At 37.1% G+C, this 288,358-nt stretch overlaps 1 pseudogene across 1 annotated transcript; it reads right to left on the minus strand.

The window, feature by feature from the left end:
- Positions 1-30,138: 30,138 nt before the first annotated feature.
- LOC308278926 (inositol polyphosphate 5-phosphatase K-like) lies at positions 30,139-227,441 on the minus strand (annotated as a pseudogene). The gene is made up of 2 exons: positions 227,385-227,441; positions 30,139-31,000 (listed from the first exon to the last, which is right to left on the minus strand). The product of its transcript is annotated as an inositol polyphosphate 5-phosphatase K-like (transcript).
- Positions 227,442-288,358: the final 60,917 nt, after the last annotated feature.

Here is a 288,358-nt window from a genome sequence, read left to right on the forward strand (position 1 = left end):
ATAGCATCTAGGTTACTGTAAACTCCCTGATATCCTTTATTAATGTCTTTATAAACTGTCACAAGAACTTTTTTGTGCTTATAGGATTTTGTGCATACTTCCTGTTTCCTTGTCAAACTGCTTATGTAGCTGGGAGTCAAATGTCAGATACCTGTGAGATGTGACTTATGCAAATCCCTGGGAGTGCAGTACAGGGATTTTTCCTTTAGGGCCCACAATTTTATTCACAGTTATTGTGTGTGCTGATCAGGAGCTGTTGCAAGGTGTGGTGAACTCCCTGTTGCTGCTGGCAATATGGTGCCACTGCCATGCCCTTGGCCATGAGGCTGGCATATTTCTTTTCTGGTTTTGAGCTCTGTTCTGAGTCCCTGGAAAGCGTTATGAGCTTGGCCACTGTGAGTTTTAGGCATTCTTTGTGCTGAAAGAACTGCTGAATTACACCTGAATGATCCGCAGCTGCTCACTTCAGCTCCTTGTTTACCTTTCCTCTCTGGAGCCTGGTGCTGTGAGGGAAGATGGTGCTGGTGTGGCTCTGCTACCGCATTGTGAGCTTGATTTCTTTTCTGGTCTCTGGTGTTCTTCTAGTCTTTTTTCTTTGTCCCTTGTGTTTAAATTTTTTATTTCTCTGTTGCTAGTGTTTTCTGGCTATGAAAAACACTGATTTTGTGGCAATAGAGATCGAGTTTTAGCAGGACTCGTAAATGCTGCTTTTCTCGGTCACCATCTTCCCAGAAGTCTCATATGTAGCCTTTTCATGGTAGGTTTTTTACTTAGAAATATGTAGTTAAAATTCCTCTATATCTTTTTAAGAATTGATAGCTTATTTGTTTTTTGTGAATTAATATTCCATTGTATGAATGTACTGTGGTTTGAGTATCCATTCACTTATCAAAGGACATTTTGATTTATTAAACTTTATAAATAAACCTGCTATACACATTTTTGTGCAGGTGTGTGTGTGTGTGTGTGTGTGTGTGTGTATGTGTGTAGGCATTAGCTTTCAACTCATTTGATTAAGTACCAAGAAGTATGACTGCTGCTTCATATGGCAAAACTATGTTTGGATTTGTTTTAAAAAAAACTGCCAAATGCTTCTCCAAAGTGGCTTTATAATTTTACACTCTCACTAGCAATGAATTAGAGTTCTTATTGCTCTATATCTTTGCCAACATTTGATATTGCCTATATTAATTTTTAGATATAGACTGTCCCCTGGAAAAACTCATGTATCGGAAATGCAAAAACATTCTCTTCTCTCCTCCCCTTTCTCTCTCTGCTTCAGGCCTCCATGACGTGAGAGCAGTGTCCCTCCATTCAGACTTCTGCTACCATTTATGCTTTGCAGTTGTGGTACTATGGACTAAAACCTCTGAAACTGTGAGTCCCAAATAAATCTTTCTTTCTGTAAGTTATGCTGTCAGGTATTTGGATCACAGTGGTGTGAAAGCAGACTAAAACAGAACATGGTGTCTTTTAAATTTTGTTCATTCTAAGAGCTATGCAGTAAAATCTCATTTTATTGGTTTATCATTTGCTAATGCAAATGGCATTAGGTATCTTTTCATATTATTTTTTGCCATCATGTATCTTCTTTGATAAGGTTTATAATCAGATCTTCTGCCCATTTAAAAAAAAACTTATTTATTTATTTATGGTACTGGGGATTAAACCCAGGGGAATTCTACCTTCCAGCTCTACCCCCAGGCCAACTAAGTTGCAGAGGACCTCACTAAGTAGCTGAGGCTAGTCTCAAACTTGCAGTGCTCCAGCCTCAGCCTCCCAAGAACTGGGATTAGAAGCATGCACCACTATGCCCAGCTATCTTCTGCTCTTATTTATTTATTTATTTATTTATTATTTATTTATTTATTTTGAGGGTCTGGGGATGGAATCCAGGGGCATTTAACCTCCCCCATCTACAACACCTGCCTTATTTGTTTTATTCTTTATTTTGAAACAGGGTCTAAGTTGCGGAGGGCCTCACTATGTAGCTGAGGCTGTCCACAAACCATGATCCTCCAATGTCAGCCTCCCAAATGCTGGGATTATAAACATGCGCCACCACACCCGGCCTGCTCATTTTTAAACTAGGTTTTTTTCTACTTGATGAGTTTTAATAGTTCTTCATATATTTTCAACACTACCCCTTTAAACATTTACTCCATGACAGTGGCTTGTATTTTCTTCCACTTTTTATGGTATCTTTCACAGAGCAAAATTTGAACTCACCAAATCCTTTTTCTTTCATATGTCACACTTTTGGCATTGTAAAGTCATTGTCAGACTCAATGTTCAACGAAATTTCCTTCTATGTCATCTTTTAGAAGTTTTATAGTTTTGTGTTTTACATTTAGAGATATGATTCATTTTGAGTAACTTTTTGTGGAATATATAAGGTTTGTATCTAGATTCTGTTTTTTTCATTTGTATGTAGATATCTGATTAAAATAGCATCATTTGTTGGAAAGATGCCGGAGCCTGCCAGCAAAAGTACAGGTTCTGAAGAGAGGAGTGAGGATGAAAAGAATTTTATTCAATGAATTTTATTCATAGAATACTTAATTCTCTCATGGAAGGATTGCCAGTACACTCCCGGGTTGATATCTCTACTGACCAATCCCGGTTTTATCGCTTTCGTCCTATTTATACCGCTCCCAGTCAACCAACCTTCATGACGTCACCACCTATGCACGTAATGGTCAAACCAATCAACCCTGTGCCGTCACCACCTGTGCGCTTAATGGTCAAACCAATCAATTCCACCTGAGCTTCTCTCAGATGTTGAACTTTCCATGACCCCAAACCTTATTGGCTAAAGGCAAAGGACAGTCAGAAGTATTCTTAAAGGGGAAAACCATAATGGCTTCCCACAGTTCCCCCTTTCTTATTATATTCAAAAGAAGACTGTGCCTGTCTTAGGTTGTTTCCTTCAGGTATCAAGGATTACCTGTCTGTGGACAATACAGAGTTATAAGCTGTATATCCTGTCTTAGGTTTCCTTGTCCTAAGGAAATCTTACCTGTCATTGACTACCAACCTCTTAAATGGGGGTACTTTTTGGATGTAGATCATATACTTCTGCTGAAGAAAAATGTTCTCACTTTGTCCGAGGTCACACTTTGTCCCAAGCCTCTAATAAACAAGGTATTGGCAATATCATGAAAAATAGGTATTTCAGTAAGACATTTTTTCCAATTAACACTAGAATTTCCACATGTTAAATCAGTTTAACAGGGTAAACAAGTTATTGGTGGACTATACATTTTTTATCTTCTTTCCCTGTGTAACCAGGGTCCCACAAGACCACACCTTTAATAGCACAATTACTCTCAGTCTTTGTACTTGTCTGCAATACCATGGACATCAACTGCAGACATCCCATCTTTTTGACATTTTTAGGAAAACATAAGAGTGTGCCAGTTCTTTGTCCAAAATAACCAAAAGTACCAATTCTTTGTCCAAAATAATTAAAAGTTTCTGTAATGGGGGTAAAGTTCAAAGCAAGAAGTCCCAGCAATCGTGAGTTGTCACTGAAGACAGTGATCTCCTGTTGTTCTCAAACAGCTGGATGAAGTATGGGATGATCTGGAACGTAAGCCCATGTTTCATTCATCATTGAAGCTAGGAGCATCATCAGCACTGATCTGAGATTCTTCCATTTTTGCTTGATCCATATGTCACACCAGCCACTCAGGTATCCACCGTGCATTATCTTTTTTTTTTAATAAATTATTTTTATTGAACATAAATGGTATACAATTAAACTATATTTGGTGCCCTCTCCCCACCCCCATTTTCCCTTCCCCCCTCCCACCAAAGGTTGTCCAGGTTAACCATGTCATAGTCATAATTTTACACACCAAAAATATTTGATTATTTTAATTTTTTAAAAATTTTTTATTGAACATAAATGGTATACATTTAAACTATACTTGATGCCCTCTCCCCCCTCCCGACCCTGTTTTCCCTTCCCCCCTCCCAGCAATAAAACAATGATTGTCCCGGGTAACCATGCCATATTCATAATTTTACATATATTCAGATGTGGACCCTCATTAATCAAGTTCAGCCTTCCTCCTCCTCTATCTTTCTATTCAAGCTTTGCTGTTATTTCCCCTCCATTATCTGGAGTACCACTGGTATCCTCTGGATTCTCTAGTTTGAACATATTAGCAGAAACATTTGTACCTTCTCCTTCTGTGCTTGGCTAGTCTCGCTTAACATAATGCTCTACAGGATTTTCCATCTTCTTGCAAAAGGTATGATTTAGTTCTTCTTTATGGCTGAATAGAATTCCATTGTGTGTATTTCCCAGAGTTTTGCAATCCATTCATCTGTTGATGGGGACCTGGATTGGATCCATATTTTGGCTACTACAAATTGTGCTGCTATGAACATAGGTATGCATATGTTGCTATAGTTCTCTGAATTCAGCCCCTTTGGAAAGATACCCAGGAGTGGTAGAGCTGGATCTTATGGTGGATCTATTCCTAGCTTTCTTAGGAATCTCCACACAGATCTCCATAGTGGCTGAACTAGTTTGCATTCCCACCAACAGTGTAAAAGAGTTCCTTTTTCCCCACATCCTCGTCAGCATTTGTTGTTATTTGATTTCTTTATGCTTGCTAGTCTGACTGGGGTTAGATGGAATCTCAGTGTAGTTTTGATTTGCATCTCCCTGATGGCTAATGATGTAGAACATCTTTTCATGTATCTATTGGCCCTCTGTATCTCTTCTTTTGTGAAGTGTCTATTTAGTTCATTTGCCCATTTCTTGATTGGGTTGTTTGCTTTGCTAGTGTAGAGTCTTTGGAGCTCTTTGTATATTCTGGATATTAGTCCTCTATCAGAGTGGTGGCTGGTAAAGATCTTTTCCCATTCTGTAAGCTTCGTCTTTAAGTTGTTGATGGTTTCCTTTGATGAGAAGAAACTTTTAAGTTTGATGTTATCCCACATGTTAATTCTTGCTTTAATTTCCTGAGCTTTGGAGGTTTTGTTGAGAAAGTTCCTGCCTGTGCCAATATTTTGTAGTGTTGAACCTATGCCTTCCTCTACTAAGTTCACAGTCTCAGGTCTAATCTACTAAGTTCACAGTCTCAGGTCTAATTTCTAAGTCTTTGATCCATCTTGAGTTGATTTCTGTGCTTGGTGAGATATAGGAGTTTAGATTCATCTTTTTACAAATGGATAGCCAGTTCTCCCAGCACCATTTGTTGAAAAGGCTTTCTTTTCTCCAGCGTATGAATTTGGACCCTTTGTCAAAGATTAATTGACTAAAGATATGTGGATTTGTTTCTGTATCTTCTATTCTAATCCACTGGTCAGTATATCTGTTATTGTGCCAGTATCATGCTTTTTTTTTTTATTATTATTGCTCTATAGTATAATTTGAAGTCTGGGATTGTGATGCCTCCTGCATGTTTCTTATTGCTGAGAATTGCTTTGGCGATTTGGGGTCTTTTTCATTTTCCATATGAAGTTCATGATTGATTTTTCTAGGTCTCTGAAGAATGTTTCTGGTATTTTAATGGGAATTGCATTGAATCTATAGATCAGTTTTGGTAGAATGGCCATTTTGATGATATTTATTCTGCCTATCCATGAGCATGGGAGATCTTTCCATCTTCCAAGGTCTTCTTCAATTTCTTTCTTTAATGTTTTATAGTTTTTGTTGTAGAAGTCTTTTACATCTTGGGTTAGGTTTATTCCTAGGTATTTTATTTGTTTTGAGGTTATAGTGAATGGAATTGTGTTTTTTGTTTCTTTCATTGTGGATTCATTGTTGGCATAAAGAAAAGCCACTGATTTCTTTAGGTTCATTTTGTATCCTGCGACTTTGCTCAATTTGTCAATCAGGTCCAGAAGTCTTTTGGTTGAGTTCTTTGGGTCTTCCAGATAAAGGATCATGTCATCTGCGAATAAGGATAATTTTAATTCCTCTCTTCCTATGTGAATTCCTTTGATTTCCTTCTCTTGTCCTATTGCTGCAGCAAGAGTCTCAAGGACTATATTGAAAAGGAGTGGTGATAGTGGGCATCCGTGTCTTGTTCCTGACTTTTGTGGAAATTCTTGCAGTTTTTCCCCATTCAATATAATGTTGGCTTTGGGTTTACAGTATATTGCCTTAATGAAGTTGAAGTATGTTCCTTCTATCCCAATTTTCTGAGTGTTTTTAACCTAAATGGGTGTTGGATTTTGTCGAATGCTTTTTCAGCATCTATTGCTATGATGATGTGGTTTTTGTTCTTGGTTCTATTTATGAGGTGGATAACATGTATTGATTTACGTATGTTGCACTAGCCTTGTTTTTCTGGGATGCACCCAAATTGGTCATGATGTATTATTCTCTTGATAAAGTTTTGAATGCGTATAGCTAGTATTTTGTTTAGAATTTTTGCATCTATGTTCATTAAGGATATTGGTCTGTAGTTTTTCTTTCTTGAGGTATCTTTCTTTGGTTTGGGGATTAATGTGATACTGGCTTCATAAAAGGAATTTGGGAGAGTTCCATCTCTTTCAATTTCCCGTAACAAGTTATGAAGTATTGGTATTAGTTGTTCACTGAAGGTTTTGTAAAATTCAGCTGGAAACCTATCTGGGCCTGGGCTTTTATTTGGTGGAAGAATTTTTATTGCTGTTTCTATTTCTTTGGTTGCTATTGGTTGGTTTAGGCTTGCTATAATCTCTTAGCTGAGTGTAGGAAGGTTAACTGTGCATAGAAATCTATCAAATTCTTCCATGTTTTCAAGTCTATTTGAGTATAAATTTTTAAAGTAGTTTCTGATAAACTTTTGAATTTCTTCACTATCTGTGGTGATATCTCCTTTTTCATTTCTAATTTTGATAATTTGAGTTGATTCTCTTTTTCTTTTGGTTAGGTTGGCCAGGGATTTATCAATTCTATTAATCTTTTCAAAGAAACAACTTTTTGTTTTATTGATTCGTTGAATTTTTTTGTTCTTTATTTCTTTTATTTCTGCTCTAATTTTAATGATTTCTTGCCTTCTGCTGGCTTTGGGAATAGACTATTGCGGACTTTCTAGGTCCATGAGTTGTGTCATTAGGTTCTTTATTTGGTGGTTCTCTGTCCTTCTTATGTGGGCACTCAATGCAATAAACTTTCCTCTTAATACTGCCTTCATAGTGCCCCATAGATTTTGGTAGGTTGTGTCTCTGTTTTCATTTATTTTCATAAATTTCTTTATTTTTTCCCTAATTTATGCTCTTACCCATTCATCATTCAATAGTATATCATTCATTCCATGTATTTGAATACTTTCTTTCAAGTTTTCTGTTGTTGATTTCTACTTTTATTCCATTGTGGTCTGAAAAGATGCAAGGAATTATATTACATGTTTTGAATTTGCTGGAATTTTCTTTGTGTTTCAGGATGTGGTCTATTTTGGAGAAGGTTCCATGCGCTGCTATGAAGAATGTGTATTCTGTACTTCCTGGTTGAAATATTCTGAAAATGTCTATTTGGTCCATTTGGTTTATGGTTTCCTTTAGTTCTAAAGCATCTTTACTCATCTTTTGCCTTGAAGATAGATTCAGTGGTGTGAGAGGCATATTAAAGTCTCCCAGAATTATTGTATTTGGGTCTATTTGGGATCTGATGTCCAGAAATATTTGTTTTACAAATGTGGTTGCACCCACATTTGGGGCATAAATATTTACTATCATTATATCTTCTTGGTGTATTCTTACTTTTAATAAAAGGAAGTGCCCTGATTTGTCTCTTTTGATGTGTTTTTAAAGTTTGTTTTGTTGGATATCAGGGTTGCTACCCCTGCTCTTTTTTGGTCACCAATGGCATGGTATATCTTTTTCCATCCTTTCACTTTCAGTCTGTGAATATCTTTGGCTGTGAGGTGAGTTTCTTGCAGACAGCATATATTTGGATTATGTTTCCTAATCCACATTGCCAGTCTATGTCTTTTGATTGGTGAGTTAAATCCTTTGACGTTAAGAGATATTATTGAAGTATGATTTTTGTTTTCTGCCATTTTGTGTTCTATCTACTCTTGGGTGGTTTGGTCTTTCTTCTTTACTTAAATGGTCCACTTATTAACTTCCTTTCTTCTCTGGTTCTGATTTCTGCTTCTTTTTTCTTCCTTATGGTTTATTTCTTTAAGAATTTTCTCTAGTGTTGGCTTTGAATTCATGAATTTTTTGAGATTCTGCTTATCCTGAAAGACTTTGGTTTCTCTATTGATCTTGAATAGTAGTTTTGCTGGATAAATAAGGTTTGGTTGGAAGTTATTTTCTTTCAGGGTCTGAATCATGTCATACCAGTCTCTCCTAGCATTCCTGACCTGAGTTGTATAGTCTGGGGTGATTCTTATTGTTTTGCCTCTATATGTCACCCGACCTTTTGTTCTCACTGCTTTTAAGATTCCTTCCTTGGCTTTAATGTTGGTCATTTTGGTTATTATGTGGCATGGAGTGGTACTTCTTTGGTCCTGGCTCAGTGGAGTTCTTTATGCCTCCTGGACATGAAGATACAAGTCTCTTTCCATGTTTGGAAAATTCTCTGAGCTTATATCTTTGAAGATATTACAGATGCCCTTGGTCTGTACCTCTATCCCTTCTTCAATGCCTATTATCCATAAGTTAGGATGCTTCATATTATCCCATATTTTTTGGATGTTTAGGTTTTGTTGCTGTAAATATTTCTGTATATCGCTGACTGTGTTTTCGGTTTGGATGTACTGTCTTCTAACATTGATATTTTGTTTTCCATTTCATCTAATCTTCCAGAATTTCTTTCTATTGCTGTCTTCATTTCACTTATTGACTCTTTCATTTCATTCCAGACCTCTTTTTGATTCTTTCTTAGTGTTTCAATTTCCTCTTTCATTTCTTGTAGACTTGCTTTAAAGCCTTTCATCATATTGTCAATCAAGATTCTGAACTCCCCTTCTTGCATTTCTTGTAGGTCAGTATTCATGATTTCTGTTGTCTCTTCATTATTCCTGGTTCTCATATTTATAGTGTTCTCTGTCCTGTTTTTCTGATTTCTACCCATCATTTGTGAGTATTATGCTTAGTCCAATCTTAGTATTAGGGGTTTAGAGGTATCGGCAAATCAGCAGAGCTTTTCCAATGTTCAGGGTGGGTGATGGGGGAGGAGCTGGCTTCCTTTTTCCAGGCATCCGTGGGAGTCCCTGTGCTGCTTTGATCCCATCTTTGCTGTGCACACAGGGTTCTGACGTGGGTGCTGCTCGCTGCGTAAGATGAGGCTCTATGACCGTTTTCAGTCTCGGATTATCTTGCCACGGCGTTATCAGTCAGGGCTCAGGAGTACAGTTTGGGCATGCAGACAGCCCGCACAGCCCGCCAAAAGGGGCAGGCGCCTCGATTGTATCTGCAGCCAGTCTGGTGCACGATTTTTGTTCTTCTTCGAGTTCAGGGGTTCCGCCAAGGTACCTGGATCTGTTTTGGTTCCTGGGATGTATTTATTTTGTTGATTAGGATGCTGCTTTCTAATTAGTTGAAATTTATTTGTTTCAGCTACTGAGAAGTGCTATGTCCCTCAGTCCCCATTTTGAATCCTCCTCTGAGATCTCATCGTGCATTATCTTCATCCTATGAGAAAACACAAACATGCCCTCGGCCCCATATTAGTATGGGGTCAGGACCTTTCCAAATTCCTGTGCAAGGATCTTTCTATTTTACTAGAGCAAAATTGTTTTTGGAGGATGGATGCCAATATCTATCTGCTGCTGTGCAACCAGTTTTGTCAGCATTTAAGAAATTAAGAATAAAAAGAACATGATTTAAAGAATTCTGTGGTGAACAGGGATATTACTCCTTTTTTATTTTCAAAAGTGTTGTTTTCAAAGAATTGTGGGCATGTTCTACAATGCCCTGTCCTTGAGGATTATAGGGTATACCTGTAATATGTTGAATACTATATGTATTGCAAAATCGTTTAAAAGCCATACTAGGTTTTTTTTTTTCTTTTTTTTCAAAATGGCGACTGAGGGACACAGCACTCCTCAGTAGCTGAAGCAAATAAAGTTCAAAAACTTAGAAAGCTGTGTCTTAATCAACAAAATAAATACATACCAGGAACCAAAACAAATCCTGGTACCTCGGGGGAACTCTGAACTTGAAGAAGAAGAAGAACATAGATCGGACACCGGACCAGCTGCAGATACAATCGGACCGGAACGCTGATCGGCGGCGGTGGGCTGCTTTCTCGGGACCGCGGAGCTGCCTGCCCGATAGTCCCGATAGTCCCGCAGCAAGATAATCCGGGACTGAAAACAGCGAGCAGCACCCACGTCAGAATTCTGTGTGCTCACCAGCGACTGGATCACAACAGCATAGAGACTCCCACGAATCCTGAACCAAGGAAGACAGGTACCTGCGGGCGCCCAGGGAAGTGCAGACCCTAGCGTGCGCTGCACCCCAACCCCCCAGCACGCCCAAGCCTCAGACCCGAGCACTCCCCTCTGCGTACCTTGTCTGCGCCCCGATCCCCTGCTAGCAGTCAGTGCCTGCCCCACTCTCTCCACTAAAGTGGAGCCTGCCTATGTGTCTAGCCCCCTCCCCCCCCCCGCCACCTTGCCAGAGACTGCCTTCCAGGCTGCGAAAGCCCTGGGTAAACCGGAAATCTCCTTGGGGCACCCCCAGTTTCTACATCCCGCGGGAGGCAGAGACCATTACTGGGCACCACGCACTGGATCCTTGAGCACCTATCCTGCACTCCTGGCCCACCGCTGGGTGTTCCCACCCTCCTGGTAGCCAGATGCTTAGTTCTAAGCGAGAACTCAGCTCAATACACCTTGGAAGAGCATACCAGCAGCAACAGACAGCTGCATCCACTCACTCCTGGGTCCAGTAAAAGCAGCACACCCAGCCTGCACTCTTGGAATAGGCAGAGCTCTGGCAGCAAGCGTGGGCACCCAGGAACCAGCACCCATTTGCCCAGGGTACATCTTGGGACCACACCGGCTAACCCAGCTGGAATTTCCAGAGACACAGGAAAATCCATCGGGCCACAATATCTGCACAGGACCTCAGGGGGAGGTTCTAATTATACCTTGTTCATGCTCCACCCATGTTGTAGGGAAGCACAGGCTGGAGTCTAGGGTGGTGAGTGCAGAGGTACTGACGACAGGTTAGAATTTCGCAGAACCTGTGAATTGTACAGAATCAAATAACAGTGAAATCAGACATCCGGACACATAAACCTAAAGCAGCTAAAGGAGAGAAGGTGTCCAAACACCCAGAGTGACCTAAGAAGATAAAAAATAGAGTACAAAGAAAACTAAGAGACATTGGATGGTATTCTGAAAGTTACCAAAGCAATCAGATACGCACATATTATATAGACCTGACCCCATATGCGTAAATAAGGAGGACTGTTTATTTTACTTTTAATGTAGATGTTTTGTTTTATTTTGCTTTTACAGTGCTTTTGTTTTGGTATGGTTATTGCTGTTTTATTTTTTTTTCTTTTAACCAACACTTCTCTTACTTTCACATGTTTTTTTATATATATATATATTGGATAGTTTGCCTTATTTTTTTATTTCACACAGCTGCTAGTTCCTTTTATTTTATTCTTGTTCTTTTTTCTCTTTCTTCCTCTTTCCTTCCTTTATTTTCATTCTCCTCCTTTGATTGGTTTTCCTCCCCTTTTCCTGGATTACATAATAGTCTTGGTATCTTGAGTGGATTTTTTTTTCTATTCTTTTTTTATGTCTGTCTGCTCCTTCCATCACCCCTATTTACAAACCTTTCCACACTAACCCTACATACTTTTCTCCCCCAAAACTTTTCCACATAATATACCTCCTGGTCTAATACTCTAAGTATTTCCTACATCCATAATTACTCCACGAACGACAAGAATCCTAGTAGTTAACTCTCTCTCATTCCTAGCAAGATTTCACCTTACCATACTTAAAGTCTTTCTCAACCTAAACATATCCTCTTCCTAATCCGACTCCTTTACTAATCACCCCAGCTCCTCCCACATCACCCACCCTCAACACTGGAAAGACTCTGCTGACTAGCCGATACCCCAACTCCTAATATTAAGATTTGACTAAGCATAATACTCACGAACGATGGGTAGAAACCAGAAAAACAGGACAGAGAACGCTACAAATATGAGAACCAGGAATTATGAAGAGAGCAGAAATCACAAATACTGACCTACTAGAAATGCAAGAAGGGGAGTTCAGAATCTTGTTGTTCAATATGATGAAAGGATTTAAAACAAGTATAGAGGAGGTTAAAGGTGAATTAGAAACACTAAAAAAGAATCAGAAAGAGGTCTGGAATGAAATGAAAGAGTCAATAAGTGAAATGAAGACAGCAATTGAAAGAAACTCTGGAAGATTAGATGAAATGGAAAACAGAATATCAATATTAGAAGACAGTACATCCCAAACCGAAAACACAGTCAGCAATATGCAGAAATCTTTACAGCAACAAAACCTAAACATCAAGCAATTATGGGATAATATGAAGCGCCCTAATTTACGGATAATAGGCATTGAGGAAGGGATAGAGGTACAGACCAAGGGCATCTGTAATATCTTCAAGGAAATAATCTCAGAGAATTTTCCAAATATGGAAAGAGTCTTCGATCTTCAAGTCCAGGAGGCATACAGAACTCCACTGAGACAGGATCAAAGAAATACCACTCCACGCCACATAATAACCAAAATGACCAATATAGAGGCTAAGGAAGGAATCTTAAAAGCAGCGAGAACAAAAGGACGGGTGACATATAGAGGCAAAACAATAAGAATCACCCCAGACTATACAACCCAGGTTAAGAATGCTAGGAGAGACTGGTACGACATGATTCAGACCCTGGAAGAAAATAACTTCCAGCCCAAACTAATCTATCCAGCAAAACTACTATTCAAGATCAATGGTCAATCCAAAGTCTTTCATGATAAACAGAATCTCAAAAAATTCATGAATTCAAAGCCAACACTAGAGAAAATTCTTAAAGAAATAAACCATAAGGAAGAAAAAAGAAGCAGACTTCAGAATCAGAGAAGAGAGGAAGTTAATAAGTGGGCCACTTAAGTAAAGAAGAAAGACCAAACCACCCAAGAGTAGACAGAACACAAAATGGCAGAAAACAAAAATCATATTTCAATAATATCTCTTAATGTCAAAGGACTTAACTCACCAATCAAAAGACATAGACTGGCAATGTGGATTAGGAAACATAATCCAAATATATGCTGTCTGCAAGAAACTCAACTCACAGCCAAAGACATTCACAGGCTGAATGTGAAAGGATGGAAAAAGATATACCATGCCACCAGTGACCAAAAAAGAGCAAGGGTAGCAACCCTAATATCCAACAAAACAGACTTTAAACTAAAACACATCAAAAGAGACAAATCAGGGCACCTCCTTTTACTAAAAGGAAAATATACCAAGAAGATATAATGATAGTAAATATTTATGCCCCAAATGTGGGTGCAACCACATTTGTAAAACAAACCCTTCTGGACATAAGATCCCAAGTAGACCCAAATACAATAATTCTGGGAGACTTTAATACGCCTCTCACACCACTGGATTGATCTTCAAGGCAAAAGATGAGTAAAGACGTTTTAGAACTAAAGGAAACCATAAACCAAATGGACCTAATAGACATTTTCAGAGTATTTCAACCAGGAACTACAGAATATACTTTCTTCTCAGCAGCCCATGGAACCTTCTCCAAAATTGATCACATACTGGGACACAAAGAAAATACCAGCAAATTCAAAAAATGTAATATAATTCCTTGCATCTTTTCAGACCACAACGGAATAAAAGTAGAAATCAACAACAGGAAACTCGAAAGAAAGGATTCAAATTCATGGAGAATGAATGATACACTATTGAATGACGAATGGGTAAGAGCAGAAATTAGGGAAGAAATAAAGAAATTTATGGAAACAAACGAAAACAGAGACACAACCTACCAAAACCTATGGGACACCATGAAGGCAGTACTAAGAGGAAAGTTTATTGCATTGAGTGCCCACATAAAAAGGACGGAGAACCACCAAGTAAAGAACCTAATGACACAACTCAAGGATCTAGAAATTCTGCAACAGTCTTTTCCCAAAGCCAGCAGAAGGCAAGAAATCATCAAAATTAGAGCAGAAATAAATGAAATAGAGAACAAAAAAACAATTCAGAGAATCAATAAAACAAAAAGTTGGTTCTTTGAAAAGATTAATAGAATTGATAAACCCCTGGCCAACCTAACCAAAAGAAAAAGAGAATCAACTCAAATTATCAAAATTAGAAATGAAAAAGGAGATATCACCACAGATAGTGAAGAAATTCAAAAGTTTATCAGAAACTACTTTAAAAATTTATACTCCAATAGACTTGAAAACCTGGAAGAAATTGATAGATTTCTAAGCACAGTTAACCTTCCTACACTTAGCCAAGAGGACATAGCAAGCCTAAACCAACCAATAACAACCAAAGAAATAGAAATGGCAATAAAAATTCTTCCACCAAAGAAAAGCCCAGGCCCAGATGGGTTCCCAGCTGAATTCTACAAAACCTTCAATGAACAACTAATACCAATACTGCATAACATGTTCCGGGAAACTGAAAGAGATGGAACTCTTCCAAATTCCTTCTATGAGGCCAGTATCACATTAATCCCCAAACCAAATAAAGATACCTCAAGAAAGGAAAACTACAGACCAATATCCTTAATGAACATAGATGCAAAAATTCTAAACAAAATACTAGCTATACACATTCAAAACTTTATCAAGAGAATAATACATCATGACCAAGTCGGTTTCATCCCAGAAAAACAAGGCTGGTTCAACATATGCAAATCAATACATGTTATTCACCACATAAATAGAACCAAGAACAAAAACCACATCATCATAGCAATAGATGCTGAAAAAGTATTCGACAAAATCCAACACCCATTTATGTTAAAAAAAAACTGCAAAAAATTGGGATAGAAGGAAAGTACTTCAACATCATTAAGGCAATATACTGCAAACCCAAAGCCAATATTATATTGAATGGGGAAAAACTGCAAGAATTTCCGCTACAGTCAGGAACAAGACAAGGATGTCCACTATCACCACTCCTTTTCAATATAGTCCTTGAGACTCTTGCTGCAGCAATCAGACAAGAGAAGGAAATCAAAGGAATTCACATAGGAAGAGAGGAATTAAAATTATCCTTATTCGCAGATGACATGATCCTTTATCTGGAAGACCCAAAGAACTCAACCAAAAGACTTCTGGACCTGATTGACAAATTCAGCAAAGTCGCAGGTTACAAAATCAACCTAAAGAAATCAGTGGCTTTTCTTTATGCCAACAACGAATCCACAATGAAAGAAATAAAAACAGCAATTCCATTCACTATAACCTCAAAACCAATAAAATACCTAGGAATAAACCTAACCAAAGATGTAAAAGACCTCTACAACAAAAACTATAAAACATTAAAGAAAGAAATTGAAGAAGACCTTGGAAGATGGAAAGATCTCCCGTGCTCATGGATAGGCAGAATAAATATCATCAAACTGGCCATTCTGCCGAAACTGATCTATAGGTTCAATGCAATTCCCATTAAAATACCAGTGACATTCTTCAGAGACCTAGAAAAATCAATCATGAATTTCATATGGAGATAGAAAAGACCTAGAATAGCCAAAGCAATTCTCAATAACAAGAAACACGAAGGAGGCATTACAATCCCAGACTTCAAACTATACTATAGAGCAATAGTAGTAAAAACATCATGGTACTGGCACAAAAACAGATATACTGACCAGTGGATTAGAATAGAAGATACAGAAACAAACCCACACATCTTTAGTCAATTAATCTTTGACAAAGGGGCCAAACACATACGCTGGAGAAAAGACAGCCTTTTCAACAAGTGGTGCTGGGAGAACTGGCTAACCATTTGTAAAAAGATGAATCTAAACCCCTATATCTCACCAAACACAGTAATCAACTCAAGATGGATCAAAGACTTAGAAATTAGACCTGAGACTGTGAAGTTAATAGAGGAGAGCATAGGTTCAACACTACAACATATTGGCACAGGCAGTAACTTTCTCAACAAAACCTCCAAAGCTCAGGAAATTAAAGCAAGAATAAACAAGTGGGATAACATCAAACTAAAAAGTTTCTCCTCATCAAAGGAAACTATCAATAACCTAAAGAGGAAGCCTACAGAATGGGAAAGGATCTTTACCAGCCACCATTCTGATAGGGGGCTAATATCCAGAGTATACAAAGAGCTCAAAAGACTCTACACTAGCAAAACAAACAACCCAATCAAGAAATGGGCAAATGAACTAAATAGACACTTCACAAAAGAAGAGATACAAAGGGCTAATAGATACATGAAAAGATGTTCTTCATCACTGGCCATCAGGGAGATGCAAATCAAAACTACACTGAGATTCCATCTAACCCCAGTCAGACTAGCAAGCATAAAGAAATCAAATAACAACAAATGCTGGCGAGGATGTGGGGAAAGATGAACTCTTTTACACTGTTGGTGGGAATGCAAACTAGTTCAACCACTATGGAGATCTGTGTGGAGATTCCTAAGAAAGGTGGGAATAGATCCACCATATGATCCAGCTATACCACTCCTGGGTATCTTTCCAAAGGGGTTGAATTCAGAGAACTACAGCAACATATGCATACCTATGTTCATAGCAGCACAATTTGTAATAGCCAAAATATGGAACCAACCCAGATCACCATCAACAGATGAATGGATAGCAATACTGTGGGAAATACACACAATGGAATTCTATTCAGCCATAAAGAAGAACAAAATTATATCATTTGAAAGAAGATGGAAAGCCCTGGAGAACATTATGTTAAGTGAGATCAGCCAAGCACAGAAGAAGAAGATACATATGTTTCCTCTAATATGCCCAAACTAGGAAACACAAAGAATACCAGTGGGACTCCAGATATTGAAGGGGAAATACTAGCTAAGTTTGGATGGTAAGATAGGAGAGGAGGAAGGCCGGTCTTGATTAATAAGGGTCTACACTTGAACATGTGTAAAATTATGAATAAGACATGGTTAACCTGGACAACCATTGGCGGGAGGGGGGAAGGGAAAATGGGGGCGGGGGGGAGGGCACCAAATATAGTGTAAATGTATACTATTTATGTTCAATAAAAATTGTTATATATAAAAAAAGAAATATAAGGACACACACGCAAAAAAAAAAAGCCATACTAGTATATCCTGAACCATTATCAGTTTTAATGCAGGTAGGAAGTCCTGAGAAAGAAAAACATTTCAAACAATGGGAAATCATATGCTTAGCAGCTCCCCAGTTTGGGCTGTAGCCATAATAAAACCTGAAAAAGTATCAATAGACATATGAACATACTTTTGCTTACCACAGGCAGAAATGTATGTAGCATCCATTTGCCATAAATTATTGGGAACCAATCCCCATGGATTTACACCTAAATGAGGAACAGGTAAATACTCTGGACATATAGGACCTTGTTTAACATTTTGTCATGCTGCTTTTGGAGTAATTTGAAACTGTTTATGCAGACCAGCACTGTTTTGATGATTTAAAGAATGTGATCTTTGAGCTTGTTCTAACTGAGAGGGGCAGACAAATTTTTTAGCATTGTCAGCAATTTGATTACCTTCTGCCGAAGCACCAGGTAAAGCAGAATGTGCTCTTATGTGCCCAATAAAATAAGGATGCTGGTGTGATAAGATCTGAGTTTGAATTTGAAAAAATAAATTACCTATCAATTTATTATGTGTATCAATATATGGTACAGTTTCTAATGTTTGAAGGGCATTAGGTATATACAAACTATCAGTATGTAAATTAAAAGGTGTATCAGATAGATGTTGAAAAACAGCCGCTACTGCATGCAATTCTACAACTTGAGCAGATGTAAAAGATGTTTGAATTATAGTACTATGTTTATTAATTACATAAGTTGCCTTACCATTTGATGAGCCATCTGTAAATACCAAGACCACTTGAGATATGGGAATAACATGAATTATCTTAGGAAATATAAGAGCATGTTTATTAACAAACTGTAATAATATATCATTAGGTAAATGATTATCAATTTTTCCAATAAAGGATGCAGAAGTAATAGCTCATGAATCAGCATTTTGAAAAAGCCATTGTACTTGCTGTTTAGTAAAAGGAACACTAATAAATGAAGGCTCCTTACCAAAATATTTTATAGATTCTGATCTTACAGAACACAGCAAGCAGGCAACTAATTCCCAGTATGCCATTAAAACTCTGCTTGGAGTAGTGGGTAAATGTATCCACATTAATGGTCCATCCTGCCACAAAACAGCAGTGGGTGTATGTGCCCATGTCAATATATAAGCTGCCCATTTTTGGCATAGTCAAGGTACTGTTTTCTTTGACATTCAATACCCAATTCAATTTCTTTAAGAGCAGCACATCCTTCCTCTGTTAAGAACCGAGAGGAAGTTGGGTCTGAGTCACCTTTTAAAATATCAAATAAAGGTTTTAATTCTCCAGTAGTAATATTTAAAGATGGTCTTAGCCAATTAATATCTGCTAAAAGTTTTTGAAACTCATTTAAGGTTTTTAAATTATCTTTACGTAATTGAATTTTTTTGTGGCTTAATAGTCTTGGGATAAAGAATGTTTCTCAAGTAAGTATACGGTGGTTCTCTTTGTACTTTTGCTAGAGCTATAATCACACCATTAGTTTGTAATGCAGTTTGTAAGCTAGCATAAGCTGACAACAAAATTCTTTCATCTGTATGTGCTAATAAAATATCATCCATATAATGTATCATATATACAGATGTATAGGATCTTCTGCCAGTAGCTATAGCCTTCGCAACAAATTTTTGACACAGATTTGGACTATTGGCTATTCCCTGAGGTAGCACTTTCAGTATTAGCATTTTCAAAGGCTAATTGCTTTACGAGCAATAGCCCTGCTTCACTATCGCTTATCAATTGACTAGCAGTTTGTAATACCTGGCTACAAAATCCTGATATGGCTCGTCTGGTCCTTGTCTTATTTTTGAAAGATCTTCAGTTTGTTTTCCTGAAGAAGGTAACTTGTTCCATGCTCGACGTGCAGCAGTATTGGTCTGAGCATAAGAAGCTAGACTAAATTACAATTGCTGATCCTTTTCCCTAAACTGCCCTGCTCCTGCTAACATATGAAAATTTATGGGTATTCCCTGAGCTACGTTCAAATCTGCTGTTGATTGGCATTGTTCTGCTAGTTCAGACTTCCATAATAAAAAATCACCTCCTGATAAACAGGCTTGGGCTGTTTCCAATCAGAAGGACACAAAGTGTCCATAGAGAGAGATTCTAACATTGCTTGAGTAAAGGTGCCGTTGGCCCATATTGAGCACAAGCCATTTTTAATTCTTTTAATTGTTTGAAAGGAAAGGGTCTATGTCTTCTAATAACACCTCCTTGACCATCAGGGTCTTCAATAACTGGGAAAACCCTAAATCCTCTAGTATCTTCTCCAGTTTCTGCAGCCCGATTTATAGCCGCTTGAAGCGGTGATATTAAAGGTTGGTGTTTTTCAATGCTTTGTTTAGCAAATGCTACAGTGGGAGTATTTCGAAGGTTTGTATTGCTGATAATAGGAGAATATTGTTGAGGTCCTTCTTTTTCACTATTTGAAGGAGCTATTTGATCTAATCGTTTAGTTAAAATCTCTATGGCTACTTGTAATTGTTTTATATAAAAATTGGGCTCCGGGGTTTCTGGAATATCTGGATAAGCCCCTAACTCATTTCTATGGAACCGAGCAGCGGTTTTCCTCAAGCAGCTCCTCTTCTTCAGTATCCTCATCTTCCTTAGAAAGTGAAGGCCTTTCTGTTCTATCTTAGTTTTCCTAACACTAAGCATATCTCTTAACATCTGTACAAAAAACAAAAAACTAATTTTTAGACCCATTGTATATTACAACTTCCACGTTACTCACTGCCACCATGATCCTTTGAGCACGCTCCTTTTTTTATTCAGCGGTGTCCTTCACTGGGTCCTCAGTTTCAGAATCTTCCCATATGGGCCACCACCTGCCGGAGCCTGCCGGCAAAAGTACGGGTTCTGAAGAGAGGAGTGAGTATGAAAAGAATTTTATTCAATGAATTTTATTCATGGAATACTTAATTCTCTCATGGAAGAATCACCAGTACACTCCCGGGTTGATATCTCTACTGACCGATCCCGGTTTTATCACTATCGTCCTATTTATACCGCTCCCGGTCAACCAACCCTCGTGATGTCACCACCTATGCGCGTAACAGTCAAACCAATCAACCCTGTGCCATCACCACCTGTGCGCTTAACGGTCAAACCAATCAATTCCACCTGAGCTTCTCTCAGACATTGAACTTTCCATAACCCCAAACCTTATTGGCTAAAGGCAAAGGACAGTCAAAATTATTCTTAAAGGGGAAAACCTTAATGGCTCCCCACAGAAAGACTATATATAGTTCATTGAATTTTTTTTCTCTTTTGTCAATGATCAGTTGATTGTATTTGTACTGGTCTAATTTGACCACTCCAATTTTCTTCCATCAATCTATTTGTCTGTTCTTTCATCAATACCAAATTGTCTTGATTGCTATTGCTTTATAATAAATCTTGAAGTCAGGCAGTGTCTATTCCCAACATTGTTCTTCTTTAAAATGTTGTGTTGACTAATCTGGGACTTTAGCCTTTATATATAAATTTTACAATGTGGCTTGTCAATATTCACTAAATAACTCGATGGGATTTCTATTTGGAATGCATTGAATCTCAATGCAAATTTGGAAAGAACGCATATCTTAACAATATTGAATCTCTATTTGTGGACAAGAAATATCTCTTCATTTGTTTAGATTTTTTATTTCTTCCATCAAGGTTTTATATTTTTCCTCATATAGATCTTGAATATATTTTATATTTATGCCTAACTATCAGAGGTTTGGTGCTGATGTAAGTGGTATAGTGTTTTTAACTTTAAATTCTAATTGTTCACCGCTCATCTATATATCTTTTTCTAACCACTGTTTATGCTGCATTCCAGAAAGCTTGATACATTGCATTTTTCATTTAGTCAAAGTATTTTTAATATCCCTTGAAAAATTCTCCTATGAAATATCTATATTTTAAAAATATGTTGTTGCCAGGCATGGTGGTGCTCGCTTGTAATCCCCACACTTGGGAGGCAGAGACAGGAGGATTGCACAGGTTTGAAGCCAGCCATATTGGCTTAAGAGACCTTGTTTTCAAATAAAAATATAAAAATAGGTCTGGGAGTGTCTCAAAATATAGGAGTAATTTTGTCTAATTCTCCTTACAGTTCTATCAGCTTTTTTCTCATGTGTTTTGGTACTCTTTTTGTTGTTGTTGTTGTTGCTTTTTTTGTTTTGTTTGTTTTTTGTTTTGGTGGTATTGGGTATGGAACCTATAGGCTTTCTACCTCCAGGCGATACTCCCAGACCTATTTTATATTTTATTTGGAAACAAGGTCTCACTAAGTTGCTGAGAGCCTCACTAAATAGCTGAGGCTGGTTTTGAACCTGTGCAATCCTCCTGTCTCAGCCTACCATGCACAGGGATTACAAGAGTGCACCACCACGCCCGGCTATTTTGGCACTCTTAAAAGGAATATAGACATTAGGGATTTTTGTCTTCTTGGAGACTTGACACCTTTATCATTATGTAATGAACCTTTTGATCCTTGATGATGTTCCTCCTTCTAAAATCTGCTTTATCTGAAATTAATAGTTATTGACTGTTGCTAGCATTGCATATCCTTTTCTTTGTGTGTGTGTGTGTGTGTGTGTGTGTGTGTGTGTGGTGCTGGCAATTGAACTCAGTAGAATTCTACCTTGGAGCTATATGGCCAGCTCCAATTTTTTATTGTTTATTTTGAAATAGGATCTCACTAAGTTGCAGTGGGCCTCACTAAGTAGCTGAGGCTGGCCAGGAACCCTAATCCTCCTGTCTCAGCCTCCCAAGTACTGGAATTACAAGTATACACTACCACACCTGGCCATATTTTTTCCATACCTTTACTTTTAATCTAACTAAATATTCAGATTTTTTATCTTTAATATTTTATTATAGGGAATATAGTGTGTATCTTCAACAATAGGCATAACACCTATTTTCATAGAGAAAATACACAGAGGGATTGAACAGTCATCAGAAGACACTGTTAATTATGTTGCTTGGAGGTTAATAAGGGTTGCCATATTAGAAATTAGATAATAGCACAAATAAAACTATAAATTTTTTTAAAGAATTAAATATAGCTGGGTATGGTGGTGCAGGCTTGTAATACCTGCGCTTGGGAGGCGGAGACAGGAGGATCACACAGGTTTGAAGCCAGCCATGCTGGCTTAAGAGACCCTGTTTTCAAATAAAAATATAAAAATAGGTCTGGAAGTGTAACCCAGAGGTAGAAGGGTTTCAGGAACCCCAGTACCACCAAAAAAAAAAATTAAATATATAAATATATAATAAAGTAAGTTATCTAAAATAATTTTAGTAAACATGTCACAAGTATAAAAAGAATTCATATAGTAATTGTAAAGAAACTTTAATATACTCTTCCACTTATATATTTTTTTAAGTTTATTTTTTATTTAAAATTTTTTTTTGGTGGTAATGGGAATGGAACCCAGGGGCCTTCTACCTCCAGGCTATAATCCCAGACCTATTTTATTTGGAGACAGGGTCTCTTAAACCAGCTGAGGCTGGCTTCGAACCTGCATGATCCTCCTGTCTCAGCCTCCCAAGCACGGGGATTACAAGCGTGTGCCACCACGCCCGGCTCCCATTTATATCTTTTTATATTCATCCACTATCAAGTTTGGAATCCTGTATCTTAGATGCAGTCTAGTCTTATACCCTATTGAATATATATTTGAACAAGTGGTTAACCAGCTTCTACTACATATGGGAAATGTATTATTTTCCAAAGAAATCTATTTTATTTTAAAATATATGTTGGTGTACTGTAATTGTACATGACCCTGAGAGGCATAAGGATACATTCATATATGCACATAACATTTTTGGTCTGTTTCCTTCCCCAAACCTCCTCTTTCCTTCCCTGATCTGCTTCCATTACTCTACTGTTCTGCTACTTTTTATGAGGTCCCTTTTCTTTCCTTTTTCTCTCTCTGGCTTCCACATATAAGAGAAAACATGTGGCCCTTGATTTAAACTTGACTTCTTGCAGATAACACATAGGTCTTTCTGTTCAATCTATTCTGATAGTCTCCAACTTTTATTAATCTACTTAAATCAGCTCACTTTTAGTGATTTTAAATAAAGTTAGATTAATATCTACCATGTTTGTAACTGTTCTTTATTCATTTTTATTTGTTTTATTATTATTATTATTATTATTATTATTATTATTATTATTATTATTATTGGTACTGGAGTTCCTGGAAGCCCTTCTACCTCCAGGCTACACTCCCAGACCTATTTTATACTTTTTTATATTTGGAAACAGGGTCTCTTAAGCCAGCGCAGCTGGCTTCAAACCTGCTTGATCCTCCTGACTCCGCCTCCCAAGTGCGAGGATTACAAGCATGCGCCACCACGCCTGGCTATTTGTTCTTTATTTCTGTTTTACCTTCCTTTTTCTACTCTTCTGGTGTTATCAAGTATTTTAACCAATTTCCTTTTTCTCCTTATAGCATATCAATTATACTTCAATAAAAATAAAAGTGCCTGGAGAATTTATAATGTATGTGTTTACATCCAGTTTGTGTATGTGTGTGTCTGTCTGTGTGTCTGTGTCTGTGTCTGTGTGTGAGAGAGAGAGAGACTGAGTCGGAATTGAACCCAGGGGCTTTCTACCTCTGAGCTACACCTACAGACCCTATTCTTTTTCTATTTGGAAATAGGATCAGAGTCTCAGTAGGTTGATGATAGTCTTACTACTTTCTGAGACTGTTCTTGAACCTGAAATCCTCCTGTTTCAGTCTCCCAAGTACGAGGATTACAGGCATATTCTCCATGCCCAGCTTTTAAGTCCAATTTAATTGAACAATGTTATTTAAGTAATACTGTAGTGTTTCACTGGTAGTACAAGTACCTTATTTCAGAGTATTCCCAATTCCTCCCTCCTGTTCTTCATAATTTTCTATTTATTCATCTCACTTCCCATATATTATAACCATTGATTTTATTATTGGTTTGAGATACATATTTATAATATATCAACTTTGTTAAGAAAAATAAGAGTTATTTTTATGTTTCCTTATTGAAACTCTTCCTTTATTTAGGTAGATTCAAATTTTTACCCATATCCTTATCTTTTTCTCTGAAAAAAGTTATTTTAAATTTTCCATCAAGGTAGGTCTACTGGTTACAAATTCTTTTATTCTTTGTCACAGAAAATACTTTTTCCCTTTAAATACATTGTAAGTATTTCAGTACTCTATTTTCTTGCTTATGTGATTTCTGATGAGATATCTAAAGTAATTTTTTATATTTGTTTCTCTACAGGTAAAATTTACCCTCTTGTTTCTTCTTTCAAGTTTTTTTTTCTGTCTTCATTATACAGTTTGAATATGAAATGGCTAGGTATAGATGTGTTTATTTATTTATTTGGTATTTGTTTTCTGAGCTTCCCAGATCTATGTTTGTGGTTTGTCATTCATTAAGAAAAATCTTCAGTCTATATTACTTCAAATATTCTTCCTCTTTTCTCTCCTTCTGGTATTCTTATTATACATATTATATATTTTGTTAATGTTCCACAGTTTTGGATATCTAATTCTTTTTTCCATTACTTTTTTTGGTACTAGGTATAGAACTCAGGAACATTTTTCCTCTGAGCTCTGCTCCCAGACCAATTTTTTTCTTTATTTTTGAAACAGGGTCTCACTAAATCAGAGGGCCTCACTAAGGCTGGCCATGAAGCTGCAATCCTCCTGGCTCAGCCTCCTAAGTACTGGAATTACAAGTGTGCACCACACCCAGCTTTTTCTATTACTTTTAATTTTTACATTTCTATATGGGAAGTTTCCATTAACATGTTTTCAAGCTTACTAATCCATTCCTCTAATTCTTTCCTTAGGCACGTCCAGCCTACTGATGAGCCCATCAGAAGCATTCATCATTTCTGTTATAGTGTGTTTTCATTTTTATCATTTCTTTTTTATTCTTTTGTGACGATTCCCTCTCTCTACTAACATTATCCATTTGTTCTTGCATGCTGTCTATTTTTCCTTTAGAAACCTTAACATATCAATCATAGTTTTTTTTTTTTTTTTTTTTTTTTTTTTATTTTTTGTTGGTACTGGGGTTGCTGGAAGCCCTTCTATCTCTGGGCTACACTCCCAGACCTATTTTATACTTTTTATTTGGAAACAGGGTCTCTTAAGCCAGCGAGGCTGGCTTTGAACCTGCGGGATCCTCCTGTCTCAGCCTCCCAAGCGCGGGGATTACAAGTGTGTGCCACCATGCCTGGCTCAATCATAGTTATTTTAAATTCCTATCTATTAATGTCAAAATCAGTTTCATTAAGTTTGGTTCCTATGTTTGCTTTTTTTTCAGATTGTTTTTTCTGATTTTTAGCAGGCAAAATTTTTTTAAAAATCAGACAGGATATATTGGAAAATAGGAACTGAGGTGATTAGGCTTTCAATTTGAGGTTTTATGCTAATCGGGCTAGGAATCGGGCTGTGTTTAATGTTTGTTGCTGCTGGTAGGTGCCAGATGCTTTAGTTTCCTTTAACATCCTTATTTTTGTCTCCTTAGGTTTTCTTCTTACATAGTTGCTTTCCCCCTCCTAGGAAACAGAACTGGATTTTTTTCTGATCTTTTCTCTGAGAAGCTGATAGGGTTCCCTGAGGAAAAATTCATGAAAATGAAGCCTTACCCCTCAAGATTCTCCCCTCCAGGAATTTTCAACTCTCAAGGCAGTCTATACTCAGCCTTAAGCAACTCAAAAGAACCACCACGTACAATTTCATACCACTGATCAGCTTCAGCAAATACTCCTTCAGGTAATCTGATCTCTGTTCTGATTCTCTGTGTTCGCTTGTCTCTCCAAATTTGGAGCTGGGTAGTTTGCCCTGTGAATTCAAATCTCTGTGTCTCCTGTGAACTCAAGTCCCTGTGTCTAAGAAAGGTCATTGTTTTTTTGTTTGTTCAATGTTTTATTTCTTGTGACAGTGAGAACTTCCTTGTGAGGTGTCGAGAACTTCCAAGTTCTCTACATGTCAGAGCTTGATACTAGATGTTTTAGATGGAATGTCTTTTGTAGCTTGGGGATGTGTGTCTGAACTCCTTTTCACAGCTAAAACATCATCAATAAGCCTATCTGAGTAAATGTATTAATATTCAAAGCCATCTGGGTATATATTCATATGATGATAATGGTATTTTCTTTTTATTCATTGAGAACAAATAAGCATGCACTGAGTTGACTAGCTCAGCTTTCATTTTCAGCCTCATTTTCTCTTACATGCACAACTAGAAACCACACATATACATGTTTCCAGCCAACTCTACAGAAAGAATGGCCAAATTACACTTTTAGGACATGAACTATAAACATAAGTTGATTGGGAAGTTTCTGGAAATGTTTTTGCTGTTTTGATAAATGGATCAAATTGGCTGATAGTACCTCTTTGTTTGTAATGCCAGTTTTGATCATGCTAGCGAAACATTGAGGAAATGGCTAAGAAAATCATCATGGCATCATTGAAGGTTTTCAACACCCACTTATCAGCCTACTTCTTGAGTGAAAAGAAAACAAAACTAAAAACTGCTATTCATGCCAGGCGTTGTGGTGCATGCTTGTAATCCCAGCATTTGGAAGGTAGAGACTGGAGGATCGTGGTTTGTGGACAGCCTCATCTACTTAGTGAGGCCCTCTGCAACTTAATGAGACCATGTCTCAAAATAAAGAATACAAAGAAAGGGCAGGGGGTGTAGCTCAAAGGTTGAATGCCCCTGGGTTCCATCCCCAGACCTGCAAACAAAAAACAAAACAAAACAAAACTTCTATTCAATTAAGCCATTTTAAGGCAGCTTTCCTGTAACCTGCAGCCTATATGCATTTCCAAGTGAAAGGACACCTAACCTATATGTAATATGATATACAAAACCATAAAATCAGACTAATAAACACTAGGAAAAACAGTAAGTTTGGCTACAATGGAAGAATCATATTGAGACCCAATTACTCAAATTAAAGATGAATCAGAAGGGTGTTGAAATACCAAGGACTAGAGCTTTGCTTGTTTCAATTTATTATTATTATTATTATTATTATTATTATTATTATTATTATTATTATTTTGTGGTACAGGGGTTCCTGGAAGCCTTTCTACCTCTGGGCTACACTTCCAGACCTATTTTATATTTTTTATTTGGAAACAGGGTCTCTTAAGCCAGCTGAGGCTGGCTTCGAACCTGTGCAGTCCTCCTGTCTCAGCCTCCCAAGCGTGGGGGTTACAAGCGTGTGCCACCACACCCGGCACTTGTTTCCATTTGTTATAAACATATTTAACATGAAGTGGGGAGGGAATGTTGACTCTGTAAGCTCAAACTGACAGTAACTTGAACCCTATGGATGTCAGTTTCTTCATTTAATGAGGTTAACAATGTGTACCTCACTGGGGGTGCTGTATCAAATGAGATATCTATGTAAAGAGCTTAACCAATGAGTGCACACAACGGGTGGTCTACCAGTGATTTTACAATTGGATGGGGGACATAACCTTGTGCATGGGATGCTTTCATTAGCCACAAACCCACCTAGAGTTTACCTCAATCTGAGGAGCAGCACTTGTGACTGCTTTGTTCTTCTCACATCAAAAACTGTTGGAAGTAGGGCTCTTAATACCATAACAAAGAAATGTTTCTAAGTAGTAATTGGCCTTGGTTTGAGTATTTATTTACTTGAGCTCACCGAGCTACCAATGTGAAGTGAATTTTTACCCAGAGGGAACCAAGTGGGATCTTTCAGAATTGTGAATCTGCTTTAATAAGAATCATGTTTAAGCATTGCCTCCTTGGTTTTATTTACTTTTAACTATACTTTTTTGGATTACTAGGAAAATATATGTTAGGAAATATTAGCAAATCACAATATAAAAATTTACTAGACACTCATACCTGTAAAATTTAAAGGGCAGAATAAAATGCAGAGACTAATTTTTTAAGGTTTTCTGAGATGTCACTTAAATATCTTTCCCTTTATATATTTGTTTTTTTAAATTTTTATTGGTGTATTATAGTCATACATTTTATTGGAGTACAAGATGATGGAGGCATACATGAACACATCACCCAATTAGCCCTTACCCATTTACTGCCCCTTTCCCTCCCCTCTCTCCTTCTCATGTTTGGCTTAGTGATTGACTTTGATATGTTTGTTAATGTATATTATGTATATTAAAGAATCTCCCTCTTCCCTCCTCCCACTCTCTCAGTTAGGTTGCCTTATTTGAAAGGTTTTTACTTTGATCTAGGTGTACTAAGTTTCTTATAATTTATGAAAAATATTGTCTGGGAATAAATGAAATAAGTGTATTATTACAATTTATTATAAAAGAAAAAGAATCATGCTTAGAGGTTCTCCAGAAATCAATTTAACTAATATTTTTGTGTGTTCTTTGTAAAATATTAGACATTTAATTCCAATCTTCTGGCATTTTTTCTCATCCTTGTTGCTTTCTCAGAGACATTTTTTTTTTCTTTTTTGATGTACTGGGGATGGAATACAGAGGCATTGTGCCTCTGTGGTATACCCAGCCCTATTTTTTAGTCTTTTTATTTTTGAAACTGAATTGTGAAGGGCATCACTAAGTAGCTGAGTTGCAGAAGACCTCACTAAGTAGCTGAGGCTGTCCACAAACCTCGATCCTCCAGGTCTCAGCCTCCCGAATGCTGGGATTACAAGCATGCGCCACCACGCCCGGCTCCTTCCTTCCTTCCTTCCTTCCTTCCTTCCTTCCTTTCTTTCTTTCTTTCTTTCTTTCTTTCTTTCTTTCTTTCTTTCTTTCTTTTGTTCTTTCTTTCTTTCTTTTGCAGTACTAGGGATGGAACCCAGGGGCATTCTACCTTCAAGATACACCCTAAACCCTATTTTTTATTATTTTCTATTTCAAAACAGGGTCTCAGTGAGTTGCAAAGGACCTCACTAAGTAGCTGAGGCTGTCCGTGAACCACTATCCTACTGTCTCAGGCTCCCAAATGCTGGGATTATAAACATGCGCCACCACACCCAGCTAGAATTTCTTGATCTAGCTTTCCCTCTGTCTGCCCATACTTTTAGGTCCCAGGGGGTTCCAGATAGGAGCATTTTCTTGCCAATGGGCAAGACAAGCTTGATCTGTCATGACTCTCAAGTCTGTGGCTATAGCTCCTCTGTCACCTTTGACCTTTCATAAAATGGCATGTTGGGAGCATGGGCCAAACTCACAAACAGAAGCTAATCTGGACTTGTAATTCTCTCTGCACAGGCTCTGAGTCAGATTCTGTGGGGCAGGGGTAGGTTGTGCTGGCAGAAGGACCTCAGGCACTCATTTGCCACAACTACATCAGGGCTTGGGTAGAGGGGACCCTCAATTCTGTCTACTTAGTCATCTTACTTCTACTGAAGGCAGGGATTCCAGACCCTCTGCTCATCCTTCATGGACACAAGCTGATGTGCATTGGCTACTTGTGCCAATGAGTCTATGAAGTCTTTACAAAAGTGAGCATCTCCTCCTCTCAAGCAGCCTGAGGCTCAGGACAGCATGACAAGAATGCAGGCCTGTGTCAGATGGGGCATGTGCCTGGCAAGATTGCTTAGGCAGGCCTGGGAGTATGTGTATAGAAAATCAAGAAGTGGGATGTAGGCTGGAGGATCCTTTGTCTCCGAGTCTTCACTGTTGACAAACTAGGTGGTTTCACTCACACCCCCACAACAAAAATTTTTATTTAAGTGCCAATTCCAGAGCTTTGGCTTGGAGAGAGCAAGTCTGGCTGGAGTTCACCCTAGAGTAGGGATGTGGAGGACTTTTGGCTAGCTGCCTCCTCAGGGGCTGGCCTGGGCCTTAGCTCCCCTGGCTGCCAGCTCTAGCCTCTTCCCTGTATTCATTCCTTCCTATCACATCTCAGAACTATATCTTGTCTTCACCCAGTGCATTGTCCTTCAAAAAGAAGAAAAGTGGTGTCTTGAAGGCTTTGCTTACTCCCACCACAAAACACTTATTGTTGCTATAATAACAAAGAAGAAACTGACCCTTAATCTCAGGGATACTGCTGATATCAATGCATATCGGGTTTAGGCCGTTACTGAAGGAGACTTGGTTGTCCTTGACCTAGACATAGGACATGTAGCCATTAATGTGGCACATCCCCACCTTGTACAGTCCAATACAGTCCCAGGAGCTGCTGAGGAAGCCCAGGCTGGAGGAGTAACTGATTACCAGGTTTTTCTCCATGGTCCATAGGCCCTCTGGCATTATGGTGATGAGTGGAACAGATAGTAATGGTTTCAGCTCTACATCAAAGGTGTTGGTGACAGGCTTATGGTCACTGATGCTATATATCATGTGGCTGTCATAGCTCCTCAGAGACATGGACAAGAGGGGGACAGTTAGGTTGAGGGCAAAGGAGTTGTCATGGAGCTTCCACTTCACCCTCCACAGGATGCAATCAGTCCATGCAGGCTTGTGTTTTTTCTCACTGGTGTCATAGTTGTTAGAGTTTGTTTTAAATGTGTAGGTGGGCAGAAAGAGCAGGGTGTCCTCCTGGAACTCCTGAAGCATCAAGTTCTGTTTCTTGGCAATGTTGAGCTAATCCTTCTCCCAGGTCTTTGTAACACTGATTTGTTATGATTTCCTGAACAAAGTGTAACCCAAAGTCTTGGATTCGAAAGTTCATGTCTCTGAACCAGAGAATAAGGTCATGGTCCAGGAGGATGAGAGAGAGGATCACAAGATTGAGGCAGTCTCCACAGTTTAGTGAGACAATTTGCAACTTAGTAAGACCATTTTTCAAGATACAAAATAAAAGAGGGGTGAGGCTGTGACTCAGAGGTAGAACCAAAACCAAAACAATGTGGTTTTTGACTCTCACTGTTTACTGCATGTACTGGGCTAGTACATAGTACACATATGGCTCTGTTTATTGAAATTATTACAGTTCATTAACTATTACTTAAACCTGATTTATATGGCTTAAAATAGTAAAAGGTTTATTTTATATTACACAAAATCTGAATATAGGTAGTAACGGACTTTTGTGGCTACTCCTTCTTCTTCCTACTCATGCTGTTTGATGTCCCCATGCTTTCAAGTTGTTTGCCTCTTCTCCAGGCCTTGAGTTTATATTTTATGCAGGAAAAAAAGGGAGAGAAAAGAGTGCAAAAGGCAAATACAAGAAACTGCTTTTTTTGTAAATCAGAAAAAAACACTAGATCTCTCAAAAGCCACATCCAGTGGGCTTGTATTAGCACCTCATTGGCCAAGATGATAGGACCTTTCCATACATTGATGTAAGGAGGCCTAAGGATCGTAGACAAACACGTTGCTGCCTGAAAGATAAGAGTATTTCATTTTGAAGAAGATGAGAATGATGTTGGGTGTGTAGTTAGCTGTTAGTACTGTGCTCTGTATGCCAATAACTCAAAATGGCAAACTAGTTAAGAAAACAGAGGGTATAGGTCAAGTATAGAAAGGTTTTTCTCTTGATCTCCATGTAAAGTTTTCTTGCTTTGAGGCAGAAAAGGAAAATTCAACTTTCATAGTACAATCTGTGACTATTAGATTATGAAGCATCATTCTATAGATTTCTTGCTCCTCCTTTTATTGACAAACATGTCTTTCAGAATTTATAGGAACAGATATTTTCTACAACTTGTAATATTTAGACAGAGCAGGCTTCAGAACCTTTCTGTCTAAATTTTAAACATTTAAAAATCTAAGGGTCAAGGAAAGATCAAGAAATTATATCAGGCTATAGGAGACTATAAAGATATGATGGCAAAGTGCAATGTGGTATCATAGATTGGCTCCTGTAAGAGATAAAGGAAGGTAACTGGAAACTAGTGAAGTCTGAATAGTCTGTAGTTTTCTTAAAAGTAGCATACAGATGTAGGTTTCTTAGTTTTAAAAAATATAAAGTGCTAAAATGTTACATTACATAAAATGTTAATATTGGGGGACCTAAGTAATGGTAATATGGGAACTCAACATTATCCTTGTACTTTTTATCAACTGAAAATTATTCAAAAATAAGATGTGGTGGGCCATGGTAGCACATGCTTGTAATCCCAGCATTTGGGAGGCTGAAACAGGTGAATCACGGTCCGAGGACAGCCTCAGCTACTACTTAGTGAGGCCCTTTGCAACTCAGTGAAACCCTGTTTCAAAATAAAGAATTAAAAATAGGGCTAGGGGTATAGCTCAGAGGTCAAATGCCCCTGCGTTTCATTCCCAATACCACACACACACACACACACACACACACACAAAAAAAAAAAAAAAAAAGATGCTTATTAAAAACTTAAGGAAAAGTTGGAGAGAATTATACCATGACAAGTGAATTAATTACATTTATAGTGATTCATCTGGGGTTGTAACTCAGTGGTAGAGTACTTGCTTAGTATATCTGAGGTTCTAGATTCAATTCAAAGTACTGCTAAAATCAATCAATCAATAATATCAACTATAATTCGGATGAATGGGGTCCAAATATATAAGGAGGGAATGGGGAGGAAATTGGGAAAGAGCTAAATAATGAGTGATGTGTGCATGTATGCCTCTACCATTTTGTACCCCATTTAAGATATTTGACTACAATGAACCAGTAAAAAATAATAAAGAAACTTAAAAAATAAAACTTTATATTACTAGAAAAAAAGAACAAATATATTCACAAATGGAGGATATTTTCACAGCTGAAATATAAGCATGTTAAGGAGATAGATGGGAGAAAGGACCACCATAAGTCTATTTTTATGAGGATTGAGAAGCCTATTATCAATTAAATTATATTTGGAATAGAGAGATCAAACAAATGAGGTTCAAGTGTATAGGCAAACATGGGACAGGAGGACTGATGCAAGTATAGTGTGACATCAGTCATTGAGATTGCATTATGGATAAACCTTTGGCCTCATGCTGTAGTTCTACATAAGAGAATCAATATAAGAGTTCATAAAGCTGATGGCTATAAAGTACTAATCACTCTGGGCCCAAGATCTGCAAGCAATGGAGATAATACCCACTGTTTCTCCAGTGGTGGGAGTTTGCATCTTCAATTTGTTCATGGCATACCTTCAGCAATGGTTCTGAGCATTCATACAGGTATTAGTGGTTACTAGTAGCCTCAGCCATATAATCACAGGGCAGAAACATGAGCAGTGGTGCTTCTGGTTAGAAGTAGTAACATAGTTTTAGAAAGAGGAGATGTCAGTATATAAAGAGAGAAATAGAAAACATCATAAAAGCAGAGAAGACAGGTTATTTGGAAATACATGAAACACAGTCAGGGAAGTCATTATTATTATTATTATTATTATTATTATTATTATTACTACTACTACTACTAGGGATGGGACCCAGGGCATTCTACCTTAAAGCTACACCCCAGCCCTATTTTTTACTCTTTATTTTGAAACAAGGTCTCAGTGAGTTACAAATGGCCTCACTAAGTACCTGAGGCTCTCTGCAAACTGCCATCTTTTTGTCTTGCCTTCCAAATGCTAGGATTACAAGTGTGCACCACCAAGCCTGACTTTAGAATTATTTTTAAGAAACTGAAGAGCCTAGTGCTTCCTTGGAATTGTACAAAAATATGGTCAGAGAAACACTAATATGTCACGCTGTTGTGACTATCATTTTACTTCTAGGTTGGTATGCCCTGAGAATCACAACTGACACAAGAATGCATATTATAAAGACTTGGTGTAGAACTGATGGTGATTTGCTTTGTTCTTTCAGTACTGAAACCTGATTTATGAATGGTGATCAGAGTACAATATAGTAAAAAGGGAAAATGAAAGTCAATTTGGTTTGAAAGATTTTTTTTTGGGGGGGGTGTTCTGGAAGCCCTTCTACGTCCAGGCTACATGCCCAGACCTATTTTTATATTTTTATTTGGAAACAGGGTCTCTTACGCCAGCGAGGCTGGCTCCAAACCAGCGCGATCCTCCTGTCTCCACCTCCCAAGCGTGGGGATTACAAGCATGCGCCACCATGCCCGGCTGAAAGATCTTTGATAATGCTACTTTCTCTAAGTAAATGGTGATCTGGTCTTGTAAATAAAAAATAGCAAAGTACATTTTGACCAGATTATTATTATTCATGGGAATGGAGCAACTAGTTATTCAGATAAAATAATTCTTCAAAAATTGGGTTTGTATCTGGTGTTAATATGATCACTGGCAGTTAAGTATTCTAATAGGGAGACTCCATGAACACTAAAACATGGCACAAATCTTGTAGCATTTTAAAATCAGAAAATTTTTTAACCATAATGATTTCTCAAAATTCTTGTAACAAACCTAGATGAAACCAGGCAGGGTTTTAAAGTTGAAAACCAATGTATAGCTTGAAAGAAGAGAAGGCTTTAATATTAGGACATTACAAATTTTTAGAAATAGAGACTATGGAAAAAGATCCCAATTCCATTTTTTCTACTTCTCTTGAGAAAATAGATGCTGGGTCTTATTTCTACTGTTGGATACACATGTAGTTTGGGGCTCTATAAGAGAAAACTTATATAGAATTTTCCCTTACATACCCCATAGAAATACCTGGAAATCATCAGAAGCCTTGAGTTAAGTGAGATAATTACGTGTGAATATCACTAGAAAAGCTCAGTAGTCAGAACAAAAGGGAAAATATTCATTACTGCTCAGAAAAGACTCAATATTTTCATATTCTTAACCTTCAGAGAATCTTCTTCACCTGCCTCCACCTGTAGAATTGCCTTAACTTAGGACTTTATAAAATCCAGAATTGAATCCCAAAGGATGAACAATTGTAACAAAATAAACATCAGACTGGGGCCCTATAGCCAGGGTGATAAAGATCCATTATCTATTTCTAGGTAAACAGACTTGCTAGAAAACAGATGACATCTTGAAAGAAAATAAGAGCATTCAAGGAAATATACAAGCAACACAAAGGATAATTCTGAAATGATATAATTTGACTTCCCAACTAAACTAAATAGTAGATACACTGAAGGACAAACTGTTGCTATTAAGATGCAATTTTGTGGCATGAAACATAAAACATAAAATATAGATATAGGAATTCTGAGAGAAAAGGAAAAATATCTGCAAGACAGATACAGGAAATTATTTTTTTGTGTGGTACTGGAGATTGAATGCAGGAGCATTCTACCTTCAAGCTACACTCCCAACCCTTTTTATTTTTTGTTTTGAAACAGTGTTTCACTAGGTTGTTGAATCTTGCTAAATTGCCAAGGCTGGCTTTGAACCTGTAATCCTTCTCTCTCAGCATTCCAAGTACTGGTATTATAGGTGTGCACCACCACACCTGGCTCAGATATGGGAAATTTGATATTCAAATTGTTAGCAATTCCAGGAAGAGAAAAAGGAACAATTAACAGTAACACAATGATAAAAAAACCTCCTTCAGAGGAAAAAGGACATGAGTTTATATATTAAAGAAGCTCATGAAGCTCCCAACAGGGTTGGGGATAAGAGTAACTGAGGGTAGGTGGGCTTTCCAGAATACTAGAAAACTGGGGCACAAGGTACTGTTCAGGGCACTGACTCTACTCCCCCCCAATGCTAGTTTTAAAAGCAGGAGAGCATTATATCTGTAAACATTTCTTTAAAGGAAAGTACCCATATTATTCATATTGTCCATTTGGTGATCTGAGTCTGAGAATAGAAGAGCAGTGATGCATGTAGGTAGCAACAATTCAGATACTTTCTCTGAACTGGGAGGACCCTGCCTACCACCAGAATGTATATTCTGAAAGGAACTTAGAAGCAAGGGAAAAGCCATGCCAAGTGCTGCTGTATTTGCTCCCGTGCTATGATAACCATTAGTACTATTTAGCAAATATTTCTAGTTCTCCACATTTCTAGAATCATGTTACTAATTTCTCATTTTGTTTTTTTAAAGTCTTTATAATATTTTATTACTTCTAATTTTTAACAGCTGAAGAAAGTTGGAACCTTGAAGGGAAGGGCAGTAGACTATTCAGAAAGAGGACCAAATAGATGTAACAATAAATGCCTCAGAGCCTAAAACCACAGATGGCAACAAAGGAAATTAGGAAATCTTGAATACCACCTCAAGACCCCAACAAATGAGCAGCTGGTAACTTTTCAGGCAGAGATTTGATAGCACCTAGGGCTTCAAAAAGTGAGAAGTGGTAGCCTGGAGTGGTGGCACACACTTGTAATTCCAGCATTCGGGAGGCTGAGACAGGAGGATCACGGTTCACAGACAACCTGAGCTACTTAGGGAGGCCCTTTTCAACACAATGAGACTCTGTTTTAAAAACAAAGAATAAGAAATAGGATTTGGGTGTACCTCAGAGGTAGAATGCTGCTGGGTTCCACCCCCAGTACCACAATAAATAAATAAATAAATAAATAAATAAATAAATAAATAAATAAATGTGGGAAGTGATGACAGCAGAGGTGAAAAAACTTTGAATTTTAAGGAGCTGACTCTTCTTGTAGAAATGGTATGAAACAAATTACAAAATCAGGAGATTTAAATAGAAATGGCTGAAGTTTTAGCTGTAAGAAAGTATAATAGTGATACTAATGAAGTTAAAAGACCTTTGTTTTTATTGACTTTTCCTGAAAAATTGGATAAGGAGAAAATTGGCTCCAAGTTAATGATTTTTGTTGAGAGCAACTGTTATACTATGTACTAAAACTTTCCTCTTTAAGCTAGGTATAGTGGTACATGCCACTATAATCCTAGAACTTTGAAGGCTAAAACAGGAGGATCACAGGTTAGAGGTCAGCCTCTGAAATTTAGTGAGACCCTGTTTCAAAAGAAAAAAATAAAAAGAACTGGAAGTGAGGCTAAGAAGTGGGATTTCTCTGGTTATAATCTCCACTTCAAATCCAAAACAAAAACCAAACTTTCCCCATTAAAGGCAGTTTGAATCTTTGATTTCTTTGAGTTATATAAGTGAATTAGTTTGTTTTTAAATAACAGAGAACAGTTTTGCCAACACCATTTGTTGAACAGGCTATCTTTTTTTAGTGTATGTTTTTGGCCCCCTTGTCCAAAATTTATTGGCTATAAGTTTTTGGATTTATTTCTGAGTCCATTACTCCACTGGTGTGTGTATTTTTTTGTCATACCATGCTGCTTTTATTACTATTGCTTTGTAGTATAGTTTAAAGTCAGGTATTGTGATTCCTCCTGCATGTTTTGTTTCTGAGAACTACTTTGGCTATTCTGGTTTTTTATGTTCCAAATGAATTTAAGGACTGATTCTTCTATGTCTGTGAGGAATGATCTTGGTAATTTAATGGGTATAGCATTGAATCTGTAGGTCACTTTTGGAAGTATGGCCATTTTGATGTTACTGATTCTACCTTCCATGAACATGGAAGATCTTTTCATTTTAACGTCTTTGAATTCTTTTTTCAATGGTTTTAATTTTCTTTTGTAGAGGTCTTTTACCTCCTTAGTTAAATTTATTCCTAAGTATTTTATTTTCTTTTTTTTGTGGGAAATCCTGAATAGAAGTGTCTTCTGCATTTATTTTTCAGTGACTTTATGGTTGGTCTACAGAAAACCTTGATTTTTAAAGATTGATTTTGTATCCAGACACTTTGCTGAATTTGTTGATTAGTTCATAATCTTCTGGTTGAGTTTCTTGTGTTTTCTAAATGTATCGTGTCATCTGCAAATAGTGAAAGTTTGAGTTCTTGTTTTCCTATTTGTACTCCTTTGATTTTCTTCTCTTGCCTTATTGTTCTAGCTGGAGCCTCAAGTACTATATTGAAAAGAAGTGATGATAAACCATATGCAGATAAATGAAAATAAATCCCACTTTCTCACCCTTCACAAGAGTCAATTCAAAATGGCTCCTTAAAGAGGGCATAGGTCCAACACTTCAACACATAGACACAGATAGAGACTTTCTAAACAAGACCCCAAAGCACAAGAAACTAAAAGGTGAATCAATATGTTGGATTGCATTAAATTGAAGAGCTTTTGTACAGCAAAGGAAACTATCAAGAACCTTAATAGAGAGCCCACAGAATGGAAGAAAATTTTTGCCAACTATTCATCTGATAGAGGACTAATATCTAGAATATACAGAGAACTCAAGAAACTCAGCACTAAGAAAACAACCCAATCAAAATGGGCAAGTGAACTAAATAGATACTTCACAAAGGAAGAAATTCACATGGCTAATAAATGCATGAAAAAATGCTCAACATCATTGACAATCAGAGAGATGCAAATCAAAACTACCCTGAGATTTTACCTAACTCCAGTAAGATTGGCAATCATTCAAAACATGAACAACAACAAATGCTGGCGAGGATGTGGAGAATAGTACATTGTTGGTGAGTTTGCAAATTAGTGCAACCACTTTGGAAAACTGTATGAAGGTTACTCAGAACAATGGAAACAAACTTACTATTTGATCCAGCAATACCACTTCTGGGTATCTACCCAAAAGAAAGGAAACCAAACTACCAAACCAATGCATGAGTATCTATGTTCATATTTATACAATTCGCCATTGCCAAACTATGGAACCATCCAAGATGTCCATTAACATATGAATATATTACAAAACTATGGGATATGTACACAATGGAATTTTACTCAGCCATAAAGAAAAACACAATTACTTTATTTAGAGGGAAATTGATGGAACTGGAGGACATTATGCTAAGTGAGATTAGTCAGTCACAAAAATAAGAAATCAGATTTTCTCCCTAATATGGGGAAGCTAGGGAGAAATGGGTCATAGGAGGAATTCTAGACAAAGAAGGATATTATATAGATGAGCAAATAAGGTGACCTAATGGAGAGAATGGGAGGGGGGATAGGGAAATTCTCTGATGCATTTGTACTTTAACATATCAATGTCAATCACCAAACCAAACATGAGAAGGAAGGAGGGGAGGAAATGGGATGGGAACTGGGTAAGGGGTAATTGAGTGATGTGTGCATATATGTCTCCATCATCTTGCATCCTGTTAAGATGTATGAATACAATGCACCAATTAAAAATAAATAATAGGAACAACAATTTTGATATAATTTTCTACTTAACCTCCAAAAATGCAAATGAGATACAAAATTTCCATTGTTTAATGGTACAAAATAATTTTTGTTTGAAAATTTGCTTAATAAACAAATAAGTGTATACAGGTGTTTTGAGAAGGTAGATCAAACTATGTTTGGGCTTCTAATGGGCATGAGCAAATGATATCTGAGCTTCAGCATTTCCAGAATTATCTATGCTTCCCAAATGTGATGATCAGAAATGGTTTTGAGACAACTTACCTAAAAGATTAAAAGATTAAAATACTACTTTGTTTCATAATTTTAAAAACTTAAATACTTTGCTTATTTTAAGTCAGGCATGATTATTTTTTTTTCAGTATTGGGGATTGAACCTAGAGACATTCTATCCCTGACCTATAGACCTAAGCCTATTTTGTTTTTATTTGGAAACACCGTTTCACTAAGTTACTTAGAGCCTCACTAAGTTGCTGAGACTGTCCTCAAACCTGCAGTTCTTTTGTATCAGCCTCACAAGTACTGGGATTACAGGCATGTGTGTCACCACAATGGACTCAGGCATTTTATGTAATGGAGAAGATGACCTTGCTTGAGTGGGATGCAGCTGAAATTGGGGTGATGGTGTTGTCATTAGGCCCAGACAGTTGTTACTGAATAGTTCCTCTTCAAGGCCACAGCCTTATGGAAATAACAGTTTCTTTTCTTTTCTTTTTTATACTCTTAGAATATTTTAAGATCTTGGCTTTCACCTATAGTGTTTGAGCTGGCAAGTGGAGAATTTGGACTGTCCCTTTAATAAATTTAGGAAAATACAGATTGTAAAAAATGGAATGGATGCTAAATCAAGAGTACTGAGCAGGAGGGAAGGCTGTTGTTTTTACAGTGCACCATACCTCTCACATTGGGCACATGGAAGTAGAATAAATCTGGCAAAGCATCCAAGAACCCCTGCCCTCCTCCCCCTGTCAGATCACAATGGGCTCCTCCTGTTAGAACCAGCTACAAGCAAAGATGCTATAATCAGATAGGATAAAGAAACCAGATAAAACTGGTGTAAGAGAAGGTGTGCTGCCCAGCTCTAGGGAGAGGAGAAGTGTATAATTGATGCAGGCTCAGGAAAGACTTAAAATTACTAAACAAACAAAAAACCAAACCAAACAAAATAATTCAGAAATGACCTGTGGGAAACAGGCTTTTTAAAAGCCCTGTCCCAAGTCAGACTGCAGTTGAAAACAAGTGCTGATTGGACATGTAAGATAAGAACTGCTAGTATTACCAGCCCCAGGAACTAGGCTTATCTGAAACTGTGAAATTCCTGAAGAATATCCATGTATGAGTAGGAATTTCATCTTCTGCTTGGCTTCTTATCATTCTGTCAAAACTGTAGTCTATATTTGAAGATTTTATGGGCTATAATCACCAGATTACTGAGAAGGTCTGAACTTTATGCTTTATCACTGTTTTGCTCATGATGAAAAGGATGTTTTCTTTACTGGGGTTCTTGTGTACAAAGTATAAAGAATGACATCCACAAGCAACAGAAAGGTCAGTGGGAAGTTTATTGTCAAGAGAACAGGGAAGGGGAATAGAGGCAGAACACTCTTTTAGGCATTGGAGATCCTGGTGTCTGGCAGCTTCCTTCTGGACACTACTTGGGAGTAACCAAAGCCACAAGCTATGAATTGCAAACTGCTTTCTCCCAGAGTCCACACGATCCAAAGAGAGTTTCAGGCCACCCTTAGGGACATTGGCTGGCCTTGATATGCAAGTTTTCGTCTGGTCATTACACAGGAATTGCCCAGTTGCGTGCCATCAATTACAGACCACTTTCTCTCAAATCCAACAGGTGTGAGAAAAAAGCTTTCCAAAAGGGAGGGTCCGAAATGGATGACTATTTAGAGTGGCTTGTCTAGGGGTTTATATGTTTCTTTGGGTTCCTTTTTCCATTTGGGGGGAAAAGAAAGCTTTCCCAGAGGTAGCTTCCTGATACTTAGTGTTCTTTCTGTGTTTCCTTTTTCCAGCTGGGGTCCCAGGCACAATTTCCTGGAATCTCCTGAGATAGGTTATCAGCAGAAACAACTGGAGTTTTATAAACCTTTGGTCATTTTCAGGAGGCTTTTGATCTAGTTAGCACTCCACATTGAGGTGGTCTGGTTCTTTCAGAAGTTTGGAAGTTAGTATCTGTTGACTCTCAGGAAACTAAGTATTTCCACCATGGCCCTCTGGCCACATTTGACTATTTCTTGTGAGGCAACTACACAGTACAAAACTGGGTTATTTAGTTGTTTGTTTTTACTTTTTAAGGTGTAATTTACATTAAGTATTTTTTCTATTTTTGGTATATAGTTTTTTGAGTTCTGAGAAATGGTCACAGTTGTATAACCAAAACCCCTTTCAAAACTTTTACAACAGCTCCTGGGAACCATTGATTTGTTTTCTTTCTCCACACTTTTGCCTTTTCCAGAACACACACATACAAGTGTACATGTGTGCATATGCACACACAATACAACAATCTATTTGTTATTTGAAGGATATTGGATTGTTTCGTGTTTGTAGAGATTATGAATAAACCTAGTTTAAACATATATGAAGAATATGTATGTAAATATAATTTTTGTTAGTCTTGTGTAAATTCCTAGGAGTGGGTTTGTTAGGTCATATAATAAGTATTTAATGTTATAAGGAATTGATGGCTGACTTGGCTGATTTTCAAAAATGGTTGAACTGTTGTATTTCCACAAGCAATGTATGATGCTTAATATGTTTGCCAGCATTGGGTATGTTTTTTTTCTAAAAAGTGCCATGTTAATAAGTGTGTGGTGATATCACATATGGGTTTTAATTTATATTTCCTTGATTAGTAGTCATGTTGAGTTTGTGTTTTATTATCCATTTGTATATTTTTATACTTTTATTGGTGCATTGTAATTATATATCCTAGTAAGGTTCAAAGTCTTACAGACGAACAAGCACAAAGGTCTTGAAGTGTTTCCTTTAAGGTTCACCCCACTTCCCACTCCTCCCCATACATAGTAGTGATAATGGAAGTGATACTTCATACATAGGCACAACATACTTTGAATGAATTCTTTCATTGCTTCTTTCTTTTTCTCTTCCCATTTCCCTCCCCTTATTCCCTTCCATTATTCTTCTGGTCACTCTCTCAGTTATCTAAAGTCTCTTTTGTTTCCTATTTTCTCTCTACTTTCCACATATGAGAGAAAATATCTGATCCTTGACTTTCTGAGACTGGTTGATCTCACTTAGCATAATATTCATTAGTTTCAATGATTTTCCTGCAAAAGACATAATTTTGTTTTTGTTATGAATGAATAAAATTCAATTAGGTGTGTATATGTAGGTACATATATCACATTTTCATTTTCTATTCATGTTTTGACAAACACCTTGGCTAGTCCCATAATTTGGGTATTGTAAATTGTGTTGCTATGAACTTGAATATGCATGTATCATTATAGTATTCTGAATTTAATTCTTTTGGAAAGATACTGAGGAGTGATATAACTGGGTCATATGGTGTTTCCATTCCTATTCTTGAGCAACCTCAGTACTGATTTCCATAGTGGTTGTACTAATTTATAATCCCACTAACAGTTTGAGTTTTTATTTCTTTTTTTTTTTAATTTTATTTTATTGGTGCACTGTATTCATACATCATAGTGGGATACAAACTTTTGTAGACATACATGCACACATCGCCCAGTCAGCCCCCACCCGATCCCCACCCCATTCCCTCCCCATCCCTCCCTCCCATGCTTGGTTTAGTGGTTGACATCTAGTATTATAGCAATTTATCCAAAATTAAAAATGATAATCTCACATAACAGTTTCATTTGTCTGATACCAAGCTTTTGATGACTTAAAGATAACATTTCAATATTTCTTTTTACTTTCTTTCTTACCAGAGAATATTTTTTTCTTTTTTTTAGGTGAAACTATCATATATTTATTTTTCAGAAAAAAATCTATCCTGATATGGAATATGGACTCTAGATACCCAAAACACTCTCGAAGCAAAAACAAAGCTAGAAGATGTATATTTTCTGATTTCAAACCATATAAAGCTACAATAATTGAAACAGTGTAGTACTGTTCTAAAGGCAGATATATAGACCATTGGAGTTAAATACAAGCCTAGAGCTAAATTCTTCCCTATATTGTCAAGTTATTTTTGACAAGGTTTCCACGAACATTTGGTGGTGGAAATAATAATCTTTTAACTAAATATTGTTGAAAAATAATAATTACATGGAAAAGAATAAAATTGGACCCTTACCTAATCCCACATACAAGTATTAACTCAAAATAGATAAAAGACCTAAATATAAATCTTAAGACTATAAACTTTTAGGAGAAAATCTGGGTCATAAAACCTCACAATATTGAAATTGGCAGTGATTTCTTGGATATGATTTCAATGGCACAGGCAACAGAAGAATATACAAACTCCCTAAAAAATAAAAGAAAATATTGTATATTCAAAGACAATGTAAACAGAGTTAAAAGTTACTAATAGAATTGGATAAAATATTTCCAAATGCTATATCTGAAGGTATATTAATATTCCAACTAGAAATCCTAAAAATTAACAACAATAAAGGCAAACAATACAATTTAGAGATAGGTAAAAGACTAACATAAATAATGAATCTCCACAGATAACCAATCTTAGTTGTCTGTTGGATGGAAACTCTTGTTTCTCTGGTTCTGGTGAGTGTTACCTATTTCTTCTTTGTAGTTAATCTCTTTGAGTATTTTCTCTAGCGCTGGTTTTGAAGACATAAATTCCTTCAGTTTCTGTTTGTCATGGAAGCTTCTTATTTCTCCATCTAATTTGATAGAAAGTTTTGCTGGATAGGAAATTTTGGGCTGGAAGTTGTTTTCTTTCAGAGTTTGGAATATGTTACTCCAAGCCCTTCTGGCTCTCATGACTTGGTTTGGGAAGTCTGGAGTGATTCTAATTGGTTTTCCTCTGAATGTCACTTGGCCCTTTGTTTTTGTTGCCTTTAAGATTCTCTGCTTGGCTTCCACATTGGTCATTTTGACAATTATATGGCGTGGGGATCCTCTTCTCGGATCCTGTCTAAAGGGAGTTCTATAAGTTTCCTGGATCTGTGTATCAACCTCTTGCTCTATATTTGGAAAATTTTCTGCTATTACTTCCTTGAAGAGATTGTTGATCCCTTTGGTATCACTTTCTTTTCCCTCCTCTATTCCAATTATTCTTAGGTTAGCTCTCTTAAGATGGGCCCATATTTCTTCAAAGTCAGATTCCTGCTGTTGGATATCTTTTTCTAGATTAGAAACTATGCATTCATTTTTGGATTGCTCATCTTCTAAGAGCGAGATTCTGTTCTCCATGTGGTCTAATCGGTTGTTTGTGCTTTGAATTGAGGCCTTTACTTCATTAATTGCATCCTTTATCTCTTTTTGGCTCTCTCTGAGTTCTTTTCGAAGCACCTCTATTATTTCTACAGTTATTTTCCTGATTTGATCTTCTAGAAATCTCTGATTTTCTGTTTTATCGGGTTCTGATGTTGTGGGGTTGTGCACATTCATTACTTCAGTGTTATTCCTCTTTCCCATGATTTCGGAGGTTTGTGCCTTCTCTGGGTTCTTCCCTTGGGTCACTATGGCTTCACTTAAGGTGCTCTGGATCTCGAGTCTGTATTATCTCAGACCCTACTACTCCTTTACTGGGTTGTATCACAGAGTCTCCGACCCAGGGAGTCGATAGAGGCTGCTTTAAACTATGGGGGGTGCCAGGTTGCACGCTCTCCTATGGTGTGATATCTCTGCCACCACCACTCCCTCACTGGGTCAAGTCCCAGGAGGCACAATACTGGGATTTCTCCTCTGTGGCCCGCAATTTGACTGACTGTTCTTGAGTACGTAGATGTAGCTGTACTGTACTCGGTGAATTCACTGCTGCTGCCGCCGCCGGTGGCAATATGGCGCCTCTGCCACGCCCTCGGCCATGAGGCTGGCGTATTTTTTCTTCTCTGGTTTTGATTTCCACTCTGAATCCCTGCAGTGTGTGCTGAGCTCAGCCACTGGGAGCTTTAAATGCTGTCTGCGCCGAAAGATCCCGCCTGGCTGTTCCGCATCGGCTCACCTCGGCTTGCTGTAGCCGTCCGCTGAGTTCGCCGCTGCCGCCGGCAGTATGGCGCTGCTGCCTCGTCCTCGGGCGCGTGTGTCTCCTCTGTGGCCCTGAGCTCTGTTCTCAGTCCGCTTTCTCTCTGAAGCCTGGTGGTTTTTTGTTTTTCTGGTGATGGTGTTTTCTGGCTATGAAAGGCGCTCTTTTTGTGGTAATGGAGATTGGTTGTTAGCAGGACTCTTAAGCCCCGCTTTTCTCGGTCGCCATCTTCCCGGAAGTCGCCCTTGAGTTTTTATTTCTTTACATCCTTTCCTGCATTTATTATTGTTTGTATTCTTGATATTACCATTTTCCTGATTGCCAATGATGTTTAACAATTTTTCATATATTTATTTGTCATTTGCATTTCTTCTTTTGAGAAGTGCCTATTCATTTCAATTATGTGTGTCTTTTGGTAAACTGTCCCCAAGTCTTTTGCCCATTTAAAAATGTGTTGTTTCTCTTATTATTCAGGATATATATTATTTACTAGAAATGTATTTTGCAGATATTTTCTTTCTGCCTGGTGCCTGTTGTTCCACTTTGAAATATGTCTTCCAGAATCTTCTGATCCATAGTCAGACGTGTTATCCATTATGCCACTGGCCCATGCTTAAATATGTCTTTCAAGAGCAGTAGATTTTAATTTTTGTGAGGTCCAATTTATCTTTTATAGATTGTACTTGCTGTATACTACCAAAAAGTCCTTGTTAGCCAGGTATGGTGGCACATGTCTATAATCCCAGGCTGAGACAGGAAGATTGCAGGTTCTAGGCCAGCCTAAACAACTTAGCAAGACGCTGTTTCAAAATATTCCTTTATTAGGAATCTCCATACAGATCGCCATAGTGGCTGAACTAGTTTGCATTCCCACCAACAGTGTAAAAGAGTTCCTCTTTCCCCACATTCTCGCCAGCATTTGTTGTTATTTGATTTCTTTATGCTTGCCACTCTGACTGGGGTTAGATAGAGTCTCAGTGTAGTTTTTATTTGCATTTCCCTGATGGCCAGTGATGTAGAGCATCTTTTCATGTATCTATTGGCCCTTTGTATCTCTTCTTTTGTGAAGTGTCTGTTTAGTTCATTTGCCCATTTCTTGATTGGGTTGTTTGCTTTGCTAGTGTAGAGTCTTTTGAGCTCTTTGTATATTCTGCATATTAGGCCCCTATCAGAATGGTGGCTGGTAAAGATCTTTTCCCATTCTGTAGGCTTCCTCTTTAGGTTGTTGATCGTTTCCTTTGATGAGAAGAAACTTTTTAGTTTGATGTTATCCCACTTGTTTATTCTAGCTTTAATTTTCTGAGCTTTGGATGTTTTGTTGAGAAAGTTACTGCCTGTGCCAGTATGTTGTAGTGTTGAACCTATGCTCTCTTCTACTAACTTCACAGTCCCAGGTCTAATTTCTAAGTCTTTGATCCATCTTGAGTTGATTCCTGTGCTTGGTGAGATATGGGGGTTTAGACTCATCTTTTTACAAATGGTTAGCCAGTTCTCCCAGCACCATTTGTTGAAAAGGCTGTCTTTTCTCCAGCGTATGAGTTTGGACCCTTTGTCAAAGATTAATTGACTAAAGATGTGTGGATTTGTTTCTGTATCTTCTGTTCTAATCCATTGGTCAGTATGTCTGTTTTGTGCCAATACCATGCTGTTTTTAACTACTATTGCTCTATAGTATAGTTTGAAGTCTGGAATTGTAATGCCTCCTGCATGTTTCTTATTGCTGAGAATTGCTTTGGCTATTCTGGGTCTTTTCTTTCTCCATATAAAGTTCATGATTGATTTTTCTAGGTCTCTGAAGAATGTTTCTGGTATTTTAATGGGAATTGCATTGAATCTATAGATCAGTTTTGGTAGAATGGCCATTTTGATGATATTTATTCTGCCTATCCATGAGCATGGGAGATCTTTCCATCTTCCAAAGTCTTCTTCAATTTCTTTCTTTAATGTTTTATAGTTTTTGTTGTAGAGGTCTTTTACATCTTGTGTTAGGTTTATTCCTAGGTATTTTTTTGGTTTTGAGGTTGTAGTGAATGGAATTTTCTTTGTTTCTTTCATTGTGGATTCATTGTTGGCATAAAGAAAAGCCACTGATTTCTTTAGGTTGATTTTGTATCCTGCGACTTTGCTGAATTTGTCAATGAGCTCCAGCAGTCTCTTGGTTGAGTTATTTGGGTCTTCCATATAAAGGATCATGTCATCTGCAAATAAGGATAATTTTAATTCCTCTCTTCCTATGTGAATTCCTTTGATTTCCTTCTTTTGCATTTTTGCTGCAGCAAGAGTCTCAAGAACTATATTGAAAAGGAATGGTGATAGTGGGCATCCTTGTCTTTTTTGACTTTTGTGGAAATTCTTGCAGGTTTTCCCCATTCCATATAATGTTGGCTTTGGGTTTACAGTATATTGCCTTAATGATTTTGAAGTACTTTCCTTCTATCCCAACTTTCTGCAGTGTTTTTAACCTAAATGGATGTTGGATTTTTTCAAATGCTTTTTCAGTATCTATTGCTATGATGATGTGGTTTTTGTTCTTGGTTCTATTTATGTGGTGAATAATATGTATTGATTTGCGTATGTTGAACCGGCCTTGTTTTTCTGGGATGAAACCGACTTGGTCATGATGTATTATTCTCTTGATATAGTTTTGAATGCGTATAGCTAGTATTTTGTTTAGAATTTTTGCATCTATGTTCATTAAGGATATTGGTTTTTAGTTTTTCTTTCTTGAGGTATCTTTCTTTGGTTTGGGATTAATGTGATACTGGCCTCATAGAAGGAATTTGGGAGAATTCCATCTCTTTCAATTTTCCGGAACAAGTTATGAAGTATTGGTATTAGTTGTTCATTGAAGGTTTTGTATACTTCAGCTGGAAACTCATTCTGGGCCTGGGCTTTTCTTTGGTGGAAGATTTATTGCCGTTTCTATTTTTTTGGTTGCTATTGATTGGTTTAAGCTTGCTATATCCTCTTGGCTGAGTGTAGGAAGGTTAACTGTGCATAAAAATCTATCGATTTCTTCCATGTTTTCAAGTCTATTGGAGTATAAATTTTTAAAGTAGTTTTTGATAAACTTTTGAATTTTTTCAATATCTGTGGTGATATCTCTTTTCTCATTTCTAATTCTCTTTTTCTTTTGGTTAGGTTGTCCAGGGGTTTATCAATTCTATTTATCTTTTTAAAGAACTAAATTTTTGTTTATTGATTCTTTGAAATTTTTGTTCTCCATTTCATTTATTTCTGCTCTAATTTTAATGATTTCTTACCTTCTGCTGGCTTTGGGAATAAACTGTTGCAGACTCTCTAGGTCCTTGAGTTGTGTCATTAGGTTCTTTACTTGGTGGTTATCTGTGCTTCTTATGTGGGCACTCAATGCAATAAACTTTCCTCTTAATACTGCCTTCATAGTGTCCCATAGATTTTGGTAGGTTGTGACTCTGTTTTCATTTGTTTCCATAAATTTCTTTATTTCTTCCCTAATTTATGCCCTTACCCATTCATCATTCAGTATTGTATCATTCATTCTCCATGTATTTGAATACTTTCTTTCGAGTTCCATGGGCTGCTAGGAAGAATGTGTATTCTGTACTTCCTGGTTGAAATATTCTGAAAATGTCTATTAGGTCCATTTGGTTTATAGTTTCCTTTAGTTCTAAAGCATCTTTACTCATTTTTTGCCTTGAAGATAGATCCAGTGTTGTGAGAGGCATATTAAAGTCTCCCAGAATTATTGTATTTGGGTCTATTTGGGATCTGGTGTCCAGAAGGATTTGTTTTACATAAATATTTACTATCATTATATCTTCTTGGTGTATTCTTACTTTTAATAAAAGGAAGTGCCCTGATTTGTCTCTTTTGATGTGTTTTAGTTTAAAGTCTGTTTTGTTGGATATCAGGGTTGCTACCCCTGCTCTTTTTTGGTCACCAATGGCATGGTATATCTTTTTCCATCCTTTCACTTTCAGTCTGTGAATATCTTTGGCTGTGAGGTGAGTTTCTTGCAGACAGCATATATTTGGATTATGTTTCCTAATCCACATTGCCAGTCTATGTCTTTTGATTGGTGAGTTAAGTCCTTTGATGTTAAGAGATATTATTGAAATATGATTTTTATTTTCTGCCATTTTGTGTTCTGTCTACTCTTGGGTGGTTTGGTCTTTCTTCTTTACTTAAATGGTCCACTTATTAACTTACTCTCTTCTCTGGTTCTGATTTCTGCTTCTTTTTTCTTCCTTATGGTTTATTTCTTTAAGAATTTTCTCTAGTGTTTGCTTTGAATTCATGAATTTTTTGAGATTCGGCTTATCCTGAAAGACTTTGGTTTCTCCATTGATCTTGAATAGTAGTTTTGCTGGATAGATTAATTTGGGTTGGAAGTTATTTTCTTCCAGGGTCTGAATCACGTCGTACCAGTCTCTCCTAGCCTTCATGACCTGGGTTGTATAGTTTGGGGTGATTCTTATTGTTTTGCCTCTATATGTCACCCTTCCTTTTGCTCTGACTGCTTTTAAGATTCCTTCCTTGGCTTTAATGTTGGTCATTTTGGTTATTATGTGGCGTGGAGTGGTCTTTCTTTGGTCCTGTCTCAGTGCAGTTCTGTATGCCTCCTGGACATGAAGGTCCAAGTCTCTTTCCAGATTTGGAAATTCTCTGAGATTATTTCTTAGAAGAGATTATGGATGTCCTTGGTCTGTACCTCTATCCCTTCTTCAATGCCTATTTTCCTTAAGTTAGGACGCTTCATATTATCCCATATTTGCTGGATGTTTAGGTTTTGTTGCTGTAAACATTTCTGTATATCGATATCTCTCACTGTGTTTTCAGTTTTGGATGTACTGTCTTCTAACTTTGATATTCTGTTTTCCATTTCATCTATTCTTCCAGAATTTATTTCTATTGCTGTTCCCCTTTCACTTATTGACTCTTTTATTTCATTACAGACCTCTTTCTGATTCTTTTTTAATGTTTCTGACTCATCTTTCACCTCCTGTTGACTTGTTTTAAATCCTTTCATCATATTGTAAATCATGATTCTGAACTCCCCTTCTTGCATTTCTTGTAGGTCAATATTCGTGATTTCTGTTGTCTCTTCATTATTCCTGTTTCTTATATTTATATCGTATTCTGTCCTCTTTTTCTGGTTTCTACCCATCGTTTGTATTATGCTTAGTCCAATCTTAGTATTAGGAGTTTAGAGGTATTGGCAAGTCTGCAGAGCTTTTCCAATGTTGAGGGTGGGTGAAGGGGAAGGAGCTGGGATGATGGGTAAAGGAGTCGGATTAGGTAGAGGATATGTTTAGGTTGAGAAAGACTTTAAGTGTGATAAGGTAATATCTTGCTGCGAATGAGAGAGAGTTAACTAGTAGGACTCTTGTAGTTAGTAGAGTAAGTATGGAGATATGAAATACTTTGAGTATTAAACAAGGAGGTATATTATGGGGAAAAGTTTTGGGGGAAAAGAGTAAATAGGTTAGTGTGGGGAAGTTTGTAAGAGGGGGGTGATGGAAGGAGCAGACAAACATAAAAAAAAATATCCACACAAGATATATATACAAGTTAAAGTAAAAAAGGATGGGGAAAAAATAAAACCTCAACAACCATAACAAAATAAAAGCAATATAAAAGCAAAACAAAACAAAACATCAACAGTAAAAGTAAGAAAACAAACAAAACAGTCCTACTAATTTAAGAATATGGGGTCAGGTTCATATAATATTTGAATATCTGATTGCTTTGGTAGCTTTCAGAATATAATCCAATGTCTCTTAAATTTCTTTGTAGTCTATTTTCATCTTCTTAAGTCATTCTGGGTGTTTGGACACCTTTCTTTCCTTTAACTGCTTTGGGTTTATGTGTCAGGATGTCTGATGTCACTGTTATTAGATTCTATACAATTCCCAGGTTCTGCGTAATTCCAACCTGTAGTCAGTACCTCTGCACTCACCACCCTAGACTCAGGCCTATGCTTCCCTATAGCAGGGGTGGAAGATGTCCAAAGTAGACTTGGAACCTCCCCCTGAGGTCCTGTGTAGATATTGTGTCTCAAAAAATTTCCTGTGTCTCTGGAAATTCTAACTGGGCTAGCCGGTGTGGTCCTAAGATGAACCTTGGGCAAAGGGTTGTTGTTTTCTGGATGCACACACTTACTGCCAGAGCACTGCCAGTTCCGAGAGTACAGGCTGGGTGCACTGCTTACTGGACCCAGGTGTGAGTGGGTGCAGATGCCTAGTGCCTGCTGCTATGCTTCCTCTGGGTGCACTGGGCTGTGCTCTAGACTAGAACTGAGTCTCAGGCTGCTAGGCAGGTGGGAACTCCCAGCAGTGGGCCAGGGGTGCTGGATAGGTGCACATGGGTCCGGGGGCACAGGCGCTGCACAGTGTCCTGCAATGATCTCTGCCTCCCGTGGGGCATAGAAGCTGTGGGCCTGAGGTGATCTCACAGGTGCACAGAGCTTTCTCCACCTGGAAAGCAAGCCCACGGCAAGGTAGGTGCCTGGGCTCCACTAGGGAGAGGGGACTGTGTGCACAAGGTGAGCTCCGAGTTTAGGGGTGGGGGTGGCGCAGGCACTGGCTACTAGCAGGGGTCCTGGGGCACATACAGGGTGCACGAGGACAGTGCTGGGATCTGAGGCATGGGACAGATGCCCAGGGCCAGTGCTGGCCTGGGGCGCACACTAGGATCTGCACTTTCCCTGGACACACTCAGGTACCTGGCTTCCTTGGTTTAGTCATCCGTTGGGAGTCCTTGTGCTGCTGTGGTTCTGTTTCTGGTGAGCGCACAGGATTCTGACCTAGGCGCTGCTTGCTGTTTAAGATGATTCTCTATGATCATTTTCATTCTCAGGATATTTTGCCACGGTGGTATCAGTCAGGGCTCGGGAGTGCAGTTTGGGCATGCAGGCAGCCCGTTCAGCCCTCTGGCGGGTGGCCTGGGTGTATCTGCAGCAGGTCTGTTGCCTGATCTTTGTTCTTCTTTTTGGAGTTCAGGGTTTATGCCGAGGTACCTGGATCTCTTTTGGTTCCTGAGATGTATTTATTTTGTTGATTAAGACACTGCTTTCTAAGTAGTTGAACTTTGTTTTAGCTACTGAGAAGTGCTGTGTCCCTCAGTCGCCATTTTGAATCCCTCGACATTCTGATATTTAAAAGAATGCTGCTTTATTTCAATTAGGATCCATGTTCCACAAAATATTTATATGCATCATATTCTTGTATAGATTAAATAGTTGTGTAGGAACATGTTGGAAAAACCAACAATCACAAGGCTGTGATTCCATGATTTCCTCACAGTCGAATAATTCCATACCTAAGTCATTTATAATAGAGTGAATATCCATATAACTTATTGGTATGTACCAAAATTTGATGTTCATAAAGAATAGTTGGAAATGTTTTGTGACAGTATAAACCAAAGCCTCTTGAGGGTAGGAAACAAGCTATTTTATTTCAGTAGAACTCTAGATATCATGAGTTGATGTTTTTAAAATTGTTTAAAAAAACTTGATGTAATATTTTTTACTTCATTATTAAATATACAATATTATCTTTCCTTAAAATGTACTTAAAATAATAAGTATTGCAACTAAAGGGATAGATAGGCAAAAATATTAAGCAAATGCAAATAAAATGAAAGATAAGTTTAGGGATAAAATCACTAAAGTAAAATAAAAATATGTAATTTTAAAAGATAAGGCTACAATAAAATATAAACAAAATTATAATAAAATATAGCAGCTAAATACATAGAGTAGAAATAGCCTCTACTTTATTAACAGAAACTATTGGGTTGATGGTTCTAGAAGAGTTATTTAAAGACTGACTCACAGAACACTATAGCGATACATTCATACTCATGTTTATAGCATCACAATCCATAATAGCCAATTTATGGAAACAACCTATATGTCATCTATAGATGAATGGATATAGAAAATGTTTTATTCTGCCATAAATATGAACAAAATTATATCATTTACAGAAAAATTGGTAGAACTGAAGAACATCATTCTAAGCATGATCCACCAAAGAAAATCAAAGTCCACATCTTTTGTCTCATATGTGGAAGATGGGGGGGGAATGAAAGAAAAGGGATTTTTACATGAGAGAAATAGAAAATAGTGGAAGGAGATTGGACAAGGAGAGGGAAAGAGGAGTTATGGGGAAGGAAACAGACAAAGTAATCTTATGGGCATATATATCAGCATGAATCTCACTATCATGTAAAATTATAATACACCAATAAAAATTAAAAAATAATTTAAAAATATGATTAATATCTAGAAAATCCATATTTTCTTCTTGATAAAATAATCCTAATATTTAGCTTTTATATTAAAATAGGAAATGTATATATAAATGTATATATAAAAAATAAAGAACACTGACTCAACTGGAAAAAATCTTTTGCCTCTTATTTTTTCTGCCGGGAATGTTATATGTGATGGCTAGAATTGCAACAGCCATCTTGTGACCATGAATCAATTTTGAAGAAAGAGTTCAAAATAACAAAGCAAAAAAAAAATTAAAAGGGATTTAGAATGTAGTGACATAATTGAGCTGCCATATTAGTCTTAGACTATATATTGCCCAATTTGCTCTTTGTGTAAGAGAGAAAATAAACCTCTATCTTGTTTGAGCTGTTGTGTTTCTTTATTCTTTTTTTGTGGTACTGGGGTTCCTGGAAGCCCTTTTACCCCTGGGCTACACTCACAGACCTATTTTTATATATTTTAATTTGGAAACAGGGTCTCTTAAGCCAGTGGGACTGGTGTCAAACCTGCGCTGTCCTCCTGTCTCTGCTTCCCAAGCGCAGGGATTACAAGCATGCGCCACCATGCTCAGCATGTTTCTTTTTTTAAATTGATGCATTGTAGTCATACAACTTAATAGGATACAAGATGGTAGAAGAATCCATGCATACATCTATTAATTGTCCCTTACCCATTCCACCCCATTCTCTCCCTCTTCCTCCTTCTCATGTTTGGCTTTGTGATTAGTTTGATATTTTTTTGAATATTTGTCATGCACATTAGGGAATTTTCCTCTTCCCCTCCCATCCCCCTCAGGTTGCCTTATTTGCTCATATATGGTACCTCATTCTTAGTCTAGAATTCCTCCTATGACCCATTTTCTCCCTAGTTTCTGCATTTTAAGGAACACATCCAATTTCTTACTTTTTGTGACTGACTAATCTCACTTAGCATGATGTTCTCCAGTTCCATCTATTTCCCTGCAAATGTTGTAATTTTGTTCTTCTTTATGGCTGAGTAAAATTCCGTTGTGTACAAATCCCATACTTTTGTAATCCATTCAGCTGTTGATGGACATCTTGACTGGTTCCGTACTTTGGCAATATTGAATTGTGTGGCTGTGAACATAGATACACATATATTAGTTTGGTAGTTTGTTTTCCATTCATTTACATACATACCCAGAAGTGGTATTGCTGGATCATATGACAGATCTGTTCCCATTTTTATAAGGATCCTCCATACTGTTTTCCAAAGTGGTTCCAGAGGGGTTGATAATTTACAGTCCCACCAACAATGTACTGGAATTCCCACTTCTCCACATCTTCCCCAGCATTTGTTGTTGTTTGTGTTTTGAATGATTGCCATTCTAATTGGGGTTAGGTGAAATCTCAGGGTAGTATTGATTTGCATCTCTCTGACTGCTGATAATGTTGAGTATTTTTTCATACATTTATTGGCCATTTGAATTCCTTCTTTTGTCAAGTGTCTATTTAGTTTACTTGCTCATTATTTGATTGGGTTATTTATTTTCTTAATGTAGAGTTTCTTGAGTTCTCTAGATATTAGTTCTCTATTGGAGGAGTAGTTGGCCAAAATTTTCTCCCATTCTGTGGGCTCTCTATTGAAGTTCTTTACAGTTTCCTTTGCTTTACAGAAGATCTTCAGTTTCATGTAATCTCACGTATTGATCAGCCATTTATTTATTTATTTATTTTGGTGGTCCTAGGTGTGGAACCCAGAGGCTTTCTACCACCGGGCTATATTTCCAGACCTATTTTATACTTTATTTGGAAACAGGGTCTCACTAAGTTGCTGAGAGCCTCACTAAGTACCTGAGGCTGACTTTGAGCCTGCATGATCATCCTGTCTCAGACTCCCAAGCGCGGGGATTACAAACATGTGCCACCACAGTCGGCTTTTGATCCTCCTTTTAATTTATTGTCCCTTTTAGGGACTTGTGTGTTGAAGTGTTGTATCTATGCCCTCTCCAAGGAACTGCAAGGTCTCTGGTCTGATTTCTAAGCCTTTGGTCCATCTTGAAATGATTCTTTTGCAGGGTAAGAAAGTGGGGGTTATTTCCATTTTCTGCATATGGTTAACAAGTTTTGCCAACAGCATTTGTTGAACAGGCTATCTTTTTTCCAGTGTATGTTTTTGGCCTCTTTGTCAAAAATCAATTGGCTGTGTGTGAATTTGTTTCTGATTCTTCTATTCTGCTCCATTAGTCTGTGTGTCTGCTTTTGTGCCAATACCATATAGTTTTTATTACTATTGCTTTGTAGTATAGTTTGACGTATTGTGATACCTCTTGCATGATTCTTGTTGCTCAGAGCTACTTTAGCTATTCTGTTTTTTTGTTTTTCCAAATGAATTTTAAAACTGATTTTTCTAGGTCTGTAAGGAATGACCTTGGTACTTTAATGGGTATTGCATTTGAATCTGTAGAGTACTTTGGGAAGAATGGCTATTTTGATGATGCTTATTCTGATGCCTATCAAATAACTCTTCATCTCCTAAGGTCTTCTTTGATTTCTTTTTTTATTGTTCTATAATTTTCTCTATACAGGTCTTTTAACTCTTTGGTTAGGTTTATTCCTAAGTGTTGTGTTTCTACTTTTACCTTTCTAGCAGCTAAACACAATTCCTGTCTGATTCAAATATGACTTGAATAATAAAATCAATAAACCGTTATGGGTGAATTGGCAAACATACCATTTTGTGAGGAGAAGGGAGAAAGTGATGAAACATTAAAAAATCAGCCATGAATTGGCCCAAAAGGAATGTTAAAACAGGATTTTAAAATTAATTCATTTACAAATTGTACTTGTTGATTTAATTGAAATAATAGAATTAAATAATATAAAAGTGACTTATCTACTTAGATAGTAAAAATACCCTTTGAAATATGCTTTGGAACAAAGAAAAAAGAAACAAAACTACTTAAAATGAGAATATTTCAGTTTAGATATAATCGGAGAGAAACTCACAGCTTTAAATGCCATGAGAATTTATGTATCCATCTAAAATATTAGAAAAAATGCAATGAAAGAAATCAGGGAAAAGCAATTAGGAAAACAAAAGCTTAAACAAAAAAAAAAACCGAAAAAGTAATGGTAAAGAGGATAAAAATATAAAAGCCTGTTCTTTCATAATATCTATAAGTGAACTAAATTCTTTGGAAGAATAATTAAGATAAAGTAGAGAATACAAAAAGTAACAATATTTGTAAGCAAAAAGGAGATAGAATTCTAATTCAAAGTAACATATGTTTGGCAAAATATCAGAAAACAGGAATCAATGATTTCTTTTTATTATATGATGACCCAAATTGACCAAAGTAGATGTTGGGAATTAGAAAAGACCAATTTTATATAAGAAATTGAAAAACTGATATAAAAAATACCATGGCAAAAGCCACTCATAAATGTTGAATAAACTATCAAAAACATCCTCTCAAAAGCCAGAACTCTGAAGCAAGTAAGGGCATTTCCCAGGGAACTAACCAGGTGGACCTGGAAAGCCCTAGGTTAAGCCAGATCTGGTACTGGTATGGCTATAAATCTGGGGTATAAAATCACGATCCTCCTGTCTCCACACACACATGCACCAACACACCTGGCTAGATATGTTTGAATATACAAGTTTAAGAATACACCTATTAAGTTCCTTGTAAAAATCTGTTGATATTTTAGTTGGAATTACAGTTAATTAGGGATTTCTCAACCATGAACTTGACATCCCCAACTATTTTTAAGATTTTATTTAATATCTAAAAATGCTAAGGTAACAACACTTAAGCAACACACTTAGCCTGCCAAATGCAGGGTGTGAATGTGCATTTCACATATGTAAGAAGCTGGCTTCATTCACATCCTCCCTTCTAGGTTGTTAGCATAGAATATATTTACATTCTGTCTAAGAGATAATATCAAAAGTTGATATAACTAGAAATAGAGCTTGAAGTACAGTATGTAAAGTTCCCTAGGTAACTAGAGAAGAACGAAAAATAACAAAGATCAAAACTCAGAAAGACTGAGGACAAGAGGGATCATCAGAATTATCTATCTTCTATCTTTCATATCAAGACTATGAGAGTACCATACTTCCAAAAGGGTCAAAAGAGAAACAAACAAACAAAACAAACAAACGAACAAATGAATGAATTGTTTTGAGCACTTAGTTCTGGGATAGGAAAGATGAAGCTTGAGAGTCTGTTGCCTTTTGACATAGCATTTTCTGTACCTTTTGGCTTGTTAGCATGTACATTCATTATTATTATCATTATTATTTTGTTGTACTGGGGTTCCTGGAAACCCATCTACCTCCGGGCTACACTCCCAGACATATTTTATACTTTTTATTTGGAAACAGGGTCTCTTAAGCCAGCGCGGATGGCTTCCAACCTGCGTGATCCTCCTGTCTTGGCCTCCCAAGCCTGGGGATTACAAGCGTGCACCACCATGCCCGGCTACATTCATTATTTCAGTAAAGTGATTTATGTGCTTATATTTTCATCCATTCGATTAGGCACTTAATCATCTTTTTCAATCTGGAAACTCACACCCCTCAGTTCTGGAATTTTTGTGTGTGTGCTTTGATATTTCTCTTAAGTTTTCCTCCTGTGGCAGACTGTATTCTCTAAAAATGACCGTGCCATGCCAATATATATCCCATCCCTCATACTCTTCCTACAGTGTGATAAGAACACTCCTCCATGGAGAGATGGAGGCTATATTCCCTTTCCTTCAACATAGTATCTTTGCAATAGTCTCGACAAATAGATTTTTTCTGAATTAATACTTTACCCTTATGGAGGCTAGGTAATACAAGAAAATAAGAATTCCGCCTGGACTCACTCTCTCTCTCTCTCTCTCTCTCTCTCTCTCTCTCTCTCTTTCCCTCTCTCTCCCTCTCTCCCTCTTATTCTTGGAATACAGCTGCCACATTGTGAGAAGGCCCAGGACATCTGGGTGTACCCTTTGATAAATGATAAACCCAACAAGAGTTTCAGTCCATAGCCATCATCAACCACTATACACGTGAGTGATATTTTAGATAATTTCAGTCTCCAAATTTGGAGACATTGTGTAGCACAGACAGAGCACCCACACTGTACACTCTGAGTTCCTTTCCACCGAAATCAGAAGAGGTAGTATGTGATTATTTTTATTTCAGGTACTAAGTTTAACATTTATGGTACTAAATGTTCCATAGCAATTGTTATACAGCAAATAGGTTACTTAATGTATGTCCACTGCTTTTTCTTTAGCCTATATACTTCATACTATCCTATGAAGGCTGTATTTCCTGGAATTGTCCTCTAATTTTCTTATCTTTTTCCCTTTTGTACAATAATAACCATTAACTCATTCTTGAATATTTTCACTTCATTCCAATACGTCATGTGCTCATAAGTAGTCACTTCCTGCTCTCTCCTCTTTCCACCCCATAGACATCACTAACCTATTTTCTGTCTTTGTAAATTTTCCTACTTTGAACATTTTATATAAATGTAATTATACAGTATGTGCTTTTTATGTCTGGTTCCTTTCACTTAGAATAATGTTTTCAAAGTTCATTCATGTTGTATCATGGATCAGTATTTTATAAATGATTTTCCTTCATGAATATTCTGACCTTTCTCTTAGTGTTTTTTGTTTGCATCTTGATTAATTTGGACTTTTACATGTGAGAAGTATCATACAGATACTTGATAAGCCTTGGATGTACAGAAACATTTAAGTTTGGGGAACCAAAAGTCAGTTGGAGGCCCTGAATGTATATGTGGGCCTTGTCAACTTTGAGTTTCACTGCATACAGGATAGAATGGCTGGGCCATTTTATGGGGGAGTTCTAGCATAGTACTGTACTAGTTTGCTAGAGTTGCCAGAACAAAGTTTCACAGAGTAGGTGACTAAAAAAACCCAGAAATTTATTGTCACAATTACGGAGGACAGAAGTCCAAGACAAGATGTCAGTGGGTTAGTTTATTCTGAATACCCTTTTCTTGGCCTAGGGATGCCCATTTTCTTATTGGATCTCCATGTTGTCTTCCCTTTGTGTATGTCTGAATTTAAATTTACTCTTTTTATTTTTTTTTCTTTTTATTTATTTATTTATGTTTTTATTGGTGCACTGTCTTCATACATCATAGTAGGATACATACTTTTGTAGACATACATGCACACTTTTCCCAGTCAGCCCCCACCCAATCCCCACCCCATTCTCTCCCTATCCCTCCCTCCCATGCTTGGCTTAGTAGTTGACATCTAGTATTATGGCAATTTATCTAAAATTAAAAATGATAATCTCACATAACACTTTCATTTGTCTGATACCAAGCTTTTGATGATTTAAAGATAACATTTCAATATTTCTTTTTGCTTTCTTTCTTACCAGAGAATATTTTTTTTTCTATTTTTTAGGTGAAACTATCATATATTTATATATTTATTTTTCAGAAAAAAATCTATCCTAATATGGAATATAGACTCTAGGTATCCAAAACGATCTTGAAAAAGAACAAAGCTAGAAGATATATATTTTCTGATTTCAAACCATATAAAGCTACAATAATTGAAACAGTGTAGTACTATTCTAAAGGCAGATATATAAACCATTGGAGTTAAATAAAAGCCTAGAGCTAAATTCTTCCCTATATTGTCGTTATTTTTGACAAGGTTTCCACGAACATTTGGTGGTGGAAATATTAATCTTTTAACTAAATATTGTTAAAAAATAATAATTACATGGAAAAGAATAAAATTGGACCTTTACCTAATCCCATATACAAATATTAACTCAAAATAGATAATAGACCTAAATGTAAATCTTAAGACTATAAACTTTTAGAAGAAAATCTGGGTCATAAAACCTCACAACATTGAAATTGGCAGTGATTTCTTGGTTATGATTTCAATGGCACATGCAACAGAGGAGTATACAAACTCCCTAAAAAATAAAAAAAAATTATTGTATATCCAAAGACAATGTAAACAGAGTTAACAGTTACTAATAGAATGGGATAAAATATTTCCAAATGCTATATCTGAAGGTATATTAATATTCCAACTAGAAGTCCTAGAAATTAACAACAATAAAGGCAATCAATACCATTTAGAGATAGGTAAAAGACGAACATAAATAATGAATCTCCACAGATAACCAATCTTAGTTGTCTGTTGGATGGAAAATCTTGTTTCTCTAGTTCTGGAGTGTGTTACCTATTTCTTCTTTGTAGTTAATCTCTTTGAGTATTTTCTCTAGTGCTGGTTTTGAAGACATAAATTCCTTCAGTTTCTGTTTGTCATGGAAGCTTCTTAATTCTCCATCTAATTTGATAGAAAGTTTTGCTGGGTAGGAAATTTTTGGCTGGAAGTTGTTTTCTTTCAGAGTTTGGAATATGTTACTCCAAGCCCTTCTGGCTCTCATGACTTGGTTTGGGAAGTCTGGAGTGATTCTAATTGGTTTGCCTCTGAACGTCACTTGGCCCTTTGCTTTTGTTGCCTTTAAGATTCTCTGCTTGGCTTCCACATTGGTCATTTTGACAATTATGTGGCGTGGGGTTCCTCTTCTCCGATCATGTCTAAAGGGAGTTCTATAAGTTTCCTGGACCTGTGTATCTACTTCTTGCTCTATGTTTGGAAAATTTTCTGCTATTACTTCCTTGAAGAGATTGTTGATCCCTTTGGTTTCACCTTCTTTTCCCTCCTCTATTCCAATTATTCTTAGGTTAGCTCTCTTAAAATGGGCCCATATTTCTTCAATATTAGATTCCTGCTGTCGGATATCTTTTTCTAGATTAGAAACTATGCGTTCATTTTTGGATTGCTCATCTTCTAAGAGCGAGATTCTGTTCTCCATGTGTTCTAATCGGTTGTTTGTGCTTTGAATTGAGGCCTTTACTTCATTAATTGCATCCTTTATCTCTTTTTGGCTCTCTCTGAGTTCTTTTCGAAGCACCTCTATTATTTCTACAGTTATTTTCTTATTTGATCTTCTAGAAATCTCTGATTTTCTGTTTTATCGGGTTCTGATGTTGTGGGGTTGTGGGCATTTATTGCTCCAGTATTATTCCTCTTTCCCATGATTTCGGATGTTTGTGCCTTCTCTGGGTTCTTCCCTTGGGTCACTATGACTTCACTTAAGGTGTTCTGGATCTCGAGTCTGTAGTATCTCAGACCCCACTACTCGTTTACTGGGTTGTATCACAGAGTCTCCAACCCAGAGAGTCGATAGAGGCTGCTTTAGACTGTGGGGGGTGCCAGGTTGCATGTTCTCCTATGGTGTGATATCTCTGCCACCGCCCCTCCCCCACTGGGTCAAGACCCAGGGAGTACAGTACTGGGATTTCTCCTCTGTGGCCTGCAATTTGACTCACTGTTCTTGAGTACACAGATGTAGCTGTACTGGATTCGGGTGAATTCTCTGCTGCTGCTGCTGGTGGCAATATGGCGCCGCTGCTACGCCCTCGGCTGTGGGGCTGGTGTTTTTCTTCTTGGTTTTGATTTCCACTCTGAATCCCTGCAGCGTGTGCTGAGCTCGGCCACTGGGAGCTTTAGATGCTCTCTGCGCGGAGAAATCCCGCCTGGCTGTTCCGCAGTGGCTCACCTCGGCTTGCTGTAGCCACCTGTGAATTCGCCGGTGCCGCCGGCAGTATGGCACTGCTGCCACGTCTGCCGCGTCCTCCGGCGTGAGGCCGGTTATCTCCTCTGTGGCTCTGTTCTCAGTCCGCTTTCTCTCTGGAGCCTGGTCATTTTTTGTTTCACTGGTGATGGTGTTTTCTGGCTATGAAAGGTGCTGATTTTGTGGTAATGGAGATTTGTTGTTAGCGGGGCTCTTAAGCCCCGCTTTTCTTGGTCGCCATCTTCCCGCTAAATTTACTCTTTTTAAAAAGATACCAGTCAGATTGAATTAGGACCTATCATAATGCCTTCACTTTTCTTGATTATCTTTAAAAAACTTATCTTCAAATAAAGTTTATTTCTGCAATACCAGGGGTATTACTTAAACATATGCATTAGGCCATACCAAGTGCCTTTAGGTATTTCCTCTTGGCCTGATCATATTCTTTCCAAATTCCTTCTTGGAAGGTATAAACGAGGCTGCCATAGCTCTGGGAACTGAGTGGCAGAATGAAGCTGAACAGGGAAAGGGAGCTTCAGCAGTAACTGCATCCATCTGCTCTCGGTACTATACACTCAGCCCCCAAATGTGTCTGATGAATCTCTGTCTAGAGATTCTCTGCTTTACTCTCTCCAGAAAATCAACCTCCAACTTGTGCTGGATTGGGAAAGGGATCTGGAGTTCTCTTCCTTTTGTAGATTCCCACAAGACCTTTGTTTTCTCCCTTCCAGATGTATCTATCTAGTTCCACTAATTGTTTTACATCTGGGTTGGGGGTTCTTCATTGTAAGTTGGGTTCTCAGATTTCTCTACTATCAGTTTAGGATTCAGCCTTCCTCATTATATTATCAATGAAATTTTAGCTTCCAAAATTGTGTTACCATTTTCTCCCCTTGAATTATTTTTTCCTGATAAGTTTGCACCTTAAAAAATCTCTTATTGTTGTTTTAGTGGAGTTTTAAGAGGAAGTAAAAGCCAATGTGGGTGTTTAATCCATCATCTTAATCAAAAGTCCCACACATTTATATTTTTAAGTAAGCTCATGCTATACAGACTGTTCTATAATCTGTTTTATCATCAAATTCTAGTGAATATTTATATTTTCCATGTCAATAAATAGAAATCTACACAAGTGGTTCTTAAACTTGGCTGCACAATGAAATCAGTAGGTGGTGGGGGTGGGAGTAGTTTTAAAAAGTACCTATGCCCAAGCTCTACCTCCAGAAGTCTTAACATATTTTAGGTATGGCTGGCACTAAAAATTATAAAATATTAGATTATTTAAAATATACACTAAACTATATGAGCTACTGATTTATCCCATTGTTTATCATAACGACATAATATTCTATAGAAAAGATGGACAGCAATGCATCTAAACCAACTATTTTCTGAACATGTTATTTCAATTTCAAATAGTTTCATATTAAAACAGTGATTTTATGAACATATTTGAAAAGAAAACATTGTATTTTGTTTGATTGGATATGTTTGTAGAAGTAGAACCACTGTGTTAAAATGTATAAATATAGATAAGACTTTTGGGACTAATTGACCATTATTTTCCTCTAAAGTGCTTTGGCCAATTAAGACTCCCCCTCTTGAGTAGCATATGATCAATACTCCTCTCCCCTTACTCAGAAGCATTGTGAATCATCATTAACAAAATTAATGAAATATTTTAAAAAGTAGTCAGTTTTATAATTTTAATAAAGTATTACCATACTATTTTTGTGATTTTATTTTTATTGTTGTAATCTATTATGTATCTACTATCTATTTCTCTATCTATCTATCTATCTATCTATCTATCTATCTAAATAATTAGCTACTTTACTATCTATTTCTCTATCTATCTATCTATCTATCTATCTATCTATCTAAATAATTAGCTACTTTAACCAATTTGAAATGCACAGTTCAGCAGTGTTAAATATATCCAATTTTGTGCAACAGTTACAACCTTACATTTCCAGAACTTTTTTTTTTTCTTCGCCATACTGGGGATGAAACCCAGGGGCATTCTACCTCCGAGTGACACCCCCAGCCCTATTTTTTATTCTTTATTTTGAAACAGGGTCTCACTAAGTTGCAAAAAGCCTTGCTAACTAGCTGAGGCTGGCTTCGAACATGCACAATCCTGTCTCAGCCTCCCAAATGCTGGTATTACAAGCATGTGCCACTATGCTCAGGCCATTCCAGATTTTTTTTTCCTCATATGAAATTCTGTATTCCTTAAATACTAACTCCCTAATCTTCCTTTCTCTCTGCTTAGACCCTGGCTACTTCCATTCTTCTTTCTGTCTTTATAAATTGTACTACTTCAGGGAATTATGTAAATTAAATCAAACAGTATTTATACCTTTTTAATGGCTTTTTTCATTTAGCACAATGTCTTCAAGGTTTCTATCTTATTTTTAATAGAATAACACAAACCACATATATTAATTTCATGTCAATAAATGGAAATTTGTTTATCTATGGTCATGATAGGTTCATGTGATCATGGAGACTGGTAAGTCTCATGGTCTGCCATCTACATTCTGGAGGCTGAGGAAAGACCATGGTATAACTCAGTGCAAATCCAAAGGCCTGAGAAGCAGGGGAGGTAGTAGTGCAAATTCCAGACTAAATTTGAAGGCCTGAGAACCTGAAGCATCTGTGTCACAGAGTAGGAGAAAATGGATGTCTCAACTCAAATAGAAGCAAATCTACCCTTGAACCCTTTTCTTTTCTATTAAGGACCTCAGTGACACTGGGTGGTAAGGACAATTTATTTGTGAGGACAATCCAGTTTTATTTAATTTAGTGATTCACATGCTAATATCTTCCAGAAACAACCTCACAGATATAAACAGAAATAATGTATTACTAGGTATTTGGGTATCTTTTTTTTTCTTTTTGGTGGTACTGGGGTTCCTGGAAGGCCTTCTACCTCCGGGCTACACTCCCAGACCTATTTTTTACTTTTTTATTTTTGGAAACAGGGTCTCTTAATCCAGCATGGCTGGCTTCGAACCTGCGCTATCCTCCTGTCTCTGCCTCCCAAGTGTGGGGATTACAAGTGTGTGCCATCATGCCCAGCTCTGGGTATCTTTTAACACAACCAAGTTGACACATAACATTTATTATCACAGAAGTGAAGCAATATTTGCACTTATTGTCCATTTGTATCTCACTTTTTGTAAGAATTGCTTAATCATAAAGAAACATCCATGAGAAAGATTTTTGGTTTATAGTATCTGAATATCTCATTAAGAGTTGCTTAAATCAAGCCGGGTGTGGTGGTACATGCTTGTAATTCCAGCATTTGGGAGGCTGAAACAGGAGGGTTGCGATTCGTGGACAGCCTCAGCTACTTAGTGAGGCCCTCTGCAACTCAGTGAGGCCCGGTTTCAAAATAAAGAATAAAAAATAGGGTAGGGGGTGTAGCTCGGAGGTCGAATGCCTCTGGGTTCCATCCCCAGACCCTCACACACACACACACACAAAGAACTGCTTAAATTAGCCAGACGTGGTGACACACACTTGTAATACCCATGCTTGGGAGGCGAAAACAGGAGGATCACGCAGGTTCGAAGCCAGCCGCGCTGGCTTAAGAGACCCTGTTTCCAAAAATAATAAAGTATAAAATAGGTCTGGGAGTATAGCCCAGAGGTAGATGGGCTTCCAGGAACCCCAGTACCTACCCCCTAAAAAATTGCTTAAATTAATAATAGTTTACTTTTTCTTCACACAAAAAGGTATCTTGAAGTAAACATTTGCTGGTCCTGGTTTAGCATATATTTGCAAAATTATTGCTTAGATATGGCCACCTCAATCATGAAATTATCTTAGGTGAAAGGCTTATTGATGAGTAGTGGTGACAGCTAGATAAAGTAGTCTCACAGGCTCCTCCTCAAAATCAATAAATATTTTCTGGCAAACCAGTCTTAAATGCTAATGGAGAAGAATATGAAACAAAGACGCTCAATTTCAATTTCAAAAATAACAGGTAAACATAAAATACAAATGGAAAGACAGTTCAGAGATCAACTTTGCAAGCAGTTATGTCATACCTGATATAGTATCCTGATATAACATCCAAAGATTTTTGTGGGAGAGAAGCATGTGAAAAGAAAACCTGAAACTGCCCTCAACAGTTGGTCAAAAGTAGTTTTACGATGGGTAAAAGAAAACCAGCTTTAGTGAAGCTGTTTTCTATATTCTACATTTTGTCTATAGTGGATTAGTTTATGGCTGGATATTCTCTATGTCACAATGAAATTAAGACCCTAGTCCTGTATAATAGTTAGAAAATTTAACTATTTAAGTTAAGAAAATTTAACTATTTAACTATTTAACTATTTAACTATTAAGATGTATAGTCATACATCTTAATGGAGTACAAAATGGTAGAGGCATACATACACACTTTACTTTATTAGTCCTTACCCAATTCTCACCCCATTCTCTCCCCCGCCTTCCTTATCATGTTTGGCTTAGTGATTGACATTTTTATGTTTGTGAAACTACATCATGTACATTAGGGAATTTCCTTCTTCCTCCCTCCCACCCCCCTCATTTCGGACATTTTAAATTTAGGAAAATATCTTCCCTTATATTCACATCTAATTCCATCTGTTTTTCATATAGTAAAATGACAAACTAAAATGGAGAATGAATTGTCCAAATTAATCTAAATACTACAGAATGGCCTATTGGGCATGAAAATTTACTATTGAAACAAAACACTCAAGAATTGTTCAGCAAGAAAAACCATTTTTATATTTGAAGAAAGGTGCACATGGTAAGCAAGTGCACCAAGGGGAAGTCTCTTGAGTTTTTATCCCTAATGTGATCCTGCCCCTTGCCCTAACTGGTGGGGACCTGGGTTTACAACTCTGTATGATTGGCTTTTTTCTAAGAGAGGTGGGAATCCTGAAACAAAGTTTGGCAGAGAACCAAAGTTTAAAGTCCAAAGCTCCAGTGTTCGGCTTATTTCTAGTTTAGGCAGAAATTTTGAAACAAAGTTTAATATTCTGGAATATTCCAGTAAACTCAAGGTTATTGGACCTAAAATGGCTGAGATTCTGGATGATTCCTGTCAAACAAGAGTTATATGAGCTAAAATGGCTGCTCTTAGACTACTTGTTTGACTGAAAATATTTTATAGTTCTTACATGACCTAAAGAATAATCTGTAAATCTCCACCTTCTAGCATGAAAAACTTTCATCATGGTGTTTACTAGTTATTCCATCTTTCAATTGTATTTTCTGTGTTGGATCTATTATTGGGCTCTTGACTTTATGAACGCTTCAATATAAATTAATAAGGTAAATTTAGAAGGGATCATTGAGTTCAATCACTTGTTTATTGAACTCTGGCCACTATTTATTTTGCATGATGCCAGTTCTTTAAGATTTCAAGTCACTTGAAAGATGCTTGTTTATCAAAGTGCAGGTAAATAATTCTATATAAACATGCATTTAACTAATTATTTCTCCTCAACTAGTCTTTATCTTTTTGTAGTACTGAGGATGAACCCTAGGGGCATTCTACCTTCAAGCTACATCTCGAGCTCTATTTTTTATTATTTATTTTTAACAGGGTCTCACTAAATTGTGGAGGGCCTCACTAAGTAGCTGAGGCTGGCCTGTTGTCTCAGCCTCCCAAGCACTGGGATTACAAATATGTAGCATCATGCCCTGCTTTCAACTAGTCTTTAATAAAGCTATTTCCTCAAGAGCTGTGTTAGGCTTCTTCCAGGTTTCAATCAGATATTTTCCTGTTTACTGGACTAGCTACTTTATCTACTAATTATTTGAATAAAGTACATAGATTGAGAATTTTGTTAATAACTTACAACTTTTGCATGCACAAAATACACATTTTCATCTTGCTTTTCTTAGCAGAACAGTCCTTTAAAAGACGGTTAATTTGACATTAATATTATGTACCTATATTATTACATTTGTTCCCCACATTGTTGACCCCTATTGGTGACTAATGTTACCAGTTTTGCATAATCTGTTTTATCTGCTTTTATCCTAATAGTTCTTTGATCACAGCTAGATCAAAACAACAACTGGCTTAAGGTGACTTTGTTTTTAAAAAAACACATTATTTCCATCTATGTACAAAGGGTGCTAAAGTGCTTTAATAATGAACGCATTATAGAGAAAATTGAGACTTACAATTTACAAGGGTATTAGTAACAAGTCTCCTTTTGTATAGTGTCTGCCAAACAGCACCAGATTTTTTTGAGTGCTGTGTTGGTAAATCAAGGCAACTTCCTTGGTAAATCTTTCAATGATCACCAAGAAATTTCCACTGTGGGAGTTTGGGCTTTGTTAGGTCAAAGGGAATATCTTCCAAAAGAGCAAATTTGCACAATATGTGCACATTTCCCAAACACATTGTCTGTAATGAACCTCCAACTTATAAAAACTCTTACATACATTGCATTTGCAATTGCTGAACTTGTCTTTTACTGACTGGGGATTTTGTAAAAGATAAAGCTTCTGTTTCTTGACACTAATTTAAACAGATTCCACACTCCTTATTGATGCAATCTGTTAACATTGGTTTTTAAAATGCAATGTTTGGCCTGGAATGATCTTACAATATTATTATCATGCCCCGAAAATAGGGAAGCCACCTTCTACTTTGCAGAATAACATTACAAAGGTTATCTCTTGGGAAGACTACAACAGTGTGGTAGATACCTTTTGAGATTGTAAAGAGGTCAAATACTTAACTAGAAGAGAGCTGATCATCCTTAAAGTCTCTTTTGCATTCACAACCATCTTTGTAAAGATGAAATTGAGCTATTACTATAGTATTGATTCATTCTTGGTAAACTTGAGAGAGAAAACAGTAAGCTTCATGGTGATGGATGGGCACTTTAAAGAAGAATGGACACTTCAAGCCTTGTTTGATAGCTTTCCTTCCCAATAGTTTCATTGTCTTCAGGCTCAGCTGGTGATAGTTCTGAGATCTAGGAAAAAGAAAAGGGGAGGGAGGAGGAAGGTTAAGAGATAGACCTGTTTCCAAGGTATACTAGGTTCATTCTTCAAAGCAATAATGAAAGTAGATAGTGGCTAAATGATGAAGTACACCATGTGATCACAATTATGTGAAAAATATGCATTGCAAAAGAAGGGAAAAAATAAACCAAAATGTTAACAGTTGTTATGGTGGGTGGAAATAGAGTTGAGTGGCTTTTTTTTAACTTTTTCTCATATTTTCTATGCTGATTATATATTATTTTATGGTGAATAAATATTATTAATTTAAAATGTAAGAAAAATTTCACATGCCAAAATATTTAACTCTTACCTTATTTTGAATATATTGTGAAATACAGTGACTAAATATTTTTTTCTTTTTTTGTGGTACCAGGTTTAGAACCCAGGGGAATTCTACCTCTGAGCTACACTTTCAGCCCTATTTTTATTCTTTATTTTGAAACAGGTTGTCACTAAGTTGCTGAGGGCCTCACTAAGTAGCTGAGGCTGTCTGCCAATAGTGATCCTCCTGTCTCAGCCTCTGAAGTACTGGGATTACAAGCGTGCACCACTACATACAGCTAGATTTTCCCTCTTGTTTGGAGTAAATAACAACACAAATTCTTTGTTTTTCTCAGCACCTTTAGAAGAGAACACAATTAAAACAAGGAAATAAAAGCACATCACTGACTTTAACTCCAAATCTATTGGTGCTTCATAAGCAATCAAATGTATTCAGAACTTATAACTTGAATGATTAGGATCTTTCAGATATGATGGTTGAGGTGAAGTCATACCTTCAGTTATAGCAGCTTTATTGAGATGCCACCCACCTACATATAATTCACCCATTTAAACTGTAGAATTGGTTGGTTTTAGTATATTCACATAGTTGTGAAACTATCAGGACAACCATGTTTAGAACATGTTCAGCATTCAAAAAAATCCCTATCTATTGTTCCCAGCCCCTGGTAATAAACACTGATCTACTTGTTCTGGGTTTTCTTATAAATGGAATAATACAATATGTGGTCTTCTGTAACTAGTACCTTTTACATCATATTTTTGAGGTTTATCTGTATTATAGTATGGATCAGTATTTTATTCTTTTGTGTGGCTAATTAGTATTATGCTCTATGGATATACTACATTCTGTTTATCCATTCCTCAGTTATAGGATACTTGAATTACTTCTACATTTCAGATATTATGAATAATATTACTAAAACATTCATGTAAAAAGTTATTTTCCTCTATTGAATATGTTATTGAACATGTATTTATTTATCACAGTTCTGCAGTCTGAGGAGTCTAATATCAAGGGGGCTGTCATCTGGAGAAAGCATTCTTGCTCTTTCCATGATGGAAAGGCAGACAAGAAAAAATACAACAAGAGGGCAACATACTTGTCCTTTTATATCAAACCTAGTCCCATGATAACATTAATCCATTCATTCTGCCATCATGGCCCAATCATATAAATCTCCATCTCTCAATACTGTTATATGGGAGATTAAATTTCCAACACATTTTTGGTGGACACCTTCAAACCACAGTATTCTTTCACTAGAGGAATCTCATCATGCACCATTGAATGGAGAGAAAAAATATTCTCTTATTATAATCCCAGTACTTGGGATTCTGAGACAGGTGGATTGTAGGTTCACAGTCAACCTCAGCCACTTAGTGAGACCTCCTGTAACATAGTGAGACCATGTTTAAAAATAAAGTATAAAAATAGGGCTGGAGGTGTAGCACAGAGGTAGAATGCCCCTGGGATCAATACCCAGTACTGCAAAAAAACAAAAAACAAAACAAAAGCAAAAACAAAAAACCCTTATTTCATATTCTCCCCAGCCAATGCTAAAACTAGCTAAGATTTTTTCTTAGCTGAGGCTTTTCACAAACCATGATCCTCCTTTCTCAGCCTCCCAAGTATTAGGAATACAAGTATGCATCACCATGCCTGGCTAGATTTTTTTCCTCTTTGATAAACTCTTTATTGGATTTTGCATTGATATGGAGTGTCTCTTACTGTATACTAGAATTTGTAAGATTCTGGGGGTGGTAAAGTGGCAGTTGTGAATTTGGGGATTGGGTCTTCTAAAAGTTCATGCCATTCTACCCCGGATTCTGCAATGGTTGCCAGAAAAGATGAACATTTACACAAATCTTGCTTTACAAAGTTTTGTAGAAAAAAATAATTCTAAAACATTTGCATAATCATTATGCATGGATTTGCATCAGAGCAATAATAGTCTGTTTTAGAGAACACATTTTGTGGCTGGTAGTCATTTATTTATTTATTTATTTATTTATTTATTTATTTATTTATTGTGGTACTGAGGGTGGAACCAGGGGCTTTTATACTTCTGGGCTATACTACCAGATGTATTTTATACTTTATTTGGGAAAAGGGTCTCACTAAATTGATGAGAGCCTCACTAAGTAGCTGAGGCTGGCTTCGAACCTCTGTGATCCTCCTTTCTTAGCCTCCCAAGTGCTGGGATTATAAGCGTGCACCACCACACCCAGCTGGCAGTCATTTTAAATATATTGCATCATTTATTTTTCACAAATCTAAAATTTAGATATTGCTGCTAACAAAAGTTAAGTATTACCCTAAATTCACATCTTCAGTCTTTTTCAAAATCCCTTACTGGTTTCTTGATATAGGAAGTGCTCTTTTTTTATAGATCTGGGCCAGTAGCTTAATTATGTAACCAGAATTGGTTAAAAGTAGGGCAAGAGTACCAATTCTTTTTTAAAATTATCCCCATTAATAGATATCACTAATTGTATGAATTAATGGGTTTCAATGTGTATGTACAATTTTTTGTATGGATAATGATTTTCAGTCCTTTCCAGTATATACCTAGGAACAGAATTTCTAGACCATTCTGCAAAGCAGCTGCATACTCTTACATTCCAACTAGTAGTGTATGAGTATTCCAATTTATCCACATCTTTATCAACACTTGCTATTATCTTTTGTGTTATGGCCAGCCCTCTCTCAGGGATACATAGAATGAATCAGTACCACAGCAAATATATATAGTAGAATAGAGTCTCACTACATTGCTAAGGGTTTTTCTAAGTTGCTGAGGCTGGCCTCATATCTGTGATGTTCCTGATTCAGCCTCCCAAGTGCAATATTACTTATGACTACATTTCACCTTAAGTGTAGGTTATCTCTTTGCCTGAAAGTTGGAAAAAATTCAAAATCCCTTATATAATTTCTGTACTTTATTCAACAGAGAACACTAAACTTGATTTAACCTTTCTTAATAACTATTTGGAACATCCTGGATTGTGTTATATTTGTAGCTTTGTCAGGTCATTTGGGGGTCACTTGTGGTGTTCAGTATTGTCTGCACAGATTTCTATGGCTCTGCTAGTGATATTTTCCTCTTTGATGTTCATTTTTCAGTGAACCTACTTCTCACATTCTTCCTCCTCCACCCCCTAAATGTTTCTGATTTGACTGAAATTTTAGGAAGAATGCAATATTACCAGGGGGAATCAGATAAGGAAACAAGTTAACTATTACATACATTTCAAAAAAATAGTTCCTAGTTCAAATGCCAGAAGTTAACTTCCTCACCTAATACCTATTGAAGCACATGACCTTTGTTACAGTTGTTTCATTACAGTCAAGGACATAATGTGTCCTGTTTGAGCTTCTGTTGGTTCAGGTTATAGGAAGTTATACTTTCAGGAAAATAGAATATTTTGCTTATTCCATAAATTGAGTAAGAACTTTGTTTTGTTGTCAGTATTCTTTCAGAGAAATGTGTGGACTTTAAAAATTTAGAAACACATAGGATAAACTTTTAGACAACATTTTATTTAAAAAAACAAACCTAAGTGATATTAGTCAGTCACAAAAAATAAGAAATCAGATGCTTTCCCTAATATGTGGAAGCTAAAGAGAAATGGGACATAGGAGGAACTCTAGATGAAAAAGGAAATCCTATAGAAGATCAAAGAAGACAACCTAAAGGAGGGAATGGGAGGGAGGAAGAAGGAAATTCTCTAAAACACACAATATACTTAAGCATATTGAAGTCAACCCATAAGCCAAGCAAGGGAAGGAGGGATGGGGAGGGAATGAGGTAGGAATTGGGTAGGGGGTTAAATCAGTGATGTGTACATGTATGTACACACAAGTTTTTTTTAACCCCTATATGATGTATGAATATAATGCACTAATAAAAATAAAAAAACAAACAAACAAACAAAAAAAAACCAAACCTAAACAGATTCTTAAACTGTCCATTTTAAGGAAGTTCTTTAAAAATCTAAGTCAAATCCTTGTATCCAATATTTAATCATCCAAAGGGGAGACATTTAGGCTATACCACAGGCAATTAACTTAGGATGGTGGGAGGAGGAAGAGGAAAACTCTCTAATGCACATGATCTACATTCACAAACATATCAAAGTCAATTAGTAAACCAAACATGAGAAGGAAGGAGGGGAGAGGGAATGAGGTAGAAGCTGGAGAAGGGCTAATTGGGTGATGTGTGCATGTGTGCTTTTACCATCTTGTACTCCATTAAGATGTATGACTATAGTGCACCAATAAAAATAGTGAAAAAATGTATAACCTTTTAAATACCTTGTTGAGGCACTTGGGTCAACCTATAGCATTCTTTGTTGAAAATAAACACATTTTCTATTAAACCATATTTCTATGTACATGCCTGAACCCTAGCAGAAATCATTTAAAAACATTATAGTTCCAAGACCCCCTGATTGGCATGAATGGGGTTAACTGCCCTAACAAGGCCTACTAACTATACTGGCCTGCTGTTGAAGGCATGTACTTTGGGGGATGGGCTGGCCTGCAGGTGCCTGGCTGTGTCAGATACTACAATGTATGGGTTATCTGTTCAAAATAGTTTTAACAGATTATAGAATTATGTTTTTAGTCATGAGAAACCAGATTGAAATTTTTCTGACAGTTTTAGTAGATGTGGAGCCTACTAAACAAGTCTGTGGAATGCAAAAGAACTCAGACTGTGATCTTGCTCAAACTGCAGAAGCAGGTATCACATCACTTGGGGCAAACTGTGACCTATAGGGTCAACTGCTGGCACCAGCTTGTCTGGAATGAGTTCAGCTGCAGGCTGGACACTGAAGTGGCCCCACAGCTGAAATCATGACCTAGCATAGGGCAAGCTGGGGTGGGGCCTTCTTAAGGGGGCAGTACCTACTGGGAAAAAAATCCTCACAGCAAAGATTATATGGGAACTCGCTTTGTCAAGAAGTCCATGTGCTTCCATATTGGACACAAATTCTTCTAGGTCTCAATTCTGACTATCCTCCTGATTTGGACTTCTTGTGTGCCCTGTCACATCATGAAATATTAAGATGATAGTCTAGGTCTCAATTGATTTTGTCCTCTTTTTTCTTCTCACCAATATATGCTATCCTTATTTTGGAGATCTCATTGCTACTTTTGAGGGGACATCTGAGAATACTAGATTTCCTCTGCATTTTTCCAACGTCGATGATCTGGATGCAAAACCACATGATTTATGTACCACTTCTCTACTGCTGCCATTACTACTGTTCTTCTGGCTACTACCATTTGCACATCTTTCTCTTTGCCTTGGAAATGTATGCCTTATGTTGTATTTTGGTTTAGTTTTCTGTGTCTCCATCTTTTGTTTACATAATCTCTCACTGTAACACCATCCTCTGCAAAAGTAAACTGTAGGTCTTCTGATCTTCCAAGCATTCCATCCTTGTTTGCCTAACCACAGGGTTGCAACTTCACTGGGCACACAGCTTTCTAGGGAACAAATATTTTTTTGTACTTCTGGTGATTGGACTCAGGGCCTCATATATGCTCAGAAAGCACAGTACTACTGAGCTATATTCCCATCCCTAGCACACTGCTTTCTTCTCTGAGAGCCCTGACTCCCAAGCCCCCCTGCCCAGGTGCCACTATACAGCTATACAGCCTCCTACACTGACCAAGCTATATACCCTCCTGGCCTGTCTTACTCTTAACTCCAGATAGTCCAGTCTGGCAAACTGCTGACTTCCATGAAGCTTTTTTTAAATCACAATTTGCCTATGTTTGTTGGACTCTGCTTTTCATATTCATTGTGGCTTTAACCAGGAAGGAATAGGTTCTGGGCAGGCTGCCATTAGACAGACTAGTCCCTCAGGAGCACCCTTTTTTTCTGTTTCTTGCTTACAAATGTTCCTGCTTTAAATCTTCTTTCTCTTCTGCACCACTGCCACAAGTCACATTCAGGTCATCTTTTGTGCCTACAAAATACAACAGAAACTAGGTAGTACATATAGATTACAAAGAGAAACATTCAAAAGAGATAGAAGATAAAAGTGACTACTATTTTGGGTAAAATAGAACAAATTAATGAATGAAAAGAAAGGATTTTCCAAGAGTTCCCGAGGACTCTTAACTAGAAGGAATTATCCCTAAGTGTATTCATGAAAAAAATATCAAGAAATTAATATGAAATGGTAGCTATAAAACACAGTTTATCTAATGAGATGAACAATTATTCAGTATGATACACTTTAGATTCCCTCTGCCCCATTACATGAACTTTCTATGAGGTATTTACTGGAAAGTTTCAAAAAGGTAGAGATTCTGCATTTTACATCTTCAAAGTAAGTTTTTAGTGCACAGAACTGTTAAAATTAATGAACACACAGTGGCAGCTTTAAATTGTTTAGCATTACATACAGAGGAGCCTTACTTTACGAAGTGTGTTTTCCTGAAAAGCTACAATTTTGAAAAATTCAGTCACATCTTCAGGGCACTGAGGGAGCAAGTTACTTAGAGGAATCCTACATGTAGTAAAGTTTTTTTGTAACATGAATAATCTCCACTTCATATATCTATTTTCTGAGTTTCATTTTTAAGGCATGATGCCCCCTGAATTTTTCTTTTACTTCAATAATTTTATAGTAGAACATTTAAAGAGTGGAGATGCAAGTTTTAATTATTTGTTGATTGATCTAGACACAAATGCACATGAAAATGCTTTAACATGTATAGCCTGAAGGAATTGCTACTTAATTAAATAAGTCAACAGCAAAGCTTGACACCTAACTTTCTCTTTGGTGTTTAGAGTAGTTAGTTAATTTTCTTTAGAGCTGCAAGCCACTTCTAACTGCTCCCCAAAATCTGTTCCTGACATGGAGATTGTGTTGCAGAAAAAAAATTTTTACCGAAAGATGTTTTTTTTTTTCAGTACTGGGGATGAAACCCAGGGGCATTCTCCCTTTGAGTGACACCCCCAGACCTATTTTTTATTCTTTATTTTGAAACAGGGTCTCACTCAGTTGCAAAGAGCCTCACTAAGTAGGTGAGGCTGTCCAGGAGTTGCAGTTCTCTGGTCTTGGCCTTCCAAATGCTCACAAATGTGTACCACCACTCTCAGTTCTACTGAGAGCTTTTAAATGGCCAGTGCTTTTTCCTGAGTGAAAAGAATTCAGAAAGGAATACAACATGGTGAGAGAAAGAGAGAGAGAGAGAGAGAGAGAGAGAGAGAGAGAGAGAGAGAGAGAGAGAGAAAAGAAGAAGAAGAAGAAGAAGAAGAAGAAGAAGAAGAAGAAGAAGAAGAAGAAAGAAGAAGAAGAAGAAGAAGAAGAAGAAAGAAGAAGAAGAAGAAGAAGGAAGAAGAAGAAGAAGAAGAAGAAGAAGAAGAAAGAAGAAGAAGAAGAAGAAGAAGAAGAAGAAGAAGAAGAAGAAGAAGAGATAGAAGAAGAGATAGAAGAAGAGATAGAAGAAAATAGAAAAAAGAACTTAAAGCTGAGAAGAGGGAAAGGAAAGGAAGGGACAGGAGATCAGTATTATTCTCTTCCTCACCATGCTAGATCAGTGGTCAAAATCTGTTTATTACTATCATAGCTCATGGAATTTTTTTTGCAGCTTCTGGAACTTTATATTGATGGAAGCTTTTTTAGCTTTTCTCTTATTTTTTTTTAGTACTACCTTTTAGGATTTGTTACAATCATAGTCATGCAAACAGGAACTCTAAGGACAGAAAAAGTCTTTAACAGACTTCAGAGCAGGGTGCCAGACATTTAAATAATCATAGAAAGTATGCTTTGTCTTATCATAAGGCCACCTTGAATTTAATCTTAAATATTAGCCAAAACTAAGGTCAGTTTGAACTTAATCTTTGGCCCAAACATTATCCCTGGGAAAAAAAATTTTTGCTGTCTGAATCTCTCACAAGCCACTGCCCATTAATTTTAGTTATAATGCCTACACATAAAATTCCTATATATATATATATATATATATATATATATATATATATATATATACATATATATATATATGTATATATATATATATATATCTTAGTCCAAATAATCTTAAAATATTTTTTGAAGAAGGAAATGCTAGACATACTTCATGGGGGATTTATGCCCTTGTGAGTCCTCTGACTGAGCTTCTCAAGGTCTGCATGAGATTCTGTAGCAATTTTTCTTCTTCTCCCCTCCTTTCTCCTCCTTTAGGTTGTCTTGTTTGCTCCTCTATAGGATTTCCTTTTTCATCTAGAGTTCCTCCTATAACCCATTTCTCCTTAGCTCTCATATATTAGGGAAATCATCTGATTTCTTATTTTTTGTGACTGACTAATCTCACTTAGCATAATGTCCTCAAGATCTATACATTTCCCTGAGAATGATGTAATTGAGTTTTTTTAATGGCTGAGTAAAATTCCATTGGGTACATATCCCACAGTTTTGTAATCCATTCATCTGTTGATGGACATCTTGGCTTGTTCCACAGTTTGGCTATGATGAATTGTGTAGCTATGAACATAGATACACATGCATTAGTTTGGTAGTTTAGTTTCCTATTATTTGGGTAGATACCCAGAAGTGGTATTGCTGGATCAAATGGTAGATTTGTTCCCATTTTTCTGAGGGTTCTCCATACTGTTTTCCAAAGTGGTTGCACTAATTTGCAATCCCACCAACAATGTTTTAGAGTTCCCATTTCTTCACATCCTTGCCAGCATCTGTTGTTGTTTGTGTTTTGAATAATTGCCATTCTAGTTGGAGTTAGGTGAAATCTCAAGGTAGTTTTGATTTGCATCTCTCTGATTGCCAGTGATGTTGAGCATTTTTTCATGCATTGATTGGCCATTTGAATTTCTTATTTTGTGAAGTGTCTATTTAGTTTGCTTGCCCATTTTGTTATTGGATGCTTTGTTTTTTAGTGTTGAGTTTCTTGAGTTCTCTGTATATTCTAGATATTAGTCCTCTATTGGAGGTGTAGGTGGCAAAAATCTTCTCCCATTCTCTTGGCTCTCCATTGAGGTTCTTGACAGTTTCCTTTGCTGAACAGAAGTGCCTATGTGTTACAGTGTTGGTCCTATGCTCACTTCAAGGAGCTTGAAGGTCTCTGGTTTAATTTCCAACTCTTTGATCCATCTTGAATTGACTCTTGTACAGGGTGAGAGAGTGGGATTAATTTTCAATTTTCTGCATATGGTTAACCCATTTTGCCAACACAATTTGTTGAAGAGGCTATCTTTTTTCCAGTGTATGTTTTTGGCCCCTTTGTCAAAAATCAATTTGCCGAAAGTGTGTGGACTTGTTTCTGGATCTTCTGTTCTGCTCCATTGGTCTATGTGTCGGTTTTTGTGCCAGTACCATGCTGTTTTTAATATAATGACTTTGTAGTATAGTTTAAAGTCAGGTATTGCGATTCCTCCTGCATGGTTTTTGTTGCTGAGAGAACTACTTTGGCTATTCTGGGCTTTTTGTTATTCCAGATGAACTTAAGTATTGATTTTTATATATCTGTGAGGAATGATCTTGGTAGTTTAATGGGCATTGTGTTAAATCTGTAGATCACTTTTGGAAGTATAGCCATTTTGATAATATTTATTTTGCCAATCCATGAACATGGAAGATCTTTCCATCTTCTAAGATTTTCTTCAATTTCTTTTTTCAATGTTTCATAATTTTCTTTGTAGAGATCTTTTACCTCCTTGGTTAAGTTTATTCCAAAGTATTTTATTTTTTGTGGGAGATCCTGAGTGGATGTATTTTCTGAATTTCTCTTTCAGTGGGTTTATGGTTGGTGTACAGGAAAGCTTCTGATTTTTTAAGATTGATTTTGTTTTTTTATGCTTGAATGTTTGTTTATTTATTTATTTTTTCTACTAAGTTTTTTTTATTGGTGCACTGTATTCATACATCATAGTGGGATACAAACTTTTGTAGACATACATGCACACATCGCCCAGTCAGCCCCCACCCGATCCCCACCCCATTCCCTCCCCATCCCTCCCTCCCATGCTTGGCTTAGTGGTTGACATCTAGTATTATAGCAATTTATCCAAAATTAAAAATGATAATCTCACATAACAGTTTCATTTGTCTGATACCAAGCTTTTGATGACTTAAAGATAACATTTCAATATTTCTTTTTACTTTCTTTCTTAACAGAGAATATTTTTTTTCTATTTTTTTAGGTGAAACTATCATATATTTATATATTTATTTTTCAGAAAAAAATATCTATCCTAATATGGAATATGGACTCTAGATACCCAAAACGATCTTGAAAAAGAACAAAGCTAGAAGATATATATTTTCTGATTTCAAACCATATAAAGCTACAAGAATTGAAACAGTGTAGTACTATTCTAAAGGCAGATATATAAACCATTGGAGTTAAATAAAAGCCTAGAACTAAATTCTTCCCTATATTGTCAAGTTATTTTTGACAAGGTTTCCACGAACATTTGGTGGTGGAAATAATAATCTTTTAACTAAATATTGTTGAAACATAATAATTACATGGAAAAGAATAAAGTTGGACCCTTACCTAATCCCACATACAAATATTAACTCAAAATAGATAAAAGACCTAAATATAAATCTTAAGACTATAAACTTTTAGGAGAAAATCTGGGTCATAAAACCTCACAACATTGAAATTGACGGTGATTTCTTGGATATGATTTCAATGGCACAGGCAACAGAAGAGTATACAAACTCCCTAAAAAAAATATTGTATATCCAAAGACAATGTAAACAGAGTTAACAGTTACTAATAGAATGGGATAAAATATTTCCAAATGCTATATCTGAAGGTATATTAATATTCCAACTAGAAATCCTAAAAATTAACAACAATAAAGGCAAACAATACCATTTAGAGATAGGTAAAAGACTAACATAAGTAATGAATCTCCACAGATAACCAATCTTAGTTGACTGTTGGATGGAAACTCTTGTTTCTCTGGTTCTGGTGTGTGTTACCTCCAGATACTTTGCTGAATTTGTTGATCAGTTCTATAAGCCTTTGGTTGAGTTTCTTGGGTTTCCTAAATATAGTATCATGTTGTCTGCAAATAGTGAAAGTTGAGTTCTTTCCCTATTTGTACTCCTTTGATTTCCTTTTCTTGCCTTATTGCTTTGGCTAGAGTCTCTAGTACTATTGAAGAGAAGTGGGGATAATGGTCATCCTTGTCTCCTTCCTGTATTTAGGAGGAATTCTTGAAGTGTTTACCCATTTAATATGATGTTTATGGTGGGCTTATTTTAGATTGTCTTAATAATGTTGAGATATGTTCCTTCTATTCCAGTTCTCTGCAGTGCTTTTATCATAAATCGATGTTGAATTTTATCAAATGCTTTTCAGCATCTATTTAAGTGAGAATGTGATTTTTGTCTGTGATTCTTTTTATATGGTGAATTACATGGATTGATGTTCATATGTTGAACCAGCCTTGCATCCCTGGGATGAACTCTACCTGGTCATGGTATATGATTTTCTTGATGTGGTTTTGAATGTGTGTTGCTAGTATTTTGTTTAATAGTTTTGCATCCAAGTTCTTCAGAGACATAGGCCTGCACTTTTCCTTCCTTGAATTGTCTTTATTCGGTTTGCGTATTAGAGTGATGTTGGGTTCATAGAATGTATTTGGGAGAGTCCAGGCTTTTTCTATTTTGCAAAATAGTTTGAGGAGTTTGGGGGTTAGCTCTTTTATAAACGTTTTATAGAATTCACTTGGGAAACCATCTGGTCCTGGGCTTTCTTTGATGGTAAGCTCTTTATTGCTGTTTCAATCTCTTTGATTGTTTTTGGATGGTTTACATGTTCAATATCTTCTTGACTCAGTTTAGGAGCATTGTATTTATCTCGGAAGTTGTAAATTTTCTCCAGAGTTTCCATTTTGTTGGAGTATAATTTTTCAAAGTAGTTTCTGATAATCCTCTAGATTTCTACATTGTCAGTAGTAATGTTTCCTTTTTCATTTCTTATCTTCATAATTTTGGTAATTCTCTGTTTTTTTTTTTTAGTTAGGTTGGCTAATGGTTTATTTTTTTGTTAATTTATATCAATAAACAATCTTTCATTTTTGTTGAATTTCTGTATTTTTTTATTCTCTACTTCATTAATTTATGCTCTAATATTAATAATTTCCTGTCTTCTACTGGCTTTGGGGCTCAATTCCTGCTTTTCAAGGGCTTTGAGGTGTGTTGTTAGGTTATTTGAAGATTTTCTGTTTTTCTTATGTGAGCACTCAGTGCTATAAATTTTCCTCTTAATACTGCCTTCAAAGTGTTCCAGAGGTTTTGATATGTTTTATCTTTGTTTTCAAGAAATACAAACCAGGAATGGTGGTGAACACTGCAATCCCAGGACTTGGGAGGATGAAGCAGAAGGATTACAGGTTCAAGGACATCCTCAGCAATGTAGTGTGAGACTCTCAGCAGTCTATCATGATATTGCTTCAAAAACATAAAAAATGGCTGGGGGTGTAGCTCAGAGGTAGAATGCCCGTGGATTCAATCTGAAGTATTACAGAAAAGAAGAAATACAAATGACCAATAAAAATATTAAAAATTTTCAATATCATTAGCAATCAGAGAAAGGAAATAAAAACTACATTGAGAATCCACCTAACCCCAATGAGAATGGCAATCATCAGGAATAAAAACAATAATAAATCCTGATGAAGATGTAAGTAAACAGGAACTCTTATACACTGTTGGTAGAACTTCAAATTAGTATCACTGTGGAGGTCAGTAAGAGGTTCCTCAAAAGACTAGGAGTAAAAACACTATATAACCCAGCTATGCTACTCTCTGGCATCTTTCTAAAAGAATTAAAGCAATACTGACTTTTTAAAGTAATAAGTATATTTTGGAATCTATTTGAATATTTTTATACCAACATGTTGAAAGTGTTGCAGAACATCTATGTTTTATTGCAACAATCAACAAGCAGCCAGCTAGGACACAACTAAAAGATCAGGTCAGCTCAAAGTTGACAGAAATGTTCCAGTACATGTGAAGACAGAGATTGAAAGTGATACTTGGTAGCCATAAGTCCCTTTATGGATGCTGCTGTGTTCCTGGCCCCCAATACCCTAGATACAACAATAAGGATGGTAATCCATGCCACTGCATATTAATGCCCTCTTTCTACACACCATTTGGGATGCTAGACTGTAAAAAATACTTTTTGTACTACAGTGAAAATTAGGCCTGACTATTGCCATTGGGATAGGTATAATATCCAACTTGTAGATTATCTCTGCAAGAAAGGTTCTCAGCTGGAACTCATTAACATTTAAATGCTTTATAGCAGAAGAGACTAAGAGAAATTTAATGTGAACCAGAGACACAATTTAAAATTATCTACTAGCCACCTCAACAAAGTAAAAGAAAGTCAATGGATTTTAATATTAGACTTAATTTGAAGAAATATGTTTTAAATATACTAACATGTCAACATAAAATGATTGATAAATTTGACATTAAATTTTATATTACACACCTGAAATCTATTGTATAGTTTATACTTCCAGCACATATCAACTTAGATGCTTAATATTAAGTGGTAAAAATGAAAAGTAATCATATCAAAGTAATTAAAATGCAATATTACATTTAAAACTTCAAATGTAAATTAGGTAAAATCAATCATGGTGTAATAAAATAGAAAATTCTGCTTCTTGGTTGTATTATCCATACTCCAAGTACACAACAGCTACATGTGGCTCATAGCTATTATATTGTATAGTGCTAGATTATACCTAAACTGCAAATTAAGTGTAAATCATATCTAGCAGACAGTTCTACTGTGAAATATTTCACGATCATATATATAATCACTTAAGTGAATCAACAAAATTATCTTTCCCCCCCAAAATGTATTTTTCCAGACTAATGTTTCCAGGCCTTTAAATGCTGACTTTTCTAATATTTGCAATTTACTGTTGGAAAATTTCCAAAATTATAGCATGTCTAATAGATCTAAACTGCAGTAGTTAAGTTGTACCACAAGAGGACCTGCAAAGACAAGTGGAACTCAAAATTTAGCTTTGCTTATGTTATTAATTGAAGTGTAATTAGTAAAACATTTCATTTTCAATACTGATATCTTCACATCTGCTTTAAAATAAAACTGGTAATATCTCTTAGTCTAATTTTAAATTACCACATGATATAGAATATTTTTGGTAAAATATGGTCACAAAAGTATCATTTTGGCAAGAATTAGGAGATTGTATATAGAATAAAAGTATGAGGTGCGTAGTAATACAGGCCAGGGTGATGTTCTGGTTCTGTCCCACACTAGACTTAAAATCTCAACAAGTATCTTTATCATAAAATAGAGTCAATCATAGTACCTGATCCTAGAATTATTTGAGTATTATGTAACTCATAGAAAGTGCTTGTCACAGTGTTCATAGTAAATATTCAAAAATATCAGTAATTATTATAGTCATTGATTGCTTTTGATCCTCTCTAGATTTATAACATTTCTTAGTTACAGAAGGAGCATTATTTTAAGCCTACCCTAATTTTTAATGTTTCATGATAGGAGGAGATAAATAGTAGTGTATTATATAATTAAAAAGAGATGATGTATATTTGAAGGGTCCAGCCCTTCCTGGCTTACAGCCCACATTTATTCTTCCTAGAATTAGATTAGAAGTGTTTTCTTTCACTTTTTACAAATTTCTATTTCTGTCCTAGGAACAAATTCTCTGGCTACTATCTATATAGATTATGCTCTCATTTCATTATGCTCAACATTATTTTTCCTGCTGTAACCATGAACTTAGTCCTTGATTTGTACCTCTTAACCTGTTGCAGATAAATGTCTTTTCCAGTTTGATCTGGGATCATCTTATTGAATCTTATATCTTTCAGTAATGCTCTTATCATCCATATGTGACAATAGATGCTATAAGAACCCTAAAAATCTCTGTTTACAGAATGCCTATTAAATCACTTTAACTCACAAAGATATTTAAGTGAATAACAGTAAGCTCCTTCAAAATTGCTTGTAGGTGCTATTTGATTTAGAAATATTGTGCTAAATGTATATTTAGTTTATTATAATATATATACATCTTTCTGTGAAAGTCTTTCTTCCACTGACTAGTCTCTTGTAAATAACATATTTATACTCATAGTTCTAGAGAAACAAGTTATTCTTCTTTATGATTTTAAATATCTTTTCAATTGTCACAAATCCATTGCTTTCAGGACCGACTATCACCCAAGTTTTGTGGGTTCAAATCTTATACTCATCCCATAACCTAGAGTGTTTCATTATCCCATCCCCCTCCTCATCATCTACCAACCTGCCACAGATAAGCTGGATAACTTATTAGATTTCTTTAGGTTTCAAGCCTCTAAGTCTAAATGTAAGAGAACAGGTCTTATTTCCTAGTGAGTGGTGGAAATGAAAATGGAATTTTCCCTGAGTCTTATCTTTATATGAACAAAATAAATCAATTTATACCAATTCTTCTGTTCTTCAAAGATTGGCTTATTTTACCTAATTTCATAATTTTGAGATTCATTTATATCAATTCTTGTGGCTGTAACTAATTTGTTTTTATACAACAGTAGAGAATTCCATGGTTTTAAAATATCACAATATAATTACCCATTTATTGTTAATGGAAAGCACAAAATATGCTACTAGGAACACTTTTATACATGTCTTTGAGTACCCATGTACCAGGGTTGCTATCATGTATATTAACACTGACAGTCAATATGTCCACACTAGTATAGGTACAAGTTGACATCCATTCTAATTGGTGTTGGTGCCTGCTATTTATTGAATATGAATTGAGTGTATTCCTCAAGGGTTTATCTGCTAGAAGCTTAGTTCCTAGTATGAGAGTGTTTAGATTGTGGAACTTTTTAGACATAGGGCCAAATGGAAGGTAATTATTTCATGAAGCTAACATCCCTGGAAGGGATTAATTCAAGTCTCCTGGAATTTTATTCATTCCTGCAAAGGTGTATTGTTATATGGGATCCTGGCACCTTCTGTGAATTCTTGAAAGTGCCCTTTGCCACTCTTCCATGAGATCCTGCCATTTTGTTGTGGAATTTTTAAAAATTATTTTATTTCTACATATTTTTATTGGTACATTATTGTCATACCTCTTAATGGGATACAATATGATAGAAGCATACATACACACAGCACTCTTTTAGCCTTTCACCAATTTCCACTCCATTCTCTTTTCCTTTCCTTCTTCTTATATTTGGCTTAGTGATTGATTTTGATATGTTTTTGAAAGTATATCATACACATCAGGCAATTTTCCTCTTCCCCTTTCCCATGCCCCCTCAGGTCACCTTGTTTACTTATTGATGGTTTCTCCTTCTACATCTAGAATTCTTCCTATGACTTTTTCTCACACTAGCTTCTGAATATTAGGAAGAACATATGGTTTTTTACTTTTTGTGATTGACTAATCTCAGTATAATGTTCTCAGTTCCACCCATTTCCCTGAAAATGACAGAATTTTATTCTTATTTATGGCTGAGTGAAATTCCATTGTTTATCCCATTGTTTTGTAATTCATTCATCTGTTGATGGACAACTTGGCTGGTTCCATAGTTTGGCAATTGTGAATCATGCAGCTATGAACATAGATAAGCATGCATTAGTTTGGTAGTCTGGTTTCCATTCTTTTGGGTAGATACCCAGAAGTGGTATTACTGAATCATATGGTAGGTTCTTTCTCATTCTTCTGAGTATGCTCCATATTGTTTTCCAATATGGTTGCATTAATTTGCAATCCCACCAACAATATATTAGAGATCCTACCTTATTAAACTCTCCCAAACATTTATTTGTTATTGTTTGTGTTTTGAATGATTGTCATTCTAATTGGGATTAGGTGAAATCTCAGCATAGTTTTGATTTGCATCTCTCTTATTGCTAATGATATTGAACATTTTTTCATGCATTTATTGGCCATTTGAATTTCTTTTTTGTGAAGTGTCTATTTAGTTCACTTGCCCATTTTTTATTGGGTTATTTGTTTTCTTAGAGGTATGTTTCATGAGTTCTTTGTATATTGTAGATATTAGTCCTCTATTGAAGGAGTGTTGGCCAAAATTTTCTCCCATTCTGTGGGCTCTTTGTTGAGGTTCTTGATAGTTTTATTTGTTGTACAAAAGCTCTTCAGTTAAATTTAGTCTCATTTATTGATTCTTCTTTTAATTTGTTGTGCCTTTGGGGTCCTGTTGAGAAAGTTTTTACCTGGGCCTATGTGTTGGATCTTTGCCATCTTCAAGGAGTTGCAAGGTGTCTGGTCTAATTTCCAAGTCTTTGATCCATCTTGAATTGACTTATGTAGAGTGAAAAAATGGGATTTATTTCCAGTTTTCTGCATAAGGTTAACAAGTTTTGCCAACACCATTTGCTGAAGAGGCTATCTTTTTTCCAGTGTATGTTTTTGGCCCCTTTGTAAAAAATCAAGTGGCTGTAAGTGTGCAGATTTGTTCTCAGTCTTCTAGTCTGCTTCATTCGTTTATGTATCTGCTTTTGTGCCAGTATCATGCAATTTTTATTACTTTGGCTTTATAGTATAGTTAGGAGTCAGGTTTTGTGATACCTCCTGCATAGTTCTTGTTATCAGAACTAGTTTGGCTATTCTGGGTTTTTTTTTTTTGTTGTTGTTCCAAATGAATTCAAGGACTGACTTTTTTTTATGACTGTGAAGAATGACCTTGGTAATTTAATGGGAATTGAATGGGCACTGCATTGAATCTGTAGATCACTTTGGAAAGAATGGCCATTTTGATGATACTTATTCTGCCTATTTAAGAACATGGAAGATTTTTCCATCTCCTAAATTCTTCTTTGATTTATTTTTTCAAAAATTTATAATTTTTTTGTAGAGGTCTTTTACCTCTTAGGTTGATTCCTAAGTATATATATATATATTTTTGTGTGGGATCTTTCTGAGTGACATGTTTTCTGGATTCCTTTTTCAGTGGTTTTATAATTGACATACAGGAAAGCTTACTTTTTAAGATTGTTTTTGTGTACAGATACTTTGATAAATTTATTGGTAAGGTCTATAAACTTTTTGGTTGAATGTGTTGGGTCTTCTAAAAATAGTATGTCCCTGTGCCCCTGGCCCCGACCCTAGCCGGGTGGGCAGGCGCTGGCGGGGCACCCTTAGGTGACCCCTCCCCACCTGGAAGGACCCTGTGGTCCGGGCCTCTGGTCCCGACCCTGAACTGGTGGGCAGGCACTGGCCAGAGCACTCCTAGGCGACCCCCTTTCCACCTGGAAGGACCCTATGGTCCTGGCCTCTGGCCCCGACCCTGGGCAGGTGGGCAGGTGCTGGCGGGGGCACCCTTCAGCAACCCCCTCTCCACCCGGAAGGACCCTGTGATCAGGGCCCCTGGCCCCAACCCTGGGCGGGTGGGGAGGCACTGGCGGGGCACCCTTAGGCGATTCCCTCCCCACCCTAAAGGGCCCTGTGGTCTGGGCCCCTGGCCCCGACCCTGGGCGGGTGGGCAGGCGCTGGTGGGGCACCCTTCGGTGATCCCCTCTCCACCTGTCCGGGCCTCTCACCCCAACCCTGGGCGGGTGGGCAGGCGTTGGTGGGGCACCCCTAGGCGACCCCCTTTCCACCCGGAAGGACCCTGTAAAAAAGGAAAAGAAAAATAAAAAAGGAAAATATCTGAGAGGGGTCAAGGAGGCCGTGGCAGATGCCAGGATACTGGAGATGCAGACAAAACTTATCCAAATGAACTGGAATTATTGGATAAATTCCCCACTAAGGAGGACTGCTTCTTCTCTACATTGTTAAGAATCTTGGACATCACCTGTAAGGAGAGAAACTTTAACGGAGACCAAGGAGAAAGGCGGTGCTGAAAGCGGTCTCCGTGTTGGCGGTGGAGACATGTATTCAGGAGAAGCAGAAATCGGAGTCTACCAACTATATATATATATATATATATATATATATATATATATATTTGGAGAAATTACACCAAAGTTTGAATGCTACCGTTGCGCATGCTTAGGAACACTGGACAACATTCAGAGTGGAGAAAGAGCTTGGGAAAGATTTGAAATGGTGGAGACAGTGGCAATGGCAGTGGCCAGTACTCAGGGGAGGCAGAGATCTGATTCATTACACCTGGAACCTTTGAAGTAATGACCCCAGAGGCAGAATGCTACCACCACTGTGTGGGCCAGGGGTGCAGAATAGGTGTGCAAGGGTCCAGGTGCACAGGCAGTGCGCAGTGTCTAGCAGTGATCTCTGCCTCCCGCGGGACGTAGAAGCTGGGGGGCCCCAAGGAGATTTCTGGGGTGCACAGAGCTTTTGCCGCCTGGAAGGCAGGCTCCAATTTAGGGGTGGAAGTGGCACAGGCACTGACTACTAGCAGGGGTCCGGGGTGCTGACCGGATGCGTGAGGACAGTGCTTGGTTCTGAGGCGTGGGACAGATGCCCCGGGCCAGAGCTGGGGTTGGGGTTGGGGCGCACACTAGGACCCGCATTTTCCCTGGATGCACTCAGGTACCTGGCTTCCTTGGTTCAGGTTTCAGTGAGAGTCCCCGTGCTGTTGTGATCCAGTCGCTGGTGAGCACACAGAATTCTGACGTGGGTGCTGCTCGCTGCTTAAGATGAGGTCCTATGTCCATTTTCAGTCCCGGATTATCTTGCCGCGGTGACTTTAGTCAGAGCTCGTGAGTGCCGCCATTTGGGGTGGCAGGCAGCCCAGCAGCCAGCCCGCTGGCGGGCGTCCCGATTGTATCTGCAGCAGGTCCGGTGTTGATCTTTCTTCTTCTTCTTTGAGTTCAGGGTTCCGCCGAGGTACCTGGATCTGTTTTGGTTCCTGGTATGTATTTATTTTGTTGATTAAAACACTGCTTTCTAAGTAGTTGAACTTTATTTGTTTCAGCTACTGAGAAGTGCTGTGTCCCTCAGTCGCCATTTTGAATCCTCTCTCTCCTACCTTTCAATATGCTCTACCTAAGCCAACCAGTTTTATATTTTGTTTTGGCAACCCAAACTAAAACAGAATTATAGATGTTAAGTACTCGAGTAAGATACGTTGATCCATGATTCCCTAACTCATCTAAAGACCTAAACATATACTAGTTATGGAAGATGTTTCATCCTTAACTGTTAGCCCTAGACACCTTTTGTACTGGTAAATTCTAGTTTTATAATTCACTACCCTTGTCTGGCATGGTGGCACACGCTTGTAATCCCCGTGCTTGGGAGGTGGAGACAGGAGGATTGCGTAGGTTCAAAGCCAACTTCTCTGGCTTAAAAGACCCTGTTTCCTAATAAAAATATAAAAATAGGTCTGGGAGTGTAGACCATAGGTAGAAGGGCTTCAGGAACCTCAGTACCACACACACACACACACACACACACACACACACACACATCACTGCCCTTGTTCTTTCATCTAATGAATAATTATAGGGCAGTATTATATACATAGCACCATTTATTTATGATTTTAGTTATACCAGGTTTTAATTCTAGTCCTTAAGAATCTGGATAAATTTATTTGGGGAGGCAAAACACACAGTCACACAAAATTAAATAAAATGAAAATTAATTACAGTATTGGACTGGTAAATTTGCTCTCTGAAAGAAAATAAAAAAGTCTTGGTTTGTAGCTTTTGTGATTCTGAGGGGTAAATACTCCATTCTTGGCCAACTTCAGGCTACCAATGGTTTAACAACCAGCTTTCAAAGTTCCTGAATACTAACAATCAACACTTGTAAGCTGACGTGAGCTGGCTCCAGCTTATACAACACGACAAATATAAGAGATCATAAAAGGGTTGAAAACCATTACATAAACTGTATGGAAAATGAAACTAATATAATCAGAGATTAAAATCACAATGGAAGTTTAGATCAATAGGCTAATTGTTTGCAAATATCTGCATCCTTTTCTGCTCCAGATCACATAAAATAATTTAATGATATGCAAGCAAGTCCAAACTAGTTTTGTTTCTTTTCTTGTAGAGCATCAGGCAATTCCTCATTTAGTGTGTCTGTACTTGCTGTTCTGTTTTCATTTCTTTATTTGGCTGTCTGGACGGCTCTTTCTGTCACTTCCTTTAATCTAGGCTTTCCTGAACAGTCTGTTTAATATCACTATACACTCCCCCATCCCAAGATCCAAGCAGACATTTTTTTTCCTTATTCCTTGCTAATTCCCATCCCCCAGCAGTTGTCACCATCTGATAATCTTGGCATTTTAATGACATGTTTTTGCTTGTCTCCTTCCACTAGAAGGCAATTTTATGACAGCTAAGATTTTTTTTCTTTTTCACAACTATACCTTTGGCCCTTAGGATAGTGACTGGCACCATATAAGACCTACATGAATATTTCTGGATGAAAATAAATGCTTGTCAGTAAGAGTATATTATCACAAGTGGGCCAGAAATCAATAGGAATTCCTTGAAATTAGAAAGTGTTCAGGAACAGATAGACAAGAATAGGTGAACCACAACTCCAGTGATGTAGGAGAAAACTACTGAAGTAAGAATAAGCATCAAACAACTCCAAAATTCAGGGTCAAGAAATACTAAAGATAGAAAGAGCCATGGGGCAACCACCAGTGAAATTAACTAAAGAAATTAGAATCGGAGGGCTTGTGCTTTTCATCCGCAACCCCTCCTCTTGAGCTGAAGGCTGTCTATGTTTAACCATAGGGAGGGGGAAAATAAGGAAACTATACTTTAAAAAGGTGAGCTAGCCTGTTTTCTGTGTTTTTATGTCCCTTTCTAACCTCTTTTGATGTTCTATAGCCTAGTAGGGTGTAGTCTACAACAATGTATGATATAGTTAAAAACAACCAGAAGAGTATAAAAACAAAATATATTTCACTGCAGAATAAAAAGTTGATGAGCATAAATGAGGTTTTGGATATATGACTTCCGGGAAGATGGTGACCGAGAAAAGCGGGGCTTGAGTCCCGCTAACAACCAATCTCCATTACCACAAAAAGAGCGCCTTTCATAGCCAGAAAACACCATCACCAGAAAAACAAAAAAAAAAAACCACCAGGCTCCAGAGAGAAAGCGGACTGAGAACAGAGCTCAGGGCCACAGAGGAGACACACGCGCCCGAGGACGCGGCAGCAGCGCCATACTGCCGGCGGTAGCGGCGAACTCAACTGACGGCTACAGCAAGCCAGGTGAGTCACTGCGGAACAGCCAGGCGGGATCTTTCAGCGCAGACAGCATTTAAAGCTCCCAGTGGCTGAGCTCAGCACACGCTGCAGGGATTCAGAGTGGAAATCAAAACCAGAGAAGAAAAAATACGCCAGCCTCATGGCCGAGGGCGTGGCAGAGGTGCCATATTGCCACTGGCGGTAGCAGCAGCAGTGAATTCACTGAGTCCAGTACAGCTACATCTGCGTACTCAAGAACAGTGAGTCAAATTGCGGGCCACAGAGGAGAAATTGCAGTATTGGGCCTCCTGGGACTTGACCCAGTGAGGGAGTGGTGGTGGCAGAGATATCACACCATAGGAGAACGTGCAACCTGGCACCCCCATAGTTTAAAGCAGCCTCTATCGACTCCCTGGGTTGGAGACTCTGTGATACAACCCAGTAAAGGAGTAGTGGGGTCTGAGATAATACAGACTCGAGATCCAGAGCACCTTAAGTGAAGCCATAGTGACCCAAGGGAAGAACCCAGAGAAGGCACAAACCTCCGAAATCATGGGAAAGAGGAATAACACTGGAGTAATGCATGTGCACAACCCCACAACATCAGAACCTGATAAAACAGAAAATCAGAGATTTCTAGAAGATCAAATCAGGAAAATAACTGTAGAAATAATAGAGGTGCTTCGAAAAGAACTCAGAGAGAGCCAAAAAGAGATAAAGGATGCAATTAATGAAGTAAAGGCCTCAATTCAAAGCACAAACAACCGATTAGACCACATGGGGAACAGAATCTCGCTCTTAGAAGATGAGCAATCCAAAAATGAATGCATAGTTTCTAATCTAGAAAAAAATATCCAACAGCAGGAATCTGACATTGAAGAAATATGGGCCCATCTTAAGAGAGCTAACCTAAGAATAATTGGAATAGAGGAGGGAAAAGAAAGTGATACCAAAGGGATCAACAATCTCTTCAAGGAAGTAATAGCAGAAAATTTTCCAAATATAGAGCAAGAGGTTGATACACAGATCCAGGAAACTTATAGAACTCCCTTTAGACAGGATCCGAGAAGAGGATCCCCACGCCATATAATTGTCAAAATGACCAATGTGGAAGCCAAGCAGAGAATCTTAAAGGCAACAAAAACAAAGGGCCAACTGACATTCAGAGGCAAACCAATTAGAATCACTCCAGACTTCCCAAACCAAGTCATGAGAGCCAGAAGGGCTTGGAGTAACATATTCCAAACTCTGAAAAAAAACAACTTCCAGCCAAAAATTTTCTATCCAGCAAAACTTTCTATCAAATTAGATGGAGAAATAAGAAGCTTCCATGACAAACAGAAACTGAAGGAATTTATGTCTTCAAAACCAGCGCTAGAGAAAATACTCAAAGAGATTAACTACAAAGAAGAAATAGGTAACACTCACCAGAACCAGAGAAACAAGAGTTTCCATCCAACAGACAACTAAGATTGGTTATCTGTGGAGATTCATTATTTATGTTAGTTTTTTACCTATCTCTAAGTTGTATTGTTTGCCTTTATTGTTGTTAATTTTTAGGATTTCTAGTTGGAATATTAATATACCTTCAGATATACCATTTGGAAATATTTTATCCAATTCTATTAGTAACTTTTAACTCTGTTTACATTGTCTTTGGATATACAATATTTTCTTTTATTTTTTTAGGGAGTTTGTATACTCTTCTGTTGCCTGTGCCATTGAAATCATATCCAAGAAATCACTGCCAATTTCAATGTTGTGAGGTTTTATGGCCCAGATTTTCTCCTAAAAGTTTATAGTCTTAAGATTTATATTTAGGTCTTTTATCTATTTTGAGTTAATACTTGTATATGGGATTAGGTAAAGGTCCAATTTTATTCTTTTCCATGTAATTATTATTTTTCAACAATATTTAGTTAAAAGATTATTATTTCCACCACCAAATGTTCGTGGAAACCTTGTCAAAAATAACTTGACAATATAGGGAAGAATTTAGCTCTAGGCTTGTATTTAACTCCAATGGTCTATATATCTGCCTTTAGAACAGTACTACACTGTTTCAATTATTGTAGCTTTATATGGTTTGAAATCAGAAAATATATATCTGCTAGCTTTGTTCTTTTTCAAGATCATTTTGGGTATCTAGAATTCATATTCCATATTAGGATAGATTTTTTTTCTGAAAAATAAATACATAAATATATGATAGTTTTACCTAAAAAAAACAGAAAAAAATATGCTCTAGTAAGAAAGAAAGCAAAAAGAAATATTGAAATGCTATCTTTAAATCACCAAACGCTTGGTATCAGACAAATGAAACTGTTATGTGAGATTATCATTTTTAATTTTGGATAAATTGCTATAATACTAGATGTCAACCACTAAGCCAAGCATGGGAAGGAGGGAAGGGGAGAGAATGGGGTGGGGATCAGGTGGGGGCTGACTGGGCGATGTGTGCATGTATGTCTACAAAAGTTTGTATCCCACTATGATGTATGAATACAGTGCACCAATAAAATAAAATTAAAAAAAATAATAATAAAAAAATAAAATAAAATAAAATAAAAAGTAAAAAAAAATAAATAAATGAGGTTTTGGAAATTATGTTTTTACCAAAATAAGGACAAGATGAGAAAATGAAGAAATAGTGTAATTTACATGACTGATGATCAAATTGGTGCTTTTTACAATAAGTAAAAAGTTACAGAAATGAAACGTAGAAACCAACAAACAAAAATGTCAATAAGCCGTAGTGATGAATATTTGAGAGAAAACAGACATGGGTCAGTCAGTCTTGGAAGTACAGTCTCCATCTAATAAGATACAACATAGATACTGAGAGGGAAGAAACAGTCAAAGAAATAAAACAGAAAAGTTATCCTCAAGCCAAAAATGTAAGAATTTTTAGCACAAAGGGAATCATTTGATGTTGAGCAAGAACAATAATAAAAGATCCATATATGAACACATCCTTATGGATTTTATAACCTCAGGGTGAAAGAAAATTTGGAAGCTTTCATGTAGACAAGGAAAAAATAAAGGTTATCCAAAGAAGCAAAGATATGATTTATATGAGAATAAAGTGAAGTGATATTTAAAAAATTCTGAGATAAACAGTTTTTAAATTATATGTAGTGAAACTATGATTATAGTGAGGCAAAATAAAATATTCTCAAACATGCAGAAAATCAGGAAGTATATTCTTACAGAACTTACTGAAACAATTACTCATGGATGTACAATGGCAAATTTAGAAGTGCATGTAGGGAAAACAATTGGGATATAAGAAGCAAAAGTACATAACGCAAAAGGTAATGCATATATACATTTAAACAAAAGTTGATGCCTAATTTTAAAATTATAAAACCAAAATTTAAGACAACTACAGGTTCAGGAGGAAAGGCAGATACAATTCTTTTTTTTTCTTTTTTTTTTCTTTTTCCTGGTCTGGGGATGAAACCCAGGGCCATTTGACCTCCAAGCTACACCTCCTGCCCTGTTTTTTTTTTTTAATTCTTTATTTTGAAACAGGGTCTCACTAAGTTATGGAATGCCTCACTAAGTAGCTGAGGCTGTTCGCGAACCATGATCCTCCGGTCTCAGCCTCCCAAATGCTGGGATTACAAGGCATGCGTGCCACCACACCCGGCTTCTTTTATTTTATTTTATTTTATCTTTTTGGTGGTACTCGGAGTGGAACCCAGAGGGCTTTTCCGGGCTACACTCCCAGACCTATTTTATATTTTTATTTGGAAACAGGGGCTCTTAAGCCAGCTAGGCTGGCTTTGAAACTGCATGTTCATCCTGTCCCCGCCTCCCAAATATGGGGATTACAAGCGTGTGCCACCACGTCTGGCAAGACAGATACAATTCTAAAAATCTTATTTTTTTTACTTAAAGAAGGATAGGAAAATGAAACAAAAAAATACATGAGACAATATCAGTAATCATAGAAATTAAGTATGGATTAAGTTTCTCTATTAAAAGAAAAAGGGTTTTTTTGTGGTACTGGGGTTCCTGGAAGCCCTTCTACCTCCGGGCTACACTCCCAGACCTATTTTATATTTTTGAAATAGGGTCTCTTACGCCAGCGCGGCTGGCATTGAACCTGCGCGATCCTCCTGTCTCCGCCTCCCAAGAGTGAGGATTACAAGCATGCGCCACCAGGCCGGGCGTGAAAAAGGTTTAAATTTGTTAAAACAACTCCTCTTCTGACAAAGTGTAGTTATATACCATGAAGAGACACACTTAGAAAAAAAAAATCAAATAGACAAAGTGGCACAGAGATTTGAAACTAAAGGGATATAGAAATAAAACCCAGATAAATGTGTATACATGATGTATATTTACAAACATATCAAAGTCAATCACTAAGCCAAACATGAGAAAGAGGGAGTGGGAGGGAATGGGATGGGAATTGGGGAAGGGCTAAATGAGTGATGCATACATGTATGCCTCTACTATCTTGTACAACATTAAAATGTATGAGTACAATAAAATATTAAAAAATATAAAAATAGAAAGCAAATATTTATTGAATAAAATTTAAATAAAAATTGGCTATATAAAAAGCATATATATATATATATATATATATATATATATATATCCCAGATATGATGCAAAATGCAAATTTGGGCATGCAAAACAAATATAAGTGATCTATCTTATATTGATACACTCTATTATTCCATAAGTCAGTGTGACATAAGAAAACTTTCTGCACTTTACTGTCATCTTTTTGAAATATACAGAACAAATACTGTTAGACACATGGTATCCTTTAATGTATCTCCCTTGAAACGAATACATCCCATAGACAAAATATAAGAACAAAGATGATTTAACAGATAATCTTTCCATCAGAGAAGGAGTATTTCACATTTTTTCAGGCAAGTTCAAAACATGTACAAATATTGGTGATGAATTTACCCACAAAGAAAAAGGCAAAAAATCATCTGAAATAGAAGTTAAGCAAGACACTTTCTATTACCACAGTAGCAACATAAACAATTTAATAAAAACACTAAAAAAGTGTTAGTTATCTCTTGCAGCTATAAGAAATTAACCACTCTGACTTCTGTTTATATGGCCTTTTATCTGATACTTCTGCTACTTTTTAAGAACCTCCTTGATTATATTGGATCATTCCTATCTTAATCACATTTGTGTTCTGCCACAATGGAGGTTCTGGGGATTAGGACATGGCCATCTTTGTGCAAGGGGTTATCTTATCTACCATAATATGGAAGGAAAAAGGCACCTTTCTCTTGGGTAAATAAATAAATAAAAACTGAAACTACTATTTACAACTGAAAAACTGTTGTTCTACTATATTTTCAAAGCCATACAATATGTCTACCTTTTACTTGAAGAAAAGGCATAGTCTTAAGCATATCTATTCGAAAACAAGAAATATATAAAAATTATTACCACATACTTATTGTTAATGTTGATGAGTTTCAGTGTGATATTCCATACACGCATACAAAATGTACTGGTCAACTCTAACTTCCCTTTCCCACTCTTATAAATTTTCTAAATTCTAGTGATCACCATTCTATTTTTTATGTTGACTTTTCTTGTTTTCTACATATGAGAAAATATGTGGTGCCTGTCTTTCCATGTCTGGTTTATCTCATTTAAAAATAACATTCTCCAGTTCTATCAATTTTGCTGCAAATTACAGGATTTCATTTTTATTTATGGCTTAATATATTATATGTGATATACAGACTTTGAAGAACTTCATAAACAGACTTTAAGAAAACTCTTTCTAGAAGTACCTGTAGAGTCAATTCCTAAGATTTAGAGAGACTCTTTAGTACAAATAAGGTTCCTTCTTGACTTCCCCTTATATATGCTCAAGATTCTGCCTCTTGTGCAAGTTAAACTAGTTGCCACCTGTTCTTTTCCCTGCAAAATTTCATATTTTTATTTTATTATCTCTTTCTATCTTTTCCTTTATAATTTTGCTGGTGTTTCACAAGGTACGGGGAGCATATGTCTTTAGTTCACCATTTTCTTTAAGCTCCACATTCTTAGACACTATAGAGCACTGTCTTGTAAGCCAGGATGAAGAGTTATCTGAAAGTACTTGAAGGTTGTGATGAAAATTCTGTTTTAGGAAAATTTGTCCAGCAACTTGGAGCTGGATGTGGTGGTACACACTTGTAATCTCAGTACCTGGGAGATTAACACTGAAGGATCACAATTTTGCATTTAGTCTCAGCTACTTAGGCTCTCCACAACTTAGTGAGACCCTGTTTCAAAATAAAGAATAAAAAAAAATAGGACTGAGGATGTAGCTTAGAAGTAGAATTCTTCTGGGTTCAATCCCATTGGGGGGCACTTGGGACCTTATTTTTTTCCTTAAATACATGGCCTCATTTACATTATATGAGCATTCTACCACTGAGTTACATCCCCAGCCCTAAGAAGACTTAGGGTCATATGGTAACAAAATACATCTAATGAATATGTGTTTGATCCAGTGGTAGATTCTACACTGTCTTTTGCCTGAGCATTTTAGAATTCCCTAGAATGTAGAAATAGCACTGGAAAAAGAGGGGGACCTCACATTGACTCAGATATTTTTACCATCCTAGTGAACTGGAGCTCAAAATAGAAATTAATTTTCTTTATAGAAAAAAAAGAATGTAATATTTCTTGCACATTTGACAATGTGGAAAAAGTCATACCTGGTATATAATTAGAAATAAGGTCAACTATCAATTAATACTAGCAGCCTACTTGTACAGATAACAGAGAACGAAACATGTACTATAGAATGCAAACAAAAAGAAGAGACAAGTGTATATGTATTACATAAAAATTTAGGAAAAGTTAGAATAATATTTCTATTTAGACATGTAAAATTATATGCAAATTTACTTGCTTTTGAAATAAAGTTCAGCATCACTCACTTGAATTAACTGGGAATAGACCTGTTTGAATTAACGAAGCATCAGAATTTAGACAATTTTCGGTTGGTGTACAGGAAAGCTTCTGATTTTTTAAGATTGATTTTGTATCCAGATACTTTGCTGAATTTGTTGATCAGTTCTATAAGCCTTTTGGTTGAGTTTGTTGGGTTTTCTAAATATAGTATCATGTCATCAGCAAATAGTGAAAGCTTAAGTTCTTCTTTTCCTATTTGTACTCCTTTGATTTCCTTTTCTTGCCTTATTGCTCTGGCTAGAGTCTCTAGTACTATATTGAAGAGAAGTGGTGATAGTGGACATCTTTGTCTCGTTCCAGTTTTTAGGGGGAATTCTTGAAGTTTTTCCCCATTTAATATGATGCTGGCAGTGGGCTTGTTGTAGATTGCCTTAATAATGTTGAGATATGTTCCTTCTATTCCAATTCTCTGCAGTGTTTTTATCATAAATGGATGTTGAATTTTATCAAATGCTTTTTCAGCATCTATTGAGATGATCATGTGGTTTTTGTCTTTCATTCTGTTTATATGATGAATTACATGGATTGATTTTCGTATATTGAACCAGCCTTGCATCCCTGGGATGAACCCTACCTGGTCGTGATGAATGATTTTCTTGATGTGGTTTTGAATACGTGTTGCTAGTATTTTGTTTAATAGTTTTGCATCCAAGTTCATCAGAGATATAGGCCTGTAGTTTTCCTTCCTTGAACTGTCTTTATTCGGTTTGGGTATTAGTGTGATGTTGGCTTCATGGAATGTATTTGGGAGAGTCCCGGTTTTTTCTATTTCCCGAAATAGTTTGAGTAGTATTGGGATTAGCTCTTCTGTAAAGGTTTTATAGAATTCACTTGAAAAACCATCTGGTCCTGGGCTTTTCTTTGATGGTAAGCTCTTTATTGCTGTTTCAATCTCTTTGATTGTTATTGGCTGGTTTAAGTGTTCTATATCTTCTTGACTCAGTTTAGGAAGGTTGTATTTATCTAGGAAGTTGTCGATTTCCTCCAGATTTTCCATTTTGTTGGAGTATAGTTTTTCAAAGTAGTTTCTGATAATCCTCTGGATTTCTACACTGTCAGTAGTAATGTCTCCTTTTTCATCCCTTATCCTCATAATTTGGGTTGATTCTCTCTTTTTTTTAGTTAGGTTGGCCAGTGGTTTATCAATCTTGTTAATCTTTTCAAGAAACCAGCTTTTGGTTTTGTTGATTTTCTGTATTGTTTTTTTATTCTCTATTTCATTAATTTCTGCTCTAATTTTAATAATTTCCCGTCTTCTGCTGGCTTTGGGGTTCAATTGTTCCTGCTTTTCAAGGGCTTTGACGTGTGTCGTAAGGCTATTTATTTGAAGATTTTCTGTTTTTCTTATGTGAGCACTCAGTGCTATAAATTTTCTAATACCTGACATAACTTGGTCTTGGTTATTAAGACCAGCAATGAAAAGTAGTGAGACTATGAATAGATTATTTAAAGTCTTTGAGTTTATTTCCTCAGCACTAAAGTTGATATGATACTTATACTATGTGGATGTTGTGAGGATGAAATGAGAGAATGCTCACAGATGTACCTAGCATGAAGCAGCAATCACTGAATCAACTAGTTCCTTTGCACCTTTTCCTGAATGTAAAATGACTGGAGATACATTTATTTCTCTGCAAGCCCAAACTTACATCAGAGACAGTAATTATGTAAGTTCTAGAAATAAGGACTCTATACTAGAAATGGGAAATTGAAAATTAAATTCTTGTCTTTTGGGTTCTGAACCCATTATTTAGCTTGCTAGAGCTTTTCTGTTATTTCTTTCATTTTTCATGTGTCCCTGTTTAAGCAGTTTAGAAGAAACATGCATATATTAACCAAAATGCATAATTAAATCCTTAACATTGATGATATAAACAACTAACTGCCTTCAATTCTGTAAAGGTTTCACCCAAAAGATTGAATGTCAAGGTTTCTGTTTCTTTCACCACAATCTAATTGTATGTTCTTTTAACATAACTGAGTGCGTGTAACATTTAACAACTCACTAAAAGAATACTGTAAGGAGAAAGGCCTTGAGAAGGGTATTTGACACTCTATGATGATTGTATGCTGCATATACAAGTTCCAAACAACCTATGAATAAAATAAGTTTTATAAAGAAAAAATTTGGTGGTTAAGTCTGTGAAATTTATAGTCTTATTAAGAGAATTAGGTTCTGAAATTGTGGGGCTATTAGAAAGTTTGTATTACATGTTTCTCAATTTATTCAATGGAGATAATGCAATGATAATAGATATTAATTATTGAATGTATTCTATGTGCCTGGTGCTAAAGTAGGTCCTTTACATATATAATTGGAGGGACATACTTGGCTAGGAGGATTGCAAATCTTTATTTTACTTCTCATCTTAGAGAAAATAGTTGGTTGATACAGGAAAGTGGTAATTTCAAAATTCATGTAACATGTTTGAGACCATCGTTAGGTGGGTAATAAATTTGTAATGGCTCCCATCTCCTACCCCATCCTGTGTCTCCCACTGCCTTTTCCTGTGTAGGCAGAAATCCATGCAGAATATATGTAATTTAGGGTTATTTTCTCATTCAGATTAGATCCATATTGTATGATGTGTATGTGTGCATTTATGTATATACAAAAATACAAATGTGTACATATATATTTATGTACTAATTTTATATGTATAGGTATATGTATAGTTATGTCTCTCTCTACACACACACACACACACACACATATATATATATATACACATATATATAAGTATTCTGCATATATATACATATATAATATTTGTGCATATATAAGTTTGTACATACAGGGATGTAACTGATAAAGTACTCAGTACTGACATTTTGTAGGTATAGTTCTTTATAAAAGTTGTACCATTATGCATCCCAAATAGCAATATATGATAGTATCTGTGAAACTTCAGATTTTCCCTCCATTCTCCCTTGAACTTTTCCAGATTAGAATTCTGTGTGAAATAACATTTTTACAAAGGCTTAGAGACTGTAAGAAACTAAGTTTATTGAAGCCCTTAAAATTGTTTATTACAGTTGTGGACAGGAAGATGTAAACATGTGTTCTTGTGATCTCAACCAAGTTGGTGTGATGGAGACATCAACTGATAATTATCTTTCATCATATTGAGAACTTAGCATGTGGTAAGAAGAGTGTACCAAATCATATATATATATGTATATATATATATATATATATATATACATATATATATAAACTTTAATTTAGCAAGGCAAAGTATATGTGCTTTCAAGTAGGCAGTGACAACATATTTTCTGAAAGGAAGTAGGTATTTCACCTAGAAAGTGAGTTAGAAAAAGAATTTATGGAGACATATAGATGTGACACAATCAGATTTGTAGTATAGATAGGATTCTCTTGGCTGAAGTGTAGAAGATGAATTATACAAGAACAAAAACTAATACAGGGACAACAGTGAGAAAGAAAAAATTCCAGAGGAACCACTGATATCTACAAGCTAGCCCGGCACTCATAGTTAAGGCATGATATTCTCTTGTTGGATATAAACAATCTCAAGGAACACCAGCATTACACAGTTAGTCTGAAAACATGATAAAATGAAACAAAGCAAGACTACTTGATAATTTTATCTAAGCACAGGCAAGGGAACACGGTCTCCCACAAATTACCTAATATTCACCTCTTTCTACTAAAACAATAAGTATGCTTCTTTACCAACTATGGCTTTATCCCTGCTCTAGTGTGTCCTTCATATAGATAAGATTTACTGAGGTATCTTTTTTTTTTTTTTGAAACAGAGTCTCTTAAGCCAGCGCAGCTGGCTTCGAACCTGCACGATCCTCCTGTCTCCTCCTCCCAAGCACAGGGATTACAAGCGTGCGCCACCACACCTGGCTTTACTGAGGTATCTAATCATAAAATTGCTCCCATTTTCTAACAGTTTATGACTCAAAGTAAAATTCTACTCCCTTAGATCAACAAAGCCCAAACTCTACAATAGGCCAATTTAATACCCGTTTTATCAAGAAAATCCAAGTTTTTCTCTAATGAATGTTCTCTCTCATTGCCATGAATAATATATCCAATTTCTTCAACTATAGGTATCTTCTGTTGGTCTTCGGCTAGAAGACATTGACCCTAATAAAAGGGTAATGATAGTATGTGGAAGCAATGTAGAAGACAAGAAATAAACAGTGGTAACAGAGCTCTAGAAACAAGTGATTACAGAAAAATTTAAAGAGGGAAACTCAGTAGAATTTGACTATATTTGGAGGTTAAGAAAATGGGAAGGTCCAGGGACAAAGTCTTAGTCTGTAGTGTGGGTATCTGGATGGATATGGTACTATTGATAAGACTGGGAAAACAAAAAGAGAAATTTCTATGGTGTAGATACAGTTATCCAATGGTTCATGTACTGGAAGCCTGATTCTAAGTGTAATAGTACAAGGTGGCAGAACATTTAAGAGATGTAGCTTAGTAAGAGATTATTAGGTCATGGGGGTATCTATCACATTTACAGGGGATTAGTGCCTGGCAAGGAGCAGGATGGGTATAATGGGAGTGAAGTACTTCCTGAAAAAACAGGTTGTTATAAAAAAACAATCCTTGCCCCTTCCTGTTCTCTTCCTCTCTATGTGTCCATTTTCTCCTCCTCCCCATATACATACAATATGATGTCATATAATATAAGGCCTCAAAAGAGCATGCCAGTGCCATGATTTAGGACCTCCCGAACTGTGATCTAAATTAACTCCTTTTGTTTAAAAAGTACGCAGACTTAGGTGTTTTCTTATAGCAATAAAAGTGGATTACAACAGGAAAGTTTAGAGAGAAACTCTGAATAATTATAATTGAAATGTCCATTAAATATACATGGATGGTATCCAGCAAACAGTTGGGTATGTAGATGTGAAGTTAGGAAATGTCTGACTAATAATTAAACCCCAAAGAAAGCCAGGCATGGTGGCGCATGCTTGTAATCCCAGCATTTGGGAGGCTGAGACAGGAGGACCATGGTCCGAAGACAGCCTCAGCTACTACTTAGTGATGCCCTTTGCAATGCAATGACACCCTATTTCAAAATAAAGAGTAAAAAATAGGGCTTGGGTATAGCTTAAATGTGTAATGCCTCTGGGTTCAACCCTCAGTACCAAAAACTAAATAAATAAAACCCAATGAGAGGATGAGATTACCCTGAAAATATGTGTGATATGAAAAGAGAATTTGGCTGAGAATTAGTGAATTTAGAAATTTAATGCATTTTAAAGAGCAGACAGAGGAAAAAGAGATGAAAAAAGAGAGGCAAGGGTGATGAAGATCATAGAAGTCAGGGAGTTGGAAGTTTAAAAATGTGCAGAGCCATGAATAATAGCATCAAATGTAGTTCGAGATAAAATCTGTTAGGTTTGGAAATTATGAAATTATTAGTGACTAGAGAAAGAATAGTCTAAATGAAATGGTATGTGTGTTTGCAGACAATAGTGAGTTGGAGGTAAATGGAAAATGAAGTATTAGAGGTAATAAATGTAATCATTCTTGATATTTGGATGAGAAGAAAAGTAGAGGGTCAGGGTGGAAACTGGATATGCATTGGTGTTGACAAGTGAAGAAGGGTAAAATATCACTACTGAGTCTATTTTGTTTACTGAAACATCACCAGTGATTCCATCAGTGACTTGTAAATTTGTACAGATTTGATAAATATGTGAAGAATGAATGGTGAATGGCAGAGGATAATTAGTTGACAATTTTCCAGAAGATGTAGAAGGGGTTGGATTCAAGGGATGAAGTAGCTTAATTATTGTTAGGCAGAGAAGTTATGTCTTTTTATATAGTGAATTCTGAGAATATGCCCATGTAAACCTGGGGTTTTTCACTAGAGCTTCTTGACCTTTTTTCTTAGCCCATTATCTGTAGTTCCATGTAGCTTAAAACTTTTGAATGTCCATTATAACATTAAATCTCTTTTGGTAATAACAAAAATAATTTAGAGAAAGTTTGTGAATTGATTTATTTCAATTTTTTGTAACTTTCTTTAAAGTTCCACTTGTGCAACCCTTCCTATTTATATAGTTGTCACAACTTTGTAATTTACTTTAGTGAAAAACGTTATGGCAATATGAATTGGCCACTGATGGACTGGGTTGCCCCAGAGTAAACTGATTTCTCCATCACTGGAGAGCTCTTCTGGCAGAGAGGAGCTGACCCCTTGATTGGCATAAACTATTTGAAATCTAGGCATCACATGAGTTGCATCAGATAACTTAAAAAATTTATTATAAAAGTCCTTAGAGCACCTAGGATTCTGCTACTACATGTCCAAACACTACCATTTCCTATTTTAAAAGTAAAATGTCCAGGTGTGGTGGTGCATGCATCTCATCCCAGTATTGGGAGACAGAGAAAGGAGGATTTCAGGTTCAAGGCCAGCCTCAACAACTTGGCAAGTCCTTCAGCAACTTAGTGAGACCCTATTTTAAAACAAAAAATAAAATGGGGCTGGGAATATAGCTCAGAGGTATAAAGCCCTTGGGTTTAATCACCAGTACCCTCAAATTGTATTTTAAATATTGTCATTTAACATTTTAGTCCATTTGAATCAGAACTTTCTATATTGGAAAACAATTTTTTAGATTTTGTCAACTGTCACATATAAAGGAATTTATATTATAACATGATATAAATATTCTTTCCTAAGAATGTGGAGACACATACATGTTTGAGTTTCTTCATTGGTTAAATTGACTAAATAATTTTCCAATATCGCATAAATGGTATAAGCCTAATATATATATATATATATATATATATATATATATATATATATATATATATTTGAACTCAGTGAGACACTTTAAAAATAAAAATAAAAAATAGGTCTGGGGGTGTAGCTCAGAAGTAGAATGCCCCTGGGTTCCATCCCCAGTACCAAAAAAATAAAAATAAAAATAATATAAGAATTAAAATTAGTGTTAGTCTGATAATCCCAGGTTGTCAAATTCTCAGTAGATGAAACAGCATGAACTCCAACTCCAACTGATCTTTTATGTTCATCTCACTCCCTCCCTTCCAGTGCCATCCCAAAAAGTTGTGCAGGTTGGACACCAAAAAACTCTAAACAGTATAGTCTACATGAATGATACCTTCGTTTTTTTCCCCTCAACCTCTATTTCTGAGCAAAATTGTTTAGTGTGTATGTGTGTGTGTGTGTGTGTGTGTGTGTGTGTGTGTGTATATATATATATATATATATATATATATATATAGAGAGAGAGAGAGAGAGAGAGAGAGAGAGAGAGAGAGGGAGAGAGGGAGAGAGAGAGAGAGAGAAAGAGAGAAAGAGAGAGAGAGAAAGAGAGAGAGGAGAGAGAGAGAGAGAGAGAGAGAGAGAGAGAGAGAGAGAGAGAGAGAGGGAGAGAGAGAGAGAAAACCATCTGCTGGAAACTAGGGGACAAGTGATGATGGTTACCAAATTAACTGTACTTTCACATAATACAGGAAGAATGACATCTGAAAGTTGAAACTCTGACACTAAATATAACTCAGAAAGAGACCAACAATGGCAAAACAAATCATGAATTATCTCAGATTCTCTGTTCCTGGAAAACCAGACACAAATACATCCAGTGAATTCATGCCCTGGTGTCAAGTGACATGTTGTGAAATTTAAACTATGCCAAAGAGAGAGAAGGATATAAAAAAAAGATTGCTAAAAGGTTCCCCTTGATCAGAATTACAAAATTTTTACAGTAATAAATGGCCTCCTAATCTGAAGATTGGACAGAATTGTACATCTAACTAGTTACTGCCACTGGAGGTTTTGCAAGAAAGTGATGGGAACAATATTGTTTAATACTGTTTGTCCAGATCAAGAAGGACAATAAAATTGGCAAAAAGCATCATACAGAGGGAGCAGAATACATTGAAACTGGAAATCTGAGATGCTGTGAAAGAAGGAAATTTTGCTCTTGTTTTTTTGTGGATCTGGGGATGGAACCCCGAGGCATTTGACCTCTGAGCTACACCACCTGCCCAATTTATTATTCTTTATTTTGAAACAGGGTCTCACTGAGCTGCGGAGGGCCTCACTTGGTAGCTGAGGTTGTCCACGATCTGCGATCCTTCGGCCTCAGTCTCCCAAATGCTGGGATTACAAGCGTGTGCCACCATGCCCGGAAAATTTTGCTCATTTTGATAAGATAGGTTTTCTCTCTGTTGGGTACATGAGTGTCAGTATACCAAATACTTCCATTGTGAACTTTTTCCTGTAAGAGCTTATATTAGTTTGTTAGGGACTCCATAAAAATACCACCAAAAATCCATATCAGAAACTTATATATTTCCTAGAGATGAAGATATATTTCAAAAATGAAGAAGGATTGGAGAAAAAAAATGCTGTACCTGAAACTAAAATTTTATTTAGGTGTTATTTTTGGAAAGTCTTCTATACTCAGAATGTGAGAACCATCCCATTTCTAACATTTGCAGAGCCTAGGAAGATTACAATTGGAGGACTACATATAATTTCATCGACATACTTAAATTTTATAAAACACACTATTAAATGAAATATGATTCATCTTTCTGCCTTAATAAATGCACATTCATAACAATACTGAAAACCATGATGCAACTTAGAATTCTCAGATTGCTTAGAGCTCTACATCAGAAGGTGATGGTGCACTTCTCTTCCTTTTCCATTCAGCCACATCTCAGAAGCATGTACATAGCCCAGGCTATGAGTTCAAGTTCTTTCCAAATGGCTATGCCTTCATGATTTCTCAGGTTCAGGGGCACACGTGCTTTTTAATAGTTGGCTCCAGGTGAACAGACCTCAAGAAGCCTGAGCAAGCCTTGGAAACAGGGTAAAGCTATTTGGGAAAGCATGCTTGAGATTTTTGGCTGGGCATGAGCTTCAGGGAGATTTATCCTCTTAGCTTGGTGGACCCTTCACCCCTTGGAAAGAGTTGTAGTCAGAGGATGACTACATCATTCAGTGGGGTGTAATGGATGAAACGCTGTGAAAGTCAAGCAAGGGGTCTGCTACTAATCAACTGTATGCCTCTGGCTATTTGCCCATCTAGGCCATCTAAGATGACAGTCCAGATGAGGAGTTTACAATGCCCAAACCAGATCGGGACCATATGTCCCTTACCTTATAATGAAATAAAATGCAATCAAACGAGAACAGATGAGTCTTGAAGGGTCTGACAGAAATAACCCTCACTGAGAGTTGGGCATTGCTGAGAGCTGCACAGGAAGCAAGAGGAGCAGAGGGTGTGCCCTGGGTGTGCCTAGGGTCTCCTATGAGACTGAATAAACCTTAACTTTTAACTAGAGAGACCCACTGGGACTCATCCCAGGTAGTGTTGTGTTGTTAGAACAGAAGGGTGAGACTTAAATGCATTTGAAAAAAGGTGACGGCTCCTTAGAGAAAATTTGTCAGGGTGACTCCAGACAGCTTTGGACAAGAGACACAAGCTGCGTGTTGTGGCACATTCTTGTAATCCCAGCATTTGAGAGGCTGAGACAGGAGGATTGTGGTTGGCCCTTTGCAACTCAGTGACATCTTGTTTCAAAATAAAGAATAAAAAATGGGGCTGGGAGTGTAGCTCAGAGGTAAAATACCCCTTGATTCCATCCCCAGTACTGGAGAAAAAGAGACACAGGTATCAGGATCTATAGAAAACTGTACTGCTCTCAAGGTGCACCTGGGAGTGGGTGGGGTGATTAATTTTCCAATCCCTTTCCTAGCCTGGACACAGTAGCCCAGGAACTTAGTGCCTTTGCTGTCATTCCATCCTGGAAATGGAACCTTTCCAGCTGTGTCCTCACTAATCACTCACCAGAGAGCTATTTTCTCCCTAAATCAGGAATCCATTGCCTTCTGTTTTATAAATCAACTTTTTTGGTCTGAATTAACTCCTCAAGAGGATGAGTGACTTTGGGAATAAGGAGTTATAGAGTGAGCAGATCTGAAATCCAGTCTATTCTGTACTTTTCTTTTGCCTTTTTCAATCTAGCCTTTATTTCTTGCCCTCACCTTCTCTCCTTCCTCTCTTTCTCTTATCTCTCTGACAATCTTTTTTTCTCTTCCTGTCTTGTCTCAATTTCTTTCTCTTTTTTCCTTTCTATCTCCATTGTTCTTTCCCCTCTTGTTCTTTCCTCTTCTTTCCTCTCAATAACAATGACCCCTTGCCTCTTTCCAGTGATTTCCTTCCCTTCTTTGCTTTCATTCTAACTTTCTAAAAAATCATAGCTAAGATCAATGGATGGTCTGAATTTTCAAATGTTTGAATCTGGTTTATTAATATTTCCACCACCATTCAACTCTTTTCAAGCAGAGAATTTCATGGAGTGAAACAAAAAAGAAAACAGTATATTTACAAAGAAGTATGAGTTCAAAGTCTGCTGTCCTCATCTCTTTACCCACTCCACCCTCACACCCATCCTGAGAGTGAAGGGACAAAGAGTGATACATAAAAAATTCTGCTTATGTCTTTAATAATCTGTTTTCCCTCTCAGTTCTAGATATGGCCTCATGGGGGAGCTGTTATCTCACTTTAGATAAACCAGCGCTGTTTCTAACAAGGACTGACCTTTACAGATTGGAATAAAGCATGACTTTTGCTACAGAGAAAAAGGTCCTCAATTCTTATTTTCCTGCAGGTGTCTTTATTTCACTTCTACCAAGGGCCAAGAAACACATTCTAATCAAATTTTATCAATAATTTAACCTTGGAAAAATAAAATCTTAAAGTGAAAAATAAGATGTTCAATAGGGAAAGATTTTATTTGTTAAACATTCAAATCAAAGATAATTTTAAGTATTTTACCCCTTTCATGTGGGGTTTCATGTATAATATCTTTGGAAAAAGGGTTTATTATGCATTATTTTTGTTATTATCTCAGCATCTGATATGCAATCTTAAAAATATCCAGGGTAAGAAAATGAATCTTAAAGTCTTAACTTCCAAATTAATTTACCAACACAAACCTCATAATTTCTTATTTTATAAGGTTCCACAGGAAAATAAATAGTAGGTAATGTGGTGTACTTTATTGCTACAGAAGCTGATTTACTTGGAATTCAATCTATTGGAAATTTCTACAAATTTCACACTTTGATGCAGCTCCAAAACAGTGAGGACTGATGTTGCTATTGATGAACCAGAGGCACCAAAGAGGCTCAGTGTCTTCTGAATCATGAAAAGAAAGAGTTTTGCTTAGTAGTGCAGTCCTAAACAGATTCTTTTCTTGGTGTATGTTTTTCAATATATATAATTGATTCACCAGAATATTTCACAAAACTGCAGATTTTCTAGTTTATGTTCTTCATTTTGTAATTGAGTAAACTGAAGGGAGGTAGATGTACTTCCCTTGTATTACACAGTTGTCCTCTTCCAACCATGTTTTGTGATGTACTAATGGGTCCTGTACATATTTTCAGGACTACCAGTGAAACAGGGGTATTGGTTGGCATGGGCTGAATCTCCTGTTTTAACAAACACATCTCTCAAGGAAAAGAAAGAAGAGAAAACACACCCTTTCTACCTCAATGGAAAGAGAAATAAGGCTGATATAGAGGAAGCTGGTGTGAGACAGATGAACCCTGGCCATCTCCTATTAGCTCAAGTCCTTTTATCTCACCTTTTACCTCATTATCTGTTTTAACCCATAAGGATAACAGGAAGATAATCACTAGCAGTGATGGAGAAAAGTGGCTACATAAACTTTGGACTCGATGGCCTGTACATGGTATGAAGAAAATACAGAAATTTCCAGTTGTCCCACATATAAGAGGTCAGGTTTAAAATAAGGACTTTAAGATTGTGACAGAGGAAGCCTTCTGGGGTTGGTACATAACCCCAAAGTCCAGATACAATCAGCTCCATCTTAGTGGTACCAGTTCCAGGACCAGCTCAGCATTACCAGTTTCCTGCAGAGACTAAAATAATAATAATAATAATAATAATAAAATATCTTAAGACCCCAGGAAACACTGAGGCCTCATTTATCTCCTTTCAATTTGAAATGAAGTAAACTACCCTTCTAAACAAGCCAAAGATCAAAGAGATGAGAAAGCAATATGAAAAAGTGAACATTTATCTCAAACGAAGTTCTACCCAGAGAAGACTAGCTTGGAGGGTTGAAAAAGGTCCCAGGGCATGCAGGTTCACTTGAATTTTCTTCAGGTTGAGATCACTCAGTTATCTGGACAAAAGAGGTAGTTTGATGAAGTGGGAAGCTCACCTGAAAGCCAGGAGAACTGGGCTGGTACTGGCTCTGCAATTAAGTTCCTGGGACACTAGAAAATAAATATAAATTTTCTGGGCTGCAGATTCTATATCTTTCAAGTTGGCCTGAGGAGTCACATGATAACTAACCTTTCAGATGTTATAGAAATCCCAGAATTTCATTTGTTAGAGTTCTGGATCCCTTCTAATTTCTTTTTGGAAAAAAAGAAAAAAATTTAAGAGAGAATCCATTTTATAATTTGGAATCACTTAGTGGGGGTAATCATAGCTCTAGGTCTGGCCCTTAACTTAGCAGTTCAGGGTTTGAATGGGTCAATGAATGCAAAAGGAAATTGAGCTATGGGGATGATTCAATTAACCAAATTCATAAAAGATTAATGGAGTCTTTTCAGTCATCCTTGCTCCTAGGGTCTATAGGGAGCTTAAAAGAAAACAAATACCCACCTAGTTTTCTAGAATCCGCAGAATCTCCATGAATCTTACATAGCCTCTAGTACCATGGAAGTTGGGGTGTTAATATTTACCACCTAACCCCAAAATAATATTCACAACTAATATTTCAAAAACATTTGCTCAGGATGCTCTCATCTTTTGCTGCTATACTATAAGAACTTAAAAAATGGGGCTTATTTCACTTAACATGTGTCCTCCAGTTCTATCCATTTGCTGAAAATTCTTTATGGCTGGATAATATTACATTTTGTATCTGTAACACATTTCTTTATCTGTTCATCTGTTGATGGGCATCTAGGTTGATTGCTTATCTTAGCAATTGTGCTACAATAAATATGGAGTGTGTGCTATAATATGGAGTGTGTTTCTTTGTTATTCCAATTTTATTTTGTTTGGGCATGTAGGATGACTATAGTTCATAATAACCTATTACATATTTATGATGATCTAGAAAAGACCTTAGAGGCCCCAAACCAAAATAAATAATAAGGAGGGCTGGAGGTATAACACTGGTAGAGTACTTGCATAGCATGTTCAGGGCCCTAGATTTACTCCCTAGTACCACACATACAAATGCAAAAAATAGCAGAAAAAATGCTAGTTATTCTTTTTTTTAATTGGTGCATTGTATTCATACATTATAATGGGGTAAAAAAAAAACTTGTGTAGACATACATGTAACATCATCCAGTTAGCCCCTACACAATCACCACCTCATTCCCTCCCTATCCTTCCTTTCCATACTTGGCTTAGTGGTTGACTTCGATATGTTTAAGGACATCATATGCTTTAGAGAGTTTCCTTCTTCCCCCCTCCCATCCCTTCAGTTAGGTTGTCTTAGTTGCTCCTCTGTAGGATTTCCTTTTTCATCTGGAGTTCCTCCTGTTACCCATTTCTCCTTAGCTTTCACATATTATGGAAAGTATCTAATTTCTTTTTTTTTTTTTGGTGACTGACTAATCTCACTTAGCATAATGTGCTCCAGTTCCATCCATTTCCTTGTAAATGATATAATTGTATTTTTTATGGGTGAGTAAAATTCCATGTGTATATATCCCAGAGTTTAGTAATCCATTCATCTGTTGATGGACATCTTGGCTGGTTCCATAATTTGGCTTTGGTAAATTGTGCAGCTATGAAATAGATACTTATGCATTAATATGGTAGTTTTGTTTCCTTTCTTTTGGATAGATACCCAGAAGTGGTATTTTTGAATCAAATGGTAAATTTGTTCCCATTAATCTGAGGAGTCTCCATACTGTTTTCCGAAGGGGTTGCACTAATTTGCAATCCCACCAACAATGTTTTAGAGTTTTCCACATCCTCACCAGCATTTGTTGTCATTTGTGTTTTGAATGATTGTTATCTAGTTGGAGTTAAGTGAAATCTCAGAGTAGTTTTGATTTGCCAATCTCTGATTGCCAATGATGTTGAGCATTTTTTCATGCATTTATTGACCATTTGAATTTCTTCTTTTGTGAAGTATCTATTTAATTCACTTACTCATTTCTTGATTGGGTTATTTGTTTTCTTAGTGCTGAGTTTCCTGAGTCCTCTGTATATTCTAGATATTAGTCCTCTATCAGAGGAGTAGGTGGCAAAAATCTTCTTCCATTCTGTTGGCTCTCAATTGAGGTTCTTGACAGTTTCCTTTGTTGAATAGAAGCTCTTCAGTTTCATGCAATCCCATGTATTAATTCGGCTTCTAGTTTGTTGTGCCTTTGGGGTCTTGTTGAGAAAGTTTTTAATCTGTGCCTATGTGTTGCAGTATTAGACCTATGCCCTCTTCCAGGAGCCTCAAGGTTTCTGGTCTAATTTCCAAGTCTTTGATCCATCTTGAATTGACTCTTGTGCAGGGTGAGAAAGTGGGATTGATTTCCAATTTTTTGCATATGGTTAACCAGTTTTGCCAAAACCATTTGTTGAACAGGCTATCTTTGGAAATACTAGTTATTCTGATTTGAAGTGTTGAGATAGTACCCTGTTCCCCATTAATATGTATAATAATTACATGTTAATAAAAGATAAAATTTAAATTTAAAAAAGAAATGGGTTCTATCAGTCATCTTTGTGTTTGACATGGGCTTTTACCTATCAATAAATCAGTCAAAATTTTCAGAATTTTAAAAATCCTTTTTGTAGGAGAGATGGAAAGGAAACTCTTTTGGAATAAATGAACCACAAATAGATGCCGAATGACACTTTTATTAGAGAAATAAATACAAGAGTTCATGAGAATAAAGGGGAATAAAGAGTAACTAGGATGATATAATCAAGAATTAAATGTGGGGCCACAAACAGAAAATGAATTATTAATTAAGTTATTTTAACAGTATAAAACATCACGAGAAGATGTAATTTAAAATGAAAAAGAAGAATTCATATACACTTTTGGTGCGATTGTAAATTAGTAATCCATTGTTGAGATCAGTATGGAATTCCTTCAAAAGACTAAGAATGGATCTATCATATGACCCAGCTATACTATTCCTCGGTGTCTTTCCAAAAGAATTGAAGTTGGAATACTATAGTGTTTATAGCAGCAAAATTCATAATAGCCAAGTTATGGAACTAACCTAGGTATCTATCAGCAAATGAATGGATAAAGAAAATATGGTATATACACACAATAAAATTCTATTCAGCAATACAGAAGAACAAATTATCTCAGTTGCAGGAAAATGGATGGAACTGAAGACTGTTATGCTAATTGAGATCAGCCAATCTCAGAAAATGAAGGGTTGTATGTTTTCTCTCATATGTGGACATAGATAAAATAGGAAGCATAAGGGACTTTATTTTTTTTTAATTTTATTTATATGTGGAATATTTTGAAAATAGTATACATTTAGATTTTGCTTGGTGCCCTCTCCCTCCTCCCAGTTCTCCTTCCCCCCTCCCAACAATGAGTGTCCACGTTAACCATGCAATATTCATACTTTTACACATATTTGGATGTAGCTCCTCCATTAATCAACTTCAACCTTCTTCCTCTCCTATCCTTCCATTCTAGCTTTGAAGAGATTTCCCCACCATTATTTGGAGTCCCTCTGGTATCCCCAATGCTCCCTAGTTTGGGCATATTGGAGAAAACATATGTCCCTTCTTTTTCTGTGCTTGGATGATCTCACTTAGCATAAGGTTCTCTACATCTTTCCATCTTCTTGAAAATGGCATGATTTTGTTTTTTATAGCTGAATAGAATTCTACTGTGTGTGTTTCACGTAAGTTTGCAATTCATCCATCGGTTGGTTTCATATTTTGGCTATTACAAATTATGCTGCTGTGAACATAGGCATGCATATATTACTGTAGTTCTTTGATTTCAACTCCTTTGCAAAATTACCCAGGAGTGTATTCAGTTCAGATGCAATTAAAATATTTTCAATCCTTGTTTGGTTGCTTTTCATGTAGAACATGACATAGAGAGCCAGATATATTTGAGAAAAAAGATTTTAAAGGTTTAATTTCAGGAGAGGTGCTTTTTTGTGGTACTGGGGTTTGTGGAAGTCCTTCTACCTCAGGGCTACACTCCCAGACCTATTTTATATTTTTATTTGGAAACAGAGTCTCTTAAGCCAGAGAGGCGCGATCCTCTTGTCTCCCCTTTACCAAGCACGGGGATTACAAGTGTGCGCCACCATGCCCGGCTCAGGAGAGGCTGTTAAAACAGGGCTCTAATCTGGTATGAATGGTGTCCTTAAAAAAGGGCTTGGTGCGCATGCTTGTAATCCCTGCGCTTGGAAGGCGGAGACAGGAAGATCGTGCTGTTTCGAAGCCAGCCTCGCTGGCTTAAGAGACCTTGTTTCCAAATAAAAAATATAAAAAAATAGGGCTTCCAGGAACGCCAGTACCCCCCCCCCCAAAAAAAAAGAAAGAAAACACATCACAAACACACACACACACACACACACACACACACACACACACACACGGACAGCTATGTGAAGAGATAGCAAGAGGGTAGCCAAACATAACCCAAGGAGAGAAGCCTCAGTGGAATGCAAGTTAGACAGAACTTTGAACTGGAATTTCTAATCTTTAGAAGTTTCAGAACTGTGAGAAAATAAGTTTTTATTGTTTAAGCCACAATTTTAAATTTATATCCCCCTACTTCCCAAATAGTACAATATAGCCTTGGAAAGTGTGCGGATGAAAGCATTCTTAGCTGTGGACTACCACAATGAGTGTGGACCTTCCAAATAAGAATTCCTTTTTTGGTAACTCCTATATATCTTATACATCTAAGTTCAAAAGTCATTTACTTTTTACTGTGTTGTCTGCAATCCCAGGAAATCTGGAGGCTGAAGCAAGAGGATCACAAGCCTGAGGCTAGCCTGGGCAATTTCTTGAGACCCTGTCTAAAAATGAAAAAAAAAATAAAATAGAGCTGAGGATCTAACTAAGTGGTGAAGTGTCTTTGGGTTCAATCCCCTGTACTGAAATAAAAGGCATTTGTTTCCTAGGAAAGCATACTCTCATAGTACTCTACTTCTTTCTGTCATAACAATGATGACAATTATAATAACAACTTAGTTGTGTGATTAAGACCAAGAACTGCATTATATTTTGTTCACTGTGGTATTGCTAATGAAAAACGCAAGGCTTGTTATGTAGTAGGCATTGAATAAGTTTTGTGGAAATACATAAATAGTGTTATCTTCATTTTAATGGCACAGTACAGTGTAGCATGGATCTAAGCTTTAAATCAAACAGAACTGTGATTATTTTTGATCCACCACATAGAACGTAGGAAATCTTAAGCAAATTTCATTTTTTTTGTGGTACTGGGAATTGAACCCATGGATGTTCTACCTCTGAGCTATACCCCCAGTCCTACTTTATCTTGAAACAGGGTTCCAATTAGTTGCTGAGAGCCTCACTAAGTTTATGAGGCTGGCCTTGAATCTGTGATCCTCCAGTCTCAAACTCAGACTCTTCAGCTGAGAAAAAGAAATTTACTGAATTATTATAACATGCCTGTGAAATTATGCATGTCAAATTCCTAGCATAAAATGGATGTTCAATAAGTATTGATAATTTTCCTTTTCTCTGTTTCTTTTTGTTTGCAATTCTGAATGACTGCATAGATGCTGTATTAGCTTCCTATGGCTGTTGTAACAAATTGACACAACCTTATTAGCTTAAGAAAATCCAAATTTATTCTCTTACATTTCAAGAGACCAGAAATCCAGATTGAGTCTTACTGGGCTGAAGGCAAGGTATCACTAGGGCTGGTTCCTCTTGGATGGTATGTGGTATAATTTTGTTTTGAACATACATTTTACAAGTTCTTCATAGATTCCCAAACTTATTGGCTTCCCATCCCCTCTTTAAAAATTTACTCAGAGGTCTCCTGGGGGCTTTCATTACCCCCTTATTTTTAGTTATTTTTTTTTCTGGTACTGGGGATTAAACCCAGTAGTGTTTCCTCCTCCTCCTCCTCCTCCTCCTCCTCCTCCTCCTCCTCCTCCTCCTCCTCCTCCTCCTCCTCTTCTTCTTCTTCTTCTTCTTCTTCTTCTTCTTCTTCTTCTTCTCCTCCTCCTCCTCCTCCTCCTCCTCCTCCTCCTCCTCCTCCTCCTCCTTCTCCTCCTCCTTCTCCTTCTCCTTTTCCTTCTCCTTCTCCTTCTTCTTGTTATTTTGTGGTACTTGGGTTTGAACTTAGGAAAATTCTGCTCTGAACTATATCCCTAGCCCTATATTTATTTTATTTTGAAACAGGGACTCACTAATTTGCTGAAGGTCTTGTTAACTTGCTAATGCTGATCTCAAGCCCGTGATCCTCCTACCTTAGATTCTCAAGTACTGGGATTACATGCATATGCCATCATACCCTGATATTACTCCCTTATTTTTATTTAAAGTCCCCAATTGCACCTGAGGATACCCCCTTTGTCATTTGAGTGTCCCTGTGGAGGAGCAGGATTACTGGCTTATAGAAATCTATGTGGGGATGCATATTCCTTGCTTCATGGCCCTTCATCACTTCAATCAACTTCACCTATCATTCTGTGATGCTGCTATATCAAACTTAGAAATATAAGGATCCCTATTATTTCATTAGACTTATCAAGATGATACAAAATAATTCCTCAGTCTTAAAACCTTTAGCACAATCATACCTGTTGTGTCACTTTTGTATATGTCTTAAAATAGTCACATGTTTTAGGGATTGGGACATGGACATTTTTGTCAGGGAGGACATTACTCTGTCAATCACAGATATTTTATTTTATTTTATTTTTTTATTGGTGCACTGTATTCATACATCATAGTGGGATACAAACTTTTGTAGACATACATGCACACATCGCCCAGTCAGCCCCCACCTGATCCCCACCCCATTCTCTCCCCATCCCTCCCTCCCATGCTTGGCTTAGTGGTTGACATCTAGTATTATAGCAATTTATCCAAAATTAAAAATGATAATCTCACATAATAGTTTCATTTGTCTGATACCAAGCTTTTGATGACTTAAAGATAACATTTCAATATTTCTTTTTACTTTCTTTCTTAAGAGAGAATCTATTTTTTCTATTTTTTAGGTGAAACTATCATATATTTATATATTTATTTTTCAGAAAAAAAATCTATCCTAATATGGAATATGGACTCTAGGTACCCAAAACGATCTTGAAAAAGAACAAAGCAAGAAGATATATATTTTCTGATTTCAAACCATATAAAGCTACAATAATTGAAACAGTGTAGTACTATTCTATTGAAACAGTGTAGTGGAGTTAAATAAAAGCCTAGAGCTAAATTCTTCCCTATATTTTCAAGTTATTTTTGACAAGGTTTCCACGAACATTTGGTGGTGGAAATAATAATCTTTTAACTAAATATTGTTGAAACATAATAATTACATGGAAAAGAATAAAATTGGACCCTTACCTAATCCCATATATAAATATTAACTCAAAATAGATAATAGACCTAAATATAAATCTTAAGACTATAAACTTTTAGGAGAAAATCTGGGTCATAAAACCTCACGACATTGAAATTGGCAGTGATTTCTTGGTTATGATTTCAATGGCACATGCAACAGAGGAGTATACAAACTCCCTAAAAAATAAAAAAAAAATATTGTATATCCAAAGACAATGTATACAGAGTTAACAGTTACTAATTGAATGGGATAAAATATTTCCAAATGCTATATCCGAAGGTATATTAATATTCCAACTAGAAATCCTAGAATTTAACAACAATAAAGGCAAACCATACCCTTTAGAGATAGGTAAAAGACTAACATAAATAATGAATCTCCACAGATAACCAATCTTAGTTGTCTGTTGGATGGAAAATCTTGTTTCTCTAGTTCTGGAGTGTGTTACCTATTTCTTCTTTGTAGTTAATCTCTTTGAGTATTTTCTCTAGTGCTGGTTTTGAAGACATAAATTCCTTCAGTTTCTGTTTGTCATGGAAGCTTCTTATTTCTCCATCTAATTTGATAGAAAGTTTTGGTGGGTAGAAAATTTTTGGCTGGAAGTTGTTTTCTTTCAGAGTTTGGAATATGTTACTCCAATCCCTTCTGGCTCTCATGACTTGGTTTGGGAAGTCTGGAGTGATTCTAATTGCTTTGCCTGTGAATGTCACTTGGCCCTTTGTTTTTGTTGCCTTTAAGATTCTCTGCTTGGCTTCCACATTGGTCATTTTGACAATTATGTGGCGTGGGGATCCTCTTCTCCGATCCTGTCTAAAGGGAGTTCTATAAGTTTACTGGACCTGTGTATCAACCTCTTGCTCTATGTTTGGAAAATTTTCTGCTATTACTTCCTTGAAGAGATTGTTGATCCCTTTGGTTTCACTTTCTTTTCCCTCCTCTATTCCAATTATTCTTAGGTTAGCTCTCTTAAAATTGGCCCATATTTCTTCAATGGCAGATTCCTGCTGTCGGATATTTTTTGTAGATTAGAAACTATGCGTTTATTTTTGGATTGCTCATCTTCTAAGAGCGAGATTCTATTCTCCATGTGGTCTAATAGGTTGTTTGTACTTTGAATCGAGGCCTTTACTTCATTAATTGCATCCTTTATCTCTTTTTGACTCTCTCTGAGTTCTTTTTGAAGCACCTCTATTATTTCTACAGTTATTTTCCTAATTTGATCTTCTAGAAATCTCTGATTTTCAGTGTTATCGGGTTCTGTTGTTGTGGGGTTGTGGGCATTTATTGCTCCAGTATTATTCCTCTTTCCCATGATTTCGGATGTTTGTGCCTTCTCTGGGTTCTTCCCTTGGGTCACTATGACTTCACTTAAGGTGTTCTGGATCTCGAGTCTGTAGTATCTCAGACCCCACTAGTCCTTTACTGAGTATAGCACAGAGTCTCAGACCCAGGGAGTCGATAGAGGCTGCTTTAGACTGGAAGGGGGGTGCCAGGTTGCACGTTCTCCTATGGTGTGATATCTCTGCCACTGCCCCTCCCCCACTGGGTCAAGTCCCAGGGAGTACAGTACTGGGATTTCTCCTCTGTGGCTCGCAATTTGACTCACTGTTCTTGAGTACGCAGATGTAGCTGTACTGGATGCGGTGAATTCTCTGCTGCTGCCGCCAGTGCCAATATGGCGCTGCTGCTACGCCCTCGGCCGTGAGGCTGGCGTATTTCTTCTTGGTTTTGATTTCCACTCTGAATCCCTGCAGCGTGTGCTGAGCTCAGCCACTGGGAGCTTTAGATTTTACCTGCGGCAAGAAATCCTGCCTGGCTGTTCTGCAGCGGCTCACCTTGGCTTGCTGTAGCTGTCCGGTGAAGTCGCTGCTGCCGCCGGCAGTATGGCGCTGCTCCTCTGAGTATGGTGTATCTCCTCTGTGGCTCTGAGCTCTGTTCTCAGACTGCTTTCTCTCTGGAGCCTGGTGATTTTTTTGTTCCTCTGGTGATGGTGATTTCTGGCTATGAAAGGCGCTGATTTTGTGGTAATGGAGATTAGTTGTTAGCGGGGTCTTAAGCCCAGCTTTTCTTGGTCGCCATCTTCCCGGAAGTCCCCAATCACAGATATTTTAGAAAAGCTATAAATTTGATGGAATATCCATTTTAGAATCTACAATGGGGATTGGGGAGGGACTGCTAATCAAGTAAAGTCAAAGGCCTACTATTCCCTGCATTCCTTGAAAAAATGGGTATCAGGGGAAGCTGGACCCAGACCAATGAGTGTCAGGGTTAGAGTGCTGGAAAAAGAACTATACTGGCATATTTCCATTGATACTTTGTTTCAAAACAGTTTTGAAAGCACAGTGGAATTTCAAGAACATTGCTGAACATCTAGAAATGTCCAGATGTTTTTTTTTTTTTTTTTTTTAACGAAATACTGTCACAATCTGGCCAATTGAGAGGTTACAAAATCATCTTCCAGAGAAACTAAAGGTCAGAAAGATGTTAGCAGATGGGCCCCAGAAGATCACACAGAAAGGTATTTGTGGAGTTTTTAAGAATGTATATGATTAGTCTTGGGCTGTCTGCCAAAGGAGAAGGAGTTTGCCTTAACATTATTTACTTGCTTCACATGCCTCCTTTAACCTGGGCCAGGGATTCTTATGTATCTGCAAAGAATTCTTTCACCAACATGAAATTTAGTGAAAGAATTACCAGATAATTATTTCTTCCTTTCTAATCTATATTCCATGTATTTCTTTTTTCTGTATAGCCAAATTAAACTCACTTTGTTCTTGACTTCCATATCTTTATTTTTGGTGTGTATGTTACTGGGGGTGGAACTCAGGGGCTTTTCTACCTCCCAGCTATACTCCCAGACATATTTTATACTTTATTTAGAAACAGGGTCTCACTAAATTGCTGAGAGCCTCACTCAGTAGCTGAGGATGGCTTCAAACCTGTGTGATCCTCCTATCACAGCTTCCCAAGTGCTGGAATTACAAGTGTGCACCACCATGTCCAGCTCTCCATATGTTGTTTTTTCCTGAATAAAATTGGATGTAAGACTCATCTTCTTGTTTTGTTCCATTAATGAATCTACTTCCAGAAAACATGGCAGTGCATGATATGGATTTCATAGAAGATTTTATAGCAAACATAGAAGGGGTTCATATTACAAACTCTACAGTGAACTATAAAAACTTTCCCACTAACCATTTCTATTCCTTCTCAGTATCCCAACCCTGCCATGTTACCTTTAGATATTATCTCTTTGCCTGTCTTTTATCTCACACAATTCCTAAAGCTTCTCTAAAGTTGGAGGATCCAGGACCAGGATAACAGGCACTTCCTCTAGTAACTATGCTTGTGATGTGTCCAAAGCCTTCGAAAGGAACCTGGAGCAAAATGATAATCAGCCCTGGTCTAATTCTGTCAAATGGTGTTATTAATATTTTGTTCTCTGATCCTCTATTTTTGACACAGAGATTTTGGATAGGGTTGAAAACTTTAATTTCCCTTTGAGTTCCTGTATCCCTTCACACCTTTGCTGAGGAACTATTCTTGTGATATGATGATGTCAGTTAGTTAAGGAATTTGAACTAGAGTGAGACTCTCTGGGATGCCCTTAGCAGGCTTGTACAGTCCCAGGAGTTTCCAGTGCTCAGACATGGAGAAGTCCTCTCTGATTATTAGAAAAAAATAACTAGACCTCAGACTAATTAAAACCTGTCCTGACTGCTCTGAGTCTGAAAGTGGAAAATAAATCTTCCTCTTTCTTTGTCGCATCCCTAGGGCTCTGACCAGCAGAGCCTAGGGAAGAAACACACGAACGCCGACTCTGTTGATGAAGCTCCTTCCTCTTTAATGCTCTCTCAATGCCCTCTCAGGTAAAAACAACATCAGTCTTCTATCCCCTCCCTCATCACTCCACCAACCCTCCTTGCTTCCCCGCTAGGGCATGCGCATTTTCAACCTTCTCCTGGGTGGGCAGGTGGTAGCACGAGGCGCTGCGTCACTAATCATCTATAAGGCGCCTGATAGGGCTCACTGCGCAGGCTCAGGGCACCGCCAGCCTCGTGAGCCTCGTGACTTGGCTGCAAGCCCAGGCGCCATCTTGAGTCCACGCTGGCAACAAGCCTGGGTGCACCTTGGTCCAGCCGAGTGGGCCCCGACATCTCCCCCTTTCTTTTTTATTAAAATAAGGCTTGGGATTGTGCCTGTCTTAGGTTGTCGACCCTCAAGGACCATTCTTACCCGTCATTGAGAGAACAATAGCATGATTGTTTCCCTGTCTTAGGTTGATATGGTCCCGGGGACGATCTTACCCATCACTGACTACTGATCCAGCATACTGAGCCATATGTGGGGAGATGAGCCAGCTTCAAGGGCTGCCAGATCTTGCACCAATATGTGCTATTGTTGCAGTGTGCGTTGTCGAGTTCGCCTGATATATCCAACCATGAAACATCATGCTACCATCAGCAAGAATGCCCAGAATGCCATGCCACCCCAGTCTTTTAAAAAACCCAATGTTCCATGTATCAAGTCCATCCATTGTTGTACTGCGGCGACTTCTACGCGGGTAGAATCAATTGCAGCGATGGATGCTTGAAGCTCAATTATGGTGTGTTCAAATTCACGGCTCCAAGTCCCCAGAAGTATCTTGCTTAATTGACAAGACAAATTGCCTGCATGGGAGAAATTTACTGCACATACGTTATATATAGTCCAGATAATTGAGCTTGCTGAGCCATGGCAGCAGCCACATGTGAGGATAGAGCATTCATAGTGGCTGCAGTATTTATAGATGTCGCCAAAGCGGCAGCAGCTGTAACTGCCACGGCCACAGAGGCCACAATTACAGCAATAAGAGCAGAAATTCCAAAGTCTCCAAGGGTGCATAGAAGCATTCTAGCAGAAAGTCAGAAAACAGGTATCAATAAAACAACCTAGACTATCATTAACCAAGGTAAAGGAAGAGGGAAAGCAAAAATAATTCCCCAAAGATCTTTTTCACCCATTTTAATGTGAAACATTACCAACAGAGTTAGCAATATCCATTAAATGCTCCGGGTGTAGGCAATATCTCTGCCCACGGACTAACCTCAGGTGTCTTCCATCTATCAGACCTTCCTTTCTCAGTAAAATATGATGGTGGATTAGGAGAAGGAGGGGGAGGAGCGGAAGGTTCAGGGTGTTTCTTTTTTCTATCACAAGACATTTGAAATCTGCGCCAAGATTCTAACAGAGCCTCTTCCTTCTTATCTCTTTCTGGTGAAACAGGCAATATCTCCTCCTCAGGGGAGTTAGAGGAGTCGCTTTCAAAGGACTCCTCATCCCTCTGAGAGACTGCCTGTTGACCATTCCCTGAAATCTCTTTCGCTTTCAAATTTTTTAAAATGGCTGCTTTCACTTTAGCAACCTTAGACCCCATGATCCTACAAACCTATCGTTGCAAATTCCTGTGAACCTATCAGTCGCAAATTCCTGCGAACCTATCAGTCACAAATTCCTGCGAACCTACACAGCGCTGTCCCTCACTTATCCACGAGCCCTATCTTATTTTGTCGCTTACCTGCGAATTTTTCTTCTTCTTCTTCCCTTCTTCGTCCCGGGTCTCGGCACCACTTGTCGCGTCCCTAGGGCTCTGACCAGCAGAGCCTAGGGAAGAAACACACGAACGCCGACTCTGTTGATGAAGCTCCTTCCTCTTTAATGCTCTCTCAATGCCCTCTCAGGTAAAAACAACATCAGTCTTCTATCCCCTCCCTCATCACTCCACCAACCCTCCTTGCTTCCTCGCTAGGGCATGCGCATTTTCAACCTTCTCCTGGGGGCAGGTGGTAGCACGAGGCGCTGCGTCACTAATCATCTATAAGGCGCCTGATAGGGCTCACTGCGCAGGCTCAGGGCACCGCCAGCCTCGTGAGCCTCGTGACTTGGCTGCAAGCCCAGGCGCCATCTTGAGTCCACACTGGCAACAAGCCTGGGTGCACCTCGGTCCAGCCGAGTGGGCTCTGACATTTCTTGATCCCCAAAAGAAAAAAAAGGTAGTAGAATGGTTAACAAATTAGTTACTAATTCAGGCACAGTCAGAAAATGAGTACTCCCAAACTTAATACCACAATAGAATGAAGAAACAGGGGTGTTATGATTTAGAAATAGAATGTTTTGCAGAAAAACTCATATGATTGGAATGCAGAAATATTCAGAGGTAAAATAATTGAATTATGAAGGCTCTAACCTTATCAACAAATTATTCCATTGATGGGTTAATAATTTTAATGTATTTATTGGGTGACAACTGTGGGCAGGTAGAGTATGGCTGAAGGAGATAGGTCACTAGGGTCTGTGGTCTTGGACTACATCTGTTCCTGATCACTTCCTCTCTGGACTTGTCTGTGAGTCCCTGCTTCCCTAAATTGAGTAGCTTTTTTCTGCTACACCCAGCCATCATGATTTTTTTTGCATTGAAACATGTCAACAGTGGAAAGAACCTCTGAACCCATGAGCCAAAATAAATCTTTCCTTTTCTAAATTGTATTTGGCATATATTTTGGTTCCATTAATGAAATAGCTAACTAAAATGATATGGAGAGGAGGCTGAGAGGCAGAGGTCAGAATTCAGGCATTAGTTCTAGCAAACAGCTAAACTATAGCCACCCAGGGGGGGTTCACTTTGGTGATCTCCTAGTAGTCAACTAGTAGATGTCAGTGGTGTTTTTAAAGCTCAGTAGTCATGTAAGCTATGTCACCAAATTAGATATGTAGACTTAGGCCAGAAGTTCAACATGCCTGTCTAGGCAAAATGACTAAGGAGAAGAATTAAGGTCAATGGTCAGCACATAAATCTATATTTCTAATATTTTCTGTTATGTGCATATATATTATTTTTAAAACTTAAATAAAAGCATCTTTCATATAACCAAAACATATATGAATATTAATCATATTTCTGAAAAAAGTGATATGGCTTAGGTATAGTGGCACATCCCTGTCATCCTAGCAATTAGGAGGCTGAGACTGGAGGTTATTAGGTTCAAGGGCAGCCTCAGCAATTTAGTGAGACACTTTTTCAAAATGAAAAATGAAAAAATGGGCTCTGGGTGTAGCAGAGTGTTAGAGAGCTCCTGAGTTCAATCCTCAGTTGCTCCTCCCCAATGAAAAGAAAGTGATATCATCCAGATATATCACTCCTGGTTATCTTTCCAAAGGAACTGAAGCCAGAATATTATAGTTATGTGTGCACATCCATGTTTATAGCAGCACAATTCACAATAGCTAAATTATGGAACAAACCTAAATGTCCATCAAAAGATGAGTGGATTACAAAATTATAGGATACACACACAATGGAATTATACTCAGCAATAAAGATAAAAAAAATCAATCATGTCATTTTCAATAAAATGTATGGACTTAGAGAACATTAGCCAGTCACAGAAAATTAATAGTCATATCTTTTATCTTATATGTTCAATCCAGGGAGAATCAGAATACCTGAGAGAATTCAGATAAGAATTCACTGAGAAAAAAATGCAGTGGATCCAGAAAGGTGGCCTTGTGGGGGTGGGGTGGTGAGGGGAAAGAGAGGATCAATGAAGGAATCACTATCATGGACTTTATGTACATATGTGATAACACCAATATAAATCTCAATATTATGTATGGGAAAGTGGCAGGAGGCTGGGGAGGAAGCAGAGTGGGAGTAACCCCACCAAGTGTTGCATGCATGTATGTCCTTATCACTATGAACTACGTTATTATGTTAGACTAAAATGCACCAATATAAATATTAAAAAATAAAGTGATATGAAAAATGCCAACTGATAAGAAAGGCAAAATAATTTTTTTCATATTCCTCAGAGAAAATTTATTCTAAGCAATAAAAAGTAACATAATCCCTCTAGAATGTTCCTTCTTACAAACTTAGCTCCTGAATTAGTTGTGTGCCATAGCTCTGATCTCAGAAGACCCAAGAGAATAAACCTCAGGAGTGCCTCTCCAATGTCATCAAATTCCTCTCCTCTTTTCTCTTCTCTTCTTCTTCTTCTTCTTCTTCTTCTTCTTCTTCTTCTTCTTCTTCTTCTTCTTCTTCTTCTTCTTCTTTTTTATTGGTGCACTGTATTCATACATCATAGTAGGATACATACTTTTGTAGACATACATGCACACTTTTCCCAGTCAGCCCCCACCCAATCCCCACCCCATTCTCTCCCTATCCCTCCCTCCCATGCTTGGCTTAGTAGTTGACATCTAGTATTATGGAAATTTATCTAAAATTAAAAATGATAATCTCACATAACAGTTTCATTTGTCTGATACCAAGCTTTTGATGACTTAAAGATAACATTTCAATATTTCTTTTTGCTTTCTTTCTTAACAGAGAATATTTTTTTGTTTTTTTTAGGTGAAACTATCATATATTTATATATTTATTTTTCAGAAAAAAATCTATCCTAATATGGAATATGGACTCTAGGTACCCAAAACGATCTTGAAAAAGAACAAAGCAAGAAGATATATATTTTCTGATTTCAAACCATATAAAGCTACAATAATTGAAACAGTGTAGTACTATTCTAAAGGCAGATATATAAACCATTGGAGTTAAATAAAAGCCTAGAGCTAAATTCTTCCCTATATTGTCAAGTTATTTTGACAAGGTTTCCACGAACATTTGGTGGTAGAAATAATAATCTTTTAACTAAATATTGTTGAAACATAATAATTACATGGAAAAGAATAAAATTGGACCCTTACCAAATATTAACTCAAAATAGATAATAGACCTAAATATAAATCTTACGACTATAAACTTTTAGGTGAAAATCTGGGTCATAAAACCTCACAACATTGAAATTGGCAGTGATTTCTTGGTTATGATTTCAATGGCACATGCAACAGAGGAGTATACAAACTCCCTAAAAAATAAAAAAAATATTGTATATCCAAAGACAATGTAAACAGAGTTAACAGTTACTAATTGAATGGGATAAAATATTTCCAAATGCTATATCTGAAGGTATATTAATATTCCAACTAGAAATCCTAGAATTTAACAACAATAAAGGCAAACCATACCCTTTAGAGATAGGTAAAAGACTAACATAAATAATGAATCTCCACAGATAACCAATCTTAGTTGTCTGTTGGATGGAAAATCTTGTTTCTCTAGTTCTGGAGTGTGTTACCTATTTCTTTTTTGTAGTTAATCTCTTTGAGTATTTTCTCTAGCGCTGGTTTTGAAGACATAAATTCCTTCAGTTTCTGTTTGTCATGGAAGCTTCTTATTTCTCCATCTAATTTGATAGAAAGTTTTGGTGGGTAGGAAATTTTTGGCTGGAAGTTGTTTTCTTTCAGAGTTTGGAATATGTTACTCCAAGCCCTTCTGGCTCTCATGACTTGGTTTGGGAAGTCTGGAGTGATTCTAATTGGTTTGCCTCTGAATGTCACTTGGCCCTTTGCTTTTGTTGCCTTTAAGATTCTCTGCTTGGCATCCACATTGGTCATTTTGACAATTATGTGGCGTGGGGATCCTCTTCTTTGATCCTGTCTAGAGGGAGTTCTATAAGTTTCCTGGACCTGTGTATCGACCTCTTGCTCTATGTTTGGAAAATTTTCTGCTATTACTTCCTTCAAGAGATTGTTGATCCCTTTGGTTTCACTTTCTTTTCCCTCTCTATTCCAATTATTCTTAGGTTAGCTCTCTTAAAATGGGCCCATATTTCTTCAATATCAGATTCCTGCTGTCGGATATTTTTTTCTAAATTAGAAACTATGCGTTCATTTTTAGATTGCTCATCTTCTAAGAACGAGATTCTGTTCTCCATGTCTTCTAATCGGTTGTTTGTGCTTTGAATTGAGGCCTTTGCTTCATTAATTGCATCCTTTATCTCTTTTTGGCTCTCTCTGAGTTCTTTTCGAAGCACCTCTATTATTTCTACAGTTAATTTCCTGATTTGATCTTCTAGAAATCTCTGATTTTCAGTTTTATCAGGTTCTGATGTTGTGGGGTTGTGGGCATTTATTGCTCCAGTATTATTCCTTTTTCCCATGATTTCGGATGTTTGTGCCTTCTCTGGGTTCTTCCCTTGGGTCACTATGACTTCATTTAAGGTGTTCTGGATCTCGAGTCAGTAGTATCTCAGTTCCCACTACTCCTTTACTGGGTTTTATCACAGAGTCTCAAACCCAGAGAGTCGATAGAGGCTGCTTTAGACTGTGGGTGGTGCCAGGTTGCACGTTCTCCTATGGTGTGTTATCTCTGCCACCGCCCCTCCCCCACTGGGTCAAGTCCCAGGGAGTACAGTACTGGGATTTCTCCTCTGTGGCCCGCAATTTGACTCACTGTTCTTGAGTACACAGATGTAGCTGTACTGGCCTCCCTGAATTCAGTGCTGCTGCCACTGGTGGCAATATGGCGCCGCTGCTACGCCCTCGGCTGTGGGGCTGGTGTTTTTCTTCTTGGTTTTGATTTCCACTCTGAATCCCTGCAGCGTGTGCTGAGCTCGGCCACTGGGAGCTTTAGATGCTCTCTACGCGGAGAAATCCCGCCTGGCTTTTCCGCAGTGGCTCACCTCGGCTTGCTGTAGCCATCCCGTGAATTCACCGGTGCCGCCGGCAGTATGGCGCTGCTGCTGCGTCTGCCACGTCCTCGGGCGTGAAGCCGATTATCTCCTCTGTGGCTCTGTTCTCAGTCCGCTTTCTCTCTGGAGCCTGGTGATGTTTTATTTCACTGGTTATGGTGTTTTCTGGCTATGAAAGGCACTGATTTTGTGGTAATGTAGATTTGTTGTTAGCGGGGCTCTTAAGCCCCGCTTTTCTCGGTCGCCATCTTCCCGGAAGTTAAGGCAAAATAATTTTGAGCCCCTCTTCTTTCTGATTTATTTCAGAATTCATTTAAGCAGACTTCACTAAGATGTATCATATATATCTAGAAATTTCTTAGAGAAAAAATGTTTTCGTCAATGAGATAGTCATATTTACTCTTTTAAGATAGACAGCACTGAACTGGGCATGGGGGTGCACACTTGTAATCTCAGTGCTTGGGAGGCTGAGGAGATTCACAGGTTTTCAGTCAGCCTCAGCTACTTAGTGAGGCCCTCTGCGACATAGTGAGACCCTATTTCAAAATAAAGAATAAAATTTGGGCTAGCTAGGAGGTAGACTGCCCCTGAGTTAAATCCCCCAGTAGTGCAAAAAAGAGAAAGAAAGAAAGAAAGAAAGAAAGAAAGAAAGAAAGAAAGAGCAAGCACCATGGCAACTGAAAACACAATTTGCAATAACTTTGCGTCTTTGACTATTTGAATAAAAGAACCTACATATACAAATAGATGAAAATTATAGGGAGTGCTATAACTGATTTGAACCATAATATGTATCCATCTCTAAATTTTTAAAAGTATTTCTTCTCTTTGAATTGTATTATTTTACATTCCTTAAATTTTTCAAGTAAAAGCACAAATTCAGCAACTTGGTGGAGGCCTCATCCTGAGCTGGTAAACAGTCATGAACAGTTTTCTCTTTAATATCCTTGCTTAGACACATCAGCACAACGTAAACTTTCTACAGACTAATCTGTGTACAAATTTTACAAATTGTGGGCAGTAGCAGTAGTTTAGTAACAGTAAGAGCTATTTTGAAAGTCAGTAAAATGTTATTTTTTAAAGTCTCACTCTGTGCTCTTTTTATAACCTCTAACAGCTCTGTATAGGGGTTATTGAATTAGCATTGGGATTAGATTATTGCAGCAAAATGAGTACACTCTGTTCTTCCTAGGCTTTGATTCCTTTGTTTGTTAGAGTCTAGATGGATGAACTATTTACACCACAAGTTTAGAGTAAAGGTTTCCAGAGTGTGAAAATGGACTACTGGAGAGAGTTTCCTAGTTTATGTTGATGGAAATTCCATCCTTGCATTGACAGATTTCAGGATCTTGGGAAATGAGCATAGGCAGGAGACATCCCAGTTTAGCATGTTTTTTTATTCCTAAGGCAATCCCAGGATCCCATTTGTTTCTTCTTGACCAGATATAATGGGTAACCTATAAATAAAATACATGCCTCTCTTCTTTATTCTTTAAAGCCTATATATATATATTCTTTATGGCTGGTAAACAGTCATGAACAGTTTTCTCTTTAATCTCATAACTCCTTGCCTTAGACACATCAGACAAAATGCATAGAATATATATATATATATATATATATATATATATATATATATATATATATATATATATATTTTTTTTTCTTTCTTTATAGCGAGTCCTGGGAACTCAACCCTTTATCATCTTCTCTGTGTCCTACCCTATTTTTTCTTAGTTCTTTGGGATCAAAGGGACCTCTAAGAAAATACTCCTTCCAAGTCAAGTTCAAAAATAGAAGAGAGATTCCTTCTGTTGGGTGGACAAACTCTTATTTCCTATCAAGCTTTATCATTCCAATTTACATGTATTCAATAGCTATTATGATGCCCTCTCCCCAAAGAGGCTGCAATGGAATTCCCTTTAATTCCTATCTAGTGATTCTTGTCTTACCATCCTCTTCACATTGTTTATGAACTTCCAAATGGGCAGATTACTGAATCATGATTTTCAGGTCAGAGTTGATTATCATCCTATATCTAGGAAATGAAGTATATAACACTTTCTCATGCATTTCTCAAAGGGAGTGACATAAAAATTTTGAAAAATATCATAATTTAAACAGTGTGACTATAATTCTGTTTACCATTGAAAATAGGGAGTGCTACTTAAAGCATTAAATAAACACTATAGAGAAAACAGAAATTTCCAGTTGAGAATCTGCCTTAATTTAGAAAGAAAAGTCTGTATTAGAACAACTAACCACTTTCAAGAGGGAGAAGCAAAACTTATACTGTTGGTTTTATAAATCAGTTGCATTCAGTGATGGCCTAGAACTGCCCAAGTCATACAGAGTCATTTGCCAAAGAGAGACATCACTGTACACGAAATTTCCTAACACTGTCACATGGTGTAAAGTTAAGAGTTGGATGGAAAACTAAGCTTGTGGTACACAAAAAGGACATCTCTGCAAAGAGTGGTTTGGTGAGCCATACCCTTAAGAGGTTTGAAGACATAGAAGCAGGATTTGGGGATGCTTTTTGCCAAATAACTCATGAAACTCAGCTTCTTTTAATGTGTCAATGTTTGATAAGAGTCTCATAGATATCCTGTTCTAATTTCTAGACCTGGTTATTCTTCTTCACTAAAAGTTCTATTAGAGTAACAATTGGAAAAATTGGATCAAAGAAACTTCTAAGTAGTGGTGTCATTTTGCTGCCAGAAAGCTATGCATTCTCTTCTGAAGTTTGTTCATAATAGTTTTGGCTGTAAGCCCCATATCTAAAGTTCTTTTCACCTATTTTTAAAAAAATTCTGATGAAAGAAGTCTTGCTGGTGTGCTCTTGGGCTTTATATAACTTGCATTAATTTAATAAGCACCATATTTTTGTGCCATTAAGATTAGTTATATGTAAGAGAGTTGGGTCCACTCTGGTATTATTATTATTATTATTATTATTATTATTATTATTATTATTTCCTGGTAATCAAATCCATGGCCTGTCCATGCTAGGCAGGCACTCTATTCTTAGGTATACCCTACCTCCTCCACTTTAGTATTTGCTATGTATACTTAAAAGCAGTCACTTAAATGCTTAAAATAAAAAATTTATTTTATATTCTGTAAGATTCTCCCAAGGCATTTATTTTTCTTTGTTGCATAATTGATTATTAGAATAAAACTGATATTCATATTGATAATTAGGTTTGAATTCAGAATTAGATATAAAGAGCTATGGCAATTCTTTCTAATTTAGTGAAGAGAAAAACACTCAGATAACCCAGCATTGTCTGATGATTGAGAGTACACTTTACAAATTTGACCACTTGAGGACTTCCTATGAGTGCTCAGCATGGATGCAATGGTTATTTGCTCTCAGAATAGACTGTGATGAACTAGAAGACTTTTTGAATTAGTGTACCTTGAATGGATCTATTTTTGATGAGTACTAGATGCAATGTAATTTTATTATAAATTGGTTTTAGTTTTTGGCAGTCCTGTGGAAATAAGTTCTGTTCTTTACAGGTAATGTGTTTGAGAATTCATCAGATATACATTACATTTATTTTCATTTTGGTAAATGACTTTTATCTTTACATATTTTTATACTTTTTCTGGTATTCCTAGAATAAATAAAATACATGCATATAGAAAATAAAAGACACTGTAAACATAACCAATTAGGAAAAGGAATATATGACATAAAATTTTTCTATAATTATTACATTTCACCTGAGAGTATATCTCTTTTCCCATTTTATTTCATAGATTTAATGTTGATACTGAAAAACTTGGTGCTGAATATGTCCCTTCCTGTCTTATTTCCATAATATATGTGCTAAGTCACTGGACTATTTTGGGTACATCAATGATGAATGCTGAATTTGTGTTTGAGCAGCCTACAAAACCCTTACTTGTGAATTTCACAAATGACGTCTGTTTGTTGATGTCCTTTGACTTATGACCATCAAAATCAAATAGCCACTTAAAATTAAATAGCCACATTCCAAAGCCTTTTGAGATAAGGAGTAGCCATAGGGAGAGCACTACTGGGTGTAGATGGGTGTATACAGTGGTATTTGGCTGTGGTGAAAAATTTTTGTGTGAAACTTCTGGAAATTTAATTTATTCTAGATCAGAAGTAGGCGATCTATGGGCCTAGAGACAAACCCAGCTAGTTGCCTGTTTCTGTAAATAAAATTGTGTAACACTTCTAGGCTCATAAAGTTACAAATTGTCTGTGGCTGCTTCCATGATACAACAGCAGAGTTGAGTACTTGTGACAGAGGGTGTTTGGCCCATAAAGTAAAACATATTTGCTACTTAGCAATTTACAGTAGAAGTTCTCTGACACTTAAGGTAAGCAATGGAAAATTTAAATCTTTTGAGCAGAGAAATGACAAGGTAAAACTTATAACTAGTGATGATTATTCTAAAGGTTATGGATAGGAGATTTGAGCCTGAATTATTAGTTTAGGCTTTGGAATATAATCTAGATTTTGGAGACCAAAGCTTTGGCAGTAACAATATAACAGAAAAGACATATATGAGAGATACTGTACAGATAGAATCAACTCAGCTTGACAACACTGGCCAAGTTAGTTTGATTACTAGGATTTTATTCCCAAGTCACTAGCTGGATGTTGGTATGAGATAAGATAGGTTACTTACTGAGACCCTCAAATTTCAGAGGCAAGTTGACTCTGCTTTGAATATGTTGAGTTTGGTATGCCAATGTGACATTTGGGTAGAAATGTACAATAGGCATGAGTTTAGAGCTAAAGAAAGATGTGGACTAGAGATTAGGAAGTTTAAATTATCTACCTGCAAAAGGCTCTTAAAGCCAAGGAGAAAGTAAGTGGGTTGAGGAGAGAATAGTAGAGAAAAGTCATGTCAGAAATGAAGCATAAAAGCCGGGCATGGTGGTGCACGTTTGTAATCCCCATGCTTGGGAGGCTGAGACAGGAGGATCGCACAGGTTCAAAGTCAGCCGCGCTGGATTAAGAGACCTTGTTTCCAAATAAAAAGTATAAAATAGGTCTGGGAGTGTAGCCCAGAGGTAGAAGGGTTACCAGGAACCCCAGTACAACAACAAAAAAATGAAGCATAAGAGGAAAGCATGAAAATAAAGGATAGTGGCCTAAGATCCACTAAGAGATGAAAAGAAACACAACAGTCTGAAATGTTCAAAAAGGAAGAGGTCTAAGGAAAAGTTTATTATCTGTAGCATCAGATGTTTCAGAAATGTCCAGGAAGATGAGGAATAGAAACATGACTTTGGATTTTGCCCTCAGGACTTCATTCTGAGAATGGATTTGTAAATGGAAAAATCAGAAGCTAGGATTTTACAAAATAGAAAGAAATAAAAATAATGGCTTGTTCTTTGGGGGAAATGTGACTAAAAATGAAGCAGAAGAATTAGAAAATAATTTTTTGTGGGTCTAGGGATGGAACCCAGGGGCATTTGACCTCCCAGCTACACCTCCTGCCCTGTTTTCGATTCTTTATTTTGAAGTAGGGTCTCATTAAGTTGCAGAGGTCCTCACTAAATAGCTGAGATTACAAGCGAGCACCACCACGCCCGGCTGAATTAGAAAATAATTTTAGAGAATAAAAAAATCTCATGTCCCTAGACCCTCTACTTTATCCTATTGCTCTTTAGTGCTTGTAGTTTAGGTAAAAAGTTTCTTTGGATAGAAGCAATTGGATCATTGCTTCCTGATTTACTTCTTCTCAGAAGTTTTAGATTATAGGGCTAAACTAAGGTAGTTTGCTTTTCTTGAAAGTTAATAAGACACATTTAGATTTGTAGGCCTATAAATCCCCCTATGTGTAATCATGTTGAGAGGAAGACCCCTACTTGATAATGTATTTTATGTAAATTTAGTCTACATGGATTAAATGCAGAAAGCAATACAAAATGAGTAGGGCTTATCCCTACAAGCATCCCTTTCCCAAGTAACTCTTGCATTTCAAGTATCTGGAGCTTTGTTCATTTTGTAACTTTTAAAAACATGGCTTCACATGTTTATTATGCCTACTGGAAAGAGTCTGCCTTGCTCAAAGGCCAACTGGGTCAGATCACATTGCACCGGTCCCATGAGATCCAGAAAGCATTACTTGGACTATTGAAAAGCACACAACAAAGCAGCATAAATTAAGATTGCAGAAGTTATGAGGAAATGATCACATGGGAGGCAGCAGAGAGTTGAATTTATACCCCAAACTCAAGATATTTTCCTGGCATTAAAATGGAATGTCTGAAATGTCTGAAAATGTCTCTAGAGACTCAAACTGGGGCTGATTGTCAAGGGGAGAAAGGGGAATTAAAGGAAAAAAGCAGAATTTTGGCTTAACATATGGAAGAGCTTTTAGGCTACTAAGATACACTATTTCAGGAATTGTTGTTTAAGCATAAAAATTGGAAATCTAATGGTGACTTATATTTTAACATGCATGTGGAGAGCAGGAACAGAAATACAATAGTGTCAGGAGTTGGGGTTACTATATATGTAGGTTAATCTACCTTTCTCCTGGTCTGTTGATAAATTAAGGGAATTAGATTAAATTATCCTGGAGTACTTTCAGCTCTTATGTCACAAGATTCTTTTTTTCAATGGCAAGACACAGTGGTACAATGCTGTTTGGGGGAAGAAGGGGTGGGAATATAGTATTTAAATCATCTTTTAAGATGAAATTTCATAAGTTAGATCTTATTGCAACCATTTTTTCTGTTAAATTTCAAAACCCCTAGGAATTGGACATAATGCAGTTTAATGGAAACTTCTTTTTCTGTGTATGTGAAAAATAGAGATTGACTAAAACTGCATTAAATTGTCATTGGCTCAGTGGGTCCTTTAGCACATGCAGGATAGAATTAAAATTGTCTAACAATAAGAGGGTTGGAAAGAAAATTTTTACATTGATTCACAAAGCAAAGTGGCTGCCTCATAGACAGAGTAGCAAGAAAATAAAGGGCTATTTAGCAATATAGTTTTTTGGGTTAAAATTAACATAACCATAAGCTAAAGTGCAATATAATTACCATGCCATTTTCACTCAGCCCCCAATGTTTTCACATGTGCCTAGCATTGTGTTTTTCTCCCCCTCAGTATGTCTTTTAGCATGTAAGTATATTTAAATGAGGGTTAGCTTTACATTGAGGCAAGCAACTGTGATCAGATCTGCCTGCACCCATTTATTAGTGTGTTTGGGGAAGGTCCTCCTGACATTTATCTCAAGCATAGAGTGTACAGTTTTTTGATCAACAGTCACCTATATATTCTTAATATGAAATAGGAGCAGAGGCTCTGGAGCAGAGCTGTGTTAAAATCTTGTCTTTAACTCATTGGAACTGCATAAACTTGGGCAACATGCTATGCCTCGTGAGCTTCAGTTTAATTACATGGGCATTTTGGATCATAACTACATCTCAGTGTTAGAAGAATCAAACAAGATCACAGTATTTTCAGGTGGGTGGGAGTATGGAAAAAGACCACATACCTTCTGACTTCTGACAGAGTCCACACTACTACTCTTCACTTGTCCATGTCCCCAAGATAGTTCATCAAGAGACATAAGTCTATCTCGAATGAACCTATTTATATCCTAAACTTGTTCAGAGAAGCCAGCATCTAATATTGGTTGGCTAAGCCACTTTTTTTGTATTAGGAGATGATCTAACTCAAAAAAAGACAAGCTTTGATGCAGACAGGCCTCACTAACACATTGTAAACCAAAGCAATAAGCAAACTAGTGTGGCTTTCTCCTTTACTGAAGTTACCCTTAAATCCACACACCTGTGCAATGTGCATGTCCACAGAACCACATGAGGAAGGCATGTCTGACCTTCTTGCTTCTGTCAGCTAACCACCTGCCTCTGAGAACAGTTTCATACCACACTCACCCTCCCAGTTTCAGCTGTAAGCCTTCCTCAACCCACTGGATTTCATCCTGATGCTAATCTTCTTGGGTATGACCTAGGGTTTTGTTTTTCTATTTCTTCCCTTGATTTTCCCTTGGACTTGGCAGTTAAAGTGCCATGAAAAGCAGTCAATTTAAGGTAATATGTGCTTGGGAAGTGTGTGTTGCTGGAATGAGTATCAGGGAGTGTTGTTGGGTGCTAGGGCTCAGCCTGGGGCACCCTATCCTACTGGAGACCCATAGAGAGAGTCATCCAGGAAGCAAATGTCAGGGAGTGGGGAGGAGAGAAGTAGTGAAGTCATCTTTCTCCTAAGGACCTTGAGAATAATTAGAGTCACTTGTTCTCTCTATTCTTTTGTGCTGGCTGTACATTAAGCTCCAAATAGAAGGAGTTATGAAGAGCAGACTGTGAATCTTCAATTCTGGGCTCTAGTCCCAAGTCTTGTAACTAGCTCAAGGACTTTGAGATGACATTTTTCTTTTTCTGGGTCTTGTTCCTTTATGATGGGGGTGGTTCTTGGACTCTATCTCTGTGTACTGTTTCAAATAAGACAGTATATTACTTTATGTGCTAACAAGTCACAGAAACAAATGCAGTCTGCTTAATAGTTTTTAAAAATCACATTTCCTTAGGTGGCTTGAATTTTAGGTGAGTGATAGTACTTAGGTTTATCCCAGATGTATTAGGTTTGCTAATCTGCCAGTATACCTACCAAGCAATGGATTGATTGATTCTTCTCTTTGAAATTTTGTGAAGAATGTTTCAAAGGCAAGAACTCTGTTGCTCTCTGTATCATTATTTACCAACTACTTCTTGTTGAAACTTGTTAAATTAAAAAATAATTTCTGTGGTGATTTAATTTCTTCAGATTAATTCAAATATTGATTTTAATTTTCCTGCAGACATGAAATAGATGGCACATGTTTTATCTGAGAAATTTAGAAATCTTTGCACTTTCCCAATTAAAGCCTCCTCTATTAATTATTTACACTATGATATGGTATATTTATGGACCTAAATTCCTTTTCCTCGCTTTTAGTTTCTTCCTTCTTTGTTTTCATTCAGGTATCTTTCTATTAGATGCTTTCCCATGCATTTGATAATGACAAATACTTTGAGGAAAGATATATGATCACTGTTTTATAGATAATAAAACTGAAGGTTATTGAGATTAAGTGACTCATTCAAGGTCATATGATTAGTGTGTCTTCTCTTCCCACATCAGCTTTCTTTAGTTTACCAGCCCCATATCAGCAGCACTTCAAAATTATCTCATTGGATTTCCCAACTGAATTTGAATGTAATAGAAACAACTTTTACTATTTGCATTGTAATGTTTAAGAACATATTTCTTCCGGTAATTTTCTGTGGAAACCTGAGAAGTAAAGATGAACATAGTGAAAAAAACTATTTCTAATTGTATTATGAAAAAACTTATTCCTGCTAATAGAGTGAGTGTCCTTACAGTATAAAGCACATTCACATTTATTTGTGCTTCCCAGCAGACCCATCCGGTATCATCTCCATTATACAACAGAAAAAGCTGAAGCTAAGACAGATAAAAAATATACCCAAAGTAAACAACTGGAATGTACTTATGTGCAGGTTTGCCATTAAGGTTGCCCCTAGTCCAGAGTAGATTGTGTCACATAAGAAATTTTTGTTACAGGAATTTTTTAGGCATCATTTATCCTCATCATTTAAGCAGATATGATATTTGGTAAAATACAAATCTTGTAATAGTCCTGCTAGTGATTATGTACTAAGTGCTCAAATACTTTTGCCATATTAGAAGGAGATCAAAGAATGGCCTCCAAAAGGGTGCTTAATTCACATTATCTAACTAACGTCCAGAAGGAACCTAAGTGTCTTTTTTTTGTTCTGTTGTATTTGGCCATGGATGAGCATAAACCCAACTTGCTACCACTTTGGAAGACCTCTAGGCTCTTAAAAGCTTTATAAACCAACTAGGGATTTGAATCTTAGTTGTAGTTCCTCCAGGCATTTGTAAAATACTCATTTGATTACTTAGGAGTGACAAGGACTCAAAGCTATTAGCATAGTCCATTGGCCATTAAATTTAGAACTTTAGAGTCAAAGACTACTATTAAGTTTGCCTTAAGCCTAGTAGCCATCAGGATGAGTGGCTTTTCCAGCTGCCTTATAAACACATGCATGTGTTCAATCCAGCTAAGAACTTTTCCCTTTGGGAAAAGTGTCTAAGGTAGCAATTGTTCTCTGAATTAAATTCAAATAGATTTAGATCTTGGCTAATTTTAGAGATCTTTGTTTTAAAATAATATTAAAATATGTGTCTATTTTGAAAAATTCAAAACAATGTAGAAGCATATAAAGATATTCAAAACTTTCTTATTCTACCCCATCCCCCAATCTAATTCTCTGAAAGTAACTTCTGTTGATAATGTAATATATTTATACTTGAAAATTATCAGTAGATCACTTTTGGAAGTATAGCTATTTTGATGATAATTATTCTGCCTGTCAATGAACACAGGAGATCTTTCCATCTTCAAGATATTCTATTTCTTTTTCCAATGTTTTATAATTTTCTTTGTAGAGGTCTTTTACCTCTTTGGTTAAATTTATTCCTAAGTATTTTCTTTTTTGTGGAAAATTCTGAGTGAAAGTATTGTCTGGATTTTTTTCAGTGGATTTGTGGTTAGTATACAGAAAAGCTTCTGATTTTTTAAGATAGATTTTGTATCCAGACACTTTGCTCAATTTGTTGATCAGTTCTATAAGCCTTTTGGTTGAGTTTATTGGGTCTTATTAGTATCATGTCATGTTCAAATAATGAAAGTTTGAATTCTTCTTTTCCTATTTGTACTCATTTGTGTTCCTTTTCTTGCCTTATTGCTCTGGCTAGAGTCTCAAGTACTATATTGAAAAGAATTGGTGATAATAGACATCCTTGTCTTGTTTATACAGACATCCTTGACTTGTTCCTTGTGAGGAGAAATTCTCACACGTTTTCCCCATTTAATATGATGCTGGCTGTGGGCCTATTATAGATTGCCTTTATGATGTTGCGATATGTTTTTCCTATTCTGATTCTTTGCAGTGCTTTTAGCATAAATGGATGCTGGATTTTGTTAAATGCTTTTTCAGTGTATATTGAAATGACCATGTGACTTTTGTCTTTGGTTCTGTTTATATGATGCATAACATGAATCGATTTTCATATGTTGAACCAGCCTTGCATCCCTGAGATGAACCGTCCCTTTTCATGATGTATAATATTCTTCTCATGGTTTTGAATGTGTGTTGCTATTATTTTGTTTATCAGTTTTGCATCCAAGTTCATCAATGATATAGGCTTATAGTTTTCCTTCCTTCTGCTGTCTTTATTTTGTCTTGGTGTTAATGTAATTTTATCAACATAGAATGTACTTGGGAGAGTCCTGTTTTTTTCTACTTCATGAAATTAATTCAGGAGTATCAGGATTAGCTCTTCTGTAAAGGTTTTATAAAATTCAGTTGGGAAACCATATGGTCTTGGGCTTTTCTCTGATAATACGCTCTTTATTTCTGTTTCAATCTCTTTGATTGCTATTAGTTGGTTTGAATTTTCTATATCTTCTTGACTCAGTTTAGGAAGGTTGTAATTATTTAGGAAGTTGTCAATTTCTTCTACATTTCCATTTTGTTAGAGTATAGATTTTCACAGTAGTTTCTGATAATCCTCTGGATTTCTACACTGTAAGTAGTAATATCTCTTTTCATCTTTTATCTTTGTAATTTGGGTTGACTCTCTTTTTTGGTTAAGTGGGCTAGTGGTTTATCTATTTTTTTTTTGAGAAACCAGCATTTGGTTTTGTTTATTTTCTGTATTTTTTTTCTACTTCATTGATTTCTGCTCTGATTTTAACAATTTTCTATATTCTACTGGCTTGGGGGTTAGATTGTTCCTGTTTTTTAAGGGCTTTGAGGTGTGTCATTAGTTTATTTATTTGAAGATTTTATGTTTTCCTTATGTGAGCACTCAGTGCTATGAATTTTTCTCTTAATACTGCCTTCAACGTATCCCAGATGTTTTGATATGTTGTATCTCTTTTTTTGTTTCTAGAAATTTCTTGATTTCACCCCTCACTTCTCTGACCAATTCTTCATTCAGCAATGTGGTGTTCAGTCTCTACACGCTTAAGTGGTTTCTTTGGTTCTTCTTACAGTTGATTTTTTTTTGTGTGTGTGTGGTACTGGTGGTGGAACCCAGAGGCTTTCTACCTCCGGGCTATACTCCCAGCCCTATTTTATGTTTTTTTTTTTTTTTGAAGGATCTCACTAAGTTGCTGAAAGCCTCACTAAGTGGCTGAGGTTGGCTTCGTCCCTTCACAATCCTCCTGTCTCAGCCTCCCAGGCGCAGGGATTAGAAGTGTGTGCCACCATGCCTGGCTTACAGTTGATTTCTAATTTCATTTGATTATTGTCTCAAAAGACACAGCGATGTATGTCACATTTTTTAATTTGCTAGTGCTCACTTTGTACCCCAGTATGTGATCTAAAGCACATACAACTAAAAGGCCAATCAATATGTGGGATTGCATTAAACTGGATAGCTTCTGTACAGCTAAGGAAACTATCAAGAACCTAAACCAAGAGTCAACATAATGGGGGAAGATTTTTGCCAATTACTCCTTCAATAGAAGACTAATATCTAGAATATATAGAGAACTCAAGAAACTCAGCACTAAGAAAACAAATAATGCAATAAAAAATGGGCAAGTGAACTAAATAGATACTTCACGAAGGAAGAAATTCAAATGTCCAGTAAATACATGAAAAAATGCTCAACATCATTAGCAATCAGAGAGATGCAAATCAAAACTACTCTGACATTACACCTAATTCCAACTAGAATGGCAATCATTCAAAACAACAAATGCTGGTGAGGATGTGGAGAAGTGGGAACTCTAAAACATTTTTGGTGGGATTGCAAATTAGTGCAACCACTTTGGAAAACAGTATGGAGGATTTTCAGAAGAATGGGAATGAATTTACCATATGATCCAGCAATACCACTCTGGTATCTACCAAAAAGAAAGGAAACCAAACTAATACATGTGTCTATGTTTATAGTTTCACAATTTACCATTGCTAAATTATGGAACCAGCCAAAATGTCCATCAACAGATGAATGAATTACAAAACTGTAGTCTATGTACACAATGGAATTTTACTCAGCCAGAGAAACACAGTTACTTCATTTACAGGGAAATGGATGGAACTGGAGGGAATTACACTAAGTGAGATTAGTCAGTCACAAAAATAAGAAATTGGATGCTCTCCCTAATATGTGAAAACTAGTGTGAAAATGGGTCATAGGAGGAACTCTAGAAGAAAAAAGAGATTCTGTAGATGAGCAATAAGGCAGCCTAACTTAGGGGATTGGAGGGGGGAAGAGGGAAAATCTCTAATGCACATGATGTACTTTAAGAAATGCACCAATAAAAATTTAAAAAAGAAACATATCAATATCAATCACTAAGTCAAACATGAGAAGGAAGGAGAGGGAGGGAATAGGATGGAAAGTGGGTAAGGGCTAATTGAGTGGTGTGTGCATGTATGTTTTCACCATCTTGCATCCCATTAAGATGTATGAATACAATGCACCAATATAAAAAATTAAAAAATAAAAGTAAAAATATTGTTATCAGTGTATCTTGACTAAGTATAAACATATAATTTATATTTATAAGTATAAATATATAATTTTTATCTTTTTATCTGTTTCTATTTGTTTTTAGTACTTTATTAGTGCATTATAGTCTCACATCATAATGTAGTTGAAAGCAATAGTGACATATATGCACATAGCACTTGGTGCACTTTTCCTTAGTATATTTGTTTACACATAGATAACCAATATCTGGATCAAGATGTAAATCATTTGTATATGTATTTTAAACAACTAAGTAGAATAATAGCATACTTGTAGTTTTGCAATTTTGTTCCTTGCTTATTTGATTATGTTATACATCAAAATCTACCAACTCAGCACACATTGCATTTCATGCTGTCTCTATACTAACTACAGTTGTCATGAGATATAGTTCACATATTCCAAACTTTACTCTTATAATATGTACAATTCAGTGAGCTTTAGTACATTCCCTGATTTGTGAAGCCATCAAAATTATGAAATTTACAAATATTGTATCACTTTCAAAATAATTATTTTCTTTAGTTATCATCTTCCAATTTTCCTAAATATTCCAGCTATATATTACAAATAAACTTTCTATCTCTATATTTGCCTATACTGGGTATTTAGTAGTAACTTCCAATCTACTTTCTGTTTCTAAAAAGTGGCCTTCTTTGGATTTTTGAATAATGAGACATTAATATATGTGTTTTTTGTGTGTCAGGCTGTTTTCATTTCCTTTAATGTCTTCTAGATTCATTAATATTGTAATATGTATCAGCACTTAATTATTTTTGTTGCACAATAATTTTTCATTGTATGGCAATGCCACAGTTTCTTTACCTGTGAATTGATGGACATTTTTCTCTACTTTTGAATTATCATGATTAGTGCTTCTATAAATATTTGTATGCAACTTTTTGTTTTAATGGCTGGCTATCTTCAATTCTTTTGAGTAATATACCAGGAAGTTTTGCATCCATGAATTCAACCAAACACAGATCAAAATATTAGAAAAAAATTGCATTTGTACTGAACATGTATAAACTTCTTTCTCATCATTATTACCAAAACAGTGTAGTATAACAACTTTTACATGACATTTACATTTAGTAGGTATTTTAAGTGATCTTGAAATGATTTAATTATATATATATATATATATATATATATATATATATATATATATAATAGCCAGGTGTGTTGGCACACTCTTTCGGGAGGCTGAGACTGGAGGAACATGGTTCATGGACAGCCTCAGCTACTTAGTGAGGCCCTTTGCAACTCAGTGAGACTTGGTTTCAAAATAAAGAATAAAAAATAGGGCTGGGGGTGCAGCTCAGATGTAGAACCCTTGGTTCCATCCTCAGTACCACACACACACACACACAAAAGATGTGCATAGGTTATATGCATATTGTGACATTTTATATGAGGAATTCCTGGGAACATCATCATTAGTATGAAGCAATGAATGTACTCCAATATGCCACATATTCCATATTTCATATATTCTATTAAATGAACTTCAATAAATTCCACTAGGAGTAAAATTGCTATGTCATATGGTAATTCCATGTTTAATGTTATTAGGAACTGCCAAACTCTATTCCATTGTATCTGTATCATTTCATAATCCTACCAGCAATGTATGAGGGTATCAATTATTCCACATTCTGTATAATACATATTATTTTCCTTTTTTAAATAACTATGGCTATAAAAATAAAACTATAGCTACTCTGGTGGGTATGCGGTGGTGCATCATTGTGTTTTTTATTTGCATTTTTTAATGACTAATGAGTGTGACATCTTTTCAGCAACAAGATTCTATTATTTAGTCATCTGATATTTACTGATCGCTACTTTGGGCAAGTCAATCTTACACATTTCTATGGCCTAGAATACCTTTAGTAGGTCACAAGTTCTTTGATAGCAAAACTATGGCATGCATTGCTCTATCTGCAATTCTTTGATCAGTGTTGGTTACATCAGAAAATATAAATGTTGAATAATTAATGTATTAATCATCACTGAACATGAGAATTTGGAGGTGACATTGTAAAGAAGCATTTTAAGCATATAATTTAAAAGATGTCTGTTGCCTGTGGTCAGCTTTTAGTTATGGGTAGATTCAACTCCAAAAATGATCTCTCATGGTCCTATTCATTCCTCTACTATGTTTTACAACTTTTAACACTGACAAGTCTCTGCCAATACCTGGATACAAATATGTGTGTTACATTAAAAGCATATTGTAAGGGGAAAAACAAACTCTACTCAGGGTTCACTGTGCTCCCTTCCAGGAAATATGGTGAGGCCTGGGTTATTCCTGACATTTGGGGCAGTGTGTGCCTGGTGTATTGAAATCTTTGTGCTTCCTTCTGGTGTTAGATGAAAAAAAAGATGATCTTAAATATGTGTTTTATGTTTAAAGTGCTTTCATTTTTACCAGGAATAAGCCTACTCATTCTTGGATGAATTAGCAAAATGATTCTGGCAATTTTTATCTATATTTATTGTAAAAACTATATGTATATTTAATATGTACTTTCCTTTCTCTTCTAGAATATAAACAACAGAATTTATTTATTTGGAACTTTGTTTTGAGTATTTACTAAATATATTTATACTTAGCTTAAGATATTTTTTCCTCCTCTGTTTTTTCCATATTTTGTGCTCTAACAAATTAAACATATTAAAATGGCTAGGTGTATTTTGAATGTATAAATCATGTTTTATTTTGAATGTATAAATCATGTTGAAAATTGGTAACAGACTTTATTTACTAAATATATTTATACTTAGCTTAAGATATTTTTTCCTCCTCTGTTTTTCCATATTTTGTGCTCTAACAAATTAAACATATTAGAATGGCTAGGTGGACTCATGGTAGGGATATGTGCCTTAATGCCAAATAAGTCTTGGTTCATGTCTTCCTTTGTCACTTGCCAAATAGGAAATATTGGGTAATGTGTTAAGCAAAACAATGTGTCCTCTCAAAGGTGTCCATGTCCTAATCATCGCACACTCTAAATATGTTACCTTCCAAGGCACAATCAACTTCATAGATATAATTAAGATTACAAACCTTGTGATGGAGAGAGTAGCCTGGGTTATCTGGGTGGGCCCAATCTGATAAAAATAAGCCTTTAAAAGTAGATAATTTTTCTCTAGTGCAGGTCAAGATAATTTTTCTCTAGTGCAGGTCACAACATGCATGGGAAGAGCAAAGCAGAAGAGACAGGGAAGAAGGGGAAGTTAAAGGTTTAAAACATGAATGGAACTAGACTTATTATCTCTGGCTTGGGAAAATGAAAGATCTTAGAGAGGCTCTTGAATGACAGTCAGCAAGGGAGTGAGAATTTTAGACCTACCATGATATGGAGCTGAATCCTGCAAACAGTATAAATGAGGCTTGAAGCTGATTTTCCCCAGATTCTCTAGTAAGAAGCACAGTCCTGCCAACACCTTGGAGGGTCCAGTTGAAATATGTTGTACTTGGATTCTGATCTACAAAACTGTGAGGTAATAAATGATAAGTGGATACTGTTGTTCAATAAACCAAAACTTGGAGGTTGTGGATTTGATATAGTCCATTCAAAAAAGAAATGAGGATCTGGTGGGGGTGGAGAAAGTGAGAAATTCCTTTATCTTAGCAGTGGGAGGTTTAACGAAAGAAGCTATTACATAGTAAAAAGTGCAATGGGCAGTCTCAGTCAAGTTTATATTTCAAATCAGATCAAAAGTGGCATCCGGACTTCCGGGAAGATGGCGACTGAGAAAAGCGGGGCTTAAGAGCCCCGCTAACAACCAATCTCCATTACCACAAAATCAGCACCTTTCATAGCCAGAAAACACTATCACCAGAGAAACAAAAAAAATCACCAGGCTCCAGAGAGGAGGGGGTCTCATAACAGAGCTCAGAGCCACAGAGGAGATACGCCAGCCTCATGGCCGAGGATGTGGCAGCAGCTCCTTACTGCCAGCGGCAGCGGCGAGTTCACCGGACAGCTACAGCAAGCAGAGGTGAGTCGCTGTGGAACAGCCAGGCGGTATTTTTCGGCACAGGGAGCATCTAAAGCTCCCAGTGGCTAAGCTCAGCACACGCTGCAGGGACTCAAAGCAGAGCTCAAAACCAGAGAAAAAATATGCCAGCCTCACGGCCAAGGGCGTGGCAGCGGCACCACATTGCCACCGGCGGCAGTAGCAGCGAATTCACCGAGTCCATTACAGCTCCGTCTGTGTACTCAACAACAGTGAGTCAAATTGCGGGCCACAGAGGAGAAATCCCAGTACTGCACTCCCAGGGACTTGACCCGGTGGGGGAGTAGCAGTGGCAGAGATATCACACCAGAGGAGAACGCCCAACCTGGCACCCCCCCATAGTCTAAAGCAGCCTCTATCGACTCCCTGGGTCTGAGACTCTGTGATACAACACAGTAAAGGAGTAGTGGGGTCTGAGATACCACAGACTCAAGTTCCAGAACACTTTAAGTGAAGTCATAGTGACCCAAGGGAAGAACCCAGAGAAGGAACAAACTTCCAAAATCATGGGAAAGAGGAATAATAATGGAGCAATGAATGCCCACAACCCCACAACATCAGAACCCGATAAAACAGAAATTCAGAGATTTCTAGAACATCAAATCAGGAAAATAACTGTAGAAATAATAGAGGTGTTTTGAAAAGAATTCAGAGAGAGCCAAAAAGAGATAAAGGATGCAATTAATGAAGCAAAGGCCTCAATTCAAAGTACAAACAACCGATTAGACCACATGGAGAATAGAATCTTGCTCTTAGAAGATGAGCAATCCAAAAATGAACGCATAGTTTCTAATCTAGGAAAAAATATCCGACAACAGGATTCTGACATTGAAGAAATATGGGTCCATTTTAAGAGAGCTAATCTAAGAATAATTGGAATAGAGGAGGGAAAAGAAGGTGAAACCAAAGGGATCAACAATCTCTTCAAGGAAGTAATAGCAGAAAATTTTCCAAACATAGAGCAAGAGGTCGATACACAGGTCCAGGAAACCTATAGAACTCCCTCTAGACAGGATCGGAGAAGAGGATCCCCACGCCACATAATTGTCAAAATGACCAATGTGGAAGCCAAGCAGAGAATCTTAAAGGCAACAAAAGCAAAGGGCCAAGTGACATTCAGAGGAAAACCAATTAGAATCACTCCAGACTTCCCAAACCAGGTCATGAGAGCCAGAAGGGCTTGGAGTAACATATTCCAAACTCTGAAAGAAAACAACTTCCAGCCAAAAATTTCCTACCCAGCAAAACTTTCTATCAAATTAGATGGAGAAATAAGAAGCTTCCATGACAAACAGAAACTGAAGGAATTTATGTCTTCAAAACCAGCGCTAGAGAAAATACTCAAAGAGATTAACTACAAAGAAGAAATAGGTAACACACACCAGTACTAGAGAAACAAGATTTTCCATCCAACAGACAACTAAGATTGGTTATCTGTGGAGATTCATTATTTATGTTAGTCTTTTACCTATCGCTAAAGGGTATTGTTTGCTTTGATTGTTGTTAATTTTTAGGATTTCTAGTTGGAATATTAATACACCTTCAGATATAGCATTTGGAAATATTTTATCCCATTCAATTAGTAACTGTTAACTCTGTTTACATTGTCTTTGGATATATAATTTTTTTTATTTTTTAGGGAGTTTGTATACTCTTCTATTGCCTGTGTCATTGAAATCATATCCAAGAAATCACTGCCAATTTCAATGTTGTGAGGTTTTATGACCCAGATTTTCTCCTAAAAGTTTATAGTCTTAAGATTTATATTTAGGTCTATTATCTATTTTGAGTTAATATTTGTATATGGGATTAGGTAAGGGTCCAATTTTATTCTTTTCCATGTAATTATTATTTTTCAACTATATTTAGTTAAAAGATTATTATTTCCCCCACCAAATGTTCATGGAAACCTTGTCAAAAATAACTTGACAATATATGGAAGAATTTAGCTCTAGGATTTTATTTAACTCCAATGGTTTATATATATGCCTTTATAACAGTACTATCCTGTTTCAATTATTGTAGCTTTATATGGTTTGAAATCAGAAAAAATATATTTTCTAGCTTTGTTCTTTTTTGAGATCGTTTTGGGCATCTAGAGTCCATATTCTATATTATGATAGATTTTTTCTGAAAATTAAAGATATAAATATATGATAGTTTTACCTAAAAAAAAAGAAAAAATATTTTCTGGTAAGAAAGAAAGCAAAAAGAAATATTAAACTGTTATCTTTAAGTTATCAAAAGTTTGGTATCAGACAAATGAAACTGTTATGTGAGATTATCATTTTTAGTTTTGGATAAATTGCTATAATAATAGATATCAACCACTAAGCAAAGCATGGGAAGGAGGGATGGGGAAGGAATGAGGTGGGGATCGGGTGGGGGCTGACTGGGTGATGTGCATGTATGTCTACAAAAGTTTGTATCCCACTATGATGTATGAATACAGTACACCAATAAAAAATTTAAAAAAAAAGGTGGCATCCGGCTAGGGCACAGAGTTACATAAGACAATATGTTGTTTTCAAGGACATGCTTAGCTGTTTTTTATACTTGGGTGACCTTTTCCTGAGGAATCCTAGCTAACACTGTTTTGACTGTCCCCACAGACATTTTAAGCTGCTAAATTTGTGGCAATTTGTTACATTAACAGTAGAAAACTTACATAGTAAGTTCCTATCTGCATATTTAAGATAATTGCCTATTTTGAAAGATTGTGAAGATTAGAGATTACATGAATATACTGTTGTGGTTTTAGTGTGGTCTGTACACAAGGGTTCATATGCATAAGCACTAAGTGTGGGTCCAAGGGTTCCTATTCTGAACTGGACCTAGTCCTTGTGGTTCAGAATTTCTTTTTTGACATGGATACACTCTCTTACCATTGCTCTTTAGAAAGGAATGGGAACTCTTTCAAGGGTCTAAGGAATAAGAATGTAAAAATATTCTTCTCTATGATGGGGTGAGCTTGGCAGGCCAATCATCATGGCCATCCCCAGGTAACCCAGGCATTTACCAACTGTGTTATAAGCACAAAGCCATTTATTGAAGGCTACCTTACCCTAGAAGAAGCATTACCCTCCAAACTATTTTGAATCAAACTGAGAAGTAAGAGAATCAAAGGAGTAAGCAATTGTTTGTTGCTTTATATCAGAGAACAATTACTTTATAAGGAAACATCAGATTTGTTTAACTATTTTTGACCAAGAGGGGAGGCAGAGAGTCTACATTGTAAAATGATGATTCTGTTTCCTCCATGAATGTGTGTGACTACAAATCAATATACTTAGAAATAATGGAAGGAAAATTCCCAACTTGTCACTCTAGAAGGTATTGAAACATGAAATCATTGCCATGGTCAACTTATTCACCCCATAATAGTTTTCAGTTATATTTTAACTAAGGACAGGGAGTATTTGCTTTAAATTTTAAAATTGAAAGAGGTGTATCAGGATTAGCTCTTCTATAAAGGTTTTATAAAATTCACTTAGAAAACCATCTGGTCCTGGGCTTTTCTTTGATGGTAAGCTCTTTATTTATATTTCAATCTCTTTGATTGCTAGGTTTTATTTATCTAGAAAGTTGCCAATTTCCTCAAGATTTTCCATTTTGTTGGAGTATAGTTTGTCAAAATAGTTTCTGATAATCCTCTGTATTTCTACACTATCAGTAGTGATATCTCCTTTTTCATCTCTTATCTTCATAAATTTGGTTGATTCTCTATTTTTTTTTTAGTTAGGTTGGCTAGTAGTGTATCTATCTTGTTAATTCTTTCCAGAAACCAGCTTTTGATTATGTTGATTTTCTTTATTTTTTTATTCTCCACTTTGTTGATTTCTCCTCTGATTTTAATAATTTCCTTTCTTCTACTGGCTTTGGGATTAGGTTGTTCCTGTTTTTCAAGGGCTTTAGGTGTGACATTAGGTTATTTGATGATTTTCTGTTTTTCTTATGTGAGCACAAAGTGCTATAAATTTTCCTTCTAATGCTGTCTTCAAAGTGTCCCAGAGGTTTTGATATGTTGTATCTCTATTTTCCTTTGTTTCTAGAAATTTCTTGATTTCACCTCTTAGGTCTTCTATGACCTATTCTTCATTCAGAAGTGTGGTGTTCAGTCTCCACATGTTTATGTGGTTTCTCTGGGTCTTCTTATAGTTGGTTTCTAATTTAATTCCCTTATGGTCTGAAGACACAGAGAAGAATTGTGCATTTTTTTAATTTGCTAGAGTTCACTTTGTGGCCCAGGATGTGATCTATTTTGGAGAAGGTTCCGTGAGTCTGAGAAAAATGTGACCTCTATTGTAGTTGGGTGAAATATTATATATGTGCTTGACAGGTCCATTTGATTAATGGTGTTCCATAGGTATGAGGAATCTTTACTTACCTTTTGTCTAGAATATTGTTCTAATGGTGTGAGGGGGGTGTTGAAGTTTCCCAGTAATATTGTATTAGGATTTATGTATGACTTAATGTCAAAAAGAATTTTATTTATTTATTTATTTTGACATTTTATATTTAAATTTTATTTAAATAAGGACATTCTGAATTTAGCTTAAAAAAGAATCTCAATAAACATCATCTTGCCATTATCTTTCCAATTAAAAGCAGAAAACTCTGTCTCATTTGCTCTTATTATCTCCCAGTAAGTCCACATTCACATTCCCCAGCCTGACTGTCGTGACTGGCTTGCTCAGACCCAAGTCAGGTGACAGGTGACACAGTGTCCTGGCCTCCCTTCATTCAGGACTGTGCCTCAAGTCTCCTCCTCATGGCACTGACTTGGTGAGGAGCTCAAGATAATTGTCCTGCAGAATGTCCAAGACCTGTTTAAACTGTACCTGGTGGCCAGGCGTGGTAGCCCACACCTGTAATCCCAGCACTTGGAAGACTGAGACAGGAGGGTCACAGGTTCAAATCCAGCCTCAACAACTTAGCGAGGCTCTCAGCAACCTTAGTGAGACCCTGTGTCCAAGTTAGAAATAAAATTTGGCTAGGGGTGTAGCTTGGAGGTGGAAGCTCTATGGCTTTCATTGCTGGTATTCTCTCCCCCTCAACCCAAAATGTATTACTAATTTCAGATGCTGTTATCAAATAAATATCATTTATCAAATAATGGATTATTCTGTTGAGTTATGAAGTAACATGTAATTACCAAGTAGGGCTTCTGATAAGCAGAAGGTAATCCTCATTTCTTACTGAGTTGGCACAATCACAGGGATAAAACCAAACTTATGATACTTTTTTTGTTAAATAAATTTTTTGGTGCATTGTAGTCATAAATGTCAATGGGATAAAAAACTTGTAGAGATGTACACACATACATCACCCAATCAGCCCCTACCCAATTCCCTAACCTTTCCCTCCCCCTCCCTCCTTCCCATGCTTGGTTTCCTGATTAACTTTGATGTTTTATTTTTCTTCCATATATGGTCAATTTATTTTTGACAAGGTTTCCTAGAACATTTGGTGAAGGAAATAATAATATTTTCACTAAATATTGTTGAAAAATAATAAGTACATAAAAAAGAATAAAATTGGGCCCTTACCTAACACCATATACAAATATGAACTCAAAATAGATAAAAGACCTAAATGTAAAATTTAAGACTATAAACTTTTAGAAGAAAACCAGGATCATAAAACTTCACAACACTGAAATTGGCAGTGATTTCTTAGATATGATTCCAAAGACACAGGGAACAAAAGAATAAACAAACAAAAATCAAAAGAAATGGAAAAATATTGTACATACAAAGACAATGTAAACAGAATTAAAAGTTAGTGACAGAACAGGTTAAAATATTTCCAAATCCTATATCAGAAGGTATATTAATATTCCAAATAGAAATCCTAAAAATTAGAAACAATAACAGAAAACAATACAATTTAGAAAGACTAAAATAGGTAATGAATCTCCAAAGATTTTTATATGACCAATAAACACATAAATATCACTCATCATTATCACAATATAACTAATCATTAAGGAAATAAAAAAAAAAACTATAGTGAAATAGTACTTCACATTTGTTAGGATGGCTACTTAACATGAATTACCTTGCTCCAGCCCTTTACCTTGCGTTTGTTACTATCTTTACTTGTAAAGCATGTTTCTTGTAAGCTGCAGATAGATGGATTCTGGTTTTTAATCCATTTTGCCACTTGATGTCTTTTTATTGGGGAATTGACACCATTTACATTCAGTGTGATTATTAAGAGAAAACTTTTAATTCCTAACATGTTAAGATTTTATTTCTGTTTTATATACTGTGTATTCTTCTTTAGTTAGTTTTCTGCTGGATGGAAAATCTTGTTTCTCTGTTTCTGGTGTGTATTACCTATTTCTTCTTTGTAATTAATCTCTTTGAATATTTTCTCTAGCGCTGGTTTTGAAGCCATAAGTTCCTTCAGTTTCTGTTTGTTATGGAAGCTTCTTATTTCCCCATCTAATTTGATAGATAGTTGTTCTGGGTAGAAATTTTTTGGCTGGAAGTTGTTTTCTTTCAGAGTTTGGAATATGTTACACCAAACCATTCTGGCTTTCATGACTTGGTTTGGGAAATCTGGAGTGATTCTAATTCGTTTGCTTCTGAATGTTGCTTGGCCTTTTGTTTTTATTGACTTTAAGATTCTCTGCTTGGCTTCCACATTGATCATTTTGACAATTATGTGGCATGGGGAACCTTTCCTCTGATCCTGTCAAAACGGAGAGCTATAAGTTTCCTGGACCTATGTATCGACCTCTTGCTCTATGTTTGGAAAATTTTCTGCTATTACTTCCTTGAAGAGATTATTGATCCCTTTAATTTCACCTTCTTTTCCCTCCTCTATTCCAATTATTCTTAGGTTAGGTCTCTTAAAATGGGCCCATATATCTTCAATGTCAGATTCCTGCTGTCTGATTTTTTTTCTAAATTATAAACTATGTGTTCCTTTTTGGAGTGATCATCTTCTAGGAGTGAGATTCTATTCTCCATGTGGTCTAATCGATTGTTTATGGTTTGAATTGAGGACTTTACTTCAATTATTGCATCCTTTATTTCTTTTAGACTCTCTCTAAATTCTTTTTTGAAAGTCCTGTATTATTTCTACATTTATATTCCTGATTTGATCTTCTGGAGATCTCTGAATTTCTGTGTTATCAGGTTCTGATGTTGTGGGATTGTGGGCATTCATTGGTCCATGGTTTTTTCTCTTTTTCATGATTTCAGAAGTTTTTGCCTTCTCTGGGTTCTTTCCTGGGTCACTACGTCTTCACTTAGGGTGCTCCGAATCTAGAGTCTCTGGTAATCTCAGTCACCACTACTCCTTTACTGAGTTGTATGTCAAAGTTTCAGACCCAGAGAGTTAATCGAGGCTGTGGGGGGTGCCAGGCTGGGCATTTTCCCACAGGGAGCTGCAACTAGGGTGTGGTATCTCTGCCACTGCTACTCCTTCACTGGGTAGGACTGCAAAATCTCAGACTCAGGGAGATTATCAAAGCTGTGCAAGTCCCTGGGGATGCAGTTCAGGGATTTCTCCTTTAGGGGCCACAATTTCATTTACGGTTGTTGAGTGCGCATATCTGGAGCTATCACTGACATGGTGAACTCTTTGCTGCTGCTGTCAATATGGCGCCACTGCCACACCCTTGGCCGTGCAGGTGGTGTATTTCTTTTCTGGTTTTGAGCTCTGTTCTGAGTCACTGGAGTGTGTGCTGAGCTTGGCCACTGGGAGTTTTAGATGTTCTTTGCGCTGAAAAAACTGCTGAATTACACCCAGATGATCCGCAGCTGCTCACCTTGGCTCCTTGTTTACCTTTCCTCTCTGGAGCCTGGTGGGTTGTTGAGTGAGCTGATCTGGAGCTGTCGCAGGCACGGTGCACTCATTGTTACTGCTGGCTCTATGGCGCTGCTGCTATGCCCTTGGCTGTGAGGCTGCCATATTTTCTTTTGTGGTTTTGAGCTCTGTTCTGAGTCCCTTTCTTCTCTGGATCCTGGTGCTGCGAGGGAAGATTGCGCCGGCATGGCTCTGCTGCTGCAGTGAGGGCTAGTTTCTTGTCTCTTGTGTTTCTAGCCTTTTTTTTCTCTGTTCCTTTTATTCACAGTTTTTATTTATTTGCTAATTGTGCTTTCTGACTTTGAAAAGCACTGGTTTTGTGGCAATGGAGATCATTTATTACCAGGGCTCATAAACGGTGCTTTTATTGGTCACCATCTTCCCGGAAGTCCGCGGGCTGTTTTCTTTTCTTGTCTCTGGTTGTTCTTCTATTCTTTTTCTCTGTTCCTTGTGTTCCCATTTTTTATTTCTCTGCTGATAGTGTTTTCTGGCTATGAAAAGCACTGTTTTTGTGGCAATAGCCATTGAGTGTTAGCAGGACTCATAAATGCTGCTTTTCTAGGTCACCATCTTCCCGGAAGTCAAGAGTTTGTTTTATGAAAGTAGCCTCACCTATGTTTGGGTCATAAATGTTGGTATTGTTATTTACTCTTTCTGGATGATTCCTTTTTACCAATAAAAATGATCTTTGTTGTCTCTTCTAATAAGCTTTGGCTTAAAGTCTATCTTGTCTGATATCATACATACTATTCCTGCTTGTCTTCGAGTTCCATTGGCATGAGTTACATTGCTCTTGCCCTTTACCTTAAGTTTGTTACTATCTTAACATATAAGGTGTGTTTCTTGCAAGCAGCAGATAGATGGTTCTGGTTTTTATTCCATTTTGCCACTTTATGTCTTTTTTTGGGGATTTGAGGCCATTTACATTCAGTGTGATTATTGGGAGTTGATTTTTAATTCCTAACAAGTTGAAATTTTACTTCTGTTTGTTATTCTTTGCTTAGTTGTCTGCTGGATGGAAATTCATGTTTCTCTGGTTCTGATGTGTATTCCTTATTTCTTCTTTGTAGTATTTTTGAGTATTTTCTCTAGGTTTTTTTTTTTTTTTGGTGGTACTGGGAGTGGAACCCAGGGGCTTTCTACCTCTGGGCTATACTCCCAGACCTATTTTATATTTTATTTGGAAACAGGGTCTCACTAAGTTGCTGACATCCTCACTAAGTAGCTGAGGCTGGCTTCGAACCTGTGCGATCCTCCTGTCTCTGCCTCCCAAGCACTGGAATTACAAGAATACATCACCATGCCCAGCTCTAGTGTTGGTTTTCAAGACATAAATTCCTTCACCTTCTTTTTGTCATGGATGATATTTATTTCCCCACCTAATTTGAGAGGTAGTTTTATTGTGTAGGAAATTTTTGGTTGCAAGTTGTTTTCTTTTAGAGTTTGCAAAATGTTACTCCAAGCCCTCTGGCTTTCATGACTTGGTTTGGGAAGTCTGAAGTGATTCTTTTTTGGTGGTACTGGGGGTAAAACCCAGAGGCTTTCTACCTCCAGGCTATACTCCCAGACCTTTTTTATATTTTGTTTGGAAACATCGTTTCACTAAGTTGCTTAGAGCCTCACTAAGTAGCTGAGGCTGGCTTCGAACCCATGCGATCCTCCTGTCTCAGCCTCCCAAGCACGGGGATTACAAGCGTGCGCCACCACACCTGGCAGAAGTCTGGAGTGATTCTAATTGGTTTGCTTCTAAATGTCCCTTGGTCTTTTGTTTCTCTTGCCTTTAAGATTCTCTTCTCAGCCTCTACATTGGTCATTTTGACTATTATGTGTTGTGGGGTACCTTTTCTCAGATCTTTTCTAAAGGGGTTCTATAAGTTTCCTGTAACTGTGTATTGACCTCTTGCTCTATTTTGGAAAATTTTCTTCTATTACTTCTTTGAAAACATTGTTCAGTCATTTGGTTTCACCTAATTTTCCCTCCTCTATGCCAATTATTCTTAGGTTAGCTCTTTTAAGATGGGCCTATATTTTATCAATGTTCAATTCCTGCTGTCTAATTGTTTTTCTAAGTTTTAAACTATGTGTTCATTTTTGGAGTGATCATCTTCTAGGAGCGAGATTCTATTCTCCATGTGATCTAATTGATTTTTTTATAGTCTGTATTGATGCCTTTACTTGAATGATTGCATCCTTTATTTTTTTCAGATGCTCATTTTTCTGAAGTCTTTTATTATTTCTCTAGTTACATTCTTTATTTGTCTTTCTGGAGATCCCTGAAATTCTGTGTTATCAAGTTTTGTTATTTTGAGGTTGTGGGAACTCACTGATCCCTTGTTGTTTCTCCTTCTTATGATTTCAGAAGTTTTTATATGTTGCTTTTGATAGATTTCTCTCAGTGTCTCTGTGTCAGTTAGCATATCCAAGGGCAATCTGTATTTTATTCAGAAGTGAAGATTGAGTAAGGAAGGAAGTGAAGGAGTAAATGGAAGTATAGGGTAAAGTCTCAGATAGTGTTGAATAGAATTAGATTTTGAGTTTGGTAAGGTAGTATATACTAGATATTAGGGATAGTAAATATGTAGTAGTATTCTAGTAACCAATGTAGAGTTTCTCATATAGCGATGTGAAGTGGATTTAATTCAAGACAAGGGAGAGATAAAAAGAAGAATAAAGATAGAAAAGGGATAGAGAGAAGAGAGTAGGGTATGTACAAGGGAGGAAACTAGGGAAATGGTTTGAGAAGAGGATAAAAAATCAGACATAAACACTGACACATAAAAAAGAAGAAAAAAACCCCAAACCACCCCAATAACAAATTAATGGAACTCTACAGATAAATGACTATTCAGGAGACAGATTCTCTGCAGTTTCTCTCTGTGCAGATACCGAGTACCACCAGCACCTCTACCATTGTGATTCTATTTCTCTGAGTTTTTCTCATTTTATGCAGATGGTTGGTATTAATGGGGCTGGATTTAGTATTAAGCACAGGTCAGTCTCCATGATTTCCACAGATTTGGAGTGTCTTCCTGCCTCTGTTGGTGGATTATGCCTCTGATACCAAAATCAATGTAGGAGTCTCTGTTCTCCAGAGCTAGGGCTGGGCTAGTCTGACTTCTCATTCACCATGATTAAGAGGTCTGTGGTGATCCTGGAGATACTATTAGTTGGGTTTAGTGTACATATACTTCCACTGATCAGAGCCTGAGTTTGTCTGAGCCTCTGCTATGTCAAACAGTAGACCCCCTCCCACCTTCTCTGGTTGTATCACGAAGTCTCAGATCCAGGGAGTTTATTGGGACTGTATGAGTCCCTTTGGGGTTCCAGACTATGCGTTTTACCATGGGAACTGCAATTTCATGTATGGTGTTTATGAGCGCTGCTCTAGATCGCTGGAGGGTGTGGTGATCTCTGCCATCATTTCTCCTTCATTGGGTTGAACCACAAAATCTCAGACCCAGGCACTTTATCATGGCTGCGTTATTTACTGGGGATGCAGCGCTGGGGTTTCTCATGGGAAAGTAATTTCACTTACAATTTTGGTGCACTGGTCTGGATCTCTGGCGGGCATGGTGAGCTTAGCCACTGCTGGCAAGATGGCACCACCACAGCACCTTTAGCCTCAAAACTGGCAGGTTTCTTTTTTGCTGTTGAACTCTGCTCTGAATCCCTGCAGGGTGTGGTGAGTTTGGACACTGGAAGTTGTAGCTGGTCTTTGTGCAGGATGAGCTGATGAATTACAACTGACTGATTTACAGTTGTTCATTTCAGGTCCTTGTTTTAATGTTAATCTCTGAAGGCTGTTGCTGTGAGGCAAAATAGCACTGGCTCAGCACCTGTGGCACAAAGTGGCAGATTTCTTTTTATGAAAGCAATGTCACATTAATTCCAACAGTTCAAGGAAGGAAAACTATAAGTCTATATATTTGATTAACTTAGATGCAAAACTGCTAAACAAAAACACTAGCGACACACATTCAAAACCATGTCAAAAAAATCATATACCATGACAAGATAGGGTTCATCCCAGGGATGCCAGCCTGGTTCAAAATAGGAAAATCAATCCATGTAATTCATCATATAAACAGAACCAAAGACAAAAATTACATGATCATTTCAACATATGCTGAAAAACCATTTGATAAAATTCAACATCCATTTATGCTAAAAGCACTACAGAGAATTGGAATAGAAGGAACAATCCTCAGCATCATAAAGGCAATCTACAAAAAGCCCACCACCTACATCATATTAGATGGGGGAATACTTTGAGAATTCCCTTTATTTTTTATTTTTTTTAGCATAAAGGAATTTTATTTTTATTTATTTTTATTTTTTTGCTGCATGAATATATGTATTTATCATTCTGAACCTCGTTATGATGTTTAGTTACAACGCGCTAATACAAAGTAAACATTTTTCTTTTAAAAAATAGACTCTTACACAAGCACATTGAAACTTGCTTGTTATATCTGCAGTGGTTTATATCTGCAAAAGGACAACTGTATTTAATGTTTTTTTTTGTTATTTTATTTTATTTTTTTAATTTAAACAATTTTTTTATTGAACGTAAATAGTATACATTTACACTATATTTGATGCCCTCCCCCCCGCCCCCGTTTTCCTTTCCCCCCTCCCACCAATGGCTGTCCGGGTTAACCATGACTTATTCATAATTTTACACATGTTCAGGTGTAGACCCTCGTTAAACAAGACCGACCTTCCTCCTCTCCTATCTTACCATCTAAACTTAGCTAATATTTCCCCTTCAATAACTGGAGTCCCACTGGTATTCTTTGTGTTTCCTAGTTTGGGCATATTAGAGGAAACATATGTATCTTCTTCTTTTGTGCTTGGCTGATCTCACTTAACATAATGTTCTCCAGGATTTTCCATCTCCTTGCAAATGACATAATTTTGTTCTTCTTTATGGCTGAATAGAATTCCATTGTGTGTATTTCCCACAGTTTTGCTATCCATTCATCTGTTGATGGTGATCTGGGTTGGTTCCATATTTTGGCTATTACATATTGTGCTGCTATGAACATAGGTATGCATATGTTGCTATATTTCTCTGAATTCAACCCCTTTGGAAAGATACCCAGGAGTGGTATAGCTGGATCATATGGTGGATCTATTTCCACCTTTCTTAGGAATCTCAACACAGATCTCCATAGTGGTTGAACTAGTTTGCATTCCCACCAATAGTGTAAAAGAGTTCCTCTTTCCCCACGTCCTCACCAGAATTTGTTGTTGTTTGATTTCTTTATGCTTGCTACTCTGACTGGGGTTAGATGGAATCTCAGTGTAGTTTTGATTTGCATCTCCCTGATGGCCAGTGATGAAGAACATCTTTTCATGTATCTATTAGCCCTTTGTATCTCTTCTTTTGTGAAGTGTCTATTTAGTTCATTTGCCCATTTCTTGATTGGGTTGTTTGTTTTGCCAGTGTAGAGTCTTTTGAGCTCTTTGTATACTCTGGATATTAGCCCCCTATCAGAATGGTGGCTGGTAAAGATCCTTTCCCATTCTGTGGGCTTCCTCTTAAGGTTATTGATAGTATCCTTTGATGAGAAGAAACTTTTTAGTTTGATGTTATCCCACTTGTTTATTCTTGCTTTAATTTCCTGAGCTTTGGGGGTTTTGTTGAGAAAGTTACTGCCTGTGCCAATATGTGGTAGTGTTGAACCTATGCTCTCCTCTATTAACTTCACAGTCTCAGGTCTAATTTCTAAGTCTTTGATCCATCTTGAGTTGATTCCTGTGTTTGGTGAGATATAGGGGTTTAGATTCATCTTTTTACAAATGGTTAGCCAGTTCTCCCAGCACCACTTGTTGAAAAGGCTGTCTTTTCTCCAGCGTATGTGTTTGGCCACTTTGTCAAAGATTAATTGACTAAAGATGTGTGGGTTTGTTTCTGTATCTTCTATTCTAATCCACTGGTCAGTATATCTGTTTTTGTGCCAGTACCATGCTGTTTTTACTACTATTGCTCTATAGTATAGTTTGAAGTCTGGGATTGTAATGCCTCCTGCGTGTTTCTTGTTATTGAGAATTGCTTTGGCTATTCTAGGTCTTTTCTTTCTCCATATGAAGTTCATGATTGATTTTTCTAGGTCTCTGAAGAATGTTTCTGGTATTTTAATGGGAATTGCATTGAACCTATAGATCAGTTTTGGCAGAATGGCTATTTTGATGATATTTATTCTGCCTATCCATGAGCACGGGAGATCTTTCCACCTTCCAAGGTCTTCTTCAATTTCTTTCTTTAATGTTTTATAGTTTTTGTTGTAGAGGTCTTTTACATCTTTGGTTAGGTTTATTCCTAGGTATTTTATTGGTTTTGAGGTTATAGTGAATGGAATTGCTGTTTTTATTTCTTTCATTGTGGATTCGTTGTTGGCATAAAGAAAAGCCACTGATTTCTTTAGGTTGATTTTGTAACCTGCGACTTTGCTGAATTTGTCAATCAGGTCCAGAAGTCTTTTGGTTGAGTTCTTTGGGTCTTCCAGATAAAGGATCATGTCATCTGCGAATAAGGATAATTTTAATTCCTCTCTTCCTATGTGAATTCCTTTGATTTACTTCTCTTGTCTGATTGCTGCAGCAAGAGTCTCAAGGACTATATTGAAAAGGAGTGGTGATAGTGGGCATCTTTGTCTTGTTCCTGACTGTAGCGGAAATTCTTGCAGTTTTTCCCCATTCAATATAATGTTGGCTTTGGGTTTGCAGTATATTGACTTGATAATGTTGAGGTACTTTCCTTCTATCCCAATTTTTTGCAGTGTTTTTAACATAAATGGGTGTTGGATTTTGTCGAATGCTTTTTCAGCATCTATTGCTATGATGATGTGGTTTTTGTTCTTGGTTCTATTTATTTGGTGAATAACATGTATTGATTTGCGTATGTTGAACCAGCCTTGTTTTTCTGGGATGAAACCGACTTGGTCATGATGTATTATTCTCTTGATATAGTTTTGAATGCGTATAGCTAGTATTTTGTTTAGAATTTTTGCATCTATGTTCATTAAGGATATTGGTCTGTAGTTTTCCTTTCTTGAGGTATCTTTATTTGGTTTGGGGATTAATGTGATACTGGCCTCATAGAAGGAATTTGGAAGAGTTCCATCTCTTTCAATTTCCCGGAACATGTTATGCAGTATTGGTGTTAGTTGTTCACTGAAGGTTTTGTAGAATTCAGCTGGGAACCCATCTGGGCCTGGGCTTTTCTTTGGTGGAAGAATTTTTATTGCCATTTCTATTTCTTTGGTTGTTATTGGTTGGTTTAGGCTTGCTATGTCCTCTTGGTTGAGTGTAGGAAGGTTAACTGTGCTTAGAAATCTATCAATTTCTTCCAGATTTTCAAGTCTATTGGAGTATAAATTTTTAAAGTAGTTTCTGATAATCTTTTGAATTTCTTCTCTATATGTGGTGATATCTCCTTTTTCATTTCTAATTTTGATAATTTGAGTTGATTCTCTTTGTCTTTTGGTTAGGTTGGCCAGGGGTTTATCAATTCTATTAATCTTTTCAAAGAACCAACTTTTTGTTTTATTAATTGTTTGAATTGTTTTTTTTTTTTGTTCTCTATTTCGTTTATTTCTGCTCTAATTTTGATGATTTCTTGCCTTCTGCTGGCTTTGGGAATAGACTGTTGCAGAATTTCTAGATCCTTGAGTTGTATCATTAGGTTCTTTACTTGGTGGTTCTCTGTCCTTTTTATGTGGGCACTCAATGCAATAAACTTTCCTCTTTGAACTGCCTTCATGGTGTCCCATAGATTTTGGTAGGTTGTGTCTCTGTTTTCGTTTGTTTCTATAAATTTCTTTATTTCTTCCCTCATTTCTGCTCTTACCCATTCGTCGTTCAATAGTGTATCATTCATTCTCCATGAATTTGAATCCTTTCTTTCGAGTTTCCTGTTGTTGATTTCTACTTTTATTCCGTTGTGGTCTGAAAAGATGCAAGGAATTATATTACATTTTTTGAATTTGCTGGTATTTTCTTTGTGTCCCAGGATGTGATCAATTTTGGAGAAGGTTCCATGAGCTGCTGAGAAGAAAGTGTATTCTTTAGTTCCTGGTTGAAATACTCTGAAAACGTCTATTAGGTCCATTTGGTTTATGGTTTCCTTTAGTTCTAAAGCGTCTTTACTCATCCTTTGCCTTGAAGATTGATCCAGTGGTGTGAGAGGCGTATTAAAGTCTCCCAGAATTATTGTATTTGGGTCTACTTGGGATCTTATGTCCAGAAGGATTTGTTTTACAAATGTGGTTGCACCCATATTTGGGGCATAAATATTCACTATCATTATATCTTCTTGGTATATTGTTCCTTTTAATAAATGGAAGTGCCCTGATTTATCTCTTTTGATGTGTTTTAGTTTAAAGTCTGTTTTGTTGGATATTAGGATTGCTACCCCTGCTCTTTTTTGGTCACTGTTGGCATGGTATATCTTTTTCCATCCTTTCACCTTCAGCCTGTGAGTGTCTTTGGCTGTGAGGTGAGTTTCTTGCAGACAGCATATATTTGGATTATGTTTCCTAATCCACATTGCCAGTCTATATCTTTTGATTGGTGAGTTAAGTCCTTTGACATTAAGAGATATTATTGAAATATGATTTTTGTTTTCTGCCATTTTGTGTTCTGTCTACTCTTGAGTGGTGTGTTCTTTCTTCTTTACTTAAATGGCCCACTTATTAATTTCCTCTCTTCTCTGGTTCTGAAGTCTGCTTCTTTTTTCTTCCTTATGGTTTATTTCTTTAAGAATTTTCTCTAGTGTTGGCTTTGAATTCATGAATTTTTTGAGATTCTGTTTATCGTGAAAGACTTTGGTTACACCATTGATCTTGAATAGTAGTTTTGCTGATAGATTAGTTTGGGCTGAATCACGTCGTACCAGTCTCTCCTAGCATTCCTAACCTGGGTTGTATAGTCTGGGGTGATTCTTATTGTTTTGCCTCTATATGTCACCCGTCCTTTTGTACTTGCTGCTTTTAAGATTCCTTCGTTAGCCTCTATATTGGTCATTTTGGTTATTATGTGACGTGGAGTGGTCTTTTTTTGGTCTTGTCTCAGTGGAGTTCTGTATGCCTTCTGGACTTGAAGATCGAAGTCTCTTTCCATATTTGGAAAATTCTCTGAAATTATTTCCTTGAAGATGTTGCAGATGCCCTTGGTCTGTACTTCTAACCCTTCCTCAATGCCTATTATCCGTAAATTAGGGCGCTTCATATTATCCCATAATTGCTGGATGTTTAGGTTTTGTTGCTGTAAAGATTTTTGTATATCGCTGACTGTGTTTTCGGTTTGGGATGTGCTGTCTTCTAATATTGATATTCTGTTTTCCATTTCATCTAATCTTCCAGAATTTCTTTCTATTGCTGTCTTCATTTCACTTATTGCCTCTTTCATTTCATTCCAGACCTCTTTCTGATTCTTTTTTAGTGTTTCTAGTTCACCTTTAACCTCCTCTATACTTGTTTTAAATCCTTTCATCATATTGAACATCAAGATTCTGAACTCCCCTTCTTGCATTTCTAGTAGGTCAGTATTCGTGATTTCTGCTGTCTCTTCATAATTCCTGGTTCTCATATTAATAGCGTTCTCTGTCCTGTTTTTCTGGTTTCTACCCATCGTTCGTGAGTATTATGCTTAGTCAAATCTTAATATTGGGAGTTTAGGAGTATTGGCTAGTCAGCAGAGCCTTTCCAGTGTTGAGGGTGGCTGATGTGGGAGGAACATACCAGGAACCAAAACAAATCCTGGTACCTCGGGGGAACTCTGAACGTGAAGAAGAAGAACAAGGATCAGACACCGGACCTGCTACAGATACAATCGGATCGGAACGCTGATCGGCGCGAAGCTTTCGCGGCTGTCCGCGGAACTGCCTGCCCGATATTACCACGACAAGATAATCTGGGACTGAAAACGGACTTCGTTTCTCATCTTAAGCAACGAACAGGACCCACGTCAGAATTCTGTGTGGTTACCAGCGACTGGATCACAACAGCATAGAGACAGACTCCCATGGAATCCTGAACCAAGGAAGGCAGGTAACTGCGGGCGCCCAGGGAAGTGCGGACCCTAGCGTGCGCTGCACCCCAACCCCCCAGCACGCCCCAGCCTCAGAATCGAGCACTCCCTTCGGCACACCATGTCTGCGCCCCGGTCCCCTGCTAGCAGTCAGTGCCTGTGCCACTGCCACTGCCACCTCTAAATTGGAGACTGCCTGTGCGTCTAGCCCCCGACACCTTGCCAGAGCCTGCCTTCCAGGTTGCGAAAGCCCTGTGTGACCTGGAAACCTCCTTGGGGCACCCCCAGTTTCTACATCCCGCGGGAGGCAGGGACCATTGCTGGACACCACGCACTGGATCCTTGAGCACCTATCCTACATCCCTGGCCCACCACTGGGTGTTCCCACCCTCCTGGTAGCCAGATGCTTAGTCCTAAGTGAGAACACAGCTCAATACACCTTGGGAGAATTCCCTTTAAAAACAGGAAGAAGACAGGATGTATATTATCACCACTTATCTTCAATATAGTACTTGAGACTGTAGCCAGAGCAATAAGGCAAGAAAAGGAAATGAAAGGAGTACCAATAGGAAAAGAAGAACTCAAACTTTCACTATTTGTAGATGTCATGATACTATACTTAGAAGACACAACAAACTAAAAAAAGGCTTATAGGACTGAACAACAAGTTCAGCTAAGTTTCTGGATACAAAATCAATCTTTAAAAATCAGAAGTTTTCTGCACACCAACCATACATGCACTAAAAAATTCAGAAAACACTTCTACTCAGGATTCCCCACAAATATAAAATACTTAGGAATAAACCTTAACGAAGGATGTAAAAGACTTTTAAAAAGAAAATTATAAAACATTGAAAAAAGAAATAGAAGAAGTTCTTAGAAGATGAAAGGATTTTCCTTATTCATGGGTAGGCAGAATAAATGTCAAAATGTCCATACTTCTAAATGTGATCTACACATTTGATGCAATACCCATTAAATTACCAAGATCATTCCTCAAAGACATAGAAAATTAGTCGTTAAATTCATTTGGAACAACAACAACAAAAAAAAAACAGAATGACCAAAGTAGTTCTTAGCAACAAATACCATTCAGGAGGAATCACAATACCTGACTTTAAACTATACTACAAATCCATTGTAATATAAACAGCATGGTACTGGCACAAAAACAGATACATAGACCAATGGAGCAGAATAGAACACTCAGAAACAAATACACACACACACACAATTGATATTTGACAAAGAAGTCAAAAACATACACTGGAAAAAATATAACCTGTTCAACTAATGGTGTTGGCAAAACTGATTAACTATATGCAAAAAAGGGGAAATAATATCACTTTTTTACTCTGCACAAGAGTCAATTCAAGATGGATCAAAGACTTGGAAATTAGACTAGAGACCTTGTGGCTCCTGGAAGAGGGCATAGGTTCAACACTGCAACAGATAGGCATAGATAAAAACTTTCTCAACAATACCTCAAAGGCACAAGAAACTAAAAGGCAAATCTTAATACATGGGATTGCATGAAACTGAAGAGCTTCTGTACAGCAGTGGAGACTATCAAGAACCTCAATCAAGAGCCAACCGAATGGGAGTAGATTTTTGCCACCTACTCCTCTGATAGAAGAGTATTATCTAGAATATCCAGAGAACTCAAGAAACTCAGCACTAATAAAACAAGTAACCTAATCAAAAAATGGGTAAGTGATTTAAATAGAAATTTTATGAAAGAAGAAATTCAAATGGCCAACAAATTTATGAAAAAATGCTCAATATCATTGGCAATAAGAGACAAATCAGAACTACCCTGAAATTTCACCTAACTTAAACTAGAATGGCAATTATTCAAATCACAAACAACAAATGCTGGCGAGGATGTGAAATGGGAACTCTAAAACATTGTTGGTGTGGTTGCAAATTAGTGCAACCACGTTGGAAAACAGTATGGAGGATCCTCAGAAGAATGGGAATGAACTTACCATTTGATCCAACAATACCACTTCTGGGTATCTGTCTAAAAGCCAGAAAACCAAACTACCAAATTAATGCATGTATATCTAGGTTCATAGCTGCACAATTCACCACTGCTCAACTATGGAACCAGCCAAGATGTCAATCAACAGATGAATGGATTACAAAACTGTGGGATATATGTACAAAATGGAATTTTACTGATCCATAAAGAAAAGCAAAATTACATCATTTACAGGGAAATAGATGGAACTGGAGGACATTATGCTACGTGAGTTCAGTCAGTCATGCACACAGTAAAAAAATCGGATGCTTTCCCTAATATATGAAAGCTAAGAAGAAATGGGTAACAGGAGGAACTTTAGATGAAGAAGGAGAACCTATAGGGGAGAAAATAAGGTGACCTAACTGAGGGGATGGGGGTGGAAGAGGGAAACTCTCTAAAGCACATGCTGTACTTAAACAAACATATCAAAATCAATTACTAAGCCAAGCATGGGAAAGATGGATGGGGAGGGAATGGGGTAGGTATGTAGTATGGGCTAATTGGATAATATCTGCATATTTGTCTCCACAAGTCTTTTATCTCATTAAGAGGTATGACTACAATGCACCAATAAAAAATTAAAAATAAAAATAAAATTGAAAGAGGATAATGCAAGATTTTCCTCACAAGTGAAGGAAAACTATTTTAGAATTGAATTGTTCTCTAACTCTGAAAAAAAAGAAAATACCTGCTGAAAATTTTTTTTTGGTGGTACTGGGTTTCCTGGAAGCCCTTCTATCTCTGGGCCACACTCCAAGACCTATTTTTTTATTTTTGGAAACAGGGTCTCTTAAGCCAGTGCCGCTGGCTTCGAACCTGTGCAATCCTCCTGTCTCCCCTTCCCAAGAGTGGGGATTACAAGCGTGCACCACCACGCCTGGCACTCCTGCTGAAAATTTTTAAATAATAGTTTTTTTTTTAATCTTACAAAATTATTATTTTTTTCTCCCAGGTACTATTTGATACTTATAAAAGTGTAGAATGTTATTTTTAGATAGTTTCTTTTTATGGCTACTGGCAATTTAACGAGGAGTATTCTAGCTCCAAGCTAACATCCAACCCTGTTTGTTTGTTTGTTTGTTTATTGTTTTGAAGCAAGGACTTGCTAGGTTGCTTAGGCTGGCTTTGAAACTATGATCCTCCTGTCTTAGTCTTTCAAGTACTGGTAATACAGGCATGCACCACTGAACCTAGATTTAGATAATGCTTAAGAGAACATTGCTCCAAATATGGCAAACATCAACCCCACAAAGTAACATTATGAGAGGAAGCAGACTGGCTGTGGTGGACAAACTAAGCTGTGTTTCTGAGAAAAGGCTAAAATTACAAAGAAGATTTTGTTGAGGCTTGAGTGTGTTAAAACCAACTGCAGATTTAAGTGTAGAATGTTATTTTTAGATAGTTTCTTTTTATGGCTACTGGCAATTTAACGAGGAGTATTCTAGCTCCAAGCTAACATCCAACCCTGTTTGTTTGTTTGTTTATTGTTTTGAAGCAAGGACTTGCTAGGTTGCTTAGGCTGGCTTTGAAACTATGATCCTCCTGATTTAAGTGAATGCTGGCTATTAAGAGATACAAGTATTTTGAACTTGGAGAATATAAGAAGAGAAAGGGCCAAGTGATCCAGTCCTATGCTTCATTTTGTTTTATTGTAAAGGCTATAAAATTGAGGTTTTGATCACTTAAAAAGTCATTGTTTTATGATGTCATAGGCTATTGTGTTTGGTAAAATTTTATAACTCTCATTATCTCTCCAGAGCTAAATTCTGTGCTACTACTATAGTTTATTTTGTTCCCAAAATACACATCTTACTTCTTAGCACTACAGTAATGAGGTGACATTTATGTATCTTGACTGATTTGTTAATTGATCATATTGCTATATATAATGAAATTAGCATGACTGGTTATAGAGAACATTCCTATACAAGGTGAGGTCAAACTTCACACATCATTCTCTTTCATAAAGTTTCAATGTCATTCTGGAACTATATGTAATTCTGCTTACTATTTTACCTACAGTGAGGTAATCAATAAGTATATGAAAAGACATAATCAGTTGTCTAATTTTTAATTAGTTTCCTTTGCTTAAAAAAGAAAAATTAAAGGGCGTGGTGGCACACACTTGTAATCCCCACACTTGGGAGGTGGAGACAGGAGGATCACACATGTTTGAAGCCAGCCTCACTAGCTTAAGAGACCCTGTTTCAAAATTTAAAAACGTAAATAAATAAAAATAAAAATAGGTATGGGAGTGTCGCCCAGTCTGGGAGTGTAGAAGGGTTCCATCTCTAGTACCACCAAAAAAAAAAAAAAAAAAAGAAAAGAAAAAAAAAGAAAAAAAGAAAAAAGAAAAGAAAATTTAAGACTGTATTTTAAATCCAAATACATGACAAATTAATTTCTAATTTCCAGTTGGAATAAAAATCTGATGTGAATAACTTTTATTTGGGAAAAATATTATTAAGTATTTTGGAACTGTAGTTTACAGGGCCCTAGCTATATTAAACAAATAAAAACATGGGATAAACAGATACATTTTATTTTGAATAAATACTTTTTAGGATAAGAAGGTTCTAGGAAATATTTGAGACATACTTGTACTAAAAATGTTTATTTATATGAAATTAAAATTTAATTAGATTTTATATTTTAGTTGTCAAACTTACCCTATCACTGCTGGTCTCCTAACATACATGCCTAGTGCAAGTTTTAACAACCAGAATTTAACAGGCCATTGGCATCAAGTAGGTACAGTTGCAGGCAGATATTTTGATATTAGGTTGGGCATGGCAGGTGAAAAATATGGCAGTAGACAGCAGACAGGCACAGTCATAGTGGTCTAGCATTATGGAATTATACTCCAAGGACTGAAGACCAAAATATGATCCCAGTTGGAGAGAAATCAGGATAAAAACCATCGGATTAATGTGTCCCACGTTAATTAGGTACTAATTCGATTGAGCATCATTACTGTAATAGAAGTGTTTATGGTAAGAATCTCAGCATCTACAAATCTGTATGCATGAACTTCATTTTCCCTTGTTGCTCTGATTCAACTGAGATCTGTTAAACTTTCTTAGGCACCATATAGCATGGAGACTTTCCAAAACTAGTCCAGTTTCATACTCTTAGGGTCAGCTCTGCATGAGATAGGTGCCCTAGATAGAGTTCCTAAGAAGTACCTGTACTATTTTCAGAGTAAAATTAGAAATAAAATTGAAGAAAGCATTCTGTTGACCACTATAAGTGAACTTCTGAATACAGTGTCTTGAATCTAAGCTCTATTTGGGATACATACTCCTGTAACACTATAAGAAGTTCTATTCAGATTTCGAGAACTTCCGGGAAGATGGCGACCGAGAAAAGCGGGGCTTAAGAGCCCCGCTAGCAACTAATCTCCATTACCACAAAATCAGTGCCTTTCATAGCCAGAAAACACCATCACCAGAGAAACAAAAAAAATCACCAGGCTCCAGAGAGAAAGTGGACTGAGAACAGAGCTCAGAGCCACAGAGGAGATACACCGGCCTCATGCCCGAGACCGCGGCAGCAGCGCCATACTGCCTGGGGCAGCGGCAACTTCACCGGACTGCTACAGCAAGCCGAGGGGAGCCGCTGCGGAACAGCCAGGCGGGATTTCTCGCTGCAGGTAAAATCTAAAGCTCCCAGTGGCTGAGCTCAGCACACGCTGCAGGGATTCAGAGTGGAAATCAAAACCAAGAAGAAATATGCCAGCCTCACGGCCGAGGGCGTAGCAGTGGCGCCATATTGCCACCGGTGGCAGCAGCAGAGAATTCACCGAATCCATAACAGCTACATCTGCGTACTCAAGAACAGTGAGTCAAATTGCGGGCCACAGAGGAGAAATCCCAGTACTGTACTCCCTGGGACTTGACCCGGTGGGGGAGGGGTGGTGGCAAAGATATCACACCATAGGAGAACACGCAACCTGGCACCCCCCACAGTCTAAAGCAGCCTCTATCGACTCTCTGGGTCAGAGACTCTGTGATACAACCAGGTAAAGGAGTAGTGGGGTCTGAGATACTCCTGACTCGAGATCCAGACACCTTAAGTGAAGTCATAGCGACCCAAGGGAAGAACCCAGAGAAGGCACAAACATCCGAAATCATGGGAAAGAGGAATAATACTGGAGCAATGAATGCCTACAACCACACAACATCAGAACCCGATAAAACTGAAAATCAGAGATTTCTAGAAGATCAAATCAGGAAAATAACTGTAGAAATAATAGAGGTGCTTCGAAAAGAACTCAGAGAGAGCCAAAAAGAGATAAAGGATGTAATTAATGAAGCAAAGGCCTCAATTCAAAGCACAAACAACCGATTAGACCACATGGAGAACAGAATCTCGCTCTTAGAAGATGATCATTCCAAAAATGAACACATAGTTTCTAATCTAGGAAAAAATATCCGACAGCAGGAATCTGATATTGAAGAAATATGGGCCCATTTTAAGAGAGCTAACCTAAGAATAATTGGAATAGAGGAGGGAAAAGAAAGTGAAACCAAAGGGATCAACAATCTCTTCAAGGAAGTAATAGCAGAAAATTTCCCAAACATACAGCAAGAGGTTGATACACAGATCCAGGAAACTTATAGAACTCCCTTTAGACAGGATCGGAGAAGAGGATTCCCATGCCACATAATTGTCAAAATGACCAATGTGGAAGCCAAGCAGAGAATCTTAAAGGCAACAAAAACAAAGGGCCAAGTGACATTCAGAGGCAAACCAATTAGAATCACTCCAGACTTCCCAAACCAAGTTATGAGAGCCAGAAGGGCTTGGAGTAACATATTCCCAGTTTTGAAAGAAAACAACTTCCAGCCCAAAATTTCCTACCCAGCAAAACTTTCTATCAAATTAGATGGAGAAATAAGAAGCTTCCATGACAAACAGAAACTGAAGGAATTTATGTCTTCAAAACCAGCACTAGAAAAAATACTCAAAGAGATTAACTACAAAGAAGAAATAGGTAACACACACCAGAACCAGAGAAACAAGACTTTCCATCCAACAGACAACTAAGATTGGTTATCTGTGGAGATTCATTATTTATGTTAGTCTTTTACCTATCTCTAAAGGGTATTGTTTGCCTTTATTGTTAATTTTTAGGATTTCTAGTTGGAATATTAATATACCTTCAGATATAGCAATTGGAAATATTTTATCCCATTCTATTAGTAACTGTTAACTCTGTTTACATTGTCTTTGGATATACAATTTTTTTTAGGGAGTTTGTATACTCCTCTGTTGCCTGTGCCATTGAAATCATAACCAAGAAATCACTGCCAATTTCAATGTTGAGGTTTAATGACCCAGATTTTCTCCTAAAAGTTTATAGTCTTAAGATTTATATTTAGGTCTATTATCTATTTTGAGTTAATATTTGTATATGGGATTAGATAAGGGTCCAATTTTATTCTTTCCCATGTAATTATTATTTTTAACAATATTTAGTTAAAAGATTATTATTTCCACCACCAAATGTTCGTGGAAACCTTGTCAAAAATAACTTGACAATATAGGGAAGAATTTAGCTCTAGGCTTTTATTTAACTCCAATGGTTTATATATCTGCCTTTAGAATAGTACTACACTGTTTCAATTATTGTAGCTTTATATGGTTTGAAATCAGAAAATATATATCTTCTAGCTTTGTTCTTTTTCAAGATCGTTTTGGGTACCTAGAGTCCATATTCCATATTAGGATAGATTTTTTTCTGAAAAATAAATATATAAATATATGATAGTTTCACCTAAAAAATAGAAAAAAATATTCTCTGGTAATAAAGAAAGCAAAAAGAAATATTGAAATGTTATCTTTAAGTCATCAAAAGCTTGGTATCAGACAAATGAAACTGTTATGTGAGATTATCATTTTTAATTTTAGATAAATTTCCATAATACTAGATGTCAACTACTAAGCCAAGCATGGGAGGGAGGGATAGGGAGAGAATGGGGTGGGGATTGGGTGGGGGCTGACTGGGAAAAGTGTGCATGTATGTCTACAAAAGTATGTATCCTACTATGATGTATGAATACAGTGCACCAAAAAAAAGAAAAAAAAGAAAAAAAAGAAAACACACACACACACACACACACACACACACACACAAGAAAAAAAAAAGAACTGCCACAGATTCTATTGAACACCAACAGTGCCTCTGGGATTATGAGCCATTTTTCTGTTTCATGAACTTGAAATTTTTCCCACTTTATATGTATAACTATCCATCAATTATATTCTTTGTGGTCAGCTGGCCTGCATATAAGTGGCTTTGGAGAGAATGGACTTCTGATCTGTTTCTAAGACTTTTAAGATAAGCTTCATCTGTTTCTCTCTTTTTATCAGCCCACTGCCTATACAAAACTTCAATAATATGATGAAGATTGAATTTATTATGGCAAGGATTGTGTTTTAAAATTATAGCTCCATCTTTAGCTTTCATCAGATAGAAAAAAAGAATAAACAAAAAAGCCAGAAAAAGAAATAACACTTATTTTGATATTAAGAATTTTTCCAGTGGTATAGTAATAAAATGTATTTATTCTAAAGATGCAGAAGTATTTGGTATGATATAATATGACTAGAGATATGACATCATCATTTTAGATGACATGTTTTCTTTACATCTCTTCAGCAGCCTTTAGGTAATGTTTTCCCTTATTGCAGTTCATGGTGGATATATAATCAAAGTTCATCCAATAATACTCTATCCTCCAGGCCATATTTATCGGTTTAGGAATCAGATGGAAGTTTTAATGATTGGTGGCTAATGGTAGCTATAATTCCCATATCAAGGAGGAATTAGTCCCTATTAAAACAGAAGGAATCTAAACAAATGAATGATTAATGTCGGAGATGGAAAAGAAAGAAATTTGGTAACTCAAGAGCCTGCAGTCTCTAGTTCAAATTTCTGAAACACTTTGAAAGTGGTTCATGCAACTCTTTCTTTGAATCCCATAACCAGTATGTTACCCTTCTGCTACAAGTGGTTTGAATTGGGTTTTTGTCACTTTCAATGACAAGAATCCTAAATGATACAACATCATTTCTAGTAAATTTAAACATAGTCTCCCTTGGGTTCTAATTATTTGTATATTCATGTCATCCCTCAAACCCAGGTCTAAATCCTTGAGAAATGGAACAACTGGTTTATTATTATGTCTTAGATGGCACCTGACTATTTTATATCAATTACTCAATAAGTATATGAACCTGGTAAAGAAGCTAAATGATTTTTTTTTATCTATGGAGTCACAGTAGCAAGACTTTGTTGAATTCTTGTTATGTATTAGGTGCCTTTTGCAGTAATGAATATGTTATTTAATATTTATAACCTCTTTGGGAGGTATGCACTATTATTACCTATTTTAGAGATGACTGAACTGAGGCTGAAGAGGTTATAACAATTTACCTATGGTTACCTAGTAGGTGGTGGATCATGAGCCAGGACTCTTGACTAAAGTCTGTGCTGCTAACTGTTGCTTATTAATATTAGGCATTTCCTCCCTGAAAGTTATAGTAGGTATAATTTCAATCCTCACCTATACTTGAAAAAATTTGTTTCTTTAAAGAAAGTTTTGACATTTAATTTTTACATGATTACAATTGAATTGCATATATGTCTCAAAGGTAAAAATTACTGTCTTCTCCTCACATTCGATTGGATCTATACACATGGACTTTGATATGAGAAGACGTCTTCTTTGCTTCTCAAGGAAGGAGAACTGGTTGAGTACCTTGTGGATTAGAAATCAAGATTTGAGTTCTATAAGTTTCCTGAACCTGCGTATTGACATCTTGCTCTATGTTTGGAAAATTTTCTGCTATTATTTCTTTGAAGATAATATTGATCCCTTTGTTTTCACCGTCTTTTCCCTCCTCTATTCCAATTATTCTTAGGTTAGCTCTCTTAAAATGGGCCCATATTTTTTCAATGTCAGATTCCTGCTGTTGGATTTTTTTTTTCTAAATTAGAAACTATGCATTCATTTTTTGAATGATCTTCTTCTAAGATCAAGATTCTATTCTCCATGTGGTCTAGGTGGTTGTTTGTACTTTGAATTGAGGCCTTTACTTCATTAATTGCATCCTTTATTTCTTTTAGACTCTCTCTAAATTCTTTTTGAAAGTCCTGTATTATTTCTACAGTTATAATCCTGATTTGATCTTCTGGAGATCTCTGAATTTCTGTGTTATCAGGTTCTGATATTATGAGGTTGTGGGCATTCATTTCTCTATTGTTGTTCCTCTTTCCCATGATTTCAGAAGTTTGTGCCTCCTCTGGGTTCTTCCCTGGGTCACCACGACTTTACTTAGGGTGCTCCGAATCTGGAGTTTGTGGTAATTTCTGCCACCACTACTCCGTTACTGGGTTGTATCATAAAGTCTCAGACCCAGGGAGTTAATCGAGGCTGCACAAGACTGTGGGGGTGCCAGGCTGGGCGTTTTCCCACAGAGAGCTGCAACTAGGGTGTGGTATCTCTGCCACAGCTACTCCTTCACTGGGTTGGTCTGTAAAATTGCAGACTCAGGGGGATTATTATAGCTGCACAAGTCCCTGGGCATGCATTGCTGGTATTTCTCCTGTAGCAGCTGCAATTTCACTTACAGTAATTGTGCATGCCGAACTTGAGCTCTTGCAGGCCTGGTGAACTCGCCACTGCTGCTGGCAATATGGAGCCTCTGCCACGCCCTTGGCCACAAGGCTGGCATATTTCTATTCTGGTTTTGAGCTCCGTTCTGGGTTCCTGAAAGGAGTGATGATCTTGTCCACTGGAAGTTTTAGACGTTCTTTGCACTGGAAGAACCGCTGAATTTCACCCAAATCATCCACAGCTGCTCACTTCAGCTCCTTGTTTACATTTCTTCTCTGGAGCATGGTGCTGTGAGGGAAGATGGCACTGGCGCAGCTCTGCCGCCATGTTGTGGGCTGGTTTCTTTTCTGGTCTCTGGTTGTTCTTCTAGACTTCTTTTTCTCTGTCCCTTGTGTTTACATTTTTTATTTCTCTGCTGATAGTGTTTTCTGGCTATGAAAAGTATTGATTTTGTGGCAATAGGGATCGAGTGTTAGCAGGAATCATAAACCTTGCTTTACTAGGTCGCCAATTTCCCAGAAAGACAGAATCAGAGAAAAGGTTCCCCATGCCACGTAATTGTCAAAATGACCAATGTAGAAGCCAAGCAGAGAATCTTAAAGGCAACAAAAACAAAAGGCCAAGTGACATTCAGAGGCAAACCAATTAGAATCACTCTAGACTTCCCAAACCAATTCATGAAAGCCAGAAGAGCTTGGAGTAATATATTTCAAACTCTGAAAGAAAAGAACTTCCAGTTAAAAATTTCCTACCCAGAAAAACTATCTATCAGATTAGATGGGGAAATAAGAAGCTTCCATGACAAACAGAAACTGACGGAATTTATGTCTTCAAAACCAGTGCTAGAGAAAATATTCAAAGAGATTAACTACAAAGAATAGGTAATACACACCAGAGCCAGAGAAACAAGATTTTCCATCTAGCAGACAACTAAGCAAAGAAGAATACACAGTATATCAAACAGAAATAAAATCTTAACATGTTAGGAATTAAAAGTTATCTCTCAATAATCATACTGAGTGTAAATGGCCTCAATTCCCCAATAAGAAGACATAAAGTGGCAAAATGGTTTAAAAACCAGAATCCATTAATCTGTTGCTTAGACAAAACACACTTTACAAGTAAAGATAGTAACAAATTGAAGGTAAATGGCTGGAGCAAGGTAATTCATGTTAAGTGCCATCCTAACAAATGTGAAGTAGTATTTCATTATAGTTTTTATTTGTATTTCTTTAATGATATTTCTTTAATGATATTATAATAATTATAATAATTATAATATGATATAATATGATATGATATAATATATAAAATATATAAAATATAATATGATATAATAATATGATATTATAATAATGATGAGCGATATTCATGTGTTTATTGGTCATATAAAAATCTTATGAGATTCATTACCTATTTTAGTCTTTTACCTCTTTCTAAATTGTATTGTTTGCTTTTATTGGTGTTAATTTTTAGGATTTCTGTTTGGAATATTAATATGCCTTCTGATATAGCATTTGGAAATATTTTACCCCATTCTATCAACTAACTTTTAATTCTGTTTGCATCGTCTTTGGATGTACAATATTTTTCTCTTTTTTATGAAGTTTGTTTATTCTTTTGTTGCCTGTGCTTTGGAATCATAGCTTAGAAATCACTGCCAATTTCAATGTTGTGAAGTTTTCTTCTAAAAGTTTATAGTATTAAAATTTACATTTAGGTCTTTTATCTATTTTGAATTAATATTTGTATATGGTGTTAGGTAACGGTTCAATTTTATGCCTTTTCATGTAATTGTTATTTTTCAACAATATTTAGAGAAAAGATTATTTCTTTCATTAAATGTTCTTGGAAACCTTGTCAAAGATAACTTCTCCATATATGAAAGAGTTTATTTCTAGGCTTTTTATTTTATTCCTCTGGTTTATATATCTGCCTTTATAGCAGTACTACACTGTTTTGATTATTGTTGCTTTATATGGTTTGAAATCAGTAATTGTACATCTTCTATCTGTGTTCCTTTTCAAGATTGTTTGGGGTGTTTAGAGTTCATATTTCATGTTAGGATAGACTTTTTCCTGAAAATAAATAAATATGTAAATGTATAAAAAATAAAATAAAATAAATTTAAAAAAAGAAAGTTGTAATTGAACACCAAAAAAAATTAATGCATTCACTTTGGAAAACAGTATGGAAGATCCCCAGAAGAAGGAAACAAACTTACCATATGACCCAGCAATACCACCTCTGGGTATCTAACAAAAAGAATGAAAACCAAAATACTAAACTAATGCATGAGCAGCCATGTTCATAGATGCACAATTCACCATTACCAAACTGTGGAACCAGCCAAGATGTCCTTCAACAGATGAGTGGATTACAAAACTCTTGGATGTGTACACAATGGAATTTTCCCAGCCATAAAGGAGAACAAAATTATGGCATATGCAGTGAAATGTCACAAAAAATAAGAAATCAGATGCTTTCCCTAATGTACAAAAACTAGGGAGAAATGGGTAACAGAAGGAACTCTAGATGAAGAAGAGATCCTATAGAGGAACAATTAAAGTGACCTATCTAAGGGGATGTGAGGGGGGAAGAGGGAAATTCTTTAAATCAAATGATGTACTTAAATAAAGATATCAAAGTTAATTAAGAAACCAAGCATGGGAAGGAGGGAGGGGGATGGTAGGGGTTAGGGATTGGGTAAGGGCTGATTGGGTGATTTGTGCATGTATATCTCAAGTCTTTTTTATCCTATTAAGAAGTATGACTACAATGCACCAATAAAAATTTATTAAAAAATAAATCAAGATTTGATTTGCCTAGCAGTATTTAAGTTTAAGGCACATTTAAGGGTAGAGGTCTCATGCTCACCTCATATCACAATAGTAGATGTTGATTAGATGGTTCAGAAATGGTAATTACTTATAAGAAACATATTTGTCCAAAGAGATGGTTTCATATAAGTCCACCATATTTCAATTAAATATAGATATACTCTAAAAGACAAACTTCACCATTTTTATTTGTTCTAGTTATCTATATTGTATGAAATTAAAAGAATTCAAGACCTTTCCAATGCTATAGATCATTAAAGTGAAAGAGTGAACTTATGATGTTCTTAGTGATAATGTTGAGAATGCTGACTTTACTGGCTTAAATCAAGCTACTGCTTTCCAAAGCCATATGTGTCACAGGTACCTCCGCACTACTGACTATAAGAAATAACTTAAAAAGTATGTCTTTATTAAGTGTATGGAACACAGGGGCATTCTACCTCCAAGCTACACTCCCAGCCCTATTTTTATTCATTTTGAAACGTGATCTCACTGAGTTGCAAAGGGCCTCACTAAGTAGCTGAGGTTGTCCGTGAACCACAATCCTCTTGTGTCAGCCTTCCATATGCTTGGATTGCAAGCATACACCACCATGCCTGGCTTACCTCACTATTTTGATTCCACTGTTTCCATCTTATACTTTATTAACGTTAAATACATTATTATTAATATATATTTAATAGCTTCACAATTTATATAATATATTCCCATTTCATAGATGAGTAAATAAAAGCACATGGAAGCACTGAACTAATTTATTCCATTTTTAATTTTAATTTTAATTTTAATTTTTTGGCGGGTTTGGGGATGGAACCCAGAGGCATATGACCTATGAGCTACTCCCCCTGCCCAATTTTTTATTTTTAAACCGGGTCTGAGTTGCAGAGGGCCTCACTAAGTAGCTGAGGCTGTCCGCGAACTGCAATCCTCTGGTTTCAGCATCCCAAATCCTGGGATTACAAGCATGTGCTACCACACCCAGCCTTCCATTTTTAATTTTTAAATATTTTTATATAGAGAGCAGCAAACTCTGCTACTGACAACTACTCAATAACTTATAACATGAAGTGGCATAGTCTCATTTTAAATTCTTTTTTAAATCCCCCACAGATATGGAATGATCCCCCAAGTACAGGTATAAGCTAGTGTTCAAGGCCATCTCCCTAAAAATGTCTGTAATATTAACACTTCGGTATAAGGGGCTAAGGAAGTGGAAAGTAAAAATTAACCTATAAATTATTTCCTTCCCTGTGGCCTAGGCATGCTTGCATGCTTCACTGACCTAAAGTTTGCTTATCAAATAATTAAGGTAGTTTCTTAATAGTCAGTCAGCTTTTGTGGGCTCATTTATTCAGTATCACATGTACCATATGCAGGATATTTGAGTATAAGCAAGAATAAATAGAGGTTTATATTTGAAATTGAAAACAATCATAAGAACGGTGTGCATTAGTTTGTAGGAAACTCAAGATTCTCAGATAAATTTTGGCAGCAAGAATTGAATCTTTTGGTCATTATAAGTGTTTGAGAAGTTACTAGTGCTGATCAATTTAACAGAAGACTAAGAAAGGCTTTCTCCAGATTGTTGTCATTAAAACAAACTTTTTTTATTTGGTCATACTGGGGGTGGAACCTAGGGGTTTTTCTACCTCTGGGCTATACTTCAGACCTATTTTATACTTTATTTGGAAACAGGGTCTCACTAAGTAGCTGAGACTGGCTTCAAACCTGTGCAATCCTCCTGTCTCAGTCTCCCAACTGCTGGGTTTACAAGCATGTGTCACCATGCTCAGCTTTAATGCAAACTTTTAATTGGAAATAAATGTCCATGTAAACTGGTATCATGCAAAAGCTGTAATGAAATATGCATTTCTTTTTTTTTTGTGGTACTGGAAACCCTTTTCCCTCCGGGCTATACTCCCAGAACTATTTTTATACTTTTTTATTTGGAAAAAGGGTCTCTTAAACCAGTGTGGCTGGCTTCAAACCTGTGTGATCCTCCTGTCTCTGCCTCCCAAGCCCAGGGATTACAAGTGTGTGCCACCATGCCCGGTGGAATTATGCATTTCTTAACTGTTTCTTGTACTTTGTTGATACACAATTAAATTCCTCAATTTGGGAGGGGAGTAAGAGTTGAGGGGTAGGAATGACAAAATGAGATCTCCAATCTCATATTCAAATGGTGCATGGTGAACATTAGGGAATGATCTGAGAATGGGGGCAGTTTGTCCTTGTCCTGACTAAATTTATGATTGAGATGTGGGTCACAAGGAAGTAAGACTGACCTCCAATATGATTAAGGGAGTCATAGGCATTTTAAAACAAGATATTCTTAATCTTTTCATAAAATTTATCAGAACAATTGGAAATTCCATTAAAGGCTGGCATGGTACCAGCCACATCTAGACAGACATCCAGTGTTCTTACCACCATAAGTCACAAAGGACATTTTGTCCTAGATATACTCTAAGCCAGAACCATGCAGTAATGGCAGTGTTAGTAACTTAGAGTGTGTCAGCAGGGTGATGGAACACCCATGAACAAGAGGATTCCACCATTGTGCATAGTGATAGTCATTGGAGTTTTGTTTTTTCTTGCACAGAATACGGAGTTTTATGTAGAACCATAACAAGAGATACTTAGAGGTCACTGTATGGAATCTCCCCGTTTCCTTAAGTACATACTGGGAAACTTGTTTGGCTAATGATGCACAACAAATCTCATTTTTCCTAATGTGATGATTACTGCAAGGACTCTTTTTTTGTGTGTGTGTGTGTATGGGGATGAAACCTAGGGGCATTTGACCTCTGAGCTACACACCCTGCCCTATTTATTTATTTTTTCTTTATTTCAAAACTGGGTCTCACTGAGTTGCAGAGGGCCTCACTAAGTAGCCGAGGCTGTCTGCGAACCGCGATCCTCCAGTCTCAGCCTCCTAAATGCTGGGATTACAAGCATGTGCCACCACGCCAAGCACTGCAAGGACTCTTGTACATGTTCTTTAGGCATATTATATAGGGCATCTGTACTCTATGTGAATAGGGGTATTGCTGCAACCAAAGTAATTATGCAATAATACTTTTCTTAAGTAGGTATGATATTCATAATAAAAGAAAAGTAGCTTTATTAAGGAGATGATTTTATTATCTTATACCAGTTAAGGAGTTTTATTTTATTTAATTTTTTAATTTTTAATTTTTTTGTGGTACTAGGGATGGAACCCAGGTGCATTCAACCTCTGAGCCTTAGTTTTTAATTCTTTATTTTGAAACAGGGTCTCACTAAGTTGTGAAGGGCCTCAATAAGTACCTGAGACTGGCCGAAAACACGGATCCTCCTGTTTCAGCCAATAATCCTAGTACTTAGGAGTCTGATACAAGAGGATTGCAAGTTCGAGGCCAGTGGTACATGGTGACTTGGCGAGACCCTGTTTCAAAATAAAACAAAAATAGGTCTGGCGTTGTATCCCAGAGGCAGAATGCCCTTGGGTTTAATTACAAGCATAAAAAGGAAAAAAAAAGATTTTGAAGGATAACTGTCTTATGAAAGAAAAATGCCATGATCTCTTACTAATCATTTGTAACGGGGGTCATATCAAAGGTTGCATAATACCATGTACATGTTCAGCACACTCCCAGTGGAAAAGAATAGTATGCAGTAATAAATATGTTTTACTCTTTGAATAATTTCCTTCTATATTAACAGTCATGGTAGCTAGTAGGTTCCAGAGCTGGAGGTGAGGAAGGACCCACAAAGATTTATTTCACCACAAGATAGCTGCTACTACTACTATCAAGTATGTTTTCCTATTCTCAAATGGTCTCCTTTTTGAACCTCATTGCATTGGGAAACTAACATCCCATTTTTTCTCCACGCCAAAAGCCTCACAAAATATCACTTATATTACCCAAGTCCATGGTGATACAACAGTCTGGACCTGGCTCTCAGGCAGTTGCTTTGATTCAGAAAGTACTTGTCAGAAAACAGACTCAGTTTATAGCTGCATGGGATAGATGAGTTATAGGAGCTAGGCACTTATTCATTTTCCAAGGTTGCAATCCTTAAGCACAGAATAATTTCAAGTGTGCATTGCTTATTTTGAGATGTATATAAGTTATATATTATTCATAGAGGCATCATTCCTTCACTGTAGCAACTAATATGACAAATTCTGGTAGAAAATGAGCTATTTCTATATGGGAGTTTTTAGGTGGTTGGATACTAGCCTTAAAGTACCAAATCTTAGTATATTTTAGCCATTTATAGCTATATTTCTTGAATAAATTACATATATAGTCCTCCACTTTCTACACTGAAAAGATTAAACCACACTGGTCTTTTCTTCAAAACTTCAGAGTGAATATGAGCATGTGATTTTATTGTGGCCTGGCACAGTACTCTCCTCAAGAACTATTAGGGGGTATGGGACAATTCATCCTCATACTCCAGCCTGTCACTATGAATTGTGGTACCTGCTATAGAAAGTTGTTCCTCTGTATTACTTTCATTACATAGAGCAGTCAGGGTTCCTGTTTGTTGCAATAATCTCTTCCCTCTTTTCTTCTTTCTTCATTAACCTATTGACCCTGTACACTCTTTCTCCCCACCACTCTGCAAGGCCCATCTTTGACTTGCCTACAGCTAATGCCTTTGCATTGGGAAACTAACAGCATATTCCAGAGAGGGAATGAACAGATTTCTTAGATTCCTGAGATCACTAATAGTAGGGAAGTATGGGAATGAAAACATCTGAATGTTGACACATCTCACTGCTATGCTCAGGGACTCTTCTCATTTACTTTCCTGTTCTAGGCTGCTCTATAGCAGTATTGTTCTCACTATTTATTATTACAGGGATCTAGGTTTCTAAATAGATTCCAGAGGCTGCCAAGAAGTGTGTGTATGTGTGTGTGTGTGTGTGTGTGTGTGTGTGTGTGTCTATCTGTCCAGTAATCACAGGTCTAAAATCTGTTCTTCATTTTAACCAGGGCACCATCCCCTTTCACTGTATACATTGAGACCCAAGTAAATTTTCATTAAGAGATGTATAGATTGAGAAATTAGAACATGAAACACCTATAAAAATAAAATATCTGCTCATTTGAAAACAGGATATATGCATATCCATTAAAGTTATAGTGTAATTTGGTAAAAGCTCAGTACTTTCATCCAGAAAATGGGTTATTGCCTAATGTTGTCATGAATTGAGAAAGCATTTATAATTTTTGAGGTGTTAGAAAATAATCTAGTGCAAAGGGTTTAAATTTCCTATCAAGAATAAATAATACAATATTATAAAATTACAAATAACACATAACATAAATTATTATACTGCTTCAGTTTTTAAATTTAAATGACCTAAAGTGGTTTAAAATTTAATCCCCAATTCATAGTACACTTTAAGTGTTCTAACATATGTGTCTTGTGAGTGCTATATTGAACAGTATGATTTTAGCAAATTTTTGATACATTTTAAATGTCTTCAAAGATTGGCTGGCACTTCCATTAAAAGACCTTAAAACTAAGTCTCATTAATTCAGATTGAACTGCTTTTATCAGTGGATAATTTTATCAGAGTTCAACTGAAGTTTACAATCTGATCTCTCTGTGGAAAAAAGGTTTTGCTTGGCACATTCGCCATATTAATGAGATCATAAGAGGCATGTTTAATCTACTTAAGAGTATTAAGTGTTTGGGGGGCCTTTAGCACAACATTTATGAATGCAAAGATATTCTGTTATGCACAGCAGAAGGTCCTATATTCATTAAAGGACAACCAACAGGATGACCTTTTCTGGGATACTATATTAGTAATTATTTTATGCTGTTTCTGTAAGATTTATATATTGGATTTCTTCTAAATGTCTAAATATTTGAGTTGCTACTGTTTCAGAGAGTTTTTACGTAAATTAAATAGATTTTCACAGGTATAATCTATGTTGAACTTAAATATAAAAGTAACATGGAGCTTTGCTTCAAGTTGATAATGTTTCTTACAGAGTGATTAAGTTAAAGTGAGATAAAGCACATCATAAGCTTCAAAATGTTTCACGCATATTTATTCATTTAGTAAATATTTCTTTAAGAGTTTTGTAAGCCAGGCTTTATGCTAGATGGTAGGGACAGATAGCTATGGATTAGATGGCTGGACATGATCTTGTGTAGAATACAAACTGGTGAGAGATAAACAGGCAGTGGAAGTAGTACAGAAAGTGATACAGTAGAGGAAGCATCAAAATCAATCTCTTTTGAGGGTCATTTTTCTCTGTGGTTCCCTTAAAAATCTAAATATTGGCCAGGCATGGTGGCCCACGCTTGTAATCCCCACACGTGGGAGGCGGAGACAGAAGGATCACACAGGTTCAAAGCCAGCCTCGCTGGCTTAAGAGACCCTGTTTCCAAATAAAATATAAAATAGGTCTGGGAGTGTAGCCTGGAGGTAGAAGGGTTTCCTGGAACCCCAATACCACGAAAAAACAAACAAACAAACAAAACAAAACAAAAATATTTATTATTGTGTTATGATACCTATGGTCTATCTTCTGAGTATAGAGATATAGATTCTGGGAGGAATATAGAAGGGTGTGTTGTCATGAAAGCCAAGGTAGGATGGTGTCATTTGTTCTTAGAAAAGAGAAAACATCTGGGTTTTATGTTTGTATCCTAATGTCCAGAATGCAAGGAGTATAAGTGCTCACTGAAGACAGGATAAATTGAAACAGGCAACCTTGCTAATTTGACTCTTACTCCCTTATACTTCACAAAGCAACTATTCTCCATATATTTCAATTTTTCTGTTTATACTTCATGTTCCTATTGTACTCCTTTGATGAGTGTTCTCTCAAATTTCTCTCCTGCTTATGGTTATCAGCATTGATGTGTACAAGTAGCCACTGTGATCAACATTTCTTGGCTACTTTTCATTCCCTTGTGGCTTGGAGATTTGAGTAGCTTTCATCTTTTGACAGTTTTGCTACACTCTCTACCAGTCCTTTTCTTCAAACTTTGATCTGTGATATTTCGAAGTTTTAATTGGCAATTAAACTAGATTAAGGAAAACAGTGAGCTTCATTACTATTCCACAAAACTATCTTGGAGATTATGCTTTAAAATATAGTTTACTAAATATAGTGAAAAATAAAATGGACTCGTGTGTGAAAACTTGAGAAATTCTGGTTGATCTAACCTCTTTTCTCCCTTTCACATTGAAACTTATGGACAGAAGACTATTCCTGCGGTTCTGATTCTCCAGAACTCACATATACTAAAACACTTGGATCCTCCTGATTTCCTTCTATTTGGGAATGACACCACAGTCTGCAGTGTAGTGGATACTAGATTACTTTTCTAGGAGCTACCTCTCACTTTCTCTGTTAAAAATATTGCTCTCCATAGGATTTGGCTTGCCAAATCAATGGATTTTTTTTCCTCTGACCTTATCAACAGGATGTAATTTGTGGCATTTGATACTGTTAACCACTTATTCTCTTCTTTTGTTTACTAATATTTCATTTGATAGCTTTTCAGTTTCTTTTTCTTTTTCACTATTATGGACACTTGTCATCTTTAATTTGAACTCTAGGACTGCATTTTCAGTTCTGTGCTGAACATCTAAATCTGAACAGTTATATTAAAATTCATATCTAAACACAAACTCATACTTGATTAAACTCTATTTTTTGTGGGTCTGGGGATGGAACCCAGAGGCAGTTGACACAAGCTAGACCCCCTTACCTATTTTTTATTCTTTATTTTGAAACAGGGTCTTACTAAGTTGCGGAGGACCTCACTAAGTAGCTGAGGCTGTCTGTGAACCACGATGCTCCTGTCCCAGCCTCCTGAATACTGGGATTACAAGCATGCACAACCACTCCTAGCTTAAACTCTGTTTTTAAAGCACCTATAAAATATATTACTGAATTAATTCCAGTGTGGGCTAAATATTATAGTAGAGGATTATTGCTAATTATTTTAGGTATGATAATACCATTGTAGATTTGTAAGAAAAATACCCTTATTCTTTCTTTAAAATTTTTATTGGTGCATTGTAGTAATACATCTTAATGGGTTACAAGATGTTGGAGGCATACATGCATACATTACTCAATTTGCTTTTATCCAATTCCCTCCCAATTCCTTTCCCCTTCTTCCTTCTCATATTTGACTTAGTGATTCACTTTGATATGTTTGTATCTATAGTATCTCCTTCTTCATCTAGAGTTCCTCCTATAACCCATTTTCTTCCTAGATTCTGCATATTGGGGAGAGCATCAATTTCTTATCTTTAGTGATTAATCTCAATTAACATAATGTCTTCTACTTCCATCCATTTCCATTTAAATGATGTGTGTTTTTCTTTATGGCTGAGTAAAATTCTATTGTGTATATATCCCATAGTTTTGTATTCCATTCATCTGTTGATGGAAATCTTGGCTGGTTCCATAGTTTGGAAATTTTGAATTGGGAAGCTCTGAACATAGATACATATGCATTAGTTTGGTAGTTTAGTTTCCATTCTTTTGGGTAGATACACAGAAGTGGTATTGCTCGATCATATGGTAAGTTCATTCTCATTCTTCTGAGGATATCCCGTACTGTAGAAAATAACCTTATTTTAGGAGATATATGCTGAAGTGTATTGAGTGGTAAATTGTCACAATGTCTGAAACGTTTAAATAGTTTAGAAATGCATATACACACAATCATACAAAGGTACATAAAGCAATTATAACAGAATATAAACAATTGTTTAAACTAGATGTCTACTGTAGAGATGTGTTCTTTGTACCAGTATGTAATTTTTTATATGTTTGTAAAGTTTAATCATATATAATTTGGCACAAATGTTTATGATCTCCCATCAGTTCCAAACCATCCCCTCCTGACTTCTCTCTATATGGAAATCACACCACAGTCTGTAGTATAGTGGACACTGAACTCCTTTCCTAGTAACCACCTCTATTCCAACCCTTGCCTCTGGCTAAAAAAAGTGGCTGTGGAGAGTGATTCAAATAATATAACCAAATGTTCATTCTGGTATGTATTTGGCTAAAACACAATTTTTTGAATTTTAAGATTTTGAAGTCATAGGATCTGCTAATGGCTGGAATTATAATTTGTAAATCTTAAAACATGAGTTGCCTAATATTTTGTCATATGGAGAAAGTGATTTTGTAGTAAAAAAGATTGAAAAAGATGAACCAAAAAGGGTGGAGGCAGGATGATGCATACATTTTTAATGACCTCTTCTATATGGATCATGATAGTATTAGATGATCAAATATACTGAAGTATCTAGTAAGTTCAGTGAAAATTCTGATAAAGGATTATCTAAAATTTTCACATTTAATCCAAACTTTTTGTATTATTCCTCTATGTATGGTTATATGTAAGTATATGTGGTTTTTTTTTTTTATGCGTTTGTTTCAGCTAGGTTTCAAAGCTCGGCAAGGTGTTTTGCATCTCATAGATCTGGGCACTTATGTTCAATTTCAGTGTCTTGTAAGACTGGCACCACTGTTTAGAATTAGGCTTACAGTTAGCGTTAGAACGAATACAACACAGAGTCTACATTCTTTTTTTTTTAATGTTCCAGTGAGTTATTTATTTATTTATTTTTTTTATTGGTGCACTGTATTAATACATCATAGTGGGATACAAACTTTTGTAGACATACATGCACACATCGCCCAGTCAGCCCCCACCCGATCCCCACCCCATTCTCTCCCCATCCCTCCCTCCCATGCTTGGCTTAGTGGTTGACATCTAGTATTATAGCAATTTATCCAAAATTAAAAATGATAATCTCACATAACAGTTTCATTTGTCTGATACCAAGCTTTTGATGACTTAAAGATAACATTTCAATATTTCTTTTTACTTTCTTTATTACCAGAGAATATTTTTTTCTATTTTTTAGGTGAAACTATCATATATTTATATATTTATTTTTCAGAAAAAACTCTATTCTAATATGGAATATGGACTCGATACCCAAAACGATCTTGAAAAAGAACAAAGCTAGAAGATATATATTTTCTGATTTCAAACCATATAAAGCTACAATAATTGAAACAGTGTAGTACTATTATAAAGGCAGATATATAAACCATTGGAGTTAAATAAAAGCCTAGAGCTAAATTCTTCCCTATATTGTCAAGTTATTTTTGACAAGGTTTCCACGAACATTTGGTGGTGGAAATAATAATCTTTTAACTAAATATTGTTAAAAATAATAATTACATGGGAAAGAATAAAATTGGACCCTTATCTAATCCCATATACAAATATTAACTCAAAATAGATAATAGACCTAAATATAAATCTTAAGACTATAAACTTTTAGGAGAAAATCTGGGTCATTAAACCTCACAACATTGAAATTGGCAGTGATTTCTTGGTTATGATTTCAATGGCACAGGCAACAGAGGAGTATACAAACTCCCTAAAAAAATATTGTATATCCAAAGACAATGTAAACAGAGTTAACAGTTACTAATAGAATGGGATAAAATATTTCCAATTGCTATATCTGAAGGTATATTAATATTCCAACTAGAAATCCTAAAAATTAACAATAAAGGCAAACAATACCCTTTAGAGATAGGTAAAAGACTAACATAAATAATGAATCTCCACAGATAACCAATCTTAGTTGTCTGTTGGATGGAAAGTCTTGTTTCTCTGGTTCTGGTGTGTGTTACCTATTTCTTCTTTGTAGTTAATCTCTTTGAGTATTTTTTCTAGTGCTGGTTTTGAAGACATAAATTCCTTCAGTTTCTGTTTGTCATGGAAGCTTCTTATTTCTCCATCTAATTTGATAGAAAGTTTTGCTGGGTAGGAAATTTTGGGCTGGAAGTTGTTTTCTTTCAAAATTGGGAATATGTTACTCCAAGCCCTTCTGGCTCTCATAACTTGGTTTGGGAAGTCTGGAGTGATTCTAATTGGTTTGCCTCTGAATGTCAGTTGGCCCTTTGTTTTTGTTGCCTTTAAGATTCTCTGCTTGGCTTCCACATTGGTCATTTTGACAATTATGTGGCGTGGGGATCCTCTTCTCCGATCCTGTCTAAAGGGAGTTCTATAAGTTTCCTGGACCTGTATCAACCTCTTGCTGTATGTTTGGGAAATTTTCTGCTATTACTTCCTTGAAGAGATTGTTGATCCCTTTGGATTCACTTTCTTTTCCCTCCTCTATTCCAATTATTCTTAGGTTAGCTCTCTTAAAATGGGCCCATATTTCTTCAATATCAGATTCCTGCTGTCAGATATTTTTTCCTAGATTAGAAACTATGCGTTCATTTTTGGAATGATCATCTTCTAAGAGCGAGATTCTGTTCTCCATGTGGTCTAATCAGTTGTTTGTCCTTTGAATTGAGGCCTTTAATTCATTACTTGCATCCTTTATCTCTTTTTGGCTCTCTCTGAGTTCTTTTCGAAGCACCTCTATTATTTCTACAGTTATTTTCCTGATTTGATCTTCTAGAAATCTCTGATTTTCTGTTTTATCGGGTTCTGATGTTGTGGGGTTGTGGGCATTCATTGCTCTAGTGTTATTCCTCTTTCCCATGATTTCAGAAGTTTGTGCTTTCTCTGGTTTCTTCCCTTGGGGCACTATGACTTCACTTAAGGTGTTCTGGATCTCAAGTCAGTAGTATCTCAGACCCCACTACTCCTTTACTGGGTTGTATCACAGAGTCTCCGACCCAGAGAGTCGATAGAGGCTGCTTTAGACTGTGGGGGGTGCCAGGTTGCACGTTCTCCTCTGGTGTGATATCTCTGCCACTGCCTCTCCCCCACTGGGTCAAGTCCCAGGGATTACAGTACTGGGATTTCTCCTCTGTAGCCCGCAATTTGACTCACTGTTCTTGAGTACGCAGATGTAGCTGTACCGGACTTGGTGAATTCTCTGCTGCTGCCGCCGGTGGCAATATGGCGCCGCTGCTATGCCCTCGGCTGTGAGGCTGGCGTATTTCTTCTTGGTTTTGATTTCTACTCTGAATCCCTGCGGCGTGTGCTGAGCTCAGCCACTGGGAGCTTTAGATTTTACCTGCGGCGAGAAATCCCGCCTGGCTGTTCCGCAGCGGCTTACCTCGGCTTGCTGTAGCCGTCCGGTGAATTTGCCGCTGCTGCCGGCAGTATAGCGCTGCTGCCGCGTCCTCGGGCATGAGGCCGGTTATCTATCTCCTCTGTGGCTCTTAGCTCTGTTCTCAGTCCGCTTTCTCTATGGAGCCTGGTGATTTTTTTTTCCTCTGGTGATGCTGTTTTCTGGCTATGAAAGGCGCTGATTTTGTGGTAATGGAGATTGGTTGTTAGCGGGGCTCTTAAGCCCCGCTTTTCTTGATCGCCATCTTCCCGGAAGTCCGTATATGTGATTTATAAACTCTATAAACCTGTAGATATCATACTTTACTCCTCAATACTTCAGTATATATCTCCTAAGAATAAGGATGTTTTATGTTGTATATATTTAGATATTTCTTTCTTTATTTTTATTTTTTAATTATTTTTGTATGGTACTGGGGTTCCTGGAAGCCCTTCTACCTCTGGGCTACACTCCCAGACCTTTTTTTGGGGAAACAGGGTCTCTTAATCCCTGTTGGCTTCAAACCTGTGCTATCCTCCTGTCTCTGCCTCCCAAGCTTGGTGATTAAAAGCATGTGCCACCACACCTGGCTATTTTTAAATTTTTAATAGTGCATTATAATGATACATATTAATGAAGTACAAGATGGTAGAGGCAAACATGCACAAGTCACTCATTTAGTCCTATCCCATTTCCCACCCCAGTTTGCCTCCCTATGCTTGGCTTAGTGATTGACATTGATATATTTATGAATGTATATCATGTACATTAGAGAATATCCCCATTTCCTCCATTCATCACCTTCAGTTAGGTCAACTTATTTGCTCATCTGTGGTTTCTCCTTCTTAGTTTAGTGTTTCCCCTATGAGCCATTTTCTCCCTAGCTTCCACATATCAGGAACAACATCTTATTTTTTACATTTTGTGACTGACTAATCCCACTTAGCATAATATTCTCCAGTTCTATCAATTTTGATACAAATGACATGATTTTATTTTTCTTTTTGGCTGAGTAAAATTCCACTGTGTACATATCCGAGTTTTATAATTCATTCATCTGTTGATGAAAATCTTGGCAAGTTTGATATTTTGGGAATTGCAAATTGTGCACCTATCAACATAGATACACATGCATTAGTTTTGTAGTTAGGTTTCCATTTTTGGAGAGTAGATACCCAGAAGTGGTAATGGTGGATCATATAGTAGGTTCATTCCCATTCTTGAGGATCTTCCCTACTGTTTTTCAAACTGGTTGCACTAATTTTCAATCCGACCAACAATGTATTGAGTTCCTACTTCTTTTTTTCTTTTATTCTTTTTTTTTTTTTTGCGGGTCTGGGGATGTAACCCAGGGGCATTCGACCTCCAAGCTACACCCCCTGCCCTATATTTTATTCTTTATTTTGAAACCGGGTCTCACTGAGTTACTGAGAGCCTCAATAAGTAGGTGAGGCTGTCCGCGAACTACGATCCTCCAGGTCTCAGCCTCCCGAATGCTGGGATTACAAGCGTGCACCACCACGCCCGGCTGAGTTCCCACTTCTAAACACCCTCACCAGCAGCATTTGTGGTTGTTTGTGTTTTTAATGATTGTCATTCTAATTAGAGTTAGGTCAAATCTTAGGGTAGTTTTGATTTGCATCTCTGATTGCTAATGATGCAGAACATTTTTTTCATACATTTATTGGCCATTTGAATTTCTTTTGTGAAGTGTCTATTAAGTTAACTTGTCCATTTTTTGATTAGGTTGTTTGTTTTCTTAGTGGTGAGTTTTTTTTATTTCTGTGTATATTCTAGATATTAGTCCTCTATTGGAGGAGTAGTTGGCAAAAATTTCTACTATTCTGTGGGATCTCTATTGAGGTTGAGAGTTTCCTTTGCTGTACAGAATCTCTCCAGTTTCACAAAATCTCATGTATTGGTCTTGTTAGGAAAGTTTTTACCTTTGTCTATGTGTTGAAGTGTTAGAACTATACCCTCTTCAAAGAGCTGCATGGTCTCTGGTCTGATTTCCAAGTGTTTGATCCATCATGAGTTGACTTTTGTTCAGGATGAGAAAGTGGGGTTTATTTCCAGTTTTCTGCATATTGTTAACAAGTTTTGCCAACACCATTTGTTGAAGAAGCAATTTTTTCCAAGGTATATTTTTGGCCTTTTTGTCAAAAATCAGTAGGGTGTAAGTGTGTGGATTTTTTTCTGAGTATTTTATTCTGCTCCATTGGTCTATGTGTTTATTTTTGTGCCAATAACATACAGTTTTTTATTTCTTTGGCTCATTAGTATAGTTTGAAGTGAGATATTGTGATGCCTCCTATATGGGTCTTGTTGCTAAGGAATACTATTGCTATTTTGGTTTTTATTGCCCCAAATGAATTTAAGTACTGATTTTTTTGTCTGTGAGGAATACCTTGGTAATTTAATGAGTGTTGCATTGATTTTGTAGATCACCTTTGGAAGAATTGCCATTTTGATGATATTCATTTTTCCTATCCAAGAGCATGGAAGATATTTCTATCTTCTTAGGTCTTCTTAGATTTTTTAATGTTTCATAATTTTGCTTATAGAGTTCTTTTACCTCCTTGGCTAGGTTTGTTCCTAAGCATTTTATTTAATTTTTGTGGGATATACTGAATGAAAGTGTTTTCTGCATTCCTTTTTTAGTGAATTTTTACAGGAAAGGTTCTGATTTTTTAGGATTGATTTTGTATCCAGACATTTTGCTGAATTTGTTGATCAGTTCTGTATACTTTTTGAGTATTTTGGGACTTCTATATATAATATTATGTCCTCTGAAAATAGGTATAATTTTAGTTCTTCTTTTACTACTTGTACTCTTTTGATTTTCTTCTCTTACCTTATTGCTCTGGCTAAAGTATCAAGCACTATATTGAAAAGAAGTGATGATAATGAAATTTCTTGTCTTATACCTGTTTTTATGGGAACTCTTGCAATAATGTGATATTGGCTATGGGATTATTGTATATTGCCTTTATGATATGAAGGTATATTCCTTTGATACCAATTTTCTGCAGTGCTTTTAGCATAAATTGTTGTTAGAATTTATCAAATGCCTTTTCAGCTTTTATTGAAATGATCATGTGATTTTTTTTCCCCTTTGGTTCAGTTTATGTAATGAATTACCTGGATTGTTGGAGCAGCCTTGCACTTGTTGTTGAACCCTACTTGCTCATGGTATGTAATTTTCTTGATGTGTTTTTTAATGTGTATTGCTAGTATTTTGTTTGGCAGTCTTGTGTTTAAGTTCATGTATGATAGAGGCCTATAGTTTATTTTCTGAGCTGTCTTTATTTGGTTTGGGTATTAACGTGATGTTGGCTTTATAGAATGTATTTGGGAGACTAGAGTCCTGTTTTTTTATTTTCATGGAATAAAGAGTATTGGTATTAGCTCTTCTATAAAGATTTTATAAAATTTACTTGGGAAACCATTGCTGGTCCTGAGCTTTTGTTTGATGGTAGGCTCTTTCTTTTTGCCTCAATCCCTTTGATTGCTATTGATGTTTAACTTTTCTGTATCTTCTCAACTCAGTTTAGGAAGGTTCTATGAATCTAGAAATTTGTCAATTTCTTCTAGATTTTTTGTTTTGTTGAAGTTTCAAAGTAGTTTCTGATAATCCTCTCAATTTCCACACAGTCTCTGGGAATATCTTCTTTTTTCCTCTTATTTAATAATTGTGATTGATTTCCTCTTTTTTATGTGGGCTAGTGGTGTATATATCTTGTTTATTTTTTCAAGAAACAATTTATTTGTTTTGTTGATTTTTGTATTTTTTAATTGTCTACTTCATTGATTTCTGCTCTGATTTTAAAATTTCCTGTCCTCTACTAAACTTGGGGTTAGACTGATCCTGTTTTTAAGGTCTTTGAGATGTGTCATTAGGTTATTTGGTGATATTTTGTTCTTCGTATGTGGGCAATCAATGCTATGAATTTTTCTCTTAATACTGCAGTCAAGGTGACACAGAGATTTTGATATGTTGTGTCTATTTTCATTTGTTTCTAGGAATTTCTTAATTTTAAATTTTACTTTTTCAATGACCCATTCCTTGATCAGCAGTGTGGTATTTGGTCTCCATGTGTTTATGTGGTTACTCTGGGCCTTCTTATAGTTCATTTCTAGATTCATTCCATTGTGGTCTGAAAAGACACATTTCTTGAATTGCTAAAACTCACTTTGTGGCCGAGAATGTGATCTACTTTGGAGAAGGTTCCATGAGCAGCTGAGAAAAATATTAAATCTCCTGTAGTAGGGTGGAATATCCTGTATGAGTCTAATAGGTCCATTTGGTTAATGATGATCTTCAGGGGGGCCTGAGGCATCTTTACTGACCTTTTGTCTAGAAGATTGGTCTATTGGTGTGAGAGGAATGTTGAGGTCTCCTAGTACTATGGCATTGGTATCTATGTGTGACTTAATATCACAAAGAATTTGTTTTATGAAAGTAGATGCAGCTATGTTTGTGGCATATGTGTTGACTTATTATTTCCTCTTGTATTGCTCTCTTTACCAGTACAAAGATGACCTGTTTTATTTCTTCTGATAAGCTTTACTTTGATGCCTAATTTTTCTGCATAGTTGACACTCCTACTTGTTTTTGAGTTTTGTTGGTATGGATTACCTTGATCCATCTCTTCACCTTTGGTTTTTCAGTATCTTTAGTCATAAGGTGTGTTTTTTCGAGAAAGCATATAAATGGATTCTGATTTTTAATCCATTTTGACACGTTATTACTTTTAATTCGGAAGTTGAGATGATTTATATTCCATGTGATTATTGAGAGATGATTTTTAATTCTTTTTTTCTATTTTATTTTATTTTTTATTATATTTTGTATTGGTGCAATATATTCATACATCATAATGGTATAAAGAAAATACTTTTGTAGACATACATGCACACATTGCCCAGTTAGCCCCTACCCGTTCCCCACCCCATTCCCTCCCCATCCCTCCTTCCCATGCTTCGCTTAGTGGTTGACATCTAGTTTTATAGCAATTTATCCAATATTAACGATGATAATCTCACAAAACAGTTTCATTTGTCTGATACCAAGCTTTTGATGACTAAAAGATAACAGTTCAATATTTCTTTTTGCTTTCTTTCTTACCAGAGAATATTTTTTTCTTTTCTTTTTTTTTAGGTGAAGTTATCATACATTTATTTATTTATTTTTCAGAAAAAATCTATCCTGATACGGAATATGGACTCTAGATACCCAAAACAATCTCAAAGAAGAACAAAGCTAGAAGATGTATATTTTCTGATTTCAAACAATATAAAGCTACAATAATTGAAATAGTGTAGTACTGTACCAGAGGCAGATATATAAACCATTGGAGTTAAATAAAAGCCTAGAGATAAATTCTTCCATATATTGTCAAGTTATTTTTGACAAGGTTTCCACGAACATTTGGTGGAGGAAATAATAATCTTTTAATTAAATATTGTTGAAAAATAATAATTACATGAAAAAGAATAAAATTGGACCCTTACCTAACACATATACAAATATTAACTCAAAATAGATAAAAAACCTAAATATAAAACTTAAGACTATAAACTTTTAGAAGAAAATCTGGGTCATAAAACCTCACAACACTGAAATTGGCAGTGATTTCTTGGATATGATTTTAATGGCACAGGCAACAAAAAGGTAAATAAGTTCCCTAAAAAAATAAAAAAATTGTATATCCAAAGACAATGTAAACAGAGTTAAAAGTTACTGATAGAATGGAATAAAATATTTACAAATGCTATATCTGAAGGTATATTGATATTCCAAATAGATTTCCTAAAAATTAGCAACAATAAAAGCAAAAAATACAATTTAGAGATAGGTAAAAGACTACCATGAATAATGAATCTAAACAGATAACCAATCTTAGTTGTCTGTTGGATGGAAAATCTTGTTTCTCTGGTTCTGGTATGTGTTACCTATTTCTTCTTTGTAGTTAATCTCTTTGAGTATTTTCTCTAGCGCTGGTTTTCTTTTTCTTTTTTCTTTTTTTTTGGTGTATGATGTATTCATACATCATAGTGGGATACAAACTTTTGTAGACATACATGCACACATCACCCAGTCAGCCCCCACCCGATCCCCACCCCATTCTCTCCTCATCCCTCCCTCCCATGCTTGGCTTAGTGGTTGAAATCTAGTATTATAGCAATTTATCCAAAATTAAAAATGATAATCTCACATAACAGTTTCATTTGTCTGATACCAAGCTATTGATGACTTAAAGATAACATTTCAATATTTCTTTTTACTTTCTTTCTTACCAGAGAATATTTTTTTTCTATTTTTTTAGGTGAAACTATCATATATTTATATATTTATTTTTCAGAAAAAAACTCTATCCTAATATGGAATATGGACTCTAGATACCCAAAATGATGTTGAAAAAGCACAAAGCTAGAAGATATATATTTTCTGATTTCAAACCATATAAAGCTACAATAATTGAAACAGTGTAGTACTATTATAAAGGCAGATATATAAACCATTGGAGTTAAATAAAAGCCTAGAGCTAAATTCTTCCCTATATTGTCAAGTTATTTTTGACAAGGTTTCCACGAACATTTGGTGGTAGAAATATTATATTTTAACTAAATATTGTTGAAACATAATAATTACATGGAAAATAATAAAGTTGGACCCTTACCTAATCCCATATACAAATATTAACTCAAAATAGATAAAAGACCTAAATATAAATCTTAAGACTATAAACTTTTAGAAGAAAATCTGGGTCATAAAACCTCACAACACTGAAATTGGCAGTGAGTTCTTGGATATGATTTCAATGGCACAGGCAACAGAGGAGTATACAAACTCCCTAAAAAAATATTGTATATCCAAAGACAATGTAAACAGAGTTAACAGTTACGGATAGAATGGGATAAAATATTTCCAAATGGTATATCTGAAGGTATATTAATATTCCAACTAGAAATCCTAAAAATTAACAATAATAAAGGCAAACAATACCATTTAGAGATAGGTAAAAGACTAAGATAAGTAATGAATCTCCACAGATAACCAATCTTAGTTGACTGTTGGATGGAAATTCTTGTTTCTCTGGTTCTGGTGTGTGTTACCTATTTCTTCTTTGTAGTTAATCTCTTTGAGTATTTTCTCTAGTGCTGGTTTTGAAGACAAAAATTCCTTCAGTTTCTGTTTGTCATGGAAGCTTCTTATTTCTCCATCTAATTTGATAGAAAGTTTTGCTGGGTAGGAAATTTTTGGCTGGAAGTTGTTTTCTTTCAGAGTTTGGAATATGTTACTCCAAACCCTTCTGGCTCTCATGACTTGGTTTGGGAAGTCTGGAGTGATTCTAATTGGTTTGCCTCTGAATGTCACTTGTTTTTGTTGCCTTTTTTTTTGTTGCCTTTAAGATTCTCTGCTTGGCATCCACATTGGTCATTTTGACAATTATGTGGCGTGGGGATCCTCTTCTCCGATTCTGTCTAAAGGGAGTTCTATAAGTTTCCTGGACCTGTATCAACCTCTTGCTGTATGTTTGGGAAATTTTCTGCTATTACTTCCTTGAAGAGATTGTTGATCCCTTTCGATTCACTTTCTTTTCCCTCCTCTATTCCAATTATTCTTAGGTTAGCTCTCTTAAAATGGGCCCATATTTCTTCAATATCAGATTCTTGCTGTCGGATATTTTTTTCTAGATTAGAAACTATGTGTTCATTTTTGGAATGATCATCTTCTAAGAGTGAGATTCTGTTCTCCATGTGGTCTAATCGGTTGTTTGTGCTTTGAATTGAGGTCTTTACTTCATTAATTGCATCCTTTATCTCTTTTTGGCTCTCTCTGTGTTCTTTTCGAAGCACCTCTATTATTTCTACAGTTATTTTCCTGATTTGATCTTCTAGAAATCTCTGATTTTCTGTTTTATCGGGTTCTGATGTTGTGAGGCTGTGGGCATTCATTGCTCCAGTATTATTCCTCTTTCCCATGATTTCGGAAGTTTGTGCCTTCTCTGCTTTCTTCCCTTGGGTCACTATGACTTCACTTAAGGTGTTATGGATCTCAAGTCAGTAGTATCTCAGACCCCACTTCTCCTTTGCTGGGTTGTATCACAGATTCTCTGACCCAGAGAGTCGATAGAGGCTGCTTTAGACTGGGGGGGGGGGTGCCAGGTTGCACGTTCTCCTATGGTGTGATATCTCTGCCACCGCCCCTCCCTCACTGGGTCAAGTCCCAGGGAGTACAGTACTGGGATTTCTCCTCTGTGTCCCGCAATTTGACTGACTGTTCTTGAGTACACAGATGTAGCTATACTGGATTCGGTGAATTCTCTGCTGCTGCCGCCAGTGGCAATATGGCGCCGCTGCAATGCCCTCGGCCGTGAGGCTGGCGTATTTCTTCTTGTTTTTTTTTTATTTTTTTTTATTGGTGCATTATATTCATACAACTTATTGGGGTAAAAAAACTTGTGTGTACAAACATGTACTCATCGCTGATTTAACCCCTACCCAAATACCACCCCATTCACTCCCCGTCCCTCCCTTCCTTGCTTGGCTTAGTGATTGACTTCGATATATTTAAGTACATTGTGTGCTTTAGAGATTTTTCTCTTCCCCCTCCTTTCTCTTCCTTTAGGTTATCTTGTTTGCTCCTCTTTTCTCCCTATCTCTCACATATTAGGGAAAGCATCTGATTTCTTATTTTTTGTGACTGACTAATCTCACTTAGCATAATGTCCTCCAGTTCCATCCATTTCTCTGGAAATGACGTAATTGAGTTTTTTTTGATGGCTGAGTAAAATTCCATTGTGTACATATCCCACAGTTTTGTAATCCATTCATCTGTTGATGGACATCTTGGCTGGTTCCATAGTTTGGCTATGGTGAATTGTGCAGCTATGAACATAGATACACATGCATTAGTTTGGTAGTTTGGTTTCTTTTCTTTTGGGTAGATACCCAACAGTGGTATTGCTGGATCAAATGGTAGGTGTGTTCCCATTCTTCTGAGGATTCTCCATACTGTTTTCCAAAGTGGTTGCACTAATTTGCAATCCCACCAACAATGTCTTAGAGTTCCCACTTCTCCACATCCTCGCCAGCATCTGTTGTTGTTTGTGTTTTGAATGATTGCCATTCTAGTTGGTGTTAGGTGAAATCTCAGGGTAGTTTTGATTTGCATCTCTCTGATTGCCAGTGATGTTGAGCATTTTTTCATGCATTTATTGGCCATTTGAATTTCTTCTTTTGTGAAGTGTCTATTTAGTTCATTTGCCCATTTTGTTATTGGATGCTTTGTTTTCTTAGTGTTGAGTTTCTTGAGTTCTCTGTATATTCTAGATATTAGTCCTCTATCGGAGGGGTAGGTGGCAAAAATCTTCTCCCATTCTGTTGGCTCTCGATTGAGGTTCTTAATAGTTTCCTTTGCTGAACAGAAGCTCTTCAGTTTCATGCAATCCCATGTATTGATTCTCCTTTTAATTTGTTGTGCCTTTGGGGTCTTATTGAGGAAATGCTTGTCTGTGCCTATGTGTTGTAGTGTTGGACCTATGCCCTCTTCAAGGAGCTTCAAAGTCTCTGGTTTAATTTCCAAGTCTTTGATCCATCATGAGTTGACTTTTGTACAGGGTGAAAAAGTGGGATTAATATCCAATTTTCTGCATATGGTTAACCAGTTTTGCCAATACCATTTGTTGAAGAGTCTATCTTTTTTCCAGTGTATGTTTTTGGCCTCTTTGTCAAAAATCAATTGGCTGAAAGTGTGTGGGCTTGTTTCTGGGTCTTCTATTCTGCTCCATTGGTTTATATATCTGTTCTTTTGCCAGTACCATGCTCTTTTTATTACAATGGCTTTGTAGTATAGTTTAAAGTCAGGTATTGTGATTCCTCCTGCGTGGTTTTTGTTACTGAGAACTACCTTGGCTATTCTGGGCTTTTTTTATTCCAGATAAATTTAAGGACTGATTTTTCTATGTCTGTGAGGAATGATCTTGGTAGTTTAATGGGCATTGCATTAAATCTGTAGATCACTTTTGGGAGGATGGCCATTTTAATGATATTTATTCTGCCAATCCATGAACATGGAAGATCTTTCCATCTTCTAAGATCTTCTTCGATTTCTTTTTTCAGTGTTTTATAATTTTCTTTGTAGAGATCTTTTACCTCCTTGGTCAAATTTATTCCTAGGTATTTTATTTTTTTGTGGGAGATCCTGAGTGGAAGTGTTTTCTGAATTTCTTTTTCAGTGGATTTATGGTTGGTGTACAGGAAAGCTTCTGATTTTTTAAGATTGATTTTGTATCCAGATACTTTGCTGAATTTGTTGATCAGTTCTATAAGCCTTTTGGTTGAGTTTGTTGGGTTTTCTAAATATAGTAACATGTCATCAGTAAATAGTGAAAGCTTAAGTTCTTCTTTTCCTATTTGTACTCCTTTGATTTCTTTTTCTTGCCTTATTGCTCTGGCTAGAGTCTCTAGTAGTATATTGAAGAGAAGTGGTGATAGTGGACATCCTTGTCTCGTTCCAGTTTTTAGGGGGAATTCTTGAAGTTTTTCCCCATTTAATATGATGCTGGCAGTGGGCTTGTTGTAGATTGCCTTAATAATGTTGAGATATGTTCCTTCTATTCCAATTCTCTGCAGTGTTTTTATCATAAATGGATGTTGAATTTTATCAAATGCTTTTTCAGCATCTATTGAGATGATCATGTGGTTTTTGTCTTTCATTCTGTTTATATGATGAATTACATGGATTGATTTTCGTATATTGAACCAGCCTTGCATCCCTGGGTTGAATCCTACCTGGTCATGGTGAATGATTTTCTTGATGTGGTTTTGAATACGTGTTGCTAGTATTTTGTTTAATAGTTTTGCATCCAAGTTCATCAGAGATATAGGCCTGTAGTTTTCCTTCCTTGAACTGTCTTTATTCGGTTTGGGTATTAGTGTGATGTTGGCTTCATAGAATGTATTTGGGAGAGTCCCGGTTTTTTCTATTTCCTGAAATAGTTTGAGTAGTATTGGGATTAGCACTTCTGTAAAGGTTTTATAGAATTCACTTGAAAAAACCATCTGGTCCTGGGCTTTTCTTTGATAGTAAGCTCTTTATTGCTGTTTCAATCTCTTTGATTGTTATTGGTTGGTTTAAGTGTTCTATATCTTCTTGACTCAGTTTAGGAAGGTTGTATTTATCTAGGAAGTTGTCGATTTCCTCCAGATTTTCCATTTTGTTGGAGTATAGTTTTTCAAAGTAGTTTCTGATAATCCTCTGGATTTCTACACTGTCAGTAGTAATGTCTCCTTTTTCATCTCTTATCTTCATAATTTGGGTTGATTCTCTCTTTTTTTTAGTTAGGTTGGCCAGTGGTTTATCAATCTTATTAATCTTTTCAAGAAACCAGCTTTTGGTTTTGTTGATTTTCTGTATTGTTTTTTTATTCTCTATTTCATTAATTTCTGCTCTAATTTTAATAATTTCCTGTCTTCTGCTGGCTTTGGGGTTCAATTGTTCCTGCTTTTCAAGGGCTTTGAGGTGTGTCGTAAGGCTATTTATTTGAAGATTTTCTGTTTTTCTTATGTGAGCACTCAGTGCTATAAATTTTCCTCTTAATACTGCCTTCAAAGTGTCCCAGAGGTTTTGATATGTTGTTTCTTTAATTTCATTTGTTTCTAGAAATTTCTTGATTTCACCTCTTACATCTTCTGTGACCCATTCTTCATTCAGAAGTGTGGTGTTCAGCCTCCACATGTTTATGTTGTTTCTTTGGGTCTTCTTATAGTTGATTTCTAGTTTCATTCCATAATGGTCTGAAATGACACAGGGAAGTATGTAAAATTTTTTAAATTTGCTAGTGCTCATTTTGTGTCCCAGGATGTGATCTATTTTGGAGAAGGTTCCATGAGCAGCTGAGAAAAATGTGAACTCTGCTGTAGTTGGGTGAAATATTCTATATGTGTCCAAAAGGTCCATTTGGTTAATGGTGTTCTTTAGTTCTGAGACATCTTTACTGACCCTTTGTCTGGAAGATCGGTCTAGTATTGTGAGAGGTGTGTTGAAGTCTCCCAGTATTATTGTGTTGGGATTTATGTGTGACTTCATGTCACAAAGAGTTTGATTTATGAAAGTAGCTGCCCCTATGTTTGGGGCATAGATGTTGATTATTGTTATTTCCTCTTCTTGGACTATTCCTTTTACCAGTAAAATGTGACCTTCTTTGTCTCTTCTAATAAGTTTGGGTTTGAAGTCTAACTTGTCTGATATCATAGTTGCTACTCCTGCTTGTCTTCGAGTACCATTAGCATGGATAACCTTGCTCCAGCCCTTTACCTTGAGTTTGTTCCTATCTTTACTTGTAAGGTGTGTTTCTTGTAAGCAGCAGATGGATGGATTCTGGATTTTAATCCATTTTGCCACTTTATGTCTTTTTATTGGGGAGTTGAGGCCGTTTACATTCAGTGTGATTACAGAGAGATAATTTTTAATTCCCAACATGTTAAAATCTTATTTCTGTTTGAGATACTGTTTATTCTTCTTTGCTTAGTTGTCTGCTGGATGGGAATTCTTGTTTCTTTGGTTCTGGCGTGTATTACCCATTTCCTCTTTGCAGTTAATCTCCTTGAGTACTTTCTCTAGCGCTGGTTTTGAAGACATAAATTCCTTCAGTTGCTGTTTGTCATGGAAGCTTCTTATTTCCCCATCTAATTTGATGGATAGTTTTGCTGGGTAGGAAATTTTTGGCTGGAAGTTGTTTTCTTTCAGAGTTTGGAATATGTTACTCCATGCCCTTCTGGCTTTCATAACTTGGTTTGGGAAGTCTGGAGTGATTCTAATTGGTTTGCCTCTGTATGTCACGTGGCCTTTTGTTTTTGTTGCCTTTAAGATTCTCTCCTTGGCTTCCATATTAGTCATTTTGACAATTATGTGGCATGGGGATCCTCTTCTTTGATCCTGTCTAAAGGGAGTTCTATAAGTTTCCTGGACCTGTGTATCAACCTCTTGCTCTATGTTTGGAAAATTTTCTGCTATTACTTCCTTGAAGAGATTGTTGATCCCTTTGGTTTCACTTTCTTTTCCCTCCTCTATTCCAATTATTCTTAGGTTAGCTCTCTTGAAATGGGCCCATATTTCTTCAATGTCAGATTCCTGCTGTCGGGTTTTTTTTCCTAGATTAGAAACTATGCGTTCATTTTTAAAATTATCATCTTCAAGAAGCGAGATTCTATTCTCCATGTGGTCTAATCTGTTTTTTATACTTTGAATTGAAGCCTTCACTTCATTAATTGCATCCTTTATCTCTTTTTGACTCTCTCTAAATTCTTTTCGAAAGTCCTCTATTATTTCTTGAGTTATTTTCCTAATTTGATCTTCTAGAGATCTTTGGATTTCTGTGTTATCAGATTCTGATGTTGTGGGGTTGTGGGCATTCACTGCTCCATTGTTATTTCTCTTTCCCATGATTTTGGAAGTTTGTGCCTTCTCTGGGTTCTTCCCTGAGTCACTACGAGTTCACTTAAGATGTTCTGGATCTCGAGTCTGTGGTATCTCAGTCACCACTACTCCTTTACTGAGTTGTATCACAAAGTCTCAGACCCAGGGAGTCAATTGAGGCTGCTTAGACCATGGGGGGTGCCAAGTTGGGTGTTCTCTAGCGGGGAATTGTGACTATGGTATGATATCTCTGCCACTGCCACTCCTCCACTGGGCTGCATTGCTAAAATCTCCGACCCAGGGAGACTATCTGCGCAAGTCCCTGGGAGTGCAGTACTGGGGTTTCTCCCCTTGGGGCCGCAATTTGACTCACGTTTGTTGAGTGCGCTGATGGAGCTGTAGTGAACTCGGTGGATTCGCTGCTGCCACCACTGGCAATATGGCACCACTGCCACGCCCTCAGCCGTGATGTGGCCTATTTCTTCTCTGGTTTTGAGCTCCGCTGAGTCCCTGCCAGGTGTGCTGTGCCCGGCCCTTGGGAGCTTTAGACGCTCCTTGCACCGGAGAAACTGCTGACTGCCGCCCGGCTTTCAGCAGCGGCTTACCTTGGCTCGCTGTCCACCCCTCCTCTCAGGCATCTGGTGGCTGGTTGTGTGGGTTGGTCTAGGGCCGTCTGGTGAATTCGCCACTGCCGCCAGCAGTAAGACGCTGCTTCTGCATCCTAGGCCGCAAGGCCAGAGTACCTCCTCTCTGGATTTGAGCTCTGTTTTGAGTCTCCCTCCTCTCTGGAGCCTGGTGCTGATAGGGAAGATGTAAGCCACGCCGCTCCAGCCGCTCTGCGCTGTGGCTCAGGCTGCTCCGCACCACGGGTCTGGCCGCTCTGGCCTCTCTGGCTGCTCTGCACCGTGGATCCGGCTGCTCCGCACCGCGGGTCTGGCCACTCCGGCCGCTCCGGCGGTTTCGCGAAGCGGCTCTGGCTGCTCCGGCTGTTCTGGCCGCTCCTCTCCGGCTGCTCTGGCCGCTCCTCTCTGGCTGGTCTGGCCACTCCGCTAGGCTGCTCCGGCCGCCCCGCTTTGCGCCGCGGCTCTGACTTCTCTGCGCTGTGGCTCTGGCCGCTCCGGCTCCTCCGGCCGCTCCGTGCCGCGGCGGGTGCGGCCCTTCGGGCTGGTTTTTTTCTGGTGTCTTATTTTTCCAGCCCTTTTTCTCTGTCCCTTTTATTTACCGTTTTTATTTCTTTGCTCTTGGTGTTTTCTGGCTCTGAAAGGCGCTGGTTTTGTGGTAATAGAGTTCGATTGTTAGCGGGACTTGTAAGTGCCGCTTTTCTCGGTCGCCATCTTACTGGAAGTCCTAACTTCTTTTTGAAGTGGTGTTTGTTCTTTACTTAGTTGTTTTTTCTATGGAAATTATTGATCCTCTGGCTCTGGCATTTACTATTTATTTCTTCTTGGTAATTAATCTCTAAATATTTTCTCTAGTGCTTGTTTGGAAGATATAAAGTTTTTGGAGACACATTATTTCAGCCTCTGATTGTTGTATAAGACTTTTATTTCCCTGTCAAATTTGAGAGAAATATTTGCTGAGTAGAAAATTTGGGGCTACAGGTTATTTCCTTTCAGATTTTGATATATACTCTTCTGGGCCCTCCTGGCTTTCATGACTTGGCTTGTGAAATCTGGAGTGACTTGAATTCATTTGCCTCTGAATATCACTTGATTTTTGGCTTTTGTTGCCTTTAAAATTCTATCCTTCACCTCTATGATAGTCAGTTTGACTATTATGTGGCAGGGTGGACTTTCCTTTGATCTTGCCTAAAGAGCATTATATATGTTTTCTGTACCTGCGTATTGACCTCTTTCTATGTTTGAAAATTCTTCTGATATTACTTCTTTGAAAAGATTGTTGATTACTTTGTTTTTATCTCATTTTTCCTCTTCTATGCCTATTATTCTTTTTTTTATAACATTTTTTATTGAACATAAACAGTATACATTTACACTATATTTGGTGCCCTCCCTCCCCCGCCCACATTTTCCCTCCCCCCCCCACCAATGGTTGTCCAGGTTAACCATGTCTTATTCATAATTTTACACATGTTCAAGTGTAGACCCTTATTAATCGAGACCGGCCTTCCTCCTCTCCTATCTTACCATCCAAACTTAGCTAGTATTTCCCCTTCAATATCTGGAGTCCCTCTGGTATTCTTTGTGTTTCCTAGTTTGGGCATATTAGAGGAAACATATGTATCTTCTTCTTCTGTGCTTGGCTGATCTCACTTAACATAATGTTCTCCAGGGCTTTCCATCTTCTTTCAAATGATATAATTTTGTTCTTCTTTATGGCTGAATAGAATTCCATTGTGTGTATTTCCCATAGTTTTGCTATCCATTCATCTGTTGATGGTGATCTGGGTTGGTTCCATATTTTGGCTATTACAAATTGTGCTGCTATGAACATAGGTATGCATATGTTGCTGTAGTTCTCTGAATTCAACTCCTTTGGAAAGATACCCAGGAGTGGTATAGCTGGATCATATGGTGGATCTATTCCCACCTTTCTTAGGAATCTCCACACAGATCTCCATAGTGGTTGAACTAGTTTGCATTCCCACCAACAGTGTAAAAGAGTTCCTCTTTCCCCACATCCTCGCCAGCATTTGTTGTTATTTGATTTCTTTATGCTTGCTACTCTGACTGGGGTTAGATGGAATCTCAGTGTAGTTTTGATTTGCATCTCCCTGATGGCCAGTGATGAAGAACATCTTTTCATGTATCTATTAGCCCTTTGTATCTCTTCTTTTGTGAAGTGTCTATTTAGTTCATTTGCCCATTTCTTGATTGGGTTGTTTGCTTTGCTAGTGTAGAGTCTTTTGAGCTCTTTGTATACTCTGGATATTAGCCCCCTATCAGAATGGTGGCTGGTAAAGATTTTTTCCCATTCTGTAGGCTTCCTCTTTAGGTTATTGATAGTTTCCTTTGATGAGAAGAAACTTTTTAGTTTGATGTTATCCCACTTGTTTATTCTTGCTTTAATTTCCTGAGCTTTGGAGGTTTTGTTGAGAAAGTTACTGCCTGTGCCAATATGTTGTAGTGTTGAACCTATGCTTTCCTCTACTAGCTTCACAGTCTCAGGTCTAATTTCTAAGTCTTTGATCCATCTTGAGTTGATTCCTGTGTTTGGTGCGATATAGGGGTTTAGATTCATCTTTTTACAAATGGTTAGCCAGTTCTCCCAGCACCACTTGTTGAAAAGGCTGTCTTTTCTCCAGCGTATGTGTTTGGCCCCTTTGTCAAAGATTAATTGACTAAAGATGTGTGGGTTTGTTTCTGTATCTTCTATTCTAATCCACTGGTCAGTATATCTGTTTTTGTGCCAGTACCATGCTGTTTTTACTACTATTGCTCTATAGTATAGTTTGAAGTCTGGGATTGTAATGCCTCCTGCGTGTTTCTTGTTATTGAGAATTGCTTTGGCTATTCTAGGTCTTTTCTTTCTCCATATGAAATTCATGATTGATTTTTCTATGTCTCTGAAGAATGTCACTGGTATTTTAATGGGAATTGCATTGAACCTATAGATCAGTTTTGGCAGAATGGCCATTTTGATGATATTTATTCTGCCTATCCATGAGCACGGGAGATCTTTCCATCTTCCAAGGTCTTCTTCAATTTCTTTCTTTAATGTTTTATAGTTTTTGTTGTAGAGGTCTTTTACATCTTGGGTTAGATTTATTCCTAGGTATTTTATTGGTTTTGAGGTTATAGTGAATGGAATTGTTGTTTTTATTTCTTTCATTGTGGATTCGTTGTTGGCATAAAGAAAAGCCACTGATTTCTTTAGGTTGATTTTGTAACCTGCGACTTTGCTGAATTTGTCAATCAGGTCCAGAAGTCTTTTGGTTGAGTTCTTTGGGTCTTCCAGATAAAGGATCATGTCATCTGCGAGTAAGGATAATTTTAATTCCTCTCTTCCTATGTGAATTCCTTTGATTTCCTTCTCTTGTCTGATTGCTGCAGCAAGAGTCTCAAGGACTATATTGAAAAGGATTGGTGAAAGTGGGCATCCTTGTCTTGTTCCTGACTGTAGCGGAAATTCTTGCAGTTTTTCCCCATTCAATATAATGTTGGCTTTGGGTTTGCAGTATATTGCCTTAATGATGTTGAAGTACTTTCCTTCTATCCCAATTTTTTGCAGTGTTTTTAACATAAATGGGTGTTGGATTTTGTCGAATGCTTTTTCAGCATCTATTGCTATGATGATGTGGTTTTTGTTCTTGGTTCTATTTATGTGGTGAATAACATGTATTGATTTGCGTATGTTGAACCAGCCTTGTTTTTCTGGGATGAAACCGACTTGGTCATGATGTATTATTTTCTTGATATAGTTTTGAATGCGTATAGCTAGTATTTTGTTTAGAATTTTTGCATCTATGTTCATTAAGGATATTGGTCTGTAGTTTTCCTTTCTTGAGGTATCTTTATTTGGTTTGGGGATTAATGTGATACTGGCCTCATAGAAGGAATTTGGAAGAGTTCCATCTCTTTCAATTTCCCGGAACATATTATGCAGTATTGGTATTAGTTGTTCACTGAAGGTTTTGTAGAATTCAGAAGGGAACCCATCTGGGCCTGGGCTTTTTTTTGGTGGAAGAATTTTTATTGCCATTTCTATTTCTTTGGTTGTTATTGGTTGGTTTAGGCTTGCTATGTCCAATTGGCTAAGTGTAGGAAGGTTAACTGTGCTTAAAAATCTATCAATTTCTTCCAGGTTTTCAAGTCTATTGGAGTATAAATTTTTAAAGTAGTTTCTGATAATATTTTGAATTTCTTCACTATCTGTGGTGATATCTCCTTTTTCACTCCTAATTTTAATAATTTGAGTTGATTCTCTTTTTCTTTTGGTTAGGTTGGCCAGGGGTTTATCAATTCTATTAATCTTTTCAAAGAACCAACTTTTTGTTTTATTGATTCTCTGAATTGTTTTTTTTGTTCTCTATTTCATTTATTTCTGCTCTAATTTTGATGATTTCTTGCCTTCTGCTGGATTTGGGAATAGACTGTTGCAGAATTTCTAGATCCTTGAGCTGTGTCATTAGGTTCTTTACTTGGTGGTTCTCTGTCCATTTTATGTGGGCACTCAATGCAATAAACTTTCCTCTTAGTACTGCCTTCATGGTGTCCCATAGGTTTTGGTAGGTTGTGTCTCTGTTTTCGTTTGTTTCCATAAATTTCTTTATTTCTTCCCTAATTTCTGCTCTTACCCATTCATCATTCAATAGTGTATCATTCATTCTCCATGAATTTGAATACTTTCTTTCGAGTTTCCTGTTGTTGATTTCTACTTTTATTCCGTTGTGGTCTGAAAAGATGCAAGGAATTATATTACATTTTTTGAATTTGCTGGTATTTTCTTTGTGTCCCAGGATGTGATCAATTTTGGAGAAGGTTCCATGGGATGCTGAGAAGAAAGTGTATTCTGTAGTTCCTGGTTGAAATACTCTGAAAATGTCTATTAGGTCCATTTGGTTTATGGTTTCCCTTAGTTCTAAAACGTCTTTACTCATCTTTTGCCTTGAAGATCGATCCAGTGGTGTGAGAGGCGTATTAAAGTCTCCCAGAATTATTGTATTTGGGTCTACTTGGGATCTTATGTCCAGAAGGGTTTGTTTTACAAATGTGGTTGCACCCATATTTGGGGCATAAATATTTACTATCATTATATCTTCTTGGTATAGTGTTCCTTTAAGTAAAAGGAGGTGCCCTGATTTGTCTCTTTTGATGTGTTTTAGTTTAAAGTCTGTTTTGTTGGATATTAGGGTTGCTACCCCTGCTCTTTTTTGGTCACTGGTGGCATGGTATATCTTTTTCCATCCTTTCACCTTCAGCCTGTGAATGTCTTTGGCTGTGAGGTGTGTTTCTTGCAGACAGCATATATTTGGATTATGTTTCCTAATCCACATTGCCAGTCTATGTCTTTTGATTGGTGAATTAAGTCCTTTGACATTAAGAGATATTATTGAAATATGATTTTTGTTTTCTGCCATTTTGTGTTCTGTCTACTCTTGGGTGGTGTGATCTTTCTTCTTTACTTAAGTGGCCCACTTATTAACTTCCTCTCTTCTCTGATTCTGAAGTCTGCTTCTTTTTTCTTCCTTATGGTTTATTTCTTTAAGAATTTTCTCTAGTGTTGGCTTTGAATTCATGAATTTTTTGAGATTCTGTTTATCGTGGAAGATTTTGGATTCATCTTTGATCTTGAATAGTAGTTTTGCTGGATAGATTAGTTTGGGCTGGAAGTTATTTTCTTCCAGGGTCTGAATCACGTCGTACCAGTCTCTCCTAGCATTCCTAACCTGGGTTGTATAGTCTGGGGTGATTCTTATTGTTTTGCCTCTATATGTCACCCGTCCTTTTGTTCTCACTGCTTTTAAGATTCCTTCCTTAGCCTCTATATTGGTCATTTTGGTTATTATGTGGCGTGGAGTGGTTTTTCTTTGGTTTTGTCTCAGTGGATTTCTGTATGCCTCCTGGACTTGAAGATCGAAGTCTCTTTCCATATTTGGAAAATTCTCTGAGATTATTTCCTTGAATATATTACAGATGCCCTTGGTCTGTACCTCTATCCCTTCCTCGATGCCTATTATCCGTAGATTAGGGTGCTTCATATTATACCATAATTTCTGGATGTTTAGGTTTTGTTGCTGTAAAGATTTCTGTATATCGCTGACTGTGTTTTCGGTTTGGGATGTACTGTCTTCTAATATTGATATTCTGTTTTCCATTTCATCTAATCTTCCAGAGTTTCTTTCAATTGCTGTCTTCATTTCACTTATTGACTCTTTCATTTCATTCCAGACCTCTTTCTGATTCTTTTTTAGTGTTTCTAATTCACCTTTAACCTCCTCTATACTTGTTTTGAATCGTTTCATCATATTGAACAACAAGATTCTGAACTCCCCTTCTTGCATTTCTAGTAGGTCAGTATTCGTGATTTCTGCTGTCTCTTCATAATTCCTGGTTCTCATATTTGTAGCGTTCTCTGTCCTGTTTTTCTGGTTTCTACCCATCGTTCGTGAGTATTATGCTTAGTCAAATCTTAATATTAGGAGTTGGGGTATCGGCTAGTCAGCAAAGCCTTTCCAGTGTTGAGGGTGGGTGATGTGGGAGGAGCTGGGGTGATTAGTAAAGGAGTCGTAATAGGTAGAGGATATGTTTAGGTTGAGAAAGACTTTGAGTATCGTAAGGTGAAATCTTGCTAGGAATGAGAGAGAGTTAACTACTAGGACTCTTGTCGTTCGTGGAGTAATTATGAATGTAAGAAATACTTAGAGTATTAGACCAGGAGGTATATTATGTGGAAAAGTTTTGGGGGAGAAAAGTATGTAGGGTTAGTGTGGGAAGGTTTGTAAATAGGGGTGATGGAAGGAGCAGACAGACACAAAAAAAGAATAGAAAAAAAAATCCACACAAGATACCAAGACTATTATGTAATCCTAGAAAAAGGGAGGAAGACCAATCAAAGGAGGAGAATGAAAATAAAGGAAGGAAAGAGGAAGAAAGAGGACAAAAGAACAAGAATAAAATAAAAGGAGCTAGCAGCTGTGTGAAATAAAAAAAATAATGCAAACTATCCAATATATATATAAAAAACAACATGTGAAAGTAAGAGAAGTGTGGGTTGAAAGAAAAAAAATAACACAGCAATAACCATACCAAAACAAAAGCACTGTAAAAGCAATATAAAACAAAACATCCACATTAAAAGTAAAATAAACAGTCCTCCTTATTTACGCATATGGGGTCAGGCCTATATAATATGTGTGTATGTGATTGCTTTAGTAACTTTCAGAATACCATCCAATGTCTCTTAGTTTTCTTTGTACTCTATTTTTTTATCTTCTTAGGTCACTCTGGGTGTTTGGACACCTTCTCTCCTTTAGCTGCTTTAGGTTTATGTGTCCGGATGTCTGGTTTCACTTTTATTTGATTCTGTACAATTCACAGGTTCTGCGAAATTCTAACCTGTGGTCAGTACCTCTGCACTCACCACCCTAGACTCCAGCCTGTGCTTCCCTACGACACGGGTGGAGCATGACCAAGGTATAATTAGAACCTCCCCCTGAGGTCCTGTGCAGATATTGTGGCCCGATGGATTTTCCTGTGTCTCTGGAAATTCCAGCTGGGTTAGCCGGTGTGGTCCCAAGATGTACCCTGGGCAAATGGGTGCTGGTTCCTGGGTGCCCACGCTTGCTGCCAGAGCTCTGCCTATTCCAAGGGTGCAGGCTGGGTGTGCTGCTTTTACTGGACCCAGGAGTGAGTGGATGCAGCTGTCTGTTGCTGCTGGTATGCTCTTCCAAGGTGTATTGAGCTGAGTTCTCGCTTAGAATTAAGCCTCTGGCTAGCAGGAGGGTGGGAACACCCAGCGGTGGGCCAGGAGTGCAGGATAGGTGCTCAAGGATCCAGTGCGTGGTGCCCTGTAAAGGCCTCTGCCTCCCGCGGGACGTAGAAACTGGGGGTGCCCCAAGGAGATTTCCGGTTTACACAGGGCTTTCGCAGCCTTGAAGGCAGTCTCTGGCAAGGTGGCGGGGGGGGGCCTAGACACCCAGGTAGGCTCCAATTTAGTGGAGAGAGTGGGACAGGCAATGACTGCTAGCAGGGAACCGGGGCGCCGACAAGGTGCGCAGAGGGGAGTGCTCGGGTCTGAGGCTTGGGCGTGCTGGGGGGTTGGAGTGCAGCGCACACTAGGGTCCGCACTTCCCGTTGCCCGCAGGTACCTGTCTTCCTTGGTTCAGGATTCGTGGGAGTCTCTATGCTGTTGTGATCCAGTCGCTGGTGGGCACACAGAATTCTGACGTGGGAGCTGCTCGCTGTTTTCAGTCCCGGATTATCTTGCTGCGGGACTATCGGGGCTATCGGGCAGGCAGCTCCGCGGGCCCGCGAAAGCAGCCTGCGGCCACCGATCAGCGTTTGCAGCTGGTCCGGTGTCGGGTCTATGTTCTTCTTCTTCTTCAAGTTCAGAGTTCCCCCGAGGTACCAGGATTTGTTTTGGTTCCTGGTATGTATTTATTTTGTTGATTAAGACACAGCTTTCTAAGTATCTGAAGTTTTATTTGCTTCAGCTACTGAGGAGTACTGTGTCCCTCAGTCACCATTTTGAAAAAAAAAAAAAAAAAAAAAAAACTATGCCTATTATTCTTAGCTTATTTTTTTTTTTCAGTACTGGAGATAGAACCCAGAGGCATTCTACCTCTGAGACACACCCTCAGCCCTATTTTTTATTCTTTAATTTGTAACAGTGTCTTACTGAGATGCAAATGGCCTCACTAAGTAGTATCTGAGGCTGGCTGCGAAGGGCAATCCCCCTGTCTCAGTCTCACAAATGCTGGAATTACAAGCATACACCACCATTTCTGGCTTCTTAGCTCATTTAAAATTGGCCCTGATATATTCAATGTCCATTACTTGTGGTTGAATTGTTTTTTTTTTTCTAAATTACACACTGTACCTTCATTTTTGGAGTGATCATCTTTTAAGAGTAAGATTTTAGTTTCCATGTGGCCTAGTCACTGCTTATAGTTTATATTGATACCTTCCTTCAATGACTGCATTCTTCACTTCCTTCAGAGTTTCTTTCTGAAGCACATTCTTTGTTTATATTTCCTTTATTTCTTTCAGGTTATCTCTAAATTCTTTTTGGAAACCATGTATCATTTCTACTACTAAATTTCTGATTTGTCCTTCTGACAATCTCTGCAATTCTATGTTGTCAGATTCTGGTATTGTGAGGTAGCGTACTTTTCTGTCTTATATTCTGATTTCTGGCTTTGTTTTCATTTCCTTTTACTTTTTTTTCTGCTGTGTTTTTCTCTTGTCAAGATACCCTTTGCATGGTGTTAGAGACTGATTGAGAGCATGACTGAATTGAGCTATTTTCCTCAGTTGCCACCTTCCTGATAAGATTTCTTCAACAACTCTTTTTATAAGACAAAATCTTATAAAAATATAGGTTGCCTATATTCCTCATATTTTTACTTGTCCAATTTTAAATGATGTAAAATCATAGGCAATTTTATTTCATTATACTCTGGATATTATATATATCCAAGAAAATCTAGTAGGTGCTTAAAATACTCTGCTCACAAATATGGATAATTCAAAGCAAAGTTAAAGAAATTAAAAATCAAATCTTGTATACCATCTGTACTATCATTGTTTAATTTGTTTCAGTCTCTTACTTGTTTTTGTAGAAATATAGTATAGTTTCATGACAAACAACATTTTCAATATTTAGAAAGCTTCAAAAGCCTTAAAACATAAAAGTTTTACAAATTTATCTATGAAAGTTTCAGATTAAGATACAGCAACATATGCATACCTATGTTCATAGCAGCACAATTTGTAATAGCCAAAATATGGAACCAACCCAGATCACCATCAACAGATGAATGGATAGCAAAACTGTGGGAAATACACACAATGGAATTCTATTCAGCCATAAAGAAGAACAAAATTATATCATTTGCAAGAAGATGGAAAGCCCTGGGGAACATTATGTTAAGTGAGATCAGCCAAGCACAGAAAGAGAAGGTACATATGTTTCCTCTAATATGCCCAAACTAGAAAACACAAAGGATACCAGTGGGACTTCAGATATTGGAGGGGAAATACTAGCTAAGTTTGAATGGTAAGATGGGAGAGGAGGAAGGCCGATCTTGATTAATGAGGGTCTACACCTGAACATGTGTAAAATTATGAATAAGACATGTTTAATCTGTACAACCATTGGTGGGAGGGGGGAAGGGAAAACGGGGGCAGGGGGAAGAGGGCAACAAATATAGTTTAAATGTATACTATTTATGTTCAATAAAAAATTGTTAAAAGAAAAAAAAAAGAAAGAAACAAACCTCAGAAAAACCTATTAAATATGAAAGTTTTATCATGGAAAAAAAAGATTTTTAAATGAGTTTGAAAATAATGCATCTAAAATTTAGATGACTAAAAGAGAATTTAGTTTTTTTTTTATTGCATCCATACCCTCTGAATGGATAGAGCCAGACACTATATGTATGTACGAATGCATACAGAGCCATACAGACACGCATATCTGTACCATTATTTAAAAAAAATTAATAAAAATTTTTTATTGAACACAAATGGTATACATTTAAACTATACTTGGTGGCCTCTCTCCCCCATCCCCATTTTCCCTTCCCTCCTCCCACCAATGATTGTCCAGGGTAACCATGCTATATTCATAGTTTTACACATATTCGGATATTGACCCTCATTAATCACATTCAGCCATCCTCCTCTCCAATCTTTCCATTCAAAATTTGCGAAGATTTCCTCTTCATTATCTTGAGTCCCACTGGTATCCTCTATGTTCCCTAGATTGGGCATATTAGAGGAAACATATGTACCTTCTCCTTCTGTGCTTGGCTGATGTCACTTAACATAATGCTCTCCAAGACTTTCCATCTTCTTGCAAATGGTATGATTTTCTTCTCCTTTATGTCTGAGTAGAATCCCATTGTGTGTATTTCCCATAGATTTGCAATCAATTCATCTGTTGATGGAGACCTGGGTTGGTTCCATATTTTGGCTATTATGAATTGTGCTGCTATGAACATAGGTATGCATATGTTGCTGTAGTTCTCTGATTTCAAACCCTTTGGAAAAATACCCAAGAGTGGTAGAGCTGCATCATATGGTCGATCTATTCCCAGCTTTCTTAGAAATCTCCAAAAATATCTTCATAGTGGCTGAACTAATTTGCACTCCCACCAACAATGTAAAAGAGTTCCTCTTTCCCCACATCCTTGCCAGCATTTGTTGTTATTTGATTTCTTTATGCTTGCCACTCTGACTGGGGTTAGTTGGAATTTCAGTGTAGTTTTGATTTGCATCTCCTGAATGACCAATGATGTAGAACATCTTTTCATGTATCTATTGGCCCTTTGTATCTCTTGTTTGGTAAAGTGCCTATTTAGTTCATTTGCCCATTTCTTGATTGGGTTGTTTGTTTTGCTAGTGTAGAGTCTTTTGAGCTCTTTGTATATTCTGGATATTAGCCCCTTATCAGACTGGTGGCTGGTAAAGATCTTTTTACATTCTGTAGGCTTCCTCTTTAGGTTATTGATAGTTTCCTTTGATGACAAGAAACTTTTTAGTTTGATGCTATCCCACTTGTTTAATTCTTTTTTTTTTAACTTTATTTTTTTTTATTGGTGCACTGTATTCATACATCATAGTGGGATACATACTTTTGTAGACATACATGCACACATTGCCCAGTCAGCCCCCACCCGATCCCCACCCCATTCTCTCCCTATCCCTCCCTCCCATGCTTGGCTTAGTGATTGACATCTAGTATTATAGCAATTTATCAAAAATTAAAAATGATAATCTCACATAACAGTTTCATTTGTCTGATACCAAGCTTTTGATGACTTAAAGATAACATTTCAATATTTCTTTTTGCTTTCTTTCTTACCAGAGAATCTATTTTTTCTATTTTTTAGGTGAAACTCATATATTTATATATTTATTTTTCAGAAAAAAAATCTATCCTAATATGGAATATAGACTCTAGGTACCCACAACGATCTTGAAAAAGAACAAAGCTAGAAGATGTATATTTTCTGATTTCAAACCATATAAAGCTACAATAATTGAAACAGTGTAGTACTATTATAAAGGCAGATATATAAACCATTGGAGTTAAATAAAAGCCTAGAGCTAAATTCTTCCCTATATTGTCAAGTTATTTTTGACAAGGTTTCCACGAACATTTGGTGGTGGAAATAATAATCTTTTAACTAAATATTGTTAAAAATAATAATTACATGGGAAAGAATAAAATTGGACCCTTATCTAATCCCATATACAAATATTAACTCAAAATAGATAATAGACCTAAATATAAATCTTAAGACTATAAACTTTTAGGAGAAAATCTGGGTCATTAAACCTCACAACATTGAAATTGGCAGTGATTTCTTGGTTATGATTTCAATGGCACAGGCAACAGAAGAGTATACAAACTCCCTAAAAATAAAAAAAAAATATTGTATATCCAAAGACAATGTAAACAGAGTTAAAAGTTACTAATTGAATGGGATAAAATATTTCCAAATGCTATATCTGAAGGTATATTAATATTCCAACTAGAAATCCTAAAAATTAACAATAAAGACAAACAATACCCTTTAGAGATAGGTAAAAGACTAACATAAGTAATGAATTTCCACAGATAACCAATCTTAGTTGTCTGTTGGATGGAAAATCTTGTTTCTCTAGTTCTGATGTGTGTTACCTATTTCTTCTTTATAGTTAATCTCTTTGAGTATTTTCTCTAGTGCTGGTTTTGAAGACATAAATTCCTTCAGTTTCTGTTTGTCATGGAAGCTTCGTATTTCTCCATCTAATTTGATAGAAAGTTTTGCTGGGTAGGAAATTTTTGGCTGGAAGTTGTTTTCTTTCAAAATTGGGAATATGTTACTCCAAGCTCTTCTGCCTCTCATAACTTGGTTTGGGAAGTCTGGAGTGATTCTAATTGGTTTGCCTCTGAATGTCACTTGGCCCTTTGCTTTTGTTGCCTTTAAGATTCTCTGCTTGGCTTCCACATTGGTCATTTTGACAATTATGTGGCGTGGGGATCCTCTTCTCCGATCCTGTCTAAAGGGAGTTCTATACGTTTCCTGGACCTGTGTATCGACCTCTTGCTCTATGTCTGGAAAATTTTCTGCTATTACTTCCTTGAAGAGATTGTTGATCCCTTTGGTTTCACTTTCTTTTCCCTCCTCTATTCCAATTATTCTTAGTTTAGCTCTCTTAAAATGGGCCCATATTTCTTCAATATCAGATTCCTGCTGTCAGATATTTTTTCCTAGATTAGAAACTATGCGTTCATTTTTGGAATGATCATCTTCTAAGAGCGAGATTCTCTTCTCCATGTGGTCTAATCGGTTGTTTGTGCTTTGAATTGAGGCCTTTACTTCATTAATTGCATCCTTTATCTCTTTTTGGCTCTCTCTGAGTTCTTTTCGAAGCACCTCTATTATTTCTACAGTTATTTTCCTGATTTGATCTTCTAGAAATCTCTGATTTTCTGTTTTATTGGGTTCTGATGTTGTGGGGTTGTGAGCATTCATTGCTCCAGTATTATTCCTCTTTCCCATGATTTCGGAAGTTTGTGCCTTCTCTGGGTTCTTCCCTTGGGTCACTATGACTTCACTTAAGGTGCTCTGGATCTCGAGTCAGTAGTATCTCAGACCCCACTACTCCTTTACTGGGTTGTATCACAGAGTCTCTGACCCAGAGAGTCGATAAAGGCTGCTTTAGACTGTGGGGGGTGCCAGGTTGCACGTTCTCCTATGGTGTGATATCACTGCCACTGCCCCTCTCCCACTGGGTCAAGTCCCAGTGAGTACAGTACTGGGATTTCTCCGCTGTGGCCCACAATTTGACTCACTGTTCTTGAGTACGCAGATGTAGCTGTACTGAATTCGGTGAATTCGGTGCTGTTGCCGCCAGTGGCAATATGGCGCCGCTGCTACGCCCTTGGCTATGGGGCTGGCGTTTTTTTTTTTTTTTTTTTTTCTTGGTTTTGATTTCCACTCTGAATCCCTGCAGCGTGTGCTGAGCTCAGCCACTGGGAGCTTTAGATGCCCTCTGCGCCGAGAAATCCCGCCTGGCTGTTCCGCAGCGGCTCCCCTCGGCTTGCTGTGGCCGTCCCGTGAATTTGCTAGTGCCGCCAGCAGTATGGCGCTGCTGCCGCGTCCTCGTGCGTGAAGCCACGTCCTCGGGCGTGAGGATCTCCTCTCTGGCTCTGTTCTCAGTCCGCTTTCTCTCTGGAGCCTGGTGATTTCTTTTGTTTCTCTGGTGATGTTGTTTTCTGGCTTTGAAAGGCGCTGATTTTGTGGTAATGGAGTTTGTTGTTAGCGGGGCTCGTAAGCCCCGCTTTTCTCGGTCGCCATCTTCCCGGAAGTCTCACTTGTTTAATTCTTGCTTTAATTTTCTGAGCATTGGGGGTTTTGTCGAGAAAGCTACTGCCTGTGCCAATATGTTGTAGTGTTGAACCTATGCTCTCCTGCAGTAACTTCACAGTCTCAGGTCTAATTTCTAAGTCTTTGATCCATCTTGAGTTGATTCCTGTGTTTGGTGAGATATAGGGGTTTAGTTTCATCTTTTTACAAATGGTTAGCCAGTTCTCCCAGCACCACTTGTTGAAAAGGCTGTCGTTTCTCCAGCGTATGTGTTTGGCCCCTTTGTCAAAGATTAATTGACTAAAGATGTGTAGTTTGTTTCTGTATCTTCTATTCTAATCCACTGGTCAGTATGTCTGTTATTGTGCCAATACCATGCTGTTTTTTTTTTTTAATTTTATTTTATTGGTGCACTGTATTCATACATCATAGTGGGATACAAACTTTTGTAGACATACATGCACACATCGCCCAGTCAGCCCCCACCCGATCCCCACCCCATTCTCTCCCCATCCCTCCCTCCCATGCTTGGCTTAGTGGTTGACATCTAGTATTATAGCAATTTATCCAAAATTAAAAATGATAATCTCACATAACAGTTTCATTTGTCTGATACCAAGCTTTTGATGACTTAAAGATAACATTTCAATATTTCTTTTTGCTTTCTTTCTTACCAGAGAATATTTTTTTTCTTTTTTTTAGGTGAAACTATCATATATTTATTTTTCAGAAAAAAATCTATCCTGATATGGAATATGGACTCTAGATACCCAAAACAATCTCGAAGCAAAAACAAAGCTAGAAGATGTATATTTTCTGATTTCAAACCATATAAAGCTACAATAATTGAAACAGTGTAGTACTGTTCTAAAGGCAGATATACAGACCATTGGAGTTAAATACAAGCCTAAAGCTAACTTCTTCCCTATATTGTCAAGTTATTTTTGACAAGGTTTCCACTAAGATTTGGTGGTGGAAATAATAATCTTTTAACTAAATATTGTTGAAAAATAATAATTACATGGAAAAGAATAAAATTGGACCCTTACCTAATCCCACATACAAGTATTAACTCAAACTAGATAAAAGACCTAAATATAAATCTTAAGACTATAAACTTTTAGGAGAAAATCTGGGTCATAAAACCTCACAACATTGAAATTGGCAGTGATTTCTTGGATATGATTTCAGTGGCACAGGCAACAGAAGAATATACAAACTCCCTAAAAAATAAAAGAAAATATTGTATATCCAAAGACAATGTAAACAGAGTTAAAAGTTACTAATAGAATTGGATAAAATATTTCCAAATGCTATATCTGAAGGTATATTAATATTCCAACTAGAAATCCTAAAAATTAACAACAATAAAGGCAAACAATACAATTTAGAGACAGGTAAAAGACTAACATAAATAATGAATCTCCACAGATAACCAATCTTAGTTGTCTGTTGGATGGAAACTCTTGTTTCTCTGGTTCTGGTGAGTGTTACCTATTTCTTCTTTGTAGTTAATCTCTTTGAGTATTTTCTCTAGCGCTGGTTTTGAAGACATAAATTCCTTCAGTTTCTGTTTGTCATGGAAGCTTCTTATTTCTCCATCTAATTTGATAGAAAGTTTTGCTGGGTAGAAAATTTTTGGCTGGAAGTTGTTTTCTTTCAGAGTTTGGAATATGTTACTCCAAGCCCTTCTGGCTCTCATGACTTGGTTTGGGAAGTCTGGAGTGATTCTAATTGGTTTGCCTCTGAATGTCACTTGGCCCTTTATTTTTGTTGCCTTTAAGATTCTCTGCTTGGCTTCCACATTGGTCATTTTGACAATTACATGGCGTGGGGATCCTCTTCTCGGATCCTGTCTAAAGGGAGTTCTATAAGTTTCCTGGATCTGTGTATCAACCTCTTGCTCTATATTTGGAAAATTTTCTGCTATTACTTCCTTGAAGAGATTGTTGATCCCTTTGGTATCACTTTCTTTTCCCTCCTCTATTCCAATTATTCTTAGGTTAGCTCTCTTAAGATGGGCCCATATTTCTTCAATGTCAGATTCCTGCTGTTGGATATCTTCTTCTAGATTAGAAACTATGCATTCATTTTTGGATTGCTCATCTTCTAAGAGCGAGATTCTGTTCTCCATGTGGTCTAATCGGTTGTTTGTGCTTTGAATTGAGGCCTTTACTTCATTAATTACATCCTTTATCTCTTTTTGGCTCTCTCTGAGTTCTTTTCGAAGCACCTCTATTATTTCTACAGTTATTTTCCTGATTTGATCTTCTAGAAATCTCTGATTTTCTGTTTTATCAGGTTCTGATGTTGTGGGGTTGTGCACATTCATTACTTCAGTGTTATTCCTCTTTCCCATGATTTCGGAGGTTTGTGCCTTCTCTGGGTTCTTCCCTTGGGTCACTATGGCTTCACTTAAGGTGCTGTGGATCTCGAGTCTGTATTCTCAGACCCTACTACTCCTTTACTGGGTTGTATCACAGAGTCTCCGACCCAGGGAGTCGATAGAGGCTGCTTTAGACTATGGGGGGTGCCAGGTTGCACGCTCTCCTATGGTGTGATATCTCTGCCACCACCACTCCCTCACTGGGTCAAGTCCCAGGAGGCACAATACTGGGATTTCTCCTCTGTGGCCCGCAATTTGACTCACTGTTCTTGAGTACGTAGATGTAGCTGTACTGGACTCGGTGAATTCACTGCTGCTGCCGCCGCCGGTGGCAATATGGCGCCTCTGCCACGCCCTCGGCCATGAGGCTGGCGTATTTTTTCTTCTCTGGTTTTAATTTCCACTCTGAATCCCTGCAGCGTGTGCTGAGCTCAGCCACTGGGAGCTTTAAATGCTGTCTGCGCCGAAAGATCCCGCCTGGCTGTTCCGCATCGGCTCACCTCGGCTTGCTGTAGCCGTCCGCTGAGTTCGCCGCTGCCGCCGGCAGTATGGCGCTGCTGCCGCGTCCTCGGGCGCGTGTGTCTCCTCTGTGGCCCTGAGCTCTGTTCTCAGTCCGCTTTCTCTCTGGAGCCTGGTGGTTTTTTTGTTTTTCTGGTGATGGTGTTTTCTGGCTATGAAAGGCGCTCTTTTTGTGGTAATGGAGATTGGTTGTTAGCGGGACTCTTAAGCCCCGCTTTTCTCGGTCGCCATCTTCCCCTGTTTCCCATGCTGTTTTTAACTACTATTACTCTATAGTATAGTTTGAAGTCTGGGATTGTAATGCCTCCTGCATGTTTCTTATTGCTGAGAATTGCTTTGGCTATTCTTCATCTTTTCTTTCTCCATATAAAGTTCATGATTGATTTTTCTAGGTCTCTGAAGAATGTTGCTGGTATTTTAATGGGAATTGCATTGAACCTATAGATCAGTTTTGGCAGAATGGCCATTTTGATGGTATTTATTCTGCCTATCTATGAGCATGGGAGATCTTTCCATCTTCCAAGATCTTCTTCAATTTCTTTCTTTAATGTTTTATAGTTGTTGTTGTTGTAGAGGTCTTTTACATCTGGGGTTAGGTTTATTCCAAGGTATTTTATTGGTTTTGAGGTTATAGTGAATGGAATTGTTTTCTTTGTTTCTTTCATGTTGGATTCGTTGTTGGCATAAAGAAAAGCCACTGATTCCTTTAGGTTGATTTTGTAACCTGCGACTTTGCTGAATTTGTCAATCAGGTCCAGAAGTCTTTTGGTTGAGTTCTTTGGGTCTTCCAGATAAAGGATCATGGCATCTGTGAATAAGGATAATTTTAATTCCACTGTTTCTATGTGAATTCCTTTGATTTCCTTCTCTTGTCTGATTGCTGCAGCAAGAATCTCAAGGACTATATTGAAAAGGAGTGGAGATAGTGGGCATCCTTGTCTTGTTCCTAACTTTAGCCGAAATTCTTGCAGATTTTCCCCATTCAGTATAATGTTGGCTTTGGGTTTACAGTATATTGCCTTAATGATGTTGAAGTACTTTCCTTCTATCCCAATTTTCGGAGTGTTTTTAACATAAATGGGTGTTGGATTTTGTCGAATGCTTTTTCAGCATCTATTGCTATGATGATGTGGTTTTTGTTCTTGGTTCTATTTATGTGGTGAATAACATGTATTGATTTGCATATGTTGAACCAGCCTTGTTTTTCTGGGATGAAACCGACTTGATATAGTTTTGAATGCATATAGCTAGTATTTTGTTTAGAATTTTTGCATCTATGTCCATTAAGGATATTGATCTGTAGTTTTCCTTTCTTGAGGTATCTTTATTTGGTTTGGGGATTAATGTGATACTGGCCTCATAGAAGGAATTTGGGAGAGTTCCATCTCTTTCAGTTTCCCAGAACATTTTATGAAGTATTGGTATTAGTTGTTCACTGAAGGATTTGTAGAATTCAGCTGGGAACCCATCTGGGCCTGAGCTTTTCCTTGGTGGAAGAATTTTTATTGCCAATTATATTTCTTTGGTTGTTATTGGTTGGTTTAGGCTTGCTATGTCCTCTTGTCTGAGTGTAGAAAGGTTAACTGTGCTTAGAAATCTATCAATTTCTTCCAGGTTTTCAAGTCTATTGGAGTATAAATTTTTAAAGTAGTTTCTGATAATCTTTTGACTTTCTTCACTATCTGTGGTGATATCTCCTTTTTCATATCTAATTTTGATAATTTGAGTTGATTCTCCCTTTTCTTTTTGTTAGTTTGGCCAGGGGTTTATCAATTCTATTAATTTTTTCAAAGAACCAACTTTTTGTTTAACTGATTCTTTGAATTGTTTTTTTGTTCTCTATTTCATTTATTTCTGCTCTAATTTTAATGATTTCTTGCCTTCTGCTGGCTTTGGGAATAGACTGTTGCAGGATATCTAGGTCTTTGAGTTGTGTCATTAGGTTCTTTACTTGGTGGTTTTCTGTCCTTATGTGGGTACTCAATGCAATAAACTTTCCTCTTAATACTGCCTTCATGGTGTCCCATAGATTTTGGTAAGTTGTGTCTGTGTTTTCGTTTGTTTCCATAAATTTCTTTATTTCTTCCATAATTTCTGCTCTTATCCATTCATAATTCAATAGTGTATCATTCAATCTCCATGAATTTGAATACTTTCTTTCGAGTTTCCTGTTGTTGATTTCTACTTTTATTCCGTTGTGGTCTGAAAAGATGCAAGGAATTATATTACATTTTTTGAATTTGCTGGTATTTTCTTTGTGTCCCAGGGTATGTTTTATTTTGGAGAAGGTTCCATGGGCTGCTGAGAATAATGTGTATTCTGTAGTTCCTGGTTGAAATAATCTAAAAATGTCTATTAGGTCCATTTGGTTTATGGTTTCCTATAGTTTTAAAGCGTCTTTACTCATCTTTTGCCTTGAAGATTGATCCAGTGGTGTGAGAGGCATATTAAAGTCTCCCAGAATTATTGTATTTGGGTCTACTTGGGATCTGATGTCCAGAAGGGTTTGCTTTACAAATGTGCTTGCACCCACATTTGGGGCATAAATATTTACTATCATTATATCTTCTTGGTGTATTATTCCTTTTAATGAAAGGAAGTGCCCTGATTTATCTCTTTTGATGTGTTTTAGTTTAAGTCTGTTTTGCTGGATATCAGGGTTGCTACCCCCGCTCTTTTTTGGTCACCATTGGCATGGTATATCTTTTTCCATCCTTTCACCTTCAGCCTGTGAGTGTCTTTGGCTGTGAGGTGAGTTTCTTGCAGATAGCATATATTTGGATTATGTTTCCTAATCCACATTTCCATTCTATGTCCTTTGATTGGTGAGTTAAGTCCTTTGACATTAAGAGATATTACTGAAATATGATTTTTGTTTTCTGCCATTTTGTGTTCTGTCGACTCTTGGGTTGCGTGATCTTTCTTTTTTACTTAAATGGCCCACTTATTAACTTCCTCTCTTCTCTGATTCTGAAGTCTGCTTCTTTATTCTTCTTTATGTTTTATTTCTTTACGAATTTTCTCTAATGTTGGCTTTGAATTCATGAATTTTTTGAGATTCTCTTTATCCTGAAAGACTTTGGTTTCACCATTGATCTTGAATATTAGTTTTGCTGGATAGATTAGTTTGGGCTGGAAGTTATTTTCTTCCAGAGTCTGAATCACATCATACCAGTCTCTCCTAGCATTCATGACCTGGGTTGTATAGTCTGGGGTGATTCTTATTGTTTTGCTTCTATATGTCACCCGTCCTTTTGCTCTCACTGCTTTTAAGATTCCTTCCTTAGCCTCTATATTGGTCATTTTGGTTATTATGTGGCGTGGAGTGGTCTTTCTTTGGTCCTGTCTCAGGGGAGTTCTGTATGCCTCCTGGACATGAAGGTCCAAGTCTCTTTCCATATTTGGAAAATTCTTTGAGATTATTTCCTTGAAGATATTACAGATGCCCTTGGTCTGTACCTCTATCCCTTCTTCAATGCCTATTATCGGTAAATTAGGATGCTTCATATTATCCCATAATTGCTGGATGTTTAGGTTTTGTTGCTGTATATTTTGTATAGATTTTGATTTCTGTATATCGCTGACTGTGTTTTCAGTTTGGGATGTACTGTCTTCTAATATTGATATTCTTTTTTCCATTTCATCTAATCTTCCAGAATTTATTTCTATTGCTGTCTTTATTTTACTTATTGCCTCTTTCATTGCATTCCAGTCCTCTTTCTGATTCTTTTTTAGTTTTTCTAGCTCACCTTTAACCTCCTCTATATTTGTTTTAAATTCTTTCATCATATTGAACATCAAGATTCTGAACTCCCCTTCTTGCATTTCTAGTAGGTCAGTATTCGTGATTTCTGCTGTCTCTTCATAATTTCTGGTTCTCATATTTATAGTGTTTTCTGTCCTGTTTTTCTGATTTCTACCCATCGTTTGTGAGTATTATGCTTAGTCCAATCTTAATATTAGAAGTTTAGGGGTACTTGGAAGTCAGCAGAGCTTCTGTAGTGTTGAGGGTGGGTGATGTGGGAGGAGCTGGGGTGATGGTTATAAGTGTTGGATTAGGTAGAGGATATGTTTAGGTTGAGAAAGACTTTAAGTATGATAAGGTAATATCTTGTTAAGAATGAGAGAGTTAACTAGTAGGACTCTTGTCGTTAGTAGAGTAAGTGTGGATATATGAAATACTTTGAGTATTAAACAAGGAGGTATATTATGGGGAAAAGTTTTGGTAGAGAAGGGGATGTAGGTTAGTTTGGGAAATTTTGTAAATAGGGGTGATGGAAGAAGCAGACAAACCTAAAAAAAAATCCACACAAGATACCAAGACTAATATGTAATCCAAGAAAAATAAAGGAAAAACCAATCAAAGGAGGAGAACGAAAAAAGGAAGGAAAGAGGAAGAAAGAGGAATAAAGGACAAGAATAAAATAAAAGGAACTAGCAGCTGTGTGACATCAGAAAATAAGGCAAACTATCAAATATATATATAAGAAAAACAACAAGTTAAAGTAAAGGAAGTGTGGGTTAAGAAAAAATATAAAACAGCAATAACCATACCAAAACAAAAGCACTTTAAAAGCAAATGAAACAAAACATCCACAATAAATGTAAAACAAACAGCCCTACTTATTTACGAATATGGGGTCAGGTCCATATTATATGTGCGTATCCGATTGCTTTGGTAGCTTTCAGAATATTATCCAATGTCTCTTAGTTTTCTTTGTACTCTTTTTTTTTTTCTTCTTAGGTCACTCTGGGTGTTTGGACACCTTTCTTTCCTTTAACTGCTTTGGGTTTGTGTGTCAGGATGTCTGGTTTCACTGTTATTAGATTCTGTACAATTCCCAGGTTCTGCGAAATTCCAACCTGTAGTCAGCACCTCTGCACTCACCAAACTAGACTCCTGCCTGTGCTTCCCTACAGCAGGGGTGGAGGATGACCAAAGTATACTTGGAACCTCCCCCTGAGGTCCTGTGCAGATATTTTGTCTCAATGGATTTTCCTGTGTCTCTGGAAATTTCAACTGGGCTAGCCGGTGTGGTCCCACGATGTACCCTGGGCAAAGGGATGCTGGTTCCTGGATGCCCACACTTATTGTCAGAGCTCTGCCTATCCAGAGAGTGCAGGCTGGGTGAGCTGCTATTACTGGACCCAGGTGTGAGTGGGTGCAGCTACCTATTGCTACTGCTATGCTCTTCCAAGGTGTATTGAGCTGTGTTCTCGATTAGAACTAAGCATAGGGTTACCGGGTGGGTGGGAACTCCCAGCGGTGGGCCAGGTGTGCAGGATAGGTGCTCAAGGGTCCGGGTGCACAGGCAGTGCGCGGTATCCAGCAATGATCTCTGCCTCCCGCGGGATGTAGAAGCTGGGGGGCCCCAAGGAGATTTCTGGGGTGCACAGAGCTTTTGCCGCCTGGAAGGCAGGCCTCTGGCAAAGTGGATGTCTAGGCTCCAGTGGAGGGTGGGGGCTAGAAACACAAGGTAGGCTCCGATTTAGGGGTGGCAGTGGCGCATGCACTGACTACTAGCAGGGGTCCGGGGCGCAGACAGGGTGCGCGAGGACAGTGCTGGGTTCTGAGGCATGGGACAGATGCCCCGGGCCAGTGCTGGGGTTGGGGCTGGGGCGTACGCTAGGACTCGCACTTTCCCTGGACACACTCAGGTACCTGGTTTCCTTGGTTCAGGCTTCTGTGGGAGTCCCTGTGCTGTTGTGATCCAGTCTCTGGTGAACACACAGAATTCTGACGTGGGTTTTGCTCGCTGCTTTAGATGAGGTCTTATGTCCATTTTCAGTCCCGGATTATCTTGCCGCAGTGATTTTAGGCAGGCAGCCACGCAGGCAGCCCGCCGGACAGGCATTCCGATTGTATCTGTAGCAGGTCTGTGTCCGATCTTTGTTCTTCTTCTTCTTCAAGTTCAGGGTTCTGCCGAGGTAATTGGATCTGTTTTGGTTCCTGGTATGTATTTATTTTGTTGATTAAGACACTGCTTTCTGACTTCCGGGAAGATGGCGATGGTGCAAAACGAGGCTTATGAACCCCGCTAACAACCAATCTCTATTACCACAAAATCAGCGCCTTTCATAGCAAGAAAACACCATCAGCAGAGAAACAAAAAATGTAATTTTAAGGGACAGAGAAAAAAGGGCTGGAAAAACGAGACACCAGAAACCAGACCGCAGTGTTGTAGCTGGAGCCACGGTGTGAAGCGGTGGGCGCCATTTTGCCTTGCAGCACCAGGCTCCAGAGAGGAAGGGAACTCATAATGAAGCTCAGAAACCAGAGAAGAAATATGCTGGCCTCACGCCCGAGAACATGGCAGTAGCGCCTTACTGCTGGCGGCAGCGGCGAGTTCACTGGATGGCACCATACCAACGCAATCAACAGCCCACCAAGCTCCAGAGAGGACCAGTGGACAGCGAGCCAAGGTGAGCCGCTGTGGAACAGCCGGGTGGGATTCGGAAGATTTCTCAGCGCAGAGAGCAGCTAAAGCTCCCAGGACTGGGCTCAGTGCACCCTGCAGGGACGCAGAGTGGAGTTCAAAAACAGAAAAGAAATAAGCCAGCCTCACAGTCGAAGGCGTGGCAGCAGTGCCATATTGCTACCGGCGGCAGCAGCAGCGAATTCACTAAGTCCACGACAGGTCCATCTACGCACTCAACAATGAGTCAAAGTGAGGCCCCTAGAGGAAAAATCTCAGTACTGACTCCCAGGGACTTGACCCAGTGGGGGAGTGGTGGTGACAGAGATATCACACCATAGGAGAATGCCCAACCTGGCACCCCCCATGGTCTAAAGCAGCCTCGATTGATTCCCTGGGTCTGAGACTCTGCGATACAACCCAGTAAAGGAGTAGTGGGAACTGAGATACCACAAACTCGAGATCCACAGCACCTTAAGTGAAGTCGTAGTGACCTAGGGAAGAACCCAGAGAAGGCACAAACTTCTGAAATCATGGAAAAGAGGAATAACAATGGAGCAGTGAATGCCCACAACCCCACAACATCAGAACGTGATAAAACAGAAATTCAGAGATTTATAGAAGATCAAATCAGGAAAATAACTGTAGAAATAATAGAGGTGTTTCGAAAAGAATTCAGAGAGAGCCAAAGATAAATAAAGGATGCGATTAATGAAGTAAAGGCCTCAATTCAAAGTACAAACAACCGATTAGACCACATGGAGAATAGAATCTCACTCCTGGAAGATGATCATTCAAAAAATGAACGCATAGTTTCTAATTTAGAAAAAAAAATTTGACAGCAGGAATCTGACATTGAAGAAATATGGGTCCATTTTAAGAGAGCTAACCTAAGAATAATTGGAATAGAGGAGAGAAAAGAAGGTGAAACCAAAGAGATTAACAATCTTTTCAAGGAAATAATAGCAGAAAATTTTCCAAACATAGAGCAAGAGGTTGATACACAGGTCCAGGAAACATATAGAACTCCGGTTAGAGAGGATCAGAGAAGAGAATCCCCACGCCACATAATTGTCAAAATGACCAATGTAGAAGCCAAGCAGAGAATCTTAAAGGCAGCAAAAACAAAAGGCCAAGTGACATTCAGAGGCAAACCAATTAGAATCACTCCAGACTTCCCAAACCAAGTCATGAGAGCCAGAAGGGCTTGGAGTAACATATTCCAAACTCTGAAAGAAAACAACTTCCAGCCAAAAATTTCCTACCCAGCAAAACTTTCTATCAAATTAGATGGAGAAATAAGAAGCTTCCACAACAAACAGAAACTGAAGGAATTTATGTCTTCAAAACCAGCGCTAGAGAAAATACTCAAAGAGATTAACTACAAAGAAGAAATAGGTAACTCACACCAGAACCAGAGAAATAAGATTTTCCATCCAACAGACAACTAAGATTGGTTATCTGTGGATATTCATTATTCATGTTAGTCTTTTACCTATCTCTAAATTGTATTGTTTGCTTTTATTGTTGTTAATTTTTAGGATTTCTAGTTGGAATATTAATATACCTTCAGTTATAGCATTTGGAAATATTTTACCCCATTCTATCAGTAACTTTTAACTCTGTTTACATTGTCTTTGAATATACAATTTTTTATTTTTTTAGGGAGTTTGTATACTCTTCTGTTGCCTGTGCCATTGAAATCATATCCAAGAAATCACTGCCAATTTCAATGTTGTGAGATTTTATGACCCAGATTTTCTTCTAAAAGTTCATAGTATTAAGATTTATATTTAGGTTTTTTTATCTATTTTGAGTTAATATTTGTATATGTGTTAGGTAAGGGTCCAATTTTATTCTTTTTCATGTAATTATTATTTTTCAACAATATTTAATTAAAAGATTATTATTTCCTCCACCAAATGTTCGTGGCAACCTTGTCAAAAATAACTTGACAATATATGGAAGAATTTATCTCTAAGCTTTTATTTAACTCCAATGATTTATATATCTGCCTCTAGAACAGTACTACACTGTTTCAATTATTGTAGCTTTATATTGTTTGAAATCAGAAAATATACATCTTTTAGCTTTGTTCTTCTTCAAGATTGTTTTGGGTGTCTAGAGTCCATATTCGATATCAGGATAGATTTTTTCTGAAAAATAAATAAATAAATGTATGATATCTCCACCTAAAAGAAAAGAAAAGAAAAAAAATATTCTCTGGTAAGAAAGAAAGCAAAAAGAAATATTGAACTGTTATATTTTAGTCATCAAAAGCTTGGTATCAGACAAATGAAACTGTTTTGTGAGATTATCATCATTAATATTGGATAAATTGCTATAAAACTAGATGTTAACCACTAAGCCAAGCATGGGAATGAGGGATGGGGAGGGAATGGGGTTGGGAACGGGTAGGGGCTAACTGGGCGATGTGTGCATGTATGTCTACAAAAGTATTTTCTTTATACCATTATGATGTATGAATACATTGCACCAATAAAAAAATAATAAAGTAAAAAAAAGACACTGCTTTCTAAGTAGTTGAACTTTATTTCTTTCAGCTACTGAGAAGTGCTGTGTCCCTCAGTCACCATTTTGGGAAAAAAAAACCGCCTTTTGATTTTTGAGTTAAGTCCTCTGACGTTGAGATGTTATTGAAACATGACTTTTTTTCTGTCATTTTGTTTCTGTTTACTTTTGGGTGGTTTTGTCTTTCTTCTTTACTTAAATGGCCAACTCATTAACTTCCTCTCTTTTCTGGTTCTGAAATCTGCTTCTTTCTTCTTTATGGTTTATTTCTTTAAAAATTTTCTCTAGTGTTAGCTTTGAATTCATGAATTTTTTAAGATTCTGTTTATCTTGCAACACCTTTGTTTCTCCATTGATTTTGAATAGTAGGTTTGCTGGATAACATAGTTTTGTTTGGACATTATTTTTTTTCAGGGTCTGAGTGACGTTGTACCAGTCTCTCCTAGCATTTATGACATGGCTTGTATAGTCTGAGGTGATTCTTACTGTTTTGCCTCTATATTTCACCTCTCCTTTTGTTCTCACTGCTTTTGTGATTCCTTCTTTTTCCTCTATGTTGTTCATTTTGGGTATTATGTGGCATGTAGAGGTCCTTCTTTGTTACTGTCTTAATGGTTTTCTGTATGTCTCCTGGACATGAAGATCTAAGTCTCTTTCCATGTTTGGAAAATTCTCTGAAATTATTTCTTTGAAGAGATTATGGATGCCCTTGGCCTGTACCTCTATTCCTTCTTCAATGCCTATTATCTGTAAGTTAGGATGCTTTATATTATCCCATATTTGCTGGATGTTTAGGTTTTGTTGCTGTAAAGATTTCTGTATATCACTGACTGTGTTTTCAGTTTGGGATGTACTGTCTTCTAACACTGATATTCTGTTTTCCATTTCATCTAATCTTCCAGAATTTCTTTCTATTGCTATCTTCATTTCACTTACTGACTCTTTCATTTCATTTAAAACCTCTTTCTGATTCTTTCTTAGTGTTTCTAACTCATATTTCATCTCCTTTAGACTTGTTTTAAATCCTTTCATCATATCATAATCAAGATTCGGATTTCCCCTTTCTGCATTTCTTGTAGGTCAGTATTCGTGATTTCTGTCATTTCTCCACTATTCCTGGTTCTCATATTTTCAAAGTTCACATGCCTGTTCTTCTGATGTCTTCCCTTTGATTATGTGTATTATGTATAGTCCAGTCTTAGTCTTTGGGATTTAGAAGAATCAACAGGTCAGCAGTACTTTTCTGAGTGATGATGATTAGGTGATTGTGGAATAGCTAGGGTAATGGGTCCAGGAATCAGGTAAGGTAAAGAATATAATTAGGTTGTGGAGGAATTTTAGTATAATGGGGATGTATCAGGTTGAGGTAGGGAGAAGATTAGCTAGTAGGACTCTTGTATTTATTAGGATATTTAAGTATGGAGAGGTGAGAAACTGTGTGTTAAAGAAAGAGATACAGTTAGGGGACAAGCGGAAAGATTTGAAGGAAGCTAGTTGATAGTCTGAATTGTAGAGTTTTGTAGAGGGTGTGGGGGGAAGGAGCACACACAGATGCATAAACTAACAAAATAAGGTAGAAAGACTATTATACATCAAATATAAAGAGCAGCATCGACAAACAAAAATGGTCCACCAGAAGAGAACAAGAAGTATTAAGAGAATAAACAGGATAAACATAAGGCAAAATAAAACAACCTAACAACCATGTGATATGAAGTGAAAAATCCAAACCAGAAACCCAAATAAAAGTAAAAAAGAAGAATGAAGAAAATAAAGGAATAACCCCCCCCAAAAAAAACCTGAAAAACTGAAAAAAAGACTCAGAAGCCAAAAAAAAAGAAAAGTAAAAGAATAAAACAAAAATTTCCAAAAAAAGAAGAAAATTAAAAAAAAATAAAGAGAAAGAAACAGTCCTACTATTTTACTAGCTTATGGTGTGGCCCTGCGCAAGTGTCATGCCTTAAGCGCCCTTGTTGTGTCAATGGGTTTGAAGGTGTTCCCCTGTGCAGACACTGGCACCCTGAGTTGTCACAGTGTCTAGTGACACTCACTGTGTGCCCACTGGCTCCCGTGGCTCATTGGAGCACACGCTGTTACATGGCAGCCCAGTCAGGGGCTCTGAAGGGCTGGCAGTTCTTTCATATCTGATTTTCAGGGGTATGGCATGTCCCTGAGAGGGACTCTGCAGGTCTCCCAGTGTCTCTGTGGGTGTCTCTTCTGATGCGCCAATAGCGCCACTCAGGGGTTCAGGTAATCTCGAAGCTTGGAATGTTAGAGCTCTATGATCACTTTCAGACTCTTATACAGTCCAGGGCTGGCAGCTTTGCTGTTCCCCAAAATCCTCTTTGGGCCGGCGGTTTGATATGGCACCTTTTATGGGTGTTGCAGTAACTCTTGCAGATCAAAATTACTGGATTCTTCTACAGTAGTCCCAGAGTCTGTTTTGGGACGTAAGTTGGGCTGCACCATGCACTCTCATGGCTGGGCATCAGATCGTCCAGATGGGACTGTGAGGGTTCAGGCTTGGTCTAGTTCTGTGCTGGGGCCAGAGGATGCAGCAGCTGATAAGACACTTGGGCCAGAGCTGGAACGGGGCTGTGTTTGGGCCAGAGGTAGCAGCAGCTGATAAGGCGCATGGGTCCAGGCTGGACTGGGGCTGTGCTGGGGCTGGAGCCAGCAGCGGCCCAGGGGGCGCTGGGCAGAGCGGAGCCCAAGCCTCCTCAGGACCCGGGGCGGCTTACTGGCAGCAGGTGGTCTGGTGCAGCAAGCAGTCACCTTGCTGGCACCCTGGGTCCCTGAAATACTTTTTCTCTTGGGTTTTGCTGCCACGTTGGTGTAAATCAGGTCTAGTGATTGAAATTTGGGGCAACAGCCCGCACTGGTGCTGGCAGCCCCGCTGTCGCTGTAGCAAATCTGATACTCAACCTTTTTTTTATTCCCACAGTTCAGGGTTCCTGTATTTCTTCTGCTGAGGTTCCTGGATCTGTTTTGGTTTCTGAGATATATTTGTTTGGTTTGTTAAGACACTGCTTTCTTGGTAGTTGAACTTTACTTATTTCAACTACTGAGAAATGCTGTGTCCCACAGTCACCATTTTGAATCCCTCCCGATAATTTAGTTTTGTAATACACTCAGGTTGATTTTTTTAAATTTATTTTTAAAATTTATTTATTATTATTATTTTTAATGATACATAACTTTGGCACCAGACCTACAGCCGCCGGTAAGCCGCCTTGGGGCCCCGAGGCTCGGGCTCTGTTCCTTCCAGAGCCCCCTGGGCTGCTACCATCTCTGGCCCCAGCCCAGCCCAAGCCTAGCCCCAGCCCAGCCAGGGCCCAGCACCAGCCAGCAGCTTCTCAGAGGCTGCAGCACCAGGCTCTAGCACAACCCCCGCCCAGCACCAGCCGAGCTCTAGCCCAAACCGCAGCCCCGGACCTGACTTACACCAATGTGGCAACAAAATCCGAAAGCTCCTTTGGAGACCCAGGAAGCACGGAGAGTGCACTGGACCTACAGCCGCCACACCTTCCAAGACCCAGAAAGCACTGAGACCTAGGAGTCACCTCTGTGCTGGACCTATAGCCTCCGGAGAACCAGATACGGAAGAACTACCAGCCCATCAGAGCTTCTGATTGGGCTGCCAGCTACTCCACCATCATCCAATCCATATCACTTCAATGGGAAGACAACAGAACAGGCCTGAGAACAGTGAAAATATGAGAACCAGGAATAGTGGAGAAACGACCTTCATGAATACTGACCTTCTAGAAATGCAAAAAGGGGAGTTCAGAATCTTGATCTACAATATGATGAAGGGATTTAAAACAAGTCTAGCAGAAATGAAAGATGAGATAGAAACACTAAAAAAGAATCAGAAAGAGGTCTGTAATGAAATGAAGAGTCAATAAGTGAAATGAAGACAGCAATAGAAAGAAATTCTGGAAGATTAGATGAAGTGGAAAACAGAATATCAATGTTAGAAGACAGTACATCCAAAACCGAAAACACAGTGAGCGATATACAGAAATCCTTACAGCAATAAAACCTAAACATCCAGCAAATATGGAATAATATGAAGCATCCTAATTTACCGATAATAGGCATTGAAGAAGGGATAGAGGTACAGACCAAGGGGATCCATAATCTCTTCAAAGAAACAATCTCAGAGAATTATCCTAACATGGAAAGAGACTTGGATCTTCATGGCCAAGGAGGCATACAGAAGTCCATTAAGACAGGACCAAAGAAGGACCACGCCACACCACATAATAACCAAAATGACCAACATAGAGGCCAAGGAAGGAATCTTAAAAGCAGTGAGAACAAAAGGATGGGTGACATATAGGGGCAAAACAATAAGAATCACCCCAGACTATACAACCCAGGTCATGAATGCTAGAAGAGAGTGGTACGAGGTGATTCAGATCCTGGAAGAAAATAATGTCCAACCAAAGCTTATTTATCCAGCAAAACTACTATTCAAAATCAATGGGGAAACAAAACTGTTTCAGGATAAACAAAATCTTAAAAAATTCATGAATTCAAAGCCTACACTAGAGAAAATTCTTAAAGAAATAAACCATAAAGAAGAAAAAAAAGCAGACTCCAGAACCAGTTAAGAGAGGGAGTCAATAAGTGGGCCATTTAAGTAAAGAAGAAAGACCAATCCATCCAATAGTAGACAGAACATAAAATAACAGAAAACAAAAATCATATTTCAATAATATCTCTTAATGACAAAGGGCTTAACTCATCAATCAAAAGACATAGATTGCCAATGTGGATCAAGAAATATAATCCAAATATATGTTGTCCGCAAGAAACTCACCTTACAGCCAAAGAAATTCACAGACTGAAAGTGAAAGGATGGAAAAAGATAAATCATGCTACTGGAGACCAAAAAGAGCAGGGGTAGCAACCCTGATATCCAATAAAACAGACTGTAAACTAAAACACATCAGAAGAGACAAATCAGGGCACCTCCTTTTACTAAAAGGAACAATACACCAAGAAGATATAATGATAGTAAATATTTATGCCCCAAACGTGGGTGCAACCACATTTGTAAAACGAACCCTTCTGGACATCAGATCCCAAATAGACCCAAATACAATAATTCTGGGAGACTTTAAATGCCTCTCACACCACTAGATCAATCTTCAAGGCAAAAGATGAGTAAAGACTCTTTAGAAATAAAGAAAACCATAACCCAAATGGACCTAATAGACATTTACAGAATATTTCAACCAGGAATTACAGAATACACATTTTTCTCAGCAGCCCATGGAACCTTCTCCAAAATAGACCACATACTGGCACAAAAAGAAAGTGCCAGCAAATTCAAAAGATGTAATATAATGCCTTGCATCTTATCAGAACATAATGGAATAAAAGTAGAAATCAACAACAGGAAACTCAAAAGAAATTATTCAAATACATGGAGATTGAATGATACACTATTGAATGATGAATGGGTAAGAGCAGATATTAGGGAAAAATAAAAAAAATTATGGAAACAAATGAAAACAGAGACACAACCTACCAAAATCTATGGGACACTATGAAGGCAGTATTAAGAGGAAAGTTTACTGCATTGAGTGCCCACATAAGAAGGACAGAGAACTGCCAAGTAAAGAACGTAATGACACAACTCAAGGACCTAGAGGACTGCAACAGTCTATTCCAAAAGCCAGCAGAAGGCAAGAAATTATTAAAATTAGAACAGAAATAAATAAAATAGAGAATAAAAAATGATTCAAAGAATCAATAAAACAAAAAGTTGGTTCTTTGAGAAGATCAATAGAATTGATAACCCCCTGGCCAACCTAATCAAAAGAAAAAGAGAATCAACTCAAATTATCAAAATTAGAAATGAAAAAGGAGATATCACCACAGATAGTGAAGAAATTTAAAAGATTATCAGAAACTACTTTAAAATTTTATACTCCATTAGACTTGAAAACATGGAATAAATTGATAGATTTCTAAGCACAGTTAACCTACCTACACTCAGCTAAGAGGATATAACAAGCCTGAACCAACCAATAGCACCCAAAGAAATAGAAACAGCAATAAAAATTCTTCCACCAAAGGAAAGCCCAGGCCCAGATGGGTTTCCAGCTGAATTCTACAAAACCTTCAGTGAACAACTAATATCAATACTTCATAACTTGTTACGGAAATTGAAAGAGATGGAAACTCTCAAATTCCTTCTATGAGGCCAGTATCACATTAATCCCAAACCAAATAAAGATACTTCAAGAAAGGAAAATTACAGACCAATATCCTTAATGAACATAGATGCAAAAATTCTAAACAAAATACTAGCTATACGCATTCAGAACTATATCAAGAGACTAATACATCATGACCAAGTTGGTTTCATCCCAGATAAACAAGGCTGGTTCAACATACACAAATCAATACATGTTATCCACCACTTAAATAGAACCAAGAACAAAAACCACATCATCATAGCAATAGATGCTGAAAAGGCATTTGACAAAATCCAACACCCATTTATGTTAAAAACACTGCAGAAATTGAGATAGAAGGAAGATACTTCAACATCATTAAGGCAATATACTGTAAACCCAAAGCCAACATTATATTGAATGGGGAAAAACTGCAAGAATTTCCTCTAAATCAGGAACAAGACAAGGATGCCCACTATCACCACTCCTTTTCAATATAGTCCTTGAGACTCTTGCTGCAGCAATCAAACAAGAGAAGGAAATCAAAGGAATTCACATAGAAACAGTGGAATTTAAATTATCCTTATTCACAGATGACATGATCCTTTATCTGGAAGACCCAAAGAACTCAACCAAAAGACTTCTGGAGTTGATTTACAAATTGAACAAAGTCGCCGGATACAAAATCAACCTAAAGAAACCAATAGCTTTTCTTTACACCAACAATGAATCCACAATGAAAGAAACAAAGAAAACAATTCCATTTACTATAACCTCAAAACCAATAAAATATGTAGGAATAAATCTAACCCCAGATGTAAAAGACCTCTACAAAAAAAACTATAAAACATTAAAGAAAGAAATTGAAGAAGACCTTGGAATTTGGAAAGATCTCCTGTGCTCATGGATAGGCAGAATAAATATCATCATAATGGCCATTCTACCAAAACTGATCTATAGATTCAGTGCAATACCCATTAAAATACCAGAGACATTCTTCAGAGACCTAGAAAATTCAATCATGAACTTCATATGGAGAAGGAAAAGACCTAGAATAGCCAAAGCAATTATCAGCAATAAGAAACATGCAGGAGGCATCACAATCCCAGACTTCAAATTATACTATAGAGCAATAGTAGTAAAAACAGCAAGGTACTGGCACAATAACAGATATACTGACCAGTGGATTAGAATAGAAGATAAAGAAACAAAACCACATACCTTTAGTCAATTGAATTTTGACAAAGGGGCCAAAAACATACACTGGAGAAAAGACAGCCTTTTCAACAAATGGTGCTGGGAAAACTGGCTATCCATTTGTAAAAAGATTAATCTAAACCCCTATATCGCACCAAGCACAGGAATCAACTCAAGATGGATCAAGGACTTAGAAATTAGACCTGAGGCTGTGAAGTTAGTAGAGGAAAGCATAGGTTCCACACTACAAAATATTGGTGCAGACAGTAACTTTCTCAACAAAACCTCCAAAGCTCAGGAAATTAAAGCAAGAATTAACATGTGGGATAACATCAAACTTGAAAGTTTCTTCTCATCAAAGGAAACCATCAACAACTTAAAGATGAAGCCTACAGAATGGGAAAAGATCTTTAACAGTCACCACTCTGATAGAGGACTAATATCCAGAATATACAAAAAGCTCAAATGACTCTACACTAGCAAAGCAAACAACCCAATCAAGAAATGGGCAAATGAACTAAATAGACACTTCACAAAAGACGAGATACAAAGGGCCAATAGATACATGAAAAATGTTCTACATCATTGGCCATCAGGGAAATGCAAATCAAAACTACACTGAGATTCCATCTAACCCCAGTCAGAGTGGCAAGCATAAAGAAATCAAATAACAACAAATGCTGGCAAGGATGTGGGGAAAGAGGAACTCTTTTACACTGTTGGTGGAGTGCAAACTAGTTCAGCCACTATGGAGATCTGTGTGGAGATTCCTAAGAAAGCTAGGAATAGATCCACCATATGATCCAGCTCTACCACTCCTGGGTATTTTTTCAAAGGGGTTGAAAACAGAGAACTATAGCAACATATGCATACCTATGTTCATAGCAGCACAATTTGTAGTAGCCAAAATATGGATCCAATCCAGGTCCCCATCAACAGATGAATGGATTGCAAAACTCTGGGAAATACACACAATGGAATTCTACTTAGCCATAAAGAAGAACAAAATCATACCTTTTGCAAGAAGATGGAAAGTCCTGTAGAGCATTATTTTAAGCGAGACCAGCCAAGCACAGAAGGAGAAGGTACATATGTTTCCGCTAATATGCCCAAACTAGGGAATCCAGAGGATACCAGCGGTACTCCAGATAATGGAGGAGAAATACCAGCAGAGCTTGAATGGAAAGATAGAGGAGGAGGAAGGCTGAACTTGATTAATGAGGGTCCACATATGAATATATGTAAAATTATGAATATGGCATTCTTACCCGAGACAATCCTTGTTTTTGTTTTATTTTTGGGAGGGGGGAGGGAAAATAGGGGCGGGAGGGGGGAGAGGGCATCAAGTATAGTTTTAATGTATATCATTTATGTTCAATAAAAAATTTAAAAAATGATACATAACTTTGGAATACAATACTTGAGAGGATATACAAGCATATATCATCCAATAAGCCCTCATTTAATCCCCATTTCATTCCCTCCCTTTCCCTCGATCCCATGCTTATTTGGTGATTATCTGTGTTTTTTATGTTTTTTGGTGTTACTGGGTTTCCTGGAAGCCCTTCTACCTCCAGGCTACACTCACAGACCTATTTTTACATTTTTATTTGGTAACAGGGTCTCCTAAGCCAATTATCTTTTATATAATTGTTTACACACCTCATGTGTTTTAAAGATATTCCATCCTCCCCCATTCCCTCCCCTCTGATTGGTTACCTTAATTGCTTTTCAGTAGGGCCCTTTCTACTAGTTAACCTCTTCCTGTACCCCCTTTCATCCTAGTTTTTGCTATTTAGAGGAAGCATCTGGATTTTATTTTCTGTGATATTTCTCTGTGTATGCCACATTGCAAGTTCCAATCCCACTCTTGACGGCCCCAGTAGTGGCCTGGCCACCTGGAGGACTCTGATCCCGACCTCGATGGCTCCAGTACTGGCCTTGCCTCATGGGAGGCCCTGATCCTGGCCTCACTGGCCCCCGCACCAAATTAACCCCTCGGATGGCTCCTCTCCTGACCTCGCTGACCCTGGCACCATCCTCACTCCTCCGCTGGCTCTGATCCAAGCACCCTCTTCAGACCCAGCAGGTTGTCCCACATTCCCGAGGTGCATGGTGGTAGTATTCTGCCTCTGAGGTAATTCCTTCAAAAGTTCCAGGTGTATTATGTCCAATCTCTGCCTCCCCCGAGTACTTGTCACTGCCAATGCGACTGCCTCCACCATTTCAAATCTTTCCCAAGCTCTTTTTCCATATCACATAATGTCCAGTGTTCCTAAGCATGCATGACAGTAGCATTCGACCTTTGGGGAAATTTCTTCAGAGGATCAGGGTAGGTTAGATCAGATGTCTGCCTCTCCCAAATGCAAGTCTCCACTGTCATTTCGGCCACTGCTGCCACCACCACTTTCTTCCTAGCTCTCCGCTAGACTCTCTCCTTATAGGTGATGTCCAGGATTCTTAACGATGTAAACAAGCCTCAGTCCTCCTTCGCGGGGAATTTTTCCAAAAGTTCCAGTTTAGATGGATATGTTTTGTCTGCATCTCCAATATTCTAGCTGCTGCCGCAGCCATCTTAACCCCTCTCAAATATTTTTCTTTTTTCGTTTCCCTTTTTTTTTTTTTTTTGTTTTTGTTTGGGGAGGATGTGGGATCAGGCACTCGGTAGCAATGAAAATTTTTTCTCTTTCCCAGTGAGAGGGGGGTCACCTAAGTGTGCTCCGCCCATACCCACCCACCCGCCCAGAGTCTGTGCTTTGTGGCCTGGACCTGGACCTCCAGGCACTTCTGAGTGTGGGGGGGCGTCGCCTAAGGGTACCCCGCCTGCACCCACACCCGCCCACCCTCCCGGGGTCAGGGCCATGCGGCCTGGATATCCGGGGCTTTCCGGGTCTGGGGGCACTCAGGTTGATTTAAAATGTAGTTCTTCAAAGGCTTGAAAATATTAAAATTCAATAGATAATTGTTATCAAAGTGAGAATGTATGTACTGACATGCTGTAACACTTTTTGGTATTTAAAGTAGATTATTACTACAATTGCATTGAACATATATCTTTGTATAGACAAAATATTTGTACATTTTGGCAAACTCAGCATCTATTTCAATTTGACACAGCCAAACTCTTTGTGTACTTCTGAATTGTGTGTACCTCAAATCAGCCAAAATTTTTAACCTCTCTAGCTCTCTTCTTAAATTAGTAAAAACAATATTTTACAGAGACACAGTATTCCACTTATGTTTTGCATTTCTATTGCTACTACAAATTAAAGATTTGTATTTTATTCATCTTTTATTGGTGCATTGTAATCATACATCTTAAATGGAGTACATTAAGATGCATGGCAAAGGCATACATGCATACATCACACATTTAGCCCTTTCCCCTTTACTATCTTATTTTACCCCCTATCCTGGCCTTCCCAGCTTAGTGATTGACTCTGGTATATTTGGGAATGTACATCATGTGCATTAGGGAGTTTGCTACTCCAAAAACTAAATACTTTATCTATTTTTAACTTTTTATTGGTGAATTGTAGTCCCACTTCTTAATGGAGTACAAAATGGTGGAGGCATACATGTACACATCACTCAATTAGCCCTTACTCAATTCCTGCCCCATTCTCTCCCCCTTCCACCTTTTCCTATTTGTCTTAGTGATTGATTCTGATTTGTTTGTTAATGTACATAATGAACATTAGAGAATTTCCCTCTTCTACCTTCCATCTTCTCAGGTCACCTTATTTGCTCATCTATATATAGTATCTCCTTCTTCATCTAGAGTTCCCCTATGACCATTTTACTTCCTAGATTTTTTTTGTGTGTGTCTGAGTAATCTCACTTAGAATAATGTTCTCCAGTTCCTTTCATTTTCTTGTAAATGATTTAATTGGGTTTTTCTTTATGTTTGAGTAAATTTCATTGTGTACATGTCACATAGATTGGTTACCCATTTATCTGTTGATGGACATTTTGGATGGTTCCATAGTTTGGCAATTGTGAATTGTGCAGCTATAAACATAGATACACATGCATTAGTTTGGTATTTTAGTTTCCATTTATTTGGGTAAATACCAAGAAGTGGTATTGCTGAATCATATGGAAAATTTGTTCCCATTCTTCTGATGATTCTCCATACAGTTTTCCAAAGTGGTTGCACTAATTTTCAGTCCCACCAACAATGTAGTAGAGTTTCCACTTCTCCACATTCTGGCCATCATTTGTTGTTTGTGTTTTGAATGATTGCCATTCTAGTTGGATTTAGGTGAAATCTCAGGGTAGCTTTGATTTGCATCTCTCTGATTGCTAAAGATGTTCAACATTTTTTTTTCATGCATTTATTGGACATTTGAATTCCTTCTTTATTATTTTTATTTTTTATTTTAATTTTTATTGGTGCACTGTATTCATACATCATAGTGGGATACAAACTTTTGTAGACATACATGCACACATCGCCCAGTCAGCCCCCACCCGATCCCCACCCCATTCTCTCCCCATCTCTCCTTCCCATGCTTGGCTTAGTGGTTGACATCTAGTATTATAGCAATTTATCCAAAATTAAAAATGATAATCTCACATAACAGTTTCATTTGTCTGATACCAAGCTTTTGATGAATTAAAGATAACATTTCAATATTTCTTTTTGCTTTCTTTCTTACCAGAGGATATTCTTTTTCTATTTTTTTTAGGTGAAACTATCATATATTTATATATTTATTTTTCAGGAAAAAAAAATCTATCGTAATATGGTATATGGACTCTAGTTACCCACAACGATCTTGAAAAAGAACAAAGCTAGAAGATATATATTTTCTGATTTCAAACCATATAAAGCTACAATAATTGAAACAGTGTAGTACTGTTCTAAAGGCAGATATATAAACCACTGGAGTTAAATAAAAGCTTAGAGATAAATTCTTCCATACATTGTCAAATTATTTTTGAAAAGGTTTCCACATTTGGTGGAGGAAATAATAATCGTTTAACTAAATATTGTTGAAAACTAATACTTACATGAAAAGAATAAAATTGGACCCTTACCTAATCCCATATACAAATATTAACTCAAAATAGATAAAAGACCTAAATATAAATCTTAAGACTTTAAACTTTTAGAAGAAAATCTGGGTCATCAAATCTCACAACATTGAAATTGACAGTGATTTCCTGGATATGATTTCAATGGCACAGGCAACAGAATAGTATACAAACTCCCTAAAAAAAATTTTTGTATATCCAAAGACAATGTAAACAGAGTTAAAAGTTACTAATAGAATGGGATAAAATATTTCCAAATGCTATATCTGAAAGTATATTAATATTCCAACTAGAAATCCTAAAAATTAGCAACAATAAAAGCAAACAATACAATTTAGAGATAGGTAAAAGACAAACATAAATAATGAATCTCTGGTTCTTGTGTGTGTTACCTATTTCTTCTTTGTAGTTCATCTCTTTGAGTATTTTCTCTAGCACTGGTTTTGAAGACATAAATTCCTTCAGTTTCTGTTTGTCATGGAAGCTTCTTATTTCTCCATCTAATTTGATAGAAAGTTTTGCTGGGTAGGAAATTTTTGGCTGGAAGTTGTTTTCTTTCAGAGTTTGGAATATGTTACTCCAAACCCTTCTGGCTCTCATGACTTGGTTTGGGAAGTCTGGAGTGATTCTAATTGGTTTGCCTCTGAATGCCACTTGGTCCTTCGTTTTTGTTGCCTTTAAGAATCTCTGCTTGGCTTCCACATTGGTTATTTTGACAATTATGTGGCATGGGGATCCTCTTCTCTGATCCTGTCTAAAGGGAGTTCTATTAGTTTCCTGGACTTGTGTATCAACCTCTTGCTCTATGTTTGGAAAATTTTCTTGCATTACTTCCTTGAAGAGATTGTTGAACCCTTTGGTTTCACTTTCTTTTACCTCCTCTATTCCAGTTATTCTTAGGTTAGCTCTCTTAAAATGGGCCCATATTTCTTCAATGTCAGATTCTTGCTGTAGGATATTTTTTTCTAGATTAGAAACTATGGGTTCATTTTTTGAATGATCATCTTCTAAGAGCGAGATTCTGTTCTCCATGTGGTCTAATCGGTTGTTCATGCTTTGACTTGAGGCCTTTACTTCATTAATTGCATCTTTTATCTCTTTTTGGCTCTCTCTGAATTCTTTTCGAAGTACCTCTATTATTTCTACAGTTATTTTCTTGATTTGATCTTCTAGAAATCTCTGATTTTCTGTTTTATCGGGTTCTGATGTTGTGGGGTTGTGGGCATTCATTGCTTCAGTGTTATTCCTTTTTCCCATGATTTCGGAAGTTTGTGCCTTCTCTGGGTTCTTCCCTTGGGTCGCTATGACTTCACTTAAGGTGCTCTGGATCTCGAGTCTGTAGTTTCTCTGACCCCACTACTCCTTTACTGGGTTGTATCACAGAGTCTCCGACCCAGGGAGTCGATAGAGGCTGCTTTAGACTATGGGGGGGTGCCAGGTTGCACGTTCTCCTATGGTGTGATATCTCTGCCACTGCCCCTCCCCAACTGGGTCAAGTCCCAGGGACTACAGTACTGGGATTTCTCCTCTGTGGCCCGCAATTTGACTCACTGTTCTTGAGTTCGCAGATGTAGCTGTACTGGAATTGGTGAATTCACTGATGCTGCCACCGGTGGCAATATGGTGCTGTTGTCACGCCCTCGGCCGTGAGGCTGGCATATTTTTTCTTCTTTGGTTTTGAGTTCCACTCTGAGTCCCTGCAGCGTGTGCTGAGCTCAGCCACTGGGAGCTTTAGTGTTCCCTGTGCCAAAAGATCCTGCCTGGCTGTTCTGCAGTGGCTCACCTCGGCTTGCTGTAGCCGTCTGGTGAATTCGCTGTTGCCGCCGGCAGTGTGGCGCTGCTGCCGTGTCCTCGGGCGTGAGGCCGGTGTATCTTCTCTGTGGCTTTGAGCTCTGTTCTCAGTCCGCTTTCTCTCTGGAGCCTGGTGATTTTTTTGTTTCTCTGGTGATGGTATTTGCTGGCTATTAAAGGCGCTGATTTTGTGGTGATGGAGATTGGTTGTTAGCGGGGCTCTTAAGCCCCGCTTTTCTCGGTCACCATCTTCCCGGAAGTCTCAATTGAATTCCTTCTTTCATGAAGTGTCTATTTAGTTCCCTTGCTCATTTTATGATGGTGTTATTTGTTATCTTAGTACTAAATTTTTTGAGTTCTTTGTATAGTCTTGGTATTAGTCCTCTATTAAAGGAGTATGTGGGAAAATCTTCTCCCATTTTCTTGGCTCCTGGTTGAGGTACTTGATAGTTTCCTTTGCTGTACAGAAGCTCTTCAGTTTAATGACATTCCACGTACTGATTGACCATTTAGTTTCTTGTGGCTTAGGGTCGTGTTGAGAAAGTTTTACCTTTGCCTATGTGTTAGAGTGTTGGACTTATGCCCTTTTCAAGGAGCTTCAAGGTCTATGGTGTAATTTCCAAGTCTTTGATCCACCTTTAACTGACTCTTGTGCAGTGTGAGAAAGTGGGGTTCATCTCCATTTTTCTGCATATGGTTAACCAGTTTTACCAACACTATTTGTTGAGCAGGTTTCTTTTCTCCTGTGTATGGTTTTGGCCCCTTTGTCAAAAATCAGTTGGCTATAAGTGTGCAGATTAGTTTCTGTGTATGCCATTATGCTCCATTCACCTATGCATTGGTTTTGTGCCAGTACCATGCTGTTTTTATACTGCATTCTTTTAGAGAATCTGGGACTAGCTGGTCATAGTAAAAATAAACCACGAAAGAAGCTAATTAAAAAGAAGAAAAAAATAAAATTATAAAAGAGAAAGGAGGGGATAGACTCATAATATACTACGTGGTTCCCTTGTAAACAACATTTACATCGTGATAAGAATATACACAAAAATCATTTATTCAAAAATTATGATAGAGCTATAGTAAGAGAATGAAAGAAAAGAATGAAAAACTGGAAGGAGGTAGGTGGGGAGTTAAGAGTGCTAAAACCAGGCCTCCCATAATCCCAGGTTGGGCAATGCTTCAATTGACTAATTAAGAAAAGATACCATAAACTTATCATTTATAAATATGAAAGGAAACCGGACATAGTGGCGTATGCTTGTGGTCCTGGGGCTTGGGAGGCTGACACAGGAGTGTCGCACGGGTTCGAGGACAGCCTCAGCTACTTAGTGAGGCTCTCAGCAGCTTAGTGATACCCTGTTTCCAAATAAAATATAAAATAGGTCTGAGAGTATAGCCCGGAGGTAGAAAAGCCCCTGGGTTCCACCCCCAGTACCACCTATATATATGAAAGGAAATGTAATATAATAGAGATTTCTGGGATAATAGTGTAGGGAAGTTGTAGTTTCTTTTGAGATACCTGGGATTGAATGTAGGGGGCATTCTACCTCCGAGCTACACCCCAGCCCTATTTTTTCTTCTTTGTTTTGAAACAGGGTCTCACTGAGTTGCAAGGGACCTCACTGAGTGGCTGAGGCTGGCCACGAACCGAGATCCTCCTGTTTCAGCCTCCTGAATGCTGGGATTACAAGGGTGCACCACCATGCCTGGATTTTTCTTTCTTTTCTTTTTTCTTTCTTTCTTTTTTTTTTAAATTTTGTTTGAAACAAGATCTCACTAAATTGCTGAGGACTCCACCAAGTTGCTGAGGTAGGCCGAGAACTCACAACCCTGATCCTCCTGTCTCAGCCTCCTAAGCACTGAGATTGCAGTTATGCACCACCATACCCAGCTGCTCTGTTCTTTATAAATTATTACCCAGTCATGGGTATTCTGTTATAGTAACACAAAACGGATTAAACATTATTCTTACATTTGAAAAAAAATACTGACTTTTCAGATAAATGCAGATGTTTTTTCAGTTTGTTTTTTTCTTGTTTTCATGAGGGCAGTGATAACAATTTGACTCCCACACGAGAGAGTAAAAAGCAGTAAGCATTTTTTCATGTTTTTTCTCATTAATTTTCTCAAGAAATGGAAAATTGTTCACTAACTATTCATTAAATAAATTATTTTATTTTTAGTTCATTATTTTTCTAAAAGGTTATTGCAAAAATTAGAAAGAAACATTCTCAAATAATAAAATAACTAATTTAATTTTTGAAAAATACAGTGAAAATAGACAAAGTGTAGTAAGTGCAGTCAGATTACTTTCCATACAGAGCTAGTGTCTCCATTTTTCACAGACATTTATGTAAACCTGCTATATCCTACTGTGATTATCATTCACGTCAAGGCCTGACCCATAGCACAACTGACTGGTAACAGGAGACTCTCCAGAGATAGGGTTCCACTCTATCAAATGAAATAAAAAAGGAAGTACTTATCTTTAGAACCTCATGTCAGAGAACACTTCATTTTAGTAGAAGTTTGCTGTCGATAATCCTTGGAAGAGAAAAGTTCGTCATCAAGTAATAGAGATGGGCATCTTTCAGATTGAACAATGTGTTAAAGGGAGAACTCAGGTCATTGTATATGCCTCTCTTATCCCACTAGAGGAAGCCCCAGCCATAGCTGGATCCACAAAGTAGAGTGTACCAAACATATCCTGGCTTATATTAATGCAACTGTGATTAATAATATATCACTATAAGAAATCACCAGGATAAGAGTGTGAACTAAATAAAATTCTGGGAAAATAGGCATATATTAAGACTATCCTATTACCCTATGTTTAAACCAACTCAACTTAGAAAACACATTCACAGATAATATATGTTCTGGTCAGCATTCTTGCAACTATAATCTAAAAAAAATTGACCTCATAACGTAAAGAAAAAAATTACTTTTCTACAGTTTCAGGATCAGTCCATGTGAGACTAGGGAACACAGATCTTAGGACATGGTGACAAAAAGTGGAGAGAGGGAGAGTACATGGGTTGTGTTCACATCATGGAGGCTGGAAGCAAGAAAAACTGAACAGGGGGAGAAGGAACTATAAATAAACTTTAAGGCTGTACCCCAGAGACCTAAGCTCCCAAACCATTCCCAGTTAAATCCATTAAAATATATTTATTATCTGCTTGGATTATACCCCTCATTGATTCAACTATATAAACCTTGAGTATTGATTAATGAGATCTTTAAGGAACTTTATTTATTTATTTATTTATTTATTTATTTATTTATTTTTGCCATACTAGGGATAGAACCCAGGGACATTCTACCTCTGAGCTACACCCCTAATTATATGTTTTAGGCTTTTTATTTTTTTTAACAGGGTCTCATTGAGTTGCAAAGGACCTCGCTAAGTAGCTGAGGCTGTCTGCAAACCACAATTCTTTGGTTTCTGCCTCCCAAATGCTCAGATTACAAGCATGCACCACCATGCTTGGCTAACATGTTATATTTAACTATAATAATACATCACTCCATTAAACCTGCATTCTACTTTGCTACAGCAAATATAATCTTCTAATTATATCTTTCTAATATAATCTTCTCCCTATATATGAGTAAGATGCTATAGAGCATAGAATGTATTTTGTTCTTGCATTAGGTCTCCATAACCTCTGACAGGTACAGTGGATGAGTGGTAGATTCATCACAACTCTCTCCTTAATATCTCTACCCTATTGGATTTCTGGAAAGTGATATTTCAGATTTTTATTCCCCAGCTTTTCCAAAGTTTGCAAATGTTGTATTTGCCTGCATTCAGCCTTTCCATTGGAAATATAGGATAGCTCTGTTTCCCCGAAAAGCTCTAATTGATCCTTGGGATGGTTATATGGATAAAATTACTTGGTATGTGCAAAATTTCCAACATAGAACCTGGAAGAAATCTAGTAGGTTTTTAGTCAATGGTAGTTATTTTTATTATTATCATGGGTAGAATGTCTTAATTTATTCTCTTGCTTATTCTATCCCTGGGCAACATCTGTGCTTTCATCTTTGTACCTATAAATCCTTTAGTTGCTGTGATATCTAACAAATTTATTTATTTTCCTTTTCTGCAACTTGGTTTCTTCATGTGTAAGTAGTAAATTATGTAGATTTGAGATACTTTGTTCCAACTCTTGAGTGAATTCAAAATTCCTCAAAATGCCTGTAACTAAATGCATTAATATTTATCTTTTCTGTTTTATGCATTGTAAACTTTACATCACATTGGGGTATGGATTGTCAGACAGAAATATGTACATAGTTCTTGGTGCTTGCCCCACTGGGTCTTTCCACCTCACTCTCCCTCCCTACCCATTTTATTGATATTGAAATTGGTAATTTTGTATACATTCATATAATTATTTATACTATTGTACTCTTTATGGCTTCATCTCTGGTCCCTGAATATTTCTGCAGCAAAATATGTGAAAATTTATACTGAGTAGGATAAATGGAGACTACAAATAGTCTAATGTAAGATTTGATAAAATTTTTGCCTTTAAGAGGAAGTGACATTTGGGTTGAGATCTGAGTGGTGAAATGACATTCATCAGCCATCTGACTAGAAAATGGAAAAGTGGCCAAAGCAGAGGGTAAAGCTGGAGCAATATGCAAAAAATGGGAATAAACTCAGGAAATGTGGAAGGAAGAGCAGGCCGGTGTGGCTTGAGGGGATAGACAAGAAAGTCAGTATACTATTGTATAAGATACTTGGAGCAGAGGTTACATCTTGGATTACAGAGGACCCTACTAGCCTAGGTAGGAAGTTGGGATCATTGCATTTAAAACACAGCAGGGAATTTTTTCAAAGGCCTTGGGCAGGTGAGTAAAATAAGTGGAATCAACTTGGAGGAAGTTCTCACTGGCTGGATAGCTGAGAAAAATGAGTCAGAAACTGGAATTGGACTTATTATGTAGAAGAAATCATTGCTCCAATAGTGCTTGGGACAGAAGACTTTAGAAGAAAGAAAGTTCTGCTGCTAAGGGTATCAGAGAAATGGGACTTTGGTTAAAGAAATATGTGAAAACAGGGGATGTAGGATACCATTATCTGAATATAGAGCAAACGTGCAGTTAGTAAGCTAGTCAGAGTGAGGCTATGTAGGGAAAATCATACAACTGGGACTTGTTATCACATGATATGATCAGCCAAAGATGATGGATTCCAGAACTAACTAATGCTGTCAGGACTGCCAATAATAATAATTCTGGTTATCTTAGACAGTCCACTGTATGTTTTTGCTTATGAATGTACTGGGAATAATGTTAATTAAAAGCATCTTGGAAAATGTCAATGTATAAATACTTCCAAGATCATCATTCCCAGAAGGTTATCTCTTTTCTTGACTAGTTTTTTATGATGTAATTCATCTGTTACTTAAGAATTCACAAGCATATCTTAAACCTCACTGGATTTTTTTCTTTGCTCATGGTTTCAAAGCTCCTCTCTATGAAATTAGAATAATCTGGCACTTCTCAAAGCAAAAGCAGCTTACAAGAAACCTCCACAATTTTTTCTCTATGACTCATTAAATGCTGAAGGCATTTTGGTTTGCTTGGGTAGAATGTAAAAAGAGCAGTTTCATTTCTTAGCCAACTATTTGTTGAGCAAGGAATTCAATATCAGTTTTCCAAATGTGTACCCCATACAAGACTCTGAGGAGTTTGCCAGTGAATAAGAGTGCTGAGTATCTCCTTTCAGGGATGTTTTAGTTTACTGGGGAAGATGACTGATTATTATGGTTATGTACCAAGGATTCTGCTGAGTACTTTCCCTCCACGATCACATGGAGTCTTTCTCTTTAGTATCCCAATTCACAGACAAGTAATCATAGTTCAGGGAACTATAATAACTTGCCACAAAACATGCAAATTTTGAAGTGCCAGAGCCAAGATTCTACAGCAACATTGTCCAAAAGAACTTCCTGCATGTTCCATAAATGCACAGCCCAATAGAGTATTCATTAGTCATGTGTGAAGTTTAAACAGAAGTGTTTTCAGTGCAATCTATGTTTTGAATTTTAATTAAATTAGCTTAAATGAAAATAGCTCCCTATGGCTAGTGACTATCATAATGGACATTATAGCTCTCTGAAAACTATTCTTTCTATGATAGCATGCTGGAGTAGAAATGGTGTAATTAAGATGGTTATTTCTTCTTTGTTTTCCCCATATTTGGGTGCACTGGCATGCTCCCACCCATCATTGGAATGTTGAATGTAAGCTACAGCTGGCAACACACATGACAATAGAACAACATCATCTAAGTACGAAAATGTGAAGAGGAGGTGCAACTTAGTGACTAGGGTGTTTAGGATGCTAGTTTTGTTTCACACTTAAACCAGGATGTTGAGGGTCACTTAGTGGTGGATGGTTTAGGCAGCCTGTAACCTAGGCAGCAGTGTTGGAATAGATCATTCTTGCTGATTATTACTAAGTGGTTAACATAGTCCCACCTTCCCTCCCTATCTCCTTCAACAGGTTCCAACTCTTCCCAGGTCTTAACCTGTATAGGGCAAAAAGGACTCAAGTGTTCATTCTCATTGAACAGAGCAGCACCTTCCATTCTTCCTTCAATTTCATATTATATCTTCTTAAAAAATCTCTCTGTTACTCATGTACTCAAGCTGTTTGAGTGGAGAAAGGATGGCAGAGGATGCTCTATTCTTTCTTATCTTTTCATTGTTTCCTGAAAGGTGATTGCCATTGAGAAATGAACAAGATGACTTCCTGATATTCTTCTCTCTGAGGCAAAGAACAATTTTTTTTTTGTTGGTCTCCTTTGGTTTGTCCTTAGTGAGTGGAAAGTATGTTTCTCAGGTTTTAATAGCTGTTTTTCCATCAAGGTCCTTAAAATGGGAATTTCTCCATGCAGAGCACTGCTCGTGTGTGTAGGTGGTATTACCTCCATGCTTCCAGAGTGCTCTGTAACTGAGAATGGATACTGGATGTTTTTCTTACTTCCTTTTAACACTCATGACCAGCATTTAATTTATGTGTCTTTTAACCTACTTGTAGATTCTTTCTGTGGCTTAAATAAACCAGTTAGGTCAGGCAATCTCCCTGTCCTAATCTCTTTACTCAGATTCACTAATTTTTCTCTTTTTTTTCACGCATCCTCATTTGGGAAGTACACATTTATATTCTGCTTGAGACACTATATCCAGATTCTTTCCTGACTGTCTGATGAATCACATGGAGGTAATTACATCCACTAGTTCTTGGGGCAAGAATTGTTTTCTTTTTCTTTCTACTATTTAACCATAGGAAATTTTCTGAGTTTTCTACCATGGGATAGACACATTCTTTAAGAAGTTGGACAGTAGAATTTTTAGAATTAATTCTCAAAGTTTTTGCATACTGAGTGAAGCTTTCTCCATTTCCACTTACTCCAAAGTGAAAGTGACTAGCAGCTACAGATCCTTTCTATATAGGAAGTAAAAACAAGTAAATCCTATAGTATTGTTCCTGATACTATCATATATAACAAAAATGACTTTCAGTGTCCTGTACGTTTCTGAATGCGCCATGCAGGTTTCAATTTTGATATTTGTACAAATCATAGAGGACTCAATAGAGATTTTTAATGCCAAAACACAAACCTTTAAAGAGCACCATATCACTAGACATCTGTTCACATTCCCTCTCCTGCACATAAGGAGTTTGAGAGAGGCTGAAGAAGTTTAGATTATTGTTGTTCTGTAGCCTTCTTCTTTTACCTTTTTTAACATGATAATTTTGAGTTAGGTTTGCTCAAGAAAACAGCCTGTTCTAGGTGTTTCAAATAGCATAGGTTTAATTCAGGGAATTGATCACATATATGTTGGAGCTCCAAGAGAAATATAATGGTAAAGTCAGAATTGGTTTCTTTTGCTTATTTTTACTTTTTTATTTTTTATTTTCTTTCTTTTTTGAATTTTTATTTGCGTGCTATAGTTATAAATCTTAATGAAGTACAAGATGGTGGAGGCATACATGCACACATTATCCAATTAGCCCTTACCCAATTCTCGACCCATTCTCTCTCCCTCTCTCCTTATGTTTAGCTTAGTGACTGACTTTGATAAGTTTGTTAATGTATATCATGAGCATTAGTGAATTTCCTTCTTTCCCCTCCTATCCCCTCTTTTAGGTTGCCTTATTTGATTATCTATAGTATCTCCTTCTTCATCTACAGTTCCTTCTATGACCTATTTTCTCCCTAGCTTTTGCTTCTTAGGGAGAGCATCCAATTTTTTATTTTTTGTGACTGACTAATCTCACTTAGCATCATGTCTTTCAACACCATTATTTTCCCTGAAAAGGATGTAATCGTATTTTTTTTATGGCTGAGTAAAATTCAATTGTGTACATATCTCAAAGTTTTGTAATCCGTTAATCTGTTGATGGACATCTTGGCTGGTTCCATAGTTTGGCAATTGTGAGTTGTGCAGCTACGAACATAGATACACATGTATTAGTTTAGTAGTTTTGTTTTCAACTTTTTAGGTCGATACCCAGAAATGGTATTGCTGAATTATATGGTAAGTTTGTCTCCATTCTTATGAGGATTATCCATACAGTTTTCCAAAGTGATTGCAGTAATTTACAGTTCCACCAACAATATAGTAATTTTGACTTCCGGGAAGATGGCGACAGAGGAAAGCAGGGCTTACGAGCCCCGCTAACAACCAATCTCTATTACCACAAAATTAGCGCCATTCATAGCCAGAAAACACCATCAGCAGAGAAACGAAAAATGTAATTACAATGGACAGAGAAAAAGAGGGCTGGAAAAACGAGGCACCAGAAAGAAACCAGACTGCAGCGCTGCAGCTGGAGCCACAGAGTGGAAAGGCACGGGCACCATCTTTTCTTGCAGCAACAGGCCCCAGAGAGGATGGGGACTCAGAACGGAGCTCAGAGCCACAGAGGAGATATGCCGGCCTCATGGCCGAGGATGCGGCAGCAGCGCCTTACTGCCGGCGGCAACGGCGAGATCACCGGACGGCACTAGACCAAAGCACTCAAGAGCCCACCAGGCTCCAGAGAGGAGCGGCGGACAGCGAGCCGAGGTGAGCCGCTGCGGATCAATAGGGAGGAATTCAGCAGATTTCTTGGCAGAGAGAGCATCTAAAGCTCCCAGTGGCTGGGCTCAGCACACCCTGCAGGGACTCAGAGCGGAGCTCAAAACCAGAGAAGAAATACACCAGCCTCACAGCTGAGGGCGTGGCAGCGGTGCCATATTGCCACCTGCAGCAGCAGCAGCAGCGAATTCACCAGATCCACTGCAGCTTCATCTGCGCACTCAACAACAGTGAGTCAAATTGTGGGCCCTGGAGGAGAAATCCCAGTACTGTACTACCAGGGACTTGACTCAGTGGGGGAGTGACGGTGGCAGAGATATCACACCATAGGAGAACGCCCAACCTGGCACCCCCCATGGTCTAAAGCAGCCTCGATTGACTCCCTGGGTCTGAGACTCTGTGATACAACCCAGTAAAGGAATAGTGGGGACCGAGATACCACAGACTCGAGATCCAGAGCACCTTAAGTGAAGTCGTAGTGACCCAAGGGAAGAACCCAGAGAAGGCACAAACTTCTGAAATCAAGGGAAAGAGGAATAACAATGGAGCAATGAATGCCCACAACCCCACAACATCAGAACCTGATAAAACAGAAAATCAGAGATTTCTAGAAGATCAAATCAGGAAAATAACTGTAGAAATAATAGAGGTGTTTTGAAAAGAATTCAGAGACAGTCAAAAAGAGATAAAGGATGCAATTAATGAAGTAAAGGCCTCAATTCAAAGTACAAACAACCGCCTAGACCACATGGAGAATAGAATCTTGATCTTAGAAAAAGATCATTCAAATAATGAATGCATGGTTTCTAATTTAGAAAAAAAAATCCGACAGCAGGATTTTTTTAGAAAAAAAATCCATTTTAAGAGAGATAACCTAAGAATAATTGGAATAGAGGAGGGAAAAGAAGGTGAAACCAAAGGGATAAGTAATATCTTCAAAGAAATAATAGCAGAAAAATTTCAAACATAGAGCAAGAGGTCAATACACAGGTCCAGGAAACTTATAGAACTCCCTTTAGACAGGTTCGGAGAAGAGGATCCCCACGCCACATAATTGTCAAAATGACCAATGTGGAAGCCAAGGAGAGAATCTTAAAGGCAACAAAAACAAAGGGCCAAGTGACATTCAGAGGAAAACCAATTAGAATTACTCCAGACTTCCCAAACCAAGTCATGAAAGCCAAAAAGGCTTGGAGTAACATATTCCAAACTCTGAAAGAAAACAACTTCCAGCCAAAAATTTCCTACCCAGCAAAACTTTCTATCAAATTAGATGTAGAAATAAGAAGCTTCCATGACAAACAGAAACTGAAGGAATTTATGTCTTCAAAACCAGCGCTAGAGAAAATACTCAAAGAGATGAACTACAAAGAAGAAATAGGTAACACACACCAGAACCAGAGAAACAAGATTTTCTATCCAACAGAAAACTAAGATTGGTTATCTGTGGAGATTCATTACTTATGTTAGTCTTTTACCTATCTCTAAATTGTATTGTTTGCTTTGATTGTTGTTAATTTTTAGGATTTCTAGTTGGAATACTAATATACCTTCAGATATAGCATTTGGAAATATTTTATCCCATTCTATCAGTAACTTTTAACTCTGTTTACATTGTCTTTGGATATACAATATTTTTTTTTTAGGGAGTTTGTATACTCTTCTGTTACCTGTGCCACTGAAATCATATCCAAGAAATCACTGCCAATTTCAATGTTGTGAGGTTTTATGACCCAGATTTTCTTCTAAAAGTTTATAGTCTTAAGATTTATATTTAGGTCTTTTATCTATTTTGAGTTAATATCTGTATATGGTGTTAGGTAAGGGTCTGATTTTATTATTTTTCATGTAATTATTATTTTTCAACAATATTAAGTTAAAAGATAATTATTTCCTCTACCAAATGTTCGTGGAAACCTTGTCACAAATAAGTTGACAATATACGGAAGAATTTAGCTCTAGGCTTTTATTTAACTCCAATGGTTTATATTCGAACAGTACTACACTGTTTCAATTATTGTAGCTTTATATGGTTTGAAATCAGAAAATATACATCTTCTAGCTTTTTTTTTTTCGAGACCATTTTGGGTATCTAGAGTCCATATTCCATATTAGGATAGATTTTTTGTGAAAAATAAATAAATATATGATAGTTTCACCTTAAAAAAGAAAAAAAAAGAAATGTTCTCTGGTAAGAAAGAAAGCAAAAAGAAATATTAAATGTTATCTTTAAGTCATCAAAAGCTTGGTATCAGACAAGTGAAACTGTTATGTGAGATTATCATTTTTAATTTTGGATAAATTGCTATAATACTAGATGTCAACCACTAAGCCAAGCATGGGAAGGAAGGATGGGTAGGGAATGGGGTGGGGATCAGTTGGGGGGCTAACTGGGTGATGTGTGCATGTATGTCTACAAATGTATTATTTTTATCCCATTATGATGTATGAATATAGTGCACCAATAAAAAAATTAAAAAAATAAAACACACACACACACAAAAAGTAAAACACACACACACAAAATATATAGTAGAGTTTTCACTTCTTCACATCCTTGCTAGCATTTGTTGCTGTTTGTGTTTTATTATGTTTTTATTTTTTTTTAATTTTTAATTGGTGCACTGTATTCATACATCATAGTGGGATACATACTTTTGTAGACATACATGCACACATTGCCCAGTCAGCCCCCACCCGATCCCCACCCCATTCTCTCCCCATCCCTCCTTCCCATGCTTGGCTTAGTGATTGACATCTAGTATTATAGCAATTTATCAAAAATTAAAAATGATAATCTCACATAACAGTTTTATTTGTCTGATACCAAGCTTTTGATGACTTAAAGATAACATTTCAATATTTCTTTTTGCTTTATTTCTTGCCAGAGAATCTATTTTTTCTATTTTTTAGGTGAAACTATCATATATTTATATATTTATTTTTCAGAAAAAAAATCTATCCTAATATGGAATATGGACTCTAGGTACCCACAACGATCTTGAAAAAGAACAAAGCTAGAAGATGTATATTTTCTGATTTCAATCCATATAAAGCTACAATAATTGAAACAGTGTAGTACTATTCTAAAGGCAGATATATAAACCATTGTAGTTAAATAAAAACCTAGAGCTAAATTCTTCCCTATATTGTCAAGTTATTTTTGACAAGGTTTCCACGAACATTTGGTGGTGGGAATAATAATCTTTTAACTAAATATTGTTGAAAAATAATAATTACATGGAAAAGAATAAAATTGGACCCTTACCTAATCCCATATACAAATATTAACTCAAAATAGATAAAAAACCTAAATATAAATCTTAAGACTATTAACTTTTAGAAGAAAATATGGGTCATAAAACCTCACAACATTGCAATTGGCAGTGATTTCTTGGTTATGATTTCAATGGCACAGGCAACAGAAGAGTATACAAACTCCCTAAAAAATAAAAAACATATTGTATATCCAAAGACAATGTAAACAGAGTTAACAGTTACTAATAGAATGGGATAAAATATTTCCAATTGCTATATCTGAAGGTATATTAATATTCCAACTAGAAATCCTAAAAATTAACAACAATAAAGGCAAACAATACCCTTTAGAGATAGGTAAAAGACTAACATGAATAATGAATCTCCACAGATAACCAATCTTAGTTGTCTGTTGGATGGAAAATCTTGTTTCTCTAGTTCTGATGTGTGTTACCTATTTCTTCTTTGTAGTTCAATTCTTTGAGTATTTTCTCTATTGCTGATTTTGAAGACATAAATTCCTTCAGTTTCTGTTTGTCATGGAAGCTTCTTATTTCTCCATCTAATTTGATAGAAAGTTTTGCTGGGTAGGAAATTTTTGGCTGGAAGTTGTTTTCTTTCAAAATTGGGAATATGTTACTCCAAGCCCTTCTGGCTCTTATAACTTGGTTTGGGAAGTCTGGAGTGATTTTAATTGGTTTGCCTCTGAATGTCACTTGGCCCTTTGCTTTTGTTGCCTTTAAGATTCTCTGCTTGGCTTCCACATTGGTCATTTTGACAATTATGTGGCATGGGGATCCTCTTCTCCGATCCTGTCTAAAGGGAGTTCTATACGTTTCCTGGACCTGCGTATCGACCTCTTGCTCTATGTCTGAAAAATTTTCTGCTATTTCTTCCTTGAAGAGATTGTTGATCCCTTTGGATTCACTTTCTTTTCCCTCCTCTATTCCAATTATTCTTAGGTTAGCTCTCTTAAAATGGGCCCATATTTCTTCAATATCAGATTCCTGCTGTCGGATATTTTTTCCTAGATTAGAAACTATGCGTTCATTTTTGGAATGATCATCTTCTAAGAGCGAGATTCTATTCTCCATGTGTTCTAATCGGTTGTTTGTTCTTTGAATTGAGGCCTTTACTTCATTAATTGCATCCTTTATCTCTTTTTGGCTCTCTCTGAGTTCTTTTCGAAGCACCTCTATTATTTCTACAGTTATTTTCCTGATTTGATCTTCTAGAAATCTCTGATTTTCTGTTTTATCGGGTTCTGATGTTGTGGGTGTTGCAGGGGATAGGTTGGGGGGAAAAGGTGTGTGGTGTGAAATAATCCCCCCCCACCACCAGACACACAGAGACAAACAGAAAAACCGTGGATTCTTGTCCTAAGCTAAGAATAAGTATTCATCGCTTGGACAGCTGCTGCAGATTTAAATATGTTTATTAAAAAGATAGAAATATATAGATAGTTACAGCCCTGTGCCGGAGCGAGGCACAGGGGGGCAATTCGAATGAAAATGCCCACGAACTCCAGTTTACTGAATTTTTATCCTGTCTAAGTCCAGCAGGTCCCTCTGATTTTGGAGATCATGTTACCCCTTATCTCCAATCCCGGCTCTGCTTCTGTTATCTCTCCAGCCGAATTTATGGCCTAAAGGGAGAGACATCTCTGTCTCCAAACACAGGCCCAGATTTATGGCCAGAGGGGGAGGCATCTCTGTCTCCAGACACAGGCTTTTGTTCTTAGGAATGCAAGGACATGTTAGCTAACCCTGGCTTTCTTAGTAAAGAAGACATATTTCAAGACTGGACATCTTTCCCAGTATTGACACATAAATACTTTTTAAACTCCCTTCCCAATACCAGTACAGTGGGGTTGTGAGCTTTCATTGCTCCAGTATTATTTCTCTTTCCCATGATTTCGGAAGTTTGTGCCTTCTCTGGGTTCTTCCCTTGGGTCACTATGACTTCACTTAAGGTGCTCTGGATCTCGAGTCAGTAGTATCTCAGACCCCACTACTCCTTTACTGGGTTGTATCACAGAGTCTCTGACCCAGAGAGTCGATAGAGGCTGCTTTAGACTATGGGGGGTGCCAGGTTGCACGTTCTCCTATGGTGTGATATCACTGCCACCGCCCCTCTCCCACTGGGTCAAGTCCCAGTGAGTACAGTACTGGGATTTCTCCTCTGTGGCCCACAATTTGACTCACTGTTCTTGAGTACGCAGATGTAGCTCTACTGAATTCGGTGAATTCGGTGCTGTTGCTGCCGGTGGCAATATGGCGCCGCTGCTACGCCCTCGGCTATGGGGCTGGCGTTTTTTTTTTTCTTGGTTTTGATTTCCACTCTGAATCCCTGCAGCGTGTGCTGAGCTCAGCCACTGGGAGCTTTAGATGCCCTGTGCGCCGAGAAATCCTGCCTGGCTGTTCCACAGCGGCTCCCCTTGGCTTGCTGTGGCCGTCCCGTGAATTTGCCGGTGCCGCCGGCAGTATGGCACTGCTGCCGCCTCCTCGGGCGTGAGGATCTCCTCTGTGGCTCTGTTCTCAGTCCTCTTTCTCTCTGGAGCCTGGTGATTTTTTTTTTTGTTTCTCTGGTGATGTTGTTTTCTGGCTTTGAAAGGCGCTGATTTTGTGGTAATGGAGATTTGTTGTTAGCAGGGCTCTTAAGCCCTGCTTTTCTCGGTCGCCATCTTCCCAGAAGTCTGTTTGTGTTTTAAATGGTTGTCATTCTAGATGGAGTTAGGTTAAATCTTAGAGTAGTTTTGATTTGCATCTCTTTGATTGCCAACGATGTTGAGCATTTTAATGCACTTATTGGCCATTTGGATTTGTTCTTTTGTCCTGATGCCATGAGAAAGGTAACCAAAAATAAAAAGGAAGTCTAGTTTATTCTCTTATTACCCTCTACTTCCTTAGTAGTTCATCCTATTAGTACAACCAACTGAAATCCAGTTAGTATATATTCTGGAAATTATGATTTACAGAGTTTTAGCCCCAGAAATATAAAGCAATGTTTAGGGGGTAGTTTTGAAGATGAGAGAAAACAGGTAAATGACCAATGTAGTAATAAAACATGGTAATTCTGGGGTAATCTGTTATAATTAGATCTGAATCTATTGATTTGAGGAAAGTCTTCAGTTCTCTATACCTGTTAGGATAAGATCAATATTGTTTCAAGTTTTGTGGCTTACCATATCCTGGGATACTGTACATTCAATATGTTTTACTGGTATGTTTAGAATTTACATTTGTTAAGCAATAGCTTCAGACATGATTTTCCAAGATAGTCCTGCATGTTAAGAGTATATTTCCCTTTAATGTCCAATGAAAGTTCATGTCATTTAAATGAGCCAATGTTTCAAATGTATTTTTGGTACCTACATTTTTCCCATCTGGTTTAATGAAGTAAATTTGGTATACAAAAACCTGCTCATGATTTGGACATGTTTCTAGTGAAGATTAAAAAAGTGAATGGATACAGCCATAAAATTTATGGAGATAATTTGCATCATTTCAACTGATAAAATCTCTCAGCACATATAGCATTTTAGTCTTCAATTACCACAATCACTTTTAGAAGTAACACATGACATATGAACTCAGGGTGTGATGTATATTTGGGTATGCTGTCCAGAATGGAGTATTCTACATATATCTGTCACTTTGAGTACTATAGGATATATATCAGCTACAGAACTTTCAATATGAGTCTCACTAAGTTGCTGAGAGCCTCACTAAGTAGCTGAGGCTGGCTTCAAACCCGTGCGATCCTCCTGTCTCAGTCTCCCAAGCGCGGGAATTACAAGCGTGCGCCACCACGCCCGGCGTTACATAGTATTTTTAAAAGCTGAAGTTCCTAAAAATGTCTCCATAGTCACCCTTCTTCCATTTTATCTCCTAGTCTTCTCCCCCTTGCATATTCTGCTCTAAACTCCCAGTTATTTTAACATGAAATCTCATGCTTCTGGGGCTTTGTAGGGCCTTTCTTTTGGAATAGCACATTACCCCCTGGCTATTACTTATCTTTTAGGCCACAGTTACTGATACATTTTCCTGATTCATTCAATTTGTCTTTCTTAGTATCTTCTTGGCTACCTTCACCATATAGTTTGATCAATGTGGTGTGTAACTTCCCCACTAATTCTCCCCAACATGGCTGAGATCAAGAGTGTTCCTGCTTAATATTATATGCTTAGATCCTAGTACATTGCTGTATACTATGTACTCAGTAAATGTAATTAATGGCTGTCTATTTAATATAAGGCTCAAATAATGTGCCCTTAAAGTTCCCATGACACTTACAGTCAATATGAACAATCCATGTAGTGTCTTTCTAATTTTTCTTGAGCCATTTTTATTAAAAATAGTAAATTTCAATCAGTGGTATCTTTGAGTAGAGGTTATAGGACATGTAAAGTCACCTTAAAGTAAGAGAATGATTTATGGATCAGTAGGAATTGAATGTAGCCTTATAATAATACATTAAAGAAAAGAATTTATTAGGGAATGTGTTCTCATAGGGGGTGTTGGGGTTGTTCATACTAGAAGGTTAGCAAAAGATATCTAAGTGATAGTCATATTACTCACTGTAAGTTAGTGTAAAGGTTTCTAGTTTTATAAGTTAGTATCTATGGTTTCATTTAATGTAACTTTGCCCTTGAAAGATGAAGCCATTGCTTTTCAGGTTGGCTGATGAGAGATTAAATCAGATTTCAGAGTTTATAAATCAAAGCTCAGATATTTGATCTACCTTGTCAATTTACTAATATACTATCACCTTAATAGGACTCTTTACAGAAAATTTACGCTGGCACTTTGGGATTTCAATTCATTGAATACCTTCATCCCTTGAACTTTAACTGATATCTTACTGAGTTTTAGACTTTTGGCAAACATTCAGGAGGATACGGAGGAATCTATACAAGATGAGTTTAGAATAATTTCTTTATAGAAGAGTTTCAAGGGAAAATACCCTAAAATATGTGTAATAATTGTAAATTATTCCACATTTGTATGAAAATATATAATCTTTGTGCGGTACTAGGGATTGAACACAGGGGTATTTTACCTCCAAGCTATAGTCCGAGCCATTTTTTGTTTTTTATTTTGGAACAGGATCTTGCTAAATTACCACATGCTGGCCTCGAACCTGTCATTCTCCTGTCAATTACCTTCCAAGTATTGAGATTACAGGTGTGCACCACTGTGCCTCATAAAAATTATATGATAATACTATATATTATAACAAATCATATCTCTCTTAGCTAAATAAAATATACTATTTCTCTTTCATTATTCTGTTTTAAGCTGAATATTATGGCATTACATATCTTTGGTCTTCTTAAATTGATATGTAGTTCTTTTCCTCTGCATTTTATTATTTACTCTTGTTCCTCATGAGATTTTCTTGGCAATTTATAAGCCTTACTTGTCTCTCTCTCTCTCTCTCTCTCTACCCCACTCTCTCCCTCTTTTTCAACTCTTTTCTCTCCATTCTTCTTCTTCTTTTTCTTTTTTTTTTTTTAAGTACTGGGGATGGAACCTAGAGGACATTTTACTTCCAAATGACGTGTTCAGTCCTGTTTTTTAATTCTTTATTTTAAAACAGGGTCTCACTAAGTTACAAGAGTCTCAATAAGTAGCTGAGGCTGGCGGTGAACCTGCGATCCTTCTGTCTCAGCCTCCCAAGTACTGGGATTACAAGCATTTGCCACTTTTACTTTCTCCTTTATGCTACTTTTACCTTGAGCTTAGATTATAAGTAAGCAATTTAAATAGACATTTATATTTCTATAAACTAGAACAATTCAAATAGGTCCTTCTGGTCCCAAGGAAAAATGTCTACAAAGCAAGACAACTAGACATTGGATACCACTGACATTTTGGTATTTTATGTGACATTGTAGCTTTACTATAAAAAATAGAAAATTGTTTTTATTTCCTCCTGATAAAATATACAATTCTGTGATCTTTGTCAGTAAAAATCTATAAAGTAAATAAATATTATTTGTATGAAATCTGTGGCAAAGATGTCTATCTCTGTGTTTCATTCATATATTGCTGCATAACAAAATGGTCCAAAACATATCACCTTAGCACATCAATCCTTTTGTTATTACTCACACTTCTGTTGACTTATCTCAGTTTGATGATTCTTTTGCTAGATTTTCTCATGAATTTTTGAAGTAGCTTTTGTCAGAAAGAGTTGGGAACAAAACATATAAGATGTCTTTACTTCCATAATATGGCACCTAGTGGAAATGGCTGAAGGCTTGGGTTGGCTAAGATAAGAGTAATCCTTTGTGCATGTGGTATGGCTTTTTTGTGTGTGGTGGTACTGGGTTTCCTGGAAATCCTTCTACATACGAGCTATACTCCCAGACATTTTTTTTTATATTCTTATTTGGAAACAGGGTCTCTTAATCCAGCAAGGCTGGCTTCAAACCTGTGCGATCTTCCTGTCTCTCCTCCCAAGCATGGGGATTACAAGTGTGTGTCACCATGCCAGGCTTGTGTATCCTTTTTACATGGCTACATCATCAGGGTTGTTGAAATTTTTATATGGTGTATCATCAAATCCAAAGTCACAGAATTAGAATATTTGGTTTTATAATAGTCACAAAATGACTTCACTTGTATTCTAATAATTAAAATGAAAGTTAAGGAAATCAGATTTAATATAAGAAGCATGTACTTAAAATCATGGGTACTTTAAGGCATGGTTCATTTGGAACTATCTCTGGAGATGGACTACCAAACTGGGCAACATATTTGTGTACCCTGAAGTATTACTGGAGGATAGTGGTCAGTCAGAAACTATTTTCCAGACCCCATTACTTCTAGTTGTGGCCATTGACTAATTCCTCCAGGGGTATGGTGTGAAAATACTATATATTATCTCAGAATCAAGGCACTTATGAAATGGATGTATTTTTATTTATTTTATTTTTGTAATCATATAGTATAATAAGGTTCAAAGTGAAAGCAACATAGATGCACAAAGTACTTGGTATGTTTTCCAAATCCCACCCCATTTAACCATTCCCCACATTCCACATATGTTTAGATTGGCATTGACAATTCCCTATATGTACACGGCATTATTTGAACTATTTCTTTTATCAAGTCTCTTTCTTCCCTTGCTCCCCTAGCTTCTCTCTATCACTCCACTGGAATGTCTTCTCTTTTACCTGAGGTCTCTTTTGTTTCCTTTTTTAAAAATTATTTCCCAATTACAGAAAAATTTCAACATCATTAGAAATCTGGGAAATGCAAATCAAAACTACACTGGGGTTATATCTAACCCCAGTTAGAATGGCAGTAATCAAGAATACAAAAAATAGTAAATGTGATGAAGATGTGGGAAAATTGAAACTCTTATATACACTGTTAGAGTGTAAATTAGTACAATCACTATGAAGATCAGTATGAAAGTTTTTCCAAAAGACTACAAATGGAACCACCATAGACCCAGGTATACCACTTCTCAGTATCTTTCCAAAAGAATTAGAATGGGACTACTACAGTGATACATTAATACCCATGTTTATATCAGCACAATTCACAATAGCCAAATTATGAAACCATTCCAGGTGTCCATCAACAGATGAATGTATAACAAAACTGTGGTATATATACACAATGGAATTTTATTCAACCATAAGAAATAATAAAATTATGTAATTTGTGGGGAGTGGATGGAAGTAGACAGTATTATGCTAAATGAAATTAGCCAGTCTTTAAAAGCCAAAGGTCTTATTTTTTCTCTCGTATATGGAAGCTAGAGAGAAAATAGGAAACATTAGGAATTTTAAATAACACAGAGATATATATGTTGAGTAGTTGAAAGGGATTAAGGATGAGAGAGAAGGGAAGAGGGATGACTGGGGAAGGAAACAGTTCAAATAATACTAAGACAATATGTGGAATCATTATCACCAATTTCAGTAACTCATGAGAAGATGGAGAAGAGCTGGGTGTGGTGGCGCACCCTTGTAATCCCAGCATTTGGGAGGCTGAGACCTAGAGGACTGTGGTTCACAGACAGCCTCAGCTACTTAGTGAGGCCCTCTGCAACTCAGTGAGACCCAGTTTCAAAATAAAGAATAAAATATAGGGCAGGGGATGTAGCTCAGAGGTCGAATGCCCGTGAGTTCCATCCCCAGACCAACACACACACACACACACACACACACACACACACACACACACACAAAAAAAAAGATGGAGAAGAAAGTAGTGGGGTACAAGGTGGAGGAAAATACAGCAGGATCTGTGTGCATGTATCTTTTCAACACATTGATCCTCAATATGACATATAATAGTAATATACCAATAAGCAATTAAAAATAAAACATTTTTCTGAGAAATAATGAATACACAAAATTTGAACATGTTTAATATATATGTTTTGTTGAGTTAGGACCAATAATAACATCACCATAATCAGGGTAATAATATACCCATCACTACCATAAATTTTTTGTATTGTTTCTGTGCATATGCAATAATACAATTTAACATGAGATCTATCAACTTAACATATAAGCTAGTCACAGAATAACAAGTACTGGATGGTTCCATTTATATGAGATATTTAAAATATTCAAATTCATGGAAGCAGAAAAATGAATTATGATTTCCAGGAGATAGAGAAAATGGGTCATTGTTGCTCAATGGGTATAGCTTCAGTTAAATAAGAAAAAGTTCTAGAGATCTGTTGCACAAAAAGTGCTTATAGTTAATAATATGCTACAGTAGTATAATTTAAAATGTTAAGTTTCAACCAGGAGTGATAGTATGTACACACCTGTAATTCCAGTATTTGAGAGGCTGAGATGGAAGATCATGGATTTGAGACTAGCTTCAGCAACTTAATAAGACTTGCAGCAAAAATTGAGGCCCTGTTTCAAGGCAAAAAATAAAATAGGGCTGAGGGTGGAGCTTGGAAGTAGAATTCCCCAGGTTAAATCCCAATACCACAAAAAAGAAAAAAAAAAGTAAGTTTCAACTATTAAACTCACATAGAAAATATAGTAGATACCCTGTTGGCTAAAAGTATTTTCCATTAAGATATGGTCACAAGCAATTATTTCTCCTTTATTTGTAGTCAATGTTTCTGCTAAATTTGCTGTTAGTTGTGATTTTACATGAAAACCATTGAAGAGCTACATAATAGATGTCAGGAATTATAGAAGTACTTAAAGAGAGCTCTGTGTTAGTGTAGAATTACTATCACAAACATTAAAATAAATGTGAAATTAATCATCAATTAAGATCTGGACTTAAGATTTTCATCACCTAAAAATCATTATGCATGGATGAAAAATTGAGGATAAATGATATTGGGCAGATTAAAATGGCAATAAAAATACAGCAGAATTCAAAATAGCTAGTGTCAAAATGGCCACAACACATTATCAGTTAGAAATTTGAAAATATATTTTATTTATTGATATTATATGAGATTACTATATTATCATATATCATATTATTATTATAGTAGTAGTAGTAGTAGTAGTAGTAGTAGTAGTAGTAGTAGCAAAGTTATTATGTCTTGGGCTGAAGTTCTTTGTAAATAGTAAAAGTTATCTTTAAGTCATCAAAAGCTTGGTATCAGACAAATGAAACTGTTATGTGAGATTATCTTTGTTAATTCTGGATAAATTGCTATAATACTAGATGTCAACCACTAACCCAATCATGGGAAGGAGTGATGGGGAGGGAATGGGGTGGGGATCGGGTAGGGGCTAACTGGGTGATGTGTGCATGTATGTCTACTAAAGTTTTTTTTTTTTTTACTCCATTATGATGTATGAAAACAGTGCACCAATAAATAAAATTAAAAAATAGTAAAAAACATGGCTAACAATGTGATTGCCGCCATTCTAAGAGAAATAAGCTGTAATTTTCAGTATGGATTTATTAGGATTTTACATATCTAGAGTTCCAGTAACTTCACAGTGATTGAATGAGTTTTAAATAATATCCCGACATCCTCGCCAGCAATTGTTGCTGTTTGATTTCTTTATGTTTTCCACTCTGATCGGGGTTAGATGGAATCTCAGTGTAGTTTTGATTTGCATCTCCCTGATGGCTAGTGATGTTGAACATCTTTTCATGTATCTATTGGCCATTTGTATCTGTTCTTTTGTGAAATGTCTATTTATTTCAATTGCCCATTTCTTGATTGGGTTGTTTGTTTTGCTAGTGTAGAGTCTTTTGGGATCTTTTTATATTCTGGATATTAGCCCTATATCTGAGTGTTGGCTGGTAAAGATCTTCTCCCATTCTGTAGGCTTCCTCTTTAGGTTCTTGATGGTTTCCTTTGATGAGAAGAAACTTTTTAATTTGAAGAGATCCCACTTATTAATTCTTGCTTTAATTTCCTCCACTTTGAAAGTCTTATTGAGAAAGTTACTCCCTGTGCCTATATGTTGAAGTGTAGATCCTATTCCTTTCTCTAATAACTTCACAGTCTCAGGTCTAATTTCTAAGCCTTTGATCCATTTTGAGTTTATTCCTGTCCATGGAGCAACAATTGCTGGCAAGGATGTGGGGAAAGAGTAACTCTTTTACACTGTTGGTGGGACTGCAAAGTAGTTCAGCCACTATGGAGATCAGTATCGAGATTCCTTAGAAAACTGGGAATAGATCCAACATTTGATCCTGCTATACCACTACTGGGTATCTTTCCAAAAGGGTTGAAATCAGAGAACTATGTTAACATATGCATACCCATGTTCATAGAAGCACAGTTTGTAAAAGCCAAACTATGGAACCAACCTACATCTCCATCAAAAAATGTATGGATTGCAAAATTATGGGAAATACACACAATGGAATTCTATTCAGCTATAAAGAAAAATAAAATAATAGCATTTGCAAGAAGATGGAAGGAACTAGAGAACATTATGTTAAGTAAGGTTAGTCAAGCACAGAAAAAGAAGGGACATATGTTTTCTCTAATATGTTCAAGCTAGGGAGTAGTGGTAATACCAGAGGGATTCCAGATGATGGAGGGGAAATCTCAGCAAAGCTTGAATGGAAGGATAGGAGAGGAAGAAAGCTGAGGTTGTTCAATGGAGGAGCTACATACGAATATGCATAATAGCATAAATATAACATGATTAACCTGGATACTCTCTATTGGGGGATAGGGAAAGGGAGGGGGAAGGGCATGAAGCACAATATAAATGTATACCACTCTCAATATGTTCCACTTATAAAAATAAAAAAATAAATAAATAAATCTCAACAATGTTGGGATTATAAATATAATAACATTTCTATTTATTTTGTGGATTTTTCATAGCTTCTGCTTATCCATTCTTTGAGGAGGAAATTTGTTTGATTCTTTCCTTAAAATCTAATCTATTATAGAAATTTTAACCATGTGTCTTGAACTGGTATTTCCAGTGCCTGGCATTTACTTGATGAGTGACAAAGAATCAATATTTGCATCTCAAGTGTGCCAATTGGCAAATAAATCATTTTGGGGTTATTATGTGTCAAAACATATGATTGTGTGCACCAACACATTTATGTGTGGTTTTATGTGTTGTGCGAAATTAGACATTAATCTCTGTAAGGAAAAATGAGCCATTTTACATTCCAGACTCTAAAGATGAAATTAGTTAAGTGTCTGATATATGAGGTACTGAAAAAATATTTCTTACATAAAATAAGTGTTAGAGGCAGTGTTAAAATTAGAAATATTTAATATTTGTTGCCAGCCAGGACAGCTCATGAGTCTGGAGAACTTTGGAGAAATTCCCTAATTTACCTAAGGTTTGAGTTTCTAATAAGTTAAAAGTGGGGTATTAATAGTACATACCTCACAGAGTTGTGATTGATGTGGTATAATTGAGGTAATTCACGTGCTTAACATAATACCTGGTAAAAGGTAAGGACTCAATTGTTAGTTGTAACTGCAGTTTTACTTCCGCTATTATTACCATAGGTCTGTAATGGTTCAGGGTAAATACCTGCAGTTTTAGTTTTTTTCAGAATGGAATCCGTTGAGAAAATGCTAGATTATACTGCAGTAAGAGGATTAGTTCTGAAATCTTAATGATGGAACATGAAATGTTTTATTTTTTGTACATGTGAGTCCAAAGCAAGTCAGATGAATCTCCTAGGAAGCTGTGCATCATAGAGTAAATTAGTAATCAGGTAGTCCATTTTTTGGTTCTGTCACTCCAATATATTTTCTCCATAATGAGGTGGAGAGAAGAACTAGAGAATCATGCAGGGGATTTTAAATGTTCAAGTCTGAAAGTGACACAACCATTTTGGTTTATATAGCATTCACTAAAACATGTTCCTCCCTTAATGTGAAGGTAATGGGGAGTTAATTTTTCTATGCACCTGGGAAGGATAAATGGCTATGGGTTAACTTCACCAATCTTTTCCAAACAGGTTGTGCTATTATTAGGCATTTATCAATTGTTAATGACTATATAGTAATTCTATGCTTAGCAACAAGGATACATCCTGATAAATGTGTCATTAGATGTTTTCATCATTCTGAGAACACAAGAGAGTTTACTTACACAAACAAAACAACTATGATGTAACCAGGAGATATAATCTTATGGGACCACTATTGTAAATGTTGTCCATTTTTGTCTGAAATATTATGTTTATTTTTATTTATTTATTTTTTTGTGGGTCTGGGGATGGAACTCAGAGGCATATGACCTCCGAGCTACACCCCCTGCCCAACTTTTTATTCTTTATTTTGAAACAGGGTCTCACTGAGTTGCAAAGAGTCTCACTAAGTATCTGAGGCTGTGTGCGAACTGCGATCCTCTGGTCTCAGCCTCCCAAATGCTGGGATTACAAGCATGCGCCACCATGCCAGGCCAAATATTATGTTTATAACACAGAGCTTGATTTAGTGTCTTGTAAAATGTGTGAATTAAATTAATTTTATTACTATTGTAGGTGTTCTTTTGTAATATCATAAATGTTCTATGAAGACTTGCTTGATCTTCAGGGCCAAAGTTAGATTTCAATATTTTTTCTTCTATTTTTAAATGCTACTGGGGGTTGAATGTAGGGACATTCTACCTCTGAACTCTACTCCTAGACCTTTAATTTTTTATTTTTAATTGATGAGTGGTGAATTATAGTCTCACATCATAATGTAGAGTATGTTGAAAATGGCATATATTAAAAAGGTATTTGTGCCCCCCACCTTGCCTCCCCATTTTCCTTCCTCCTAATGCCTAGTGTCCAGGTTAACAATTTTATACTCACATGTATACACAAAGTCAAAGGTAGCATTTCCATTAATGGACCTCAGCCTTCTTCTTTCCCTACCCTTCCTCTCTGGATCTGTTAAGTATCTCCTCCATTAACTGGATTTTTTATTTTTTATTTTAATTGATTTAATTTTTTATTTTTTATTGATGAGTGGTGAATTATAGTCTCACATCATAATGTAGAGTATGTTGAAAATGGCATATATTAAAAAGGTATTTGTGCCCCCCACCTTGCCTCCCCATTTTCCTTCCTCCTAATGCCTAGTGTCCAGGTTAACAATTTTATACTCACATGTATACACAAAGTCAAAGGTAGCATTTCCATTAATGGACCTCAGCCTTCTTCTTTCCCTACCCTTCCTCTCTGGATCTGTTAAGTATCTCCTCCATTAACTGGATTTCTCTGGTATCCCAAATACTCCTAGCTCAAGTACATTAGAGAAACATTTGTTTCTTCTCTTCCTGTGCTTGACTAATCTCGATTAACTTAATGTTCTCCAGGTCTTTTCATCTTCTTACAAATGACATAATTTTGTTCTTCTCTATTTTGCTGAGTAGAATTCCATTGTGTGTATTTCACATACATTTGTAGTCCATTCTGTTGATGGACACCTAGGTTGATTTCATAGTTTGGCTATCATGAATTGTGCTGCTATGAACATGCGTATGTACATGTTACTGTACTTCTCTGCTTTTAACCCTCTTGGAAAGGTGCTCAGTAGTGGTATAGTTGAATTGTATGGTGGGTCCATTCCAAGTTTTCTAAGGAATCTCCACACTGATCTCTATAGTGGCTGAACTAGTTTGCAGTGCCACCAAAGTGTAAGAGTGTCTATTTCCCCACATCCTTGCCCATTTTTTTTTATTTGACTTCTTTATGCTTGTCATTCTGATTGGGGTTTGATGGAATTTCAATGTAGTTTTTGCATCTTTCTGATTGCGAGTGATGCTGAACATTTTTTCATGTATCTACTGGCCATTTGTATCTCTTTTTTTAAAATGTTATTGGTAGCCGGGCATGGTGGCGCACGCTTGTAATCCCCGCACTTGGGAGGCAGAGACAGGAGGATCGCGCAGGTTCGAAGCCAGCCGCACGTGCTGGCTTAGGAGACCCTGTTTCCAAATAAAAATGTAAAAATAGGTCTGGGAGCGTAGCCCAGAGGTAGAAGGGCTTCCAGGAACCCCAGTACCACAAAAAAAATGTTATTGGTACATTGTAGTCATGCATCTTAATGGGATAAAAGACTTGTGGACACATACATGCACACACCATCCAATTAGCCCATATCCGATCCCCAACCCATTATCTTCCCATCCCTTCTTCCCATGCTTGGCCTAGTGATTGACTCTGATACGTTTGTTAAAGTACATCATGTGGTTCAGAGAGTTTCCCTCTCCCCCATTCCCCTCATCTCAATTTGATCCTTATTTGGCCCTCTATAGGATCTCCTTCTTCATCTAGAGTTCCTCCTGTTACCCATTTCTCCCTAGCTTTTGCATATTAGGGAAAACATCCGATTTCTTCTATTTTTTGACTCACTGATCTCACTTAGCATAATGTTCACCAGTTCCATCTATTTCCCTGTAACTGATGTAATTTTGTTTTTCTTTATGGATCAGTAAAATTCCATTGTGTAAATAGTTCACAGTTTGTAATTTATTCATCTGTTGATTGACATATTAGCTGGTTCCATACTTTGGCAATGGTGAATTGTGCAGCTGTGAACATAGAAACACACGCATTATTTTGATAGTTTACTTTTCTTTCTTTTGGGTAGATACCCAGAAGTGGTATTGCTGGATCAAATGGTAAATTTGCCCCCATTCTTCTGAGGATGCTCTATATTGTTTTTCAAAGTTGCTGCATTAATTTGCAATCCCACCAAAATGTTTTAGACTTCCCACTTCTCCATATCCTCACCAGCATTTGTTGTTGTTTATATTTTGAATGATTGCCATTCAAATTGGAGTTAGGTGAAATCTCAGGGTAGTTTTGATTTGCATCTCTCTGATTGTGAATGTTGTTGAACATTTTTTCATGCATTTATTGACCATTTGAATTTCTTCTTTAGTGAAGAGTCCATTTAACTCACTTACTCATTTCTTGATTGGGTTATTTGTTTTCTTAGTGCTGAGTTTTCTGAGTTCTCTGTATATTACAGATATCAGTCCGCTATCAGAGGAGTAGGTGTCAACCTCAATGCAGATGAATATATCATCAAAATATGAACACCAAATAAAGGCTAGGTTTCATGTGAGATTTATTTTTTTCTTTGTGGTTCTGGGGATGGAACACAGGGCCATTCTACCTATGAGTTATACTCCCAAACCTATTTTATTTTTTATTTTGAAGCAGGGCCTCACTAAGTTACTGAGGCTGGCTTCCAAACTGCAATCCACCTGTCTCAGCTTCCCAAGTACTGAGATTATAGGAGTTTGCCATTAATTTAGCTATATAAGATTTTTTTCAGTGGTACTGGTGTCAGGGAAAAGAAGAATAAGAGGAAGTCTTTTCACTGAGGAATACCATTATGGATAGAAAATGTCTCCTGTATAGTGGTATCACAGTGTGTACTATGATCAATCACCAGAGTTCTCTGCTGTGTGAAATGAAGAGGAGGCATGAAAAAATCATGACTGGAATGTAAGAAGGCATCTCAGAGTTGATATGAACTAAAACTTGAAAGATGGGCAAAATATTTTCAGGTAGAGAAAAGAGGCAGAGGACTTATCTATCAATAGAGAGTATGTGAATTTTGTTTACATTAAATAATGGTAAGTCTGTTCCCTCTGATCTGTTCCCTCACCAACCCCATGGTTGACCATCAGGCTAAAATCTCCAGAAGAGATCCTGAAAAATCACATATAAGGCAAGGTTTATGAGTTAGTTTATGAAGCAGATAAGTAGCTGTAACAACACAAGTGACAGGACATGGTCTCTGGGTGAGTCATTTTGCTGAAAGGGGTGGGGAGTATGGAAAATGGAAAGTAGACAAATGTTGAAATGTTGTGGGGAGACAGACTTCTGGAATGTGTATGTGGATCACTCCTGGGGATGTGGGGCAAGAAGAGGAAGAGGTTGAAAACAAGAAGACATGCTCTGATTCTTGCCAAGTCAGAGTTTACTCCTATTACTCTGTATTAGTAGTTATTTCTTTCTATTTTTACTTTAAAAAATGGAAACTACTTCTGGATGACTTATGCATAAAAACAACTGACTTTGAGAGTCGGCTGGCTGATAGAATCAACAGGAACATGAAAATATGTATAATTAAGCAATAATCAAAATTCAGCTGAAGAAGTGAATAAGGATACCATTTGACTGATGATATAGTTTGGACCACTGATGATGTGCCACTTGACAATGGATGGTCTCAGCAGCACTGTTATCCCTGCTACCCCAGGTACTTGATTGTGCTACAATTTACCCTGGATCACAGTGGTTCGCTCTTTGCATCACTCCTACAATAAAGATTGAAGTTGAAGTCTTTAGGTAATTGTTTCCATTAAGGAAATCAGAAAAGCCCTCACTGGGACAGAAGCCTGCACTTCAGCAGCAAACAAGGCTAGCAAAGTGATTGTCTGATTTTTAGCTCTTCTAAGGAATAAGAATCCCTTGCTTCTTTTTAAAATTTAAGATGTAGGAATTCATATTCTGGGCTTATAGAATGAATGAGCAATGATATTAACATTTTGGATACCAGAAGTACTTCAGATAATGGAGGAGAAATTCCATAGTAGCTAGAAAGGTAGTCTAGGGGAAGGGTTGGGGGAGAAGGAGGATCAAAGAAGCAATAATTTCATTGACATTATGTACATATGTGACAATACCAATGCTAATCTCAATATTCTGTGTAGGGAAGGGAAGAATAAAGAAAGAGCTAGGGGAAAGCCTACCCAGTGCAGTGTGTATGTATGTCACTATCACTATCAGCTACATTATGATGTAAGACTATCATGCACCAAGAATAGTATTAAAAAGAAAATACAAATAGCCAATAAATATATGAAAAAATCCCACATGGGTTCCTTATGACACCTACATTTATTTATATGGATTTTGGACTCATTTTTCCAAACAATTTAATTGTGATTAAGATATTAACTCTCTATATGAGACCTTAGCATTTATCCCTTATATTAGACTACACTATTTTTCCTTAAGCTAATAATTGCCTTTGTTCACATAAGAAGAAAGAGAGAGGACTTGACCTGAATTGATGTCTGAAAAGACTGTGGATAAGCTCTTGAATATGACTTTGCTTCTGAATTCATTTTTGTAGAAAGAAGCTGAACCAGAATTTAGCTCTCAAGAAAGATGCTAACATAAATATGATAAAGGCATGAATACTGCTAGGATAATTAGCATAAATATACTTTGGTTGTTTCCTTAGTATTGCCATGTCTAGATTATGAATGATATTTTGGAACTAAAATACCTTAGAGTATTATATTCTTTAAAGATGTCTCCTTGGGGGATTTGATATCTTCCTCTATTGGGGTTTAATTTATTTTTTGTGCTTTCAGAAAGAACTATTCTACAGAATACAGTTTGTATTTCTCCAACCAAGTGTGCTAATTTCTTACATAGAGTACAAGCCAATGTAAAACATTCCAAACTTCTGAATTAAACAGCGTGTGTTTTTTCACCTATAAAAAACACCTCACTTTATTCATTGCCAATTAATTAACCTTATTTTATAGTCACATTTTCAAGAGGAAAGATCTTCTACTAGTACTCTTTGTAAAGTCAACTGCATAAACTTAAGAGTGATGAGGACATTTCTATGCACATCATGGTCACAGGAGGTTACTCAATCTAAATTTGATGGTTGTAATAAAGAAATGATACTCAACTTTATCTCCAGGGGAGAAAGCATTGATGATTCATATTACAACTTCAGACTCACAAAGCTGTATTTGTTTTGTGGTACCCAGGGGCATTGTACATCTGATTTTTTAATTTTTGGTGACTAACTAATCTCACTTAGCATAATATGCTCCAGTTTCATCCATTTCCCTGTAAATGATGTAGTTGTGTTTTTCTTTATGACTCAGTAAAATTCTGTTGTGTACATATCCCACAGTTTTGTAATCAGTTCATCAGTTGATGGACATCTTGGCTGGTTCCAAAGTTTGGCTATGGTGTATTGTGCAACTATGAACATAGATACACATGCATTAATTTGGTAGTTTGGTTTTCTTTCTTTTGGGTAGATACCCAGAAGTGGTATTGCTGGATCAAATGGTAAATTTGTTCACATTTTTTTGAGGATTCTCCGTATTGTTATTCAAAGTGTTGCACTAATTTACAATCCCACCAACAATGTTTTAGAGTTCTCACTTCTCCGCATCTTCGCCAGCATTTGTTGTTATGTTTTTTTTTTATTGGTGCATTGTAATCATATATCACATTGGAATACAAGAATTGAGAGGATATACAAGCACACATCATCCAATTAGCCCTCATCCAGCCCCCGTCTCATTCCCTCCCCCTCCCTCTATCCCATGCTTGTTTAGTGATTAACTTTGATACATTTGTTTATGTACCTCCTGGGTTTTAAAGAGGCTCCATCCTCCCCTATTCCATACCCTCTGAATGGTCACGTTAGTTGCTTCACAATAGGGCTCTTTCTATACCTCGACCTCTTCCTGTTGCCCCTTTCCTCCTAGTTTTGCTGATTAGAGGAAGCATCTGATTTTTATTTTATGCAATATTTCTCTGTGCATGCCACATTGCAAGAACCGATCCCACTCTTGACTGCCCCAGTAGTGGCCTGGCTACCCAGTGGACTGATCCAGACCTCTCTGGCTCAAGCAGTGGCCTTGCCTCATGGGAGGCCACTACTCTGGCCCCACCACCAGCTTAATCCCTCAGCTGGCTTCGATCCTGGCCTCGGAGGCCCCAGTAGTGACCTTGCCTCAAGGCAGGCTCCGATGCCGGCCATTGGCCCCGGCACAGGCCTAACCCCTCGGCAGACTCCGATGCCGGCCTCGGAGGCCCCAGCACTGGCCTGGCCACACGGCAGGCTTCAATGACAGCCTTGCTGGCCTCAGCACCAGCCTAACTCCTCGGCAGGCTCCGATCCCGGCCTCGGAGGCCTCAGTAGCAGCCTTGCCTTACGAAAGGCTTCGATGCCGGCCCTGGCCCAGGCACTGGCCTAACCCCTCAGCAGGTTCTGATCCCAGCCTCGGAGGCCCCAGCTCCAGCCTTGCCTCATGGCAGGATCTGATTCTGGCATCACTGGCCCCAGCATCAGTCTTGTTTATGTTTTGAATGATTGCCATTCTATTTGGAGTTAGGTGAAATCTCAGGGTAGTTTTGATTTTCATGTGTCTGATTGCCAATGATGTTGATCTTTTTTCATGCATTTATTGATCATTTGAATTTCTTCTTTAGTGAAGTGTCTATTTAGTTTGTTTGCCCATTTTTTGATTGGATTACTTATTTTCTTTAGTATTGAATTTCTTTGGTTCTCTGTATATTCTAGGTTTTAGTCCTCTATCGGAGGAGTAGGTGGCAAAAATCTTCTCCCATTTTGGTGGGTCTTGATTGAGTGTCTTGGCAGTTTCCTTTGCTGAATAGAAGCTCTTCAGTTTCATGCAATCCCATTTATTGAGTCACCTTTTAATTTGCTGTGCCTTGGGGTCTTGTTGAGAAAGTTTTCATCTGTGCCTATGTGTTGCAGATTTTGACCTATGCCCTCTTCAAGGAGCCTCAAGGTCTTTGATCTAATTTCCAAGTCTTTGATTCAACTTAAACTGACTCCTGTCCAGGGTGAGAAAGTGAGATTTATTTCCATTTTTCTGCATATGGTAACCAGTTTTGCCAACACCATTTATCCAGTGTACAGGCTACCCTGTACATTCATCCATTGTACAGGCTACCATTTATCCAGTGTATGTTTTTGGTACATTTCTCAAAAATCAATTGGCTGTAAGTGTGTGGATTTGTTTCTGGGTCTTCTATTCTGCACCATAGGTATATGTATCTGTTTTTGTGCCAGTACCATGCTTTTTTTTTATTACAATGACTGTTTAGTATCGTTTAAAGTCAGGTATTGTGATTCCTCCTGCATGGTTTTTATTGCTCAAAACTACTTTGCCTATTCTGTTTTTTGTTGCTCCAAATGAATTTAGGGATTGATTTTTATATGTCTGTGAGGAATGATCTTGGTAATTTAATGGGCATTGTATTGAATCTGTAGATCACTTTTGGAAGAATGGCTCTTTTAGTAATATTTTTACTGCCTATCCTTGAACATGGAAGATCTTTCCAACTTCTAAGATCTTCTTCAATTTGTTTTTTAATTGTTTTCTAATTTTCTTTTTAGAGGTCTTTTAACTCCTTGGTTATGTTTATTCCTAAGTATTTTACTTTTTTTGTGGGATATCCTGAGGGGAAATGTTTTCTAAATTTTGTTTTCCGTGGATTTATGGTTGGAGTACAGAAAAGCTTCTGATATTTTAAGATTGATTTTGTATCCAGACACTTTGCTGAATTTGTTTATCAGTTCCATAAGTCTTTTGGTTGAGTTTTTTGGGTCTTCTAAATATAATGTCATCTGCAAATAGTGAAATTTTGAGTTCTTCTTTTTCTATTTTTACTCCTTTGATTTCCTTTTCTTGTCTTATTGCTCTGGCTAGGGTCTCAAGTACTATATTGAAGAGAAGAGTGATAATGGACATCCTTGTCTTGTTTTTAGGGGGAATTATTGAAGCTTTCCCCCTTATAAAATAATGTTGGTTGTGGGCTTACTGTAGATTGTCTTTATGATGTTGAGGTATGTTCCTTCTATTTTGATTCTCTGCAGTGCTTTTATCATAAATAGGTGTTGGATTTTATCAAATGCCTTTTCAGTGTCTATTGAAATGATCATGTGATTTTGTCTTTGATTCCGTTTATTGGATGAATTAAATGGATTGATTTTCATGAGTTGAACCAACCTTGCATCCCTGGAATGAACCCAACCTGGTCATGGTGTATGATTTTCTTGAGGTGGTTTTGAATGCGTATTATGCCAAAAGCCAGCTAGTCCAATGGGGCGCGAGTTTGCTCGCGGTCGAGGGTCTCAGTAAAGGTGGGGAAGGATAGAGTGATTTTCTACAGATTCTTATCTGTAGCGGTTCTTTCCTAGGAAAATAATCCTATGATCGGCGCTTTTAAAAAGAACCTGACATGGATCGATGCTTCTTGTGCAATCGAACACTTTATTTTTGGATACAAGATTTTTTTATATTTTCCCCTCTCCCAGTGAATTTCTAGTAAAAAGAAGTGCAAAACACCCAAGGTACAAAAGAGAGATACACATGCAAATTACCAACCCTGAACAAGACAAAAGTAAAGACCTGGGATATCGCAGGTCTTTGTGTTTGAAATCAGTCCCATTATCTCAGGTGGGCCTTGTGCTCCGGAGTCCAGCCCCCTTTGGCCTTGCAGCTGCAGAGGCTTCTATTTGGCTAAAAGTCACACCCAAAAATCACTTGTTGAAGAATCCAGTTTGTTTTTTAAGAGTTTTCTTTAACCCTTTCGGAGCTCATTCCTAGGGCTTAGTCCAATGTCCTACTTTATATATAATGAGGGACGAAGTCCGAGATTCCAGCTTTCATATAGTTATCGTAAGGAAAATTCGTGTTCCTTTATGATGATTTAAGGAATTTCGATGAATGTCTGCTGGATTTTGTCTGCCATACTATCCGCTGTCTGAAAACTTAAACAAACTCATGACACAGTTTAGCAGGTAAACACCAAGAAATAACATGAGGTCTTTAGATTTAGTTGTCAGATATATTTCTCTAGCAGCTGAGCATTTTCCTTCTTTTAATAATCCATATTCCTATCACTAACCTTCTGCAACTTTCTTTCCTTTTCTGATTACCCTAATTCTCTCTTTCCCATTCGGGCCAATCTCAGGATAAGCTCTTCTTCATACAAAATACTTTCTTATTCTCACCATATTTTCTTTCTTTCATCTTTACACATCTATTTTATCTGTCCTTTGTTTTGACATAGCTATTTTTAACCAGGTGGTGTCGCTGTATTTAAGGGCTGTATTGAAGGTCGAAGGTGGACTGGAATGCTGCTTCTAATTACCATTTGAACAAGGCTCATCTAATTACCATTTGAGCAAGGCTGAAAGTTTCACTCACAGTCCTGATCTTTTTTCCACCGGAGCAATTTCATGTGGAAAGTTAAAAGAATCATTACTAAAAGAATAGTAGTTATGAAAGAATATCTAAGAGTGGAGAATACTTTTTGCCAGCGACCACACCTTCTCTCAGGGCTTATTTCTCACTTTGAGAATCGCCTATGACTACATGGATTCTCACACATGTAGATGCCGAGATGGGGTGGGCAGCAAAGTCTTGGCAGTATTACTTGTATTTTGTTTAGCCATTTTTGCATTCAAATTATCAAAGATATAGGCCTGTGGTTTTTCTTCCTTGAACTGTTTAATTGGTTTTGGTATTAATGTGATTTGGCTTCATAGGATGTATTTGGGTGAGTCCCATTTGTTTCTATTTCATGAAATAGATTGAGGCGTATTGGGATTAGCTCTTCTATAATGGTTTTATAAAATTTTCTTGGGAAACTGTCTTGTCCTGGGCTTTTATTTGATGGTAAGCTTTTTTCTGCTTTTTCAATACCTTTAATTATTATTGGTCGGTTTAAATTTTCTATATCATCTTGACTCAATTGAAGAAGGTTGTATTAATCTAGGAAGTTGTCAATTTCTTCTGGAAATTCTATTTTGTTGGAATATAGCTGTTCAAAGTAGTTTCTGATAATCCTCTGGATGTCTCCACTGACACTAGTGATATCTCCTTTTTCATCTCTTATATTTACAATTTGGGTTGAGTTTCTTTCTTTTTTTTTTTTTTTTTTTTTACTTAGGTTGGTTAGTGGTTTATCTAGCTTGATAATTTTTTCAAGAAACCAGATTTTGGTTTTGTTGATTTTTGTATTGTTTTTATTCTCTATTTCATTAATTTATGCTCTGACTTTAATAATTTCATGTCTTCTATTTTATTTGGGGTTAGATTGCTCCTGTTTTTCAAGGGCTTTGTTGTATGTCATTAAGTTATTTATTTGATGATTTTCTGTTTTTCATGTGTGAAAACTCAGTGCTATAAGTTTTCCTCTTAATACTGCTTTCAATGTGTCCCAGAAGTTTTCATATGTTGTATCTTTATTATTGTTTCTAGAAATATTTTTATTTCACCTCTTACATCTTCTATGCCCCATTATTCATTCAGAAGTGTGGTGTTCAGTCTCCACATGTTTATGTGGTTTCTCTGGGTCTTATAGTTGATTTCTAAATTCATTCCATTATGGTCTTAAGAGACAAAGGGAAGTATGTAATGGTTTTTGAATTTGCTAATGCTCACTTAGTGGCCCAGGATGTGATCTCTTTTAGAGAAGGTTCTGGGGGCAGCTGAGAAAAATGTGAACTCTGCTGTAGTTGGTTAATATATTGTATATGTGTCCAATATTTCCATTTGATTAATGGTGTTCTTTAGGTTTAAGGAATCTTTATTGACCTCTTGTTTCAAAGATTGGTCTAATAGTGTTAGAAGGATGTTGAGTTTTCCCAGTATTATTGTATTGCGATTTATGTGTGACTTAATGGTACAAAGTGTTTGTTTTATGAATGTAGCTGTACCTATATTTGAGGCATAAGTGTTATCATTATTTCCTCTTGCTGGATTGTTCCTTTTAGCAGTAAAAATGACCTTCTTTGTCTCTTCTAATAAGCATGGGGTTGTAGTTCAAATTGTTTGATAATATTTTTGTCGCTCTTGCTTGCCTTCGAGTTTCATTGGCATGTATTTCCTTGCTCCAGCCCTTTACCTTAAGTTTGTTACTATCTTTATTTGTAAGATGTGTTTCTTGCAAGCACCAGATAGATGGGTTCTGGTTTTAAATCCATTTTTCCACTTTATGTGTTTTTATTGGGGAGTTGAACCATTTCCATTCAGTGTGATTATTGAGAAATGATTGATTTTTAATTTTTAATATATTAAGATTTTATTTCTGGAGTTCTGGGAAGATGGCAACCGAGAAAAGTGGGGCTTAAGAGCACCGCTAACAACCAATCTCCATTACCACAAAATCAGCGCCTTTCATAGCCAGAAAACACCATCACCAGAGAAACAAAAAAATCACCAGGCTCCAGAGAGAAAGCGGACTGAGAACAGAGCTCAGAGCCACAGAGAAGATACACCGGCCTCATGCCTGAGGACGCGGCAGCAGCGCCATACTGCCGGCAGCAGCGGCGAGTTCACCGGATGGCTACAGCAAGCCAAGGTGAGCCGCTGTGGAACAGTCAGGCGGGATTTCTCGGCACAAAGAAAATCTAAAGCTCCCAGTGACTGAGCTCAGCACACGCTGCAGGGACTCAGAGTGGAACTCAAAACCAGAGAAGAAAAAATACACCAGCCTCACAGCCAAGGGCATGCAGCAGCGCCATATTGCCACCGGCAGCAGCAGCAGAGAATTCACCAAGTCCGGTACAGCTACATCTGCGTACTCAAGGACAGTGAGTCAAATTGCGGGCCACAGAGGAGAAATCCCAGTACTGTACTCCCTGGGACTTGACCCAGTGGGGGAGTGGCGGTGGCAGTTATCACACCATAAGAGAAAGTGCAACCTGGCACCCCCCATAGTCTAAAGCAGCCTCTATCGACTCCCTGGGTCGGAGACTCTGTGATACAACCCAGTAAAAGAGTAGTGGGGTCAGAAATACTACAGACTCGAGATCCAGAGCACCTTAAGCGAAGTCATAGTGACCCAAGGGAAGAACCCAGAGAAGGCACAAACTTCTGAAATCATGGGAAAGAGGAATAACACTGGAGCAATGAATGCCCACAACCCCACAACATCAGAACACGATAAAACAGAAAATCAGAGATTTCTAGAAGAGCAAATCAGGAAAATAACTGTAGAAATAATAAAGGTACTTCGAAAAGAATTCAGAGACAGCCAAAAAGAGATAAAGGATGCAATTAATGAAGTAAAGGCCTCAATTCAAAGCACAAAGAACTGATTAGACCACATGGAGAACAGAATCTCGCTCTTAGAAGATGATCATTCCAAAAATGAACGCATAGTTTCTAATCTAGAAAAAAATATCCGAAAGCAGGAATCTGACATTGAAGAAATATGGGCCCATTTTAAGAGAACTAACCTAGGAATAATTGGAATAGAGGAGGGAAAAGAAAGTGAAACCAAAGGGATCAAGAATCTCTTCAAGGAAGTAATAGCAGAAACTTTTCCAAACATAGAGCAAGAGGCTGATACACAGGTCCAGGAAACTTATAGAACTCCCTTTAGACAGGATCGGAGAAGAGGATCCCCACACCACATAATTGTCAGAATTACCAATGTGGAAGCCAAGCAGAGAATCTTAAAGGCAACAAAAACAAAGGACCAAGTGACATCCAGAGGCAAACCCATGAGAATCACTCCAGACTTCCCAAACCAAGTCATGAGAGCCAGAAGGGCTTGGAGTAACATATTCCAAACACTGAAAGAAAACAACTTCCAGCCAAAAATTTCCTACCCAGCAAAACTTTCTATCAAATTAGATGGAAAGATAAGAAGCTTCCATGACAAACAGAAACTGAAGGAATTTATGTCTTCAAAACCAGCGCTAGAGAAAATACTCAATGAGATTAACTACAAAGAAGAAATAGGTAACACACACAAGAACCAGAGAAACAAGATTTTCCATCCAACAGACAACTAAGATTGGTTATCTGTGGAGATTCATTATTTATGTTAGTCTTTTACCTATCTCTGAATTGTATTGTTTGCCTTTATTGTTGTTCATTTTTAGGATTTCTAGTTGGAATATTAATATACCTTCAAATATAGCATTTGGAAATATTTATCCCATTCTATTAGTAACTTTTAACTCTGTTTACATTGTCTTTGGATATACAATAATTTTTTATTTTTTAGGGAGTTTGTATACTCTTCTGTTGCCTGTGCCATTGAAATCATATCCAAGAAATCACTGCCAATTTCAATGATGTGAGGTTTTATGACCCAGATTTTCTTCTAAAAGTTTATAGTCTTAAGATTTATATTTAGGTCTTTTATCTATTTTGAGTTAATATTTGTATATGGGATTAGGTAAGGGTCCAATTTTATTCTTTTCCATGTAATTATTATTTTTCAACAATATTTAGTTAAAAGATTATTATTTCCACCACCAAATGTTCGTGGAAACCTTGTCAAAAATAACTTGACAATATAGGGAAGAATTTACTTCTAGGCTTGTATTTAACTCCAATGGTTTATATTTCTGCCTTTAGAACAGTACTACACTGTTTCAATTATTGTAGCTTTATATGGTTTGAAATCAGAAGATATATATCTTCTAGCTTTGTTCTTTTTCAAGATCGTTTTGGGTATCTAGAGTCCATATTCCATATTAGGATAGATTTTTTTTCTGAAAAATAAATATATAAATATATGATAGTTTCACCTAAAAAAATAGAAAAAATATTCTCTGGTAAGAAAGAAAGCAAAAAGAAATATTGAAATGTTATCTTTAAGTCATCAAAAGCTTGGTATCAGACAAATGAAACTATTATGTGAGATTATTATTTTTAATTTTGGATAAATTGCTATAATACTAGATGTCAACCACTAAGCCAAGCATGGGAAGGAGGGATGGGGAGAGAATGGGGTGGGGATCGGGTGGGGGCTGAATGGGCGATGTGTGCATGTATGTCTACAAAAGTTTGTATCCCACTATGATGTATGAACACAGTTCACCAATAAAAAATACAAAAAATTAATAAATAATATGATGCCAAAAAAAAAGATTTTGTTTCTGTTTGAAATACTGTTTGTTCTTCTTTGCTTAGTTGTCAGCTGGATGAAAATTTTTGTTTCTCTGGTTATTGCGTGTATTACTTATTTCTGCTTTGTTGGTAATCTCTGAGCATATTCTCTAGCGCTGGGTTTGAACACATACATTCCTTCACCTTCTGTTTGTCATGAAAACTTTATATTTCCCCATGTAATTTGAATGATAGTTTTTCTGGGTAGGAAATTTTTGGTTTCAAATTATTTTCTGTCACATTTTAGAATATGTTACTCCAGGCCCTTCTGATTTTTATGACTTGGTTTGGTAAGTTTGGAGTGTTTCTAATTGGTTTGTCCCTGAATGTCACTTGGTCTTTGGTTTTGTTGCCTTTAATATTCTTTTGTTGGCTTCTACATTGGTCATTTTGACTATTATGTGGCATGGGGAAACTTTTTTTGATCTTGTCTAAAGGGAGTTTTATAAGTTTCTTGAACCTGTTAATCGACCTCTTGGTCTATGTTTGGAAATTTTTCTGCTATTACTTCTTTGAGGATATTTTTGATACCTTTGGTTTCACCTTCTTTTCCTCCCCTATTTCAGTTTTTATTAGGTTAGCTTTCTGAAGATTGGCTCATATTTCTTCAATGAAAATTCCTGCTGTTGAATTGTTTTTTTCTAGGTTATAAACTATGTGTTCCTTTTTGGAATGACCATCTTCTAGGAGTGAGATTCTATTCTCCATGTAATCTTATCTATTGTTTATAGTTTGAATTGATGCCTTTACTTCAATGATTGCATCCTTTATTTCTTTGAGACTCTCTCTAAATTCTTTTAGAAAATTCTGTATTATTTCTACTGTTACATTCCTGATTTGACCTTCTGGAGATCTTTGCATGTCTGTGTTATCAGGTTCTGTTATTGTGGGGTTGTGTGAAATCATTGCTTTGTTGTTGTTCCTACTTCCCATGATTTCAGAAGTTTATACCGTTTGCCTTTTGATAGTTTCCTCTCAGTCTCTAGGTGTTAGCTGGTATATCCTAGGGCAAGTTGTATTATATTCAACAGTGAAGGTTGAGTAAGGAGGGAAGTGCAGGGGTAAATGGAAGAATAGGGTAAGCTCTCAGATAGGTTCGAATAGTATGAGAATATGAGTTTAGTAATGTAGTATATTCTAGAGATAAGAGATAATAAAAATGTAGTAGTATTCTAGTAACCAATTTAGAGTTTCTGGTATAGTGATATGAAGTGGATTTAATACTAGACACGGGAGAAATAAAAAAAAAGAAAAAAGAAAAGGGTTAGAAAGGAGAGAGTAGGTATGTAAAAGGGAAGAAACTTGGGAGAGGGTTTGGGAAGAGGGTTGAAAACCCCCCCCCAAAAACCCAAGACAAAACAAACAAAACAGAACAAAACAAAACAAAACAAAAAACCCCAAATGAAAAAAAGCAAACAAAGAGCAGCCTGGCATACACAGTCACACACAATAAAATAATGCAAAAACCAAAACAACCCCAACAACAAATTAATGCAAATCTACAAATAAATGACTATTCAGCGAATAGATCCTCTGCAATATCTCCCTGTGTAGATACCTGGTGCCATAGGCTCTTTTCCCTCTGTGAGTCTGGTTCTCTGAATCTTCTCAGTCTATGCAGATGGCAGGTATCATTGGGGCTGTATGTAATATTGAGTGAAGGTTTCCCTCCACACTTTCAACAGATTTGGGGTCTAGGTCTCTTCCTGCCTCTGTTGGTAGCATATGCCTCTGAGAACAAACTCAATGTAGGAGTCTCTGTTCTCGACAGCTAGGTCTGGGCTAGTCTGACTTCTCCCTGTTCACCACAATTGGGAGGTCTATGTTGTTCCTGGAGTTCCTACTCATTGGGTTTAGTGTTAAGCATAGGACTCCCCCCATACTTTTCACTGATCATTGCCAGAGTCTGTCTGAGCTTCTAATATGATCAACAGCAAATCCCATTTCCACATTCTCTGGGTTCATGTCTGGGTCACCACAACTTCACTTATGATGCTCTGGATTCCTGGAGGGTGTGGTAATCTCAGCCACCACTATTCCTTCACAAAGTCTCAGACCCAGGGAGTCATTACGGCTGTGCGAGATCCTGGGGGCACTGGGCTGGGCATTTTTCCAAGGGGAGCTGCGACTAGGGTGTGGTAATCTCTGCCATCACTACTCCTTCACTGGGTTGAACTGCAAGATCTCAGACCCAGGGAGTTTATCAATGCTGCACAAGTCCCTGGGGGGAGGGGTACAGCATTGGGATTTCTCTTGCAGGGGATGCAGTTTCATGTACGATTTTGGTGTGCACTGGTCTGGGTCTCTGGTGGGTGTGGTGAACTCAGCTACCGCTAGCAAGATGGTGCTACTGCAGAGCCCTTGACCGCGAGGCTGGTGTATTTCTTTTCTGGTTTTGAGCTCTTCTCTAAATACCTGGAGGGCACGATGGGCTTGGCCACTGGAAGTTTTAGCCGGTCTTTGCGCAGGAAGAACTGATGAATTACTACTGACTGATCTGCAGCTGCTCACTACAGATCATTGTCTTCTATTTTGTCTCTGGAGTCTGTTGCTGTGAGGCAAGATGGCACCGGTGCAGCGCCCACTGCTGCAAGTTAGGCATGATTCTTTTCTGCTCTCTGGTTGTTCTTCTAATCTTATTTTTCTTTGTCACTTGTATTTATAGTTTTTATTTCTCTACTGATAGTGTTTTCTGGTTATATAAAGTACTGTTTTTGAGGCAGTGGAAATCAAGTGTCAGCAGGACTCATAAACGCTGCTTTTCTTGGTTGCCATCTTCCCAGAAGTCTTATACTTTTTTTACGGATTCCTTTGACTAGTGGTGTCAGCTGACATTACATTCTCAAATTATCCAGCTCAGGTTTGAGGGGTCAGGCAAATTGATACTACTGCTACTGAAGTGATGTAACAGGCAAATGGGAGAAGTGCTGTTTTATTCTGAAGGTGAGTCTGGAATTGTTAACTGGTGGCTTTGATACTTGGTGTCTGTGTGCACCTGCAATCCTTGAAAAGTCTATGGTACTAAAATATCTCCTAGGAATCTGTTTCTTATTTGTTTCAACTCTCCCCAATCAGCATCAAGGAGCATTGGAAACAAGAGATATTTTCACACTTTCATTCTGATTTTTGGAAAACACTGACTTTAAGCTGGGCATTGTGGCACACACTTGTCATCCCTGCGCTTGGGAGGCAGAGACAGGAGGATCACGCAGGTTCAAAGCCAGCCACTTGAGCTGGCTTAAAAGACCCCATTTCCAAATAAAAAAGTATAAAAATAGGTCTGGAAGGGTAGCCCGGAGGCAGAAGGGTTTTCAGGAACCCCAGTACCACCAAAAAAAAAAAAAAAAAAAAAAAGAAAAAAAAAAGAAAAGAAAAGAAAAGACTGACTTTAGCTCTTTAGATAACAATTACCTTACAATTTATTATTTTTAAATATTTTATATTAAATAACCTATTTATTTTTATTGGTGCATTGTAATCATACATCTTAATGGAGTACAAGATGGTAGATGCATACATGCACACATCACTCAGCCAATTCCCAATTCCCCAATTCCCACCCCATTCTCTCCCCCCTCCCTCCTTCTTATGTTTGGCTTATTGACTGACTTTGATATGTTTATGAATGTATGTCATGTACATTAGGGAATTTTCATTTCCCCCTCTCATCCATCTCAGTTGGGTGGCCTTATTTGTTCATCCATATTTTCTCCTTCTTAGACTAAAGGAACTACTATCACCCCTTTTCTAATTAGCTTTCAAATATTAGGGAGAAAATATATTTATTTTTACTTTTTGTGACTGACTAATCTCAGCACAATGTTCTCCAGTTTCACCCATTTTCCTGCAAATGACCAACTTTTGTTCTTCTTTATGGCTGAGTAAAATTCCATTGTTTACATATCCCATAGGTTTGTAATATAATCATTTTTATGTACATCTTGGCTAGGTCCATAGTTTTGTATTGGTGAAATGTGTAGCTATGAACATAGATACACATGCATTAATTGGTAGTATGTTTTCCATTCTTTTGGGTAGATACCCAGAAGTGGTATTGTTGTGTCATATGGTAGATCATTTCCATTCTTCTGTGGATCCTCCATACTATTTTACAAAATGGTGACACTAATTTGCAACCCCAATAGCAATGTATTAGAATTTCTACTTCTTCACATCCTCACCAGCATTTGTTGTTGTTTTGGTTTTTAATGAATCCTATTCTAATTCAAGTTAGGTGAAATCTCAGGGTAGTTTTTATTTGCATCTCTGTGAATGATCATAATGATGAACATTTTTTATATATTTATTGGCCATTTGAATTTATTCTTTTGTGAAGTGTCTATTTAATTCCCTATTTTACAATTTAAAAATATCTATAGAGCATTCATTCATGATGTCATTAAATGACCTTTGTGCTACAGCAATAGTTGTCACACTGTATAGTCTGAGGTACATTATACAGGCAGAATCTGGCACTGAAC

The sequence above is a fragment of the Muscardinus avellanarius genome, assembly GCF_963383645.1.
Source record: "Muscardinus avellanarius genome assembly, chromosome: X".
Lineage (NCBI taxonomy): Eukaryota > Metazoa > Chordata > Mammalia > Rodentia > Gliridae > Muscardinus > Muscardinus avellanarius.